This window comes from Callorhinus ursinus, unplaced genomic scaffold (genome assembly GCF_003265705.2).
Source record: "Callorhinus ursinus isolate GAN/ISIS: 27379988/994484 unplaced genomic scaffold, GSC_fseal_2.0 scaffold16, whole genome shotgun sequence".
Classification (NCBI taxonomy): domain Eukaryota; kingdom Metazoa; phylum Chordata; class Mammalia; order Carnivora; family Otariidae; genus Callorhinus; species Callorhinus ursinus.
In genome coordinates, this window is record NW_027397078.1 from 34,226,427 (window position 1) to 34,490,278 (window position 263,852).

Here is a 263,852-nt window from a genome sequence, read left to right on the forward strand (position 1 = left end):
CAAGGCCTTCCACAATCTAGCCCTTGCACATCCTTGGGCCGCTCTCCCCCGTCCCGCACCGCCCGCCCTGCCCTCCGTCCACATTGCCTCTTTCTGTCCTCTCCACACGTCCGCTTGCATTTGCTACTCCTAGACTGCTCACCCAACTGGCTCTTTCTTTTCACTGTTTTAGCTCTCCTCAGAGGACTTCCCTGACCACTCAAACTAAAGAAGGCCCTTTCGCCAATTAGAATCACCTCATCTTGTTTTTACAGCACCTACTACTCTGATTAAGGTATGTCTTCACTTGTTACTATATCCAGGGTGTCCATTTACCGAATGGTCCAAACTGAGACACCCTTGAGAGTGAGAGCCATTAATAATTATGCTGGGACAACGAAATGCTGAAATAACAGGGCCCTGGATGTATGGACCACTGGAATTGTAACATACTAGAAAAATGGAATCTTCCTTAAGGCATGGATGTCGTCTAGCTTCTTCGCTGTTGATCCCCAGGGCATGGAAGTGTACTTACGAGTGGTGCTGAATGAAGGACTTCGAGGTGCACAGGTTTACATGTTCATAGTTTCCTTGTCATTTTTGCAATTTTCTAGATATTAAAATATGTGCATATATATTTACAATTTTAGGAGAATGAAATCTTCCCCAAATTGTATCAACCGTGTATGGTAACCATGTAAGATGTATTAATTATGGATGATGACCGATAAACACTTATAATTTTCCTTGGTCCTTTATGTGTTTCAGTGGTGGTGTAATGGTTGGCTTTTTCTTTCTTTTTCAACCTCTTATCTCTGTGAGAGTATGGTCTGTAAAATGTTCAAAAACTAAAAGGAAAAAAGTGGGAAGATGAAAGAATATTTCCCTAAATAGCATATTGGACCCTGAGCTACATCTCCAGCTTTTTTGGCTTACCTGTTTTATGAATTCCAAGCTCCTCAAACACATCTGTCCAGAACCATGGGGGCCCTGCCACAATTCAGGCCAGTAAAATGGCGGTCCACTCCTTGCCCTTCTACCTATGATTTAATTCCAGTAAAAGTTAGTTAAGCATACTGTTACATCGGATGACAGAACCCGAATCACACTCACATCCGTGTGGCAGGAAGTCTGGGAAATGGAGTTTTTAGCATTCTTGCCTTCACCCACTAGAAGGAAGAATGGTAGATTGAATGGGCTGATCCATAATCATCCAAACTATCAAGAAGCACTCATTTACTTGAAAAAATACCGAGTGCCTACTATGTGCATGGCCTGGGGTGAAGGCATCTTGTCAAGTTTGTTCATCCTTGTTTAATTTTCTTTCTCCATCATTATCGTCATCCACTGTTGCAGATTAAACCCTTTACTTCTCTTTTTCTATGGAATTGTACCTACCGGGTCTTGCTCAGACATTACGTTCAATGGTGTTGAAATGCAGACAATGGCTGTAAAGGGATCTCAGAACTGTTGTATCAGAGGAGAACGGAAGTTCACAGGGATCCCACTTGGCTGAACCGAAATTCAGACGAGGTTGCTTCCCTTCACAGGAGACATTTGTAGCTGGGGGTTTAGGACAGACACCTGGGGCCAAGAATTTTATACTAAATATATGAACAAAAAAGCAAAGTGCATGATGAATAGTCTGGCCAACTGGAAGTGCATTTCTGAGCTATATTGATCTGAACAAGTACTTGCCTTATTGCTTTTTAATTGGTCTCAGGTTTTCAAACCAAGAAAACAGGATAATGGAAAGAGCACATCACAACTAGATAGCTGTGTGACCTTGATTAACCTCTCTGCACTCAGGGCTCTCTCATTCTTGGGGGTGTTGGGCTGAATGATGACCAAATTCTTATTCACTCTCCTTTTCTATGTGTCAATGATATAAGCGAAATAATAATTCAATAACTGAATACTTAGATAAGAGATATTCAAGTTCCCCATTAATCTCTATCATGTTTCACATATTTTCCTAACATATCATCTAATGCCTATTCATATCAGGAGGGGGAGAGTACAGATGTTTTTTGCCCACAATATGTACACCAATATGCCCCTTCCTTGGCTCCCCCAACCCTTTAACTAAGAATGGGGTTTATAGCCTAGTTTTCTTTAGGCATAACCACATTTCATATGAAGTCTATCTGTATCCATGGCTCCACGATATTAACATATTTCATAAACATGGGCCTAAGAGTCCTGGTGCAAATGTCATTATGGAAAAATTAAACACATGGATATAAGAAAATATGATCGTGAATAATATTTAATAGTCACTGAACATGAAAATTCTTTTAACAAATTATACAGCTAATCAAAAAAAGCATTCCATTTCTTTCATTTCCATAGACACCAATGTTGAAAGAGATGCTATCGTCTCTTCACTGGATATGTGCAGAATCCTATGGTCGTTAGTGTGGTTAGCAACACCATCATCTCTTCTCAGAATATCTAAAAAAGCTGAAGAGAAATAGTATGTTGTAGGTACGTGACATCTTACCTGGATACCTGCAAAATCTCATGGTAACTAACATGGTTAAGGACACACCACTCCTTGTCTAGACTAAAATATCCCAAGGCCACTAGCATGGTTAAGGGCCAGATCAACTCTTACCTAGATACGTGTAAAATTCAAACGTCGGCACTATAGATACAGAATCACCATCTGCCTGCATACCAGTAAAAGCCCCAGGGTCACTAACATATTCAGACAAATACCATCTCTTACCTGAATACCTAGAAAGGTGCAGGATCAAGATCATGGTAGGGATATGGCATCTCTTGCTTGGATAACTGCAAAATCCCATGGTCATTATCTTGATTAGGGACACCATCATCTCTTACCTGGACATCTACAAATTTCCAAGAAAAACACCTTAGTTAGAGACACCTTCAGAGCGTGACAGGATATCTGCAAAATTTCCCTGATCACTGCTTACAACTTACAAATACTCACAAAGAAATCATGGTCACTAGGTTGGCTTCAGAATACCAACACGGTCTACCTGGATATGTGCAAAATCTCATGAGCTCTAACTCTGGTACGAACACCATTATCTTGTACTTAGTGCAAACAAAATTTTGCCTTCGATACCACACGGAGGTTCTCAACAATCTCTTCACTGGAATCTACAAAAGCCAAAGAGAGAACGGTGTCTACCGGTAATTCCATAACCTGGACACCTGAAAATCTAATGAGCACTGCAGACTTAAAGGGAACCATAAAATCCATCCAGCTACTTGCAAAAATCCAGGGACAAGACCTTGAATAGAGACATTTTCTCCTCTTGAGTAGGTATCTGCAAAAATACAAATTAAGAGATGATGGCTCAACTAACAATAGCATTCATTTATTCATTCATTCAATCTTATTTTCTGACTAGCACAAGTTCAAGTTATTCGTTCATTCATATGGAATACATTTTTCTCATTTTATGCATTTTGAGCAAGATTTTTTTCACAGGCAGCTATTGGAAACCGAAAATATTGTTACACGACTTGAATAGGTCATTTTACCCTGGGATTGTTTTTGAATCCCCTTCTATATTTTTTAATTTTAATTCCAGTAAACATACAGTGTTATACTAGTTTCAGGTATACAATATGGCAATTCAACAATTCCATACATCACCCACTGCTCATCATGACCATAGTATTTAATTTGGGATTTCTCTGGTATATTTTCTCGAAGGCCTTCCATCATCTCTTGAGTGGACTCTATAAAAATTCATGGTAAAAACTGTGTTAGGAATACATGTATTGCCTGCAAAATCCCATCAAATTTATGAGGCCTATCAAATCTACCTGGAAACTTGCAGAAGTTCAAGGTCAACCCCCTAGTTAGAGACACGATACTGTCTTGACAAGATAACTGTAAGAAGTCATGGTCAATAAAGAGGCGACGGGCAAAATACTAACTTACCTGAATACTTATGTAATCTCTGACATTACTGATGTTATACAAACATTATATCTAAACTTTAAAATAATAAGGACTAACGCTTACTAGCATCGATTGACAATACCATTTCTTACCTGAATACCCGCAAAAAAACATAGCAACACAAGGTTAGGAATACCATCCATACTTACTCAGATACCTGAATATTAGATGGTCTATAGCATGGAAAAGGCTATCGTCATCACTTACCTGGATACAAACAAAATCCCTTTAATGATCATTATGAGGATTACCATGGTATCTTAACAGTAACCTGAAGAAAACATTTTGACAGATGTGTCATGACACACCTTTATAACCTGGACCCTGATAATAACCTTGTCACTAGCATCACTGCAGGACTCACTGAATCTTTTTTTCTTAAAGATTTTATTTATTTGTCAGAGAGAGAGAGTGAGCACAAGCAGGGGGAGTGGCAGAGGGAGAGGGAGAAGCAGGCTCCCCGCTGAGCAAGGAGCCCGATGCGGGACTCGATCCCAGGACCCCGGGATCATGACCTGAGCTGAAGACAGACGCTTAACCGACTGAGCCACCCAGGTGTCCCAGAACTCATTAAATCTACCTAGAATCTTAGGTAGGCCTACCTCACAGTTAGAGATGCCATTATCTCTTGAATGCTCACCTGCAAGCAAACGAACAAACACAAACACAAACAACAAAAAACCCAAACCACGGTACTACTGTAATTTGCACCTTCATAATAATTACATGGATATCTGCAAATTGCTCAACACTCACATGGTTAAACATAATTTTTTCTAAAATATAAAATAGTAGGATAACACGGTTTCTACAACCGGTAAAACATTACCATTTCTTACCTGAAAACCTACAAAAAAAAAAAAATCCCACGGTCAAACAAGAACGAACATCACTTATGTCAATATGTGAAGACTGGATGGTCTGTGATGTGATGAAGTTGCGTTATCATCGCTTACCTGGATACCAGAAATGTCTCCTGTTAATAACCATTAGGTTCACCATGACCTTGGGACATGAACCTGAAAAACACATTATGATATATATATAAAAGAACACAACTTGTTCTACCAGGACATCTGCAAATAATCTTTATGACTTTCATCATTGGAAAACATCAATTGTACCAGAATCCTTGTAGTATTCCAAAGTCAAGATCACAGTCAGGTGAGACAACATTTGAAAACTAACAGGACACCTGCAAAATTCCCATGGTCACTACTGTGGCAGGAAACATCATCCTAATTGCCTAGATATGATATTATTCAACACCCATAGGGACAAACAAAAATTTTCTCTGAAACATAGAAAATGAAAACTCATGCTTTCTATTTGGACAAGGGATCTATATAATTTCCTACCTGAATGCCCCTGAAGAAATCATGATAACAAGTGTTAGGGCCACCGTCATCACTTACCTAGCTATCTGGAGATCGGACAGCCTGTGCTGTGTGGTTTAGGCCCACATCCTCCCTTACCTGCATACCAGCAACGTCCTTGCCCCCGTTAATGACCCATGTTAGGCTCATTGTGATCTCTTGACAGGGGTCTGAAAAAAATGTTATGAAACACGTCTAAGAACACAACTTTTTCTACCAGGATACCTGCAAATAACCTTGGTCACTTCATCATTATGAGACATATCAACTCTGGATACTTACAGTACTACCTGCACACTTACAATACTCCCAGGTCAACACCAATGTCAAAAAATGATCATTTCGTGACTGGACACCTCTAAAAATCATATGGGTAGTACTGCGGTGGGGAAAAACATGATAAATACCTGTATACCTATGATCTCTTAACATGCATAGTGTTAAACATAAATTTTATCTAAAATGTAAAAAGTAAAAATTTATAGTCTCTAGAATTGGTAAGGATTCTTCTTACCTGAATCCCTGCAACAAAATCATCGTAACAAGAAGTGTCAGCACATGTTACCACTTACCTAAATATTTGTGGTTTCAGCCTAGCGCATCACTTACCTCAATACCAGCAACGCTGCCGCCCCCCCCCCCCCCGCCCGCCCCATTCATTGCTCTGGATAGGCTCGTGTGATCTCTCCGCAAGTCCTGGAAAATATATTGTGGCTTATGTGTTTGGTACATGTCTCATTCTACCTGTGCACCTGCCAACTCCCTTGTCACTTGTATCATGTGGGGACCCATAAACATTACCTGGACACTTCCAGAACTCTGAGCTTAAACCCTAGTAAGGTTTACCTTCCTCTCTTGAAGCCATACCTGTAAATACCCCACAGTAATAACGCAGTTAGAACGATATGATAAAGGACCTGGATATTTACCATTTGTCTGCCACTGAGTGAGAAACACACTTTATCGCCATAAAAGAAAACAATAAAAACTACTACTTGCTAGTATTATCAGGGTCCAATTAATAGAACTTATACTTGTCAAAAACAAGGGACGTAGGAGTCTGGAACAAGAACATCTATAATGAGTTAATATTACACCACGTATATACCTGCATACTATCCAAGACCTGAGAGGGATACCTGCAAAAATGTATGGTAACACAAGTGTTAGGGCCACCATCATCACTTACTTCTGTGTATGAAGATCATGTGACCTGTGCCATGGTGTAGGCCCACGTCATCACTTACTTCAGTATCTGATATGTGCACGTCACTAAATACCATTGATAGGCTCGCAGTGAGGTCTTCATGTGAACCTGAAAACTAATTGTGGAAAAGGTGTTTGGTCCGCGTCTCATTCTAGTGGGACACCAGCAAATTCCTCAGTCAACTGTAACATCTGGAGATTCATCAATGTTACCTGGGTAATTGCAAAACTCGGAGGTTATGCCCTAATGAGAGATACCTTCCTCTCTTGAAGGGATACCTGCAAAAATCCCATGGTCAATAATGTGGTGATGGACAATACGATAAATTACCTGGATCTCTGCCTATCCGCCACTCTGGGTGAATAAAATATACAACTTCTGAATAAGAATACAGTAAAATCTCATACTTACTAGTACTATTTGGGTCAATTTCTAAACGTCATACATGCCAAAAACATAGTTAACATAGAGTCTTGAAAGCCTCATTCACGTATGAAAAACAAGCAGCTCTCTAATAAGGTAATGCCACATAGTCTCATACCTGTATACTAGGAAAGGCCTTCACGGGACACTTGCAAAACAACTAGGTGACACTGTGTTAGGGAAACCATGCTCACTCACTCAGATATCTGAAGATCAGATGGTCTATATTGAGGTAGGACATACTTTATCACTTACTTGGTTACCAGTAAGGTCCTATTAATGACCACTGTCAGGTTCACCGTGATCTCATGACTGCTGGAACCTGAGGACATGACAGACAAGTGTGTTGAAGGACAAAACTTGTTTTATCTACAAAAATTTTTTAAAAACCCTGCAAATAATCTTGATCACTTCCATCACTGCAGGAACCACCAAGACTACTGGGATCCTGGCAGAGTTTAAAGGTAAACACCATTGTTACAGAAACCATCATCTCTGTCCTGACCACCTAGAGAAATCTCGTTGTAAATACCGTGGTGTGGAACAGATGAGTAAGTTACCAGGACACCTACCTATCCCTCAATCACTACTAAGGTTAAATATACAGTATATCTAAACTCTAAAATAATAAAGACTAATGCTTACTAGCATCTGTTGGGACAATATCATAACTGAGTAACAGCAAAAGAAAAAAAAACATGGTAACACAAATGTTAAGAACCCCATTGACTCTAAGATCGAAAGATCAGATGGTCTGTAGGGTGCTTAAGGTACACAGCATCACTCACCTGATACAAGCAATGTCCCTTTAACGATCATTAGGAGGTTCACCGTGATCTCTTGACAGGAACCTGGAAAACACATTGTGGCAAATATGTCTATAGTCACACCTTCTACACCTGGACCCTGAAAAAAACCTTGTTCACTGCCAGCACTGCAGAACCCATCAACTCTCCCCAGAACCTTGCAATACTCTAAGATCTGTGCCATTGTTAGAGACATCGTCATCTCTTGATTGCTCTCCTGAAAAATACCAAGGTTATCACTGTTACTCACAGCTCAGTCATAATTATGTGGATATCTGTAAATTGCTCAACAATTACATGGTCAAACATAATTTTCTCTAACATGTAAAACTGTAGGATAATATCGTTGCTAGAATTTATAACGTTTCTATAGTTTCTTACCTGACTACCTGCAAAAAAGTCATGATAACAAGAAATGTGAGGAACATTATCACCTACATAAATATCTGAATGTTAGTCGGGCTGTGCTGTAGGCCCACAGCATCACCTACCTCCATACAACAATGTCTGATGTTAACTACCATTGATAGGTTTACTGTAATGTATTGACACGAATCTGAAAAACATACTGTAGTAAATGTCTCATTTTACCTCCACACCTTCAAATTCCCTTGGTCACTTGTATCATTTTGGGATCCATCCATAGTACCTGGATACTTGCTTGCAGAACGCCAAGGTCAAACCCTAAGAAGAGACACCTTCCTCTCTTGAAGGGTACCTGCAATAACCCCTTCGTCAATAACACTGTGAAGGACAATATAGGAAGTTACAGGACTACCTACATACCCATTTTTCATTAGTATCAAATACGCATTATCTAAAGAAAAATAGACAAATCTCAATCTTACTAGTATTACTAGGGACAAATTAATTTCTTAACTATATAATGACAAAAGCTAGGTAAACGTAAGAGTCTCAAAAACATTCCACAAACACACACTCTTACTAGTATTACTAGGGACAAATTAATTTCTTAACTATATAATGACAAAAACTAGGTACACGTAAGAGTCTCAAAAACATTCATCAACTCAAAAAACAACCGAGATTGAGAATGTCTCTACCGAGTGACTGTCACACCAACTCCTACCTGTACACTAGCATCCTGTTAAGGATGCCTGCAAAAACACATGGCAACCCCGTGTTGAGAGAGCCCATCCTCACTTACCTACGTATGTGAAGATCAAATGATCTGTACCAGGGTAAGACCCACTTTATCACATACCTGCTTACCCTCGAGGTCCAGCTCACAACTGTGGTTAGATTCACTATGACATCGTGGTTTCCGTACACTTCCAAAAACAAGTGTTTCGGGGCCGAATGACACAGTTTGTTTTACTTGTAAGAATCAAAAGCGAAACAAAAAAAGATACTAGCAAATCATTTTATAGTCTCATCATTAAGGGAACCACCAACACTACCTGAATCTTTCAAAGCTTCAACGTCAACATCAGTGTTAGAGACATACCATCTCCAAGCACCTGTAGAAATCTCCTGGTCAGTACCGTGGTGCGGAACAGGAGGGTGACTTAGTGGCATGCCTTCATACCCTTCTCTCATCACTCAGGTTAAGCACACATGATACACAAACTCTAAAAAACCTTAGGGCTACACTTGGGACAGTATCATTTCTTCACTGAATACCTGCATAAAAACAAACAGAAAAGCTAGGAACACTGTCCATCCTTCCCTACCTATCTGAGGATCAGATTGTGTTTAGGGTGCTAAAGGCCCACGTCATTACTTACCTAGACACAAGCAAAGTCTTGTTACTGATTATTAGGATATTTACCATGGATTTTGATAAGAACTTGACAAACACATTGTAAAAAAAGGTCTCTATAGATACACCTTTGCTGCTAGGAGATGGCAAGCAGCCTTGTTCACTACCATCACTACAGGGCACACCCAGCATCTAACTCTACCTGGATTCCTGCAGTACTCCAATGTCTAGGCCATTGCCAGAAACACCATCATCTCTTCCCTGCTCACCTGCAAAGAGACCCTGGTTACTACTGTGCTGCACAGTTCCATCACCATTACGTGGATACCCACAAGTTGCTCAGTATTCACATGGTTAAAAAGAAATTTTCTCAAAGATACAAAACAGTAAGATAACATGACTGCTAGAGTTGACAAAAACACTATCGTTACTTATCTGAAAACCTGAAATAAATCACATAGTAAAACAGGTTTAGCCCATCATTATCACTTAACTAGGTATGTGAATGTCGGTCTCATGCGGTGAAGGTATACAAATCACTTATCTGGACACCAGAAGAGTCCCCCGTTAACCATTAATTTCATCTTGATCTCTTGATAGAATCTGAAAAACACATGATATATGTGTAAAAAAATAGAACTTGTAGCATGACACCTCAAATTAATTACCTTGGACACTTCCTTCATTATGAGAACATCAACTCCATCTGAATATATGCAGTACTCCAAGGTCAAGACCATTAGCAAATATGACATTTTGTTATGAAACACCTGCAAAATTGCCATGGTTACTGCTAGGGTTAGGAACATTATGATAATTACGTGAATATGGCAATCTCTCATTACTCACCAGGATAAAATAACATTTTCTCTAAAATATAAAAAGAAAAAAACACATGGTTTCTAGAATTGGTAAGGACTATCATTTCCTACCTGAATACCTGCAAAGAAAAATGGTTACAACTGTTAGGGAAACCATCACCTAGCCAGCTATACGGAGAGCGGAAGGCCTGGGCTAGGCCCATATCATCACTTACCTGCACACTAGGAACATCCCCACTGATGAGCAGCATTAGGTTCATCACGATTTCTTAACTGGAAAGACATTGTGAATGTGTGTTAAGGGACATAACTTTTTCCTATCAGGAAACCTACAAATAACATTGTTTAGTTCATCATTATGAGACACATCAACTTTACTGGATACTTACACTAATCTAAAGTTAATACAGATAAAACTGTCATGCGATGATTGGTCACCTGTAAATATCCGATGGATACTACTATCACAGGGAATGTCATGATAAATGCCTGCATACATGCAGTCCCTCAACACTCATAGGGTTAAAAATGAACATTTCCAGAAATATAGAAAGTGGAGAAACATGGTCTCTGGAATTGGTGAGGACTCTAGCATTTCTTACCTCATACCTTCAAAAACAATTCATGGTAACAAGAAGTGAAAGGACACTCCTCACTTACCTAGGTAGATGAAAGCCAGATGGTATGTGCTGTGGTTTTGACCCACAGGATCACTCACCTCCATACCAGCAATGTCCCACATTAACTATCACTGATGAACTCACTGTGAGGCCTTGACATTAACCTGAAAAAACACATTGTGGAAAATGTTTTTAGTACAGGAATGACTCTACCTCCACACTTGCAAATTCCCTTGGTCATTTGTATCATTTCGGGACCCACGGACACTCCCTGGATACCTAACTTGCAGAACTCCAAGGTCAAACCCTGGGAAGAGATATCTACTTCTCTTGAAGGGATACCTGAAAAAATTCCCAAGGTCAAGAACATGATGATGGTATAGGATAAATTATTTGGATTATATATTATCATCTCTAAGTAAGAATATGAAAAATTTAATTTTATTAGTATTGTTAGGGTCAAATTAATGTCTTCACTGCATACATGCCAAAACAAGATAAATATAAGTCTTTTTTTAAAAAATGTTATTATGTTATGTTAATCACCATACATTACATCATTAGTTTTTGCTGTAGTGTTCCATGATTCATTGTTTTCATATAACACCCAGTGCAAATGTCTCTAGTAAGTTAATGTCACATTACCTCATACGTGTATACTAGCAAAGAGCTGACCAAGATACGTGCAAATAGGGTAACACAAGTATTAGAGACATCATCCTCACCTACCTTCATACTGAAGATCTGGTGGTTTGCAATGTGACAAGATTCACTTTATCATGTCCCTGGTCAAGAGCAAGGTTCTGTTAACATTGTTAAGTTGACTGTGTTTTCTTGAAACTGAAGAAACACACAGGATAAATATGTTTAAGGACACGACTTGTTCCATCAGAACACCTGCTAATGATCCTTTTCACTTCCAATATTATGGAGCATATCGACTCTACCCTGATACTCGCATTAATTCAGGTCAACACCTTGGTCAGAAGAAAGCCATCATGTCTTAACTGGACTCCTGCAAAACACTGTGGTTACTACTGGGGTGGGAACTTGACAATTATGGATACAGTCAACTCTCAACACTCACAGGGTTAAACATGTTACCTCTAAAATGTAAAAAGGGTCAGGGCACAGTTGGTTAAGCATCGGACTCTTGGTTTCAGCTCAGGTCGTGATCTCTGGATCGTGGGATCGAGGCCCTGCCTGAGACGCTCCCTCTGCCCCTCCTGCATCCACACGTGCACGCTCTCTCCCTCTCTCTCAAATAAATAAATCTGAAAAAAAAGTAAAAAGTGTAAAGTCATGGTCACTAGATCTGGTAAGGACTATCATTTCGTACCTGAATACCTGCAACAAAATCATAGTAACAAGAGGTGTTAGGGACACAATCCCTTACCTACATACAGGATCAGATGGTCTGTGCTGTGGTTCAGGCCCACATCATCACTTACCTTAATACATCCGCTACATGCCTCATTTACCGTGACTGATATGCTCCCCGTGATGTCTTAACATGAACCTGAAAACACAGCGTAGAAAACTTGTTCCATACACATTTTATTCTACCTGGATAACTGCAAGTTCTCTTGGTCAGTGTATTATTTGGGGACCCCCTTCAACATTACAGGGCAATATGTAGAACTCAAAAGGTTAAATTCCAGTTAGGTTTACCTTCATCTCCTGAGGGGATACCTGCAAAGATCCCACAGTCATTATCACAAGTATGGAATATATGATAAATTACCTGGATATCTGACCATAGGTCCATTGGCATGAGTGTAAAAACACACGTTATCTCTGAACAAGGAGACAGTAAAATCTCAGGCTAGTGTTGTTAGGGACAAATTGATTTCTGAAGTGTCTATATGCTAAAAAGATTAACATAAAGGTCTAGGAAACATTAGTTACCTATATATTTGAAGATAAGAAATCTCTAATGATTTATTGTCATATCATTTCATATTTTTATACTAGCAAAGAACTTAATGGGATACCAGCAAAAAGCACAGTAACACTGTGTTAGGGACACCATCCTCACTCGCCTAAATATCCAAAGATCAGACGGATCCATATCTTGGTAGAACCAATCTATCACATACCTGGTTACTAGCGAGGCCCTGTCAAGGACCATCGTTTTCTTCACTGTGATGTCATAATGGTTGGAACCTTAAAAAACACAACAACAAGTGTGTTGAAGGACACAACTTACTTTACCTGGGAAAAAAAGGTACCAACAAATAATCTTGGTTACTGCCATTATTAGGGAAACCATCCTCATACCTGGATATTGGCAGAACTTCAAGATTAACCCCATTATCAGAGACATCAACCTTCTTGAGTATCTGTAGGAATCTCACAGACAACATTGTGGTGTGGAACAGTAGGGTAACTTACCTAGACACCTGTATCTGCCTCCATCACTATGAAGTTTAAACACCCATTGAATAGAAACTCTACAGTACTAGGGGCTAATGCTTACTACTAATACTGGTTGGGACAATATCATTTCTTAATTGAACACGTGCAGAAAAACATGCTATCACAAATGTTAGGACCATCCACACTAATCTAAATATCTGAAGATCAAATTGTTTGTATGGTGCTTTAGGCTCATATCATCGCTTACCTGGATGCAAGCAAAATTCTGTTAATGGTCATTATGAGGTTTACCATGATTTCTTGACAGGAACCTGAAAATCACATTATGACAAAGGTGATTACGGACACGCTTTTCCTATCAGGACCCTGCAAATAACCTTGTTCAGTTTCATAATTGCAGGACTCATCAACTCTACCTGGATTCTTGCAGTACTCCACTGTCTACACCACTGTTAGAAACACCACCATCTCTTGAATGGTTATCAGCAAAAATATCATGGTTACTAGTGTGATGCACAATTCCATGATCATCACATGGATACCCACAGACTGATCAACACTCACATGGTTAAACATAAGTTTTCTCTAAAATAGGTAACAGTAGGACAACATGATTGTTAGAATTGGTAAAACATTATCATTTCTTAGGGACACCTTAAAAGAATCACATGGTAAAAAAAAGCTAAGGCAATCAACACCTTACCCATTACTTATACACACACACACACACACACACACACACACACACACACACACACAGATCAGAGGGTCTGATGTGATAAAGATACACATCACCACTTACCTGGATACAAAAAATGTCCCTGATTAATGACCACTGTTCAGTGCTTCATGATCCCGAAGGAACCTGAAAAAAATAACATGATGATATATGTGTAAAGGTTACTTGCTGTAACCAGAACACCTGCAAATAACTTTTGTCACTTTCACTATTATGAGAACATCAACTCTACCTGAATGCTTGCAGTACTCCAAGATCAAGACCACTGTTGTTAGGTAAGACAATATTTCTTTAGAGGACACCGGCAAAATTTCCATGGTCACTACTATGGTTGGGAACATCATGATAAATATCTGGATATGGCACTCCCTCAACACTCACAGGGTTAAACAAACACCTTTTCTAAAACACAAAAAAGTAAAAACTCAACGTTTTTAGATTAGTAAGGACTATCAATTCCTACCTGAATGCTTGCCAAGAAATCATGGTAACAACTCTGGTTGGAGACAGCATCATCGCTCACCTAGCTATCTAGAGATTAGATGGCCTATGCTGTGGTTTAGGCCCACATCCTCCCTTCTGGGCATACCAGCAACATCCCTGCCCCCATTAATGACTGATGCTAAGTTTATCATGAGGTCTTGAAAGGAATCTGGAAAACACATCATGAAATTTGTGTTAATGGAAACAACTTTTTCTACCATGACACCCACAAATAACATTGTTCACGTCATCATTATGGAACAAAGCAACTCTAGCTGGGTACCTGTCATTCAAAGTTAGAACCAATGTCAGAAAACCATCAGTGTTTGGACACTTCTAAATATCACACAGACAGTACTATGAAGAGGAATATAAGATAAATACTTAACATATACATAATCCTTCAACACTCATAATGTTCAAAATAAACTTTCCTGGAATATAAAAGTGAAAACTCATGTTTTCTAGAGTTGGGAAAACCATCATTTCTTTCCTGAATACTTGCAAAACATCATGGTAACAAGAAGTGTGAGGACACATAATCACTTACCCACGCATATGAAAATCTGATGGTCTGTGCCAGGGCTCGGACCCACATCGTCACTTACCTCATACCACCAGCGTCTCCCATGAACTACCATTGAGAGACTTGCCACGACGTCCTGAAATGAATCTAAAAAACACATTGTGGAAAATTTTTTCTGTTTGTCTCATTTAACCCATACACCTGCAAATTCCTTGGGTCACTTGTATTGTTTTGGGATCCATCAACACTACCTGGGTACTTGCAGAACTCCAAGCTTAAAGCCGGGAAGAGACTGGTTCCTCTTTGAAGGGATACCTACGAAAAAGCCATGGTCAATAATGCTGTGACGTTCAAAAGGATACATTACCTGAATACCTGCATATCCTTCCAGCACCACGAGTTTGAAAAACACAGTAGCTCCAAACAAGGATACAACTCTCGTTCTTACTAGTATTAGAGGAACACATTAATTTCTAACAGAATACATGCCCATTACAAAGTGAATATTATAATTTAAACATATTAATGCATAGATATCTAAAAATAAGAATGTCTCTAGTAAGTTAATGTCACATAATTATATACCTGTGTACTAGGAGAGATCTTAAGAGGATACCTGCAAATAAACACGGTAACACAAGTGTTAGGGACACCATCCTCACTTACCTAGATGTTGAAGATTAGATCAGTCTTCATTGTAGTGAGACCCACATTAGCTCTTACCTGGTTACCCGTAGGGGTCCGTTAACAACCACTGTGAGGTTCACTATGTTCCCCTGACGAGAACCTGAAAAAGCACCAGCAATAATGTGTTTGAAATGTAAATTATTCTACGGGGACACCTAAACACAACGTTTTCACTCCCATTACCATGGAACACATCAACTCTATCTAGGAACTTCCATTACTCAGGTCAACGCCATTGTCAGGAAAGACCATCATTACTTGACCGGACATCTGCCAAATTCTGTGGGTACTACTGGGGTGTGAACTCCATGACAATCACCTGTCTGAGTGCAATCCCTTAACGCTAACAAGGTTATACATTTTCTCTAAACATAAAAGTGAAAATTCATTGTTTTTATTACTGGTAGGGGCTATATCATCTCTTACCTCAACACCCGCAAAAATATAATGAAATTGTATCATCACTTACCTCGCTATGCGGAGATGATCCTCTCTGCATATTGGCATAATGCTCCTTGCTAATGCCCACTGCTGGGTTCATCATGATGTCTTCACAGGAAGCTAAAAAACACACTGTGGCAAATGTGTCTGGTACAATTTCATTCCAACAGACAGCTGCAAATTCCCCTGGTCCTTTGTATTACCTCAGGACCCATCAACAATGCCTGAATACTTGCAAAACTCTGAGGTCAGCCCCGAGTAAGAGCAATCTTCCTCTCTTAAAGGAATGCCTGCAGAAATCCCATGGTTAGTAACACAGTGATGGGCGATACGATAAAGACCTGGATATCTGGAAGTCCCTCCATCAGTCCAAAACCCTCTATCTCTCAACAGTCATAAATTCTCAGGCATACTAACTAATTGTTATGGACAACTTAATTTCTTAACTGCATACATGCCTAACACCAGGTTACTTATTAGAGCCTGAACAATATCCCCTTCATCACACAGATTTCTGAATATAATGTCTCCCGGAGTTAATGTCACATCATCTCATACCTGATTACTAGCAAAACCTTAACAGTTTATCTGAAAAAAGATGGTAACACAAATGTTAGAGACATCATTCTCACTTGCCTTGATAATCTGAAGATTAGATGCTCTTAACCGTAGTAAAACTCTCTTTAGCACTTACCTGGTTCCTAAGAAGATTTTGTTAATGACCACTGTTCTGTTTGGAGTGATTGCTAGACAAGAATCTAAAATAAAGAGGTGCAGCAAATGTGTATAAGGCAACAACTCGTCCTGCCAGGGCACCTGTAGGTACTTTTGGTCCATTCCCTCACTGTGGGAACCATCAACATCACCTGGATCGTGGCAGAACTTCAAGGTCAACACAGATAACGAGAGACATCAGCACCTCTTGACCGACCACCTGGAAAAATCTTACGGTCGATACTGTGGTGTGGAACCTGCATAGATGACTTACCTGCATAGATCTCAGTCTATGTTAGACACACATTATATATAAACTCTGGGCTTTTTTTTTTTTAATTAATCTTTTTTTTAAGGAAGCTCTAGGCCCAACGTGGGGCTTGAACTCACAACCCGAGATCGAGAGTCGTGTGCTCCACCGACTGAGCCTTAATCCTGTAAGAGCTAATGCTGACTAGCATTGTTTGAGATACTATTTTTACCTGGATACCTGCTGAGAAAAACCCAAAACAAAACCATGGTTACAAAATGGTAGTGATGCTATCAACACTTACCTAGAAATCTCCAGATCAGAAGGTCTGTGGGGATGCTTGAGGCATATCATCACTTACGGCAATCAGCAATGTTGCTGATAAAAATCATTATGAAGTTCACCACAATCTCTTGACAGGAACCTGAAAACCACACCGTGACAAGTGTGTCTATGGACACTTACTTCCCACCAGGACACCTCCAAATAACCTCATCTCTGCCTGGATACCTGCGGGACTCCAAGGTCTGCACCACTGTTGAAAACACCGTCACCTCCTAACTGCTGTTAAGTAACACACAGTTGCTACTGTGACACGGAAGTCCGTAATCATGATGTGGATACCCATAAATCACTCAAAACTCCCAGGGTTAAACAAATTTTCTCTGAAATAAAGAAAGGTACATGGTTACTGGTATTGATAAGGATACTATCGTTTCTAAACCTAAATACCTAAACAAACAGACAGCAAGTGAGAAAAATATGGCGACCAGAAGTTTAGGCAAGCTAATATTACTTACTTAGATGTGTAAGAAAGTTAAGATGGCCTGTGCTGTGGGTTTAGGCCCACTTCGTCACTGACCTTGACACCAGCTATGTCCCATGTTATCTACCAATAATGGGCTTATCACAATGTTCTGACATGAACCTGAAAACCACATTGTGGAGAATAAATCCTTCTACTACACCTGCAATTTCTCTTGGTTGCTTGTGGAACTCGCAGGTGAAAGCTGAGGACACACCTTCCTCTCTTGATGGATACCCGCAAAAATTCCGTGGTCAATAATGCCGTGATAGACTGTGCAACACAATACCCGGATCTCTCTGTCACTCCAAGTGTTAAGTACACAGTATCTCTAAACAAGAGTACAGAAAATCACATTCTTACTAGTGTTATTAGGGACACATTAATTTCTTAACAGAACACGTGGCAAAAATAACATAAATATAAGAGTCTCAAACATTAATTACACAGATACCTGGAAATAAGAAATGTCTCTAATAAGATAATGTCGTATCATCTCATACCTGTATACTAACGAACACCTTCACAGGATACCTGCAGATGAACATGGTAACACCAGTGTTGGTGACACCACCGTCACCTACCTTCATACTGAAGATCAGATTGTCTGGATTGTGGCAGAACCCACTTTATCACTTACCAGGTTAAGAGCAAGTTTCCATTAACGAATATTTTTAGGTTCACTGGGTTTTCTTGACAAGCACCTGCAGGAATAGATAGGACAAATGTGTTTAAATACGCAACTTGTTCTGCCAGAGCACCTGCTAATAGTCCTTTTCACTTCTATTATTATGGAACACATCAACTCTACTTTGATACTTGCATTAATTCAGATCAACGCCTTTGTCAGAAGAGACCATCATGTTTTAACTGGACTCCCGCAAAACTACCGTGGTTACTACTGGCATGGGAACTCCTTGACAATTATAGATACAATCAAGGGTTAAACATAAGTTATCTCTAGATTATAGATACAATCACAGAGTTAAGCATAAGTTATCTCTAAGATGTAAAAAGTGTAAAGTCCTGGTCACAAGATTTGGTAAGGACTCTATCATTTCTTACCTGAATACCAGCAACAAAATCATAGTAACAAGAAATGTCAGGAACACAATCACTTACCTACATAGTAGAATCAGAAAGAGTGTGCTGTGGTTTAGGCCCATATCAGCACTTACCTTGATACCTCTACATGCCTCATTAAATATGATAGGGGAGCCTATTAATCAGGAGGTCTTCACGTAAACCTGAAAAACACAATGTGGAAAATGTGTTCCGTACATGTCTTGTTCTACCAGGTCTACTGCAGTTTCCGTTGGTCAAGGGCATCCTTTTGAGACTCATCACCACCATCTGGATACTTGCAGCAGTCCAAGACTAAACGCTGGTAGGAGATATCTTCTTCTCTTAAAGAGATACCTGTAAAAATTCCATGTTTCATATTGTGAAGATGGACAATATGATAGAATGTCTGGATACCTGCTTATCCTTTTATCAGTAGGAGTGTATGAAACACAATCTCTAAACAAGAATACTGTAAAATGTTGTGCTTACTCGTATTGTGAGGGACAAATTAATCTTACTGCCTACAAGCCAGAAATATGGGTAATATAAGACTATTCAAAACATCATTAATTACATACATACCTGAAAATACGAAGGTCTAGTGCGTTAATGTGACATCATCTCATACCTGTACAACAACAAAGACTTCAGCAGAAAAAAATTCTCCTGCAGAAGAAACATGCTAACACTGTGTTCGGGACACCATCCTCACTTACTGAGACACCTGAAGAACAGGTGATCTCAACTATGGTGTAACATCCCCAATATCACATACCAGGTTACGAGCAGGGTCCCATTAATGAGCATTTCTTGGTTCACTGTAACAGGACTAACCACCACAATCTGAAAAAACACAATTAACAAGTATGTTTAAGACAAAAGTTGTCTTGCTCTTCCACAGGGGGCCTACACACTGCTGCTGGGGCCGCCGTCACGTCTTTAGGGATCCCTGAGAAGTTCCGGCACATTTTCCAAGTAGTCAACACCAATATCGATGGGCAGCAGAAAAGAGCCTTTGCCATCACTGCAGTTCAGGGTGTGGGGGGAAGATATGCTCACGTGGTGTTACAGACACCGATTTCACCAAGAGGGCATGAGAGCTCCCTGAGGGTGAGGTGGAATGTGTGATCACCATTACACATGCAGAATCCATGCCAGTGTAAGATCCCAAACTGGTTTTTGCACAGACAAAAGGACATGAAGAATGGAAAATATAGCCAGGTCCTGGCCAATGGTCTGGACAGTGAACTTCGTGAAGACCTGGAGTGACTGAAGAAGATTTGGGCCCACAGAGGGCTGTGCCACTTCTGGGGAATTCGCGTCCAAGGCCACCACACCAAGACCACAGGCCGCCACAGCCATAACTGTGGGGGTGTCCAAGAAGAAATAAATCTGTAGGCTTTGTCTATTAATAGTTTATACGCCCATAAAAAAGACAAAAGTTGTTTTACCTGGGGAAAAGAAAAGAATATAATTAACACTGGCTATTTCCATCATTAGAAAACCCATCAACACTACTTGGATCTTGGCAGAACTAAAACTTCAAGGTCAACACCACTGTTAGAGAAACCATCATCTCCTGAGTACCTGTAAAAAAATTCCTGCTCAGTACTGCGGGGTGGAACAGTAGGATAACTTACCTGGACACCTGCATATCCCTCTGTCACCAGTGGGGTTAAACACACATTATATCTAAACTTTAAATAATTATTAGCACGGTTACTAGCATTTGTTGGGACTGGATCAATTCTTACCTGAATACCTGTGAAAACAAAAACATAGTCACAAAAAGGTTGGGAAATCCATCCACACTTACCCACATATCAGAGGGTTAGATTGTTTCTAGGGTGTTTGAGGCCTACATCATCACTTACCTGGATAAAAGCAAAATCCTATTATTGATCATTATGAAGTTCACCATGCTTTCTTGACAAGTAAAAACACACTGTGACAAATGGGTCTACAGAATACCCTTTCTACCAGGTCATGGAAATAATCTTGTGCACTTACACATCATTGTAGGACCCATCAACTCTACCTGGGATCTTGCAGTACTCCAGGTCTATGCCATTGCCATCATGTTTTGATTGCTCACCTACAAAAATACCATGGTAACTTGTGTGACCCACAACTGTTTATTCCATGAATTGCTAAATATTCACATGGTTATGTGTAAATTTCCTCTAAAATATAAAAAAGTAGGATAACAGGTTTGCTAGAATTGGTAAAAAACACTATCATTTCTGCCTGAATGCCTTAAAAAAAACCTACATGGTAAAACAAGTTCAAGCAGTCAACAAATTTTAATGGAAGTAGACTCATGAAGGTCAGAGGGTCTGATGTAGTGAAAGTACACCTCATCAGATACCTGAATACCAGAAATGTCTCCCCCTTAACGACCATCATCCGATTCATTGAAGTCTTTTGACAGGACCCTGAAAAACACATGATATATGTGTAAAGGGACACAACTTGTTCTACCAGGACACCTGTAAATAACCTTGGTCACTTTATCATTATGAGACATATCAACTCTAGCTGAACACTTGTAGTACTCCAAGGTCAAAATCATCACCAGATAGGACAAAATTGTTGGTTACTGCTGTGGTTGAGGACATAATATTAATTACCTCGGTATCGCAATCCCTCATCACTCACAAGGTTAAGCAAAAATCTTTTCTAAAATATAAAAAGTAAAAATTCATGGTTTCTAGAATTAGTAAGGACTATCAATTCCTACCTGAATACCTGCAAAGAAATCATGGTAACAACTCTTAGAGACACCATCAACACTTACCTAGATATCTGGAGATCAAATGGCCTATGCTGTGGTTCAGGCCCACAACCTTGCTTACCTGGAAACATACCAGCAATGTCTGCCAGTAACATCAATGCTAGGTGCACAGCGATGTCTTTTTCAGGTTGCTGTCCAGACATGATGAGATCTGTGTTAAAGAAAACAACTTTTTTTCTAGCAAGATATCTGCAGATAACCTGGTCGCTCCATCATTATGGGACACACCAACTCTACCTGGGTATTTTCAGTAATCAAAGATCATCAACACTGATGTCAGATAAAAACAGCCTTACTTCACTGGACACCTACAGAAAACCCATGGGTAGTACTGTGGGGGAAGACACCATGATAAATAGCTGGATAGGTATTATCCTTCAACACTCACAAGGCCCAATAAACTTTTTCTAATATAAAAAGTGAATGTATCTAATGAGTTAATATCACATCATCTCATATCTGTAAACTAGCAATGAACTTAACAGGAAACTTACAAAAAAGTGTGGTACACTGTTAGAGACACCATCCTCACTCACCTAGATAGCTGAAGATCAGATTTCTGAGCTGAGATAAGACCCACTTTATCACGTGCCTGGTTACCAGCAAGCTCCCCCTGACAGCCACTGTCTGCTTCACTGTGATGTCATGACTGCACAGAACCTTGAGAAACACGCTCAGCAAGTGTGTTGTTGCAGGATACAACTTGTCTACCCGCAGAAAGAAACAGTACATTTGCAAATAATCTTGGTCACTTCCATCATTACGGGCAGCATAACACCACATAGATTTTGGCAGAACTTTAAGGTCAACACCACTGTTAGACATACTAACTTGTCTTCTATGAGTACTTGTAGAAATCTCATGGTCAATAATAAATGTGCAACAACAGTTGAAGTTACCTGGACTTGCATATCCCTTTATCAGTACTAACGTTAAATACACATTGTATCTAAATTTAAAAAATATATAAAAAGGGCATATACTTACTAGCATTAGTGGGGACCGTATCATTTCCTAACTGGATACCTGCATGGAAACATGATAACTGAACAGTAAGGAACACCACCTACATTTACCTAAATATTTGAAAATCAATTTGTAGAGCGCTGAAAGCCCATATCATCACTTACCTGAATACAAGCAAAGTCCCATCAATGATCATTTTGAAATTTACCATGACCTCTTGATGGTAATTCAAACAACGCTCTGTGAAAAATGTGTCGATGGACCCTCCTTTGCTACTAGAGGGACACTGCAAATAATCCTGTTCATTGCCATCACTGCAGGACCCATCAGATATTTCTGGATTGTTGCAATACTTCAAGGTCCATGCCAAAGATAGATACACCATCATCTCTTTCCTGCTCACCTGCGAAAACACCAACTTACTACCATAACACACCACTCCACGATTATGGGTATTCACGGCATAATTCACCTAATACTCACATGATTAAACATATATTTTCTCTGAAATAGAAACAATAGCATGCTTACTACAACTGGTAAAATGCTATCATTTCTTACCTAATTATTTGGTGCATATCTTATTCTACCTCTATACCTGCAAATTCCCTTGGTCACTGTATCATTTCAGGAACCATCAGCATTACCTAGGTACTTACAGAACTCCATGGTGCATATCTTATTCTACCTCTATACCCGCAAATTCCCTTGGTCACTGTATCATTTCAGGAACCATCAGCATTACCTAGGTACTTACAGAACTTCAAGGTCAATCCTTGAAGAGACACCTTCCTCTCTTCAAGGTATACCTGCAGTAATTCCATAGTCAATGAAGTAGTGAAGGACAATATGATAAATTACCTGGATATCTGCAAATCCATCTATCACTACTATGTCAACTACACATTACCTTCAAACAAGAATACAAAAAAAAAAAATCTTATTCCTATCAGTATCATAAAGGACAAATTAAACTCTTAACTAAATACATGCCCAAAACAAAGTAAACTTAAGAGACTTGAAATCATCAATTTGTAGATATCTGAATATAGAAAGGTCTTTAGGGGCACCCAGCTGGCTCAGTCGGTGGAGCATGTGATTCTTGATCTTGGGGTTGTAAGTTCACACCCCATGTTGGGTGCAGAGATTACTTAAAAATTAAATCTTAAAATAAATAAATAAATAAAGGTCCAGGGCACCTGGGTGGCTCGGTCGGTTAAGCGTCTGACTCTTGATTTCAGCTCAGGTCATGATCTTGGGGTTGTGGGACTGAGCCCTACGTTGGGTTCCTCACCCGGCGGGCCCTGTGCTTGAGATTCTCCCTCTCCCTCTGCCCCCCCCCAAACTCACACATACTTTCTCTCTGTCTAAAATAAATAAATAAATCTAAAAAAATAAGAGGTCTTTAATCAGTTAATATCACATCTCATACCTGCATACTAGTGAAGATCTTAACCTGATACCTACAAAAATTAAGAAAAAATACACATTAACACAAATGTTAAGGACATCATCCTCACTTCCCTAGATACTCACGTTCCGATGGTCTTTATTGTAGTAGGATTCACTTTAATACTCACCTGGTTCCTAGCAAGGTTGTGTTAAAAACCATTTTAAGTTCACCCTGTTTTCTTAACAGGAACCTGAAGAAACACATACAAATGAGTTTAAGATACAATTTGTTCTAAGACACCTGCACCTATCCTTGTTCACTTCCATTATTATGGAACACATCAACTCCACCCGTATATTTGCACCTGTTCGAGGTCCACAGTGCTGTCAGCAGACACCAACATTACTTGACTGGATACCTGGAAAAACCCTATGGTTACCGCTGTGGTGACACTCCACCACAACTGCCGAGATAGGATCGACTCCTCAATACTTACAGGATTAAACATAGATTTTCTCTAAAATGTGGAAAGGATAAACTCATGGTTATTAGAATTGGTAAGGACGCTATCATTTCTTACCTGAATACCTGCCAAAAAATCATGGTAACAAGAAGTGTTAAGACACCATCATCACTTACCTAAGCGTGTGAAGATCAATGTTCTGTGTTTGTGGGTTAGTCCCACTATTACTTACCTCATTTCCTGCTATGTGCCTCCTTCACTACCACGGACAGGCTCACAGACACGGTCTTAACAGGAACCTGAAAAACATGCTGTGGAAAGTGTTCAGTACACATCCTTTTCTACCTGGAGACCCACAGAATTCCCTTGGTCAGCTCTATCATTTTGTAACTCATCAAGGTCACCTGAATAACTGTAGAACTCTGAGGTTAAACCCTCATATGAGATACCTTCCTTTCTTGATGGGATATCCACAAAAATTCTATGTTGCTTGCCTATCTGTCACCATTAGGAGTATAAAAAAACACATTATCTCTAAACAAGAAGCTAGTTAATAGTCATGCTTACTAGTATTGTTCAGGACAAACCAAGTTCTTAAATGTAAACATGCCCCAAAACAAGGTTATTAGAAGACTCTTGGGAACATTATTAATTACCTAGATGTCTGAAAATAACAAAAAGTCTCTAATGAGTGTATGTCCTATCACATCATACCTCTATTAGCAAAGACCTTAATAGGATACCTGCAAAAAACATAACACATGTGTTGAGGACACCATCCTTATCTAGATACTGAAGATCAGACAGTGTGCATTGTAGTAAGACCCACTTTGTCACTTACCTGGTTACTAGCAATCTCAAATAATGACCATTGCTAGATTCACTGTGATTTCTTGACTGGAACCTGAAAACCATGTGTAATGATTATGTTTAAGAACACAACTTGTGGGGCGCCTGGGGTGGCTCAGTCGGTTGGGCATCTGACTCTCCATTTCACTCAGGTCATGATCTCAGCGTCATGGGATCGGGCCCCGCATCAGGCTCCACGCTGAGTGTGGAGGCTGCTTGAGATTCTCTCTTTCCCTGTGCCCCTCCACCCCTTCTCTTTCTCTCAAAATAAATAAATAAATCTTAAAAAAAAGAAAAAAAAAGAACACAACTTGTTCAGGGCACCTGGGTGGCTCAGCCAGTTAAGCATCCAACTCTTGATCTCAGCTCAGGACTTGTTCTCAGGGTCTTGAGTTCAAGCCCCATGTTTTGCTCCACGCTGCCCCCCTTCCCCCCAAAAAGAACACAACTTGTTCTACCATGCCTCCTACAAATAATCTTGGTCACATTTATTATCAGGAAGTTTCAACCCTACCTGGATCTTGGCAGAACTTCAAAGTTGACACTGTTAGAGACGCCATCATTTCTTTACCAAGTACCTGTGGAAGTCTCCTGATCAGTAGTGTTTGGTATTGATAGTAGGATAACCTGAACAACTGTTTATCCCTCAGTCCCTTCTATATATAAACATACATTATATCTAAACTCTAAAATACTAGAGGCTAATGCTTACTAGCATCAGTTGGGACAATACCATTTCTTACCTGAATGCCCGCCAAAAAAAAAAGGTAACACAGATATTAGGGACATCATCCTCAATGACCTCAATAACTGAAGATCACCTGATTTTTAAGGGGCTTAAGGCCCATATCAGTACTTACTGAGATACATGCAAAGTCTCTGTTAATGATGATGATCAGGTTCACTATGATCTCTTGACTGGAACCTGAAAAACACATTGTGACAAATGTTTATCTAAGGACACACATCTTCCATATGGATACCTGCAAATAACCACCTTCATTCACTTCCATCACGGCAGGATCCATCAACCTAACTGGATTTTTGCAATAATCAAGGTCTAGCTATATTGAGAGACACCATCATCTCCTGACTACATATCTATAAAATACCATGGTTACAATTGTGAGGCAGAATTTCAGAGTAATTACCTGGATAAATGCAAATTGCTCAATACTCACATGCTTACACATACATTTTCTGTACAATATGACAGCAGGATAACACGGTTGTTAGCACGGGCAAAACACTATCATTGTTTGCTTACCTGAATACCTGCTAAGAACTCACATGCTAAAACAGGTCTGGGCAATCCAACATAATTCAGCCAGATATATAAAGATCAGATGGTCTGTGATGTGTATATCATCACTTACCTGCATACCAGAGATGTCCCCCTGTTACTGACTTAGGATTCATCATGGTATCTTGATAAGAACCTGAAAAACACTTTGTGAAGTATATTAAGGGATACAACTTTTTTTTTTTTTTAACCAGATCATCTGAAAATAACCATGGACACTGTACAGAGCACATCAAGTCTCCCTGGATACTTGGATTAATTCCAGGTCAACACCACTGTCAGATAACAACATCATTTCATACCATAAAAACTGTAAAAATCCCACGATTACTAATTGGGGGCAGGACACCATGACATTTACCTGGATACACACAATCCCTCAATGCTCACAGAGTTAAATAAAATTTTTCTCTTAAAGATAGAATGTGAAAAACAATGGTTACAAGAATTGGTTTGGAACACATCCTTTATTAACTGAATACTTGTAAGAATTATATTAACAAGAAGTGTTAGAGATACCCATCACCTCTTACCTTTATATATGAAGATGAGATGATCTATGCTGTGATTTAGGCCCACATCATCACTTACCTTGATAACAGCAATATCCTCTGTGAACTTACCATTGATAAGCTCACCGTGGGGTCTTGACATGAATCTGAAAAACACATTGTGAAAAATGTGTTTGGTACATGGATCATTCTACCTCTACACCTAAAAATTCCCCTGGTCATTTGTATCCTTTTGGGACCCATCAAAGGTTACCTGGGTACTTGCAGAAGTCCAAAGTCCAAGGTTAAACCTTAGAAAGAGACATCTTCCACTTTTGGAGAGATGCCTGCAAAAGTCCCATGGTCATTAAGGTGTGATGGAGAATATGAGAAATTACCTGGATGCCTGCATATCTCCTTACAAACGTTAACTACACATTAGTTCCAAAGAGAATACCGTAAAATCTCATGAACAAATTTCTTAAGAGCGTACATGCTAAAAGAGAAATTAATATAAGTGTTTCTACAACATCATTAATTATCTAGATGCCTGAAATAAAGAAGGTCTCAATGTCACATAGTACAATACTTGTGCACTAGCAAAGACCTTAATGAAATATTTGAAAAAACATGGTAATACAAGGGTTATGAACATCATGCCCACTTACCTCGATATTCAAAGGTCAGATGATCTGTATTGTGCTCAGACCCACATTATCACTTACCTGGTTAAGAGCAAAGTCCTGTTAGTGCCCACTGAGAGCTTAACTGTGATCTCTTGACTGAAACCTGAAAAAAAAAAAAAAAGTAACAAATGTGTTTAAGGACACAACTACTTCTACCAAGATACCTGCAAATAACCTCGATCACGTCTATCATTATGGGACACATCAACTACCTCTAGACACTTACAGTACTCCCAGATTAATAACCATTGTCAGATTAAGACCATCATCTGTGACTTTATACCTGCAGAATTCCCATGGTTACCTGTGTTGTGGAACACCATGATTGTTACCTCACTCTCAGGGTTAAATATAAATTTTCTCTCAAATGTCAAAAGTGAAAACTTGGGACGCTTGGGTGGCTCAGATGGTTAAGCGTCTGCCTTTGGCTCAGGTCACGATCTCCAGGTTCTGGGACTGAGCCCCATGTTGGGCTCCCAGCTCAACAGGGAGTTGGCCTGTCTCCCTCTGCCTCTCCCCCTGCTTGTGCTTTGTCTCCCACTCTCTCAAAATGAATAAGTAAAATCTTTAAAAAAAAAAAAAGTGAAAACTTGTAGTTTCTAGAATGTAAGGACTCTACATTTTCATACCTGAATTGCATGCAATCAAAATATGATAAATATTATTAAAACCATCATCACTTACTTACATTTGTTTTTTTTTTTTATTTTATTTATTTATTTGTGAGAGAGAGCACAAGCAGGGGGAGCGGCAGGCAGAGGGAGAAGCAGGCTCCCCGCCGAGCAGGGAGCACGACGCGAGGCTCGATCCCAGGACCCTGGGATCATGACCTGAGCCGAAGGCAGAGGCTTTACCGATGGAGCCACCCAGGTGTCCCAACTTACCTACATTTCTGAAGGTCAGCTGGTCTGTGCTGTGGGTTATGCCCACATCAGCACTTACCTGGACATCAGCAATGTCCCCATTAATGAGCATTGTTAGGGTCATTGTGAGGTCTTGAAAGACACCTGGAAAACATGAAGTATGTGTCAAGGGATACCATTTATTCTCTCAGGATACCTGTAAATAACCTTGTTGACTTCCATCAGTATGGGACATAGTAACTCTACCTGGATACCAACAGTATTCCAAGGTCAACATTTTTAGGTAAGACTATTATTTCCTAATTGTACACTTGCAAAAATCCCCTGGCTCCTGCAGTGGTGAGGAACACCATAATTATCTGTATACCTGCAATCTCTTGACACTTGGTCCATTATTTAGGGACCCATCAATGACACCTGGATTTTGCAGAATTCCTAGGTCAAATCCTAGTAAAAGACATCTTCCTCTCATGGAGGCATACCTGCAGAAATCCCATGGTTAATAACATAATGGTGAAGAATATGATAAATTAAATGGACGCTTGCATATCTATCTATCACTAGGTGAGTTAAATACATGTTACCCTTAAACAAAAATTCAGTAAAATTTCATGCTTACGAGTACTGTTAGGGACAAATTCTTTTTTTTTTTTTAAGATTTTATTTATTTGAGAGGAAGAATGAGCGAGAGAGCGAGCACAAGCAGGGGGAGGGGCAGAGGGAGAAGAAGAAGCAGACTCCCCTGCTGAGTAGTGAGCCCGACATGGAGCTCCATCCTAGGACCCGGGGACCACAGGCCAAGCCGAAGGAAGATGCTTAACTGACCGAGCCACCCAGGTACCAGGACAAATTCATTTTTAACTGCATATGTGCCCATAACAATTTTAACGTAAGAGTCTTGACAACATCATTAATTAGATTCTGGAAATAAGAATGTCTTCAATGAGGGGCACCTGGATGGCTCAGTTGGTTGAGCAGCTGACTTGATTTCAGCTCAGGTCATGATCTCAGGGTGGTGAGACTGAGTCCCGTGCTGGGCTCCATGCTCAGTGGGGAGTCTGCTTAAGATTCTCTCTCCCTCTGCCCCTCTCCTCTAAAATAAATAAGTAAATCTTAAAAAAAAAAAAAAAAAGAACATCTTCAGTGAGTAATTATTATATCATCCCATACCTGTATACTAGGCAAGACCTTAATGGGAAACCTGCAAAGAAACAAAAACCAAAAAACATGGGGACACAAGTGTTAGGGTTACAATCCTAATTTCCTGATTTCTGATTATTCGTTGGTCTGTAGCATTGCACAACATATGCTATCACTCACCTGGATATCTGGAAAGTTCCATTAATGAACACTTTTACATGCCCCATGATCTCTACCCTGGAACCTAAAAAAAAAAAAAAAAACCCAAAAACATGTGGCAAGTGTGTTTAAGGACACAACTTGTTCTATAGGCTCATGACAAAGAAATAGTCTTGGTCACTTCCATCATTAGGGAACTATCAGCACTACTTGGTTCTTGGCCTAACTCCAAGGTCAACAACATTCTTAAAAGATCCCATCACCTCTTGACGGAGCACCTCTAAAAATCTCCTGGTCATTACTGTCGTGAGAAACAGTGGAGCATCTTACTTGGATTTATGTGATATACCTGTTTTAACTAAGGTTAAACACACATTATATTGAAATTTTTAAACAATGAGGAGTAATGCTTACCAGCATTGGTTGGGACATTGTATTTCCTACCTGAATACGTGCAAAAAAAGCATAACACAAATTTTAGGAACTCTACCCTTACTGACCTGGATAACTAAAGATCTGGTCTGTAGTGTGCTTACTGACCTAGATAACTAAAGATCTGGTCTGTAGTGTGCTTGAGGCTTGTATGGTCGCTGGACACCAGCAAGATCCCTGTAAACAACCTTGGTGAAGTTCACCATGTTGTCTTGATTGAAACCTGAAAAACACATTGTTACAAATATTTCTGCCTACACATCTTTTCCCTCTTGGATACTTGTAAATAAAGCTGGTGGCTTCCTTCATTGCAGGATGCATCAATTCTACCTGGATACTTGTTCTATATTCCATTGTCTATACCTTTGTTAGCAATAGTGTCTTTGTCCACTGCACACTTGCAAAAATCCCATGGTTACTACTATGGTGGGGAACAAATCGTAAGTACTTGGATACAGCAATCCCTCAACACGCTGACACACATCTCCAAATAAGAATACAGCAAAATCTCATGCTTACTATTAGGGACAAGTTGGTTTCTGATCTACATACCTGTCAAAAAATGCCAGTATAAGAATTCTTGACGCCATTATTAATTACCTAGATATCTGAAAACAAGAAGGTCTCTAATGTGTACATGTCAGGTCATCTCTTACTCGTATACTAGAAAAGTTCTTACCTGATACCTGAAAAAAAACAAAACAAAACATGGTAACACAAGTGTTAGGGACACCATCATTGACCTAGATTTGTGAAGATCAGATGGTTTGTAGTGTGGAGGACCCACATCATTACTTACCTGAATATCAGCCAAGCCCCAGGTTAAAGACCATAATTAGTCACACCATGATCTCTTGCCAGGAATTTGAAAAACACATTATGAAACGTGTTAAAGGAGACTTTTTCTTCAGGAGATCTGCAAATAACCTTGGTCACTTCTATCATTATAGGACATAAAAACTCTGCCTGCTACTGGTAGTACTCCAAGGTCAACACCGTTGTCAGATAAAACCATTATTTCTTGACCAGACACCTACAAAAATCCCACGGTTTGTACTGTGGTGAGGAACACCATGAATAATTACTTAGATATGGTAATTAAACAACACTTAACACCCACAGTATTAAACATACACTTTCTCAAAAATGTAGAAAGAATTCATGATTTCTAACATTGGTAAGGGTTCCATTATTTCTTACCTCAATACCTGCAAAACAAACAAACATAGTAACAACAATGGTTAGGTTAAGTCATCACTGACCTTTTTCCCCTACCCTTCAATTGTTGCCAATTTTGTTCTGTACATTTGCATCAGATGTTTAGTTTACAAGTTTGGGGGGGGCCCTCTAGTTATATAATTTGCTTTGAGAAGTGCACTTAAAACACAATTTTTTATTGTTTAAAGCTGCGTTCACATCAAAATTACCTTGGGCAACTTTTGATGTTGTATCTGCGGACAAAGCGAAGGGTGGTTCTTTTTTAAACAGCACCTTGCCTGAACAGGACTTTAAAGAAATGAGTATTATGAAAAGAAATATATTTGAACCCCTTATTACTTTAATTGCAACATTAAAACATTTGACTTAAATTATTTGATCATTCCAGTCAGCGTACTATTCTAATTTCTCATTGTATAGGCTGATTTGTCAGTCAGTCCACTGGTCTTGTTCACTGGGCTTTATAATTTTTGTGCAACTAAAGGCGAGGGACTAAATGCACTGCTGTGTAAAGAGAGCACACATGACTACCCTATTACACTTCATCAAATAGTATGTGGGGATTTATAATTGCTTGCATTAGTTCACAAAATAAATACCTCATGTCAAATAGCTGATAGGCATCTAGGTTATTTCTAGTGAATCCTGTTGAGATAGGGACAGAATACACAGCGGGTACAGGGCACTCAGCGCCAAGAGCAGCTTCCATTTCCCGGGTGATCACCGGGCAGGTCCTCTTCTAAGATTGCAAGGCGTCCCCACCACCCCCTGCCAAGAGAGGAGATAAGCGCTATTATCCTCAACCTGCGTTTAAAAACCTGAGGGAAACAGTCTTGCTTCTGAGCTGGAACTTTACACCCTTGAGTGCCCTAGTAATCCTGTTAACTTGGGGCCCCTCGGGGTATGAAGTGTCAGAGCCTATTAGTCTCGGCACTTGTGCATCCTTGGAGTCAGAACATTTTGCCCCAAACCCAGGTGAGAGATCGTTCATCACCCAATCCAGATCAGGGAGTGTGCGTTTATTTATGTGCCCATATTGGGCCAGCAACACATAAAATCAAGGTTCATTTTCACAACTCCCCTGTTTTTGTGATCTGTTTGGGCGAACTGGGGCACAGTAAATTGCCCAAGGCTTTTAGCGCATGCTTCACTCACAGTATCCAAATAAGTGGTTGACCCTACATGGAAGTTTTGCTAAGTAGGTCGCAGCTACCCCTTAGCCAGATGAGTTAAATTCATGCAGTTCAAGACTGAAGCCAGTTCCTGTCAAGTATACCTCAGCTGCTCAAGGCTACTCTCATCGCCTCGCCCTTTAGACACCCATCCATGGCTCGGTTACCTGAACTTGCACATGTCACTGATCACCACTGAGAGGGCAGTTGAGACTTCAAGGAAAGGCACAGGAATACGCCGGGTACTAAGTAGCTGGTGTCTCCCTAGGGTACTTCAACCTTGGTTTTAAGGGCTGAAGCAGGAGTCTCGCAATTCCTGGAACACTTCCCATCCTGAACGTGGTGCAGCCATGTCCCTGGCATTTAAATGTAAAATGGCGGGGGTGGGGAGGGGGAGTTCAGTAACTCCCGAGCGCGGCTATGGTGGCACATCCAGAACGCTGGCCCCAGGCGCAGGCGTGGCTGGTACGCCAAGGCAGCGGGGTCACTTGGAAGATCAAATGGTTTTCTGCTCCGGTTTAACCCTACATCATCACTTACCTGGATACCAGCACTGTCCCACATTAAGGACGACTATCGTTAGGCTCATCATGGTCTCTTGAAAGGAACGGAAAAAGCACACTGTGAAAATTTTCTTTAGTACTAGTCTTATACTAACTGGACACCTGCCTATTTCCTTGATTTCGTCTATGTTTGTGTTTGTGGTTCATCAGTGCTACCTGGTTACTTGCAGAGCTGTGAAGCTAAGCCCTAATAAAAGATACCTTCCTCTCTTGAAAGGTTACCTGCAAAAATCCCATGGTCAATAACACAGTGATGGGCGATATGATAAATTACCTGGATTTCTGCTTATTGATACATCACTACGAGTATTAAAACAAAACAAAACAACACATCACATCATCTCTGAACAAGAATATATAGCATTTCATGCTTATTAATATGGTGGGGCGAATTAATTTCTTCCCTGTGTCCCTGCCAAAAAACAGGTTATCAGAGTTATGATCACCATCATTAATTACCTAGATACCTGAAATTTGGAAGGTCTCCACTGTGAAAATGTCATATCATTTATTAGCAAAGTCCTCACCTGAAAACCCGTCAAAACCAAAACAAAGCACACCCTTGTTTATAGGGTTATAATATTATAGGAACCATCATCTCTTACCGAGATGCTGGGAAATCTGAAGATCTCTAACATGTAAATGCTCACACTATCTCTTTCCTGCCTACCAGCAAAGTCCCGTATTTGCTGTCATTGTCAATTTCATGGTCGTCTGAACCTTTAAAACCCAGGGTGGCAACCATGGTTAGGGACCCATCTTTTTTCGACCTACGCGATGCCACATCTCATGGGAACTACCAGCATTAGAGGAACCATCAACTTTATCTGCATACTTGCAGAATATCAAGGTCAAAGCCATTGAGATACCATCATCTCCCGACTGGGTACCTATAAAGATCCCATCGTCGATAGTGAGATGAAAAACACCATGATAACTTACCTGGGAACTTGCAAATCCTTGAGTCTTGACCAGGGTTCAAAACATACTATCTCTAAACTAGTAAACAGTAAGGGCAAATTCTTAGTAGTGTTTGTGGGAACACTGTCATTTCTTACTGGAGTATCTGCAAAAAAACAAAACAAAACAAAAAAACATGGTAACACAAATGTTGGGGATACCATCATCCTTTACCTAGATGTCTGAAGATTAGAAGGTCTATAGTCTAAGACTCACATAATCACTTACTAGATACAGGAAAGTCCCATTAACCACCATTGTTAAGGGTTCTGTGATCTCTTGATTGAAACCTGAAAAAAACACTGTGACAGATTTATTTAAGGACCTAACTTTTCCTACCAGGAAAACGGCAAATAACTTTTGTCACTTTCATGTTTATGCACCCATTAATGCTACCTGGACACTGGTAGAACTTTAGGGTTAACAACATTGTTACAGACACCGTTATCCTTTGACCATTGTACCTGTAAACATCTCCTGGTCAATACTGTGATGAAGAAAACTGTGCTCGTTTACCCAGATGCCTGTCAATCCCTCACTCATTCCTCAGCTTAAACACAATCTATCTCTAAACTAGAAAACTGGTTAAACTAGATCTCATGGTTATTAGTATTTATAGGCCCAGTATCATTTTTTTTTTTACCTGAATACCTTCCAAAAATCATGGTACTGACACATCTTAGGGACACCATCATCACATACTAGACTTCTGAAGACCGGATGGTCTGTACTATGTTTAGCCCACATCATCACTTACCTGATTCCATGATCTTTACCGGTATCTCTCGATTAGAACCTGTAAAAACACATGGTGGTGACTATAATTAGGCATACAGCTTCTACATAGGCTTCAAAACATTCCATGATCACTACTGTTGTCAGGGGAACCATGCACTCTACCTGGATTCTTTAGTTCTAAGGTCCACATTGTAGTTAAAGAGATCATCATCTCTTGAATGGGAACTGAAAAAAACGCATGGTGGAAAACCCCGGTTAGGGATACATGTTCATGCATCTGGACCCCTGCTGATTCCATCTCTCCATTCTATTAGGGCAACCACTAACTCTACCTAGATATTTGGACAACTCTAAGGTCAACACTGTAGTTTCAGACACCACCATGTATTCACTACACACCTGCGAAAATCACATGATTACTAATGTACTGAGGACTTCGACACATTGCTGGGGGGTACCTGCAAATATCTTTGTCACTACTAAGTTTTAAGATAAATCATCTCTGAGTTAAAAAAACAAAAAAGAGTAAAATCTGATGGTTACCACTTCTGTTAGGGACACTGTTTTCTTACCTGAATACCTGCAAAAACACATGGTAATCGTAAGAGTTTGGGACAACATCATGAATTTTCTAGATATTTGGAAATCATATCGTCTCTACTATGTTTAAGGCCCACATCATCTCCTTTCTGGATATTAGCAAAGTCCCACATTTACTCCCATTATTAGGTTCACCATCATTTATTGATTGGAACCTGCAAAATCCCATGGTCTGTAGTGGTGAGTGACACAAAGATAACTTATCCGAACAATTCCAAAATACCATGATGTCTACCTGGTTAAAGCCTGCATGATTTCTTGCCTGGCTATCTAGCAAATCCCATGGTTACTACCACGGTTAATTTCACCTTCAGTTCTTTACTGGACCCCACAAAAAAACATGACGACAACTGTAATTAGAGACACATCATCTCTTACCAGGACACCTGAGAATCCCACGGTCGTTACCACAGTTTAGGTCACCATCATTATTTAACGGATACCAAAAGGTAGCAGAATATGCCTCTCTGACCTGAGAATTATTTTGAACTGATTATTTTGAGCAACTGCAGACACAGGAAAAGCTCTGGAAGCTCAGTAGAAGTTAAACTTTTGTAAGGGAGATTTGTATCAGAAAGGGGCCTGTACCAAAAGAGAGCTATTACCAGAGAAGTCTCTCAGGTGAAAAAGTCATCTGCCTGGCAGAGCAAACTGTTTACCATACATTTCCTCTACTCACCTTCTGGTGAATTGCCTGCCTCCCCTTGGAAGCCCCAGGCCCCTGTCCCTTTCCTTAGCTCAGGATAGAATATAAGCCTCAACTGCCTGGCTGCCTTTTTGAGTTTCACATCTTTGTGGGATTCCCATATGTACGTATATGCATAAGTATCTAAAATTGTTTTTCTCTTGTTATTTGGTCTTTTGTTACTGGAGGGTCTCAACCAAGCGCCTAGAAGGGTAAAGGGAAAATTATTTTTTCTCCCCTTACAATACCTTCAAAGTCCCATATTTACTTGAGGTTTACCGTCAGTTCTTAACTAAATACTTGTAAAATTCCTTGGTCACCACAGTGATTTGTGATGCATCATTTTTACTTGGTTATCTACAGAAGCCTATGGTCTCTGCTAGGTTTAGAAAAACATATCTTACATGGAGATCTATAAATTATCCAGATAAATGTCATTGTTAGGGACACTTCATCTTTAACCCGGGTAACTATAAAATACCGCAGTACTACCATTATTACACATTTCTTACCTGGACACCTTCAAATGTTACAGTCACCACATTTTTAGGGACATCAACATCTCTTACCCAGATACTTGGAAAATTTCTTGTCCACTATTGTGGTTAGGAGCACCATCATTTCCTGACTGTATACCTGCAAAATCCCATCATCTTTTTCATGGTTAAGAACCCATCATCACTTTACTAGACCTCTGAAAAATCCCATGGTTGCTTCTGTGGTTAGATTTCCCATCATACCTGGAATACCACAAAATGTCATGTTCACCAAGGTAATAAGGGGTACCACCAGCTTCTACCTGCATACTTGAGAAACCTCAATTTCAGTACTGTAGTTAAGGCCACCATCTCTGAACTGAGTTTCTACAAAATACCATGGTCACTCCCCTTGCTCAATTGATCATTTCTTACCTATAGAACTTCAATATTCTATGTTTACCACCTCATTTCCTGCCTGGATATTTACAAACTCCCAGACATTATGATGGTCAGGTCTCAGGCATCTGTTCACTCTAGATCTACAAAATCCCATGGGTACTATCATGGTTAGGGACACCATTATCTCTTCCCTGGATTCCTTTAAAAACTATGGTTACTACAATGGTGAGAGTCGCTACCATCTCTTACCTGAGTATCTGTCAAACCTCATGGTCACTGGATCTCTTGAGTAGACGTTCAGGGTGCTTCATGCTCTGACTTCTGCCCATCTCATCAGCTTCAGCCTCTGCTGCCCCTTCTCATCCTTCATAATGTGAACATTCTAAGTAGTTGAACTTCCCTGAAAATTCCTTTTTCTCCTGGTTACAGGGAATAGAATGCTCAAGCCAGCCCTTATCATCTACTGGGAGCTGATTATTGGCATCTCTTTGCAACTCACTGTTCAGCGGCCTAGAAATTGGCCATGGTGGAGGTATTTATGCCACAGAGATCGGCAAATGCTACACATTAGGGCTTTTCTTTTAGGCATTTACCAGGATGTGCTGATGAATAAAATAATAAATGAACAGGGAGAGGCACTCCTGAATAATGACAACTCAATCTTGCTTTCTCATGAATTTGATGGGACTTTTGTGAATGAAGAAATGGGTCAGTTTGTTCTACAGACGCCTTAAAATAATGTTTTCCCAAATGTTTGTAGTTAATGAAAAAAATGGATAAAAGCTTTTATTATAAATTAATACAATATTAATGCTGACCAGGGCTTACATAGTTTCAGTGCGTCCAAAGTTCATAAATTCACGAAAAAAAAGAACCCAATAATTAAACATTAACTAGACCTAGCCACAAAATTATATATATATATATATACATATATATATATATGTCTCACCCATTTACCAGAGCAAATCTTTTCTTTTCCCCACCATATAAATTTCTTATTGTGCTTTTGGTGACAATCTAAATTTCTATCAGTAACCATATTTAGATTTCATGAGGTTCTTAGTCACTATTCATTTGAAAAACAAGTAAAATGTCAAGTGAGAGAAGCACCACCCTACATCCCTGCTTTTTGGGTCTACAGTGTGGGAGCCAATTTTATGGTGATTCGGGGGGAAAAACAAGGAAAAGAAAAGGAAGTTCCACAGAGGCAGGTCTGATGGCTGTGTCCTTCAGGATGCCCAGAGACTAGCAGAAGTGGAATGCAATAAATAAAGGCTATTTTTTTTCATGTTGGGATTGTTTTCGGTTTCTAACTTCATTTCTCCTTGCACCTTCACTTTCTGTAACCCCTCCCGATCATAGAATGCCCCTCAGTTAAGTGAACCGTGGAGATTATAAATCTAAAACTGATAATACCACTGGGCCATTTTCGTTTTTTTGTTTGTTTGTTTTTTTAAAGATAATTACTTCTATTTCCTAATGCTTCTTGTTAGCTACTACCCACTTCTACTCACCAAGGTCAGCCCTCAGCCGTGAGAAACAATGCTGGTGCCCGAATGAGTGCACCACCAGGGACGTGACCCGTCCCTGAGGTCACTGCTGTCTCCTGAACCCACTTCTCACCCACCAGGCCCCTGACATTTTCTAGGCGAAAAAGATGATCTTCTTTGCTAGTACTGATCTTGTTATAGGCACTGGTTGAATTCGCGGGGAACAGGGAATTAAATGTGCATTACAACTATAACGGGCTACCCACTAGGTCTTTAGGTTCAAAAGCCCCCCCCCAGGTCAGATTCATGGGGGGCTTTCCCCTTTATATTTTGACTTCAGTGGAGAAAGCGTTTTGACAGTCTTCTCTATTAGCCATTTGGTTAGAGTAACTGAAGAGCTTGCCTCTGCGTTTATCAACAGCTATCCCTGCTTTCAGCTGAGCAGAGGGCGAAGTCAGACATTCGGGCTTCCGGCTAAGGCATGCCCTGACTCAGCAAGGTGCCTTGTCTTTAGCTGCCTTGCACTGCCCCCCTCCCCCAGGACATGACTGAGTGATGCCTTCTAAAATTAATTCTGAGATCATAGCTACACGTGTGGTGAGCACAGCATCACTTAGAGATGTTGAATCACTATGTTGTACACCTGAAACTAACGTAACATCATGTGTCAACTATACTGGTTTTTTTAATTCTGTAATTTACATATCTCAGGTCTTGACTATTATGTCTGAATACAGTCACAGTACTATATAGCTGTTATGTATATGATCTATAAGATACACATGTTAGTATAGATACTACTACTAATTTTATTTTATGTAATAAGCTTGGGAATCCTGGGATTGATACTAAAATTACGACTTAGGCACTTAAGAGTTCTAATACCCATTACAATGTGTGGAGGGGAGGTTTTCCCCACACCACCAGTTCTCAGACACCAGCTGGGCGTTCCCCAAATTTAACTCAAGTCTGACACTGTCTACCTAAAGATAGTGTCAGATCCTACAGGTTAAGGGCTCAGTCCCACAAGATTGCCCCCCCCCGCCCCCGCTTCAGATGTCAGTTGCAAGCCCTGGTCGTTAGTTGTGCTTTGTGTGGGGCAACCCGATCAGATGGGGGTGCCCGGCAGCATGGGCGGTGAAAGATTCACCCAAGGCAGAACAAAAGTTATAGGGCAGAGTGAGGGAGTAGGGGAACATATGGAATTTTCCCTTTTTTGGTACCTGTGCCTGGTTGTAAGTAGTCCATTGGTCAGGGAGGGCCTATGGTTATTTCGAGGTGGGCAGTTTAATGAGCCCGTTTGCATTCAGCCCAGTGGTGGCTACGGGCCCTTTTCCCTTACTCTCCACCGCTCAAGCCTGTTGCTCGGCCTCTACACTTTTGACAAACGCGCTTAGAAATCAGATGTCCCGGGTGCCTGGGTGGCTCAGTTGGTTAAGCGACTGCCTTCGGCTCAGGTCATGATCCTGGAGTCCCGGGATCGAGTCCCACATCGGGCTCCCTGCTCAGCAGGGAGTCTGCTCCTCCCTCGACCCTCTTCCCTCTCGTGCTCTCTATCTCTCATTCTCTCTTTCTCAAATAAATAAATAAAAAATCTTAAAAAAAAAAAAAAAAAGAAATCAGATGTCCCCACGACTCCCTCCTTGGGTTTGGTTAATTTGCTGGAGTGGCTCATAGAACTGAGAAACGTTTTACTTACTAGATTACCAGTTCATTATAAAAGGATATACCTCGGCCAGAGCCAGATTCATTATAAAAGGATATACCTTGGCCACAGCCAGATGGAAGAGAGGCAGAGGGCAGGGTATGGGGAAAGGGTGAGGGACTTCCGGGCCCCCTCCATGTGCCATTCTCCCCAAATCTCCGCGAGCTCACCAACCCGGAAGCTTTCCAGCAGCCCTCCTCTGGGTTTTTATGGAGGCTTCACCATGCAGGCATAATTAATTGAGTCAATGACCATTGGTGACTGATTCAACCTCCAGCTCCCTCCCCCTCCCAGAGATCAGGGGGTGGGACTGAAAGTTTCAACAAGGTTTAAGCCTGGTTGGTTTCCCTGGCAACCAGCTCCCACCCTTAGACACTTTGCAAAAGTCACCTCATTAATATAAAACCCCATTGTGGTGGAAAGGACTTTGTTATGAATAAACACATACACATCACACCTTTATGGCTCTGTGGGGATTTCAGAACCCAGGACAAGAAACCAAGTATTACAACAAAAGATGTTCCCTTTGCTCTTATCACTCAGGAAATGCCAAGGGTTTTAGGAGCTGTGATCCACTAATCATGGATGAAAACCAAAACTATATGAGAAATAAATTTTGATCATCTGAGTCACCAAATATATAATTCTTATAAATCACAATATTACAGTACTTCAAAAAAAAAATCAAGAAAAACCACACACACACACAACAGGCTGCCATTCCTAAGCATACTATTTATATTAGAAATGAAGCCCTACTTATGAATTCTGATTATTTAACTTCACTCTTTTCTCCCTTTTCTATAAGGAGACACCACACAATCAGATTTTCTGGGCACAGTGAAAAATATCAACATCCATGTACACGGATTCGTATATCATTAAACAGGTGTTTATAAAACCTAGCATTGTTAGTTCAGCTCAGTAGTCACTGTCGGCCCTTTGGCCTTGCTCAGGTTTCCACTGCTCAAACCTGCTGCCTAAAAGCGGCCTTTATGGGGCACCTGGGTGGCTCAATCGGTTAAGCTTCCAATTCAATTTCAGCTCAGGTTATGATCTCCCGGTCATGAGATCGAGCCCGGCATCGGACTCCACGTTGAGCAGGGAGTCTGCTTGGGATTCTCTCTCTGTGTGTGCACTCTCTCTCGCAAATAAATAAATAAATCTTAAAATAAATAAAGAAATAAATAAAAGTGGTCTCTACACTTTAGAAAGTATCAACTAACCTACAAAAATACCCATGAATAATACTGTAGGGAGAGGAAAAGATATGTGATATATATATATATACATAAAATAAATTCAATTATACTTAAGATACATTATTCATGCAAAAATAAGTTGCAGAGTCATACACTGAACAGTTATCTCTGAGAATGGAATAATGGGTGAGTTCTATGTTCCCCTGTAGACAGTGTGTAGCTTGTAAACTTCCATAAGGCACATATTTGAGTTAATAGGAAGGGGACAAACCATCTTCAAGGTATCTGTTTTCTTCTTGACTGCTTTATTTGACAGAGCAAGCTTGTCTGATGGGACTTCCATGAGGATTAACTAGAACATCTGTAAACCACATCTGCAGCTCAGTAGCTCTAAAGATGCTGGTTCTTGTCTCTCCACCAAGGCTATTTCTGCAATTTTATTTGTACTTCTGAAACCACTTAAAAGTTTAAAGTTGACCAAAAATCAAAATGGCTGCACTAATGCTTCAGTGAAGCTCAATTTTAAAGTAACCTTTCCCCCTCACTTCTGCAAACTTCCCCTCCTACCTTCATAGCCTTCTGTTTTAGAAACCCGGTACCACCCTAAAGACATGACCAGCAAGGCTGGCAGCACAGTTCCTGTCAAAACCGGCTAGATCCTGTATTTCCCTATAATAGCACCCACCCCCAGCACCCCCAACACCCCCAACACCAGTCCCAGTCCAGCTGCCCCGCAGAGCTTGAGTTTTTGAAGGCCATAGGCTGCCCTAGCTTCCTTTGCCTGGCAAAGCAATAAAGCTATTGTTCCTCTTTATCCCAAAGTCTTGTCTTCCGGATATATTTTGGTTCCAAAGCACGGAGGTAGGTTTTCAACACCTCTGATCTGGAGTTACCTGGTGTTATTGCTAATTTTTACTTGTATAATCTGCATGCTAAACAGACTGTAATTTTTCCAGTGTTTACCTCTTAGGACCCCGGTACCCAGTAGGCCTCCAGTAAGTGGATGAGACTATAAATCATTGACCTGTAGGGTTTGTGGGGCAGCATTATCAAGACTAACTTCCTGGGCCTCATGGAAAAATAGTCCAAAGAGAAGCATTATCTTTATACTACAAAAGTCAATAAAGAGATAAGAATAATGAGATCATTAGGATTCTGGTATAGCTGAAGAGCTAGGCCATGGTGGCTAATTTCTCAGATTAGAGCAGGGTTCTACCTCGGCGCTATTAATACCTTGGACCAGATCATTTTTGGCGGATAATTCTTTGTTGCAGGAAACCTTCCTGTGTGTTGTAAATGTTTAGCAGGGTCTTTGGCCTCTACCCACAAGAGATCGGTAGCACCCACCCACCACCCCAACTAGAAACCATGTCAACTAGAAATGTATCCAGACATTACCAAATGGCCCCTTGGGGGTGAAATTGCCCCTAGTCAAGAACCAATGGGTTAGGGGAAGAAGGAAAATCAAAAGCATGGTATTTTTTTTTTTTTTTACTTTCTCTAAATCATCTGATCAATAAGACTGTGAATGGAAATCTAGAGACAGGTCATATCAGAACAGACTTAATTTAGAAAGATATAGTTATGGATTTAGCAATTTGAACAAAAATTATAATTCTTATCTTTAGTCCACTGCCTAGTCATCCTTGGAAGAGTGTCTTTATCAAGCAGGTCTCTTGGGCTGGAACCTATCACTGTGTTTCAGATTTAAGGGAAAAGAGCTGGAAACTCATAAGGTGGAGTAGAGGTCTGTTTATAAGCCAGAGAAAGCATATTCTAGAGCAACTTAAGAATTAACTGCAATGCACAGAATTTGTAAGAAATCCCTTCTGTCACTGAAAAGGCCACTGGTATTTGATACAGTGGAAATGAAGTCTGGTTCAAACCATAAAACCAAATAGCACTGAAAGATCCTTCTCTTGAAAATTACATTTAGTTTGATTTTAACACTGTCTTTATAGAACACAGTTTTAGCTGAAGATGTGGTTTTGTGAAGGGGTTGGTTGCTGCTGGTAGCAATCAGTATCCCTGGGGGGCCAGAGGCTAATCGCATCTGCATTTCAACAGGCCAGCCTCTGGTTGTATACTGACCATGCCTCCCTGTTAGCTCTGACATGAAAAGAGCTGGGAAGTCATCACTCCTGTCGTCACAAGAAAAAAGCTGAACAAACTGAAAATCGATGAATTTTCTTGGATCTAGCAGAGAATTGAGATCACAGGGAAAACGACCATCCTGAAAACTAGAGAGATATGTAAATATAGAGAATCACAGCTCACCAAGAGCAGAGACCTCAGGAGCCAGGCTAGTTGGAACATTAAAATGGTGGTAGTTGGTGGGGCGCCTGGGTGACTCAGTCGGTTAAGTGCCCGCCTTCGGCTCAGGTCATGATCTCAGGGTCCTGGGATCGAGCCCCACATCGGGCTCCCTGCTCAGCGGGGAGTCTGCTTCTTCCTCTCCCTCTGTCCCTCCCCCGCGCCGCCCCCCCCACCCACCCCGCACTTGTGCTCTCTCTTTCAAATAAGTAAATAATCTTTAAAAAAAAATGGTAGTTGGTGAATTGCTAAAGGCTGAGTGTAGACTAATTTGATAGCTAAAAGCTGCTGCTGCCCCAGTTGTAGGGGCCCTCCCACACTTTTGTGGGTTTTATCTCCAGGAGTACTACCAGGAATGAATATCATGGGGGAGAAAAGTCCCCTTTCCTTTGGGCACCAAGAATCAACTGGGTCTAAGTAACGTTTATAGAATACTTCTTCCAACAAAGCAGAATACAAATTCTTCTCAAGCTCACATGGAACATTCACCAAGTTAGATCACAATATGGGCCATAAACACACCTTAATTTAAAAGAATAGAAGCCATACAGTGTGTGTTCTCAGATCACGGTGGACTTTAACTAGAAATCAACAACAGACAGCTGGAAAATCCCCAAATGTTTGGAGATTAAACAACACACTTCTAAATACATGTGTTAAAGAATTATCAAGAGAAATTTTTTAAAAATTTTAAAGATTTATTTATTTTAGAGAGAGAGTGTGCATGAGTCGGGGGAAGGGGCAGAAAGAGAGGGAGAGGGACAAGCAGACTCTGCACTGAGCAGGGAGCCCGACACAGAGCTTGATCCCAGGACCCCGAGATCATGACCTGAGCCAAAACCAAGAGTCTGACGCTCAATCGGCTGAGCCACCCAGGTACCCCAAAATTTTAAAATATTTTGAACTAAATGAAAATGAAAATACAACTTACCAAAATATGGAAGATGCAACAAGAGCAGTGCTTAGAGAGAAATGTATAACATTGAATGAATATATTAGAAAAAAAAAGATCTAAAATCCGTATTCTAAGTTTCCATTTGCAGAAACTTGAGAAAGAAGAACAATATAAACCTAAAGCAAGCACAAGAAAAGAAACAGTAAAAATTGCGGCAGAAATTAATGAACTTGAAAACAGGAAAACAATTCAAAAATACCCACAAAACCAGAAGTTGTTTCTTGGAAAAAAAAAAATCAATAAAATTGATAACCCTTAGCCAGGCTAATCAAGACAAAAAGAGAAGATACAAGTTAGTAATAAAAGAAATGAAAGAGGGGCCATCCCTACTGATCCCGTGGACTAATATTTAAAAAAGATAATGAAGGAATATTATGAACACTATGCCTATGAATTTGATAACGTAGATGAAATGGACCGATTCCTTGGAAGACACAATCTCCCAAAATTTGCCCAAGAAGAAATAGGTCACTGAGTTGCCAAAAACTGGAAGCAACCAAGATATTTTTCAAGAGGTGAGTGGATAAATAAAATTTAGCACATCCTGACAATGGAATATTACTCACTGATTACAAAGTGAGCTGTCAAGCCATGAAAAGACATGGAGGAGCCTAAATGCATATTGCTAAGTGAAAAGATCCAATCTGAAAACGTTACATACTGTAGGATTCCAACCGTGACATTCCGGAAAAGGCAACCCTATAGTCAGTCGAAAGATCGGTGATTGTCAGGGGCTCCACGTGGGAGGCATGTGGGTGACAGGGAAGTGTAAGCAGGTGAAATGTGGAAATTGCAGGGCAATGAAACTATTTTATATGACACTGTAACAGTGGATACGTGATTGTATGCATTCGTCAAAACCCATAGAATGTACAACACGAAGAGTGAACCCTGATGCAAATGAGGGACTTTAGTTAATAATAATGTGTCAATATTGGTTCACTAATTGTTAACAAATGTACCACACCAACACAAGGTGTTAATAAGAGGGGAACTGTGTGTGGGTGAGGGAGAAAGGGGTGGGGGATTTGTAGGAACTCTCTGTACTATTGGCTCAATTTTCATGTAAACCTAAAACTAAATTCTAAAAAATAAAGTCTATAAATGAAACAAAGAAAACAAAAGAAAAAGCCTGCCAATTTCAGACTCCGTCCAAGACTACCCCTAGTCATAGGAGTCAAAGCCACCAGCTCTATTTTTCCTGCTTGGTGGATTTCATCAGCCTTCCTTATCTCCCCAGAATCACAGGAAGGGGAGCGGGCTGTGGCTATCTATTCTAGAGTCCCCTTTCCTCTTGTTATTTCCTCCCCCCATCCCATGACAGGTGGCAGTGCTTTTTCTTTTGCATTCAATATTGGCCACCACTGTCCCTCCCTCTGTCCACTGCAGACATTACTCAACAATTATGGCCCTCTCTTTCACTAAGCTTGAACACAGTTTTGCATCATCATCAACACCACTTTCAATGAGTTGGGGTTTGGCACAATAGATGATTACAATTTTCTCTGTCTGAACTAGGTGTTTGCAATTTATTCCATAGATGAGACGAAGCTGCCTCAAGGTTCTCCTTGGACCTTGATATATTTGGGGGGACAAATGACCAATAGTTGCTTTTATGAAACAGGTTTTTAAAAATACTATTTTGGGGCGCCTGGGTGGCTCAGTTGGTTGGGCCACTGCCTTCGGCTCAGGTCATGATCCTGGAGTCCCGGGATCGAGTCCTACATCGGGCTCCCTGCTCAGCGGGGAGTCTGCTTCTCCCTCTGACCCTCCCCCCTCTCATGCTCTCTCTCTATCTCATTCTATCTCTCAAATAAATAAAATCTTTAAAAAAAATAATTAAAAAATAAAAAATAAATAAAAATACTATTTTGCTCCTAACCCACTTCATAAAAATGGGATTTTAATGATTAATAATTAATATTTCCTTCTTACAAACTTGCTCATACTGAAAGTTCTCAGAACTCTGGAAAATATGAATTTTTCTCCTAGTTTTATGGCATAGAACAGGGGTTGACAAACTTTTCTTGTAAAGAGTCAGATCCTAAATACATCTGGCTTTGCAGACCTCTGTTGCAACCATGCGATCCTGCCATTCCAGTAGCAGGACCCGTGGACAAGGTGCAAACAAATGGGTGTGTTGGTGTTCAAATAAAACTTTATTGAAAAAACAGGTGACAGGAGACCATAGTTTGCTAATCCCTGGTATCGGGAGACTCCAGCCATGCAATTTAAAAAGTACTGGAGGGCGCCTGGGTGGCTCAGTAGGTTAAGCGTCTGCCTTCAGCTCAGGTCATGATCCCAGGGTCCTGGGATGGAGTCCCATTTCAGGCTCCCTGCTCAGCAGGGACTCTGCTTCTCCCTCTGACCCTCACCCCCACTCATGCTGTCTCTCTTGCAAAAATAAATCTTAAATCTTAAAAAAATAAAAATAAAGAGTATTGGATTTGGAGTCAAAAGACGTACTTTCAAGCCTCTGGCAAGCAAGTCGATTCAGCTGAGCTTTCTAGTTACAAATCAGAATATGCCCTTCCTCACAAGATTTAATTTGTGAAAATGCCATATAAGCTGTAATGCAAGACATCCATGGAACTACAGGACACGTAGTAAGGTGTTGTAGCCGAGGTGTTGAGGGCTCTGCTCCTATCTTCCCAGCACTCAGAGTTCTAGTACATTCCAGTGGTACCCATTGGCCAGTGTCTGTGCTTCTACAAATCTGAGGACTTCCGCTTGAGCGCAGAGCCGGTCTGGTGGGAAGTGAGGGAAAGCTAGCATCTCTGGGAGCAGCCCTCAGTCAATAACAGATGGGAGCTGGAGGAAAAGTCACCCGTATAACTTGCTTCTCAGTAGGGAGCACTCCGAGACATGTTCTACAGTGTTTCCCAAAGCTCACCTACCGATCTAGGCTCAATTGTCCTCAACCATGACCTGCTCTCTTGGTGTGCCATTCATCAGCGTCCTTCCCCGCCCTGCCTCACTCGCCTTAGGTGTGCTTGCCGGGCTCACCTCTGGAACAGGATCCCTGGCTCAGAGCTGGCTCTCCTAGGCTAAGCCAAACTAAAGTAGTCGCTGAAGAGAAAGCTTTCATCGAAGCCACATGTCCATGGTGAATAGAGTCCAGACTAAGATGGATGGTGATAGAAGGTGTGAATATAAAATGAGAAGATGGATGGAAGCAGCCTGGGAAAAGATAAAGCACTCCACAAATATAAGAGGAGAGCATTAGTATTATGGGTGTCGTGAGCATCGGAGCTGGGAGATCACTCTCTAAACCCTGCCAGCTCACAGCTATCTATAATGATGGAGGCAAGCAGAGGTATGAATAATGGAGAGCAGTAGATGACTGAAAACCTAATAGCACACAGCTTCGAAGAACATTATGTGAAATTTAAACTGTATTTCTTAATATTTTCTTATAAATTTATAAAAATACAGTAGTTTGGAGAGTAACATAATATCTGCATATGCACTAGCTGGAATGGAAAAGTGGTAACATTCTGCAGTTGTTTAGGTCTCTTTTTAAAAATAAGCAAAGCATTGCAGATAGGGTTGACTTTTCTTTTATACTCCTCGCCTGTCCTAATTCCCTCCCTCTTTTCCCAGTGGTGACCATACTTGTTAAACGGGTGTGTATTCCTCGTATTCATGGTTTTGTACTTTTACTCCATATACATGTTTCTAAAAGCAATACACATTATAAGGCTTTGTGATTTTAAGATTTACATAAATAGTATTATACCAGGCAAGCATTCTGCAACTTTCTGTGTTCCCTCGGCACCATTACTAAGACCAATACATGTTGCTACATATCAGTTGGGTTCACTCACTTGTCTTTGAGGAGACCCTCCCTTTATTCTGATAGGAACCACTTGAGAGACTTTTAATAAAATAAACTGGTGGTTCTCAACTGGGCGCGACTGTGCACCCCCAAGTGAAATTTGGCCATGTCTGGAGATACTTTGGGTTGTCACAATTGGAGGTGGGGTGCTGCTAGTGAGTAGTAGCCAGGGGTGTGGCTAAACTTCCTTCAATATACAGGAGAGCCCCACGACAAAGAATTATCCAGTCCAAAACGTCAACAGTGCTGAGGTTGACAAACCTTGATATAGATGACAGCTAAGTACTCAACATTCTTGAAGAATTTCTGGATATGGGGAAATAACCCAAAAGAAGGACCCTTCAAGCTGAGACAGCACATGTTCTGCCTGGTGGATCACATTAGAAAGTGTATTACATTAGAAAGTATTTTCTTCTGGAATGTGGATTTTTAGACTGTTTTATGGCTAAAAATTAATGCTTATTTTGGGGGAATTGTGTGTATGTGCATGTGTACTGTGTATGTGTGAATATTATGCCAAGGGTCGGGGAGGGGGATCCACAGACTCGATCTCTGTTCCTCATTTTTTTTTTTAAAGATTTTATTTATTTATTTGAGAGAGACTGAGAGAGATCACAGAGGGAGAGGGAGAAGCTGACTGGCTGCTGAGCAGAGAGCCTGACACGGGACCCGATCCCAGGACCCTGGGATCATGACCTGAGCCAAAGGCAGACGCCTAACCAACTGAGCCACCCAGGCACCCTCTATTCCTCATTTTGATAGAAAAATATAACAAGGAACTCAACTAGATACAAGGTAGCAAAAACTAACCACGCTTTAAGGTCCTACTCATGGTGTTAAAAAATTTTTTTAAATCATGACTCTCATACAGATATAAAAATGAACGTGTGCTAAAGATCTTGTTCAACTCATCAATGAGGAAAATGCTAAGGTATTACAGCCAGTTCAAAGGAGAATCCAAAGGACACAGCCATTGCGATACTGTGATTTATAATAAATATATATTTGGTCTTTGTCTGTTTCTGGCACAGAGCTCCAAAAACCCTGGGAATGTTCTAAGTGATCAGAGCTATAAAGGTGTCTTGATATTCGTTAACAACCCCTTTCAAGCACACCTAAGTTTATGTTAATGAGATGACTCTTGGACAGCATCTACAAGGGGAGAGGGGTGGTTGCCAGAGGAACCAACCAAGTGATTGGAGTGTTGGAACTTTTGGTGCCATCTGCCTGACCTCCTGGCCGGCAGAGGGGCTAGAGGTTGACTCAGTCACCAACGTTCAATGATCTAATCAATCAAGCCTATGTAATGAAGCTCCAGAGAAGAACAAAAAAGGCTGGGATTCAGAGAGATTCTGAATTGGTGAACACATGGAGATTGGGTAGAGTAGCACCTGGAGAGGGCATGGAGGCTCTGTGCCCTTTCTCCAGGCCTTGCCCTCTGCATCTCTTCACCTGGCTATGCCTTTTATAATCGACCAGTGATCTATTAAGTAAAATATTTCTGTGAGCTGATTTTTGTAACCTGCTCTAGCAAATTCATTGAATCCGAGGACAAGGTCTTTCAAACCACCAATCTGTGCTTGGTCAGAAGCATAGGTGACAACCCGGACTTGCCATTGGTGTCTGAGGTTGGGAAGGGGGGGAGTCTTGTACGACAAAGCCCTTGACCTGTGGGATCTGACGCTATCTCTCCATAGATAGGGTCAAAATTAGGTTGAACTGTAGGACACCAGTTGGTGTTAAGAGAATTGTTTAGGGCTGTAAAGAAACACCCCCCCCCACCACGTTACACACATCGGAATTGGAATCAAAATCATTAGCTGGTGATCATAAGTGGAATCAGTGCAGAATATTAGTTATAGATGAGGAATAGTGAAATGAATATGCCCATTGAGACGCAACCGGTTTCTTCCACAGTAGAGGAGAGAAGTCAATTGAACCTCTAGCCCTCTACCAGACAGGACATAATTTGATGTCTATAAACAAGTATTTTGCATTGCTGTCAGTTATCAACAATTTGCAGCATTGTAAAATAGCTCCCATAAATTGGATAACCCAGAGAGGTGCCCTATACTCTAGAAAATCCAGTTTCCCACTGAAGAACAAATTCTCCCCCCAAATGTGGTAATTTTAAGACTGCATAAGGCAGTCTTCGGAAAATACACTGCCTACTATTATAATTATCTTGCTTAAGCTATGAAGCCCAGATCCAACCCTGGAGTGGGTATAGGCTTTCCACCCCCTCCCTGCCCCCTCACCCCTGCCAAAGGGAATGGGTACTCTCTTTGTCAGTCATTCTGAGACAGACAACTCCAGGGCAGGAAAATAGAGCTAGGCTAGGGCTTGAGAAAGGCTGGAGGATTTCTTCTTTCTCTAAGTTGGCGGGCAATGGGACCTGAACTCCAAGCTAGAGCAACACCTGGAGCTGCTGATTTTTCTTTGAGCCGTCCCCCTGCCACGTGAGGGACTGCTGAGAATTAGGCAAGTCTTCAGTGTTTGAGTTTGGACTTGTCATCTCTACAGATAGCTACTTCTCCTGGATGTTGTAAGCTATACTCTAAGTTTCTTTTTCCTGGAGACTTTGAGACATGGCTTTTTATTTTTTAATTTTTAAAATTTATTTTTAAAGGTTTATTCATTTATTTTGAGAGAGAGAACGAGGGGAGGGCCACGGGAGGGGGAGAGAGGCATACTTGACCCCGGCCTCAATCTCCCCACCCTGAGATCATGCCATGAACTGAAATCCGGAGCAGGATGCTTAACCAACCAAGCCATCCAGGTGTCCCTGACGTGGCGTTTTAAAAGTACAGTTTCATCACAGTTTAGATAAGAGGGATTTGGAGAAGGGCTAACCTTGCTTTGAGACCACAGTAGGGGTAGATCGATTATGGTCACCAAGGTAGGACAGCAGTGCCCAGCGGCAGTACTGTCCAGAAGAAAGACCAAGAGGCAGGGATAAAAGATGGTGACTGCTCTGGGGTGCTTATGAGGCATCACGCTGGGGACCTCAGAAATAGCTGAAAAAACAGTTTGAGGAGGGTCAGTTTCCAGCAGTTTTGCTGACTTGAGCTCATGACATCCTTTGGCTGTGAGACAGAAGGGTGACTTAACATTGTTGTTGCAGACTGATGAAGCCTGAGACTTGGGTTAACAATTGTTGGCACATTTTATAAAATCATGAAAGATCGAAAATAACAATGATAAAGTCGATGGGCTAAAAATACGCCATTCTTCAGCTGTAAAGTTGGAACTCTGATTTGGTTTGGAAAAGTAAGCACAGCATCAATATTTAATAGCAATGAGACTGAATTTACAGTGAGAAGAATTCAAGAGCATGATGATTCAGGTCCTCAGGGGGCTTAACCACCAACAAATGTGAATTACTGGACTTAAGACATCTATCTCAGACTTTATTACATAAGCCAACTCCAGGGAGTGCATGATAGGTGCCTTGTAGTTTGGTGCAATGTATTCAGATATAGTCAACTTTCTTTCATGAGAATTCACTTTGTTGACTTATTTATTAAGAATTAGTAATATTTTAAGCCTAAGTTTTATACTGCCCAGCCTCAACGTCAAGGACTGAGAGATATGTCATTAGCATTCAAACAGAATTTGCACAAGAGAGGCAGTGTGCCCGGTGGAAAGGTCCAGAATTTTGGTCTTAAATTTTAGCCCTGCCACTTCCTAGCTGCAAAATCTTGAGCAATTTGAATCTCACTGGGTTTTTATCTAATCATATGGTAAATTGAGGGGTCTGACCAGATGATCCCTGAAGGATTCTAGCCTAAGGACTATGATTCTATAAAGAGATCACTGCCTTCTTCCAATTTTGCATATGGCAGCAAAACTGATGTCGTAACGTGGAAAGGGGGAAGCCAAAGAAGCAAGATGGTACCTCTTATCACTAAAGTAGCTAAATGTATTAGAATTAAAATAATAATGAGGAAACAATTTGCATCTATTTAGACTACAAAAAGTCAACAGAAAAGTCTAATCTCATATGCTGGCAAAGCTGTAGGAAAATAGTAACACATATATATTCCAGATGTTATTGGTAAAATCTTTTTAGAGGACATTTTGATATACACATCAAGTATCACGATCTGTTTTGATGCAGTAAACCCTCTACTCTGATTTCTATATTATAGAATTATTGTATTTCTCCATTTCTAAAACAGTATCAATTTTTAAGATGCAACATCAGTTTAATTGAGGAAATATGAAAATTCAAAAGGAGAAAAATCCATATGTATGAAGATATTTACAGCAGACTTATTCATAATTTTAAAAAACCAGCACTTGCAGCCAATAACAAGGAAATGGTTAAATAAAGTATATATATTATGTATAAATAAAATGAGATGGTATATGGTTAAAAATTTTATGATAAAAATGTAAAACCTAGAGAAAGTGTTTCTAAAATAATGTTATGTAATGTATAAAATTTATAAGTGTATAAAATATATACAGCTTGATGGATGTTAGAAACAATATGACCATATGGATAAAATTTTGAAAGAACTCCAAACAAATGAAGATCATTATGCTGTGGGCATATTGGAATTACGTATGTACTTCAAATGCCCCCCATATATTTTAAAAAGCACTTTAATCCCAAATAAAAGACTCTGCAAACATTCTTATTGTGATAGCCAATTCTCTTTCTTGGGTCCAGTTTTCTACCCCCCTTGGTGGAGTGGGTAATTTAGATATTGAGCTGGGCAGCCGGGAAGTAGGCACGTTGCGATTTTCGGTAATGACATATAATGTGTTTACATAATCACTTCCTTCATGAGTAAAGGGTGTAATTATGCAGCCATCGAGGGGCAGAGCCAATAAAGCAATCACTCTCATCTCTACCCAAGAACGCTGCCTAGGCTTGCAGGAACTAAATATTTTTGAGGGAGGGAATGGGCTGGTAAGAATTCAGCTCCTCGTCATGGGGAATAAACCTCAGCATCTCAGGGATGCTGGTACTTCTCTTTCCTCACAGGGGCTAAGGCCCTGCCAGAATCCCAATTTCAGTATAGCTTAACCAGACTTTCCTGTTCAAAGCAGCAACAGCCCCAGGGTGCCCAGCTGGCTCAGTTGGTAGAGCTCCTGGCTCTTGATCTTGGGGTGGTAAGTTGGAGCTGCGTTGGATATAGAGATCACTTAAAAATAAACCTTAAAAAGAAAACAAACAAACAGTGACAGCCCTCAAGAATTTATGTTTTGCTATGTTATGGCATGGGAGAGAAGTGGGCACATTAATCCCTGAGTTTACACGTGTGATCTGCCTATGAAAACTCAAACTATGAAAACCCCATACTCAAACGGGTAAGATACTTGTCTTTCAGGATCAGAAGTTACCTACCAGGGCGCCTGGGTGGCTCAGTCGTTAAGCGTCTGCCTTCGGCTCAGGTCATGATCCCGGGGTCCTGGGATCGAGCCCCGCGTCGGGCCCCCTGCTCAGCCGGGAGCCTGCTTCTCCCTCTCCCACTCCCCCTGCTTGTGTTCCCTCTCTTGCTGTCTCTCTCTGTCAAATAAATAAATAAAATCTTAAAAAAAATAAAATATTTTTAGAGAAACAAAATGGGTGAAAAGTTGAATTTTGAAAAACATTTTTGTGCTTTTAAACTGTATTTACAATAATTATTGAGACTTTCTTGTTTCATTGATTTTCCCACTCACCATCAGGACTAATACCATGCACGTCTACTTTACAAGTTTTTATCTTGATTAAACACTCAGTCATTTATAGAGTACATCTGTGAGTGAATTTTCTTAGGGTAGAATCTTTTTTTTTGTTAAGATTAAAAAATTTTTTTAAGATTTATTTATTTATTTGAGAGAGAGAGAAAGAGACAGAGAAGGCACAGAGGGGAGGGGCAGACGGAGAGAGAAACTCAAGCAGACTCTGTGCTGAGTACAGAGCCCTACGTGGGGCTCGACCTCACAACCCTGAGGTCAGATCTGAGCCGAAACCAAGAGACAGACACTTAACCGACTACACCACCTAGGTGGCCCCCCCCCCAGTTTTTTTAAAGTAATCTCTACACCCAACATGGGGCTCGAACTCATGACCCCAAGATCAAGAGTTGTGTGTTTTACCAACTGGGCCAGGTGGTCATACCAAGGGTGGAATCTTTAGAGACTGTATATAAATGAGAATGATTTCGGCGACTTTTGCATATGACTTGATACAGAATTAGTGACTCACACACAGCCTTCCCTCTTCAAAATATTACATATTCTGTCTTGTATATCCTGTTGATGCAGGCTGGTTGGGTTCGAGGACCCAGAGGGCGTCCCACAAAACCAGCCAAGGGGGTCCCTGGCTGCGTGCCAGACAGAAATCAAACACGAGCCAGAAGGAAGGGAGAGCAGAGTTTATTGAAGACAGAGAGAGCACATACAGACTAAGCAGCTGGGAGACTCGGAAAGGAACGGGAGTGAGTCTCATCTTTGCTCGGGGTCTGGGGTTTTTATAGAAGATGATGGTCTGGTGTCCGCGTCCTCTCAGGCATCTGGGAACTGGTCAGAACAAGGACCAGTGCTCTGGTGTCCTCCATAAGTCACTTATGCCCTGGAGCCAGGGGTCTTGGCGTCAAGGTGCCTGGAGTCAGAGGTCTTGGAAAAAGTTCACGATGACCCACCTGGTCACTCCGTAGGCGTTATCTATTGCGCTGGAAGTCTCCAAAGAAATTGTTTAGTCCTTGACCTTTATAAGGAGGACATACATTAAGGCATGTGTAAGGCCTGGGTACAGGTCCTAGCAAGAACAGAAGCAGGAAAAGGAGGGAAAAGCAGGTTTTTTTCATGGAGCCCCTTCAGTTTCCCTGTCTCACTGTTACTCTGTGACACTCAGGAGAAGCCTGATTTCATACTTTGTGGATAATTTTTTTTTCTGAAAATCTACATCATTCTTTATCTTTGAAATTTGAAACATTAGCAGCTCACCTTCATATATTGAACAATTTTAGTCAATTTTGCTTTGACTGTGATAGGGTCTTCCCATCTAGAGATGAAAGTTTTTTCTCAAGAAAGTTTTCTCAAGAAAAGTTTTCTCAAGTTTTCTCAAGAAAACTGTATTCTCTTCTCCAAATATTGCTTATCCTCCACTTGTTCTGGAATTTTCTTTTTTTTCTTTTTTTTAAGATTTTATTTATTTGTCAGAGTGAGAGAACATACACACTAGCAGGGGAAGCGGCAGGCAGAGGGAGAAGCAGACTCCCTGAGGAGCAAGAAGCCCGACATGGGACTCAATCCCAAGACCCTGGGACTGTGACCTGAGCCGAAGGCAGACGCTTAACCGACTGAGCCACCCAGACGTCCCTGGAATTTTCTTTTAGACATGTCAATAATCCATGCCTTGGATCTCTAGTCTCATATCTGTGTCTCATATCTGATTATCTTAGGCTGCTATTACACCGGTGTTAGGATAAATGTGTTCTTACTTTGGAATTTTAAGCTTCCAAGTAGTGTTCATCGCCTGGTCAAAGCTTGAGCACCCCATCTTCAGTTAATACTGAGGTCAGCAGCTATCTCTCCCTCCCTCTGTGAAGGAGGAAAAATCATTTTCCCTCTATTCTACCGGATCTTGGCTGAGACACTCCTATAATAAAAAGACAAGTTAACAGGAGAAAAGCAAACAGAAATTGAATAACATGTATATGTCGTGTATACACACTTGGGAGAGACTCTCAGAAAGGGCCAGGCCCCCACCTTAAATATCATCTTCAGCTGAAGGCAAAAGAAAGACGTTGGGGGTAGGGAGTCAGTTATGGGAGGTTACCCTGGCAAAGCACAGTAAGCAAGGTTAAGGTTTGATGCTGATTTGTCGGTGACTTCACCATTGATAAAAGTTTCTAGAGATTTGGTACAGTGAGGGAGACACCCTTACAGACGGAGATTTCCCTTATAAATGTTAAATGTCTCTTACAAAAGGGTAACTTCTACTATCTTTTCAGAGCTTCTGTGTCTGTTTTTTTTTTTTAACAATCATCTCAAGATAATCTTTATACCAAAGAGGCATATTTTGGGGTGACAAATTCTCCTTCCCTTCACCTGTTAATGCAGGATCTCAATAAAATGTGCAAGTCAGACAGGCAAAGTTTTCGAGGCTCTCTTTTATAGAGTTGGGTGGGGGCCGGGAGTGCCAACCAAATTCCTTTGGATATGGAACGTTAGTTTGCTTCTGATACATGTGACCGCTAGTGGTCCACCTCCAGCCACATCTGGGCTGGCAGTGGGTTCCTGCAGGTGCACAGTAAGAAGCCAGTATCCACCCACAAAGAGCCCCGAACTCCGGTCGCACAGTGGCCAGATGTTGTGCATGTAGTCAAGGTGTGTGCCGGCCCAAGAAGTGGCACGAGGACCCAGCCCGAGTCATCTGGTGAGGCGCTACCAGCAGCCGCACCTCAGTAATGCTTTTTAATAGGAATTCTCCCCTCCCCCAATCCAAGACCCTATCCCGGATCACACATTACATTTTACTGCCCTGTCTTTTCTGTCACCTTTACTCTGGGGGAGTTCTTGCTTATTTGGTCTTTGATGGCATTGACATTGTTGAAGAATAGAGGGCAGCTGTGTTGTAATGCGGCCGGCACGCTGGGGTACAAGACCACCTGGCTAAGGGGTCCCAAACAGACCAGATCTGGCCACTTGCTGCTGACAGAATCCAAAGGCACTTGATTTGGGAGAAATGAGAAAGGGATTTATTTAGTGAGACCAACACCGGTGAAGAGAGTGGACTAGCATCTCAGAGACTATCTCCAAAGTGCCAGCCAGACATGCATCCAATCCAGGCTGATATGAGGAAAATGTGGGGCAAAGGTCGGTGGGTACGTGCAGGTGGGCGGCGAAGGGCAAAGCCATCATGGTCTTGGGGTCAATCACAGGCGGGGTCTCACTGGCTTGGGGTGGTCCCTGTTGCTTGAGGGGGTAGTTTCAATCTCCATCAGGGGATGCTTTGCCCTCAGGGTCTTCTGCCTGAGCCAAGAGACAAGCTGGAAAGAACCCAACTAGAAAGTTCGAGGTCAACATGGAGGCAGCTGAAGTCTTGTTTCAGTAACGGGTTGGGGGGTGTTTGATGTTTTCTCACGATTACAATCAGGTTATGAACTTCTGGCAGGAGAATTTCATAAGTGATGTTGTGTCCTTATCAACATATTCTATCAGGAGACATCATTTTGGTGCTGACTAATCAACGGGTTCAGGCAGTGTCTTCCGCACTTCTCCACCGTAAAGGTACCTTTTTCCCATTTGCAATTACTATGAACTAATAAATTTTGAGACTGTAAGCCACAGTGTAGTTTTTGAGTTCTTGTTCAACCTCGATATTCCACAGGCACCTTTATTACCACACGTCAAGAACCAACCTCTTTGGCTTCACCCTCTGTACTCGGCTTCTCTTTCCAAATTTCCTCCCTCCGCTGGTAATGTCATCATCCGCCCAGACTTCCCAGCTAGAAACCTCAGGTATCTTTAACTTCTGTTTCTCCTTTCCACCTGAAGGGAAGGAAGCCTTCTTCTCTACTCTTCAAGGTCTTCCAACAGGACTAAAAATTAAACTGACATGAGATAGATTAACAGGAGAAAAAAAATCCCAGTTTTTTTCACATGTGCACAGTCATGAAATCGAGACCCAAGAGAATGACCAAGGCAGGGAGTTTTTAGACTTTGTAGACAAAGAGACAATTAATCTATGAGGAACTGACAGGGCAAAGAGAATGGAATTTGGGAGCTTCAATTAGTAAGGAATTCTAGACAGAATTTGGACTGGGGTAGTAAATTACTAAAAAGTAACAAGGATTGTGTAGAGGATGCTTTTAGGCAGCAGGCTTGAGCAATGGGATGTAGAGCAAGGCCAAAGGGCCCACAGGGACCACCGAGCTGCACACAAACGGGCCCATCCGTTGACTCATCTCCAGAATCTCCCTAAATCCTAGTGGACCAGCGGGTTACTTGCAACTGAGTACAGGCACCAAAAAAGGAAAATTCCATACATTCCCATACCTCCTTCCCTTCCCCCTTTAAATACAGCCCCCGACACCGCCTCCTGGCAGACAGTGTCCCCTCCACTGTCCTGCCCGCTGTTCTCTTGCAGTGTATCCAATAAACTTCTAGTTCCTTCATTCTGCTTCAGGTGAATTCTTTCACTGCCTGTGCCACCAGCTTCCACCCAATTGGGTCGCCCCATGTTTAGGGACCCCCATCTGATCAAGAGAGACACCACAGGTCGTTTATACAGCCTTCTGGGCTCGAAATTTCCCATCTCTGGTGATCAGGATGTCTCTTTACTGCCTGCCCCAGGAAGGGTACCTTTGATACGGGAGACTTATTTCCTGCTTTCGGGAGGACAGAGGAGGGTCTGAGAGTCCTTCTGTGCAGGCTGCCCCTTAAGTCGCTTTTATTTACAATAATCAATATGCCAAAGTGGCACATTTGAGGGCAGCCTGCCCTGGGGCCCTATAGACCCAAACAGCCAACGAGTCCTCCTGATTACATCTCAGAAACATCTCCCAAGTCAAGTGCCACCCCTACTCCAATACTTCAACAGCCTCCTAACTGGCCTCGGTGCTTCCAGAATACCATCTTTATTCTAGGCCATCCTCCATGCTCTGCCAGAATGATTTTCCCTCAACTTGACATGATAGGGTCACTCACTGCTCTGCTGAACGTCTATCCTCCATTACTGTCTATCTGTTGACCTCTCTTTGTATACAGAAAGTAACTATTCAGGATGTATAGAATATCATCCAAGATTGCATAACTTGACCCCAGTCTAGCTCCCCAAGCCCCTGTTTCTGCACTCCCCACTTTTCCCCTGAACACCAGCCAAAATGAACTCCTCATCCCCCACAGGTTTCACATAGTTCAAAATCTCATGTCTTGGTCCCTGGTAGTCTCTCAACTTACGATGCCTCTCCTTCGTTTATCCTTATACTCTTGCCCAACCTTTCCCGATTTCTATCAGACTCTTGTCTTTGAAGATTTTCTCAGCCCCTTCCTCACAGGAATTAGCTGCCCTCTGCCCAAACCTCTAAGCTCCTTGATTACCAAGACTGTTGCTCACTTGGTGTTGTGCCCCAAGCGCTTAGACCATTGGCGGTCAGTGCTTCATGAACATTTGCTGAGGGAGAGAAGGCACAGTGCAGCTGACCACACACCTCAAGTTGTCTGACAGAGTGTGACACTGAATGGAAAGCTGGGCATAGCATTGCATGGACGTTCCATATATTTGTGTCCTAGAAACAAGAATTTAATGCATCCAGTCTCAACGGCATGAGAGTTTCCATTTCTGCACGTACTGACGTACGTCGAGAGAATTTCGAGCAGAGCCTAAGTTGTATCTCAGTTGTAAAGTGGAAATGTCACTGAAATACTGCATCATGTCTTGGGGGCCTGAGAAAGTTACTATTCCCAAGATTGCTTAATTCACCGTGAGTTAGTTTATTTATTAGAATAAACTTTGTCACTCATTGCTAAAACATTAACTAGAATAATGCATCTTAATTGAGGGGGTCTTTTTGGGGGAGGGGTTTGGTTTTTTTTGTTTTTACCTTCCATGTTCAGGAAAAAGAAAGGATGTTATGACCGACTAACAGAATTATTATCAGAGATTTATTTCTAAAACCATCTTTCAGCTCTGCCTCCAGGTTCTGAGAAGATGGCGAAGATCTCAGGGCTTTACGATGTCACTTGGGAAGAAATGTGAGATAAAATGAGAAAATGGAGAGAAGAAAACTCACAAAACACTGAGCAAATTGTGGAAGCTGGAGAGGAATTAATTAATGAATATGCTTCTAAGCTTGGAGATGATATTTAGATCATATATGAGCAAGTGATGATTGCAGCCCTAGACTATGGTCGAGATGACTTGGCATTGTTTCGTCTTCAGGAGTTGAGAAGACAGTTCCCTGGCAGTCACAGAGTCCAGAGACTAACTGGCATGAGACTTGAAGCCATGGAAAGATATGATGATGCTATACAACTATATGATAGAATTTTACAAGAAGACCCAACTAACACTGCTGCAAGAAAGCGTAAGGTTGCCGTTCGAAAAGCCCAGGGGAAAAATGTGGAGGCCATTCGGGAAGTGAATGAGTATCTGGAACAATTTGTTGGAGACCAAGAAGCTTGGCATGAACTTGCAGAACTTTGTATCAGTGAACATGACTATGCTAAAGCAGCCTTTTTAGAGGAGCTAATGATGACTAACCCACACAACCACTTATACTGTTAGCAGTATGCTGACGTTAAATATACCCAAGGTGCACTTGGAAACCTCGAACTTTCAAGAAAGTATTTTGCTCAGGCACTGAAACTGAACAACAGAAATATGAGAGCTTTGTTTGGGCTTTACATGTCGGCAAGTCATATTGCTTCTAATCCAAAAGCAAGTGCAAAAACAAAAAAGGACAACATGAAATATGCTAGTTGGGCAGGTAGTCAAATAAACAGAGCTTATCAGTTCGCAGGTCAAAGTAAGAAAGAAACCAAATATTCTCTTAAGGCAGTCGAAGACATGTTGGAAACACTGCAGATCACCCCGTCTTAAGGTTTCAAACTCATTCACATTACATTTCACAACTGCACAACTGAACTTACTGGCCTGTGACTTATTTACTAAATGCCTAGTGCTATTTATATACTAATTTTTTGTTAAGAGGGCAATTGTAAAGAATGTTTATATAAACCTAAAAATGCCTTGTATTGCTTAGCACGAAGATGGAGAAAGTCCACGGAAGAGAGATTTAACAAGATTCATATTGATTGTACATCATTCTCTTCATATCACACATATATAGCTTCTGTTAAACCATAACCTGATGTAGAAATCCCATAAATAAATCATCTGATTTATTAAACTTGCATTTGAAGATTAAAAAATAAATAAATAAATAAATGCATCTTTCAGGTAACATAATGTGTCAGTGTGGAGTATTCTCCAATAGTAGACAATGAAAATATATTACCGTTATTAGGGGGAAACATAACACTTTATTTTTAAATGCACAGGATAAATCTTTACTACTTAAGGTAAAACTATGCTACAACATATACATCTCAAATCTCAGTGGCTTAGAAAAACTGGAAATTTCTTTCTCTTTCATGCAAGGTCCAAAAGGGGTGTTTCTGACAGGTGGGTGACATTCCTCCAAGTGCCAATTCTGGTTACCCTGTTTTCTTCTAACTTGTGGCTCTGTCATTTTCAACATATGGCCTCCAAGGTCATGGGTAATAGGAAAGAATTCAAAGGATGGTACTTGGAGGATTGTAACAGACCAGGCTTGGAATTCATCCACTTCACTTCTGTATGCATTTCATTGGTTAGGATATAGTCACATGGCCACACCAAATTTCAAAGGGCAGCTGGGAAATGTGGGTGCTCAAGAGGCAGAAGACAGGGGTTTGTTCAACAGCCAGCCAATCTACACCAAGAAGGTCCGATTTTCTGTGTCCCCTTCATCAACTCCTGGAGGTCTAGTCTGTGAATAGCTGTGATCATAATTATGAACCCAGTGGCACCTAGATGGTTCAGGCATCAAGTGTCTGCCTTCGGCTCAGGTCATGATCCCAGGGTCCTGGGATCGAGCCCCGCGTTGGGCTCCCCGCTCGGCAGGGAGCCTGCTTCTCCCTCTCCCTCTGTCTGTTGCTCTGCCTACTTGTGCTCTCTCTGTCAAATAAATAAAATCTAAAAAAATTAAAAAATTAAAAATAATAATTATGAACCTGTACTACAAGACTTAATTGCCAAAACAAACACCTAGTTGAATGAATGTATGGTGCTTACAAAAGCATGAACTAAAGATTGAAAACAGAATGATTTTCTTAAGTTCATCCTGAGCTGGATAAAAATTAAATAAAAATATACTTGTGAAACTGCCTCAAAGCATACAGTTGACCAAAAATCAAAATGGCTGCACTAATGCTTCAGTGAAGCTCAGTTTTTAAAGTAACCTTTTTCTTCACTTCCGCAAACCTCCCCTCCTCCCTTCTTAGCCTTCTGTTTCAGGTACCACCCTGAAAACAACTAAGGAGGCTGGCAACACATATACAATCCCTGTCGAAACCGGCTAGACCCCGTATTTCCCTGTAAAACACCCCAGCCCCTTCCTCCCGGAAGGCTCACAGTTTTTGAAGGCCACTGCCTGCTGCAGCCTCCTTTGCCTGGCAAAGCAACAAAGCGATTGTTCCTCTTTATCCCAGACTCCATCTTCGTATTATATTTTGGTTCTGAAGCACGGAGGTTGGCTTCCAACACTTGTTTATTGAGATTTGCAGTTAATTCGGGTTTTGCTGTTATTATAATGCAGAAAGCTGTTACTTTAATTCATGCCTGAAAAATCGGAAGAGTTGATTTGTACCATGGATACTCAAATGCTATGGCAGAAATACATGTCGCCTACTGCTTGACAAAGGCAGCCTGCCCCAAGAAAATCAGCCAGGTGGAGGCAATTAACGGGATTGTGGCTGAGTGATTCAGCTGGGGGTGGGGACTCACAGCACCCAGGAGAGAAGGGGCAGCGTAGGAGTGCAGTTGTGTGATTAAACCTGCAAATTAGCTGGCTAGTCCTGGAACAGTCAATCTGAAGGCTTTTGGGGTACGTGTAGAGCCTGCGTTTTATGGAAAAAAAGAGAAGTAGAGAAGCAGCCATTACATAGCAATACCAGATGGAGTGAGCAAAGGTGGGACAGAACTATGTCTTTTTTGGTCTGTGTCTCATGGGTGGTGTAGGGGCCAAGGGCAAGCTGCCCCAACATGGGCCACTTTGGCATGAAGGTTATTTTGAGTTAAATGCAAGCAGATTCAGGAAGAGCTCTTTACCTCCCTCTCAACTGCCTGAAAAGAGTTGAGATAGAGGACCTGCTCCAGGAAGACAGCCGTTGCCATAACTACACTGTGATGTGAACTACGCACGATAGGGATGAAGCTAGCAAGACCTTTTTGATCAAAGTTCTCTATGTCCCATTGTTTCTGAGTGGCCCAGCAAACATTTGCTTATCAAACATTTACTCTTCATCCTGTAAACTGCATTCCTTCCCCTTGAAGTCCCAGATGCCTACTTCCTTCTCCTTAATTCAGGATGACATACATACTTCATTCCGTCTGTCTTTGGAATTTCATGGCTGTGTGCATTCCTTGTAAGCATAAAATTAAATTTCTCCTGTTGATCTGTCTCATGTCAATTTGATTCTTAGTCTAGGAAGAAGGACCTAGAAGAGCAGAGGAAATTCTTCCTCCCCGACAGTAGCATATCCTCTGAGTTCCTAAAGCTGCAAACACCTCTTTGTTTATGATGGTCAGGAAATCTCATGGACTGTACTTAAATGGAAGGAAGCATTTGGCAAGCCATCTTATTTCCTCTTGTAGTGTCATCTCCAGATGCCTTTGTGTGAGGTGAGTTAATAAGGCAGCCTTTCCTAAAAGAGGAAGCACATAATAACCACCACCATCACTGAGCACACAGCACAGAGCAGGTGCCTGCTAGGCACGTACACGTGATGTCCCCATTGGGGATGGTGATTGTTTTTGAATGGAACTAGCTTGCTAATTTTCTTTTTAATTTTTTTTTCTGATTGTGCTAAATGAGTGAGATATGTCAAATCACACCAAACAGTAGCAATTTTGGAATGATAGCCCTCTTCCTTCTCTAAAAGTGATGGGATGTGGTTTGCAAAAGACAGATATATTCAGAAATACAAAAATTAAACTTGCTCAGGGGCGCCTGGGTGGCTTAGTCGGTTAAGCGTCTGCCTTTGGCTCAGGTCATGATCTCAGGGTCCTGGGATCGAGCTCCGTCTGCCTTTGGCTCAGGTCATGATCTCAGGGTCCTGGGATCGAGCTCCGCATCCGGCTCCCCACTCAGCGGGGAGCCTGCTTCTCCCTCTCCCTCTGCCCCTCCCCACTCGTGCTCTCTCTCTCTCTCTCAAATAAATAACATCTTTTTAAAAAATTAAACTTGTTCATAAGAATATTAAAATAATTCAATTTGAACTAAGCACTAGAGTTATTTTCTAAAGAATTCATCCATGACTGAAAAACACTGAGGAAAGTTATTGCTCTCCCAGGCACACAAATCTGGGAAGTCACTTTGGGAAATGGTATGTGTGAAGGTGCAAAGAAGGGAGAAAGCATCGCATTTTGAGGGTATGACTCTCAATGAGTATGGCTGGCTTGTAACATGTAAAGGGACAGGTTGGGGGAAATGATTCAGAAGCCAGAGCACAGAAGCTGCTAAGTCCAGGCTAAAAGGTTAGGTTTTCCCTCAAAGGCAGTGGAGAGGTGTTAAAGAATTTTGGGCGAGATCTGAAAAAAATGGGGAAATCACTTGTCTAAATGATCAAATCCCCTGCATGCTTTTATACCAGGCTTCACTCTCAAATGAAGAAGAGAAAGTCCTGTAAAAACTCTGTCTTGTACAGAAACAAAGGACAGTAGAGTGGGTTTGTGCCTATATAGTTAATTCTGTTGGTTTGAAAATGTGCCAATTACATGTGCACAAATCTCAGGAGAGCCCAGAGACTTGTGGGATGCATGGAGTACAGACTACAGTAGAGAGGGGCATTAACCCAGGAAGCGTTAAATACGACAGGTAGGGGAAATGGTAGGGAGAAAATTTTTGGTCTGTTCGTTGACAAAACTGTTAAAATGTCTACCCTCGAGTCATGAACTTCTCCAGGGGACTCTGACAGGTTTCTTAATCCTTGGCCGCAAGGGAAGACCATTTTATTTATTTATTTTTTTAAGATTTTATTTATTTATTTGAGAGACAGACAGAGACAGATAAAGAGAGCACGAGCAGGGGAGGGGAAGAGGGAGAGGGAGAAGCAGGCTCCCCTCTGAGCGAGGAGCCTGAGGTGGCGCTCAGTCCCAGGACCCCTGAGATCATGACCTGAGCCAAAGGCAGACGCTCAACTGACTGAGCCACCCAGGAGCCCCAGGGAAGACCATTTTTAAAGTGAAGGTCATCCTGTACCCTTGCTGGCTGGATAGAATGGACATGCAGATTTAAAAGTTTTTAGGAGCTGACTGTGATGGTTATCCAAAAATGCCCACGTGGCACGACCCAGGCTCCTGCTGGAATGTGCAGGTGGAAGAATAAAGGGAACAATTAAGAATGGTCCCACCTCTAGGGAGGGGTCATGTACTGTCACTGTCACTTTCATAGAGGCAGACATATGGAGAACATATTTAAGGATGGTCTTGCTTCTAAATTGGTGTCATCCATTGTCATGGTCACTCTTAAGCTGAACGGAGAAGAAAATTATGCCCACAGCATTTGCTAAATAAGGACAAAGAAAATTATCATGCAATTCATCTACTCTCTCTGGCTGTCATGCGCGGCCCCTTTCCAACCCAGCAAATAGATTTGTTATCTATCACGCAGGCGGTACCTTGAACTTCGTAAATCGGAATGCTAAGACTTTTTCTGTCACTTTAACATCTTTAAAAAGAATGAATATATCACTCTTCTAATTTTTTCCCTGAGCCTAGAATTTTAAAATTGAAATCAATACAAGAGAAAAAAAAAATCACATTTAAATGGGGGTGGAAAGATTAGAATATGAGAGGAAATTATACCACAGCCAGAGATGAGCTCTGGTTGACCCTCTGCTATGCCCTTCAACGACAGGATGTGGGCTTGGGGTCCTCCAGCATACCCAGTGCTATTCTGTGCTGGAATAGTTTTTCAAAGGCAATTCCTGTCTGCTGGAAACCACTCTCTCTCACGTAACAACAAATCCACATTCAACTACACTGCAAATTCGTTCTAAATCTTATGGTTGTTATTTACCAAGGTTTTCAAATATTTGGATATATGACATTGACAAAGAGCTTGTGCTGTGTTGTTGTTGTTGCCTTTCCTCCAACCTCAAGGTAAACTCTTGTTCCTGATCATGAATTCATTTCAAAATGTTCAGATCCTGGAATAATCCAATTTGTGGTATGGATGTGTGTGTATCTGAAGGAAGTAGAACTGGTAGAAGAAAACAAACTGGGATCAAGGATAGAATTATCCACATGAAATTTTATTTATTTTTTTATTAATTCTATTTTATTATGTTGTTAGTCACATACATTACGTCATTAGTTTTTGATGTAGTGTTCCATGATTCATTGTTTGCGTATAACACCCAGTGCTCCACGCAGAACGTGCCCTCTTTAATACCCATCACAGGCTAACCCGTCCCCCCACCCCCCTCCCCTCTAGAACCCTCAGTTTGTTTCTCAGAGTCCATAGTCTCTCATGGTTCGTCTCCCCCTCCGGTGTCCCCCCTTCATTTTTCCCTTCCTACTATCTTTTTTTTTTTAACATACAATGTATTATTTGTTTCAGAGGTACAGGTCTGTGATTCATCAGTCTTACACAATCCACAGGGCTCACCATAGCACATACCCTTCCCAATGTCCATCACGCAGCCCCCCCATCCCTCCCACCCCCCACCACTCCAGCAACCCTCAGTTTGTTTCCTGAGATTAAGAGTCTCTTATGGTTTGTCTCCCTCTCTGGTTTCGTCTTGTTTCATTTTTTTCCTCCCTTCCCCTATGATCCTCCATCTTGTTTCTCAAATTCCTCATATCAGTGAGATCATATGATACTTGTCTTTCTCTGATTGACTTATTTCGCTTAGCATAATACCCTCCAGTTCCATCCACGTCATTGCAAATGGTAAGATTTTTTTGATGGCTGCATAATATTCCATTGTATATATATACACCACATCTTCTTTATCCATTCATCTGTTAACGGACGTCTTGGCTCTTTCCATAGCTTTGCTATTGTGGACATTGCTGCTATAAACATTGGGGTGCATGCACCCTTCAGATCACTACATTTGTATCTTTGGAGTAAATACCCAGCAGTGCAATTCCTGGATCGTATGGTAGCTCTATTTTCAACTTTTTGAAGAACTTCCATACTGTTTTCCAGAGTGGCTGCACCAGCTTGCATTCCCACCAACAGTGTAGGAGGGGTCGGTCCCCTTTCTCCGCATCCCCGCCAACATCTGTCGTTTCCTGACTTGTTAATTTTAGCCATTCTGACTGGTGTGAGGTGGTATCTCATTGAGGTTTTGATTTGGATTTCCCTGATGCCGAGCGATGTTGGAACACTTTTTCATGTGTCTGTTGGCCATTTGGATGTCTTCTTTTCAGAAATGTCTCTTCATGTCTCTGCCCATTTCTTCCTTGGATTATTTATTCTTTGGGTGTTGAGTTTGACAAGTTCTTTATAGATTTTGAATACTAGCCCTTTATCTGATATGTCATTTGCAAATATCTTCTCCCATTCTGTCAGTTGTCTTTTGGTTTTGTTGACTGTTTCCTTTGCTGTGCAAAAGCTTTTTATCTTGGTGAAGTCCCAAGAGTTCATGTTTGCCCTTGCTTCCCTTGGCTTTGGCAATGTGTCTAGGAAGAAGTTGCTGCGGCTGAGGTCGAAGAGGTTGCTGCCTGTGTTCTCCTCAAGGATTTTGATGGATTCCTGTCTCACATTTAAGTCCTTCATCCATTTTGAGTCTATCTTTGTGTGTGGTGTAAGGAAATGGTCCAGTTTCATTCTCCTGCATGTGGCTGTCCAATTTTCCCAACACCATTTGTTGAAGAGACTGTCTTTTTTCCATTGGACATTCTTTCCTGCTTTGTTGAAGATTAGTTGACCATAGAGTTGGGGGGCCATTTCTGGGTTCTTGATTCTGTTCCATTGATCTATGTGTCTGTTTTTGTGCCAGTACCATACTGTCTTGATGATTACAGCTTTGTAATAGAACTTGAAGTCTGGAATTGTGATGCTACCAGCTTTGCTTTGCTTTTTCAACATTCTTCTGGCTATTCGGGGTCTTTTCTGGTTCCATACAAGTTTTAGGATTATTTGTTCCATTTCTTTGAAAAAAAGTTGATGGTATTTTGATAGGGATTGCATTAAATGTGTAGATTGCTCTAGGTAGCATAGACATTTTCACAATATTTGTTCTTCCAATCCTCCACATGAAATTTTAAATCTCAAGAATGTTCTAGAGAGAATAGAGAAACTCCCTGGTGCTCTGTTGTGAGGGGGCGGGGGGGGTTAGTCTTTTCCTGAACTGGCCACCTTTCTAATGCGTCTGAATTGTCACAGGGTACCTTCAAACCCTCATCTGATGGACAGATTAAATAAAAAGCCAAACTGCTGTACCTGAAGACCATTTCACCCTTTCTTTAGTAAGGAGAGCAGAAATGAAACTTTCTTTCCACACCTAAGTGATGTGAGGTTTGATGTACACGTTATCCTTAGCAGATTCTATTCCTTCTGCCTGCCTGCTCCCATGTGCTTTTAGCTCTGAACCTCCTTCCTGAAAATATGTCATTTTCATTTGTCGCCAGAAACAAAACCTTTTACCCTTGTTTTTCCAGGCTTAAATATCAGATGTGTTGGTTAGTTTTGTCAGCAAACAATGAAGTGGTAAGCAGGTACTGAGGGCTAGGAAAGATCACAGGGTCTGGAGACCAAGACGCAGATCCTCACAGAGGCTCGGTGGCCCTGGGTGTGATGGAACAATGACTCTTACTTTTGTATTTATGCCACACTTCTAAACACACACACACATACACAATAGCTTCCAGTAAAAACACACATAAAGTTGGGTGCGTACAATAGCAGCAGAAAATGAAAATTGTACAAAGGCAGAGAAGCTGAATATGCAAGCCACATAGGTTAATACTTGTACTGTCAATAAATGGAAAATTTTAACCTGGGCAAAAATGTAAGCAGGTCAGTTACACATGAAGCTTCTTAGTTTACAGAGGCGATTGCTCTTACTGCTAAAATCTAGATCCTTTATTCATGAGACCTTGAATTACACATTATGCAATGATTTAAATAGTTTTACAAAAAATCAAGAACGTTGTGGTCAAATGGCTATTTAGCACGAATATAGGCCAAGAACAGGTTCTAAAATGGAGATTGTTAACCAATATCACAGATATTTTTTTTTTAAGATTTTATTTATTTACTTGACAGGGCGAGAGAGCATAAGCAGGGGAAACAGTAGAGGGAGAGGGAGAAGAATCCCTTGGCAGGGAGCCTGATGCGGGGCTCAATCCCAGGACCCGGGATCATGACCTGAGCTGAAGGCAGACGCTTAACCATGTGAACCACCCAGGCACCCCTATCACAGATATTTTCTTATCAATGATACAGTTATTGCCAGTATCTCAGAAGTTCATGTTCTCATGCCCACACTGAAAGTACAATTGCTATTAGAACTCAGGCATCTCTTGGATGGCTCAGTGCATTAAGCGTCTGACTCTCGGTTTTGGGTCAGGTCATGATCTCAGGGTCCAAAGATGGAGCCCTGCATCGGGCTCTGAGCTCTGCTCAGAGTCTGCTTGAGATTTTCTCTCTCCCTCTGCCCCTCCCCCCTGCTCACATGTGCTCTCCCTCTCTCTAAAATAAATAAATAGAAATCTTTAAAAAAAAAAAAAAAAGAATTCAGGCAGCTCTTGTTTCTAATGCTTTAATTAAGAAGCATATATGTTGCTGTATCGAAATATTTTGCTAACTGAATTTTAGTGTAAGTGGTTTTCTTTGTAACTCCATGCACTTTGGCATTTTGTTTATGCATTTAAATGCTCACTCTGGGCAAGGTCCTATGGGCTTCACCAGACCACCAATGGGCTCTGAAGCACAGAAAAAAAAATCAGACGCCTGCTCCAAAGAGGTAAGATACTAACCTAACATGCTAGAGAACTTTCTGATGATCTAACTTGAGCCAAGTATAGGCTTGGAAAATCTAAAAGGGAGATAAGATAGTTTGTCTCTTAAATCGTAAACCTTTCTGCTAAAAAAAAAAAAAAAAAAAAAAAATCCCACGATCTTGAGTATTTGCTCAAGTTATGAAGAGCAATCAGAGAGTGAGATTCAAGGGGCCCTGCGCCCCGCTTTTTAAATTGTATCCTATTCACTGAGTGACTAAAACTTGAACATTTTCCTTTGCCTGTGTGAGTATGGCCTTTGCCATCTTTATCTGAAATAATTTCCTCCTGAATTAAGGTATGAAAGGGCAACCAATCAGCTGAGTAATGGGAAAATGGCCCCAGAGTGGGCCAGATCCTGATGTTATCGGTTATATTTCAATATCATACATCACATGTCATCTTGGGCCTCCTACTGCTTCTGTAATCCTCTCGAGCATCCTTCAGCTACATTCTGGCGCCCCTCTGGAAGGCTGGAATGTCCCATCACTCCTGTTTACATGGCCCTCTTCCCACAGAACCTCCTTACACTGCCCTACCCCAACATCTGCTGGAGCAAGACTTACAGTACTTCACTCTCTTATCACTGAGCATTTTTCCAGCATCAAACATTATTTGTCTCTCAAAGTATTATAATCCTGGCTCTATCCTACTTAATATTTTTTGCAGGAAATATTTAAGTACCTTTTTATTAAAGTATAACATACATAAGGAAAAATGAACACGTTATACGTGGAAGCTTGATGAATTTTTGCCAAGTGAACATACCTGTGTAAACCGCACCCAGAGGGAGAAACTGAACATCACCAATACCCCAGGAGCTATCCTGTGACCCCTTCCTGGCCCTGGGCACCCCCCCCGCCCCACCAACAGTAATCACAAGGTTGACCTCTAACAGCACAGATTAGTTTTTCCTGTTTTTTCATACTTTATAGAAAGGAAATCGTCAAGTATCACATTTGTGTCTGGTTTCTTTCGCTCAACACTGTTTGTGGGATTTGGGTTTTACTGGAAAATTTTAAACTCCAAAGTTTAATTCTTGTTTATCCCTTTTGAAGGTTAGTGTATGGTATGGGGAAAAGAACAAAAATATTTCTTTTAGAAAAATTGACTCTCAGGGGACCCAAGAATCCAACCCTCATAGTTTAGACAGTACTATTTTTTACTTGTTCTGTGCTTTTTCTTAGAAATTGAGCCCTGATTATCATTCTGTTTCCTGTCCAGAGTTAGCGCTGAGTACAATGAAGCTATGGGCTATACTGGACGCCTTGCACAGAAATTGTATCTGAGCTCTTGAAAGCAGTTATACTTAGAACTTAGACCTCACTGGGGCGCCTGGGTGGTTCAGTCGTTAAGTGTCCGCCTTCGGCTCAGGTCATGATCCCAGAGTCCCGGGATCAAGACCCACGTTGGGCTCTCTGCTCAGCAGGGAGTCTGCTTCTCCCTCTCACGCTCCCTCTGTGCTCTCTCACTCTCTCTCTCACAAATAAATAAATAAAATCTTAAAAAAAAAAAAAGAAAGAAAAAGAAGAACTTAGACCTTACTAACATTCAAAGCCACCCAGAACATCATAGCTGCACATTTAAAGCAAACCAGGGTGTACTGCAGTTATTACTTGTTTAGAATCCTTTCTCGTGGCTGCTTCTCTGTGTTACATGCCTTGTGACGTAGATGAGCAGAATCAACACGGGACAGTGGGAAGAGAGCTGAGCAAGGGATAGAAGACTCCTGTTTTGTTCCAAACGTGGGCTCATCCAGCTGGGTCCCATTGATTCTTTGAGCTTCGGTTGCCCTCATCTCTCAAGCTTGAAGAAAAGAACAAGACGATGTGTAAGAAAGGCTTTACAGACTGTTTCGTGCCGCACACAGTTGCGAGCTCCCCATATCACTGCACACTCCTTCCACGCTTGCTGTTCTTACTCAGATTTGATTCCTTCTGTCTGCTTACCGATTCTTTTTCATGACCTTCTCTCTGCTTGACTGCTCACTTTCCATTCCTACCTATACTTCGAGACCTAGCTCAAAGTATGACGTGTTTGTGAAATTTCTGCCATATGTGCGCCCACCGCTTTCTCTCCCTTCTTTGGACTCCTTTTATTTATCCCCATGGATAATGTTTCCTCTTTGTTTTCTTTTCTCAAATAGGTTATGCATTCCATTAAAATATATATATACACACACATACATATTTTTATATATATATATATATATATATATATATATATTGGGTTTTTCGGTGGGTCCACCATCTTAAAAAGGACATGGCAGGCATTTCATGCATAGTGTTCATTGCTTGTATTTAAAAAGATGGGACAAAATCAATGGTGTGCTGGCAAAAGCCCTAGTTTGTAGCATTTGCTGATTTCCATGGTGTAAATACTTCCACCATGGCCGATTTCAAGCTACCAACATGATGTCAATCAACTCACAAAATTCCTGCATTTTTAAGAATTAGACCTTATGGGCCAGTGTGAGCTGGCTCCAGTACCCAACTCGACAAAATGCTCTATATAAGAAGTCCTTTCCAAAGAAACATCATAACCTTCCTCCTGATTCATAAGAAAATCTGATATTCGATTTTATAAAAGTCATTCTCTTACTTCCTTAATCTCCCAAGAGAAGGTTGGATATGCGCATTTTTAAGAATAGTTTAACATGGACAGATGCTACAAGCCAATGCCTAATTTTTCAGAAGCATCTTGCTCTGTCTGTCAAGTGTGGCAAACACCATAAAGTGATTCATCTGTATCATGTGTGTGACTTCGTGTCACCTTAATTAGAAATGCCACTCTTCTAACCATAGCACTGTGTTGCAATTTTAATCTGAAAAATGAAAATGTTCCCACAGTGGAAAATTTATTTCCAACATGCTGCGGCTTTGAGTAGAAGGCTCTCAGTTGGTGAGGTGCAGGAGAATGGTCTTGAAGCTGGAGGAAATTGCTCAGAGCTCCAGGGTGGCATGGGAAGGAGGTCAGGACACCAGGGAGACTTCCTAAAAAGAAAGATACCAAAAAGCAACCAAAGACCCTATGTATTCCTTGAGTGTTTTGAGAGGTCTTGTACTAAAGTCTCAACAATATGCTTAAAATCTTACAGTAATCATCCGGCTGGCAGAAAAACACATTTCATAAAAACAAACAAACATATGAAGTTCATTTTTAACAATCCACATCTCTATAGAGAAAGCAATCTGCTTTGGTGAGGTCAGAAGAGTCTCAAAAGCATCAAATAAGATTCATCCAAGATATGATAAATTTGGACTTTTTACCTAACCTGACCAGATCTTTGGAAATTTACTATCTCTGGGTCACAGGAAAGAGTGAGGTGAAATGCACATGAGCATATGTACAAAGGCCATATGAAGGAATAATTGAATGCTATGCTAGTTGAGCCCTGGTCCTTTGTTTTCTGAGACAGAACTAGGAACTGACCTACATACCAATCATTTATTTTCTTTTTTTCCTGAATTAAAAATGAGTTCACTGTACAAAAGTGGCTGGTTTCCACACCAAGGGGGCGGGGAGGGAAGGGAAATCAAGGGAATGATACAAATGGTTTGCATTCAAAGGGCCTCTGTAAACAATGAAAAGCAATTCTCTGGAACTGCAGAACTCAAAATAAATAAAGCATGTGGGCATTTTGGGTGGAAATTGTAGGGGTTTGAGATGTTGAAGCCCCAGCTCACAGTAATTCAAAATGTGACCTTATTTAGAAATAAGATCTTTATAGATGTAATTAGTTAAGATGGTGTCATACTCAAAAATGTTCAACAAAATACCAGCAAACCCAACTCAAGAGCCCACCATGACCAAGCGGGATTTATTCCTGGAATATAAGAGTGGTTCAGCATATGAGAATTCATCAATGTAATATAACACATTGATCGAATACGGGACAAAAACCACATGATCATTTCAATCGATGCAGGAAAAGCATTTGACAAGACCCAAAGCCCTTTCATGATAAAAAAAAAAAAACACTCAGCATACCAGGAGTAGAAGGAAACTTCCTCCACATAATAAAAACCCCATATGAAAACTCCCATTGCTAACACCATACACAGTAGTAAAAGAAAAAATTTCCTCTAAGATCATGAACAAGATAAGAACGCTCTCTTTTGCTACTTTTACTCAACATAGTATTGGAAGTCCCAGCCAGAGAAATTAGGCAAGAAAAAGAAAGAAAAGGCATTCAAATTGGACAGGAAGAAGTAAAATTATCTTTGTTTGCAGGACCTGAGCTTATATGGGAAAACACTGAAGAACCCCACAAAGAAGTGTTAGAAATAATAAATGATTTAGCAAAGTTGCAAGATACAAAGTGAATGCGCTAAAACCAATTGTGTTTCGATGCACTGACAGTTAAAAAAGAAAATCTAAAAATATTTACAATAGCATTGAAAATAACAAAATACTTAGGAATAAACTTAACCAAGGAGGTGAAAGACTTATACATGGAAAACTATAAAACATTGCTGTAAGAAATTAAAGACATAAGTAAATGGAAAGACATCTGTGTTCATGGATTGAAAAACTTAGTATTAATGTGTTAATACTATCCAAAGCAATCTGAAAATTCAACGCAAGCCCTATCAAAATCCCAATTGCACTTTTTGCAGACCAAAAAAAAAAATCCATCCTAAAATTCATGTGAAATCTCAAGGGACTGCAATCAGTCGAAACAATCTTGAAAAAGTTGGAGGTCTCACACCTTGTGATTTCAAAACATATTTGAAACCTATAGTAATCAAAAGAGTGTGGTACTGGCATAAAGACAGACCTGTAAGCCAATGCAATAGGATAGAAAGCCCCCAAATAAACCCTCAGATAGGTGGTCAAATGGTCTTCCACATAGGCGCCAAAACCATTTGATGGGGAAAGGGTATTCTTTTCAACCAAAATGCTGGGAAAACTGGATAGCCACATGCAAAAGAGTGAAGTTGAACCTTTCTCTTATACCATATAAAAAAATTAACTAAAAGTAGATTAAAGACCTGAACTTAAGACTCAAAACTGTAAAACTCCCAGAAGAAAATAAAAGGGTACAGGAAGAGACACCCCAAAATGTGCCATTTTGACATAAAGATCATTTTGAGTTAAAAGTAATAAAAAGCCAGCGGATGCAGGGTGCAGGAAAGGTGCTCTGCCTCCCCATGGCTGCCTACATTTACATTGGAAAGGAGAGCCTGCAACAGAAGGGAAGTATGAACAGAGGCCCCTTTTATGGAAGGAACTCATCTGCATAATAGAACAATCTTGTTTTTCCAAACATCTCCTTTCACCTTCTTGCTAATGAGCTTTCTCCCCTTTGTATCAGCAGACCCCAACACTTTTCCTTAGCTCATATAAGCTTCGCATCACCTCATGGTATTCAGAATCTCATGTTGTGTGGATTCCCTGTATCTATGCTATTAAATCTGATTTTCTCCTGTTAATCTGTCTCATGTCAATTTGATTCTGAGTTCTACTCTTAGCCGAAGGACCTTGAATGGCAGAGGACATGGTCTTCCTCCCTGACAAAAGCATAAAGCTAAGAACCTCGTGACTTCGGATTTGACAATGATTTCTTGGAAATGACACCAAAAGTACTGAAAACAAAAGCAATAATAGACAAACGAGACTCTACCAAACTTAAGAGCGTTTGTGTATCACTCTTTTTTTGTGGTGCCTTGGAGGCAGTAGGCAGCTTTAGGATAAAGATGAACATCTCTTTCCCAGATACTGGCTGCCGGAAACTCAGTAAAGTGAATAATGAATGCAAACTTCGTACCTTTTATGAGAAGCAGATGAGCGCTGGGTGTTACGCAACTAATGAATCATTGAACACTACATCAAAAACTAATGATGTACTACTATATGTTGGCTAACTGAACTTAAATTTTAAAAAATTTAAAAAAAAGAAGAAGGATATGGCTACAGAAGTTGCTGCTGCTGCTCTGGGTGAAGAATAGAAGGGTTACGTGCTCCAAATCAGTGGTGGCAATGAGAGACAAAGCTTCCCCAGGAAGCGGGGTGTCTTGACCCACGGCCATGTCCACCTGTGCCTGAGTAGGGGCATTCACGCTACAGACCAAGGAGGACTGGAGGAAGAAAGCACAAATCTGCTCAGGGTGGCACTGTGGATATCAATCTCAATGTTCTCAGCTTGGTCATTGTGAAAAAAGACGACAAGGATATTCCTGGACTCACTGATTCTACTGTGTTCCATCACCCAGGGCCCAAAAGAGCCAGCAGAATCCACAGACTTTTCGATCTCTCTAGAGGTGATGTCCACCAGTATGTTGTGAGAAAGCCCCTAAACAAAGACAGTAAGAAACCTAGAACCAAAGTGACCAAGATTCAGCGTCTTGTTATTCCACGTGTCCACCAATGCAAATGACGGTGTATCACTCTGAAGAAACAGCGCACTAAGAAAAATAAGGAAGAGGCTGCAGAATATGCCACACTTTTGGCTAAGAGAATGAAGGAGGACAAAGGAAAACGCCAGAAACAGATTGCCAAGAGATGGGGGCTGTCCTCTCCGAGAGCTTCTACCTCCAAGTCTGAGTCTGGTCAAAAAGGATTTTCTAAGAGTGACAAATCAAGAAGATCAGACATCAACAAACCAACCAACCAACAGAACAAAGCTGGTCTATCCAAGGGCATAATCAACAAAGTGAAAAGGCAACCTATGGGAGAAAATCTTTGCAAATTATCTATCTGATAAAGGGGTGAATAAATAGAACATAGGACTTCAACTCAATAAGAATAACAACAAATGAATACCGTGATTTAAAAATGGCCGAAAGACTTGGACATTTCTCCAAATCACTAACAAGCACATGACAAGATGCTCAACATCACTCATCCATTAGAGAAATGCACATCAACACCATAATGAGATACCACCTCACACCCATTATGATGGCTTTAAAAAAAAAAAAAACAAATACTAGTGAGGATGTGGAGTAATTGAAACCCTTGTGCCCTGCTGACAAGACGGTAAAATGGTGCAAGCAGTACGAAAGGGTAGGACAAGTCCTCCGAAAATTAAATCTAGAACTACTACATGATCCAGTAATTCCACTACCGGGTGTATATCTAAGAGAATTGCAAGCAAGGTCTCAAAGATTACGTGTTCTGAGGAAAACAGACTGTTCTGTTTTGATCGGGCCCACGGAGGACCTGAAGCTTCTGGCCAACAGCCCCCCTGGAACTGAGGCGAGCCGATAACCACATGGGGGAGGGAGCCTGCAAGCTGATCCTCCAGCCCCAGCCCACTGTTCAGGGGACTGCAGCCCTGGTCAACAGCCTGACCGCAACCTCATGAGCGTCCAAGAGCCATCACCCAGCTAAGGTGCTCTTGACTTCCTGATTCACAGACGTGGTGAGATAACAGATGTTTGCTGGTTTAAACTATGATTTGGGGGAGTTTGTTATGTTCGTATACAAAACGAACAGATAACCATAGCGCTAACGTCATGAATGGAACGAAGACATTTAAACATTACTGCAGAGACCCATCCCTGTTTTTCAACTTGGGCTGCTACTGTACATTTATGGGGAAAAGAAAGAGTTCATTGTTTAAAGTGCTTTTTAAATGTACATAAGCATGGTTGTTTAATAGTGGTGGGAATGTCATAATCAAATATCAAAACTAGAACACACAGAGGATTACATGGGATCACATCAGCATGTGACCACTGATGTTCGAAGGACCAAAACATTGTCAACTATTTTGACTAACTGAAGAAGGCTGGCCTCATATGCCCTAGCAATATTTTCATTTTATATTCAAGATATTCAGATTATATGCTGTACTCCTCACTAGGATTGCATGCTCCAGATCACAGAACATTGCCTCCCCTCATCATGATGTAAGAACATTCTATTTCTCTGCAATTACAATTTTCAGGAGTGGCAGCTGCTGAATAATCATAGGAAAATTGCTTTAGTGCTCTTCCATAAAATCTACATGTTCCCAAACCCGGATTTGTTGAGATTGTAACCCCATGGCTTAAAGATGTGCATGATCTAAATGTGTTTTATAAGATTTCCTCTGAATACCTTGGCTGCTTTACAGCATCGGGCAAAGGGAATATTAGTGTTCTGTGAATTACCTATTTGGCCAATTTTTTTTTTTATTTGCCCAAAACTGTCATTTAAAAAAAAAATATAGAATGTGTAGGTCCTCCTTAAAATGAAAGGTTGGAACAGATGATAGATAATTAAGGTCCATTTTATAGACTGTAAGTGTATCTAAGAAGGGACTCAAGGACCTAAAATGAGGAGTCTTAGGGCTGGTCTAGAAGCCCTCTGATCACCTAGTGTGTGGCCTTCTGGGGAGGGGCCAACTCTCCCAAATAGTCAGAATGGGAAGCAGACTGACCCTGAATAAGATACAGGTTATGCTGCTACGGATAGAATCAATGATAGGAATGTTCTGGAATCCAGGTTATTTGTTGTGGTTCCCTAGCAGGCAGGTTGATTTTTTTCTGAGTAAAGACGGAAGAGAACCTTTGGGCAGAACCATTGGCGTGTGGCCAATCCATGCAGCAGGCATGTGTATGTGGGGTGTGTGGATCTGAGAAGGAGGAGCCCCCTTTGAGGACCACGTTATATAAGCACATAGACCCCAGTGAGGGGACAGTCAATGCTGGATAAGTTGGAAGGGATGTCTCTAGGCTCCCTCCTATTGATACGTGCCATGTTTGAGGAATCTGAACCTTAGAAGCCCACAGAGAAGAGTCTCTGTCAAGAAGCAACGAAAAGGGGTGCCAAGATGACTCAGTCGGAAGAACACGCGACTCTTAATCTCACGGTCATGAGTTCAAGCCCCACATTGGGTGTAGAGATTACTAAAAATAAATAAATAAATAAACTTAGGAAAAAGAGAGAGAAAGAGAGAAGCAATTAAACAAGGAGGAAACACACCAGCTATTTTAAAAGAGAGTTTAGTGAAATAGGTATTAGAGGACTGAGAAGTCATGGAGGGAAGACTGTAGTGACATGGAAGTAGTCACTGCTCCTGGAAGCAATGGTCACTCCCAGGCCTACAGGCGCAAAGAGAAGTTGGGGCTATCAGAACCCCAAATCTATCAGCAGAGGCCTGTAGAGCCAGGCTCCAGACCTCTGAGGAAGCAGCTGCTAGTTGGCTGGTGTTGGTACCTTTAAGGGGATGGAGAATAATACTGGAAATTGGAACCAACTATTCCTGGAAGCAACAGCTACAGGGCAAGGAAGCATGGCCAGGGTGACCCTGGCAGGACCAGCAAGCAAATGGGAAGAAGTCACGTCCTCTGTCCCTCGTGCTTCTCTCCCCAGCTAGCACCCTTACTGGCACAGCCGAACAGGGAGACAGATGGCAAAGGGGCCATGAGGTTTGCAGAGTTCCAGCCCCAGCATCAGAGGGCAGAGTACAGAAGGCAGGGCCTGAGCTGAGAGACTATGGTTTAATAACTAGTCTAAGGAGAAAATACACAAAAGAGGGGCCTGTGGCCTGGGGAGATCTCGGAGCAAAGGGCAGCGGGATTGACCGGAGAGAGAGTAGCAGGGAGCCAGGGAATGGACTCTCCTGTGAACAATATTGAAGCCAGGGACTAGAGTCGGGGGTGGGGGGGTCAGTGGAAGGCACAGGGGGCCAGGGAGAGTTGGGGCATTTGGCTCAGGCCTCGAAGTTGGGTTTGGATGGGGCTCAATGTCAGCCATTGTTCAGTGGAGGAGTTTGTAAGGGAGCAGGGTTAAGTCCTCATCTATTTACGTAGGCCACTGAGAAAAAGCAGTTCCTGTACTTAGGTGTAGCTCAGAAACTAATCTTGAAACACTTAACTTGCATTCATCCAGTGGTGTTGGAAGTTAGATACTAAAATGCAATGAAACATGATGAAGAGCTTCCTGCTTTGTCACCAGGTAAAATAGGAAGTGGCTATCCACTTGTTTTCTGGAGTTGAGTGAATGGCAGTGGGTGAGTAACAGAATCTATGACACACGTATCACATTTTGTACTGTAATACGCATTTACGTGCCTTGGCAGAGAGTTGGTGAAGCACTACTTTAAAGATTTATTCATTATTATTTGAGAGAGAGAGCGAGCGAACGAGTATGGGGGTGGGGTGGGGGGTGGGCAGAGGGAGAGGGAGAGAATCTCAAGCAGACTCCCCGCTGAGTGTAGAGCCACATGAGAGGCTCAACAAGGGGCTCAACCCCACGACCCTGAGATCATGACCTGAGCCGAAATCAAGAGTTGGACACTTCACCCACTGAGCCAGCCAGGTGCCCTGGTGAAGTACTACTTTAATACTTCCCTCAAATTCCACCTCTCAGACCCTGCATGGCCACGCTCAGTGTGCCCAAGTGGTCCCTGGTCTCTTTGTTTGCTCCCCCATGATCCCTTGCACCACTCTGAACCTCCCTAGTTTGTGGCCCTAACGCCCCACCCCTCTCTCCTTACAACGAAGCAAAGTTTCCACTTAGGGAAAGACTCATTGCTGGGTTTCTTGTAGAATCAAGATATCAAGTCACTACCTAAGTGGGTCTCCCCTCTTTCCCCTGGATTTAATACCATGGAAGGGGCAGGAAGATCCATTTAAGAGAAACGTGTGATTATTTTCCAGCATCACTGATTCTGCTAAAGTAGATTCTAAAGAGAACTACCCATAGCCATAGCTTCAAAAGATGCAAGAGGTTTTGATGCCAAGAAAAAAAAAAAAAAGATGCTTTTATGACCCAAATAGGATGAGTCGTAAAGACACCACTACAGCTCCAAACTAGGATCAGAACTGGACCAAACTGATGACAATGAAAAAAATATTGCAAAAGATTCTAAATTATCTCCTGGATTTTGTTTTACTCAATGACGTCCTCTTTTAAGCTCTCAGATCTGCTTTTCAATATTTATGTCTTAACAAAATGTTTTTATAAAGTACAAATGGAGAGCCATGTGGTCGCAACAAAGCTCCCCTAGGGTCAGCATACCTAATTTCAAGGCAAGTTCCTAAGAGAAAAATAGCCTTTGAGTTTCGAGTTTGCAGTCTTAAAGATTCAAATTAATGATAATAATGCACATAAAAGCATGTTGACAATATTGTTCTCTCTTTTATTCCTGGCTGTTTCCAAAGCAATCCCAACTAGTAATTTTTCGTATTCATAGTTAGGCTTACAGCTAGGTCCATGCCATGTGTCTTTCTCAGACTAACCCAGAAAGTAATTATAAACTCTGTCACCTTTGAGCAATAAGGTTGGGCTGTGTTTCATCCTAACATCTAGCATTTATCATCTCCAGGGGATGTATAAACTTGTACTCGAAACCACCTGCCACGCCTGTGAATAAGCCTTTTCCTCATCTGCAGCCTGTTGGGTTGGGACTTGTAACTGGAAGGCAGATTTAGGCTCAATCAAGCTTGATCCAAAAAAGGACTACAAAATAGTCTCTTGTAATTTTCCTTTTAAAGTCTTCCAGCTGGGGTCTTGGCCTGCTGTTTATGTATCAAAGCTCCTGAAAGCATTTCCATTTCAAGCTTTTTACCTTTTAATTTGGTCCTAGATTTCCCATGAAATAAACCTGTCCAAGAGTTTTATGTGGATGGTGACCAACCATGCCAGGTTCCTGGGACTTGGGACTTCAGGGCTAAAACTGGGTAAGCCGGTCAGCCGGCAGATGGCTGGTTGGCCCCAGGAGGCATTAGGGATCAACTTCAGCCGGCTTCTTTTTTGTCTAAATTCAGCTTCCATGTAACAACGTGTAACAAGAGCTTCTAGTAGGTTGGTTGTTGTTGTCATAAAGCAAGCAATGTGGGTTTTACGCAAATGTAAATTTTATTGTTTAAAACAAGGGTCAGCAAATCCTGCCCATCACCTGTTTTTCACATGTTTAAATGACTAAAAAGAAAAGATTACGCGACAGAAATTTTCTGGAGCCTGCTCCTCAAAGCCTAAGATATTGACTATCTGCTCCTTTACAGAAAAATTTGCTGATCACCAGTCTAAGATAGCGAGCTATAGAAATATCATATAACCAAAACACTAGGTCCATTTTCATGATAGGATGAAATATATTTCTGACAGATTGCCCCAAATTCCTTGATAAATTGTATATTATTTTGTCATATAATGCCTTATAAATTTATAAAAAATATAAAATGTTAAATTGGTTAATTTTTTTCTAAATTCGTAAGTAGCACTCATAGTTATTTTTCTTTCTAAATTAAATGAAACCGTAGAAATCACATAACCAAGCCCTCTCATTCTATAGGTGAGTAAACTGAGGCTAGGCAGAATGAAGGTACTTGACAGAGCTCACCCAGAGCTTAGTCGGAGAAAGAGCCAGATTTAAGAACACTGCCTGGATTCTAGCAATCCTTTTTTGTTTATTTGTTTATTTTCAAGCAATCTGTACACCCCGCATGGGGCTGGAACCCACAAACCCGAGATCAAGAATCGCACGCTCTACCAACTGAGCCAGCCAGGCACCCCAAGCATTCTTTACTTTATACCAAGGTGCTCTTCTCATTCAAGATGGCAATTTAAAGAATGAATCATCACGGGCGCTTGGGTGGCTCAGTTGATTCAGCCTCTGCCTTCGGCTCAGGTCATGATCCCAGGGTCCTGGGATCGAGTCCTACTCAGTGGGGAGTCTGCTTTTCCCTCTCCCTCTGCTGCTCCCCCTGCTTGTGCTCTCTCTCAAATGAATAAATAAAATCTTAAAAAAAAAAAAAAAGGAATGAATCATCGCTAAGTTGTTAACATACCAAATGTATTCTCCTGGGCGATTTCCACTCCCTGCCTCCACTAGACTAAGACAGAGAAATGTCGTTACCATCTCTATGGGGCAATATTTGCCCCGTTTACCTGCCAATTTGGTGGTCTCTGGTAGTCTGTGCTTTAGAACTGGGTTTCCAGCCAACCTTCCCACTATGGAGGCACGGTAGAATGGCCTGATGTGTGTGTGTGTGTGTGTGTGTGTATTATTTTGTTTTAATGTCATCCTCAGTTATTCTAACCCGATCAGTCTGAGTGAAGCCTAAGAACTGAGTATGCTTTTAAGGTTCAATTGATTCTAATATGAACCACCGCGTTTTACAGAAAGTAAAACTATTTTTTCAAATGGTGAAATATGAAATATCTTCACCAGAGCGCATACTCTGATTTGGGCAGTGTCTCAGGCCTGAGTGATTTTTAAACAATAGAATAATTTTAATTTGAAACGTTGAAGAAAAAAAACACATATTCTACAGACTATAAGATAACTGAAGATGGATTAAGGCAATTCACTTTGGTCTCTATTTTATGTTTCTCTTTATAAAGTTCATTATAATCGTCTATCATTTTTTTCCCCCTGGCATCTAACATCTACTTGACACTACAAAGAAGGTACTTAGCTAACTTATAAAGCAATGTATATAATAACTAGTGATCAATAGTCCTTAGAGTTTGGGATCTGGAGTGGTTTAGCTACTTGGGTAGAACAACTGGTATCTAAGGAAAACAACACAGTTGGCCCTTGACCAACACAGGTTCGAACTGCATGAGTCTACTTATATGCGGATTTTTTTTCTCAGTAAATACAGTACACTACTGTAAGTGTATTTTCTCATCCTTATGATTTTCTTAATCATTCTTTCTTTCCTCTAGCTTGCTTTCTTGCAGGAATACGGTATATGATACCTATACAAAAAAAGTGTTAATCAACTGTTTATGGTATCAACAAGGCTTCTGGTCAACCGTAGGCTATTAGTAGTAAAGTTTTGGGAGAGTCAAAAATTATATACAGATTTTTGACTGCACAGGGGGTGAACACCCCTAATAGCCACATTGTTCAAGGGTCAGCTGTCTATGATTTTCTACACATCTGTATCTATTTATATATGTGGATGTATATGTGTATATATGAGATTACTGACATTCTGATTTCTAAATATCGAACTGAAAAAATTTTGATTTGCGAAAACATGATATTAAATAACATAAACCTACTACAACATGTGATTTTAGATACAGATTTAATTATATATGTGTGTGTGTGTGTATATATAAAAATATATATAATGCATGCATATTTGAACAATGTATATTTTACCCCAATGTGTCATGTTCTAAGAGGTTATAAATATTTCCAAGTGAGGAGGAAGAATTCTTTAATCACATTTCATGCCATTTGGAGTATATTTAAGACTCAGCTGAGCGTGAAGTAAAGACATGTTGTTGGCTGTAAGCAAGCAGAATTACTGCGCGTAGGAAAATTTTCACCCCTCTGTGCTCAATATACAATTTTCTAAAATTTTACACCCACTGCTTAGATCAAATCTTCCAATGATACAGCCAAAGATGAGAAATTATCCTGTAGGTCCTGTTTCTTTGTCAAAAACGGTTCCATATTCCAAATTAATATAGTGAACATGGGAACCTAAGTCCCTCGAGGTGCCCATTCATCAGTAGCAATTTGTCTTGATGGGAATTTGTAAATTATATTCACAAAGAAGGCCACAGAGCAGAGCTTCTCAGCCTCTGCACTACTGACATTTTGAACCAAAGAAGTCTTTGTCACGCGGGGCCGTCCTGTGCATTGTTGGATGCCGAGCAGCATCCCTCGCCTTGACCCACTAGATGCCAGTAGCACACACAGCCCTTATTTGTGACAACCAGAAATGTCTCCAGACACTGCCCAGTGTCCACTTGGGGCAGAATCCCCCCCGGTTGAGAACCACGGCTAGAAAGTATAGATCACAGAACGGAAATCACTTAACATTGAGAATGTGAAATTACTTTGTCACTAAACGCCTTTCCTCCCTTTCAGGATGAAATGATAAGATGGCAGGTTCCTGACAAGAGTTTCGGTGACATAAACAGTGATTCAGTCTCTGTGACGGTATTAGCTACTGGCAACGGATTCTCCTATTTATCGTCACATCATGTATCCGCTAAGGCTCTCAAGTCTGGAAAAAAAGGGCAAGTCCCTTCCAGTCACAATGAAGTTAAAACTGAAACTGTGTCTTCATTTTAGCTAGAGGAAGGTTTTGACTGGGACACGGCTCTTCCTCATGTACTGGTCCAGGAACTGTGCTCTTGGAGGGGGATGGGCAACCTTGAGTACAGATCAAGTGGAGGGCGGGGTGCTGGGCAGACATTGGTCACCCAAGAAAATATGTCAACATCTGTCCATCACAGCAGCCCTGGCCCGAAGATCATTTTTTCTGCTTCTGTAAGCACCAATGACAAAATGCCACTGAGCTGTGTCCTTTGTTGCCCGTGGCATTTCCCACCACTGCACCACCTCTGATATGCTAATGAAGAAGCCCAGGGTTTTGTGTGGCTGAAAAGGCTTTCAGGCACCATCGTTGGGTCGACAAGCCCATGACTCGGCAGGGCTGTGTGAGAGGCTCCCCTTCCCAGGGCCCTTCCTCACACCTTTTCTGTGCATGTGCGTGTGCTTAAGGAAGGGCGATTAACCATCTGGCTGCCGGAGGAAGGGACAGAACATTAAACAGCAAGAACGTGCACCTTGAAAACTGCCAGGTGGCATGTGATTGTCTAGCCCACTCTGGGGTGAAGCCATAAACCGATGGCCTGAATCTGAAAATGACCCGTTGGCACCAGTTCGTAGTGAAACTTTGATGAGAGCAAGGTCTGACTCCATCATGCCTGGTTCTTCATGTAAATCTACCCCATGTGACTGCCAAGGTTTAAAAATACCTTCCGTAGGTGTTCAGAATAATAAGGTCACAGAATTATGAAATGTTAAGTGGCAGAAGTATTTTCTTTTTTCTCTCTTGGCAGAGTTATTTGCTCATCCCAAGTCTTCAATATTTATTCATTGGATTGAAATCCACAGGTTTAAAAGGAATCTTGCATGGATTCTTTTTCTAGAATTGTCTCTATTTGCTAGAATTATTTAATGATCGTTGTGTCTTTATCCAGACCAAGTAACGCCAAAGGTTTGTTTGTTTGTTTTTTTAAACAAATTTACTTATTTTTTTAAGTAGGCTCCATGCCCAGCGTGGAACCCAATGCAGGGCCTGAACTCACAACCCCGAGACCAAGACCCAAGCTGAGATCAAGAGTCGGACACTTAACCGACTAAGCCACCCAAAGTTTTTTTAAATCCAAAAAAATTCACAATCATAAATTTTCCCCCACTCCTCCTTTCAAATTCTAAAAATTCCTACTAATACTGTTAACTATTGCAAAGAAATACTGTCGTTCTCCTTTAAAACCTGGATTGTCCACTGCCAAGGTTTATTCATTTATCAAAGATTTATTGCAGTGTCAGACACTCTTAATAGCCATGAAAACTCAAAGAAGAGTAAGAGTCTCTGACCTGAGGAAAAACATAGTGACATTAAAGAGACAGTACGTAAAACAAGTTAGTACATGATGAAGCAGTATACGTGGTGTTTCCGGTTCACAGAAGAGGGGTAGTCAGGGGAAGTCAAGGAAGGCTTCCTGGAGGAGGTGCAGCTGTGTGCTGGACACCGTGTTAGGTGCTGAGGGAAAAAGAAAGGAAGTGTGAGATACAACACTGGGGTCTGCACTAGAGACAAACTATCCTTTAGGGAGAGTTAAGAATAGTCCAGGGCAGAAGCACTGTGCAGCTGTAATGCTAAGCTGGTCCTCTCTGTTGTTGTTGCCTTGGTTTTGGTTTGGTTTTTTACTATTTAAATGTTCTTTCTCTTGAGGTATTTCTGTTTCACTGATAGAAGAGTTGAAATCCTCATAGGAGAGCGCTAAATTTCCCCTTTTTTTTGCTTTCTTACTCTCCGAGACTATCAACCCATCAGATACAAGCTTTAAGTGCATTTATTCTTCTATCCCAGCCAAGAGCCCGGAGTCACCAGATCTGCTCATTCTGCTCGGAAAATAAAAGGCAGATGTTCTTCTCCCAAGGAGGCACCATCAGTTTCATCCAAGTGTGGGTTCTTGGATTTCTGTGGTGTTCAATGTGTCTATCATGCCGCCTTCGTTCATTAGCTAGTTGATTAATTCTTTTGCCTGAGATGTGGGTGCCCACACAGTGCTAGCCTTCGGTGATGCAAAGAGGACGGGAGCCCCTCCTCGACCTTGAGGAGCTCTGCCTTATGCATAAGAGACACGTACGCAGATGACTTTGAGCTGAATCTGAGGCTCAAGAGTGAGTTTTCCTAGTGAAGAAGTTAGAGAAATAGCATTCGCGGCAAAGGAAACAGCACAGGGAGAGCTGTGGAGGTGGGAGAGTGTGGTGGTCTCTGCTATCAGGTGGTGAGCTGTACACGGGAGACAGAGGGGCAGAGGGGGCTCTAGAAGGGACAGCTGCGGTTATGTCGTGAACCATCCTCAATGCCAAGCTAATCTGGTCCAAGAAGCAGTGGGGCACTAGCAGGGACATGTAAGCGTGAAAGTGTCACCAGAAGCTCTACGGTTAAACAGGGGCTGTCCGACAGAACTCCCTGCCATGATGAGAATGTTCTCTAGCAGCATTAAAATACTGTAGCCACTAGCCATGCCTGACTACTGAGCAACTGGAATGTGGCTCGTGTGCCCAAGAAACTGACTTTCTACTTTTATCTCCCTTACATTAATTGAAGCTGAAAGCTACCAAGCCACATGTGACTGGTGGCTGGTGACAGCGATGCTGGAGGCCCCAAATCGGGAAAGTTATCCCGGGAGCAGCAGGGAATGGAGGGGAGGTGGCCACCTATGGGAACACACAACTCGATTAGAGAGGGAATGCATTGTCTTCTTTTTCTCTCAGAGATAGATCTTTAATGTCACACAGACAATTTTGACTATGGATTTGTATATCCAATATATAGACCATAACTTATTACAGAGCCAATGTAGTCTGTGTATGTCTGTAATCGAGAGGAAAGGTATTTCAGTGTAGAGTTATGGAAGGCACCACTGATCCCACCTTGAGGCTGAGGATGGGACGGTGAACAGTTCTTTCATTCCTTAGATCTTTATTTCGGAGAGCTGAACTTCCACCCCCACTCCCCCAACCATACCATCGGTGTGGTCACCAGTGAACTACGTTCTGCACACGATGGCCAAGACAGTGATTCTCAATGCAGGGGATTGGGGCGAGGTGGGGGGAGGGGGGGCAAGTCTGTCCCTCAGGGGACATTTGACATTTGGCAATATCTGGAGACATTTTTGGTTGTCACAACAGCAGGAGGGGATGTTACTGGCCTCCCATCGGTAGAGCCCAGAGATGCTCCTAAACACCGCACAGCACACAGGACAGCCTCCCCCACAGCACAGAACAATCTGGCCCCAAATACCACCAGCACTATGGTGGAGAAATCCTGGGCTAGGGCAGTACTTCTCAACCCTCCGTGTCCACTAGACTCACTTGGGAAACTTTCAAAGTATCTCAATGCCCTGGGCCTTCCCCAGGCCAACTGCATCTGCAACTCTGAGAGTGGGGCCCAGCCCAGGCATCGGAACTTTTAAAAACTTTCCAGGTGAGGGGCGCCTGGGTGGCTCAGTTGGTTAAGCGACTGCCTTCGGCTCAGGTCATGATCCTGGAGTCCCAGGATCGAGTCCCGCATCGGGCTCCCTGCTCGGCGGGGAGTCTGCTTCTCCCTCTGACCGTCTTCCCTCTCGTGCTCTCTATCTCTCATTCTCTCTCTCTCTCAAATAAATAAATACAATCTTTAAAAAAAAAAAAAAAAAACTTTCCAGGTGATTCTAACACGAAGCCAGAGTTGAGAACTCCTTCACCATCCTAAACCCCTAAATATCTGATTCCTAAAGGCAACCATTTTGTGTCTCTCATGGAGTCCTCTGCACCCCGCCCCCATCCCCGTGGACCGCCGCCATGTTACTTCGTCTATTTGTTACTGTGGGGCTCCTGAGACCTGTTGGACAAAGTACAGGTTTGGGTTTTGCCTATCAAGTGACAGGGGATCAGAGGGGCTTCTCTGGTAAACCGCGCCACAGACTGCTTCCTGCCCAGCAGGGGGGAACATGGCTAAGAGGAAAAAATGGCTAACAGGAAAGCTAGTGGAGGGAGATCGTTAGCAGCTATTAGTTCTTCGGTGGCTTTATTCATACTCCATGGGATTACTCAGCAGCAGGAAAGGCCGGCCTTATCTCAAGTCTGTTTAGCTTAATGAAGTAGAAAAGAACAACAGTTGCTGTCACGTTTTTTTTAAGGTGGAAGAAATACACATTTTGAAGTTGCCCTTGTTAATTTGTTGAAATGTTACTGGAAAGATGTTTCAATGGAAGAAAAAAAATTTCATGGTTTTTGTGAGAGATCAAAACACTTTTCCCTACATCATCCTTTAATCGTCAAGAGACACCAAAGGCAACTTTCTTACCGTTGATTCACTTAAAGCTAACAGTTGGGGGAACAAATCAGAGGCCTTTGCTCTCTGCAAATTCTCTGGGCAGCCGGTATGGCCCGTTGGCGCAAGGCCTTCATCGGCCATCCCCTGGGAGCTCTGGAAATACAGCCCTTCAGCACACGTGGCTCTGGTTTTCAGTTGTTTTACGCTTTACTAGGGTTTCATTTGTTCAATGTTATATCAACTCTAAGCATCCCACTTAATGCTTGCTTACCTGGTGGGAGCTCACTAGGCTCTCAGCACAGTGTCTTGATGTCTTTTGCTGCATCTGTCCAGCCAGGAGCGGTCCCCCTTGGGGCAGCTGCAGGAAGCTGGAGAAGGAAGGTGTTCATTAATGCAGCACTGTGTGTCGGCATGAAACTGTCCTTCATTCTTTCATCTTCAGCACTGGGACCCCACTCACCTCAGGCCACCGTTTCTCCACCTCTCCATGACTGACATTTGGGACTGGACGTTCTTTGGCATCCGTGCTGCTGTCCCAGCAGCATCCTTGGTCTCCACCCACTAGGTACCAGGAATGCCCCTAGTGATAACAGCCCAGAGTGTCTCCAAACATTGCCCCGGGGTGGGGGGTGCAAAATCACCCCCAGTTCGGAATCTCTTGCAGAGAGATTGACCAGCTTCTAGTCAATAATCCCAACAGAGAACTGCTATGGGGTTTTGGGTGTGCCAACTGACGAGGGAGGAGGCGAAGGGTATATCTGATTGCTGCTCTGTGGGGAGTGGGAGGCAAGGGAACAAGAAGAGATTCTAGACCAGGTAAGTCCATGCACTAGTCCAAGCAAGAGGGCGTGACTGCCTAGACAGGGATTTTAGCAGTGGGAATGACAGGTGGCCAAAGGGAGCCACAGGCCCAAAATGGAGTCACTTGTGTGAAGCCCACATCACCAAACCGAGACGTATCACTTGGCTTACTTACAGTTTCAGCCTGTCCCGGGAGTGGGATCTTAAGCCAGTCAATCTAGAATAACCTGGTCAGCACTAGTGAAGTAACTGGCCTGATGGACCCCTGCCAGCCACCAAAGGCAGGTGACTGCCTGAAACAATCCATTCCTCCCCAGGAAGTTCCTTGTCCCGCCCCCTTCGGCCTACAAACGTCTTTCATACCGCACAGCTCTCGGAGATCCATTCTATTTGCTGGAACAGATGCTGCTTATTCAATGAGTCATGACTATCAGTGAATAAAGTCAATAGGATCTTTGAAATTTACTCAGCTGAAATTTCATTTTTTAGCAGAGGGACAGATGGATTGGAGAAATGTTCTGAGAGAGCCACCAGGGCCACGTCGATGGACTGGAAAGGGGTGTGTGTGGAAAAGATCACCCCAAATGGCTCTTAGGTTGCTGGCCCTTGGTGCCACAAACGGGGAAGCAGGCTATGGGAGGAGAAACTGGTAGAACCCAGGGAGAGCCGGGGAGGGGTTGGGTCAAGAAGTCCTGCTTTGAGCATGTTAGTTTTGAAATCTCACTAGACAGTCTGGCAGAGATGGTGAGGAGGCAACTGGGTGTCAGAGTCTCAGAACTCGGGAGTGAGGAGTTGGGGAAACAGATTTGGTCAGAATGGAGATGGTGTGACGCGATGGGGAAGCAAGTGTAAATGGGGGGAAAAAATTGAGGGCTTCTTACACTTGGCAGCTCTCATTTCAAGCTCTGTTTTCGACTCCTGCTGCCCCAACAGATTAGAGGCAGCAGATTACAAGTGGGAAGAGGCTAGTGGGGTTTAGCGTAGACGGATTTAGCTGGAAGCCCCGTTACGTTTGAATTTCAGACAAGCGAGAAGTAAACTTTTACCTAAGTATGTTTGGGACATACATGTTTCGTCTGGCCCCTCTAAACGGAGGCCAATACACCAGAGAAAGATGGCAATGGGCAATGTTTGATGGCCATAATGTGTGCCTTGAGACAGAGCAACTAGAACAATGCTCGGTACCTTCTTTATAAAAGGAGCTTCAGCATCACTGAGATGCTGAAAATACAGAAATGCAGAATCTCAGGCCCCATCCAGATCACTGAATCAGAATCTACATTTTAAGAGGAGCCCTGGGTGATTGGCATGCACATGAAAGTTTGAGAAATGGTATACTGCACTATCTGGAAAATGGCCCCAGAAAATCCCAACATGGAACAATGATAAGGATGTGTAGGACTATGGTATGCATGAAAACATAGGAGACTTACAATAACTCCATCTTCCCTTGTATAATGTTGTAACTGTTGAAGTGTTCTTGCATATATCAGCTCAGTTACAACCAGGAAGGTTTTTGCTCTGTCATGTTACAGTTCTCTAGGAACCTTCATACACGGAGGGGACTGGGCTTCCCTAACCCTCTCGCTTAGCCCAGGGTGTGGGTCTCTCTCCCGTGTCCGGCACAGCCATGCTAGAGTGCCCCAGGCAATGGGCTTCACGCCCTTGCTACTGTCCCTGGTTCTGCAAGTTTTTGCCACCAAATGCTGCTCCACCAGCGCCCCGGCTGGTTCATTAGCTATGTCCCTGCAGGACCGCGACAAAAATAGCTGCTACCGATCCCTGAGTAGTATTCTTAATTTGAGGATGATAAAACAGAAGCACAAAGAAGTTGTTAAAGCGTTAATTCTCCCTTCAAGTGCAAACAGGGGAAACAAAACAGAGAGGCAAGTCGCAAAGACCAGACCACAGTTCCCTCCACGCACCAGAGGGGAAAAGCTGGGCCAACACCTGGGTGGCTTATTGGGAAAACGAACCGGGCTAATCTGGTCATTTACTCGATCCAACTCGTAAGTGGCAAAACTCCATTCAAACTGTGGTCCCTGCAAATGTCCTGCCATCCCTCTGGATCAGTGATCCCCACCCTGGGCTGCACGTGGCAATCATCGGGGGAGATTTTAATCTCGTTGCCAGGCCACACCGCAGATCGATCACCAAAATCCTTGGAGGGTGACTCTAGGGTAGAGAAGCACTTCTTTCTATTCCACGGTCAGTGGCATCCCCCAGCCTAAGGCCAAATATACGGCTTTCCTCCTCAAATCTGCACTCAGCATAAATGAACCAGCCAGGCTGGAGGAGGGCGACTCTATGACTACTTTAAATTTACACCATGGTCTTGTGATTTTACATGAGATGAAGAGACCAGCTTTTCCCTAAACAGCCAAATCCCACCCCCCACCCCTTTTCACGAGACAAGACGGTCACTCGAGTTTTCTCTTTCTAGAGGGATCTCCGACCAGAGCTCACCATGCCAGCACAGCTTTTAGAATCCCATGTGGGTGCTTCTATTTAAAAGTTGTCTGTCTACAAATGCTCGAGGGAACAGACAGTCTGGTTTCTCCTTCACTTTTAGTCAGTTTGTGCTGGAAATAAACGTCCAGGCTTTGTGTGACAAGTGGAGACAGGACCCTAGAGAAAGGAGGCCCGGGACCAGACTGGCTGGGAACAGAGCTGCTCTCCGCCCACCTGCACCGGTACATCTGATGGGATGCTTAAGTACCAAAGGACAGGCCCGCAGGACCGGTTAGTATATAAACATATACTCAATCGACAGTGACCTGAGCAACCGTGGGGTCCCCTCCTTCCCTGGTCACTGCGCTAGCCTCCCGCGATCCGGCCAGCATGGCCCAGCAAGGGTCCCCAGGATGGCTCAGCTCAAGGGCCATCCTGTTCGGATTGCTCGTACCTTGGGCTGCACGGTTGTTACAGCTGCCAACAGCACCCGTGGGTAAAGGTCGCGCTTCGGAATCAAGTGACCTGGGTTTCCGCTGGCTCCACCAGTCACACACCTTGGTTGTGAGGGCTTAGCTTCCTCAGGGGCAAAACATGAAGTTTCAAGAAACCATAAACTGCTTCGTGCCGTGATCAATAAATAGTACTCTTATTGTCTTTAAGTGTTTTTGTCCAGTTACAAAGAATGGACTCTCACATCCCTGACTCTCTCGCTCTTTCCTGTCTGTTGGGCCTATGGAATTGTCCGGAAAACCCAGTACAGTTTAGTCACCTAGAAGGCTGGGAGGCTGAGGCTTCTTCTTCTGTGGGGGTTGTGGTTGTGGTTGTTAGAGATGTTTGACTTCTTACCAAGCATCACATTTTAGAAATCTCTTTTTAAGCATGTTTCACATTTCCCCTGAAACCACCATCGTCATTTTCTTCCAGGATCCCTTGGTGCTCCTCAAAGCCCGGATGCGCCCCTTCCCCACTGTGCAGCGCAGGCTGCGCCTGGTGTTCATGCTGCTGCTCTCCACTTTGCTCTTTCCTCCCACTTCCCCCCTGTCGGGCAGATTAGACACACTCGGGTCTTTTGGTCTTAGGGCTACAAATGGTGGACTTCCTGTTTCCACGTTGCAGGTAGATTCTCTTTCATTTCTCAGCAGCCTTAAAATCTGTGTGTCACGGTCAGCAGCCGTCCTCCTATCCCAGGGCCCCTCTCTACCCAGCAGGAGCTGGAGTTCAAGTTTCATTGTTTTGTCTCCATAACTCTCTGTTGCCTCACTGGACGATCCGAGAATAGGCCACCGATCTAAGTGCAGAATGAGCTTCGTGTATGCATTAGTCATCTACGGCTGCCTAGCAAATCACCCTAAAATGTAACAAGTTAAAATAACAATAGTTATGGCCTGGTGATGGGTATTAAAGAGGGCACGTTCTGCGTGGAGCACTGGGTGTTATGCACAAACAATGAATCATGGATCACTACATCAAAAGCTAATGATGTAATGTATGGTGATTAACATAACAATAAAAAGGGGAAAAAATAACAATAGTTATGATTTTACACTTTCTGCAGGTCAAGAATCTGGGAGTGGCTCAGCTGGGTCTCTCGCAGGCTGTGGTCAAGGTGCTGGCCAGGAGCTATAGTCATTTGAAGGCTCAAGTGCTTGTGGGCAGGATTCAGTTCCTTCCATACTGTGAGACTGAAGGCCTCAATTCCTTGCTGGCTTTTGGCCAGAGGTCTTTTTTTTTTTTTTAAGATTTTTTTTTTTTTTTTTTTTATAAAACAGAGAGAGAGACAGCAAGAGAGGGAACACAAGCAGGGAGAGCGGGAGAGGGAGAAGCAGGCTTCCCGCCGAGCAGGGAGCCCGATGCGGGGCTCGATCCCAGGACCCTGGGACCATGACCGGAGCCGAAGGCAGACGCTTAACGACTGAGCCACCCTGGTGCCCTTGGCCAGAGGTCTCTCTTTGTTCTTTGTCTCATAGGTCTCTCCACAGGAGACAGCAAGCAAGAGGAGCCAGAGAAAAGGCAAAGCTGAAGTGATGATCTTTAGAACTTGATCTTGGAAGCCATACCCTATCACTTGCACCATATTGTATTTGCCAACAGCAAGTCACTAGGTCCGGCCGTCACGCAAAGGGAGGGGACTACACAAGGTGTGACCACTGATGTTGGAGAGACGTTAGGGTTCAAAGCCCACGGCCAAGAAAGAATTCTTGAGACGTCTTTGGTGCAACAAGGTGGTTTTATTAAAGCCCGGGGACGGGACCCGTGGGCAGAAAAGAGCTGCCCTGGGGTCATGAGCAGTGGCTCATTATATACTTTCAGGTTGGGAGGGGGTTTGGGAGAGCACAAGCCTCCCAGGTATTTTGGAAACAAGATTTCCAGGATCCTGAGGGGGCTGGCTATTGTTGGGGAAAGGTCATTTATTACTGTTTAGGAAGTACTCAGTCATGAGACCCTTCAGATGCGTATCAGTGGGTCATATGCTTGGGGGATGAATGTCAACATGCATCTTGGTGGGTAGAGATAAAGGAAGTTTCCAAAGGAATTTCTGTATGTTAGAGAAGACTTACAGAATCCTGGGGGTCGAGCTAAGATTGCCTTTTTGCCCTTTGCAAAGTATTAACAGCAAGGCAGCTGAGTCCTTAGAGGAATGTCACTCTGCCTGTTTCAAGGACTTGTCACTGAGCTGTAGGTAGTAAGGAAATTTTTGTAATGATTTTTCTTCTGCCTTTGTTTCCCACATCAATGACCAGGAAGTGGGGATCGTGGGGGCCATTTTGGAAGTTGCCAACCACAGTGTAATGGTGCAACGTGGCATGAAATTAAGAAATTCACGTGGATTTAAGCAGCAAAGTATATGGAAATCATTGCTCTTTGCAGTTTATTCCCAAACATCAATACCACACAGGAAATCAGAGAAATCTACGCTAGAACTGTATGTAAATGGTAACAAGTCCACCAAAATGCTTCAATGACCACTATTTTCTGGGATAAAAAAAGTTCTACACAATGCCTTTATAAGACTCAACTGAAAAAAACTTAAAGAGTACAAAAGGGCATTATTCAGTAAAATATGTCCCACGTTGGGCAAAGGCATTTTAAGGCTCGGATGGCTTTCATGGTATGAAAACACAAAGACAATTTTCATTTCTTCTGGCTTTGTGTGTCCAACATTGCTTTAAGCACAAGTCAATTTCATTTGACCCATTAAATCAGTGAATACATACCCACTTCTACCATATATATTGTGGATATGGAGCAAGGCAATTTATGGTCCCGGACTCCCTCCACCGAAGACCAACATTTTCTAACACCTGCCTATGCAGGGGCTCTCTATGAAGGAGCCCTTGCATCCACACTGCCTTACTAGGTGCATCACTTCCCTTGATTCCTATTCTGGGTTGTAATAACTGGCCTGGTTTTCTTCCCCCAGGCATTTTTCTACTAAAACTGAGGCCATTTAATGCCTCTTACTGGGTCAGCCTCATTTTAGAGCAGTAGTTCTCAACAGGAGTGATTTTGTCCCCAGGGGGTGTTTGGCAATATTTGGAGACATTTTTGATTGTCACACCTTGGCAGGGGATGGAGGTGCCAAAGGCATCTAGTGTGTCAAGGCTAGGGATGCTGCTAAACATTCTGTGATGTCACAGGACAGCCCTGGCATCAAAGAGCTATCCAGTCCCAAATCTCACTGGTGCCAAGGCTGAAACTCTGAGTTAGGGTTAGCGGTAACTTTTTTTCCTATTCAGGGGGAATTTAGTATCTTTTGTTTGGCAGGGAAGTTAATATAATCTCAGGTTACCCTGGGTTCTGACCTTGCTCTTACCTTGCCCTAATTCTAATGCTGGGGTTCCTGTGCTCACCTTTCTACCTTGGTATCCCGGGTATCTTGCTTCTGGGTAGTCCCTGCATGGTCAACCCCTGCCAGAGATACAACTCAGAACCTAAGCTCTGAGATCTCAAACCAGGATCCGGCCTCTGATTCACAGGCAGCATGAGGGCAGGCTGATGTCCTTTCTGCTCTTTCTGGCCAACCTCCTGCTCATGGCTGACTGGCTCCTGCACATCACCTAACCCTGTCTGGCACTCACTGCCAGTCCATCTGCCCGTCCACCTTTCCCAACCCCTTGTCCCCATGCTCCTACTATTTGCTTCAATTTTTTTTTTAAGGTTTTATTTATTTATTTGACAGAGAGAGAGAACACAAGTAGGCAGAGCGGCAGGCAGAGAGAGAGGGAGAAGCAGGCTCCCCACTGAGCAGGGAGCCCAACACAGGGCTCGATCCCAGGACCCTGGGATCATGACCTGAGCCGAAGGCAGACGCTTAACCAACTGAGCCACCCAGGCGCCCCTATTTGCTTCAATTTCTGACGCTACCTGTCTGGGGTCTCCCAGATGTTCTATGGTCCCACTCTCTGAACTTGCCCTCATATAGTTAGGCATGGTCTGGTCCAAATTTCTGTCCTTTCCCAGCCCGGAAGTCTAGTTTCTAATATCTTGCTTGCCTAGTCTAGTCCTTCCTATTGCCTGATGACCTCTTGTTCTGACCCATGAAATAGATCCAGCTGTATGTTGAGTTATGCCAGAACAGGCACTAAAATCGTAGAAAATAAATTCATTAAATGGATGATGACTGATTTTATGTAGGTAAAATGGCAACCAGGAGAGCCTTTTCACTGAATTTTTAAATTTTCCCAAGTTTTTCTGATTGGTTTTTAAAATTGTTTGTTGTTGTTCGTTTTTGGTTTATTAGTTTTTTGAATTATAGTGCAGGGGATCAGAATATGATAGCTCCAAATAAACTACTTTGGCATAAGATTTTGAGCTGAAGAAAACTGAGAAAGAGCAGATGCCAAAAATAGCTCTCTGCCTTCTCCCCATTTGCCTCAAAGCAGAACATAAAATTCCATTTGTAAAGGTGTCCCTCTCTCATACCGGGAAGAGGAGGACAATTCTTAGACTCCTAAGCACCAGGGACAACCATAGCCTCTTATTAGCCTGGAGATGAGAGGAATCTACCCATAACGAACTTCACTAGCTAACCATTATCTTCCATTAGTTTCCCCACATATATTTACTTTACTGTGGCTTGTCACCCCTAAAAGCCTAAGCCTGTTTTCCTTTTGTCTTGTCACCTCTCTGCAAATCTATTGCTCTTGTTAAGATGCCATAACAGCTTAAGTTCTAACCACCACTTTAAGTTATCACTGAATTTCTTCCATACACACACACACACACACACACACACACACACACACACACACTCGGCTCATGTTAATAAACTCAGTTTTTCTCTCGTTAACCTGTCTTTTCTCAGTTTAATTTCCAGGGACCCAACTGCAGAACTGAGAAGGTAGAGGAAAAGTTTTGTTTTTTTTTTTCTCTCCCTTACAACAGACACAGTTGAAAAGATGGCCCTGGTATGTTTAGAAGGGCTTCTGAAGAGCGCATTGAAGCTTATAGTCAGGCAAAGAAGAGAGGGTCATCAAAAGCCAAGAAGGAAGAGTAGGAGAAATGATGACTAAATGCAGTGTAGTGTCCTGAATGGGATCCTGGAACAGAAAGAGGACAGTATGGAAAAACGTGAAATTCAAATAAAGTCTGGGGCTTGGTTAAATTACACCAATTTTAGTTTCTTCATTTTGACAAATATGCCACAGTCATGAAAGATACTAACTGTGGGGAAACTGTGTAAGGGGTTAAAAAAAATAAACACAAAGAGGATATTTGGGGAACTTTATGCTGTGAAGAAACCCTTCAAAAAAGCACAAGGACATGGTTTTTGTTTTGTTTTGTTTTGTTTTGTTTTTAAAAGGATGTGATTCCAAGGCCACTTCTGTTTCCTCCCTTGTCCAGACACCATCCCTTAGGTCAAGAGGGTGAGGTAAGCGTTTTCCAGGCAAACCGTAGTTGGTCCCCACATTCTTCCTAGTTCAGAATGGTTTGAAACAGATGTTTCCATGCAACCATTTGAGGACAGAATCCGTTTCCATGCTGAGAAACTCACACCCACCTTCGTGTGTATCTGTTAATTTCTTTCAAATACATCACTTCCTTTAGTAGCAATAGTCTTCCAATCACAAACACATGACGTCCTGGCCTCAGTGGCCTCATAGAAGTGTGCACTGTTATTAGAAAGGGTTAGCCAGACCCCTAGATGAAGAAAAATGTGAATTTGACTTCCTGGCATTTTCAGTATGAGTGAATCCACTTAAGCAACTGCTCCCTGTCCTCGAACATGATTTTGCTATTTATTCTGGATGGTCACTGCTGGGGAGTTTACCACTGCAGGGGCAGGTACAGATGCATTTGCCAAACCCATTAGAGAGGAACTACAATGAAGCCCCTCCCCTGTGTGACCGCCAAATTGTCAAACAATGTGTTCAGCATGATATGTCCTAGTTCTGACATTTTTCAGCAGCTAGGGAAAGACCAAGCATAATTTTTCAGAGAGTAAATCTTCCAGCAAGCAAATAATTACTGAAGGTTTTCCCTAAGGTATTTTCTAAAGTAATGTAAGTGTAGTTAAGGGTGTTCTGAACATGTCATCTCTCTGCAGAATAATAAGGAGAATATTTAAGAATCTGTTGCCATTTTATGCACTAGGGGCTTGCTCCCTTCAAGAAAGGCAGTGACAAGGTTTTTAAAATGGAGGATCTGATTTTCATTCAAGATCATGCCTGTTTTAAAAGCATTTGTTTTTACCAATATTCAAATAATATTAAAGAGAATGAAGCTGATCCATATAGCCAGTGTTTCCCTTGTAAGATAAAAGGACCAACCTTCTATGAGTAGATTAATAAAAAAAAAAATCAATAAATAAACCTTGGTTCAGAATGAAATTACTGACGATGCAATTCTTAGAATAATTGAAAAGATAAAGAAAAATGGTACTATGCTCATTTCCTTCCTTTACAGATCATGTGGTTCTTATGCTGTGAAGAACATTCTTATTCTTTATCCGCTCACCCTTGCCAGGTGGCCAGCATGCAGATACCATGCAGCCAGACATGGAAGGGTTAACTTCCATTTTCTAGTTCCATGCTGTCCCTAGGACCTTACGGGATATAGCCTTTGCGGGATCCGCAAGTAACAAGGCTGAGGTCTTTGATTTCCCTATAGGGTTCCAGAACCCTCTCCTCGGGGCTGTTTCAGCGTTTGGCATCACAAGCCCCAGAGACCAAGAGAATGGGAGCTGTCGCCATAAGAATGCCCATAATAAGTAGGTATTGGCATTTTCAATTATACGGTAACAATACTATAATCCTGAGTTTCTCAGCCTTGGCACTATTGACATTTGGGGTCAGAGAATTCTTTGCTATGAGGGCCGTCTCGTGCATCGTAGGATATTTAACATCCCTGGTCTCTATCTACTAGATAGCATTAGGTCTTGGCGACCAAACTGTCTCCAGACATTGCTGAATGTCCCCTGGGAGTCCCAACAATCCACCTCCCCTTCCCTGCCCCCACCTTTGAGAACCACTGCTGTAGTCAACAAGGGAGGAATAGCTGACCCAGAGCAGCTCAGGAAAGAGGCCAAAAGGAACAAATACAAAGAATGGTGCTTCGGGTTTAAAGTCTTTAAAAAGCCCATCTATTACTGTCTACTTTGTGGCTTTTGGTACATTTACAATGTTGTGCAAGCATCACCTCTATCTCATTCCAGAGCATTTTCATCACCACAAAAACCCTGTACCCACAAAGCAACCATTCCCTTTGTCCCCTCTCCAGTCCCAGACACCCACTATCTACTTTCTGCCTGTCTATGGATTTACTTATTCTGGACATGTCATATCAATGGAATCATACAACGTGTGGCCTTTTGTATCTGGCTTCTCCCACTTGGTATAGTCTTTTCAAGGTTCATCCATGTTGTAGCACACAGCAGGACCTCATTCCCTTTTACTGCCAAATACTTTCATTGTATGCCCAGGACCACAATTCATTTGTCCATTCATCCACTGAAGGACACTTGGGTTGTTTCCACCTTTTGGCTATTGTGAATAGTGCTGCTATGGACATGTGTGTGCAAGTTTTTGTTTAAGCACTTGTTTTCAATTCTTTTGAACACATACCTAGGGGTGGAACTGCTGGTTACATGGTAATTCTATGAAGAGTAACCCATTTTTAATCTGGAACTCTAAAGTGGTTAGTGTTTTCAATGATTATTTAAAAAATCTACCAGGGACCAGACTTAACACCAGTGATAGCTTTGAAAGGCCCTAGAATAAGCCTTGTTAACCTTGGGTCTCAAATGGTCTTGGGCAGTCTCTGAATGGGTTTCAAAAGAAAACCTCTAGAAATGTGTCAATTGTGTGTGTGTACAAATGTGAACCTCGCTAGGGAGAAGGTTATTAGTTGTCAGTAGAATCCCAGAGGAGGTGTCCGTGACCGCCCACCCGCCAAACCTAGAAGCCTCTATATCAGAAATATCATTCAGTTGCTTGAAGAAAAAAATAGCGTAAATATATTACGATTCTAATTGTCGATTATACCTCAATGGAGCTGAAAAATAAAAACAGTGGGAAATTCTAGTTTTAAAGATTGGGAGTGGTGTGATTCTTGGCAAACATCAACATTTCTGAGCCTCCCCATCTGAAAAATGGTTCCCTGCATTCATCTGCCCAACCCCCCCAACATCATCCATTGATTCTCAACACTGCTGCCCAGGTGATCTTTTTATACTGCCAATTCGATCAAGCCACCCTTTCTAGAAACACTTCAATGGCCCCTCTTTGTTCTCTGCATAAAAGCCAAAATGCTAGTGGAGACTACAATATATTTTCATCTATTCTTCCCATTCTGTCATTATCTCCCATCAGCCTCCCTCCTTTTCAGAGCTGTTTCCCATTTCTGCCACATGCCAAGCTCCCTCCTGCCTCAGGACCTTTGCACGTGCTGGTCCCGCTGCCTGGGAACACTATCACCACCTCCTCTACCTGCTCACACCTATTGACCCTCGAGGTTTTAAGGCAAACATTAGGTCCTCAGGAACACTGTATCTTAACCTCCCACCCACAGATTAAGCCAACTGCCCCTACTGTGGTTCTCATGGCACTTATGACAATTTTACATTTACAGTTACCCGATAATTGGACTACAGTTTGTCTCACCCAGTAGAATAGAAATTCCATATGGGCAGAGACTTTGCTTTTGCTCACCATTGTATTGCTGGCACATTATGGTATATATACACATGGAATTCCTGACTAAAAGAATGCTAAATTCATCTGCTAATGCTAAATAGGTAAAATTCTGACACTAAATTTACCTAAAGGAGATAAAAAAATACTGAGAGCCTTTACAACTAGATCTCAAAGTGTGGTCGCCAGATACCTGGGGGGTCCCCAAGACCCTTTCAAGGGTTCTGTGAAGTCAAAACTATTCTCCTAATGCCTCAAAGATGTTACTTGTCTTTCTCACCATGCTGATATCTGCACTAGTGTTACAAAGCAGTGGGGAGTAAAGGTGCTGGAACCTGAACTTGAATGAAGGCATTGGCGCACGCTGTACTAGTAGGGATTGTGTTCCCACCACCATGCACTTGCAGAAAACACAAATGCCAGTAAAATTATTACTTTTACTATCTTTCAACTCTTGAGTACACATCTTCTTAAATTCTGTGTGACAAAATGAGAAGTATGTCTAAATCCTTTCTGCTGCCTACCAATGTTCATATACTGTCTCAAGGAAAAGCCCCCAGTGACTGTTTGGGGGTACCTGGGGGGCTCAAGTCATGATCCTGGGGTCCTGGGATTGAGCCCCGAGTCGGGCTCCCTGCTCAGCAGGGAGTCTGCTTCTCCCTCTGCCCCTCACCCCACTCGTACTCTCTCGCTCTCTCTCTCAAATAAAATCTCAGAAGAAAAGAAAAGCACTCAGCGACTGTTTCAAGTGCCAATATTTGAGTTGCCAGGTAAACTAGCTGTTGTTTTCACGTGATACCATTTTAACTCGAAAGGCTAACTAACAACCAGGGGTTTTTACAGAGTTGAGGACTAGGCAGACATTTTCTCAAAAATGAACAAAATGGGCTTGTCAGTTTGAGGAAAACAATTGACAGTATTTGCTGCCAATAATAAAATTTGAGTTTGAACTTGAGCTTTCAAGTGACAATTACAATTTTAGAAAACTTGAATATGCCCCCATGGGCTTGACAGCTTCCCATCATTTAAAGACTTCTCCGAGGAGATCAGTGGTATTAATGAGTGTGATTTTATTTTATACTGTATAAGGAAGATCTACATAACTCAATGAAACAATATTTCCCTCATGACCAACACACAATGTTACAAAATCATGCATGGGTAAAATATTCATTCAAAATGTAAGATAAGCCAATGAATTTTAATGTAACAGAGTACAAAAACGTCATTACTATGGTTTCAAATCTCATAATGTATATTTTCTTCAAGAAACTACCACTTGTCACAATTTGGTGTAGTACCATAGAAGAATATCTACAACTACCTGAAAAAGTTGTTAGTATACTCCTCCTATTTCCAAATACTTATCCTTGGGAGGCTGGGTTTTCTCTATATTTTCTGAACGAAACAATGTTTCAGAATCTACTGAATACAAGGGCGCCCGGGTGGCTCAGTTGGTTAAGCGACTGCCTTCGGCTCAGGTCATGATCCTGGAGTCCCGGGATCGAGTCCCACATCGGGCTCCCTGCTCAGCGGGGAGTCTGCTTCTCCCTCTGGCCCTCCCCGCCTCTCGTTCTCTCTCTCTCTCTCAAATAAATAAAATCTTGTAAAGAAATCTACTGAATACAGAAGCAAATATGAGAATCCAGCTTCTATTAAGGCAGACATGAACGAGACTGCAAAGATGTGTAACAATGCCATTTTCCCAATAAATTTATTTAAGAAAATAGTTGTTTTCATGAAAATGTGTTATGTTAACATATATTGGGTTTGCTATTGTGATTTTAAATAAATTAATAAATAAGTATTTAGAAATTTTTCTCCACTTTTATTTCTAACCTGGTAACACCAATTGATAAAAATCCACACAAACATGAGCCCTCTGGAGTCCTCAGATTCTTAAGACTAAATGTTGGAGAACGGCTGATTTACATTACAAATAAAGATCTCCATTTTAAAATTTTGAAATTGCTGATAGTGTTATAACATGAGGTTAATATTCAAAATATATAAGGAACTCATACAACTCAATAGCAAAAACCAAACAATCCAATTTAAAAAAATGAAGAGAGGACCTGAATAGACATGTCTCCAAAGAAGACATCCAGACGGCCGACAGACGCATGAAAAGATGCTGAACATCACTCACTCATCGTCAGGGAAATGCAAATCAAAACCACAATGAGCTATCACCTCACACCTGATAGAATGGCTCATCTCAAAAAGACAAGAGCTAACACAAGTTGGCGAGGATGTGGAGAAAAGGGAACCCTCATGCACTGTTGGTGGGAGTATCCCTTGGTGCAGCCACTGTGGAAAACAGTATGGTGGTTTCTCACAAAATTAAAAATAGAACTACCCTGTGACGCAGCAATTCCACTTCTGGGTACATATCCAAAGGAAATGAAATCAGGATCTCAAAGAGATATCTGAACTTCTATGTTCATTGCAGCATTATTCACAATAGCCAAGGTACAGAAACAACTGAAGTGTCTCCGGATGGATGAATAGATAAAGAAGATGTTTCTATATGGCTATTATATTATATACATAAGTAAATGCACAATGGAATTTTTTTTTTTAAGATTTTCTTTATTTATTTGAGAGCGAGAGAATGAGAGATACAGAACACGAGAAGGAAGAGGGTCAGAGGGAGAAGCAGACTCCCTGCTGAGCGGGAAGCCCGATGCGGGACTCGATCCCGGGACTCCAGGATCATGACCTGAGCCGAAGGCAGTCGCTTAACCAACTGAGCCACCCAGGCGCCCTGCACAATGGAATATTATTCAGTCATGAGAAAGAAGGAAATCCTGCCACTTGCAACAACATTGATGGACCTTGAGGTCATTATGTTAAGTGAGATATATCAGAGAAAAACAAATACTGTATGATCTCACTTATATGTGGCATCTAAAAAAGCTGAACTCCGAAACAGAGAGTCGATTGGTGGGGCACCTGGGTGGCTCAGTTGGTTAGGCATCTGCCTTCAGCTCAGGTCATGATCCCAGGGTCCTGGGATCAAGCCCCGCATTGGGCTCTCTGTTCAGCAGGGAGTCTGCTTCTCCCTCTCCCACTCCCCCTGCTTGTATGTGCTCTCTCTCTTTCAAATAAATAAATTTTAAAAATCTTAAAGAAAAAGAGAGTACCACCATTGGTGGTTGCCAGGGGCTAGGGGATACAGAAAATGGGGAGATGGTGGTCAAAGGGTACAAACTTCCAGTAATAAGATGAGTAAGTCCTGAGGATCTCATGCACAGCATGGCGACTCTAGTTAAGAATACTGCATTATGTACTTGGAAGTTGCTAAGAGAATAGATCTTAAGTGTTCTCATCACAACAACAAAAAGTAAACAACAAATTTCTGTAAAAGTAATCATGGAGGTGTTACTAACATTACTGTGGTCATCATGTCACAATATATATGTGTATTAAATCATCACGTTGTACACCTTAATCTCAGTGTTATATGTCAATTAAATCTCCATGAAGCTGAAAAAAATATAATTATAAAGCAACCAGACTATAGAGTCTGTAGAGCTGGAAAAGCAGATATGCCTCAATTATTTTAACAGTAAGTCCCTTAAGCAAAAAAAAAAAAAAAAAAAAATCTCTATAAATTATAAATAGCAAAAGCTAAGAGCAGTCACTCAGAGAGCTATATGTACCTGTTTAGGAAAACAGGAACGGCAACCAATCACCAGTTATCACGTCCAAACGCCTATATCCAAGTACGTGTAGCGTAAAGGGGAGGAAAAAGCCAAGAGGGTATAAGTGTTCATAGAAGGACAATTCTGATTCATTTGAACTCTTTAGTTATTAATAATCACTGATCACAAAGTAAAACACCCTTGCATTCTCGAAAAAGAAGTAATCCCAGGGCGCCTGGCTGGCTCAGTCAGTGAAGCAGGTAACCCTTGATCTCTGGGGCGATAGCTTCGAGCCCCACGTTGGGTGTAGAGATTACTTAAAAATAAAATCTTAAAAAAGGAAAAAAACAGTAATCCAACAAGACTGGATCATGGAAATATACTTTTTTTTAAGTAGGCTCCACGCCCAACATGGGGCCCGAGCTCACGACCCCCAGGTCGAGAGTCACAGGTGCCACGGACTGAGCCAGCCGGGTGCTCCGAGACGGAATCGTGGATATACTACTCTTTGTTATATTATTCTCTGTGTTTTCTAGGCTTGAAATTTGCATGATAATAAAAGCAGCACACCACACTGGTAACCTGGGGAAATAGAGTGATTCTCAAGGTGCGAACAGGAAGACCCTCCAACAATACAATCTTAGTAACATTTATTCTTTACCCACATGCTTTTTTAATTTTTCCCAAACCCATAATGTAATGGATTTTATCCTAAAGCAAGGCCTCTCCTCCCTGCCAGTTTTTGACCCATTTCTACGCTTACTTAGGGGAAGACATCAGAGAATCGGAGATGCCCAATTCCCACCACCCTAGGAGGGGTCTCCACCAGGGGCTTCACAACCGAGTTCCCGCCCTTCAGCTTCCCCGCCCTCCACACCCCCCAACAACCCTAGTGATTATTTTTACCTAAGGAGTAGCTGCTAAAGGAAGCCTGCTCAGTTCAGGGCAAAGGTCTGGTTTCCTGGCAGTGCCTGCAGAAAGACAATTGCCCCGGAATATGCACCGTGTGCTTTAGATACAGGTTTTGGCTTCTTCTTACTTCCACCCACTCCTCCCCCTACAGACGTGGTCTAAAGACTTTTGTATTTTGTGGTTGGTGAGGATGATGACAGAGCTGATAAAAATGCAAATTTAACACTTCCAGCTCTTAACCCTGTCACCATCCCAAATATTTTCCCTGGGAGTTTGTTTCATTACCCAAGGTTTTAGGATGGCTAAAATTCACATATAACGAAACACACAAGTCTTCAGTGTATCGTTCCGTGAGTTTGGACAAATGCGCGCCGTACCACCTAATCCAAACCCCGGTGAAAATGGTCATTACTTTCCCTCCAGAAAATTCCCCCTTGCTCCTTCCTTCCTGGCCAAAAATCACTATCCTCTCCTGCTTAGAGGCAGTCACTGTTTGATTTTCCCATCGCACTGAATCCCGGAGTGTATTTGGGGATTGGAGGGAGAGGAGGCAAATTTCTGAGATCCCTCATTCATTAAATGAGTTGAGTTGTGGATTCACCCAAAGGGGCTCTGCTCAGTCTTGAACTGGAGGCCCAATTTTCACAAGGGGGCTTCTGATTAAGGCCGAGCTGAAATCCATTTTCCCCAAAGTTGCTTCTGTTTTCATGGACATAACCCTGGCGCTATATCCAGGAGATGTCAATGCTTAAGGGCCAGGGAGGAGAAAATATAGCTTAGGCAAAGAAACCAAGACTCAAAAGTTTAAAATCTAGCTCTTACTTGGAGCTCACCATTTTTATGTCTATGCTTTATATGAAGAGGCTTCAGACTAGGGATCTAAATTTTAAGCATATCCCCAACCTGGACTGGCCACGACTTTGGATAAATTACTTCCCATCTCTGAACTTCTTCTAGCTATAAAGTGAGTACCGCTGTATTGATTTCCACTATAATGGGCAGTGTGAATCTTGTAGCCATGGTATTTGGGATGACGGCCTGTTTATGTACATCCAGCCTCCCTCGGGTCCATGAGGTCTAATGAAATGAAAGCAGACTCCTTCACTCACAACGCAAGAGGTGTCGAAGAGAAAGTTCGATGACAAAATTAGCCATACACTTACGGGGGAAGGACAGTGTCCAGAATTTTATTCATTATCAAATAAATCTGGTTATTTTATATTTCCTGTCAGATTACTTTTCAGATGTCAGTACTCATCAGTATGCAAAAAAAGCAACGCTACCTTGCTAACTCTGCTAAAGTCACTTCTGTATTCTTGTGTTCATTAGAATGTTCAGGAAGGATTCATTTGGTTCATACAATAAAAGAGCTACAAATGGTAATGATTCCCAAACAGCACTTTGTTCGCAAAGAATCCCACGCCAGAACACTGAGGGGGCTGACTTCTGTGGTGGGAACTCAGCTACACCATGTGTTCGAACAGAACCCAGTTTCTCCCTGTGAGCAAGTCATTCTCCTTGGCAGCCTAGAGTCTGTCTTTCCCCGCGGGACTCATACCCTGCGTGGCTTTTGCTTTTATCCCTTCTCTTTCCTATTCCTCTCCTGCCCACGAGGATTCCAGCAGAACCTCAGTGTGAAGATCCAACACAAAAAAAAAATCAAAAAGTCCAACGAGCAAACCCTCAGGTACAGAAATCCCTTCTCTTCTCTCAGGCTCGATCTATTTCTTGGCGGAGCCCCAGGTCAGGAGGCAAGTTCGCTGTGGATGCGTGTTCTGTGCATTGGGTGCCTCCCAGGGTGCTGCAAACCTGTGCTCGGGGTGAGGGTGAGCATTCCCCCCTGAGATGGGGAATCAAACCCTCGGGGTGCGGCTGCAATCGGAGAGAGTGGGAACACTGGGGGAGCTTTGGGGGTTCAAGCTTCCGATGCCTGGTCTGGGGCTAGAAACCCCCATTCTCTGAGCCTCAGTACCCTCAGCTGGAACTGGGAAATGAGGACCCACGCTTCGCTCAGACTTTAACACTCATAATTCTCACCTGAGACTCTTGTGACGCTGCAGAGTCTGCTGCCACAGGTCTGGGGTGGAGCCAGACACCGCAGGTCTTCCAAGCTCCCAGGGGACCCTGGTGCTGCTGGTGATCTGCGGACCCCAATTTGAAGAGCGTATTCTGTGGCCGGGCTTGGGTCAGGTGCTTGGTGTTTCAAAAGGTCTTCACATTCTCATGATGAAGTTAGCATCACCCCCTGCAACACAAAAAGCAACCTGGGCTTGGAGAGGTCAGGAGAGTGCCTGGCGTCACGCAGCTGGTGAGCGGCACAGAGGAACCCTGGTCCCCCCAGTCAGTGAGGAGAATGAGTTACAGCCGTGCTAGTCGGAGGACGGGCCCCTCGTTAGCAGCACCAGCAGCACCTGGGAATGGGCTGCACACGCACGTTCTTGGGCCCCATCTCAGACCTACTCAACCAGAAAGTCTGGGGGTGCTCCCTGCGATCTGCAGTCCAACAGGTCACCCTTCGTTCTTCTGATTCTGCTGAACATTCAACTTTGAGGATCCCTGAATCAGAACACTGCTTCTCAGACCTGATCATGTGCACAAATCTCCCAGGCGTCCTGTTACAGTGCACCTTCTGATTCTCCAAGTGCAGAGTATGGCGTGAAAGCGTGCATTTCCAACAAGCCCCCATATACTGCCGATGTCGCTGGTCCAAGGACCACACTCCGACCAGCAAGGAACTGGATGATTTTTCCCTCCAGTCAGAAGACTGAGTTATCTGTGGGTTTTACTCTTCACATGCCGATAGAGGTGGGGAAAGAAGCGGAGAGGACATTCCTGAATTTAAGTGCAGAACGGGCTCAAACCAGAAAGCTTTAAATTCAATCTCAAAATTCTAGGATAAGCAATAATACAGTAAAACACCAAAAGAGGGACGCCTGGGCGGCTCAGTCGGTTAAGCGTCTGCCTTCCGCTCAGGTCATGATCCCGGGGTCCTGGGATGGAGCCCCGCATCGGGCTCCCTGCTCGGCGGGAAGCCTGCTTCTCCCTCTCCCACTCCCCCTGCTTGTGCGTGCTCTCTCTGACAAGTAAATAAATAAAATCTTAAAAAAGAAGAAGAAGAAGAAGAAGAAAGGAAGACCTTTCTCCATCACAGGGATAAAGTGCCTTGCTCTATCCGCCCCAGCTGAGCCTTTAATCTCTTTCTGGCCAACACTGGATTTTCCTTCTGAACTCACCATGTCTTTAAACAGTTTCCTTTGCAACCCCAAGCCCCAAACGTCACAAAATCAGGTACATCAAATAAGGAAAACCTGCTTTGCTATGACCTCCCTCTCTTAAACATTAATCACTGCTTCCCTTGAATTTTCTCTTTGCGTTTATGGCTGCCCAATGGCTTATGTCTCCTGAAAATTCTGAGAGATCCCAGAGAAGGGAAGAAATCCTTCCTTTTATACCTGGATAAATTTACTATGCAAAAACATGGCTAATCCAGTGCGCTCTCCTGCTGGGGAGGGTGTCAGCTGAAAGCAGTAAGTAGGGAACATTCCCAACAGCTGGGGCGTCAATGCCCCTTACTGCGAAGGGGTCCAGAGAACCTCTGCACACCCAGAGGAGGGTCTCCTGTGTGGTACTGATCACCCGTATTGCTCATTCGTATCTCGTTGTTTGACCTTCTTTAGAGCAAATCATGAGGCTAGGATGTATATCTCTTTGATTTTGAATGCATGCCCAGCACAGTATCTGCTATGGGGAAGAGCCATGCATTTTTGTTGAAGAAATTTTTAAAAATCTGAAAAATATTCCATAGGTTCTGTGATTAGATGCAGCCCTTATCTCTTTATTGATTTTTCCCTTAGCCACCAAAACATGCGATGTTTCATTTGTAAGATGTCGTATAATTTAAAGCATCCAAAGCTTGCATGTTATCTCAAGAAACCTTTCTAAAGCCAACCCATTAATCTTGATTAATTTTTATCACTTGCTCTGCATTTAGAACAGAGCTTTTGGCTATGATGAACATATCCTAGTTGACACTGTCCAGGGCATGCCTTGATCTGTGGTGATTTGGCATCACGGTTGGGTGCCCTGGTACCAAGAGCACAGTCCTTGGTTGAATAGACCAAGTAGGAATGCAGAGCCTGCTTAATCAAGAGCTTGCTTGACGTGACTCCTCGTGAGGAAAGTCAGATGCCCCTTGTGTAGGCAGAGGGCGATTTTCTCTGATGACACCGCATACCCATTCCAGAAACTCACTAGGTCAGCAGCTTCCTCGACAGTGGCCCGACTGGGAATTGCTGTGGCCTAGTTCTGTTCTCTACCGCCTCTAGTTGGGGATACTGCCTTAATGAGGCCTCTGAGTAGCTGGAGTTTGCTTACGGTATTTGAGTGGAAGCAAAATAAATCGGATGACATTCTCCCCTCCATCCTATCTTACTTTCTAGCTCAAGGACATTTTAATTCATTCAACCTTTACTTTTATTTCCATTTCTAAAGTTTATAAATGCGATCCTAGGGTTGTTTAGCTATTAAAAGAAAATCTTTCCTTCCTCTCAAGCTGTATTCTGACGAGACTGTCCAGATGATTGCAGTGGCCTTTCCATGAAAAAAATTATAAGGCAAGGATGTTGCAACCAGCGGATTATCTCCAATATTGAAAAAGCAGATTTAAAACTCCAAATCTTTGAGTTCCTCACAAATTCTTAGCAATACCGTCTAGTCTTGGCAATGAGCATTATAATAATATTAATGTTGAAAACAGCTGTTAAGTTTGCATCTAAGAAATGTTTGCAAGAACGCACATCAGGTCAGCAATGTACTCGAAAACAGGGTTTTCCTGTGTCCTGCTTCCATTCGTTATGATATTTTCGGTTATATAATCTTTTCCCTAGAGAAAGAGGAATAATGTGAATTAAATGTGTCAGATAAATGGATGTGGGTCTTTCTCTTGATCTGAACGCTTAATGCAAAATTCTTTCCAGGAGGCATCCTAGGTAGTTCCTGAATTAGGTCACTGAAAGCTTTTTTTTTTTTTTAATCAGTTTTAGTGCTCTGTATCTAACTATAATCTATAGCCTTCTCCACATTATTTGAATGCCAGCAATTCTGATAATAACAGTGCGTCTCATAGCTAGTGGCTGCTCTCTTCATTCAAGAAGCCTCTGACTTTACCGTGTGAATTAAACGGAGCACCTCGAAATTTTCAACATTGACCTGTTCCTAGTGGAAAAGAAGCAAAAATGTCACTCCTCATTCTCTCTCTCTCTCTCTCTCTCTCTCTCTCTCTCTCTCTCTCTCTCGGCAGTTTGGAATCTGAAGACTAATTCTGCTTACATCAGGGAACAAGTGATGTAGATGAGCTTCACAAAAGATCGCCAAGGGCAATCCCTCCCCCGCCCCGCTCCCCCCACCCCATTTCTTTGAAAAGAAAGTCTAATGGTTTGAAATGTATTCGATCCGTTTGATGGGGAATTGCTATTACAGTCGGAGAAGCTAATTCTAAATCTCAGAGTGGGAGATGATGGATTTATGATTTTTAAAGCTCCAATAAGTGTTTCATGTTGGATTGCTACATGAAAAAAGAACTTGGGGAAAAATAGGAAAAATGTATGCTTTGTGCTTCTAGTACATTGCAATACCAGGTTTTAGTGTGATATACAGCGGTGGTTGCCATAACAACAGAGGGACCCAGGGGCTGCGATTATGCATATAAGGACCTGGCAGCCAGGGAGAGCTGCCCTTCGGCCAGAAGCGACAGTCTTGTTCATTGCCATCTAATTCTTTCACCTTGTGCACCGATTATCTAGATTTGGGTTCTTAAAATTGCTGATGGTCGACCTAAACTTTAGGTTCTGAGCTTTTTCTCTTGATAATTCCCACAATATTAGAGCAGAGGTGGATAAAGTGAGTACGTGTCAGCTCCCCTTGTCTCAACAGCTTAAGAAATCGATATAATTGATGAGATGGAGTTGAAGCTACAATATAATCGAGGAAAGGAGGAACCTGTGCAATTTTGGATTAAATAATGTGATGATGGATAAGTACTTATCTAAATGGTGAAAGGATTGCTTTGGAATAAAATATCACACACATGGTCCAGCATGAGAAATAGTCCTCTACCTTTCAACAAAATGGCTGATGGCATCTAGTACGTTGGCACGTCACAGCGAAAACTTTGCTTATTCATTATTCGAAATGATTCGTAGCGAGAAGATATATTTACAACCAGCTGATGAGAGGTACTGAGTCAAATCTAAACCATGGCACCATCATTTCCCTGTGAGGTTTTCAAACCAACAATTTTGAGAAAGACAGTGGAGAGCTTTTCCTAGTAAAGTTACTAACTCTTCAAAACTAGCAATGACAATGCTGCAAGTGATATGAAGTAACTTCCTCAACGTCACAAAGGTTTGGCTCCTTTTTTACTCCATGTTTGTGGAATTCAAAGATAAGCTGCCCCATAGCAGATTCCGGGCTTTTTTCTTTTTTTTTTTTAAGATTTTATTTATTTATTTGACAGAGAGAAAGACAACCAGAGAGGGAACACAAGCAGGGGGAGTGGGAGAAGGAGAAGCAGACTTCCCGCCGAGCAGGGAGCCCGATGCGGGACTCGATCCCAGGACCCTGGGATCATGACCTGAGCCGAAGGCAGATGCTTAACGACTGAGCCACCCAGGCATTCCCGGGGTTAGTTTTCCTCACCACTATAAACCTACCATGAAGTTCAGACCCTACTTATGGTAGGCACTACACGGTGTGGATGTAAAATCTCTCAGGAGAGTTTTCCAGCCGTAAAGTTCTGTGGTAAGCTGTGTTATTTATCTGTTGCTGCTAACAAATTACTCCAAAACAGTGTCTCAAAGCAATAGGCATTTACCACCTCACAGTTTCTGTGGAATAGGAATTTGGGAGCAGCTTACCTGGGTGATTCCGACTCACGGTCCCTCGAGATTTTGTAGTTAGGACATCGGCAAGGCTGCAGTCATCTGAAGGCTTGACTGAGGCCAGTGGATCTGCTTCCATGGCTCTACGGCAGGAGGCCTCTGTGCCTTGCTGAGTGGGCCTCCCCGTAGGGCTATTTGAGTGTTCTCACAACATGGCAGCTGGCTTCCCTGAGAATGAGTGATCAAAGAAAGAGCAAGGAGAGGCCATACTTCTAGCTCCTAGTCTTGGAAGTCACATACCATCACTTTAGTCACATTCTATTTGTTAGAAGTGAGTCATAAGTAGAGCCCACACTCAAGGGGAGAGGAATTAAGACTCAACCTCTTCAGGAAGCAATACCAAAGAATTTGTAGACATATTTTCAAGCTAACACATAAGCAGAGTTTGGATTTCAGAAAATACTGAAGGTCTGGAAATCCAAAAACATAAAAAACACAATCCAATTTAATTTATCTAATGGAGCTAAAAATATGCACACAGCCAACCTATCTACACCAAATGTAATGAGTAATGTTAGGAAAGTTTGCATTCGTCGAAGATCTTAGTCCCGGACATAATATAATATGTCTGAATAGTATCGAGGTGACTTTTCAAATAATATTGTATCTCTAAAATATAATTACAGTAGTGTAGCATTTTTTTTCTAAAAGGGTCAGGCTCACAGTCAGTACCATTATTCATGAAGACTCAAGAAAAAGGCAAATAATTAAAACAAATAATGTAAAGATAACCTATTAATTTTTATAGATATCCCCCCAGCACTTGTCAGGTGTTTTGATGAATTGTGTTATTACCTGAAGTGTCATCTCCTTGCATTCCTAAGCTTACAGCATCCCCAACCTCTGCTGTGTATTTTTCCAATCATGGAAAGTACTTCATTTAACCTTTGAAACAATCCAAAGCCAGCTGTAAAAGGAAAGGAGCTGGATATTTGAAAAACTGAACAATCAAGCTAATAGTATTGGTCCATAGTGAAAAGATGAAAGGCACAGAGCTCAAAAATTACCCCAAAACACAAAACAAAGAGTTAATGGCTGGGATCAGATGCTCATATAATGGCTCAAACCCTAGGTCTCTTTGTTTTTATTTATTTTATTTTTAAAGATTTTATTTATTTACTTGCGAGAGAGAGAGCATGCATGGTGGGAAGGGGAGAGGGAGAGGGGGAGGAAGAAGAAGAGGGAAAGAATCCCAAGTAGACTCGCCGAGCGCAGAGCCCCATGTGGAGTTTGATCTCAAGACCCTGAGATCACAACCTGAGCTGAAACCAAGAGTTGGAAGCTTAACTGACTGAGCCACCTAGGCACCCCCTCTTTCTGTTTTTAACAATGTTTTTCAAACTTATTGTTATTAGAGAAAAATACATGGTATCATAGAAAATTGGGAGATATAGGGGCGCCTGGGTGGCTCAGTCGGTTAAGCATCTGCCTTCGGCTCAGGTCATGATCCCTTGGTCCTGGGATCAAGCCCCGGCATCGGGCTCCCTGCTCGGCGGGGAGCCTGCTTCTCCCTCTCCCTCTGCCATTCCCCGCTGCTTGTGCTCTCTGGCTCGCTCTATTCTTCTGTCAAATAAATAAAGTCTAAAAAAAAAAGAAAATTGGGAAATATAGAAAACTAAAAAGGAGAGAACAATCAGCACCAGAATCAGCGAATTTAATGATTGGTGCATTTCCTTTAAGTCTTTGATTCATACAGATTTTGTACATTGTTGGGATGACATTATCCACATATTTTTGTACATCCCACTTTTTTCACTTACTATTACAGAAGAAGCATTTCCCCAAATTCTTGCATCTCTTCATCGCTGTTTTTGATGACTGCATAATGTTTAGAAGTATGGCTATTCGTAAGAATTAACTTCTCCCTCCTATTGGACAACTGGGACATGACAACAGCAGTAACCAACTTTATCACGTTTTGGGGGGTGGGGCACCTGGATGATGCAGTCAGTTGAGTATCCGACTCATGGTTTTGGCTCAGGTCGTGATCTCAGGGTTGTGAGATCGAGTCCCATGTCAGGCTCCGCTCTGGGCGCGGTGCAGTCTGCTTAAGACTCTCTCTCTTTCTCTCCCTCTGCCCGTCTCCTCCTCCCCAACCTCTCTAAAATAAATAAATAAATCTTTTTTTTAAGTTTTTGTTTTTTAATTTTTTTATTATTATTTTTTTAGATTTTATTTATTTTTTTGACAGCGAGAGACACAGCGAGAGAGGGAACACAAGCAGGGGGAGCGGGAGAGGGAGAAGCAGGCTCCCCGCTGAGCAGGCAGCCCGATGCGGGGCTCGATCCCAGGACCCTGGGATCGTGACCCGAGCCAAAGGCAGACACTTAATGACTGAGCCACCCAGGCTCCCCAAGTTTTTGTTTTTTTAAATGTGTGCGCCAGGCACTGTTCTAAGTACATTAATCCTTACAACTCTGGGAGGTAGAGTTTTTCATTTTTGTTGTGTTTTATTTTACAAATGGGAAAGTCAGGTCACAGAGAGAAAAAAAACGGTCAGTGGTCATTGTCTTTAATTCTTCCCTCTCCCCTGTGCCACATGACCTAGCATTGCAATAGAGGAGGCTGAGTCTGCGTCCCTGCCCCCTGGGTTTGGGCGTAGCCAGTGGAAAGCTTGCAAACTTGACGAGAGCTTTAAAACTTTAAGGGTACATGTACGGTTGGGCTTGACCTCTTAGGCCCCTGTGATTCACCATGAGAAAAATAGGCCTCAACTAGCTCTGGTTCAAGGAAAATGAAGAAACACGTGGAGCGGGCCTAAAACCAGCCTGCAGCCTGCAGCCAAGCCCTCCTAATCCCAGATGAGTGCCACCAAGCTGTAGCTGACCCACAGACCAATGCATGAAAAAATAGGTAATTGTTGCAAGCTCCTGAACTATTGTTATGCAGCAATAACTAATGTACACTATCAGTTACCACAAAGGTCCTTAATCTGGGGCCCATGAATATCTAGAGTCAGCAATGGATTTTACTTTCCTTGGGCAATCTCCACAAATAGTAATTTTTACCACCAAGCTTTTTCTAAGAATTGAGCAATTTTTCGACTTCAGTAACTAGTCTTCATTGTGGTATTTACAAGCAAAAGGAATCAAACTGAAAAAGTTAATTTTGCATGGCTGAAGGTGATAATAAAACAAATTGCTTATCTCTATCATGAAATGTGTACAAGTGAGAGAGGAAATGTTCATCCAGTTGTACAAAAATCTAAAATCAACAGCAGGTGACTCGGGAAGAAAACAAGAAGGAAATCACCTGCCTTAAGGTAGACCTTTTGCCTAGAGCTTTCCTGGCTCCTTACTCCTAGGTTGAGGATTTCTGATGAAGGCTGGCAAACAAGGGGTTAAGCGTGGGGCTGAAACCAGTCCTAGCTGCTGTTAAAGTCGTACAGAAAAAAAATACAGTGAGAAAGGAAGCAAACGGAAGATGAGGAAGAGAGAAAGGAAACAGGTTTTTATCAGGCCTTGGAGCTCAACCATTCACACTAGGATTTTATCCTTTGGCTAGTGTAGAAGTTGATTTTAATCAGGTTAAGTTATCCTAATTTTCAAAGCATTGTTCATATTTTTATCATTTTCTGAGTCTTTAATAGTATTTCAAAATGGATCTGATGTGAAACCCCACTGTTTGTGCAGCAGTAACTAAAAACATTCGGACTCCACAGAATTGAAATTATTTTTAGAATGCTGAAAATTCCCCTGGTGCAACAGAGATAATGATAATCATAATATTTGCAAAAGGAAGTGTTTGGTTGGGTTGTGTGTAAGACACACACACACGCGCGCGCGCGCACGCACGGACCAGAAAGAATTCACTAAGAACCAGGAGGACACAGATTTATCCCCCCCCCCCCGTATGAATCTACACAAAGAGTCTTTCTTCTTGCAATGGATCTTCTAATGTCAGTAGAGTCTTTATTAAGGTTTTTCCGGCTACTGATGAAAGATATAGAGATGATTAATAAATCTAGATTCATTTTATAAAGCTTTGTAGATGAGATTTGAAAGAAAACATGAATCTTATTCAAATGGCAATCATTGTTAGTCAAAAGAATAAAGCCTTTTAAACAACTTTCTGGTGGCTTGTTTTATTCTTTATTTGAAGTTTTGTTTTCATAATAGGCAGAAACTTTTATCATTGTGGTAGCGTAGAAATAATTTTATTTTTTTTTTAAAGTCTCCTATATTCCTGGTGAAGTATTACCTTTATCGAAATCATCACATAAAAATTTCTTTCTCGGGGCGCCTGGGTGGCTCAGTTGGTTAAGCAACTGCCTTTGGCTCAGGGCATGGTCCCGGGGTCCTGGGATCAAGCCCCGCATCCATCGGGCTCCTTGCTCAGCGGGGAGCCTGCTTCTCCCTCTCCCTCTACCTGCTACTCCACCTGCTTGTGTGCTCCCTCTCTGTCCAATAAATAAATAAAAAATCTTTAAAAAAAAATTTCTTTCTCGACTTGAAAGTACAATTCTTGCTTCATTTGGGAAAAATAACTGTTAAAAATTGTTTCTGTTTGTATTAGATTGCTTTAAACATTGTTTAAAAGATTTTATTTATTTAGGGGAGAGAGAGAGAGAAGAGAACATGAGCAGGAGGGAGGGTCAGAAGGAGAGGAAGAAGCAGGGAGCCTGATGCGGGGCTTGATCCCAGAATCCTGGGATCATGACCTGAGCCCAAGGCAGCTGCTTAAACAAATGAGCCACCGTGGCACCCCTGTAATAGATTGCTTTAAACTCTGGTTCTAACATAGCTGTTTCCACTGGAAATGTTGAAACAATGAGTGAAAGAGATATGGGGTGTGTGAGTGTATAATTAAAATATGTGCATATGCAAAACCATAGGTGGCTTCAACACCAGAGGACAGAGAAGGTTCTAGTAGAATGCATCATCCAGTTACCTACTCTTGTTTCCCGAAGTGGATTGATCAGGAAACTAATGAAGCTTAAAGACTCCACAGCACACCTGGGCCCCTTCCAAGGCAATGTCTCCACATGCTCATATGTTTTTGTAAAATTTGCAAAAGTAGTATGTTTTACCTACAATTAGTTAAGTCTACTGTCTCTTTCCACTACGACTCCCTGTCCTTGTATTGGGTGGCACTGGAGATAGCCATGGCATTTCTGAAATCTAACTAAGAGAGAGTGGGTTTAGTGGGAAATATTTGTATTTTATACCCAAGTTATTTCTAGTCAACCTGATGTAGGAATGGCTTTCAGGAATACTTCCATCTCCTGGCATGACTTACCTGGAATCATGACATTTAGGGCCAGAGGCAAAAAATATTAATGTGTGCTGCCATGCCTAGAGACACCAGAAGTATGGGGTGGTGGAGGAGAAAGCAAGTTTGAAATACAGAAAGCCAGAAGCTGGTCTGTGGAAAACCTTCCAGTCATGAGGTGAGTTGAATTATAAGTAGAAGATTTAGTTCTTCAGTAACCTCAAGTTAGAATGGAAGTTCTCTCCCATTGGGAGCAGACTATGATAGCTCAGTGTGTATACAGTTATAAACTCGTTATACAGTGAAATCATATGTGTGTATATGAAACAAATTTCATGTATTTTCAAATATATGAAATATAATTTCATAGGATATGGATTTCACTACATATAGTATATATCTCATATATATATTTTCACTACATAAGTAAAATATATATGAAATCAATAGAAAGATATACCATGCATATGATATATATTTGAAATCAACAGAAATTACACTGATACTGAGAAAGGAATTACAATTTTAAGGATCCTTTTAGATCATAACAAAATCAATAATACATGAAGAAGAAGAAATAAATTTTGAATAGGAGCAATGAATAGGCACCTGGATTGTTTGCTAATTCAGTTCATGAAAAAAAGTGAATCATATAAACACAGATGAAGAAAATGAAATTTCTTGCCAATTTGATAAGAAATACTGATACCGACAATGATTAACACAAAAAGAGTATACCACTAAACGAGGTTATCAGTGGTGTCACATTGTTTAATGAGGGTTATCAGTTCAAAGAATGTTTAAGGTTAGTTACTGTGTGAGGAAACTTGAAATGCCCTGAAATCTGAGAGCTCATACGTGCAAGAAATTTGATAGGCCTTCCAAGCTTGGCAACAGATTCTAAAAATTTATGTGAGATTTTTGGCAATGAATGTCATTTCGACTTGAAAATGAATGGGGAAGCTGAAATCAATTTCTGTACTATTGATAATTTTTAAAAAATCAATCATGCTAGATGGAGGAAAGCCTTTTAAGTTCTGTTACAGAAAACATTACAAAAGCATTGACGGGGCGCCTGGGTGGCTCAGTCGGTTAAGCATCTACCTTCAGCTCAGGTCATGATCTCGGGGTCCTGGGATCGAGCCCCACATCAAGCCCCGCATTGGGCTCCCTGCTTAGTGGGTCTGCTTCTCCCTCTCCTTCTGCCCCTTTCCCCTACGAGTGTGTGTGTGTGTGTGTGCACGCGCGCACATGCTCTCTCTCTCAAATAAAATCTTAAAAAAAAAATACTTTGTCATTTGAAGAGCTAATCAAAGAAAATGCAGCTAAAAAATGTAGGAAAAAATATACAGGTGTTCCAGGGAGTTAATTAACATATGTTATTTTTCCAGATTTTGTGATGCTTTTGGTATTTGCGAGCTTTTTTTTTTTGATATTTGTCATTTGTTGTCTTTTTTCTTATTCTAAATATGTATTTTACTTTTCATACTTAATCCTGAATTTGTAACATACACTCCTATCTGCCCGTAGGTACAAGTGTAGACATGTGTATACATGTATAAGTGGGCATAAGTATATACACGTGTGTGCTCATGACTACACACACACGCACACACGCACACACTGGTATCGTCATTCGTACTTCCCCACATTTTTGGCAACAGATTTGGCCACCCACTGCAGACACTAGACCTCTGGGATACCATCTGATCCCAAGGCAGTTCTGGTGCATTGAGCCCTCCAAACAGGACTGGAGCAAACCTAAGAAGCCACTGCCACTCTGGAGAGACCACTGTGAACAAAGATGGATTTGACCCAAAGGCTCTCTAGGGAAGGCTCCTTGTTTTCAATCAGGGGCACCTCAGGAGTTTCAAACTGTTTCTGGAGTATCTAGGGAAGTTAAGTTTGTTCAGCTCTCAAGAGTACCCTGGGGGCTATAGCACCCTCAATGGGTTCTCTAACAACCTCCCCCTCCTAGCATCCTCCGTCCGGGCTTTTGAAGACAGCCCAAGTGCCATGACTCCTCGGAATAACTGCAGGTTCCTGGCTCTGAAACCACCTCATGCTGGAGAATGAAGAGCTGCTGGGCGCCTGGGGAACAGCAGTGGGGAGCTTTCCATAGGCTCTTAGGGGATCTGGTTAGAGGCTGCTTTGCAACAAGCTGGCACAAATCGCAGGGAATCCAAGGTCTGGCTTCTAAGATGGAAATGCATCTCAAGGTAGTGAAATAGCTCCGTAAACATTTGCTACTTTGTCATGCACCATGCAGGATGAGAGGCCCAGGAGTTACCCCAGGAAGGGGAGATGGTGAGCAGGGCAGGGGACATCCACCTCAGGGGCACTGGTGACTGAGCCAAGTTGAAGGCACTGGGTAGGCACACCTCCAACGGATGTCCGACCAAATTTTGAAGGGACATGTGATTCAGATCTCAGCTCTCTCTCCCCATCTACATGGGCCACATGCATCTTATTAGCGTTTCCCCCTGAAATCCAATCCAATGTGGATAAGTTACAGTTTGGCTGAAGATTTGCGGTGACGAGGAGCTACCTGATCTACAACACACTGAATTCCTTTGAAAACACGCTGCGAGTGTGTGTTTTCCTTCAAAGATCTTCTTCCAACCCCACCTTCTTCTGACCCCATTCCCAAACAGCCTCGGTCCCCTGCTTCTCCAGCTCCCTCTCTACTATGCAACGTGAGCACTAGCCTGACACACAGGCCTGAGGGCTGCCTTCTCGCCCACGACCTTGATAAAGCTTTTTTTCAACTTCTCAATTAAGGCAGGTCTCTCCCTACCTAGAAATTCTGGTACCAGCTGCTAAAACGACAACTGTTTCTCCATATGGCTTCCTAGATAAAATAGGAAAGAACACTGCTATTTTCCCACAGATGTAATGATTGATAGTGTTCTGTCTGGGCAACGTGTATCATTACAGTTCTCTGAATGGGATTTTTACTTCATAAATCAACCTAAAACTTCATTCTCGTATTTTCTCTGTACAGGCCCGTAAAGGAAATTTGAAAAACATATAAAATTTGAAAGAAAACTGAATCGGCATCACTTCGCCACTCACAGTAGACCCATTTTTCACATTTTTGCCAATTTTCTCCCAGATTTTACATCCACCGAACTAGTTTTTGTCTTTGTTTTTCAAGCATAATTTTAACCACCCTGTGTGTACACGTCTGTGTAATGCTTTTTAAATGTAGATCCTAAAAATTTTCCGTGTTACCACCTGGACCTCATACATATTGAAATGGGTGCATGGCAGACCCTTAAGTACACAGTCCTTATTGACTTACTATATTAGTTTTCTACTCTTGCTGTAACAAATTAGCATAAATGGAACAGCTTAAACCACATGGATTTGGGGCGCCTCGGTGGCTCAGTCGGTTAAGCGTCTGCCTTCGGCTCAGGTCATGATCCCAGGGTCCTGGGATCGAGCCCCGTGTCAGGCTCCCTGCTCAGCGGGGAGTCTGCTTCTCCCTCTCCCTCTGCCCCCCTGCTCGTGCTCTCTCTCTGTCTCTCTCAAGTAAATAAATAAAATCCTTTTTAAAAAACCCCAAAAAACACATGGATTTATTATCTGACAACTCAGCAGTCTGACATGGGTCTCACCAGGCTGAAGCCCAGGAGTCTGCAAGGCTGTGTTCCTTCTGGAGGCTCCAGAAAGAATATTTCCTTGCCCTCTGCAGCTTCTAAAAGCCACCTGGATTCCTCACCTTGTGGCCCTTCCTCCATCTACAAAGCCAGCAACATGGCCTCTCTCTGTGCCTTTCTTCCGCTTCTACTTTTAAGGACACTCATGATTGCAGCGGCTGCTCAATAATCTCCTGCATTAGCAATCTTAATTACACCTGTGGCCTTAATCCAGCCCAGCCCTGCTCCCCTCTGCTGCGTGAGGAGACATATTCACAGGTGTCCGGAATCAGGACGCAGATCTCCTAGAGTGGCCATTATTCGGCCTACCATACTTATCCATTTCTCATTATTGGACTTTCAGGTTGTTTCTCATTTTTCACTATGATATAGAACACTGAAATAAATGTTGTCGTTTAGTTTACTTTTTCCTTATTTGGTAAACCAATCTTTTCCAGCTACAAACCTTTCCTCCTGAAAGGAACAATTAAAGAGGGTAAAGATACCCTGAGCAGGTATATACTGAAGGCTGCGGGTATTGAAGCAGTACGTAGAACTGAGCAAAAATAATACTGAATTTCCAGTCCACACTCCGCCAGCATTTACTAGCTGAGCAATTTTAGGCAAGTCACCTAATGTTTCTGAAAAACTTCTCTATCTGCAAAATGGGAAATAATAGTTATCCAGGCATTACTGCAGGGTCAAATGGAACGATGTAAACCTAGGAGCCACTGCGTTACTGGTGGTCACAGTGGAGATTATCGTGATTAAGATAATAATCAATGTGATACTGGAAAGTAGATCAGATAGCACACCCTTATTATAATTTCTAATATTGCTAGTGATAATACAGCTGACACCTCAAGTCATTTATCTTGTCTGGATGGACAAGGAAAAATCAGAAAAGTTATTTGGTTAAGAATCACATTGAGAGGGGCACCTGGGTGGCTCAGTTGGTTAAGCGACTGCCTTCGGCTCAGGTCATGATCCTGGAGTCCCAGGATCGAGTCCCACATCGGGCTCCCTGCTCAGCAGGGAGTCGGCTCTCCCTCCGACCCTCTTCCCTCTCGTGCTCTCTGTCTCTCATTCTCTCTCTCTCAAATAAATAAATAAAATCTTTAAAAAAAAATAAAAAATAAAAAAATAAAAAATAAAAGAATCACATTGAGAAAGAAGACTTTTTTGAAATATTAATTATTATTTCTCATGCTACTTGGCCTCCTCCCTTACTCCCTGCAGCCCCCACCCCACCCCACCCCCGCCTCCGTGCCCCAGGCAGCCTTCTACTGCATGGCCTTCACACGCACTACTTCCTTTTTCAGCAATCTGCTGCCCCACACATCCACTTGTCTCCCTTCTTCTCCTTCAGTTCTTCTGTCAAACATCTCCGCAAACATCGCCGCTGGGGACCGACCACGATAAAATCGCCCTATTGCGTGACCACTGGCATTCCCCACCCTCCTCCCTTCTTTCATCTTTCCCTATATCACCACTGGAATATAAATTTCAGGCGAGCAGGGATCTCTGTCCTATTTTATTTGCTGCATTGTGCCCAGTGCCCACGATGGTGTCTGGTATATATTATGGACTCAATAATTTTGATAAACGATCGAACTGATTTTAATGCAATCTGAGCATTTTATGCATCGGGTGGTGGAAAAAATTGACCTGAAGACTCTTTTGAGTCCACATAAAGATGAATCCAGGTGGATGCGCCACTCAGGCCTGCAAGGTTGTCCTTGGGGCCTTTGGTTCCGAGCTGTCGTCACCACGAAGCACACCTCGGTTGAATGTTGAAAAGCAGAGATCAAGAGAAGTTGGCACTCGCTCTCCTGGTTCAGTAGAAATCGACGGAGACGGAGACCTGATAGAACTTGGGGAAGCCCATGTTAGGGACCAACGCCATGCTGAATGCAGTAACTTTATTCGTCTTCATGAACTTTCCATGAATGAATTTCAATTGTCCCTCACACACAAGTGATAGGGACTCAGCACTGCCCTACTCTACTCGGACACACTGTGGTTTTACACTCATGTATTTATAACTCTTGTCTAATTGTATTCCCCTGCTCAGAAAAAGAGAAGAGCTGCTAGCCCCCAGCTTCCCGGCGGCTCTCTCGGCTTCCCGGCAGCTCTCTCGGCTTCCTGGCGGCTCTCTCGGCTTCCCGGCGGCTCTCTCGGCTTCCCCATCCTGCCCGTCCTTCTACTCCAGCCCCATGTTACTGCTCTCAAAGCAAGTTTCCAAACATCAAGACAGATAAAGATCTGAGGACCATAACTCTTGTATACTCCTTCAGGACAATTTCTTTTTTTTGTCTTGGATCCTGTATCCCTAACAATGAAACTGTGCCAAGAATCTCTTTCAGAAGTAAAGCCAAGATCTATCCCTGAGTGACTAGTGGCAGATAAACGGCTTTCAGTTTAATCCTAACAAGAATGAGCGAATGGACACCAATCCTTGGTTTAGCCTTTCATTAACGTAATCCCTTTCCCTTGCGGTGATACTCTTCTGTGACTTGTGTGAGTGTGAGTGTGTGTGATTGTGTCGGGGGGGGGGGTTAGATATATTTATTCTCCTGGGACATGAGGCTTTTCATTCTGGGGGTATTTAAGGACTTTTAGAAAATCCATGTGAATGTCCAAGTGAAAGAAATCATATATCATGCTCAGCTTTGGTTGGTCACTCACAAAGATCATCTCCTTCAACCCAAATGGTAAGCCAACTGCCAGGGAAATGTTGGGGGGAGGAATTATTCCAGGTGCTTTCGGCCCAGGCCTATTTCACAGCACCTCAATCTTGCGTACCAACTCAGTACCAGCTAGTTAAGGTGAGAGTAGACGCAAAGGGTTAACTTGAGGTCGATGCCAGCTCAGGACATCCGATTTGTACCTGGGTTAATTGCTGGTGGGGAGAAGTTGGCCAGTTCCAAAAGAGTTCTCAAATCAAATGTGAATCTGTATGTCGGGCAGTTTATGTAGAGCCCAGAATACGGAACTGGGAATCAGGGTCACAACTGTCCAGTTTAAAGACTCTAGGTGTGAGACTCCTTTGGCAGATCCAGAAGCAAGGCTGGCGAGACCAGGGACCATGTATGGGACAGCTAGTCAATATTTCCGTTTGAGCATAGCATATAGAAGACTCACAACTCCAGATATTTGGAAAATGGGTTTGATTCCTCTCTAAATGGTGGAATTAGCTTGAAGGGAGGATGAGTACAAGGGAATGATTCCAGGAAATACCAAGAATTCACCATAGATTACTGATGAATTCCTGGAAATTCTAGAAAGTTTATTTTATGTTGACAACTAAAGAGAGAACATTTCTTAATTTAGGGCTTACATCTCCCCCCACCCCGGGTTCCTGGTATGTGGGCCAAGCTGTGTGGTGGGGAAAGGATGGTTTAGGCAGTAAAGGATTCACAGGAAGTAAAAATTGTCCACACAAATTCTGAGAGGAAGAACTGAATCGGGCATCTTTCCAGGGAGTATGGGCTACAGAGAGACAGATCCTGAAAGCTATGAAGAATAAGATACAATGAATAAGGAACGTAAAGGGGATGAAGAATTACCCTTCCCTTCTCCAGTTAGTCCGACTTCTATTGGCCTCTCGTTGAGAAGCAGCAAATCTTGGTTCTTAGCACCTTCTGGAAGAGGAACATTTTTTCCCATGAAATTCTTTTATGTTATCCAAAAGTCCCCAGGAAAGAAAAATGATATACTTCCATGGGCTTTATTTTAAAGAATTCAGAAAGTCCAGTAAAAATATTTTCAGATTTCAGAGCTTCCAATAACATTCCAGATTTCTCTCAGACATCCAAGGCTAAAACTTTTATATATAGAAAAAGTTACAGGAGTTGCCCAGCAATTGGCAATTTTTAAGAGACTGCCCTTACTCAACTTCTTTCATTGTAAGGACGCAGGTTGAATTTACTTCGAGGCCATGCATGGAATGTTGCTAGAAAGCAAACACTGTCAGGAGCGAAAAGCTCTAGGGATGTCCCGCCCACCCCATCTGCAAAGGGGCAAGCCCCACCAACGGTAGACATTGCTAGTAAAAAGAATCCTTGTTGATCCATACCTGCGTAGCTTGTCGGCACAAACACCATTTGTAGACTGGGCTTCCTCCAGCTGGCTCTTCTAAGCACCCCAAACAAGGGGCTTCCTTCACCTGTTCAAACTCATCCAGTTTCATTCCTGGCTTGAAGGACCCTATACAACGGAAGGTTTGGGGGCTTTTCCTATTCCGTCACTCCTACCCTATGGCCTGGCTGGGGAAACCAGAAGTGGCAGAACTGGGGACCTTGTCTCAAAATGAATTTCAAATTGTGGCCCAAAACCCACAGAGGACCTCCACAAAAAATAATTTTAAAAACAAACTTAAAAAAAAAATTCTAGCAAATTCTTATAGCATCTGCCCCAAGGAAGTAAGGGCTTATGTCCCGTCTCTTGTTGCGGGTGTCTGTCTGTTCTTCCATTCTGGGCTGGTCGGTTGGCCTGCAGCCTCAGATGTCAGAGAGATTCAAGGAAAGTTTGAACTTGCAGTTTGTCTGTGTTTTCGATATTGCAAAGGTGTGAGCCATGCTTTTTCTAGCCCTGTCCATCTCCAAGAAGAAACTGGAAGTCCTCTCCAGGGACTCTGGGTCTCTGTCTCTGGGCAGTCAAGTTGCCAGCACACAGTGGGCGCTCGGTGCAAATGTCTGCCGATTTCTGCTGAATCTTCATTTGAAATAATTCTCTTTTTCCCTGCCTTCTGGGGACCAGCTGCATCACCTGGGATCTTGTTGGAAATCCAGATTTTCTGGCTTCGCCCCACCTAGAGAACCTGCAATTCTGGGGGTGGGATACAGCGATCAGTGTTTTCTCGAGCCCCTCCGGGTGATCTACTGGAACACCACCGGCCGTAGAGAAGCTGATCTGCAACTGCATCTTTCTGGCTCTTTCAGGACAACTGCCGTGGCTTTTGCTGAGCAATAAAGAAGTCCAGTAAGTGAGGAGCCCGCTCCAGGTGAGGTTTCCAGCGGCAGTCCTGATTTATTTCTCCGACCCAGACACACCTTGGACTTTCTCCGCCACTTTGGACTGGTCCATTTGGTTTCCTAAGCCTTGAATCAACCACCTCAATTTCCCCTCCTCCCACTTCAGGCAGAACATCAGAGCCAAGTAAAGTGCAAAATAAATAAATAAATAAAATTTTAAAAGATGGACTTCTAAAATCTAACTCAGTCGTTTTCAGGTTTTCAACCTTGGCTGCAGATTGGAATCACCTGGGAGTGCTCAAAAAAAAAAAGCCCAGATCAGGCCAATGACGTCAGACTCTCCAGGGATGCAGCTCTTTGCTGTGGTGGTGTTTTTTTAAGGTCCGCAGGTAATCTTGTGAGCTGAAAATCTCTAAGCAATGCTCTGGCCTTGGCTTGGTGGGGAGATTCTGCCTTAATTTTCATTATAAAATAAACTTCACCCCAGTGTTGACTTTTTTTTTTTTTTTTTTGGAGCAAGGCCTTTCTCCCCTCCGAGCACCCTGTCCGCACATAGCGGTGAAAGCCAACAGGTGTGGGTGTGTTAGTCCTGGGCACACAGACGCGGAGCTACCTGCTGCCTGAAATCCAGTCTTGGGGGGGCCCGCCGGCAAAGGTCTGCAACATCCCTGAGCTGAGAGGGTCCTCCAACGTGTGGTCTCTGGGTTTCAAGAACCAAGAAAATACATGGGCTCCATAACTGCTCATTACCCTGGATTTCCTGTCACGGAGAGGTGGAGAGAAGGTTCTGACAAGTAAGGCGTTTACTGGAGAATGAGTTTTCACTTTTAATAAACCTCCGGCATTTTGCCTCGGCAAGCCGGCCCCCTTGGAGGCTGGTGAACAAGGTCATTGTTTCTGCTAAACTTCTGAGCGCAAAAGCCGCTCTCGGGTCAAAGGGCAGACTTGCAGACCTTTGTAGAAGCCGGGACCCACGAGCGAGTTCTCCGGCCCCTTCCCCCTGCCAGTGCCCGGTGGGCGCTCACAAAGACGCATGACCGGGTTCAGCACTGATCCAGCTCAGTACCCCGCCCCTGTCCTGTAAGGGCCTCTGTGCCGTGTCCTGCCCTGCTCCAGCTTCGCCACCCAAATCCTCCTCTCCGGCTTCTGGAGCCAGCAGGAACGCAGCCGTATCCACCCCACCCCCACCCCCACCCCCCACCCCGCCTGCCGAGGCCCCATCAGCCCATCCTCCTCTCTCACCATCATCTGCTCTTCTGCAGCCTGACCACCCAGTGCCCCGGCCAGAGCGCTGGCTCGTCCGCTCCCCACCCCTCTGCAGCCTTGCCACCCTGTCCTCTTGGAGCTCTGGCATCTGGTCCTGCGAGGCACTTTCCACCTCTGTCTCCCGTGGGTGCTTCCCCCGTGGCCTCCTCCTGGGGCTCCCTTGGATAACCACAGGCGGAGTTAACGACACTCCTGTTGCTTCCAATAGTGCTTTATACGTAGACCTGTTCCAGAACCCTTCTCATTTTGTCCTGTTGGTTTATAATCCCTTCCCTCTCAATAGATGATACGTTCTTTGCAATCTGTTTCTTCCCCTGTAAGGAAATATATAGATCCAGAGCCTCAAAGCCCCTGACAACAGTAAGTGCCGAACGAATACTTGCTGGCTTCATGTAGCTACCGGTTACAATTGTCTTGGCCCAGAGTTAGAATGAGAAGAGTTGGATGGAGAAGAGCGGGAATCCCAGCCCAGAGGACGACCGAGGAGTGTCCAGGGAGCCGCGACAGGTGGAAAGAGGCCATGGCGCCACACGGGGTGACCTGCAAAGGCAGAGAAACAGCAAGTGGGGGGGCCGGCATGGTCCAGTGGGAATGGAACAGGAACCGTAAATGCAAGCCACGTATGGAATTTTACATTTCTGGTGGCCACGTTAAAAAAAAAAGTAAAAAGATCACGAGGTTAGGTTTTTTTTTTAAGATTTTATTTATTTATTTGACACAGCGAGAGAGGGAACACAAGCAGGGGGAGCGGGAGAGGGAGAAGCAGGCTTCCCGCCGAGCAGGGAGCCCGATGCGGGGCTCGATCCCAGGACCCCGGGACCATGACCCGAGCCGAAGGCAGACAGACGCTCAACGACTGAGCCACCCAGGCGCCCCGAGGTTAGTTTTAATAATACGTTTTATTGAAGCCAACAGATGCAAAATATTGTCATTTCAATGTATAATGTGTAAAAATTATTGAGGTTTTTGATATTCTTTCATTTACTTATTTATTTTGTATGAAGTCTTTGGAATTTGGTATGAATTTTACACCTCCTGCACATCTCAGCTCCGAGTGGCCACATTTCAAGTGCCCAGTAGCTACAGTGTGGCTCGTGGCTGCCATGTTGGAAAGCAGCATAGAGGCTGAAGGAGTGGCCCCAAGAAAAAGGGGTCAACCCTTCCTCTAGGCCTCAGGGCAGCAAGAGGAAGACGAGTCTCCCCTGACAGGCCGAGAGGCTTGTGAGAAGGAGAGCAGGCCAAAGGAAAAGCCTGCCACTAACCGGAAAAGAGCTTACCGGCCCCCCACCCCAGGAACAGCAGCTTGCCCTGAGGAAGGTGGGGGCCAGGACAGCGGTGTCTCCGAACTAGAAGGGGTGGAGCCGAGATTCCAGGGGTTCAAGACAAACGCAACAAAGCAAGCCATTCTAATGAACTGACCCACTTGAAGCTGATTTATTTGCCACCGCTGACTTTCATTACCTGTATTATGGGGTCAGAACTTTTCACGTATTGCAGATAAAGGAGCAGACCAGCAATTTATATGGGGCCATTAATCTTAGCTTCATGGCAGAGCAAAAGGGAAAAACAGACAAGTTCCTCCTCTTCAATAAATACAGCCCTTGCAAATCCAATTTGAGGCAGTAAGTGAAGGTCTTCCCGCAGTAGAACAAGTAATTTGAGTATCAAAAGCAGCACGAAAGCCAGAGGGGGTCAGGCAGACCCGGAACCTGAACCTGTGATACGGACGGGGCAAGGGTGTTCAACTCTTTGAAGATGGAATTTTCTGGAAAATGCAAGGGAAAAGCCTGAGCTGATACCTCCAAAAGGAAGCAGTAAACTTTCTGGGAGATCTTCTCAATTTATTGTGAAATAAGCAGCATTAAAGTCATTTAAGGAAAACGCTGTAAGTTTAGGGTCTTTAGGTCTTTAGGGTCCTCTCTGTGTTTCCTTCCTGACAAGTAGCCATACTACGTGGGAGGAGGGGGAGCCAAGAGCAAGCCGGGAGCAAACAGACCAGCCTGTCACCAGCTCGGAAGGCAGCGAATATCCAGTGAACACATCACTGATCTGGGGACTGAGCACGGGGGTAAAGGGACCCCTGATCAAAAAAACCTTTTTCAGGGGCGTCTGGGTGGCTCAGTTGGTTAAGCGACTGCCTTCGGCTCAGGTCATGATCCCGGAGTCCCAGGATGGAGTCCCGCATCGGGCTCCCTGCTCAGCGGGGAGTCTGCTTCTCCCTCTGACCCTCCCCCCTCTCAGGCTCTCATCCTCTCTCTCAAATAAATAAATAAAATCGTTAAAAAAAAAACAAAAACAAAAACCTTTTTCAGGTCCAAGGATGGACAAAGGTACTGCTTCACCCTGCAGAACGGTAATAGTAAAACCCTTAGCCTACCCTATTCTCTGGCTCGGCTTTCTAGATTTATTTGGGCACCGATGAGTTCTTAGACTAAGGCAAAATGAAATATGTACAAATTGACCATTTAGGTTGCCTTTATTGCTTAAGAAAACTCAGCCAGCAATTACAAGGGCACTGAACTAGGCCCTGGCTAATACTTCTGCATTTCTGCTAAAAAATACAAAACAGCTTCACTAAAGAGTTACCAAAGCATGGAATGGGGGCACCTGGGGGGCTCAGTCGGTGAAGCGTCTGCCGTCGGCTCAGGTCATGATCCCAGGGTCCTGGGACTGAGCCTGGCTTTGGGCTCCCTGCTCAGCGGGGAGTCTGCTTGTCCCTCTGCCTCTGCCCCGCCCCCCTTCAAACCTCATGCACGCGCGGGCGCGCTCTCTCTCTCTCTCTCTCTCTCTCTCTCGAATAAAAATTTTTTTAAAAGCATGGAAAGATTCTGGGTATTTTTAGCGAAGGAGACTATTTTTTAAATAAGCTTTTCATTTATGTTCTCGCTTGGTCACCTTAATATTTCAAACCCAAACAAAACGGAAAAGCCTTAAGTTCTGAGATCTGAATGATGGAGATCAACACTCTCAGTCTCTCCCGAGCAGCCAACCATTCAGAGGCAGATGAATATGAAACAGCACATAAAACAGTGGCCCACAGTGCAAACAGTAGCCTGAATACCAACAGTACCACGAAGAGACAAACGTGCCTTCTAATATCTTCAAAAAGTGAAATGCCTTTTATGTTAGAATAATCCGCTTAAATGCACGCCAGGTGATTGAAAACACATAGCTAATAACAAGGAATTGTGTTAAAGAAGCCAGAAAACGAATAGCCCAACTGACCTTTTGGGGCGATTGGCTACTTTTTCAATACAAACATGAAAAGACCTTTCCCTTTTTGGAGTGTGGAAAACAAAAAAAGCCTCCTTTGTATAAAATGGCCCATGACGGAACTCTGCGCGGGACCCCAGCTGTTCAAATATTTTATTGCCAACAAATTTTGCAAGCGAGTGTGCGCCCCTTCCCGGAGGCTAGGGTCTGGCCTGGCTGTGCTGTTAGAACTCGCTAGGGGTCTGGGCTTTTCCAGATTCCTGTGAAATTGCTGCCACTCCAACACGTGTGTTTGTGGCCGACGCTTAGACTCGAGTGGGTTCTGCTTTATTACTCCCTCATCGTTCTGGAAAAACCGGTTACCTTTCCTCCTTCGCGCTGGTCGCTGGTGGGCCAGTCGCTGGAAAACCCAGGGCACCCTGGGGCTCTTTCACTGTGTGCCAGGGATACTTTACCACGCACACGGGGGGGGGGGCGCAAGTGTTATTTACGTGTTCAGATTCCCCTTTTAATTAATGTTGTGGAAAATTTCCAGGGCTCTGGTTCCCAGAGGGACGTTAACAGTATAGGTTGGAAAAAAAATAAATAACTCTGCGAGGGGGGCTCTATGAGCGGGTTCGAACAGCTGCCGCGAAGGACCTAGATGCTCTTCACTCCCCCCACAGCGGCCAGGAGGGGCTCCTACACCGGCTTTTCTGGACTCTTCAAAGCTGTAATTTCCAAAAAGTTAAAAATATGGCTCCCGCTGAAGACTTCCTGCAATTCCTTAATGACGAGATGAATGAGGCAGTCAAGGTATTGCAAGGAGCACGGGAGGAACTGTGTATTTACAGGCATTAAAAACGAAGAACGTTCGCATGAGCTTGCCAGGTTGCACACGACACTGTTCCTCGTCCTACGGGGCCATGACACCATGACCTTCGGGGTGTTCTTTTCCACCAGCCAGAAATGATTTGCATGTCTTTCCAGACAAAATATACACGTGAATACATAACTTCCCGTAGTCCGGGGTTCTTATGCCACAACTAGTAAATAGCAAGTCAAACGGAGATAGCTTCTATAGCCAGGTGAGTGGTCCTGGGCTGGGCTCGTTGAGAAGGGTACTGCTGTGGCATTGAAAGGAGATCCTGAGCGCTCCCGGCCTTGTTGCTGAGATTTGGATCATTTTTCTTAACACTTTACGTATTATTCCTCTCCTGCCCTATGTTGAGGCATAATCAAGACGGTAGGAAGAATACACTGGCAAGTTAGGCTTCACGATGTGAGAGTTTTCAATACACCCCAGAAATGTGAAGAATTTAGATGAACGGGGGGGCGTTGAGGATAGGTGATGTTGGGGAAGGGGAATGAGGCAAAGCAGAACAACAAAAGTGGCTTAAAAAAAAAACAAAACATGAACCATAACTATAGGCTTAACGTGCCCTATTAGAAACCAGTAAACTGGTTTGGAAGCAGCTTATGACCTGCAGTTTTGACTTGAAATAACACGCTTTGTGCCTGAAGGATGCCCGCACTTTTTTCATAGAGAAGAGCCACTTAGATTATCCCATGTAAATTACACAACGCTGAAAATGTTAATTTTCACTGGGCCAGGGATCAATTGGCAGGAAATAGAACAATAGAAACCAAAGTGAAAGGCTGAGGTTTTGGAGCCTGGCCCTGGGCTGGCTGGTGGGGGGCGGGGTGTGCTGTGGGGTGAAATGGGGAGAAGAGTGAGTCAGAGATTGTGACTTCCTGGGGGAAAAATGTGATCTGGAAAAGGGCTGCAGCTGTAGGAAGGGTTCGGGAAGTGGAAGAGCCCCCCGGTGTGGAGACAGCGGGCTCAAAATGCCCCAAGTTCAGGGAAAAGAGAGCTGTCTGGAGCTCCAGGCCAGCCTGGCTACCCAGCTATGGTTTAAAAATTAGTAAGAAAAGTGCCTAAAAAGCAGCAACATCACCAAGGGGCCAGGGCGATGTGCCCAGGCCACCCTCACCTCGGGGAGGTATTATATCACTGAAATTATTTAGAGTTGCTGGGGCAGGGTGATAATAAAAAGCAGACTCTGATTCATTCGTGTATAAATAATGAAGACCACCCGAAAGAGAACAGAGGCTGATTAGTCAGAGCTGGGGACTCAGCCTCCATCACTTACCTTGGCCGAGACTCAAAGACGGGCAGAGGAGTGGAAACGTGTCTGGAACCACAGGAGGGCTCCAAGTATGCCCTGACTGGAGGTTGCGGACATGGGGAAGCTGGAGGAGAACAGTTACAAGCGGGGCATCTTGTGGCATTGGTTTGGGGAACATATTTGGCTTTCTCTGGATTGGGCCGGTGTTGGGAGCTGGGGCAAAAAAATAGGGGAGCTGCCAGTCACTGACAAAGTCCAGCCCTTCTGGCCTGATGACCGCAGGGGTTGTGGCTTGGCTTCCCAAGCTGGCGGCTGCAGAGGCTGTGAGTCAGGGTTTTGTCGTCCTATGTGGTCGGGCCATTGTCCGTTTGCATCTTCAGTCGCTCAACTGTTGCTCAACATTCTACCAGCATCCCTCTAAGGCCTGCACCCCAGAGGGTTGGTCTACGCCCTGGCGGCAGCTGTACTAAGGTTATGCTGAATGTGGATAGATGTGGAAAGAGAGAAAGCAGATTTACCTGGTAGCCATGGCCGGGACATGCCCACCACAAAGAGACTCAACTCTGGAAGCACACCCAGCTTGGGGTGGGGTACACGGGGACCGGAACAGGATACTCCCGGCTTGATCATCGTCTCTCGGCCTCTCAACTTGCAATTCCCGATAAGTTCCCCAACTTGTCCGCACATTACGATCACAATCACAATCGTTCAAATTGCAACCTTTGAGCGTGGGCCCCAGGAGTTTTTGAAAACTCCGCACTGATTACCAGGCGCTGGAAGTTCGAGAATGAGTGGCCTAACCCTTGCTGCTTGAGCTGTGGGTCCGCTAGCGACATATGCAGGTTCCCGGGCCAGACCCTCCTGGTCCTGAATCAGAATCCGCATTTTAACAGGTCATTCGTATGAATATTAAAGTTTGGGAAGCACTGCTTCGAAACGGACTCAGTGTGGCTTCTCTGTGAGGAGAAACGCTAGGATGATGACTTCCCATATTTTAGCCCAAAGGAGAGATACCTCCTCCCTTCCCTCACCTCTTCATGTAACCAGAAACGTCGCTAGCGGTGGAAGGAAGTGCAGGCCTTCTTCTGGAGAAAGCAAGCAATGTGTCACCAGAGCTAGAATTTTTTGTAATTAAAATTCACAGTGTGCTAATGGACAGTGCAGTGCGGTCGCCTATCAAAATCCCCAGCAACTGAAGAAAAAAATAGATTAAAGCAAAAGCCTCCAAAAAACCACTTTTGTCTTTTCCCAGGAAAAGCTTTTAGGTCGAACTCAAAGGACATTCCATCATTCGTTTGTCAGAATAAACCAGTGTCCATAAAAAGACCTCTGATTTCTTCATGTTTTAAACGTATTTTATAGGAGAAAGGATTTAGGGTGGGATTAAGTAATGAGAAATGTTTGTATTTGTCTTCCTGTGTGTAGAAGAGCTAACATCCAGGTATTCTTATTTTAGATGTGAAGATGTAAGGTTAAAATTTATTGACAAAGATCTTACACTGAATCAGAGAAGGCATGTTTATTTCTCTAGAACCGCCCCCCCCGCGCGCATGCGCGCGGGCACACACACACACACACACACACACACACACACACACACACAGAGGCTGAGACTATAAAGTCTATTTCTTATAAAGAAGTTAAATTGTAAGGGTATAGAGTAAGGGAATGACACCAAATGCTAACTTGAATCCACAGGAAGAGATGAAGAGATCCAAAAATGGTAAATAAGGTTAATATAGCAAATTCTGTAAATATATACTCGCTCTCCTTCTCTCAGCTTCTTTAGAAGACATAAGATTATATAAGGCAATAACTGTAACAATGTATTCTTTGGTTTCTAACATATATAGACATGATACGTATAGCAGTAATGGCACACGTTACTGGAGTAAGGAATGGAGCTATAGAGGAATAAAGTTTGTGCATCTTACTGGGATTAAATTAGTATACCTGAAGTGGATTATGATAATAGCTAAGATGTATTTTGTAAGTCTTAGAGCAACCACTAAGAAAAAAAGAGAGACAGTAAAAATATGATTAAAAGAATGAAAATTATACACTAGAAAATATCCACTTACTACAACAGAATGGAGTAAAGGTGGAAGCAGGAACAGAGAATATCTGAGACATTCGGAAAACAAAACAAAATGACAGACATAAATCCAACCATATTGATAATAACTATAATGGCTTAGACAATGTGCAATCAAAAAGCAGTTATTCTCAGACAAGATAAAGACAACAAGATCAAACTCTACGCTGTCCACAAGAGACACATTTTAGATTCAAAATGTGATGGTACGTTAATGTGGAAGGATGGGGGTGGGTGTTAGGGGGTGGGCAAGTATACATTTCATCTACTATGTGTTAGGCACTGAGGTACAATGACTTTTTGCCTCAACTATGGATCTTTTGTTACGAAAGATTCTAGTCCTCTCACATCAGAACAGCTTCAGCTCCTCCAATGAGCATCCTGGAAGATTCAAATACCTTCCTCCTCTACTCGGTCCAAAGAAGAAAGAAAAAAGATGAGGCTAGAAACCCTCAGATTATAATTTTCAAAGAGCAAAAAGCAAAGTTCACATACCTACAGTGAATAAGCATGTCTCAGCCAAGCAGGCTGGTGTTAGCTGGTCCAAAGAGAATACCAAAGATTGAAGTATTTATAGTCTCTGAAAGAAGGAATGCCAAAACAACATCCCCACGTTAGAGACAGACTGGTTAATATCTGATGCAGTACTAAAACCGTAATACTTTTCTGTTAGAAATCATTTACATCTCCACCTAACAAAAATCTTTTCCAGTTTACCAATTTTCTACAAGTTATCACTTAATTTGATAAAGACTTGGGTCTCATCAAGTAAATAATAAGCCAACCAAGGTTGCCTACATTAGCTGCCCCTTAGCGGGCCTGTAGGTGCTGTTCTAGCAGGCACTGAAAAGGCACACTGTAATCTTTCTGTGTTCTGTGTTTTGGAAATTGTTTCTTAACAAAAGCAGATTCACTTGTAAAACCCAGTTTAACATAACAACAACGATCACATGGCTAAGCTTTACTGCTGGTTTCTTTCCAGGCGCTCTACTGAGCACTTTATACATCCTTTATTTCATTTCCTTCTCCCTGCAATGCTAAGGGATGGGTGGATAACGGATGATTATCTCCATTTTTGGGATGAGAAAATTAAGGCTCAGATAAACTAAGTAGGCTCCCCCAGATCATGTATCCTGTAACAGGCGTAGACAAAATTTGCACTTGTGGTTTCTTCCTCTGAAAGCTTTAGTATCTCACAAAGAGAGTTTCTAAGATGTATCCACAATAGTGTCTGAATTATTATGTATTGTTCAATAGGTGTTTCTGGTCTAATGGAACATTCAACCAATACAAGCAAAAAAAAAAGAAAGAAAGAAAGAAAAAGTAATAAATACTCTTAGAAGGTCTTTCCCTTTGTGCTTCTGTACAATATCTCCCTCTCAGAAGGGAATTCTTCTCCTGACCCAGACTCCTCTTGGCCTCCCTTAGGTACGTGAAAGTCACCCAATGGCTGCATCACTCAATGAGGCTGTGCAAGTTAAGACCGAGTCTGGGCACTAATCTCTCCTCTTTATCACAAAGTCCTGGCAGTGGAAATGTACTGGCTCTTGTCACAGGGGGTTAATTCCATCTCGAGTCCACCGAGACAGCTAAAAGAACTTCGTGAACAACTATCACGCCCTAGATCAGTTGAGGAAGTCGAGTAAGCTTGAACTGAAACATTTACTTTTTACAGATGGAAGCCCAGATAGGCTAAGATAGGCCCAAGGTCACAGAGCAAAGCCTTGGAAGAATGCAGACGAGACGGCCAGCTTTTTGAACTTAGAGTTGTAACTACCGGACGATCCCTCTCCAAAGTGTTTTCTTCCATTCCAATGACTCCTTTCTTAAAGAAAAGTGATGCCTAAAAGACAGCTGAGTATAGACGGGGGAGAGAAAATACTTCCAAAAAAAGAACGTCTCGAACATGTCGGGCAGTGACAATTTTCTTGATTTTTAACAGTGGATGCTTTTTTGGATTTCCATGTAAGTGACCACATTCAGCAAGATGTAATTGCCAAACACCTGGCATGTGTCACATACTCTTGGCTAAACAAACAAACAAACAAACAAACAAAGCCAGGGGAACCCAGAGCCCATCTCCGATCATGCACTACAGTGGAGTGGAAGTTAGCGATCAAAACAATTCTGTCCAGATGTCCTGTTCCAAAAACTATGCAGTTACAGGTCTCTTTCTGCTTAGTAGCTCGAATGTGTGTAGCTGTTCTGCACGCCCTGAATGGCCATTGTTGTCAGATTCAATCACATCTTCAGGAGCACCTTGGTCATGAGCCAAATGCACATTCTGATAATTCCACCTCAGGGTGCACCTGCAGAACGCCCGGGGTATGTGGCAATGGAGAGGCAGGGCAATGGCCAGCAAGGTCCTGGCCCAACCTGTTCCTTATCCAGAGCATCACAGGGCTTGTCAGCGCTCGGGCCAAGAGGATGAAGAGCAGCATCAGAAGCTTCTCAATCAGAGCTGTTGACTCTGTGGGCCAGGGAACTGATCCCCGTCAAAACTACTCTGCTCGGCTGACGTCAGGTAAAAGCAGCCACAGATAACATATACGTAAATGGATGTGTCTGTGCCCCAATAAACCTTTCTTTACAAAAAAACTAGGGCTGGCTTGATTTTGCCTACAAGCTATAAATCTGCCTACCCCTGAGTTTGAGGAACGGGCATCCAAATGTGACTTCACCTTGAACCTGGACCTCAGAACTACGGATGTCAGGATCTGAACTGGGAGCTTCTTGCCTTCTAATACATCTCGGAAAATGGATGCTTTCAAAATCCTCTTTTACAGTGAGGCAGATCTGCACGAACTGAACAGATCCATGTCATCCGTACCCAGATTACAAAACAGAGAACCACCATCCCCAGCCCCCCTCCACCACGAAGGTCCACACTATGTGGTGAGACAGCCCCGTCGCTGTGTGTACCAGCCGCTCATTCAACGGTACTGCCGCAGAGTACTTTGGTGCGTGGAGCATCACCCCACAGCTCGGGGACGCTGCCCACAGCAGGTCCGGGCCTGGGTCCCCACCTCTGTCCCGGGCCTGAGGCTCTGCCAGCATTAAAAACCAAAATTCAACCGAGTACATTTTTAAAGATCTCATTGGCTTTATTCAACGATTCATGAATCAGGCAGCATCCTTTCCAGTAGATAGAAAGGAACTCCACGCAGCTGTACAAAATGGAAGCTTTTACAGGCAGAAAGGGGCAGGAAAAGGAAGTTTCTAGCAAAAAGTGGATTGTTTCAGGCAAGGTCACCTTCCCATGGGGGACGGAAGGGGTCTGCTGGGCGGATTTCTCACCCATGCTAACAGATGACTCCCGACTGGTTAAAAGGACATTTTCTGGGAGAGGTTACCACATTTGCTGCCATCAGCCTCTAGGGTGGCAGGCGCTGCAGAGTGTACAGAGCAGAGCCTGTGAGGTGAGGTGGCGCAGGGCAGAGAGTGCTGAGGGCCTGCAGGCGCTGGGTGCCCTCCCAGCCCCCTGCACCCGGGGGGGGGCCAGGGGCAGCCCCCCCTAAGCCTCTCTGAATGGCCTTGGGCATCATTCTTCCACTGTCTTGGAAGCAGCTCCAAGCTTCTGGAGAGAAGGCTGACTCACACTGACCTCCTTATCTAGGTCACTTGGGCACATCCTTCGCATTCTCCTTTTTTGCAATACGATAAGCTGACCATTTTCCAAATCTTTAAGCTCTGCTTCCTTTTTGTTTGTGACACTTCTGTCTTCGAGTCATTTCCCTCTTCCCACGGGGCACTGTGGGTGGTGTCAGGAGGGGCCCAGGCGAGCCTTCACCGCTTGCCTTACTGACAGGTGCAGCTATCCCTCCGCTCGCATCGCTCGCACAGTCTGCCTGCCACAGAACGCCAGAACACCAACATACTCGGCCAAGTTCTCGGCTGCTTTATAACAAGAGCACCTTTCCTCCGGTTTCCCGTAACACATTCCTCATTGCTGGCCAAGACCCCATCAGCCTTTCCCATCCATATTCCTGCTGCCATTCTGTTCTGGGTTCGGGGTTCTCTGAGTCTGAAGCTTTCCACACACTGCTCCTCTTTCCTTTCTGGGTGCTCAGCATTGCCTCGAACAGCCCATTCCTGGCCATCCGGGCTCTCTCTAGCAGGCCCCCTCTGCTGGCCTCTACCCATCACCCGGTTCCAAAGCCACTTCCACATTTTTAAGTGTTTATTACAGCAGCACCCCCATTTCTTGGGACCACTTTCTATCTTAGTTCAGGCCGCTATAACAGAGCGTCATAGACTGAGTAGCTTATAAACCACACACTTTTATTTCTCACAGTGCTAGAGGCTAGACGTCTACGATCGAGGCACCGGTAGATCTGATGTCTGGAGAACAGGGCTGGCTTCCGGGTCCATGGACCACTGTTTTCTCGCAGTGTCCTCCCATGTAAGGAGGTGTGAGGGCCTCTCCAGGGTCTCCATTACAAGGGTGTTAACCCCAATCATGAGGGCTCCACCCTTATGACCTAATCACTTCTCAAAGGCCCCCAAATACTATCACCTCCAAATACTATCATGTGAGTTTTAGCGGGACACAAACATTCAGTCTATAACAACATGATTAAGGGCCATTTGGATATTCCTTTTTTGTGAAGTGTCTCTTCAAGTCGTTGGCCCGTTGTTCTGTTGTGTTTTGTCCTTTTCTGACTGATTTAAGGAGGTGTTTTCTTGGTCTGAATTCTTAAAACCTTTCAGCTTGAAACAAGAAATATTTATTATCTCATATTTTCTGTGGGTCAGGAACCTGTGAACAGTTGACTGGGCTGGTGCTGGTTCAAGATCTCTCAGGAGGTTGTAGTCTGAGGTGAGCTGGGGCCGCAGTCATCTGAGAGCTTAACATGGAGACTAGAGGATCCACCTCCAAGATGGCACACTCACTTGACTTGTAAGTTGGTGCTGGCTGTTGGAATGGCGCTTCGGTTCCTTTCGCACATGGTTCTCTTCACAAAGGACTGCTTGAATAGCTTCGTGACATGGTGGTTGGCTTCTCTAAGAGTGAGCATTCTAAGAGAGCAAAGTAGTAGGCACAATCCCCTTTATGTGCTAACCTGAAAAGTCACATACCCTCACCTCCATCATATTCCATCGGTCACCCAGACCAGCCCTGATTCAGTGTGGGAGGGGACTCACTACATAATGAGCATGAGTACCAGGAGGGGAGAATCACTGGGGGCCATCTTGGAAGTTGGCTACCACAGGAGTCCTTTGTCATATCAAGTCATTTTTGGAGAAGGAAAAACGGAAAGAATGAGGAAGAGATCCTTTGGAATGTACCTACATTCATCCTGAAATGCCTTCCCTTCTTCTCTAACTGACCATGTAACCATTCTTCAAGACTCCCTTGAAGTCCCCAGTGCATCAGTTTCTCTGTGGCCACATGTTTATGTGCTTGGACCTGCGGGGTGACTCGAGACACTATCTGCCAACTGAGAGAGTTTTCAGGATCGCCACAGACTGCTGGTCTCCTGTGATATTCTGTTCCACTGACTAAGTCATGCCTTAAATCCTGCCTTAGTTCTTTTTTAATTAAGATTTTTAATCCTCTCTTAAAGCAAGCATTTTGGGGAGGGTGTCATGTTACAATCTGCTGTGACTCATTCATCCCTTAGTTATTAAAGGGTCACCCAAAAGATGATTTTCAGGTTAGGAAGAAGCACAAAGCACCTGAGCTAAGGAGATGAGGAATTTCTCAGCTAGGTAAGGGGAACCCTGCAGCAGAGCTGGAACTATAGAGGGTCAAGAGAGGTGCCTCAGGAGGAAAACTTAAGAAAGCACATGCTTTCAGGGTCATGGTGGTACAGCGGCTGCACCTGACAGTGAGTGCCTCTTAAATTTTGTACCTTGGGTGCCTTACCGGCTTCATCCTAGTCCAGACCCTGACTGGAAGCTCCAGGTGGCACATAGTGCTGTGTCCACTTTATCTGGGCCTGGCCCACGTACACACAATAACAGCAACCGATCCCAACGGGGACAACTTTAGGTCAAATAACATGTTATTGCCATTTGGGGGGGGTGGGTAGCCATTTCATGTGGTTCAACTAATTTGCTAATTGTCAGGCACTTTGTTCACATAATAAAATTATTATTAATATTTTTAGAGAGGGGGACAGAGAGAGGGGCAGGGAGGGCAGAAGGAGAGGGAGAGAGAGAATCTTAAGCAGGCTACACACCCAGCACAGAGCCCAACGTAGGACTTGATCTCACAACCCTGAGATCATGACCTGAGCCAAAATCAAGAATCAGACACTTAACCGACTGAGCCACCCAGTTGCCCCACATATTAATTATTCATCCTTATAACAACCTCTGCAAAATAGGCATCCACCCCCGTTTTACAGTTAAGGAAGGTGCGGCTCATCAAAGCTACAAAACTTGCCCAAGTTCATACAGCTGGTAAGAGGTAGGGCCAGAATTCCAAAGTAAGTTGGCCTAAGTCACATGCCTAAGCTCATTCCCTCTCACCATGCTGGATATTTCTACAGGAAGATGAAAATTGACAGCTATGGGTGTGGTGTAACTTGAGGCCATCTGAGCGGAGGTTTACTCTGTTACGTTAGCGATGACCTGTAATGCCCCACGTTATGCAAACATATTAGTGCCACCTCTTAAGTGAAACATAGACATAAGTGCTTGCACAAAATGGCATGGGCAGAGGGAGCTAAGAACAAGTCCTCATGAATGACTAAGTGCCCTTGAGAGAGATTTTACAGGTGGGGGTGGGTGGATCTCTGTTTACGGAGAGCTGCAAAATCTTTCACTAGAAAATTCTGTTTCAAGGCCAGTGAGGCCTTTCTCATGGAGGTCTTTCTCCATTTCCTGAGAAAAGGAAGGACGGTTTTCATGTTATTTTATGTTTTAGATGAGGAAGTGATTTTACTGATAAACATGGCCATTGTGAAATTCTGTGTTGTGTTCCAAGAGTCACTACAAGTTTTGGCCTGCAAGAAAAAGATGCCCTTTTTCAGTGGAATAATATCCTTTGCTTTTGAGAGTGAACCATACGAGGGGCATCTGGGTGGCTCAGTCGGTTAAGCGTCTGCCTTCAGCTCAGGTCATGATCCCGGAGTCCTGGGATGGAGCCCCCTGTTGGGCTCCCTGCTCAGTGGGGAGTCTGATTCTCCCTCTCCCTCTGAGCCTGCCCACTGCTCCTGCTCTCACTTGCATGCTCTCTGTCTCAAATGAATCAATAAAAAATCATTAAAAAAGAGAGAGAGAGAGAGTGAACCATATAAAAGCATAGGTCAAAACTGCCAAATGTTGGCAATTTCATATGGTACAACCTAATACATCATCAAGAGCAGGTTTGGTAAACTTTTCCCACAAAGAGCCAGATGGTAAATATTTTAGGCTCTGCCAGCCATAAGGTCTCTGTTCCACTACTCCACCCTGCCACTGTAGCATGAAAGTAGCCACTGAAAATATGTAAATGAATGGACGTGGCTGTCTTCTAATAAAACTTTATTTATAAAAACAGATGGTGGGCTGGCTTTGACATGCAGGCCATAGTTTGCCAACCCCTTTCCTAGAGGCAGCATTCAAGTGTAATTTAGCCTCTTTCTTTGCTCTTTAATATTTTGAATTTTTTGTTCTGTGGTTTTGTTGTTGCTTATTGCTTTGGTTTTTGTTTTTTACAATTCTTTTAATGCTAAAATGATAAAGACTAAAAAAAAAAAAAAAACCAAAAACCCTAGATAGTGTCAAATGTCTCTGAAGGGAAGAAAACTGATTTGGCCATAGCTCACACATTTTAAGAGGGCAGCTGTTTTCACTCTGTATTGATAGATGGAAGAGCCATCCAGTCTCATAATAAGTTCCAAGTTTCAATTCGGTATTTCCAAAATAAAAGTTGTTGCTGGAACATCTCTATCTTTAAGCATTTGGAGGGGATGCTAAATAAATATCATGGGCCAGATATATCACGTGTCCAATGCTGTTATTAGGTAATACATGAGAACCTCTGATTTATCTGTTGAAGTATTTAATTGTGTGTGTGTGCGTGCAAATAAGAACACTGTGTATGGGGAATGGATGCTGAAAGAATAAATAAATGAATACATAATATAGTTTTACCTGAATGTACTACAGTGCTGGTGTGTGTGTGTATTGATTCCTACTGGCATTGTGCTCACTGTCACAGGCTTGGATTTCAAGTCTTGGTTCCCTGTTGAACCTTGGGCAAATTATCGGGCCCATCTCCGCACTCCCTCCTCATCTACAGAGAGGTTGGTTTAGATCAGAGGGTTGCAAATTCAAATGCCTCTAGGGGCCAGGCCGGTAATATAAGGAGGTAAGCACAATATAAAACAGATGTTAAGTTGATTATACTATAATTTACTTTCTTTTGCAGCCTTTTTTTTTTTTAAGACTGCTTTTTTAGAGCAGTTTGAGGTTCACAGCAAAATTGAGAGGAAGGTGCAAAGATTTTCCATAGCCCCTACCCCTGCACATGCACAGCCTCCCCCATTAGCAACGTCCCCCACCAGAGTGGGACACTTGTTCCAAATGATGAGCCTACACTAACACACCATCATCACCCAGAGTCCATAGTTCACCTTACAGCCTTCTGGTTTACTCTTGGTGGTGTGCATTCCATGGGTTTGGACAAACGTATAATAGACAAGCCTCCATCATTATGGTATCGTACAGAGTAATTTCACTGCCCTAAAAATCCCAGTTATTCATCCTTTCCTCTCCCCAACCCCTGGCGACCACTGATCTTTTTACTGGCTCCATAGTTTTGCCTTTTCCAGAATACCATATAGCTGGAGTGATAGATATGTAGCCTTTTCAGATCGGCTTCTTTCACATAATAATATGCATTTAAGGTTCCTCCATGTTTTTTCATGGCTTGAGAACTCATTTCTTTTTAAAGCTGAATAATATTCTATTGTCTGGACATACCACAGTTTATGTATCCATTCACCTATGGAAGTCGATTCCAAGTTCTGGCAATCGTGAAGAAAGCTGCTATAAACATCTGTGTGCAAGTTTTTATGTGGACATAAATTTTCAACTCCTTTGGGTAAATTCCAAGGCGTGTAATTGCTGGATCATATGGTAAGAGTACGCTTAATTTTGTAAGAAACTGTCAAACTGTTTTTCCAAAGTGGCTGTGCCATCTTGCGTTCCCACCAGCAATGAGTGAGAGTTCCTGTTGCTCCACATCCTCGGCAACATATGGTGTCGTCAGTGTTCTCGATGTGGGCCATTCTCATAGGTGTGTAGTGGTATCTCACCATTGTTTTAGTCTGCATTTCCCTGGTGACATACAATGTGCGGCATCTTTTTACTGATGCTGCCCTTTAGAGAAAGGTAGAAGATTCACAAAGCTACTTGCAAAGTTCATCTTTCTGTGGGTTGACCCCATGGACTAAAGTAGGCTTTCTTTACCTCAGCACTATTGATATGTTTATACCAGATAATTTTTTCTTGGGCCGCTCTCCTGGGCATTATAAGATCTTTAGCAGCATCCCTGGTTTCTACCCACTAGATTCCAGAAGCCCCCAACCCCACTCTCCAAGTAACGGCAATAAAAAGTTATCTCCAGATATCCACAAGCGCCAAGTGCCTGATACATTGCCCACTGTCTCCCAGGAAGCAAAATTGCCCCCCAGGTGAAAACCACTGAGTTTTTGAGGTTACTATGGAAACATGGGTTTTGAGGCATGGACTAGTTCAGTGCTATTCAAAGTATGGTCCATGGACCCACAGTATCAGCATTACTGGGGAGCTTATTAGAAATGCAAGTTCACGGGCCCTACTCCATACCTACTGACTCAGACTCTGCGGGGATGGGGCCTAGGAATCAGTGTTGTAGCTAGCCTTCAGGGTGAATGATGCCCCCTAAAGTCTTAGCAGCACTGGAGTAGATTCTTAGGGGACCATTTCAAGCTTCTGCCCTCCTGAATGGAGGTAATGATTAATGGGAACAATCAGTTCTAACTGGTAGGGTAGACAGTGAAATGCTGGAGGAAGATAAGCAGAGGCATACTTGGGTTTTCCTCCATGAGAGGGGGAACAAGGGAGACGAGGCCTAGATTCTAATGGTGTTGAATGAATGGCTTTGAAGGATTTAAATAACATGGATTTATTGGCCACCTCCAGGCTCCCTTAGTACATTTGGACCATAATGTCTGTGATAAGTAGATGCCAATCACAGTGGCCACCTGCTCCAAAATAATCCCCTCAGGGACTGTGACTCCTCCACCTACTCTGCTTCTGATGACAGACACTTGCTTTCTTTTCAGCCCTCTTCCCCCCACTCTCTCCAGTAGAATATATTTCCACCTCCCCTCCCCCAGCCAGGAGCGAGCTTAAGACCCAAGCCAGACCTCTCCGGATCCTCCTGTGATCGGTCAAACAAGATTTAGTAAGTTGGCTTGAGAAAATGACTCTCATGGATAGGGAGAAGCAGAGGTAAAAATGGGGAAACCTGATGGTTTGTGAGCTGCTTCCAGTAGCTTCTATATCCTTCTGGGGGCTTGCTTGCGTGCGTGCTAAGAAATGCCTCCTCTTTTTGCCTTGGGCTATTTGAGTCAGTTTTCTGTCACTTCCAACCACGAATTGCTGACTAATACCCACCTCAGCGATAGCCATCTGGCAAATATGATTGCCTAGCACCTACTGAGGATTGTGATCTGGATTTAGGAATGTCAAATACCTTGTAGAATCATCCTAAGTCACTAGTTTTTCTTTTGAATAACAGACTCTCACAAATATCACAGAGACATAAGGCTGAAAGAGGGACTTATTGTTTTCATTTAATTAGGATTTGGTTATGAAAAAATTTCCCCTTTATTCCTGCCTCCACGCTGACTTACCAAAAAATAATCTCCATATTGTTTAGATCTTTTTTGTTTAAAGAAGTAAACCCCATCAAGTAACCTGGAGTGTGTGTGTGTGAGTGTATGTTGTAGGGGCCCAGGGCAGGTTGCCCCCAAATGGGCCATTTGGCATAAAGATGGAGTTAAAAGTAATCAAAACCCAGCAGATGCAGGAAAAGCTCTCTGCCTCCCCCTCAACTGCCTAAATTTACACTGGAAAGGAAGAGAGCTATTAACAGAGGCTCCCTTTTACCTAAGAACCTTATCTGCATAACAGGGCAACCTTGTTTTTCCAAACTTCTCCTTTCGCCTTCCTGCTAATGAGCATTCTCCCCTTTGCGTCCTCAGGCCCCTCCACCTGAGCTCAGGAGGTCAGACAAGCCTCACGTTGCCTCAGAATTTCTGTCTTCAGAATTTCCATGTCTGTGTGGATTCCCTGTAGGTCCATGTATTAAAACTGATTTTCTCCTGTTAATCCGTCTCATGTCAATTTGATTCGACGTCCAGCTAGGACGGAAGGGTGGAGAAAGATCTTCCTCCCCAACAGTGTGTGTGTGTGTGTACGTGTGTGTGTGTGTGTGTGTGTGTGTAATAAATATTCATTGAAGGAAATTTGAGGAATCCAGAAAGGAAAAGGAAGAAAATTAAACCAACCCATAATCTTAGTCATAAAAAAAAAGCATGATTAACATTGTTGGGTTCTTCTATTTTTCTTTCCCCTCCACAAAGTTCTAAAGTCCTATATACTTCAGCTCTGGAAATCAACAAACATGCAAGGATGGATCTATCAGGCATGTAGAGTTGTGCTCGGCTCTTTACAAGTAACTTAACCATGCCTGTTCTATGACCTCTAGAAGCTTACAGTCTAAACCAGGGGTGGGCAAACTTTATCTATAAAAAGCCAGGTTGTAAATACCTTGAGCTTTGAGGGTCACACCATCCTGTCCCAACTACTCAACTCTTGCTACGGTGGTGGGAAAGCAGCCATGGACTATAGGTAAATAAGTGGGTGTGGCTGTGTGCCAATAAAACTTTATTGACAAAACAGGTATGCAGGTTGAGTGGCCAACCCTAAACCTAAACGGACCCAGCAGGTCAGCATTTTAAAGGCCAACCGATTAAAGAGTCTCCTACATTATTCTACCATCATTTGCCTTGGCAAAGACTGACAAGGACGATTCTAGTATCCTATAGAGACACCATGAAAGAAAAAGAGGAACAAGCGTGATTTGGAATCAAACCTACATCTCAAATATTCTCACATCCATGGGAACATACATATGTGCGAGGAACGGATTCCAGGACAAGAAGCCAAGTAGAATTATCTTAGTGCTTGGATCCATGGCTGGAACTAGAACCTGACATACACATCTGCTAGCAAGGCCAACGGAAGCTGGGTTGGTCCTTCTCTAGGACACAAAGCCTCACTTTCCTAACCTATGCTTCTTTCTGTGAAAGCTGAGAAAGTGGAGCATCACTGAGGCCTGATGTGGCTGATAGTCCCTGAAGTGAACTTGCTCCCACTGAACGGCCCCCAGTTTTCCCTGGTTCTAGGGCGCTGAAGGCCGATGGCAACTGCTCTGCACGGGCTCAATTTTGCATCCCTGGATGTTGCGACTGTCCTCTGAAACGAGTCAGGAGAGGAGTGCGGAGAGCCACCTCTGTGCTCATTGCTGGAGAACCGCTGGCTTCCCAGCAAGCCCTGAGGCGGGGCCAGGTTGTCACCGCACTTCTGCCCAAGGGAAGACATGACCCCCACAGGACCTGACTTGTTCGTGAGCCTTCCTCTCCCCTGACAGGGCTGACTCATGGGATGTATTGTAGCCAAGACAGCCTCAGAGCTAGCTCAAAAAGAGAAGCTTGCGATAATGACTCCCCGGGGTCTGCAAAAACTTGCCTGAGAATTTAGTCCGGGGAGCTGGAGGGCACACTCTAGGAGTGGAAGCTGGAGGGAGGCTAAAAGCTGAGGCTTCCGGGAAGGACACCCGGGAGAAGCTCTAGAATGAGAGCCAGATAGAGAGACACTAGAACAGAGCGTGGCAAGGCTGTGAGAAAGCAAGCCATGCCCGGAGCTCAGAAGATCAGGCTCTGAGGTTTGAGAATGAGCAGGAAAAATCCCAGTTGTCTATGAGTTTGCCCCCATGAAGCCTAACTAAGTAGAGGCTGATCGAATACCACCAAGGTGGAGGCAGCAGCCTGCTTCTCAAAACTTCTGTATGCCTAAGAATCATTTGTGGAGATCCAAATGGGGCAGATTACTGTACCCCCCACCCCTTTCAGGAATTCAGATGCACCTAAAGCTCAAGTGGGGCTTGGGGACTGACATCTTTTAAAAACCTTCCAGGTGATTCTGATGCACCGGTCCTTGAACCACGCTTTTAGAAAGACTGGACGTAAAAAGGTAAAATGATGTCTTCCCTGTCCCCATGTCTATAACTGCCACAGCAACAGCTAGGCCACCAACCTGGACCTTTCCATTGTTTAGCATTTTTAATCTGAAAAGCGCTTTTGCACTATGATTTGCTATAATTTTCCTCCCACAGTGTTCTGAGGTAGGAAGTTTGTAATCACTTCACTGGCAAAGATAAAGGCTCACAGCAATTCCTGTGGGTAGTAAGTGGCCAGGCTCCCTGTACTGAGATAAATACCCAGATCTTCTGAGAACACGGTCAGCACTTTGCCCCCATTAGGTCACATGCTTGTGCAAAAAAAAAAAAAAAAAAAAGGAAATGTATAGAATCTCGAGACCCTACCCCAATTTCCTGGGTCTTTGAGAACAGAATGCCTTGGGACTAGCTCAGACTTGTCTGTCTTCCATATAGAATGTGGGTCACATGAGGGGAGAGTAGCACAGCCCCAGGCACAGATGAAGCCCTTGAAGGTAGGGTCAGTGTGGTTTGGGGAGCTAGGAAAAGGGGTAACAGGGCATTACTGAGAAGACCAAGGTTCGCAGAGCTGCCAGTCCAGCTCCCAGTCTACGGTCAGAAAAACCACCATTGGTGAGATTTACAGCCACAGAGAAGATCCAAGAAGGACCTGTAGTCAGTCAAGGTGAGCTTCAAGCAACATGACTGTCTTGCCATTCCCCATCACCTAGGCTGAGAGGCTTTAGGGTCGGCAGAGGAACCTAGAACCTCATCTTCTGGGTAGATTTAGGGTAGAATCAGCCATCTCCAAAGGGCCTCCGATTCGCCCTCCTAATTAAGGAAGGACATCTGAAACTAATGATATACTACTCTATGTTGGCTAAATGAATTTAAATTTTTTTAAAAAGACCGCCCCCCCCAAAAAAAAAATTTAAGGAAGAGACTGGTCTCAGTCTTCTCAATAGAACTTTTCTTGTGGTTCGCATCCAGGGACAGGGCAGAGGTCCTGGCAAATAAGAATCCCATAGCCACACATCTTAGAGATACTTCAGTCTAACGCCTTGATACTCAAAGTGTGGTCCATGGATCAGCGGCATCAGCATCACCTGGGAGGTTGTGAGACATGCAGAGTCTCAGGCCCCACCCCAGCTCCACTGGATCAGAATCTGCATTTAAAAGACCTTCCAAGAAGCTGCATGCACTTTAAACTTGAGACGGTAAAGCAGGCACTCTGGTCCCTAATTTGGATTCAAAATAATACATTGGGTTGAAGCTGCTGGGATTAGATCAGCCTCCAACATCAAGAGCAAGAAATCAATTTCCATAAATTTTAACTGTCTTCCCGTTCTTCCGAGGTTATTTACTTTACTAGAAAGCAAAGATGTACAACAGGCTTGGGGGAAAAAAGAACTAAGAACTATTGAATTCTAATAAATATTCTTCATTATTATTAATGTATGTCCCCACTCTCTTCCAAAACAATTTAAAGTAGCTTTAAAAATCTGAGTAATATGACTGGGTGGCTCAGCCGGTTAAGCGTCTGCCGTCGGCTCAGGTCATGATCCCAGGGTCCTGGGATCGAGTCCCACATCAGGGCATTGGGCTCCCTGCTCAGCGGGGAGTCGGCTTCTCCCCCTCCCGCTGCCCCTCCCCCCACTCGTGCTCTCTGCCGCTCTCTCTTTCTCTCAAATAATAAAATCTTTTTAAAAATATGAGTATTGTGGCAGATTTAATTTTCTAAAACACAGCCACAACAATATTTCTCATCCCTTCCAGAATCTTATCACTCCCCTGTTGAAAGATGGAATCTCTTTCCTTTCTTTGGGAAGGACTACGTGACAGCCATTCGGAGAGAATGCAGCAGGGGTGATGCTGCCTGACTTCCAAGAGTAAGTCCTATAAGGCAGTACAGCTTTTGCCCCACTCCTCATCTTGGGACCCCAGCCCTTGGTACTCAGCCGCCACGTTGGCCAAATGAAGAGGGGACATGTAGGTGCTCTGGCCCTAGTCCCGGCTGTTTTTGTCTTCGCATCTAACAGCCAGCATTAACTTTCACGCATGTGAGTGAGCAGAGCTTCCAATGATTCCAGCTCCCAGCCTTTGAGCTGCCCAAGCTGATGCCAAGTGGAACAAGAGACCAGCTGTCCGGTCCAGCGTCGCCCAAAGTATGTATCTATGAGCAAAGTAATCGTGAATGCTGTTTTAAGCCACTAAGTCTAGGGATGGTTTGGTACCCAGCACTGGATAACTGAAGCACCACTACAGACTCATACCACAGCTGTGAAAGGAAAATAGGATTAGAAAAATAATAACCCGGGGGCGCCTGGGTGGCTCAGTCGGTTCATCGTCTGCCTTTGGCTCAGGTCATGATCCCAGGGTCCTGGAATGGAGTCCCTCATCGGGCTCCCTGCTCAGTGAGGAGTCCGCTGCTCCCCCTGCTTGTGCTCTCTCTTTCTCTCTCTGTCAAATAAGTAAAATCTTAAAGAAAAAGAAAAATAATAAGCCAAAGAATAAAAAGTCTGGAGGGAACCAAAGCTTCCTGAGGTTCTGAAATACGAGTGTTTTGTTGTTTTTGCCGAAGCTTCCCAGCAGAAAGGAATATGGCTTAAAGCTGTGCTGCTCACACTTGGATGTGCAGACACACTAGCTGGGAGTCTTGTTAAAATGCAGATTCTGATTCAAGATAAAATACAGGATCTGATTCTGATCCTCCCTGGGGGGAGCCCAGGAGTCTCTATTTCTCACCAGCTTCCAGGTGATGTCCAAACTGCTGCTCCCAGGACCACACTTTGAAAAGTAAGTATGGAAGGCATCTTTGACAGCTTTTCTGCAACACATGCAAATAATTTTCATCAGGCTGTTTCCTAGAGGGGTCCTTTGTGGTAGAATAAAAGCAGAAGGCAGAAGGCAATTCACTAAGTGATCTATGCAGGGTCTGAGCAACGAAGGTCAAGTACAAAGCTTGCTGACAGATTGGATTGGTCCAAGGGTAAATTTGGTCCAATCTTCAAATTTGGTAAATCCTCAGAGTATCTGAGGATGGGCGTCATTTCTTTTAAGCAATCCTCCAACAATACCATTTCTTGTCCATGTATTTTTTGATAAGACTTGCAGAAGAGATTGGTCCAGGTTAATATCTCTGACGTGAACATTTTTGGCTGCCAAACACCGGATGATCCATAGCGTTCGACCAATCCAAAAGAGGGTGGAGTTTGGGTCATTTGGGGAAATTTACAAAATGCCAGCTCAAGACAGGTGTTGGGATGAATGTCCTCATAGCCATCACGCAGGGAAGATGAATTAAGAGCGTGTCTGGGGAAAAGATCAGTATCTCCCTCAGCAAAGGGTTCTAGACTATTCTAACCTATAGCTAAATGGATGGCCCAATGCTCAAATATGGGCCACTTAGCGCTCAGAGGAACCCCAAAAATAAGTGTGATCTGCTCTGCTTGGGGACATTTTATACTGAGCTTGACCTTCAAGGTTATAAAAATACAGGTTTTGCATGAGCTGGCAGTATCATTGAGCCCTTCGTCTATCTCCACTCATGGAGGCAAAGGCTGAAAATGACCCAAGAAGCTACAAGCAAGTGAATGCTTTTCTTCACACATTTCTCTAAAAGTGTTAGGGTTATAACAACTCTCGATTATAGACAGAAATTCCTAAAGCCTGCCTGTTCCTCATGGAGAATACTGAACCGAGAAACCCAGGCTTCTAATCCAAAGAAGAAAATAGGCAATGAATGAAACTGGGTTATCCAGTGAGTGAGGCTGAATGCATAATTCAGGGAGAAAAGAGAATTTCAGTTTCTAAAAACAGGATAGACGAAGGTCTGGGCCCAACCAGATGGAATACACCCAGAACATAGACTGGGTACAGCATTCCCTGATGGAACTTATGTGAAAGGAATTCTAAATCCACACGTAGCTTCTACGTAATTCAAAAACTGACAAGGATAGGGGGAAATCAGTTGGTGGTGAAGGGGTGCAGGAGGAGGTGCCCCAAAATGTGCCACTTTGGCATTGAGATTATCTCCAGATTGTTTCCAGTCATCAAAACCCAGCAGATGCAGGAAAAGCTCTCTGCCTCCCCCACGACTGTCTACATTTACGCGCGAAATGAGAGCCTGTACCGGGGAAGAGGGCTATTAACAGACTGTCCCCTTTACCTAAGAGACTCCTCTGCATAACAGGGCGACCTGTTTTGGCAAACATCTCTCACCTTCTTACTAATGACCTCTCTCCCCTCTGTGTCCTCCCCCTCTCCTGAGTCCATAAGCTTCCTGGTATCTCATCGTCTTTGGAATTTCCATGTGTGTGTGGATTCCTCCTACCTATGTGAGCTATTACATTCGATTTTCTCCTGCTCATCTGTCTCATGTCAATTTGATTCCAAGTCCAGCAAGAAGGACTGTAGGGTGCAGAAAGACCTTCCTCCCTGACAGTGGTAGAGAGAGTGGTTGAAGAGACAGGAAATCATCAGAAGAAAGAAGAACACTACCATCGTTTTTGTACAGATGGAATGAGTTTCTTAGCATTAAAAAGACTTTACCTGTCAGTATTCGAAACTCCGTGCTTCCGAAAACCTCAAAAATTCTTGAGTATAATGAATCGATGGTGTTTATGAGAACATCGTTTCTCATTCATGAGAAATGAGAAAGTGCTCCTGCTGAAGCAATTAAAGAAAAATACAGTTTGTAAGTTTAATCTAAGGATCAAAGCAATCGCTAGAGGGATGGGCAACTTCACCAAACAGGGAGATGTCCATTTCTGGAAGAATTCAAGGCTGGATGGACATCTACAGGAGATTCCTGCATTGGGTGGGAATATGAGCTGCATGACTTCCAAGGTACTGCTGGAGTCTAAGTATTCAGAGTCTCTGACATCTTCAGTCTGCCATTTGGCATCTGTTTATATCCCCATAGGAGAGTTTTTATACTGAGGCAAATATATTAGATGGAGATCTCCATAGTTAAGATCCTTCGAGCAGAAAAGGCCCAACAATCATTTTGCCCATCCTCCCCATTTTATGGTTGAGACCAGGTCCAGTTTTATTCATGATGCCTGAGTCATATATTATAGTGGTGGCAAAACTGAGATTGCGAGCTAAAATTTCAGTATTGCCAGTCCATATGTGGGTATAGTTTTAGGCAACAGACATACCTAATTCACATTATATTTTCCACATCATAGTCACTCCTTGCAATTCTAAACTTTATTGATGAGCTTCTGTTAAGTGTGGTTCTACTGAAACCCTATGAAGAGACACCTTTAAAAAAAAAGATTTTATCTATTTATTTATTTATTTATTTGAGAGAGGTGGGGGGCAGAGGGGCAGGGAGAGAATCCCACACAGACTCTGCGCTGAGCACAGAGCCTCATGTGGTGCTAGATCCTACGACCCTGAGATCACGACCTGAGCCAAAATCAAGAGTCAGGTGCTTAACCGACTGAGCCACCCAGGTGCCCCAAGACACTAAACTTTAATTAGGAAAAATTTCAAAGATACACAAAAGTAGAGAGAATTGAGCTTTTATGTACCGTTCACCCAGATTCAACAATTATCAGATTTTGCCACACTTGCTTTGTATATCCCCTTTTCCTCTTTGCAGACTATTTTAAACAAATCCCAAATATTACATCACATTACTTCTAAGTATTTTCATATACATCTCTAAGAAATACAGATATTTTCTGGGGCACCTGGGTGGCTCCGTCATTAAGCGTCTGCCTTTGGCTCAGGTCATGATCCCAGGGTCCTGGAATCAGGCCCCGCATCCGGCTCCCTGCTCGGCGCGAAGTCTGCTTCTCCCTTTTCCACTCCCCCTGCTGTGTTCCCTCTGTCACTGTGTCTCTCCCTGTCAAATAAATAAAATCTTTAAAAAAATAAAATAAAAAATATAGATATTTTCTTATATATAACCATAGCACCATTCATGCTGAACAAAATTAATACCTAATACCTAGTTTACAATAAAAATTTCCCTAATTGTCTTAAAAATCTCAATCTCTTTCTCTAATCAAAAAATAAAAACTAAACAAGTAAAAGAAGGCAATTATTAACTCTAGAAATAAGTATAAAAGAAAGGAGATGCAGGGGCGCCTGGGTGGCTCAGGCATTAAGCATCTGCCTTCGGCTCAGGTCGTGATCCCGGGGTCCTGGGATGGAGCCCCATGTCCAGGTCCCTGCTCCGCAGGGAGCCTGCTTCTCCCTCTCCCACTCCCCCTGCTTGTGTTCCCTCTCTCGCTGTCTCTCTCTCTCTAATAAATAAATAAAATCTTTTAAAAAAAAGAAAAGAAAGGAGATGCAATGATATCTATGAATAATGTTTATATAGCCATAAAAATATTAATAGTGAATACGGATGGATAAAAAAATTATCATGTGAGGCGCCTGGGTGGCTCAGTTGGTTAAGCGTCTGCCTTCGGCTCGGGTCATGATCCCGGGGTCCTGGGATCGAGCCCCGCATCGGGCTCCCTGCTCAGCAGGGAGCCTGCTTCTCCCTCTGGCTTTCCCCCTGCTTGTGCTCTCTCTCACTCTCTCTCTCAAATAACTAAATAAAATATTTTCTAAAAAATTATCATGTAATTATGTTAGGAGGATAGGAGAGGAACAGAGAGTTTTCTTATTGGAAAATGAACAGATAATACCTAAAGCTGAGTAATTAAGAAACAGCAAAATAATCAGGGTTTTGTTCTGTCAGGGTTTTGTTATCTTGTTTTGTTGGTAACTCGGAATTAAATAGCAGAGGAAACAGCTGGGAGACTTAAAATGGCTGGGTGCCTGGGTGGCTCGGTCAGTTAAGCGTCTCTTTTTTTTTTTTTTTTTTAAGATTTTACTTATTTGATAGAGACAGAGACACAAAGACAGAGCACAAGCAGGGGGAGCAGCAGAGGGAGAGAGAGAAGCAGGCTCCCTGAAGGGAGCCCAACACGGGGCTCAATCCCAGGAAGCCGGGATCACAACCCTGGGCTAAAGGCAGACACCCAACTAACCAAGCCACCCAGGAATCCCAAGCGTCTGACTCTTGATTTTGGCTCGGGTCATGATCTCAGGGTGGAGATCGAGCTCTGAGTCCAGCTTCACACTCAGCCCAGAGTCTGCTTGAGATTCTCTTTCTCTCTCCCTCTGCCCCTCCCCACACACTCACACGTGCATTCTCTCTCTCTCTCAAATAAATAAATAAATCTGAAAGAAAGAAAGAAAGAAAGAAGGAAGGAAGGAAGGAAGGAAGGAAGGAAGGAAGGAAGGAAGGAAGGAAGGAAAGAAAGAAAGAAAGAAAGAAAGAAAGAAAGAAAGAAAGAAAGAAAGAAAGAAAGAAAGAAAGAAAGAAAGAAAGAAAGAAAGAAAGGAAAGAAAGAAAGAAAGAAAGAAAAGAAAGAAAATGGCTGCCTCTGGCAGACCATGTAGGATGAGAAGAGAGAAGTGATGTTTTTAATTAACTACCCATGTGTAGCTTTGTGCTACTTTGATAAAACCAAAAAAGAAAGTATCTGTATCGGCCACAGATTTGTCCCCTCAGACCTCTGCTAGAAGATGACTTTCTCTGTAAATTCAAACATGGAGTACCAGCCATCAGCGTGGACTGTCACCCTGTGGTCCTCGGCATGTCACCATCCCAGAATCTTGCTTCATCATCACCTTGGGGACTGCCTTTGCATCCCTCCCGGGCAGGCTCAGTGGCTTCTAACTCCATAACTTCCTCTTTCTTGGTTTATTACCTCATTTGGGCACACCTTCTCCCCTAGTGGCTTTCAAAGAAAGAAAGAGGAGGTGAAATTTCAAACACTTTCAGATCTGACTATATTTTTCTCATCCTTACACTTGATTGCCTGACGGTAGGGTCCTTGACCAGTGACCTCCACGCAGCATTTTGAAGCTCCACTGGAGTCTTTCAGGTTTGCTACTGAGAAGATCAGTGTCTTGTTTATTCCCTGTCCTCTTATATGACCTATTTTATAACTTTGTGTGCAAATGTTTAGAATCTTCTCTTTAATCCTGCTGTTCTAAAATTTCATATCCATATGCAATGGTTTGGGTGGGTTTTCTTTCATTATGCTGCTCACTTAAGGGAGACTTTTCAATCTGGAGACGTGTGTTCCTCAGTTCTGGGAGAAATCGCATAATTTTTTCTTGAAGATTTCTTCTCTTACATTTTCTGTGTCCTTTGGTTCTAGGACGGCCACAGTTTAACACGGGGTCTCCTGGCCTGCTTGTCTGATTTTCTTATCTGTTCTCCACTGCACTCCATCTCTTTACATTTTTGTTCTACTTCCTGGAAGACCTCCTTGATTTTATCTAGTTTATTTGCCAGGTCTTCTACTGTTATTTTTATTTTCTTTTTTTAATTTCTAAGCACTTGTTGAATGTTCCTTTTTTATAGTGTGCTGTTCTTACTTCACAAGTGCAATACCTTCCTTTATATCTTTGAGAATATTAGTTATAGATTTGCTATTGCTGATATTTTCTTCTTCCTGCACTGTCTCTGTTTCTTCCAAGTTCCCTTTTTGCTGTGGTCTCTTTCATGTTACCCCCCTGAATATCTGGTGACCTTTAACTGCCTGCTCATATTTAAGAGCAAGGCAGATTGGAACATCCACTGATGAGTAAGTGTGTGTGTGTGTGTGTGTGTGTGTGTAGATATATAGAGATATATGCTTATATCACCATTCTTTTTTTTAGCTCTGCTTGGTATCTCAAGTTCAAAGTCCCCCTGGTTCTTAGCCATAGTCTTCTGCCATGATGGGGAGGGGTTTTGGATTCTCACTTCAGCCGCACTGTGGCTTCAGCTGTGGAGGTAGCTGGTAGCTCAGACCCTGAACCTGTGTGGGGTTGCACACATGCACACAAGCATGTTCTTTGGGGACTTGCAGCAGTGCCAACTTAGGTTCCAGCTTTTGGGTGTTTTGGGTCAGTTTCCACTCATGTAACCATTGTTCACCATCTAAAATGTCCTTTTCTTTTCTTCTCTCTTTTTTTTAAGATTTTATTTATTTATTTGAGAGAGAGAGCAAGAGAGCAAGCAGAGCAGGGGGGCAGAGGAAGGGGTAGGGCAGAGGGAGAGGGAAAAGCAGGCTTCCCGCCGAGGAGGGAGCCTGATGCAGGGCTCGATCCCAGGACCCCGAGATCATGACCTGAGCCAAAGGCAGACGCTTAACCAACTGAGCCACCCAGGAGCCCATAAAATGTCCTTTTCTGTCATCTCTCATCCCATTCTCTGTCTTATATGTTTTTACCTTTAAAAATAGTCTTTCAATTTCCATTTTAGTAGGGTTTTATGAGGGATAGAGGTAAATGTGAGTGTTCAACTTCCTACATTTAACCAGAAAGCCAGTATATCTATTGAGTTCTTATTTTATTTATTTTTTTACGATTTTATTTATTTATTTGAGAGAGAGAGAATGAGCGGGGGAAGGAGCAGAGGGAGAAGCAGACTCCCTGCTGAGCAGGGAGCCCCATGCGGCACTGGATCCCAGGATTCCAGGATCACGATCCAAGCTAAAGAGGGACGCTAACCGTCTGAGCCACCCAGGCGCCCCCAGTTTTGTTTTTTTTTTACTTTATTTTCTTTTTTAAGGATTTTATTTATTTATTTATTTATTTGACAGAGAGATACAGAGAGAGCACAAGTAGGCAGAGAGGCAGGCAGAGGGAGAGGGAGAAGCAGGCCCCCCGCTGAGCAGGGAGCCCGCCGCGGGGCTCGATCCCAGGACCCTGGGATCATGACCTGAGCCGAAGGCAGACGCTTAACCAACTGAGCCACCCAGGCATCCCGTGAGTTTTTATTTTAATGGCTATATTTTCATTTCCTAATTTTCATTCTGTGTGTGTGTGCACGTGTGTGAGCTTGTGTATATCTGTTAATTACAGTTGTCTCCACATCTGTTAATAGCTGTTTACTTTTTGGTAGGAAAATGACATACTTTATTCACATTCCACTTCATGCACTTTCTACCGTTTTAATATTTTGTTTTGTATTGTTCAGTAAGCATGCATTATTTTTATAATCTAAAAAAAATTTATTTTGAACAAAATAATGCATCAGTGACATTTATTTCCTGTGGTTATTCAGCAAAAACAAAAACAGCCAGAAAGAGGGGCGCCCAGCTGGCTCAGTCATTAGAGCATGTGACTCTTGATCTTGGGATTTTAACTTCAGACCCCATCTTGGGTGTAGAGATTACTTAAGAATAAAATCTTAAAAAAAAAAAAATAAAAAAACAGAAAATACATAGGTAGGAGAAACGAAATGGGATTTTTTTATAAAGGTCAGCAGTGGGATTTTAAAGCATCAGGAAACAAAAAGACAGTGGTTTCTTTTGTTAGTATTTTATTCACTTTACTAAATTAGATTCTGAAAAAATATATAGTGTATACTAATTCATTAATGATTCATTGACATTTGATTAAGTGTCAGGCACCAAGCTGGGTCCTAGCACTATGCAGCCATAAGAAACGCAATCCAGTAGAGACAGACATACAGATCAATGATTTCATTCGAGATTTATGAGTGCCAGAGTGCAGACACAAAGTTTTGCTGTCACAGAGACACAAAATATTAGTTCTCCTGGGGCAGGGGTGGGTAGAGGATAGGTTAAGAAAGTCTTCAGAAAATGACATTGGAAGTGAGTCTTTTTACCAAGTTGCCCTTGCCTTCCAGTGCTCCCTGCTAATGTACTAGAAACAACAAAACAGGTTTGTTGGGTTTTTTTTTTTTCTTCTAGATTTTTCTCTTACGTTTTTTCACTTAGAAGAATGGTAACATATGAATTTTTAAAGCCCACTTTCCAACAGAGTAATGAGAGTTAGTTTAGGGAAAGATTTACTTCTCTACTCTGACTTGAAAATCTATTATTCGCCCACAAGGAATTCAAATTATAACAATAGGAAAGAGGAGGGACAGTTGAGCTTAAATAAAACACTTTCATCTTGCACACTAGGCAACAAGACTCGGGTAGGAAACAGAAAAATATTACATTGTTCGTGGCTTTTCGGAAGAGACCCAGTTTGATTTGCTTGTTTAGCCTTAACAATATTAAAAATGTATGTTGATTCTTCTAAGGTTTAGCACTGCTACAATTTACTGGTAAATTTAACTTTCTGAGGAGGGAATGCATTCACATGGTAGAAAAACAAGAATGTACCATTGTCATGCAGTGGCAAGGTCTCCAGGCGTTCCTGTCTGCCATGTCCTGTTCCGACGCCCACTGCCACCCCCAGGTAAGTACTATGTTCTGTTTTGTATGCGTTTTTCTCCCCCAGAATTTCAACCAAACAAATATGAACACTGATCCTTATTTCCCCCTTTTCATGCAAGAGTTGTTTCTGACAAACACTAAGTTGGGTCCGACAACACTAATAGCACCTCGAATTTACCAGCAGATTTTTAGTTAAGCATTTAAGACTAAACACCTACATTTCTCTCTGCTACTCCCACAAGCCCATTAAAAATGATAGTAAGAGATGAAAAGAGCAAAAGTGCGTGAAGATACAGAGAACAGGAAAAGTACAACCTGTCAACATGAGATACTGTGATAGATTTTATTGTTTATTCACACTTAATTGTTCCCTGCCTGTACTCACGCTGCTTTACTATAGGTGGAAAAACTCCACCCCATGTCCTTTGGGCACAGCCATTTGCCTTGCTTTGGCCACTGCAACGTGAGCAAATAACACCTAAGACATGTCTAAACAGAAGCCTTAGTGTCCTTCTGTGGCTCAGGTCTTTTCATTCTGCTTCTGTCCTTCACTAGAAGCACACCATTACCCAGATGGTGTCTGCTCTTAAGCCTGAGTCCTAGATTTTAAAAATACGTGAAGCCAAGCCCAGCAGAGCCCTCATGGAACAGCGACAGCCCCCATGTAACTTAGAGTAAAAAAAAAAAAAAAAAAAAAAAAATGTATTGATGGAAGCCATTGAGATCTGGGGGGTTTGTGGCTAATAGCAGTAGTGCATTCATGCAGATACCAACATTTTTTTTGCAAGTTGGATAACAAATCGTGGGGTGGTAACAGAAGAAAGCAAATGTCTCGTAGATCTATAAATAATTATTTATAAATCCTAAATCCTAAATCTACAGATACTAATACCTAGAGATCCACCAACATCAAATCTAACTCAACAGAAAATCACTGCACACCCACAGCAAAAGTTAACTGTCATCGAGCCCCATCTCCGCTCACAAAGCTTCTCATTTTATTCTTCACGTGTTAGCCCCAAATCTGAACACCTAACCAAGGAAAGCCTGCAATATGAAGGACAGAAACCAAAACACACACAAGTAAAGGAACTTGTAGGAGACAAAGATAAATCAGGAAGAAGAGAAACCTTAACAAAATTAAAATTAGTTTTCACAGAATCATAAGGGATAATAAACATGAAATAAGATTGTACGTGAGACAACATTAGGATGACATATGAGAAGGAACAGAAAAGTGTTCCTATAGCCCAGATGTAAACAAAACTCAGTAAAAGGTTCAGATGGTAACAGTGATCTCCCAGCCATACCGTCCTACTGAACAGTCTCATGGAAAACCACAGACACTGTCTAGTGCCCCATAAGCTGTCCAACTAGGTGGCCCAAAGGAGAATAAAACACTAACAAATGGAGAATGTGAGAGAAAGATTAAGAAAAATCTGTCTAGCAGGACCACTATCTAATACATAGAAGTTCCAGAAACAGAGAACAGGGAAAGCAGAAGAGGAATATCATAAGATAACATATGAATATATTCTAAAACAGAAAGGTGTCCAGATTAAAACTGAGAGCAAAATAAATACAGCAAAAATAAATAAGAAATACGAGGGACATCCAGGCATTGTGAAATTCCCTACCATTGGGATTTTTTTTTTTTTTTTAAGTATAAAAGATTCCTGGTGGAAGCAGTGGATGTGGGCAGGTAACATACAAAGGATTGAGAATTGGATTGATCTTGTTCTTAGTAGGGACATAGGATGCTGGAAGTTGAAGAAGCAATGTCTTAAAATGTCAAATGGAAACTCAATACCCAGCCAAATCATCAATCAAATGAGTAGTTATAACATTTTCAGACAGAAAAATACTCAAAAATTTACCTCCCATGTCTCTCTCAGAAAAACACTGGTGGATATGTTCCACCAAAACAAAGGAATAAACAAGCGAACAAAAATGATGAAGGAAGGAAGGGAGGGAGGCAGGGAGGGGGGGAGGGAGGAGGGGAGGGAGGAAGGGAGGAAGGGAGGGAGGAAGGAAGGAAGGAAGGAAGGAAGGAAGGAAGGAAGGAAGGAAGGAAGGAAACAAATATGGTATGCTGGTTATATTTTGCTGTGCAATAAACCACCCCAAATATTTTTTATGCCACTTGGCATAAAATAAGGAAATTATTAAGTGGTCAGGAATGCAAAAAGGACAGAGCAAGGATGGCTCTTTTGTCCTCCATGATATCTGAGGTCTCCGTTGGAATGACTGAGAGTTGGGATGACTGGAGGCTAGAACAGGAGCTAGAGGGTCTACTTCCAATCCAGTCCCATCATTCACACATCTAGCACCTAGGCCGAGATGGCAGAGGCCCGGCTCAGGTGGGACTGACTGCTGGGCCATCTGCATGTGTTCTTCCGCCAGTGGTCTCAGCGTGGTTGGACTTTTTGCATGGTAGCTCGGGGCTCTGACGGTGCTCCCAGGGAACGAGGGCAAAACTTTAAGGCTTTTTATGATCTAGCCCCACAACTCACACAACATTACTTCTGCCACTCTCTGTTGTTTAAAGCTGTCATAAGCTCACCCAGATTCAAGGCGGGGGGGGGGGGGGGGGGGGGGGGGTGGGGTGGAAACGACATGGACACCACCATACCACCTGTGGTGGGAGGAGTGCCAAAGAATTTGCAACCATGTTTTAAAGCCACTACACATGGGATCACGGAATCAGGGGATCCAACACAGAGAGGAGGAAGAAACAATCCTAGGAGGAGAGTCATACACCAAGTCTAGAAAGCCACTAATTCAGCCTGAAGCATGAAGACAAAAGATTCTAAGAAGGATGTCACCAAGGAGGGGGGGAACTAAGTGAGAAACAAATAAATAAATCTGATATATTGTATTTTTGACCACATGTATGTTGGAATGTATGAGAAGAATTAGCAATAGGTACATAAAAACTAAGCAAGTGAAAAATGATGTGATTTGGGGAAAATGTATGTTTATTGTACATCAAGTGTATATATGATATATCATATTCTTATGGTATTATTACAGATTGAACTAAAAACCGTGATACCGCCATTAGGAGAACTGGCACAGACATAATGAGGAAGGCTGATTTTTAGACATATTATTCTGACTTTCTATTATGATAGACAAGGATTAAGCATTTGGTGGAAGGTGGACACAAGAGAAGAAAGAGCCAGAAGAGGTGACTATGGTTGCTTGTGGGGCCGAGACTGAGGATGTGGAAGGGCTGGCCAAGAAACTCTTGTTTGTCTCATAAGTTTTATAATCCTATTTGATTTTTAAATATATCCCCATGGCTTTTTATTCTGTTTATTCTCAGCGATTCCACTGAAATCAAAACCCAAAGAAATATAGGTACGCCTGATCGACATATACAGGAACAAACAACCCCAACCATCATTGGTGGATTAATAGATAAAATTCAACATGGGTCCTTCTCAGTCAATTTCCCACGTACCTTGTACTGGAAGCCATTTCCAATTCTAGGCTTTCCCTGAACACATCCTGCTTCTTCAGAGTTTTGTGTCTTGGTATATGGTTTCCCCTCTGCAGGGAATTCTCCCTCACCCATTACCCATTCCCCTTTGGACAAATCCTAATCATCCTCTGTTTAGCCCAAATGCTTCCACTGACTCTCCTGCAGAGCTGTGGAAACAATCATTTCTCTCTCTACCCTTGTGTAGCATAGAGTGATACTTTTATTACAGACAATTTCACTTTATTTGTAAAGATCTTCCTCTCTCAGAAGACGTCCTCCATCAGAGGATTCTTAGATGTTGTGTGTTGTAAAGAACCCCATATGCTGTTTCCTTTGACCTCGGGTTCACCTGTTCTTCTCTGTTTTCCTTCACTGGGAAAATAATTTATATAGCATCTTCAACCTTGTCACAGTCTGCATTCTTATCCAAGTATTTGAGGCTCCTTAAAAACTCAGACAGAGCTAAATTATTTTGCAGCAAACAAAAACAGTCCAAACTATCCTAAGCCAGATGGGAATTTATATAGAGTTAAAAGGATAACTGGTCCTCAAATTGATAAATTCTTGTGTCTGTCAACAGAAAATTCCTTACTTATTCTCAATTTGTTGCTCCCTATCTTCCGTCACTTATTCTTTGCTAGGAGAAGGCCTCATCTCCTGATTCAGAGAAAGCCATAAATCCCGCTAGATTTCCGATGACCTCATTAACTGGTCATTCCACAGAAGATTCCTGCAGGGAGATGCAAGGGGGGGGGGGGGTCAACAGGGAGGGCAGCAAACCAGAAGCTACGCAGTAAGGCACTTTTGGAGACCAGAAGATTTCTCATGCCCACCTAAGACACAAATGAACATATGTTAACATTTTAATGGCCTTGCTATTATATCACATTGTGAAGCACGCCAACAATATTTGCCCCAAACTGACATCCGTTCTCCCCTGGACCCTGGAGTTATGTGGAAATTCAGCTGTGAATGGCTGGCTTGCTCTATCTTCAAATGGACTGTAAAAATACCAGTGGGTTTTTCCTCTCTCACTCTTGGTTGCTGAGAGAGTGGGGTAGTTGCAGAACGGATGAAAACTCTGGAAAGTCTCCAGGGTCAGCAGAAAGGCTGGGTAAAGAGGGCAAACATCAGAGCATTTCAGAGGACAGACTTCCTCTCAGAGCAGGAAGTCAAAGGGTTCACAAGTGCACTGCAGAAGGGCGGCGGCGTGGGCTTGGCTGGAAACGCGATCACCTTCGTCAGGGATGGATTCTTGGGAGAAACAGCAGCCCTCAGAGAACTTCAGGGAAGTGTCTGCTCCAGTAGGAGCCAGAAGGCAGCACGATGCACACAGAGGGTCAAAACCAGGCTTTTTGGCCTTTAAACTGGAGGAAGGAAAACTGTCCCTTCCAGAGAGCCCCTGGTGGGATACAGAACTCTGCCCACCTAAGGCTGGCGGTTGGTTGATTGCTCCGCACCAAGGCCTCGCTCTCGCCAGTGCCCATTGTTCTTTTTTGCCACTTGTCTTAAGTAAAAGTGAAGCTCTCTGTAATTAGAAGGCCAATGATGTCATGAAGAAAAGGGCCCAAGTGCCAGGCTTTGCACAAAGCCCCAGGCTGCAGCTGCAACCTACACTGTAATTTTAAATTTAAGTCCAAATTACAGGGTACCATAATGCAGCAACAGAGGGGCTGGGGACACAGAGTAGCCAGCAGGCAAACTTCGGGATGTTAAAACTCTCCCTTCCCTCGGGAGAGAAATTTTATTCAAATCTGGGACAGTGGATGTTTCAGAGAAGGAATTGCATAAACATTCCAGACAAAACCACCAGGAAAAGCTTTTGTGTGACTCCAGGCTGATGGAAGGCAGCTCATTGTTTCTGAATAGAAGTGGGTAGAAATGCACTGAATTCTAGCATTTAGTTTGGTATCTGACCTAGAGTCATTGAAAGTTAATTTTTTTTTTTTAAACCCTACGATTTAATAGACATGGTCTTCTACTTCTTGCCATAGGGGCTATTTAGGATCAGAGAACTCTCTCTCTGTAGGCAATATGGCCCTTTTCCCCCAGCCCTGTGTTCCCACTGCCTCTGTGCATCCCACATCTTCACTGGAGAGTCACTCTCAAAGACACACCTTCCAAACCGGGTTCCTTGCCACCCTGTACCCATCGTCCCCAAACTCCCTCCTCCCACCCTATTTCCAGTCTTCTCAGGGAAATGGTACCACTACTACCCAGGTATTCGCCCTAAAAACCCTGAAGTAATGTTAGACATTTCCTCTTCTCCTTTCAATGGATTTACCAAATTCTGTTGGAATTTTTGCTTGTATCGGCCCCATTTTCGCCAAGCTCTCTCTTCAGATTCTTCTCCTCTGTCCCCTGCACTCCTGCCATAGTCACAATGCTGCTCACCTAGCCCCTAGGCTCCTAGAACTCTCTAGTCCATTTTCTACATGATGGACAGAGTTAGTTTTCTATAACATGATGTCAGTTGTATGATCTGTCATTTAAATCGTATACTCAAAAAGTAAACCAAGGCTAACCAGTTGCCTTACAAATCATGTTTCCTGGCAATGTTACAAGGAGTACCACAACAGAAGCAGAGCAGAGGCGAGTGTAAATCCTAGTTTTGAGTCCTGCCTTTAACACTTTGTAGCGCCGGGTGCTGGGAAGTCACTTAACCCAGATGTAGCTACAATTTCCTCATCTGTAACAACAACATATATATGGATTGGGAGGGTCACACGAGATAGAAAGGAAACCATCTAGAACTGTACTTTCCAAGAAGTAATCATTTGATAAATGCTTGTCGATATTATTATGACTGTTATTACATTAAAATCTCTTATCATAGACACTCATTCATTATGCCATAGTTGAGCAATACTATAGTTAGATGCTCTTCTACAAGAAATTATGCGGCTTGTGACACTTCCAGGAACCTACCTGGTGTATCAATCTTAACCCTACTCTGAACAGGGTGGGTAACACTTTCAATCTTGCGGGAATAGGACCAGATTTTGTCATTCATTAATTGAATATTTATTGTGTCTCTATAATGTGCCAGACACTGCTGCACCAGATCTTATTCAACTTTAATTCCCTTATTATAAAAGAAAATTTCCTAGCACATAGTGGAAATAAAAATACATGTTTAGAAATGAAAATATCTATTGTTTCAGTCTCCGAAGCCAAACAAAATTAAACACAAATGTCACAAATTCTACAGAAGTTAAAAAATATAGTTCATGCTTCTTGGAGATTCCTACCATCCCACCTAAGTGTTTCTAAAAACCCTAGAATGAATTTCCCAGAACGTGCTAGATAACATTTTTCCTGGGATCAGTAGCCTTTTTTTTGATCTGGGTTTAAAAGTGATCCAAACGTCACAAAAACCTTCATTCTCTTGTTTTCACACTCTATTTAGAGTCAAAGCATATGATTTCCCAATGCCTTTGGCGGCTGGGATAGATATCATATATTTTAGCCTTAAGAGTACTGTGGAGTTAAAAATACTACGAAAGTGGGCGCCTGGGTGGCTCAGTCGTTAAGCGTCTGCCTTCGGCTCAGGTCATGATCTCAGGGTCCTGGGATCGAGTCCCACATCGGGCTCCTTGCTCCGCAGGAAGCCTGCTTCTCCCTCTCCCACTCCCCCTGCTTGTGTTCCTGCTCTCGCTGTCTCTCTCTCTCTCTCTCTCTGTCAAATAAATAAATAAAATCTTTAAAAAAAAAAAATACTACGAAAGTACTGTAGAAGAATTTTGTTAAGCAATCAGTAGATAAAAGATAAAACAGCGAACAGAGAGATCTTAATAGCTAAATGATTAACATATCAAAACAGCTATTTTCTGAGGGCCAAGAGATAAGGTTTGGATTGCGGCCAGGAGCTCTTTGCTATTCAAAGTAGGTTTGTCCGATGGTTTCAGATTCTTCAGTCCCCGCCCTGAAGTTAACCTGGAGGCGCTGAGTGAAGGTTGTCATTTCAATGACATTGAACTGGTACGAAAACAGAAAACCCAGCAAATTGAACCCCTGCAACGAAAACCAAATGTCAGAACCGGGCGCGGGATCGCCCTGGTCGAAGCCAACGGCCAGCGACACAGCTGGCTGGTCATCATTTTATCTCCAGCAAGTCCAAGAGGCCGAAAGGACCAGAGAAAAGTCTAAGTGTACGGGGTCCTGCCTTAGATGCGGTCTGGACTTCATCTAGTGGGATTTCTTGAAACCTCGATGTGGATGAGGGATGGGGAGGAGCCCAAGCGAAGGCAGAACTGCTGGCAAGCAGGGGTGGAAATTTCAAGAGGTCTCTGTTTGTCACTGTCAATCAAGCCTTTTAGCAAACTGCAGCTATTTTAGAGTTGCTGTTGCTGTTGTTTACTGATTTTAAGAAAGTCCAAGAATTTATAAAATACAGAGAAACAAAAGTTGGAAAATGAAAACTGCCCCCCACAGATCGGCCATAACAAACATTTTATCCTAGTTTCTTCCTTCCTGCTTCCCTTCTTTCCCACTCATCCATCCTTCCATCCATCCTTCCATCCGTCCTTCCATCCGTCACCCACACAGCTCTTTCTATCCGACTATTTCTCTGTCCTTATGTAGTTACAGACCCTGTGACCTGTTATACAAAATTTGCATTGTCTCTTAGTTTCACATGTTTTGACTTTTTTTTTTTTTTTGAGAGAGAGAGAGAGAGAGCACAAGCCAGGGGTGGGGGCGGGGGGCGGGAGGCAGACTCCCCACTGAGCAGGGAGCCCGATGCAGGGCTCATTTGCAGGACCCCAATATTATGACCTGAACCGAAGGCAGACGCTTAACCATCTGAGCCACCCAGGCGCCCCTCACATGTTTTGACTCTTCTCTAACTTGCAACCTCTAATCCAGGAGGCCTTCTGGCTTTTCTAGTGTAGGGTGGAAGAAATTTTATACTTCCCTCCAAGGCTCTTCCAGCTGGTTTAGGAATTAAATTGACAAAAGACAAATTAACAGGAGAATAAACCAAAGTTTTGTTAGTGCCTACAGAGGCCTAACAATGAAAGTGAATCCTAAAGACGTGACCAAGGCAGGCAGTTTTTATATTTTTTAGACAAAGAGACCATAAATCTATGAGGAATTGACAGGATTAAAAAAAAAAGAAAGAAAGAAAGAAAAACACAACCTAACTTTGCCAGCTTCAATTAGTAAGGAATTCCAAACAGAGTTTGGGCTGGAGGAATAAATCAGTAAGAAGTAATAAGCATTGTTTATATAGCCTTGTCACAGCTGTAAATCCCTTATCTCTGGTGATAAGGAATCTCTTACCTCCTGGTACAGGGAGGGGACCATTCACAGGGGAGATTTATTTCCTGCTTTCAGGGGGATAGAAGAGGGTCTGAGAGTCCTTCTTGTGCAGGCTGCCCCTTAAGTGACTTTTATTTAAAATAATCAATACACCGAAGCGGCACATTTGGGGCAGTCTGCCCTTGGCCCCTACTCTAGGCAGGGTGGTGCGTGGGAATGCATGGCCTTTTATTCTCTGCAAAAAAATTCCTTGCAATCAAGACATTGTTTCTCTTAGTTTCACTAAAACAAAAACACAAAATCACACAGAACTAGAGAGGTTTATACTAAAGATTTCTTTTCAATTTCTGCCTGCAAAATTATGTTCCACAGCATCTCCTTTGCTCATTCCCTCATGTCTCTCTAGATGTGGGCCTTTGGTGGCTCCTTGGGTCTCAGAGAGCTTGTTTCTTAGGGCAGGATTATAAGTGTATCTGTCACGGGGCGCCTGGGTGGCTCAGTCGTTAAGCGTTGGCCTTCGGCTCAGGTCATGATCCCGGGGTCCTGGGACCGAGCCCCGCCTCGGGCTCCCTGCTCGGCAGGAAGCCTGCTTGGCGGGAAGCCTGCTTCTCCCTCTCCCACTCCCCCTGCTTGTGTTCCCTCTCTCACTGTCTCTCTCTGTCAAATGAATAAATAAAAAGTCATTGAAAAAAAAAGTGTATCTGTCAAGATCCTTGCCGAGGCATCTTGAAGAACCGATAATTTATGATTAGTAACTACAAGTAATGGTGGTTAACATCTTCATAGGTGTTATAATTTTATCTACAAAGTTTTTATATTCATGAACCCAGCTGGGACTGGTAGAAAGATAGTTTGGATTGTGAGTCAAGGTGCCTTGAATTCTGTTCCAAGTTTTGTCTCAACTATTACCCTTTACAAGCACCTAAATTCTTTGGGCCTTCGTTTCCCTATACATGAATACTTATTTATTTTAGAGGTGGGGAGGGGCAGAGGGAGAGGGGGAGAGAGAGAAACGTAAGCAGACACCGCGCTGAGCACAGAGCCCAATGCAGGGCTCAATCTCATGACCCTGAGATCACGACCTGAGCGGAAATCAAGAGTCGGACGCTTAACTGACTATGCCACTCAGGGGCCCCAAGTTTCCCTACATATAAAAGGGAGGGAGTCAATGCTTAGCAGACCAGATGCCTGCTGAGATCATTTCCAGCTCAGCAGTTACAATGCATTATGAAGGTTTTGATGGCCCCATATTGGATAGCTGTTCAGACATTTTCATTGACCACCAGTCACCAGTCAACTTGCCAGGGGCACACACTCAGAAGGGAACAGAGTATATACTAATTTGGGGAGTCGGGGGTTGGAGGGAGATTCAGGGTCTGCTTTCCCCAAGTGAAGTTGTAAATTCTGCTAATATTGTTCCTCGGTACCTCTCCTAGTCCTTTGGGTGAGATAAGCTAAGTGAGCAGGGGTATATGTGTATAGACAGAGGATAATTTATTACATACATACTTCATGGGGCACCTGGCACCAGTTGGTACTTCCTGAATAGCCCCAGAAACAAATGTAAGATGGAGCAATGATTGGAGAGAGCAGATGCTCTACTGGATCTGGGCCCACAAGGGCCTCCTACAAGAGCTGTGCTGTTTGCTTCCAAAGATCAGAGTCCATGAACACAATGTGTTTCCTGCTTTCAAGGGCACAGACTAGTACTCATGGTGCTGGGCCTGGGCAGTCAGCCACAGCTGTTGCCCTGCCATGTACTCAGAGGTGGGAGGGAGAGGCAACTCCTGGGAATGGCTTTCTGTCCCCCACTCCTTGTGCTGAGTCCCAGGAAAGGAAGAAACCATTTCACCTGCAACTCTAATGGAGGTGTTTTCCTCTGAACTTCATTGCTGTTGACATAGCCAGTCTGCATTGATTACTTAAGCAAATGCTGGAGACTCTAATGCTTCTGTGCTTCTCATTTAAAAGTGACTTAGGGGGCACCCGGGTGGCTCAGTCGGTTAAGTGTCCAACTCTTGGTTTCGGCTCAGGTCATGATCTCATGGGTCATGAGATTGAGCCCCACGTTGGGCTCCACGCTCAGCGGGGTCTGCTTCTCTCCCTCTCCTTCTGCCCCTCACCCAGTGCTCGCTCGCTCTCTAAAATAAATAAATAAACCTTTAAAATAAACAGATTTATTTATTTATTTATTTTAAAAAGTGACTTAGAATTTATTCCCTACCTCCACATGAGTTACCAGAACGGAATATTGGAGTGACTTACCCAAGGCCACTTGGCAAGCTCGTGGGTTCAACCCCCTATGTGGCTATAGCAGTCACACTGACCTGGTTGGCACAACAGTGCAAGGATCTATCCCCCAACCCCCTCTACTAGACACCATATTCTTACACAACTCCCTGTTTACCCCTTTCCCAGTGCCTGAAATTTCCAGCGTGGAGAGTCTTTTGGGTATCTTTGAAGTTCCCTGTTGAGATCCAAATCTTAGGGCAGGAGCAGTGCTTTGAGCGTTTATCCAACATTTACCTTAGTGGAATACACTTCCTCATACCCCTTTCTGAGAGAATTAGGGAGAGGCCAGGCCTTCCCAGAACAAGGCGGGAATGAGACCCCTCATGGTGTTGAGGGAGAAGGAAGGAAAAGACTGAAGGTGGGGATTTGCTGAAAACAAACGTCTCCTTGTTACAGGCTGGTCCTGAGTCCAGCTGAATGGCGACCCCAGCTTGCAACTTTATTTGTTGATCTCCCTCTTGGGAGTGCGTTTAAAATACCAAGCAATAAAATAGTCTGGGAGTTGACATGTTCAATTAGGTTGAGGTTTACTTAAACTTATTTACCTATGCTCTTCACGGGTTCTCCTACCTCCCTCTGTTGCCTAAATAGAAGCAGCCCCAAGGACTGGCCCCAGCTTGCTTTTCCCTTTACACCTTCTCAGCTTGGGGTCACTCTTACTCTTCCAGCTGTAGATATCACAATTAGGAGGCCACACCTCCCCAATTTCTCTTTAACCCAAGGGTCAGCAAACTTTTTCTGCCAAAGGCTAGATAATAAATATTTTAGGCTTTGTAGGATATGCGGTCTCTGTTGAAACTGCTCAACTCTGTCTTTGCAGCATGAAAGCAGCCAGAAACAACATGTCTGTGTTCCAACAAAACCGTATTTATGAACACGGAAATGTGAATTTCATGTAATGTTCACTTATCACAAAACATTACATTTCTTTAGATTTTTTTTTTCTCAACCACCTAAAAATGTAAAAACTGCTCTTCATGCACCTTCACAAAAGGAGACCATGATCCAGATTTGGTCTGCAGGCCGGAGTTTGTAGACCCCTGTTCTAGCCAATACCTCTCTCCATGTTCCATTCCTCCTGCTGTCCAACACACTGCCAGACTTGACATCTCTAATATGAAAATCACCCTGTCCTTTATCCAGCCCACAAAATAGCTGCTCCTCCTAACTTCCTTATTTCTCTTAGGACGCCAGAATTTTCCCAGGGACCCAGGCTGGCACTCTCAGGGTCACCTTAGCCCCCATTTGTCATCCCTCACGCAAAACCAGCATCCCAATCCAATTACTGACCCACATGCAATGCCTCTAGCATCTGTCCCTCTCTCCTGCACAAGACATTCCCTCATACAGTGCTGGTGGGAATGGAAAATGGTCCAGCCACTTTGGAAAACAATCTGGCAGTTCTTCAAAGGTTAGGCATAGAGTTACCATATGACCCAGCAATTCCACTCCCAGGGGTAGACCCAAGAGAAATGAAAAAGTATATCCACACAACCGCTTGTACACTTACGTTCATGGCAGCATTGTTCATAGCAGCCAAGAAGTAGAAACACCCCAAATGGCCATCAACTCACGAATGGATAAACACAAAATGTCATATATTATATGATTCCATTTGTATGGAGTGTTCAGAAAAGGCAGATCTACAGAGCTAGAAAGTAGATTAGTTGTTGCCCGGGCTGGGGTGGGATTGAAGGAATGGGGGAAATGAGGAGTGACTGATAATGGGTACAGGGCTTTTCTCAGGACTGAAGAAAATGCTCTAAAATTGATTGTGATGACTATTGCACAACCCTGTGTATACACAAAAGACCACTGAATTGTATACTCTTAAATGGAGGGACAGTACGATACGTGAATTATATCTCAATAAAGTTGTTTAAAAAAAAACTCATGGCCAAATCAGATCATTACAATTGGATTGTCAAAGAAAAGATCATCTTTATTTTGTAGCCACATTATTATCTGTTCCACTCCGTTGATAGTATATAGTACCTTAAGATTTTTCTCTGCCTATATTTTAATTTCCCAACTATACTTTAAACTCTCATGTTTTTGCATAAGGATGCCTATGTCGGTTGACTGAATTCAGAAGATGATTCTAAGTAATTAAAAAATAGTAATTTAAATCAAACCAGAGGGCGCCTGGGTGGCTCAGTTGGTTAAGTGACTGCCTTCGGCCCAGGTCATGATCCTGGAGTCCCGGGATCGAGTCCCGCATCGGACTCCCTGCTCAGCAGGGAGTCTGCTTCTCCCTCTGACCCTCTGACCCTCCTCCCTCTCGTGCTCTCTATCTCTCACTCTCTCTCTCAAATAAATAAAAAAATCACCAAACTGTTTAAAAATAAATAAATAAATAAAAAATAAATCAAACCAGAGCTGGAGACGATAGGTTATAGAGCGTGTGTCAAACCCAACCCACAAGCTACCATATTGATGTGAAATGATGAATTAGGGGGAAAAAAATTTGGTTTCACTTGTGAATTGACATGTCCTGCTTTTATTGTGCATCCCTTGCATATTGATAAACTAGGCACGGGCTGGCTCTCTGATCTATTGCAAAGTGCCTGGAAAGTCGGATACTTAGTTAGGCTTATGTTGAAGTCTCCATGTTCGTAAAGCCAGAGAATGATGGAAGCATAGACATTTTTTAAATCTATAATTTATGACTACTATGAGCTCACTGTGTGTGTAGCATTGGATCCAAAGACCATTTAAGCAAATTCAATAAGTAATAAATGACCATGCTAGCGTGGCTGTTGGCTTTCTACATACTAAACATATGGTACTCTAAATTCCATTTGCTAACGATCTGGTTTTTTCCAAAGATTTATATTTGGCACATGGTTTCTTGAAAGAAGTCAATTAATAAACTATTAAAGTGTGTATCATAGGTCTATATTCAAAATATATTGCCTAGGTCAGCAAGAAATTAAGTATATGGAAACGAATAGAATTCTATTTGTGTTTAGCATTCTCTGGAGAGCATTCATGATCCATTCCGTAAATTATATCCAGGTAAAATGCTCCCAACATAAGAGTCAAGTTACCTTAACAGTATCCTAGGGTCCCAGAAGAATTTTCCACCCTGGCATGCTTTCAGAGTGAAGATTTAGTGATATATTAAATTATTATAAGTTTTGATATCAGGGAAGTATCGTCTCAGAGAAGGTCAGAAATCATTTGCCTCTCAAGTATCTCAATCTGAATGACCTTCTCAGCAAGTGAAAATGTAAAGTCAAAGCTGCAGGCAAAGCAGGGCCCTTGAAAGGCCAACTCTCCACAGATTGCTTTACAGCCTCATTTTCAAGATTACTCAACTCTTTGAAGGGCCACCCAGGGCCCAGGCAAGCTGGCCAAAGCTGGAGTTCCCACTTAGAGGTGTAGGGCTGTGGCTGTAGCTGGCAAAAAACATTATCCACTTGTTTGGAATATCCTCTCTGTGTACCCACCCCCCTGGGGAACCTGAAATGGTGGTGACCAAGTATTCAAGAACTGGAATCCTAGCTAATCACACTGGCTTCGCCCTAGAGACTGTATTAGTTTCCTATGCTGCTGTTAACAAATTACCACAGACTTAGTGGCTTAAAAGAGCACAAATTTGTTATCTTATAGTTCTATAGATTAGAAGCCTGGCATGGCTCCCACTGGGCCAAGAGCAAGGTGTCAGCAAGGCTGTTCCTTCTGGAGGCTCTAGGGGAGAATCCATTTCCTTGCCTTCTCTGGTGTCTAGAAGCCACTGGCATTCCTTGGTTTGTGGCCCCTTCTTCCTTCCTCAAAGCATTACATCTTCCAATCTCTGCCTATCTTCCTCGGATAAGGACCCTTGTGACTACATCGGGCCCACCAAGGTTTATCCAGAATAATCTCCGCACCTCAAGATCTTCAACAATCTACAAAATCCCTTTTGTCCTCTAAGGCAATATATTCACAGGTTTCAGAGATTAAGACATGGACCCCTTTGGGGGCCACTATTCCACCACAGAAACACAAGAAAGAAGAGCCTCCTTGAAATATTATCATCATTATCATCAGCAGCACTGCCTTTAAAACACCTGTGACAGTCTGGGCACGGACAGTGCGCACTCCATGTCCGTCACTTCCCATCGTCCTTAAACCACCCTGGAGTTTGGCATTGGTAAACCCACTTTAAACATGGTAACACTGAGTGGCCTAATGACTTACTGAGCCCACAGCTCTGAGGGCAGTCACCTCTTCCTACAAAGGCCATGATTTTAAACACTATCAGGGAATTCTGGCTGGCTTCTCACCATCACTGCAGCCACTTCCACCCAGGGCTGGGCAAACACCGTGTCCTCATCTTTCCACCTTCTGTCTGGCCTCTCGGTGGAAGCTCTGGTGCAGGCCCCAGGTCTGGCTGGCGACCCGATATGCAACAAGGACCTCCGCGGGTAAGGGTGACACAGCATCTAGCCCAGTTGTCTGCCTCATCGGCAGTGAGGCTAGTCACCTAACACTTTTTCTGTGCCTACTGTGCACCAGGCATAGGACCAGGCCCTGGCAGCTTAGCAATTTTATCTCGAACAATTCTGTTCGAGATAAACTGATAGTACATCCATAGCACTTACAATTTTAGTAGAACAACTTGTCCTATACTTTCTGATTTAAAACAAGTAGTTATCCTTGACCCTGATGCAAGAGTATTTACAAGACTCAAGCACGACATGGATACTTGTCTATCATTAATCACTGTGTCTTTCCCTACCCAAGCCAGTATTCTTCGACTCTTACTTGGTTCACTAATTTTAAATAATTATAAACGAAGGTTCTTCCTGATTTCCAAGGGGGAAACTGAGGCACAGAATGGTTATTTGGTCCCGAAAGTGGAAGAAGAATGGCCCAGGGGGATCCCAGTCTAAAGCAGCAACTTGTGGAGAGTATGAGCTGGCCCCGAGAAACATACAGATTGGATAAACTATGTCTCCAAAGGTTGGCTTATGCCATGACTGTGACAGGCCACTTAAAATTCACCTGCCTTGTTTGTTTGGATTATGCTACAAATCCTGAGAATACTCCAGAAAAGCCCAATTCATCACTGTTCCCACCTGGGCACATAAGGTTGCTGGGCCAAGAGAGTGTTTTTTTAAAGATGGAAGAGATTGTGCATATCTCCACGTTTAGGGGGTAGAGGCAGGAGAGAGGAAGCAATTAACGATAGAGAAGAAACAATAGCCACAAACTAGAAACGACCCAACCACCAGGAAGATGGATAAACAAAAAGAGGTGCAGCCATACACCACAATACAACTCAGTAATGAAAAGGCATACCAACAGCTACGCGCACCAATCTGGAGGCATCACAAGATCACGACGCTGAGAGAAGTACGCCAAGCAACAAAGAGCATGCACTGCAGGACTCCACTCACATGAAATTCTAGAAAATGCAAACGAGTTTGGAGTGATGGAAAGTACATCCCTTGTTGCCTAAGGTTAGAATGAACAACAAAGAGGTACAAGGATGCTTTTGGAGGAGAAATAGTCTGTATCTTGATTGTGGCAGTGCTTTCAGGGTGTCAAAACTGAACAAACTGTGCACTTTAAGTGGGTGTCGCTGATTGTACTGGACGTTATACTTCAATAAGGCTGATTTAGAGACGTGGGGGAGGCTCCTTGGGTTCCTGGGGACTGGAAGAGGAACTCCTCTTACAGGTCCATTCCGAGAGGAGGAGGGAAGGGCAGAGAGAAGAGGGCGGTTAGCCACCATCTGTCTGAATGGCTTCTCCAATCTCCCTGCATCACTGTCCCCAGCAAAGGGTCTCCCTTGAAATCCACATTCACGTGAACCACCACGAGGTCAATTCACATCTGAGACTAGAGACTCCCACTGTTGCAGCTTAACCCTCAACGTGTGCTATGGGCGGGGGCGGGGGGGGGCCGCGAATATTTGCAAGGTCTAACTTCCTTACTCCTCCAAATTCAGCCCACCTTCAGCTTGGCATTCCTGTCACATAGAGCCCCCGAGAGCCTCAGCAGCCTCAGGCTGCTGTGTTCTAAGTGGCGTTTTCTTTGATTTCTTCCTGTGCCACCTTGATCACCAGCAGCTCCAGAAGCCACAAGAAGGTGGGAGTAAACGCTTAGTCAGAGAGCTTCACACTGGGAGGAGAGCCTGAAGGAGAGGGATCTGCACACGCCTCTGTGGTTATCAACTCTTTCATTAACCACTTACCGGAGTAGAACCGACAGTATTTTGCAACAACAAAGAGCCATGGCAACCAGACTACAAAGAGAAGCATGGGCTTCTGGAAATGACTCCAAGTCTCTGAAGAGATATTAGTAGTTCCCAGCTTCCATGTCTGTGTGTGTTTCCTTCCTTTCAGTAGCTACTGGAGATACGCCATGTTGTCTTTACCCACCGCCACACTCAGGAGATGGTGAGTTACCACAGCCGGGTCTGCGGTTCTCAGGCTGGATTCTTCAGCTAATGGCAATATTAGATTGAAACGGTTTTCCTCAGTCATTAAAGATATCATCCTCCGAACATGTTTTCTTAGCTGCTGTCTAATATCTGATGCTTTTTTCTATTAACAATAATCTTTTCATCCTTCTGAAGAAACAGGAAGTTGTGAGGAAGTGAAGAAACTCCAAAACCCTTCCCCTCGACATTGTGCTAGTTGTAACTGAAGGTCCTTCACCAAGGATGAGTTTCTTCTCTAAGCTGAGAGCTGGGCAGGGTCCCCAGCCTTCGGTTACAGAAGATGAGCTGGGCCATGCAACATCTCCACTGTAGCCCTGCGGGCTTTTACAAAAGAAATATGACATGAGACCCACCCCGAAAGAGGACCAAAAAATGTGGCCATGCCTGTGAAGGCAAGCATGGTGCTAAGGCGCCCACTTGGGGCTCACCTCTCTGGTGAAATAGGAGCCTAGTGTCCTCTATCACCCACCAAAATACGGAGCTGCTCTACGTTCAAAAGTGAACGGGCTCCTGGAAGAATTGAAAATAGATTAACAAATACTTGTACACGAATGTTCACACAGCACTGTTCACAACAGCCAAGGTGGAAGCAGCCCAAATGTCCATCAATGGATGAATGAATAAACAAAACATGATCTAGCCACACAATGGAATGTGATTCAGCCCTAAGAGGGAATGAAGTCCTGACACATGCTACAACATGGATGGATCTCAAGATGTTAAGCTAGCTAAATGGAAGAAGCCAGTCGCAACAGGTTACATATTGGATGATTCCATTTATATAAAATGTAGACAAATCCATAGAGACAGAAAGTAGATGGATGGTTGCCAGAGGCTGGAAGTAAAGGGAAATTGGGAGATACCTGCTTAACAGGCATGGGATTTTCTTTTGGGGTGATGAAAAAGTTCTGGATCTAGATAGTGGTGAAGATGGCACAATACTGCACAACATCCTCTTACAGGTCCATTCAGAGGGGAGGAGGGAAGGGCAGAGAGAAGAGGGCGGTTAGCCACCATCTGTCTGAATGGCTTCTCCAATCTCCCTGCATCACTGTCCCCCGCAGAGTCTCCTTTGAAATCCACATTCACATCAACCACCACGAGGTCAATTCACATCTGAGACTGGAGACTCCCGCTGTCGCATCTTAACCCACAACGTGTGCTATGGGGCGGGGTGGGGGGGATATTTGCAAGGTCTACCTTTCTCCTTATTCCTCTAAATTCAGTCCACCTTCAGCTTGATAGTCCTGAGATAGACTATAGTCTGAGATAGTCCAGAGATAGTTCTGAGATAGAGCCCCTGAGAGTCACGAAGTGCCACTAAACTGCATACTTTAAATAAAGTGGTTGATTTTATGCACAGAGGGAGAGGGGAGAAGCAGACTCCCCACTGAGCGCAGAGCCTGATGCGGGGCTCGATCCCAGGGCCCTGGGATCATGACCTCAGCCAAAGACAGACACTTAGCCGACTGAGCCACCCAGGTGCCCTAGTCAGGAGCCTCTTAAGCTTTATTTAAAAAAAATTAAAGGTGAGGGTCTGCACCTAGGACTTCCTTCCCAAGAAGGTACACCCCAGCCTTGCATGGTTCTTGCTCCAGACAGATGGCACTTCCTCCTGTGGCCAGCTTAGTAGTAGCCTACCGTCTCTACTGTCTTAGAACTCTGCTTCCATGTGCAACACCTCAGCTCTACCAAGCCAGAATTTTCTCTCTCCTGGTTCCTTGCATTTTTAATATCCCCAGAGGCAGCCTCTAACCATATCAAGATGTGCGTCTGAGCTGTTCAAGTAATTGCCTGAGATGCTCATTTTTTTATCAATGCTCTGCTAATAAAGTTGTATAAGTTGTGAGTGATCTACCTCAACTCTTATTTTTTTCTGTAAGCCTTGTTAATTTTAGTGTGTTATTTTGCAAAATGAGATTTCTTTTTTCAGGGAAATGCTTGTACACATGTAGTTGAAATGTTACTTTTCCTAGCATCTTTTCCTTTAGGAACTACAGCTTCCTCCTCAGGTAAGGCTGTCATTCTATTAATCGTATCCTCCCCAACCCCAAACAAACAGGGATGGGCCCATGACCCAGGACGGCCAACCAGAATATGCTACCTACCTGGCCATGGTGACTGGTGCCCAGGACAGTCAATCAGAAAACCGAACCCACCTGGCCACGGTGATCAGTTCAGGGATGGACACATGACCCAGGACAGCCAATCAGAATATGTTACCTACCTGGCCATGGCGATTGGTGCCCAGGACAGTCAATCAGAAAACAGAACCCACCTGGCCATGGTGATTGGTTCAGGGACAGACACATGACCCAGGGTAGCCAATCAGAATACACTACCTACCTGGCCATGCTGACTGGTACCCAGTACAGCCAATCAGCATACATTACCTACTGGCTATGGTGATTGGTTCAGGGATGGACACATGACCCAGGACAGCCAATCAGAATACACTACCTCCCTGGCCATGGTGATTGGTTCAGGGATGGGCACATGACCCAGGACAGCCAATCAGAATACGCTACCTCCCTGGCCATGGTGATTGGTACCCAGGACAGCCAGTCAGAATACACTACCTACCTGGCCATGGTGACTGGTTCAGGGATGGACACATGACCCAGGACAGCCAGTCAGAATATAGTACCTACCTGGCCCTGGTGATTGTTTCAAGGGAATTTTACCTCAAGAAACTTCTAAGTCGAAACAGATGGTATCATGACACCTTAAAAACCTTTTAAATACAAATAAGGCGCTCAGCAATAAAATATTAAAGAAAAAGTTACTATAGAAAAGCAGATAGGGGCACCTGGGCGGCTCAGTCTGCAGAGGTCCTGGGATCAAGCCCCCTATCGGGCTCCCTACTCAGTGGGGAGTCTGCTTCTCCCTCTGCCTCTCATCCCAGCTTGTGCTCTATCGCTCTCTCTCTCTCTCTCTCTCAAATAAAATCTTAAAAAAAAAAAAAAGCAGACTGGCAGGTGAGTATATTCAGTTCATTCTATTAACATGAAATGAGTTTTCTGTCTCATCTAGAAGAGGAAAGCCATGTGCTAACGCACCCCATGCTGTGGTGAGGCCGGAACAGGGGTGGCGGAAGTAGGGGTAGTTGGGGCAGCTGCTTTGCCCAAAAGGTTGCCAGTGTGGTGCAGGACAAACGTCCACAGCGGGCCTTGCACCGGGAGGCCACACCCTGCCTCTTTGAAAAGTTACTTAGTAGGGCAAGGCAGAATTTGGTCGTGCTCAAAGGGGCGATTAAGAGTCTGGTAAATGTTTACAGAGTTTAGAGATGGAAAAGCGCTCCTGGCCTGGACTCCTCAGAGGCAGAAGGAGGGCGCAGAATAAGCACGAGTTTTGAGGATCAGGAGTCAGAGCTTCTAGTCCATGGTTGGGTCACTGCGTGACTACGAACTTGGCCAAGACCTGTAACTTTCTGGGTCTTGGTTTTCTTTGCTAAGTGCCCCCCAGACTACACTGACATCACAGATGTCTGTGGAACATTTAAAACCTGAAGACTCCTTTAGGGGCTAGAGAAAAGGCCCCTTAGAGATCAACCAGTGGTTCTCAGACTTGAATCTTCTGGGGCTTATTAATATTCAGAATGCTCGTCCCCACTCCCAGAGTTTCTGATCCAGCGGGTATGGGGTGGAGACCGAAAATTTGCATCTCTTGCCAGTTCCGGGTGAGGCTGAGGCCTCAGTACACTCTGATAAAGCCAAACCAGTTGTTACCGACCCTGGCTGGTCAGCAAATCACCTGAGAAATGTTTTAATAAAAAAAAAAAAAAAAAAAAATACCAGGGCCTCACACTGTATGTAGTGAACCAGGGATCCTCTAGGCTCCAGCCCTTTTTGTCCAGCTCTACGTCCCGTGATGCTTCTGAACAGTGGGCCTGGGCTCTTACAGTGAGTGGCATTTGGAAGAAGGGAGAGGACATTGGGATTCGCTTGAACCAGAATGAGCAGGAATCAGCAGCCTCCGATGGGAACCATGACCCAGCTCATCTTTGATAAAATGTATTGCCCACTCACTGCATTTAGGTAGCACCTAAGGAACTGAGAGGAAAAAATACAATAGGGAAAGAAAAGTGGCTTTTGCACAGACACACTTGGGAAAGACCTGAGGACGCTTCACAGAACATTCCAGACAGTGTCAGTACTGCCCTGCCAATATTTAGTCCTGCATTTTTATTTTTCCCAGAATTAAGTCTAAATAATAAAGAGCTGTTCAAATAAAAATATTGTAGCATAAATGCCAAAGGCGTGAAATCCAATTTACTGGCGTTGTACCATAAAACGTTCTGAGATGCCATTTCACGGAGTACCCGATAGAATGATTGCTCACTGAATATTTAGTTGGTGGAATGGAGAGACGGAGCCATTCTGTTCTGTCCAATTAGTACTTTCCAGCCCAGACATCTTACAGTACAAATACAGACCTCCATAGATGATCTTACTTAGAGCAACTCCTGTTAGTTATTCAGATACTTGACCTTGAGTTGGCTGTTTGACCTTAAATCATCTGCTAGAATAAAAACACCAGGCAAGAAGGTCCTACTGCTTAAAGAAAAAAAAACAGGATGGATTTGCTGGCAGGCACACATAACAAGCTTCTACAACATGCAATTAAAAATCCTCCCAAGAGTTTACTTGGGCCAATCCACAACCCCCCTGCTTGCCCCCCCCCCCCCCCCAACCCTTGCAATAGGACTAAAGCCCTTTAATTTAATTCTCTTCTGTACAGATGTGAGTGGTGTGATCATACTTCAAGTGGTCTGAGCATTTGGGGAATTCTCCCTGGTAACTACCCATTGTTTTAGAAAACTTCTTTTCAAGAAGAGTGCAAATTCTTTGACGTCATGCTGTTGTATACTTCAGCTCCTCACAGCACTCAGGACAATGGTGAACACACAGTGCATTCACAATTTTCTTTTCTCTCTGATTCAAAGAAGGACACAACAGAATCCCTGGACAGCAGAATTGGTTTATTCACTGATCCGAAAAAGCTGCCTTGAATACACATCTTCTTTGATAGTTCCAAGGCAATCATATTCTAGATCCCCTGTCACTGCTGGACTTTTCTTGTGACTCTGATTCTCTCTCTTCTCAATCCATTTTATTCTATGGCCATCAAACCCAGCCCTTCTAGGCCTTACTCACAAATAGAGGTGAAGGAGGGCTGACCAGGAATCAGACTTGAGTTTGAGCTCAGCCTGACCTTCGGTAGCCACTGGGTGACCCCAGACATATCAGTTAAGCTCTACCAGCCTCCGTTTCTTTATCTGAGAAATGTGCATAACAATATCTAACTTAGCCATGTCTTATCTCTCCACTTGACTGTTAGCAACATAAAAGCAGAGACAGGGTTTTCTTTCCCTTTGGTCTACTCCATGTTAACCTGTTGAGCACCGCAATAAGCTAAGTAAGTATTTGCCGAACTGGAGTTGGGAGGAAGAAAGAGACAAAGGAAGAAATGTCTCTAGGGTTCAGGAGCAATGTAAAACTCTGAATTACTTCCCCCCTCCTTTTTTTTTTTCTATTCTGTGCTTTCTTGGCCTGAGGACAGAGGATTGCAGCAATGTCTGTGAATGTCAGCAGAGACAGTGATGTTTGTGCAAGCGAGTGAAATTCACAAGGAGCTCAGAGGTTTGGGGAATCCATTTGCCCGACAGCCAGTGAGGGAGGCTGCTAGACCCACAGCCTCGTGTTGCCCATCTTTGAATTGCACCAAGGAACACTCGCTGTCAGGCATTCACAAGTCCTCAGAAAAATGATGTGATGTGCTAACATGTCGATAGGATTGTTGTGTTTATCATAGGCCTCTGCAAGGTAGTTGTGGGAAATCGATGAGATGCCACAGCCTAGACCATTTATTCCTGCCTTCCCCGTCACCAGGTCCCTAGTGAAGGTTACTAGGGGAAGCACTCCCAACTGAAACAGGAGTCATGTCTGTAGCCCTGCAGGTCCCAGGAGCAACGCGATTATGCTCAGGGACGTGGCCCTCAGGGATTTCATCCAACCTGCAGAAAGTTAGCCTGGTAGTGAGGAAAAAAACATTTTATAAGCAAAACTAAAACCAGGGTATTTGTTCATTTACACCGTTGGAAAAAGAATCAACAAGGCTCTGACTTAGTTGGATCCGCAAAACTAACTTCTAAGCTCTGAGTTGCTCAGGAAGAATTGTGTTTCATCTGGAGAGAGAAAGAGAATTCATTTTCAAGTCATTTCTTAGGGCCACTTTGCATGAAAAGTACAATATAACAGAATGCCGGTAACGTGAGAAGCACCAAGGTCCTCGTAAAGAGCAACATTTTGTGTAAAAATGAATATTTAACTAGTCTTGGTACAGGAGTCACAGAGCAGCCTGGTGACCAAAATTTCAACTCTTTGTGTTGAGAAATCACTCTGGCACAAAACTACAGAGGGTCCCGGACTTATGATTCAACGGAAGATTTTCAACTTTACAATAGTGCAAAAGTGAAATGCATTCAGTAGAAATGATACTTAGAATTTTTTTTTTAAGATTTTATTTATTTCTTTGAGAAACAGTGAAAGCCAGAGAGATCACAGAGGCAGAGGGAGAAGCAGACTCGCCGCTGAGCAGGGAGCGCAACACGGGGCTCGATCCCAGGACCCTGGGATCATGACCTGAGCTGAAGGCAGACGCTTCACCAACTGAACCACCCGGGACCCCGATACTTGGGATTTTGAGGCTGGATCTTTTCCCAGGCTGGCGATATGTGGTCCGATCCTCTCTCGCAATGCTGGGCAGGGCAGCCAGCTGCAGCTCCCAGCCAGCCACACGATCACGAGAGTGAACAAATGATACACTGACAGCCATTGTGTCCCCAGACAACCAGGCTGTTTTTCACCTTCAGGACAGTATTTAATGAATTACAGGAGATAGTCAACACTTGATTAGCAAATGGGCTTTGTGTGAGATGATTTTTGCCCAACTGTAAGCTGATGCAAGTGTTCTGAGGACTTTTAAGGTAGGCTAGGCTAAGCTGTGATGTTCAGTAGGTTAGCTGTAGTCAATGCATTTTCGACTTCTGATATTTTCAGCTTACGATAGGTTTATCAGGATGTAACCCCATCGAAAGTTGAGGAAGATTTGTACAGCAACACATGGAAGGAAGATGAGAAAGTATAATGTCTTCAGTGAATTTTGTAGAAGCAGAACTTGTGACTTGGATTTAGGTGCATGGGAATTATTGAGGTAGCAGTCTTAGGAGAAAAGGAGCATGGGAGACCCGGTAGAGAAGGGAAAGGAGGAAAGCAAGGATCTGATCTCAGCTTAGCTCCAGCCTGACCCCATGGGGAGCTCCAGAGCATGAAAAGCACCATAGAGTTGCACCCTGAAGCAAGAGAACCCACCTTTCAGATCCTTCTCACTGGGGGCTGTGGTGGGGGAGGGAGGAGCATGACCTCCCAGAGGCAATTCCCTGAAGAGGGGGACAGCTGTGAGGACCTTCACTGGAGCACGATGCCTCAGCCCGATAAAGGGGATCCGAGGGGGTACATACTAGCCACATACTAGCACGCTAGTCGGTGCCTAGTCAAGACAAAAGGCCATCCATCTCTCAGCCTTGCCACTGGCTCATCACGTCCACTTTTTATAATGGCCATACCGACTATTGTGCCATCACTGGTAAAACATTTTCAGAGCTGTTCCCTCATTTCATGCCCACTATAATCCTGGGAGACAGACCAGGGCAGAGATTGGCGTGCCCTCGACATGGAAGATAAGAGAATGATCTGGCCGAAGTCACACATCTGGAAACAACATAGTTGAGACTAGAGCCTTGTTCCATGGGGCACCATTTCTACAGGTCAGAAGACGTAACAAAGAATTGCAAGCCACCATTTAGCCCTTTATGCTTGATGACTATTGAGCACAGATCTTTGTCATTGATTGTGTTTTGTCCTATGTCCCTTTTATGCTTGGCAGTTGTAAGCCTCAAACAAGGACCCCCATTTGACCGGGGACTTGCTCAAGGAATCTTGAAGTTCCTTGTCATGTATCACCAGACCTGGTGAGGGGTTTCTGGTTTTTATCTCTAGCATTTCATACCAACTCTTAGTAATAAGAGAAAAATAACCTATTTTTATAAAATGACTCAGATGTCTCTGGAAACACTTACAATGCTTGGAATGTTTTGTTTTAATAATTTCCTGATCTGTATGCAGTAAGGCATTTTCATGTAATAGCTAATATAAAATTCTTCATCATTGTGAAGTTTAAATTTGGCTTATTATACTTTCCTTGCATTTCATCATAGTTGATCCTCTCCTGAGCTGAATTTGTGGTAACTTCCTCCACTGTTTGCTTATTTATGGGGAGCGCTCTTGGCTTTTCATCTTCCCTTCCCCACCACTTCCTTAAGCCTCAGAACCTTTCTCAGAATCTACTGGTTTCCTGCACCGGCGTCTGGACATCCAGAGCCTGCTCCAAATTCTCCCATTGGAATGTTCATATCTTTGATGAGGTCACCTGCACAAGGGCATCGTGGAGTTGTACAGACAGAAGACATTGGCTCCAGACCGCAGTCCAACTTGGTGCTGACCCTGTGATCTTGTAGCAAAAACGAGCGTGGGTACTTAGAGTTGTGCATATCCTTGGACCTAACAACTGAACTTCGTACATCTATTCTAGAGAAATACTTGTAGATACTCCCAAAGGCTTGATTATAAGGATGTTTACCGCTGCAATTTTTATAACAACAACAACAACAACTGTTCAGAGACTTCTTAGAAATGGTAATATCAAATATATTATATCCATACGATAAAATAAGATGTATCTTGGGGCACCTGTCTGGCTCAGTCGGTAAAGTGTGCAACTCTTGATCTCGGGGTTGTAAGTCCATGCCCCACATTGGGTGTACAGATTAGTTAAAAAAAAAAAGAAGAAGAAGAAGAAGAAGAAGAAGATGCATCTTAAGCTTGAATGTAGATCAGAATGCCCCAGAGGGCTTGTTAAGTAAAACACAAATTACTATGCCTTCCCCCCAAAGTTTCTAAGTAAATCTAGGATGAGCCTAGAAAGTGGCTGCGTCATTTTACATGCCCACCATCAAAAAATGAGAGGTCCCATCATTCGACAGCCTCTCCAGCATTTGGTGATGTTGCTGTTTGAGATTTTGGCCATTCTAACGGGTGTGAAGTGGTATCTCTTTGCTGTTTTAATTTGCATTTTCTCTGTGGCACGTGGTACGGAGCATCTTTTCATAAGCTCATTGGCCATCTGTGTGTCTTCTTTGGTTCTGCCAGAACTTTTAACATTCCAGTCCCTGAATGTCTAAACATCCCTATATGCTTTGAGTGACATTTTGCACCTGAAAATTGGCCGGGTTTACCTCACAGCTGAGCAACTGGCTGAGTTTGAAAAAGGAGTTTCATAGATACAGTGCATCATGCACTTTCCATTCAGGGAAATTCTTTCAGCTGTCATAACTAAACTGGCACCCATTAGGTGACCAGGTAGGTGCCTGGGGGCCTGGCTCAAAGCAGGCTGTGTTGTTTAAATATAGCTCCTAATATAATAAGGTTTTGTTTTGTTTTTTTTACACTAAATCGTAAACACCACTGACCATCCAGGCAGATGAGTCACTGACCACCTGTGGCCTATCTCATCCTGGATAAACAAACTTCCGTATGTCCTGACAGCAGAGTATTATCAGCCGTAAAAAAGAAAGAAGTACGGATATGTGTTACAATGTGGATGAACTTTGAAAATGTTAGGCTAAGTGAAAAGAATATACGAAGAATATATATAAAGACACAAAAGAATCTATAGTACGACTCCCCTTACGTGAAATACCCAGCATAGGCAAGTCCCACATGGAGAAAGAACACAGAGCCGTTCCCGTCAGGCACCGGGCGGAGGGGGAGAATGGGGAGTGGCTGCTGATGAGTACAGGGTTTCTTGTTGGGGTGTTGGAAATGCTCTGGAATTCGAATGCAGTGATGGTTGCACAACTTTCTGATCATTCAAAAACCACTGAATTGTACACTTTAAAAGAGTAACTTTTGTGTAAGGGATCGAGTTGCTCAATTCTACTCCCGAAACCAATATTACCCTTTATGTTAACTAACTAGAATTTAAATACAAATCTGAAGAAAAAGAAAGTAATTTCTGTGGTATATAAATGGTATCTTAATGCTTTTTAGAAGGAATCTCCATGACTTGCTAGAGGACCTGCAGGGTCGACTCTATCTTTCATCAGATTGCAGGATGTCGGCTCCCTTTCCGCCATAGTTTTCACTTAGATACGAACGGTCCCTTCAGTGGAAACACAGAATTTATATCTGCCTCAGTTTTTATTGACCCCTGTCTCATGAGTTGTGTTTCTTTCCTTTCACAGTGACATTTGGTGGGCATTTTCACAACTTTCTTCTGGAAGTTCAAGAAATGCCAGGAAACATAAAGCCTAAATACCTAGTAAAAAATGATCTCTTTCTAAAATATAAGAAGCACTTTTTTTTTTTTTTTTGGCTCTTGGAGTTATAGGAGTTTTGGTTTTTGAAAGGTTGGACCCAGCTTCCTCCTTTTCCTCCTTTTTTCTTTTCATGCTTAGAGGCCCAGAGACTGGAATTAGGGCAGTATAAAACACGGCCGCTGCCTACAGCACCTCCCAAGGACAAGCGCAGGTTGGGTAAACACTGCATTATCGAGAGATAAGCCAGAGTTTTGGCCAAGAGGGAGCCCGGGAAGGCAGTGCCCAGTAATGCCAGGCTCTGCCCAGATAAACCATATCCTGGGGGCCTCTCCCACTGGGCACAACCACAGCTCTGGGGACTCTTTCTCCACGAGCAGAATAGCTCTGGGGTGAAAGCTGACACTGGAGCTCTGTGCTCCCCTGTGCGGTGTGGGTTTTAGGTAACACCTCTCCAGTATCTCAAACGCTTGTGTACATTGGATCAGAGCAAGAGGTTTGCCTTCTGTGACTTCACTGATGGAACGAGGACTATTTGCTTCCAGGTTCTTGGGGCTGGGGCGGGGGGCACTGTTCGTTCTTCTTGGGCTGTCCATGCACAGCCACTCTGGAAGACCATCTAGCAGTTTCTCACAAAACCAAACACTCTTTCCATACGATCCGGGAACTGTGCTCCTTGGTATTTCCCCAAAAGAACTGGGAAAGCTTCTGTCCACGCAAAAACCCGCACATGGATGTTTATAGCAGCTTCATTCACAACGACCAAAATTTGGAAGCCTCTAGATGTCCTTCGGTAGGTGAATGGATAAACTGTGATACATCTAGACAATGGAATATCATTCAGCACTTTTCAAGCCATGAAAAGCCATGGAGGGAACTTAATGCCTATTACTCAGTGAAAGAAGCCAGTCTGAAAAGACTATAGACTTGGAGATTCCTAACCATATGACATTCCGGAAAGGCAAAAATACGCAGACAGTAGAAAGATCAGTGGTTGCCAGAGGTTGGGAGGAGGAAAGGATGAAGAGGTGGAGCGCAGAGGACTTTTAGGGCAGTGAAACTACTCTGTATGATACTATAATGGTGGATCCAGGTCATTATACATTTGTCCAAACCCATAGAATGTTCCACACTGAGTGAACTGTAATGTATACTGTGGACTCTGGGTGATGATGATGATGTGTTGGTAGAGGTTCATCAGTTGTAACAAATGTCCCCTCTGGTGGGGATGTTGCTACTGGGGGAGGCTGGGCATGTGGTGGGGAGAAGGGGGGACATAGGAAATCTTTGTACCTTCCCCTCAATTTTGCTGTGAACCTAAAACTGCTCAAAAAATAAAGTTGATTTAAAAATATATTCCAGTGGGGCGCCTGGGTGGCTCAGTTGGTTAGCGACTGCCTTCGGCTCAGGTTATGATCCTGGAATCCCGGGATCGAGTCCCGCATCAGGCTCCCTGCTCGGTGAGGAGTCTGCTTCTCCCTCTGACCCTCCCCCATCTCATGTGCTCTCTCTCTCTCTCTCTCTCTCTCTCATTCTCACTCTCTCAAATAAATAAATAAATCTTTAAAACAAAATAAAAATAAAAATAAAAATATATTCCAGTAGAGTCCTTGGCACTCAGGATGTGCTTGTAAATACCGGCCGCTAACCAGGCCATTCCCCCCACCATCCCCACCTGCCCTGGCCCTGGCTGGTCTTCTCCCAGTAGGACTTTTAACCCTGAAATGCTGTGTCCACGTGTGAGGAGTCTACTTGAGAGTTTCAGGACCATCAGTTTTAGCCCAGGGCCCAGGGATCAAGTTCTTGTCTGCCACTCATCTGTCTGGGACTCAGTTTCCTCATCTGAGAGTCAGGGAGTAGGCCTAGGTCAGTGGTGTGTGTGTGGGGGGCGGGGAGGGGGTCTGACCGAAGTCCATATGCAAGGTTGGCTTCAAAAATGTGACCCATACCTATTATCTCCATGCCAGGGGACATGTCAGACCTAGTAACCATATTTTTCAAACCAAAATGCAGAGGTTATTATCCAATGAAATATATATATAAAATGGTTTTTTATGTTAGAAGAGCTGCCTGGGTTCCTTACCGCTATGTATGTTCAATATAGAAAGACTGAAATGGGAGCGCCTGGGTGGCTCAGTCGGTTAAGCGACTGCCTTCGGCTCAGGTCATGATCCTGGAGTCCCGGGATCGAGTCCCACATCGGGCTCCCTGCTCGGCAGGGAGTCTGCTTCTCCCTCTGACCCTCTTCCCTCTCGTGCTCACTCTCTCTCATTCTCTCTCTCTCAAATAAATAAATAAAATCTTTAAAAAAATATATAGAAAGACTGAAATGGGGGCGCCTGGGTGGCTCAGTCGGTTAAGCATCTGCCTTCAGTTAAGCGTCTGCCGGCAGGCCCTGATCCCAGGGTCCTGGGGTCGGGCCCTGTGTCGGGCTCTCTGCTCAGCCAGGAAGCCTGCTTCTCCCTTTGCCCTCCCCCTGCTTGTGCTCGCTCTCTCGCTCTCTCTCTCTCTCTCTCTCTCTCGCTGTCAAATAAATAAATAAATAAATCTTAAAAAAAAAAAAAAGACTGAAATGTTTAAAAATACATAAAAAAGTGAAATCGGGGCAGCTCTTTTTGCCCCTGAGTCCTGCCCTCATGCTTTAATAAAACCGCCTTTTGCACCCCCCAAAAAAAGTGAAATCACTCACAGATCCTTCTTATCCAGGGTAACGACAAAGATATTTTGGTGGCTTTCCTTCCAGTCTTTTTGAATTAATTGTTTCCAAGGCTATCTTCTTCCCTAGACTTTATCTTCCCAGTGCCTAGAACTTAGCCAGTATTGATTAATTTTTTGATTTAATGAATCAATGAAGTTTGCATGGCAAAATATTTTCAGTTCCAAGGTATTTCCATAATTTAAGGGAATAAGAGGGTAAAGTGATTAAAAACAGTGGCTCCATGTCAAGAACCAACCGTAGTTTGGGGTAATAATCACATAATTAATTTTGAAGAGTTGGCCATTGAAGATCATCTTTAAAGATTTTGGGGGGAGGGAGGGCCCAGAGGGTTATAAAAGCCATTGCATTTCCATAAGAAAAGCCAGGCCCCAGAATTCAGAGGGCTTTCATAAAGAAGGTGGCATTGGTTGAATAATCAAACTTCAAACTCCTGCAGACACAGCTCTTTTTAGACTTTAACTTTTTTTTTTAATGGTTTAACGTATTTTAATAGCAAACTTACAGGAACACCACAGAAGACACACATTAAAAACAGGTACTTGCTTGTAGGACAACCCAATTAGAAAAGTATAGTGAATGGATGGAATCTACTGTACGATAAAAGTACCACAAACACCATTTAGTTGCCGCCAGTAAGAAATGGACTTGGTAAAAAATCCAAATGCTGGCATGGTCCAGAAGAATTTAACAGGCTTATCTGTGATTATTATAAAGCTGAACTGCTGAAACGTGTTCACTGAAGCATTTTGACTTGCATTAATGCTTCATATCCCCGCGTTTTTATTAAAAATTCATATACGCACACAAAATAAAAATTTTAAAAAAATTTTTAAATAGAAAATTCACACACAAATGAAAAATGGAAAAACTGCCAGTACCTGATTTCTGTCCATTTTTCCCACTTACAATCATATACCTAGGTAATTTTTGACCCCATGGGAAAAAAAATATCTAACGTTCAGAACTACCAACAGGAAGAAGAGAATTTTTTTTTTTAAAGAATGAAACGTTTTCCATCATAGTGGATTCTTTTTTTTTTTCTTTTCAAGATTTTATTTTTAAGTCATCTCTACACCCAATGTGGGGCTCGAACCTACATCCTGAGATGAAGAGTCGTGTGCTCTCTCGACTGAGCCAGCCGGGTGCCCCTATCATAGTGGATTCTTAAGCATGTTCTCCACCTGTGCGGTGTGCTAGCTGGATATCTTTCAGCATGACTGTTATATATTTTGGATAGCACACAGGTTGGTGTTTTCAAAAAGGCCCACCAGATAGGCCTCACGTGCCTCCTGCGAAGCACCACTAGCTGAGCTCTGGAAGCACAGATGTGTCTTGAAGTCCTGAGCAATTTCTCAGATCAAACGCTGAAAAGGAAGGTTGCGAATCAGAAGTTTGGTGTACTTCTCTCTCTCTCTCTCTTTTTTTTTTTTTTTTTGGGAGACGGGGGGAGGGGCAGAGGCAGGGGGAGAAGGAGAAGGAGAAGGAATCTTAAGCAGGCTCCACACCCGGAGTGGAGCCTGGCATGGGGCTCGATCCCATGACCCTGAGATCATGACCTGAGCCGAAACCAAGAGTTGGACGCTCAACCGACTGAGCCGCCCAGGCGCCCCAGGACTTGAACCTTTCAAAGTTTTAAGTTCATATCATAACAAAATTGAGAGGGAGGTACAGAGGTTCCCCATCTGCCCCCTCCCCGTCACAAGCACAGCCTCCGCCGTTATCAACAACACGCATCAGAGTGGCACATTTGTTACCAGGCACGAACTTACGCTAACACATGCTCATCACCCAAAGTCCACGGTTTACCTTGGGAGACTCAGTTCTTTTACTGCTGCCTGTACGTTGCTTAGTGTTGTGTTCAGCTGCAAGTAGTCGAAAACCAGGCTTGAGTGACTTCACCTTAGAGGAATTAATTTTTTCACGGAACAGGAAGTTCAGAGACGGGCCATTGTGTGCTCAGATTGAACAGCTCCACCCTATTACAGCTGGGTCCATATGCCTGCCGTTCTCTTGGCCTCTCCCTCACGTTCCAGGATCCAAGCCTCACTTCTGCATCCAAGGCAGAAGGAAAATGGGAAGTAAAGAGGGAACGGTCACACCAGCCAGCTCAATCTCTTTTTGCCACGGAAGCAAAAGCTGTCCAGAGTTCGCCCCTGTCCTAAGACTTCTGCTTAAGGCTCCCTGCCCAGAATCAGGTCACATGGGAACTCCCAGCTACCAGAGGGTCTGTGGAACAGAGCTGGGCATGCTGTGGCCGCAAACAAAATTGAGACTGCATTAGCACAAAAGAAGGGGTCGCTGGGCACCGGCGTGCAAGTAACAGTATTTGTCATGCCCACTGCCATAAGCAACAACAGTGTGGCTTGCTACGGGCTTTGCTAGGGGATGTCAGTCGGTATATCCAGAGCAGGGTAGCTTTGATAATAATAACAGCTCTGTTCATCGTCGCAACCCGTCTCGACATAAACACTTCTGTGGAACAGGTAAGTGAAGTCTCCCCATCCCCACCGTACGGACGGGCAAACCGAGCCTCCAGCAGGTGCAGCTACGTGAACACGGCCGGCACAGAATTTGAATCTGACTCCTGCCCCTCCAAGCCCGTGTCCAGAGCTGTGACTCTGTTTCTGCCTGCTCGGTCAGCACTGCCCGTTGAACCTCTGGCCAAGGTCAGAGGACTTATAACACTGAGAAATGCACAGGGTCAAGCCGAGTCAGGAGCCTGTGGAAAAGAGCGAGTCTGTCTGTGGTTTCCTCTGCCTGAGATGGCCTAGGGGCTTTTGGTTTTGTTCATTGCCACATTCTAGAGGACTTTCTGGCTGCAAGCGTAGGCTAGCCAAGTGCAGACTGAGGAGCTGTGGCCAGCGGTGGGCAGTACCCCCCGCAACCTCAGATTACAATAGGACATTGACAGACAGGTCGAGGCAGACTGAGGGCCTGTTAGCAAGTGAGCTGCTGGGCGGAGACGGGGCCACCTTGGCCTCTGGTACTTGGCAGGACCTTGCTTCTAGAAACACAAACCCTTTGAGATCTCTTTTTTGAAATATCGGGGTTTTCCTTTGGTGGCTGAAGCTTTTCATGACATAGAGTTTTGGGGGAATTATGAGGGTATTTCAGAGACCAAGACCCATAAAAGCTCCTTCTCCTGAACTTCAGCCCGAATGCCTTCTGTGTGGCCCTGTGAACAAAACTTGTACAATGCCTGGAACTAAGCAAAAGGATGACTGTGTGTCCCTTCCAAGTCATACTGAAGCCAAGGGGATTTAATTCTCTACAGAAATGCATCTTTGTCTGCCCTACTATTTACCATTGATTAGGCCCAGGACTCTGTGCAGTTAGATGTTAATGCCCAGACTGATGACTTACAAACGCTTTTTTTGGTAAAAGGAATCACCTCAAAGGTTACACTTTTGTTGCCTTGCAGGACATCAGACACTTTTTTTTTTTTGAAGATTTTATTTATTTATTTGACAGAGAGAGGGAACACAAGCAGAGGGAGTGGGAGAGGGAGAAGCAGGCTTCCCGCGGAGCAGGGAGCCCGATGCGGGGCTCCATCCCAGGACCCCGGGACCATGACCTGAGCCGAAGGCAGACGCTTAATGACCGAGCCACCCAGGCGCCCCCATCAGACACTTTTGTATCTATCTTTTTTCCACTGACTGTTTCTACAGCAGTGTCTCTTATATGCTGCTTTCCTCATTAACGAATTAGATAATGTCTTTGATACATTCTCAGCCTATATTTTCACAAAAATCATGTTTCCAGCTTTTGAACTTTGCTTTGGCAGTGCCTTGGCAATTCTTATAGAGAGAATCAAGTGTAGTTTAGGGCATTCAGCGATGTGAAGATCATAAAGTACGAAGAGGCAAATCCCTCTGGGGGTATATGTGCTATTTAACTTGATCCTTGCCTTCAGCTGTTCATAAACACTGTCTAGAAGCGCCTCCTCACAGTGGGCTGGCATTGGATTCCAGAATGAAAACAAGATAAAACAATGCAAAATGAGAGAGCCCCATGCAAACAAATGGAGGGACGTAGAAATTACAATTTTAGAAATGAAATGGAATCTGGTGGTGGTGGTCACCCAGAGAGCATCCTTCTTGCTTCTAAATTCTGTCTCTCCACAGGTACTTACTTTCCTTTCCAACCCGGAGCCTATTTTCAAGGCCACGAGCATCGGATAGAATTTCTTGTACAAAGAAAAATAAGCTGTATCGAGCATATTTTACCCTAATCTCCACAGCAATCATTCCCTCCTCCAGGGAGAAGGACACACATTATAAAGATACAGAAGCCAGTGCCTTTCGAATGGATACCAACCTCAGACAACCTTTGCTGAGTTCCAGGTTCTAGAAACAATCGCTTGGGATCGAGTGATAAAGATTACAATTGTGTTTATTTATTTATTTTAACCATCTTAGTGGGGGGGGGGCGGCAGAGTCTGGGGGAAAGAGAAAAGTATTTGAGAAATAAACAAATTAGGTTCTGCTATTTATTTAGCGCGCGCGCGCGCACGCGTGTGTGTGTGTGTGTGTGTGTGTGTGTAAAAGGGCTCTTGTTTGAGGCTATTCTTGAGTTTTGGCACTTCTCCTGAGACTTAAGCAGAGATCATTGAAGATCCCATGTGCTTTGTTGGTAAAATTTGTTATAAATAGAGTAACCACCTAGCCCGCATTATCACATGAGTTCCTATAGTCCCTGACCACATGTTTCCACTGCCAAGGCAGTCATATGTGGGGAGGTTGGGGGTACTGGAACAAGTGGTTTAACTACACTAGTGATATTCCTCCCCCTCCCCCCAAAAAACACCTAACCACTGGGATTTCCAGGATGATTTCCACCCAGTGGATCATCACAGGAAAGAGCTCTGGGACAATCCATGTCAGAGTTCTGTCATGCACACTATACGCAACTTACAAATGCCATAAATAGTAAGTCCGCATGACAATAGTGTCATTTACATCTGCAATCCATTTACTGTCTCTGTCACATTCTAGATCTTCAAACAATGTGCCTCTCAAAAAAAATACTATGAACTATATATATATATAACCACAGGACATATTTTTATCATTGGTGTTGCTTACCATAAAATAATATTTTATGCATTGCGTTATAGTCCTAGATGCCAACTGGTAGGAAGCCACATATGTGTCAAAGAATCTTTGAATTGTGTTGGTTGTAAGGTGATGGATTAGCTGTCTTTTCCCCGATGTTCTCATATCATTCTCTCGCCAATGTAGTAATTTTATTTTTTATTTTTTTTAAAAGACTTTTATTTATTTATATTGACAGAGAGAGCACAAGCAGGGGGAGCGGCAGGCAGAGGGAGAGGGAGAAGCAGGCTCCTCGCTGAGCAGGGAGCCCGATGCGGGACTCGATCCCGGGACTCCAGGATCATGACCTGAGCCGAAGGCAGTCGCTTAACCAACTGAGCCACCCAGGCGCCCCCCCCCCAGTAATTTTATCTTAAAACGATATTAGATTGATCAGACATTACTCCTTCCAGAGGACCATCACTCCGTGCTGATGATGACTGGATTTCTATCAGAAGCTCAGAAATCAACCCTTTGATAATTATGTTAAACTCTCATCCATTGGTCAGTGGCATTCAGAATCTCAATTCTGATCTTCAGTCTTTGGGTGCTCATTCCATTCTCTGAGTCCTCAGTGGTGGGTTAGAGAGCTCACGTTAAGTTTTCTCAGTTCCTTAAGACGTCTCATGCCAATAAGGAGACTCAAAAATATTTATAAATATTATTATTCATTCATTTTGGAACTATTGGAAAAATCAAACCACTTTCAAGTATGTCAAATGATTCTCCCCAAAACTTAGTCTCTCATCTGCCTCTTAAGATAATGTTCTCATATATCGCTATTAAATACTTTCTTCTCTTGTCTAGAGACAGGAGGCAAAGTTTCTTGGGCTTTTTAATTAAAATAACCCTGATAGTTCTTTTGTTTGCCTTTTCTGAGCTAGAACGTAATCATTGTTCTCCCAACTTTCTCCCTTCCTTTCTTTCTTTGGACAATATTCTCATTAACAATTACTGGGAGGGATGAGATGGCATTGTGCCTTGTCACATATCGCCCAAGGCGCAGTATACTGGAAAATAAAAATCTAGTTTTGCAAAGGGCTTGTGACCCGATTTTTTTAATGGGAGAATCAATTATATAATAATCCCTGGCACAACCTCAGCCTCCTTTTGCAATATCATTCTCTATATGCCTCAATCAAGAAAAATAATGCTCTACGTCGTTTTTCCACAGCCACCTCCCATGAGGAATAAAATCACCAAGGGCTGTTAGACCAACATGACCCAGAAACCAGGTTGTTTGGAGACCCTCCTACTCCCTCAAATCTCCTAGCAGCTTTTCTTTCCCTTTCCGGCACGGTAAGATGAAAGGGTCCAAACAAAACTCTTCGTGTTATTTATTATTAAAGGCTTCTCTACTCTAATCGCATTCACGGTTCAAGGAATTCTTCATGTTTTCTTTAAATTTTCTCAAGAAGCCTCAGAGCTTAACACTTCTTTCAAAACCATGGAGCACAAGTCCTTTGGCAGTTTCCTTCCATACAAAAGGCTTCTGTGTTTTCTGTCCATTTGGTTTCTTACACCCCGTGATTCTTCTGATATTTGCTTTTACTGAGCAATTCTATGGATCTATACAGATCCATGGAAGGATTCTTTCTTCGTGAGCTTTTCACACAGCATATTTTTATTTTTTACTTTCTAAAATGATCAAAGACCCCGGCAGCACTCAGAAATGTGTGGCGGGCCTCATCCTGCTACTGTAACCTCCATGAGGGTAGGCGCTGCTTATATCTTGTGACTGCTGTACCTCTAATACCTAGGGCAGGACCTCGTATACAACAGGGCTCCATACGCACTTGCTGAGATAACGAAGTGAACCCCTTCCCCTAAAGATGAGGTGTAGAGTACGAGCCACTCGGTTGTTTAATGGATCTCAAAATGTTGTTAAACTTTGCTCGGCCAGGATCTAGAGACGTGGTTCTGGAATTTTCTGTGTGCCCTAAATCCTTCTGGATAGGCAGTGAAGGCTGTGGACCCTCTGCTCAGGGTCATCTGACAACTTAGACATCGACTGATTCCCAAACTCCCATCTGTGGGCTCTACCTTAAGAATATCCTCCCTCAGCTGTCCCTAAATGATTATTTGTGAAGAGACATGCCCAGGACTGAGGGCTCTGAAAGGGGGCTTCCTGAGTGGTGGGAATGTGGGGGACCCAAAACAGAGGCCCGGAGGTCACTGAGGGCCAGTAAGGGCCACGGGCAGACTGAAGAGCTGGGGTCAGAGAGAAAGGTGAAGAGCCTCTACTGAGGGAGAACCAGTGGGAAGGTGAGGCTTACCCAGCACAGAGACATTCAAGCCTTCAAGCATACCCCGAAAGCAAGGTTCTTGGGGTTGCCCTTGAGTTAAGATCTGGTGGTTAAGAAAAGGAAACTGAGTTCTGAAACTGAGCCAGGACCGGACGGCCAAAGCCAAAGCGTCCTTTTCTTTCACTTACCAAGAAACGTGAGTCAACAGCCCTAGACTAGGACACGGTGAAAAGGACAGAGAATTAGCAGGAAAAAAAAATAAAATGTAATTTAACTCGTCACACTTTTAATGAGCACCTGCTTTGCTTTGACCAGGCTGGGAGCTAGGAATAAAGCGGGCACACTTTGCTCACAGAGCTCGCGTGACTTGCCCTGTCGTATACTTCAAAACCACGGACAGAACGACGAGTGCTCCAAACGGAGCCGAGCTAAAAGGAATCCTACTAGGGGTCTGGTGTACCCCCACAATTCCCCCATACGAGAGCAACAGTGCTCACTTGGGAGCAATGCTGTCCTTCCCAGGGGACAGTGGGCGACCCCTGAAGACAATTTTGGCTGTCCTATCTAAGGGGGAGGGGCTTCTGGCATCTAGCAGGCAGAGCCCGGGGAGGCTGCCACACGTCCTAGGGCACACAGTTCAGCCCCCACGACAGAGACTGACCCAGCCGAGATGCCAACAGCGCGGAGGAGGAAGAAGCGTGCACTGAAGGGTTTGGGGCACTTTGGTCAGCTGACCAGATTTGTGCACCGCTTCCTGTTTTGCCCGACACATTGTGGGAACGAGGGGCGCTTGCTTAAGAAAAGCAAACGGGGAAAATGCATGATTCCCCGGGCTTATTCTTCAGGGGAGAAATTCCACCGGCTCCCCCATGTCGTGGCAGCGGAAAGTTACCCAAGCTGCAATGAGACAGCTCTGGGAGCTTGGTGTTGGGGGTAAATTTCGTCAGAAGGTGTCCTCAGGGAATACCAGTGCGTTTACGTATTCGTCCAAGCCAAATGTCGTCGGAAGATCAGGAGGGTAAATCTGTGCAAGAGGCAGCATAGAGAACTCCTCCTGAGTTAACAGGACCGGCGTGGGCATCGGGTATGTCTCTGCCTCCCCCACAGCAGGGCAGCCGAGCCAGAAATAATGGGGCTCTCCTCCACGTGGTGTCCACCGAGGGCGGAAGTGCCAAGGGCAAACCCGACGCGAACCCCACGCGCCTCCTGTTGTGCCCTGCAGTCATCTAGAAGCCAGACCTGCTCGTCTGTGCTTGACTACGACTCTGCTTCCCTTTCAGTCAATTTTCTTCCGAGCCTAAGTCACTGAAAACGAGTAAAGATGTGCCGACTGCAAGTACCTCCTTTCTTCGCCCTTCGATTTTATGAACCGGCAATTAAGTACGCACGGACGAGCCGGGTCCTGATAACACTGCAGATGTGCTCACTTAGAGTTCTGCCTGTGGTTCTCTTTCCTTCCTCCAGGATGCTGGCCTTCTATCGGGAGGCCACCCAGGGACGTCCTTGATTTGCAGGGCTTGAATGCCCGGGAGCACTACCTCCTAGCCAGAGAAGGCTCGGACACAGGTCAGGGCCTTGGAAGAGCAGATGTCAGAGATCTGAAAGCTGGTGGGGAGCCCTTCAGCTGGGCCTCAGCTTCGGCCTTTGCTGCCCCCCCACACCCCCTACTGCTGGCAAAGCCTGTGCAGCCCAATGCCCATTCTAATGTGCAACACAATACAAGCAGATCATCCGCAGGGGAGCTAAACTGCGCTCCTTCCTGCCAGCACGTGTGTTGGCCTGGCCGGCCCGGGCGTCTTCCAGGTCCGTGGGCATTCTCTTCGTTCACATTCCCCGCGGCCAGAACCACTCCTTTCCACTATCCCGAGTCCGAAGGAGCACAGAGCCTTGGGAGCGGTCCTGAGTCCATGTTCTTTTCAGGGAGTACAAGGACTGTTCCAAAAGTGATTATGATTCAGATGTTTCTTACTCGTTTGGTGGAAATAAATTAATTTTATGGGTCACAAAGAGATATTCTGGTTAGTAAATTACTCCATATCTACAATCTGTCAGCTGAACAATCAGGTGATGGCTTACAGAAGCCATAAAAGAAGAATCCCGAACCAAAAAGCCCATGTGTCTTGTGTGAGGGCAGTGCTACCAAGGGCAGGAATAAACCGATGAGGTGTTTGGAGAAAATTAATTTCAGGACGTTAGAGAAATTCCAACGGCTGAGGCTGTGGAGATTAATTGGCATGTGTATGGTGATAGCGGAAGGGAGTCTGATGGGTAATTGGGCCTGATGTAAACTGAAATACGCAAAAGAAAATATCTAACAAAGAAGCAGATTGTGTGTGTGTGTGTGTGTGTGTGTGTGTGTGTGTGTGTGTACACAAAAAGCACACAAACCCTGTTGAAGATACGGGTTATAAAGATCAATTTCACACTGAAACAGTTTCTGGGCTACGCACAGAATTCCTCCATGAAAAAAATCCAACCACACTGTTTTAGTTATAACATATGCAAGCCACAGGGCTGAAGAGCCTGGCCCCGAGCCCATGTTACTCTCATTATTACTTGACTGAAAGTACACAGTTTAGGAAGTTTCAGTAAAATGAATCGGTCAGAATATATTCCTTTGCAGAAAATTTCTACTTATGTTTCCAAACTCTCGCTATGAATATGGTCAGCCTTTGGAACTCAGATAAATAAATACAAGACGAGGGTCCACTAAAGGAATTTAAACAAATAGGAAAACGTAGCTACTTGAAGTTGACACAGGAAGTTGAAGGTTTCACATTCACAAACTAAACAGTCCTAGGAAATGAGAATGTATTATATACCAAAAGCTAACATGAAAAAAACATCTGCAGAACACTTAGAACAGTTCCCAGCACACAGTTTTGGTTTCCTTTCAAGCTGCCATCATAAACGCAGGAAATCTGGAAGAATATTCTACATCTAATTTTTAACATTACAATATACGAGAATGTTGCCTTTGGCTGGGTTCAAATGACTCTAACATAGAGGTCAGCAAACTATGGCCCATGAGCCAAATCCTGCCCGCTGCCTGTTTTCGTACAGCCTGAAAGCTGAGAACGGTTTTTACGTTTTTAAATGGGAAAAAGAAAAATCAAAAGGAAAATACTATTTTGTCATAAAAGGAAAATTAATTGAAATTCTAATTTCGGTGTCCCTGAATAAAGTCTATTTGGCACTCGGCCCTCCTCCATTGTTTACACATTATCTGTGGCTGCTTTTGAGCTGCAAGGGCAATGTCGAATCCTTTCAGAAGAGACCCTACGGCCTGTAAAGCCAAAAATATTTACTATCTGGCCTTCCCCTCCCCCCACAAAAGTTTGCTGATCTCTTTAATATGCAAAGACCAGTTTAATCTGAAAGTAAAAGTACACACATACCCACAGATGAAGGGGAAAAGAGAGAAATGAGTTGATTTTCAGAAGCTGCGCTTGACCCTCTGCTGCACATCTGTACCCACTTTTTAGGGCAGTCTGGTCATCTCAGATTAACGAGGGCCACCCTCCCTGCAAACACTTGACCGTTCTTTCTGCTGTGTGATCTGTGGAAAGCTCAGGTATGGCATGAAATTTGATGCACAAGTTGGACTGAGTTCTTAGGTTAGTTGGTTTAGGTTACCTAGGTTACACAACAGAACAAAAATAGCCGAAATATCTGTGTAAATGAAAAACAAATGTATACAGGGAGGGAGCAATTGATTTTCAGAAGAAAGAGGAATGTTCTTTTCGCTGGGGCCCCCCTTTGTGAGTGAGCTTGCTGGCTCGGAGTGAAGAAGCAGAAGGAGTGGAGGGACTACTGTGGGTCCCCTTGGACTTCCATTCAGCCAAACAGCACAGAAACTTCGGTTGATTGTAGGCTGTGGCAAAATTTAGGGTTGCCTGTTTGTACTGAGTCTGTAAAGGGCGATGGGTATTTTGGTAATAAACTCCCACATAACTTCGTGGTGGTGGGAAAATGATCACTTGGGAGCTGATCCCCATGATATGTTTTGTGAAACTTTTGCACACTTCTTTTTTCTTGAATTCTAATGAAAATGAGCATCAAGGTATCAGAAATGCCAGAGGTTGACACAATCAGTTATAGACCTTTGCTATTCCAAGTACCATACGGTCCATGGGCCAGCAGCCTCAGAATCTTCTGGGAGCTTTTCAGAAATGCAGAATCTCAGCCTTCCCACGGCCACATCTGCTGAATTGGAATCTGCATTTTAATGGCATTTTCACATCATTTGATGCACATCCATTTTCGAGAAGCACTCATCAAAAAAACAAAAACAAAACAAAACGCACAGGCCTCAGGGTCTTTGAGATCCTGTCCCAGGTCCAGCTGGTGCTAACTCGCTGGTGACCTTGGGCAAATTCCTCACCATGTTTTTGCCTTGGTCATCTTCTCTCCGAAGTGGGGCTAAAATCGCCTTCCCCCAGTTTTCGAATAACGTTCTTACTGTCACGTGAGTTTGGGAACATGAGCCTGCTTGAAAGAGTATCAATTCCTCTATGGTTATGAAACATTAGGAAAGCTAAGGGCTAATATCTACAGAAGCTTACCCATGTGTCCTGCTCTGCACTGACCTCTGAACATGGAACTTTCATTTCGGTCTCTCCAAACCCGCCTGATGAGAGTAGTCATGTCATAGTAACCTGATGCACACAGAAACTAAGCCTCAGAAAAATCATGTGCCTCACCCAAGGTTACCCAGTTTTTAGTCACAGAGGTGGCATTTGAGCCCCAAGGCTATGTTCTTATCCTCAAACTATGCTGCGTCTAAAGTACAATACTGAACAGTGGGCACGGATGAAATGGTTATCACAGACGACCATCTAAAAAAACCACAGTACAGTGAGAACAAAGGCATGACATGTGTTAAACTTTTAAACTCTTTTTTATCTTTTCATTTTAAAAAGGGAAGAAAATTTTAAAAAGAGAACTTCCCTGGAGATTAATGGCTCAATGTCCCAGAGCGCAACAAAGCAACTTGAATGTGTTAATCAAAAATGGCAGCCAACCGGTTTCCTCTGGGATTTTGCTTCTAGTAGGTATGAACCCAATGACTAGTGCGCCCAAGACGCCGTGAGACTTCCCAGGCTCTTACCTATTGAGACTCATTGCATCTCTTACTTTCTAAAATAAGTACCTGGAATCACAGCTGAAGGAAGGTCAAGTCTTAAGAGTAGAAACTTAAGAGAGCTGACCCTAATTTCAAAACTTAATGCTAAAATGTTGGAGGTATCAAGATGTTTTGCACATATTGCAGGTTCTACTCTGATCGGTCTGGCAGCAGAAACTTAAAGCTTCCAAATAGTTTTTAAAAAATTGTGCTCTAGGGGCGCCTGGGTGGCTCAGCTGGTTAAGCGTCTGCCTTCGGCTCAGGTCATGATCCCAGTGTCCTGGGATCGAGCCCCGCAATGGGCTCCCTGCTCAACGGTGGGCCTGCTTCTCCCCCTCCCTCTGCTTTTCCCCCTGCTCATATTCTCTCTCTCTCTCTCTCTCTCTCTCTCTCTTTCTGTGTCTCGGATGAATAAACAAAAAAATCTTAAAAAAAAAAAATTGTGCTCTAATTTGAAGGCCTCTTGAAAATCCAATCTCCTGGCTTTGAGCTGATGTTTCTACCTCATTTACTTTGTGCAGGGTACTCTTCTAGGAGCTTTTCAAATCTTAACTCAAATATTAACCCTCTCAACAACCCTTTCTGGCAGGGGGCATTAGTATTCTAGATTATGACTAAGATGGCCTGGATTATTATTCAGCTGAGGAAGCACAGTAAGGCAAGTGAGTCTACTAAAATCACACAGAAAGTATCCGGTAGAATTGAATTTCAAACTGAAGGTGGTGGGTTCAACACTCTGCTCCTAATCACTACTCTAGACAACCTGCAAGAGAACCTACCTCTCAGAGATCTTTAACTTGGGTTTTTCTGTGATTTGAAAATATATTATTAAAGTAGAATCTGGAGGCTACATTGGCCAAATACTGGTGATTTCTGCTATAAAGGGGGGGGGTAGTTTTGACAGCTTGGTAGGGTCCGATCACCACCCTGGCATCTGTAGTCTTAGTCTATAGCAGAAGGATGTTCCCCGCCCCTCCCCCACCCCCCGCCCAGGGGATGTTTGGCAGATAAAATTTCTAGAGGCATTTTTGATTGTCACAACCTGGGGGGAGGGCGAGAGCAGGGAGTTGCTACCGGCATCTAGGAGATAGAGGCCAGGGCTGCTGCTAAACATCCTACAGCCCCTGGCAAAGAAGGGGCTGGCCCCAAATGTCAATAGAGCTGAAGTTCAGAAACCTTGTTCTGCGGAAATTATGAGTAGACAGCATTTACTGGGTACCAGTGAAGAACATACACAATCACAGACGAAAGAAGGTGCTGGATGTTCGATGTGACAGACAAGTGGACAGTTACAGAACCACGAGGAAGGGGCGCCCAGGTGGCTCAGTCAGTTAAGCCTCGGCCTTCAGCTCAGGTCATGGTCCCAGCGTCCCCGGATCAAGCCCCGCATCGGGCTCCCTGCTCAGCAGGAAGCCTCCTTCTCCCTCTCCCACTGCTGCTCCCCCTGCTGTGCTCTCTCTCTCTCTGTCAAATAAATAAATAAAATCTTAAAAAAAAAAAACGCAAACCACAAGGAACATGCTGGAATGAAAACTGTGCAAGGTGCTTAAATGTATGTAGGCAGGACCAGTGCCAATAGCCCTCACCATGATGCCAGGGTAAGTCTTAGAGAACGAGCAGCACGAGTTCACAGCAGGCAAGAACCTGCCTGAGGTAAAGCAGCATGGGGCTTGGGGGTGGTTTTAGTTTGCTGCTAACTCCTAGACATTGTTTTTAGCTCTGGCATGCCCCGTTGCCGGCTTTCTGTCTCGGCCTGTAAGGCATTCCCTTGGTCACCCTTAAGAAGATCAGTGAAAACTTTGGGAACAGCCAATTGCAAGCTGAACTGGACCTGCGGTCCTGCCCACGCAGAAAAGCCCTGTGGAGGGTGGAAAGACTCAGCAGAATGTGACCAAAAGTAAATGCGCTATTAGATGTGATCCATCCTAGATTAGGGCACAGGGTGTTCTGACTGCAAAAAGTGATGGGTAATGTCAAAGCTCTGATTTATCCGGGACCATTAAAAGCTTTAAGGGAACAAAACACAGCATCGGGCAAGGAGCTAGATGGTAATGACAGGACACGCGGCTCTGTTCTCCTAGTCAGTTTCACGAGAACCAACGCATGAAAAGATTATTAAGTCCTCTGATGCTAACCATTCCCCATTATTCAGTTTGGTGTTCACTCCCCAAAGGGAAGAGGTTAAGCCAAAGGGGCTTAGAGGCAAAGCTACAAATGGAATATGGACAGGCACATGGCTCACACGCCTGAGCACCGCCATGGTGACCTGGTTTGGCCCTTGTTCTAAACACGTTGTCCTCTTCGGCACAAGTTTACGTTGTCAGGTGGAAGTCGTGGGGTTCCAGGTTTTCCTCTGAACCCTCGCTTTTTGCCAAAACAGAAGCGAAGTAATTTGCCACATGGGTCTTTCTCAAATCCACATGGGTCTTTGGAAACTCTCTTCCCCAAGTTTATTTTCAAAGCTAGAACAGCGCCCGAGTGCGTATATTTGGGGAAAAGTGGGAGTTTGCTCTCATCAAACTGAATGTGTCATTAGTGAAACCGGGGGCTCCCTGGGGTCAGTTGCTCTTTCGAGGGCTGGGATGGAGGGCTCTGGTGAAGAGGCTGGGAGAGAGAAAGCATCGGCACCCATTTTCACATGGCCCCCGCTGCTGGGAGTTTGGGTCGATGTAGTTTATCTTCAGTGTGTGCGGAGTGAGCGGCTTGTACAAATACACTGTTGGTGAATCAGCTCACAGCCAAGCAGCATCTCCGCATGGAAAACAGCTTCTTTGTGGGGAAGGAATGCATCAAAACCATGTGCTGGAGAGCCTTCCTGCTTCTTCCTGGGATTCATTCTGGATCTCTTAGAGAAAAATGGTGGGCCACTAAAATCCATGGGGGCCCTTATGGTATGTAAACTCAGATGTATATCCTGTCTACCTTTAATTTGGGGAAACTTTGTTTCCGAGGATGAGTGAAAGGCTTTCCAAAGAGATCCTTTTACTCCCAGAGATCTGTGAAAGTTCTAGGATTTGCTGGAAGGGAGGCAATATGAAGACCAGCCAAATAAACACGTTCGGATTCCTATCAAGAGCTGCCAACGAACTGCTCTCACAGGCTAGAAACGAAGCTTGTGACTGCAGAACAATCTGAAATCTGCAGACACCCCAGCCTTTCAGGCCTGGGCCTTCCTTGAACGTCTAAGTGAAATAGCTCAGGGCCCAATCCCATATCCTGTGGAAGTCTTGGCACCCATGCTAAAGTTCCTGAAGTTCCCAATGGTTAGTTCCCTCCTCCTGGTTGTTGCCTCCTCTTCCTGCTCTTGACTCCAGCGCCAGGGTCTTCCTCATCTTAGGTCATGTTTAGGCTTCTTGCCACCTTTGGCATGGCTGGCCTCCATTCCCTTCACACAGAGACCTTTATGCTAGCTCCTCATTTTCTCAGAGTCATAGAGTCCCCAAATCCTTGAGTTTGGAACCATGCGGGAAAGGATGTGGTGACTTACAGGCAGCCCTAGACCTCTGTCTCACCCCATGCCCCGCCCCTCTGCCCTGGGAGGCGGGTCCATCCGGCTGCACCTTTAGGCACGTGAAGTTCTGGACCCAAATTTTGAAATCGCAGGTTTTCTTTAGGGGCTTTATTTGTGTCCTGATCCTGATCACATCCTTAGACAGAGGAAAGGCCACACACAAACCGCCGCCCCCCAGCTTCTTTCAGATGAACCCCCAAGGACCGGCAATTAGATACTTAAAACAAGGAAATTAAGGGTTTTCACAGTATTCGGGTCAGACCCGGAAACGTCCGTAACAAGTCCAATCTTCCACCCAAAGAGCAGGAGCTTTCATGAAATCATAACCGTCTCCCTCTTCGTGAAGCAAGGGAACTTCTGATCCACCAGCTGAGGCCGCGGATCGTTCCCCTTATTGAGTGACTGAGCTAACGATAACCAGCAAAACGCAAGGTTTCACAACACGGAGGCACTGCTGCCGCGGGACAGCACGGGTCAGGGGACCCCTCTGCGGCCTGTGGGCCTCTGGGAGTAACTAGGCCGACAGGGGGCTTTGGAGCACACACAGGTTCCTTCCCGCCGTGGCTCTGCCCCGAGCTTTCAGGCATGGCGAGGCCTAGGCGGCCTCCCTTGGGGAGGCTGACAGGAGAGGCTACGGATGCATCCGCAGGGAGCTCCCAGCAGGCAAAGGGGCAGAGCCCTTAAGAGTGGAGTTTGCTGTCAGGGCTTCCGGCGAGTCCCCGGGAGGGGGCCTGGCCCGCAGGAGGCCTGGCTGGTTTTCTCTCCATCACATGTCGCCCCACACATGGGCTGCAAACTGGTTCTCCCCACATCACATGGAGAGTCTTCTAAACAGAACCGAATCCCTTCTTATATGATCATAGCTGCATAAGTTTTTTATAGACATTTGAAGAAAATATAGGCATGCATAAAGGAGACAATAAAAATCAGCTATAAATTAAAAGCTCACTGTAATCTCTGCTAACTTGCGGTGCCTTTTTTTTTTTTTTTAATTTCCACACCCAACGTGGGGCTCAAACTCATAATCCCAAGATCAAGAGTGACACGCTCCACCGACTGAACCAGCCAGGCCCCCTGCAGTGTCTTTTCCTCCAACCCTATTTCTGAGTAGGATTTCTGGTTTTTTCACCACTCAGACCATTTCACATGTACTGCGTCTTACCCTTTCCTTCCCTCATGCAGTAACACAGTACCGCTTTTGCAGAGTGTTCGAGGAGTCTGATGACATAGGTGGTTACCCAGGGAGACGAGCTGGTGCTGTCGGATGGAGATCCGGGATGACCACTGCCTGGCATCTCGGAGCCCCTCAAGAGAGCACAACCTCAGGGCACACAAATGAACGGATTTGTGTCACAGAAGTTTCAGCTGCAAACACTCACCAACCAAGCCCCAGGCTCCCCTCCGCCGGCTTCCTGATCCGGGTTGCCTTTGTGGTAGAAGTCAGCTCCCTGCCAGGACCTTCTCCCCTGAATGTCAAGTATAATTCATAGTTAGACCTTCCCAGCAGCATAAGAAGCATATTCAGAATAACACAGCAAGACGCACTTGGCGTATTTATAACTTTGCACGCTGTCCACAAGGACACGAGCTCACATTTTCTGAAGTGGTGGAGATGTCAGAAAATGTGCTTTTTATGACCTTTCACTCACTATTCTGACTTCGTTCCCATTTTCTAGTGTAGAATTAACGGACAGGGGCACCTGGGTGGCTCAGATGGTTGAGCGCCTGCCTTCGGCTCAGGTCATAGTCCCAGGGTCCTGGGATGGAGCCCCGCATCGGGCTCCCTGCTCAGCGGGGAGTCTGCTTCTCCCTCTCCCTCTGCCTCTCCCCCTGTTTGTGCTCTGTCTCTGTCTCTGTCTCTGTCTCTCTCTCTCAAATGAATAAATACAATCTTTAAAAAAAAAAAGAATTAATGGACCATATGGGGTATCAACTAAATCTACTTTAATATAGCCATGCACAAGCAAATCCTTTTTGTGTTGAGTAACTGAAAATGGTTCATCAAAATTTATTAAATGTTATACATGCTTAGGTCATTAAGAGCTTCAAGCGGCTCCAAAAGTCCATCCCCCCACTTTTTTTTTTTGTTTGTGCCAGTCGGGTATTTGTTAAGCATTGCCTTACTGAGTGTGGATTGGAGGTATTCGTTCCCATAGGGACTTTTGCCCTCTATAACGCAACGATCATAAGGGAGATGATGGGATATAATGATTCTGAGAAAATATTTTATCAAATAATGACTTTGCTGGGGAGCAGTGGGGACGGAATGAGGTTGCAAGAACATGGAAGTGGGTCATCGGTACATTTTTTGTCAATAGTAATGAGAGTTAGCTCGGTCGAGTGCCTACCATTTTTCAGGCAACGTTCTCAGTTTTAACTCATTTAACCTCCACAACACTGTAAGATTGAGCTAATATTATTAGCAGACCCAGTTTACAGATGGTAAAAATGAGGCACAGGAAGGCTAAGTATCTTAGACACAGTCCCAAGGAGAAAGAGACAGAGCTAGGACCCAAGTAACCCAGTTCTGTAACCTCTGTAATCTCATTTTACCTTCCAACAGAATCAAGTTCAAGCAATTCCAGACAGATCAGAATGGTGAGGATTTTTAAAACTGGAGGAGTCAATTACACAGGCAAAGACATAGGTGGTGGTCCATAGGGTGCACCTGACCACAGCCCAGAATGAATTCACACGCCCAGAAGGCAAGGAGGTCAGTGTTCCCGAGGTCTGTCCTGCTGTAGGAAGAACTGTGTGAGAACAGACCCGGTTTTGCACACGGAGCCTAAGAGAGTAGAATGCAAAGCTACTACAGAAGCTCCCTCCCACAAAACTCAGGAAAATTAGGGACTATGGATGAGCCTGCCCTTATTAGTTCTACCTTAAGCCTTTTTGTTTGGTTGTTTCTAATTCAGACTAGGAAGAGTTAAAGACAATCAGGGATGGGGACGGATGTTCTTGGAAACGTATAAAAAACTCCTTATAAGAAACCACAGATATGTTGTATTTCTCACCACTGCCAAACACCCCCCCTCTTTTTTTTAAGATTTATTTATTTGAGAGAGAGAGATCATGAGCGAGCATGGGGGAGGGGACGGAGGGAGAGGGTATCCAAGCAGACTTCCCCTGAGCTCAAGCCCACGAGCCATGGGATCAGGACCTAAGAGCCCAATGCTTAACCGACAGAGCCACCCAGGTGCCCCTCTCTCTCTTCTCTCCCTACAAAAGTGAGTCCTTCTGGCTCCTCCTGATAGGGGTTACTCCCCAAACTGCTGCCTGATGCCAAATTGTCAATTGCCATTTCTGATGCCCCCTTGAAACGTGCAGTACGATCACATAATCACATCACTGCTAATCCTCTGGACAGGACAGTTAGGCTAATCGTTCTCCTGGAGGTTCTGTCTCCTACAATACCCTCCTCCACCCTGTCTTCTGCAGATTGTTTTCACTAAGGCAAGTTGGCGAAAAGGTGTGGTTGGCCAGGTTTCTTTTGAAGACGGCACAACCGAGCAATTGCTGGAGTCCACTGAGAGCCGGGAGACAGAGCAGATAACGTTGGCTTTTGGGCCAGTTGTGATTCTATCCTGAACTAAAAACCTGTTTACTCTTATCTTGGGAAAAATCCAGGCCCTCCTCTCCTTGCTTATACGGGAAAGGGCAGGGCAGGCTTTAGGCTGATGGATAACACATTAATTTTTCCTCAAGTCCACGAACCCCGATTTCTCCTGTGACCCAAAGATGGCGGAAAAGCCTAGCAGCCAATTACGAAAGCGTTCTGTGTTCTCTGAAGTTCCTCTCTCGAAACTGCTTTCGGCTACCCATTTTACCAGGCTCTTCCAAGCACAAGGGACATTGCTCCATTGTACCTGAAGGCATAAGAACAGAAATTTCTCCACTTTTCCTTGGAGAGCAGAAGGAATGTGTTTGCTCTTTGCCCTTATTTGGGTTCGGTTTCCTCTGATGGCTTTCTGGAGCTTGTTTCTCAGGCCAACAATAGTAGTAGACACAGCAACTTCATTTGTGGAAAACTGTCTGGCTTTGGTCTGTGGTCTGTATTTTTAAATATAATTGAGTTATTCTATTACCATTCTGTTTAGTAGCCACCCACACTTAGAATGCTTCCGCCTTGAGTGACAGACGTATCTGTTTTTATTCCCATTTTAGAATTTATTTTAGAGTTTAGAACGTGTCGTTCAGGGTACAGGATGGCTATGAGATAGAAACTCTCGATTCTCGGTAGGGCCATCTACGTCATTTATGGGGCCCAGTGGAAAATGAAAATGTGAGGCCCGTCTTCAAAAATGATTAAGATCTTCAAGCCAGAGACAGTAGAGAATTGAACCAAGCCGAACGGGGTCCTTCTGAGACGGGGGGGGGCTCAGTGTGACTACACAGGTCACACGCCAGTGAAGCCAGCCCCGATCCTGGATTATTTAGGGGCAACCCAGGCTCTGTGTTTTCTCTCATCCACTTTCCTGCTTGCCGGTGTGAGACGAATCTCTGGCCCTTCAGAAACTGCTATGTTAAGTTGTGGACTGGGAAAATAAACAATATAAATTGAAATTTACTGATGTGGCTAAAGGCATCTGATGGAGGAGTGGTAACGATACTAAATAGTGAGATGCTTCTCCAGTGCCTCATTATTTTCATTTATCCTTAGAGTGAAATAGTGGGATAGCACGGGAGGAGAGTAAAACCACTAAAATGAAATTCAGATCCTCAAAAAGTTAGACAAGACTCTGCCATATGACCCAGCAATTCCACACCTGGGCGTCTACCCAGAAGAGCTGAAAACAGGGGTTCAAGCAGATAGTTATCCAGCAACGTTTACAGCAGCGCTGTTCACAATAGCCAAAAGGTCAAAACAACTCAAATGCCCATCCATGGACGAATGGATAAATCATGGTATACGCAGCCAATGGAAGATTATTTGGGCATAACAAGGAATGAGGCACCGATACATGGAACAACATCGATGAACCTCAAAACCATTCTGCCAAGTGAAAGAAGCCAGCCATAAAAGGTCATATATTGTATGATTCTATTTATATGAGATGTCCAGAATAGGTCAACCCATAGAGACAGAAAGCAGATTGGCGGTTGCCAGGACCTGGGGGTGGGGGAATGAAGACTAATTGCTAACGCATTTCCCTTTAGGTTGATTAAATGTTTTGGAACAAGACAGAGGTGGTGGTTGCACAACATTGTGAATCTACCAAATGCCACTGAATTGTTCTTTTAATTTTCGGTTATGTGAATTTTACCTCCATTTCTCTAATGCAGGAAGCCAAGGGAACAATCCATTTCTGTGTAGATTTGAGGTGGGGAAAAAGGCCCAGAGCTTCCAAGCTATTGTCCCCAGCTGCCCCGTCATGGTATCTGGAGCCATGACCATTAGAATCACTCCAGAAAGATCCTGCTTCACTGCAAATATGTTAGCAGGGAAGTGTGACACACGTGTACCCTGATGCCAACTGAACAGTTCCTTGTTGATGACTTTTTAGGCCATCGAGGCTTGAGAGAGCCAAGTTCAAGGGCTGAAAGGTGGTTACCTTGGGAGTATGACCTCTATTCTCTAGGTCGCAGTGTGCTCACCTGCAAAATGATAGAGCTGGAGTGGATGTTCCCTAAGGTTCTTTAAGACTCCTGTGTTCGTCAGGCTGGAGGGCAGAGGGACTTGTAGAGGCCCAAGGGTGAGGGGAGGAACGAGGATGGGGAATGATCCCAGAAGTAAGACAAGAGTAGGAAGGCTTAGGAGGTTTACACCTGGGGCCCGTAAGAAAAGAGGGGATGAGAAAAGACAAAAGCATCAGGGGCCTGAAGGCAAAGTGAGCCCGACGCGTGATTTGGTCTAAACAGGAGAGATTTACTATCCAAGTTCTAGAAAACAGTCTATTTATAATAAGAGGTATAAGTCGGGGCGCCTGGGTGGCTCAGATGGTTAAGCGTCTGCCTTCGGCTCAGGTTGTGATCCCGGGGTCCTGGGATCTAGCCCCGCATCGGGCTCCCTGCTCCGCGGGGAGCCTGCCTCTCCCTCTCCCTCTCCCGCTCCCCCTGCTTGTGCTCTCTCGCTCTCTATGAAATAAATAAATAAAATCTTTAAAAAACAAAAATAAGAGGTATAAGTCATGAGGTAAGGAGATGATTGATAAGATGGAATATATAAGCCACCATCACAATTTGGGACTATTTTTATTGGTATTACAGACATTCAAAGATGAAAAGGCAGCGAACGAAGTCAGTTGAAGAAACAGGTATCGGTGGTGTGGGACCGTGGCCACCCGAAGCGTGGCCTGTGGACCAACGGCAGCAGCATCACCTGGGAGCCTGGCAGAAAGGCAGAACCCCAGGCCCACCTCAGATCTGCTGAACCAGAATCTGCATTTTAATAAGAGCTCCGGGTAATAGAAATGCACGTTAAAGTTTGAGAAGCAGTTCAGACCGTATTTCTGGAGACATTAGCTCACTACAACCTTATTTACACTCACACGCTTAGCCCGCTGTGCACCCTACTACTATAGAATTTTTAGCAGTTGAAAAGGACTTGACCCCTCAAGTGGGCAGAGAAGACCTGAAAAGGAGATGCTCGCACTGGAGGAGTCTATGAAGTCTGGACCACGGTAGTGGATCATTGTAATTGGGGATCAGTTGCTCCAACTTTGAGCAAATGGGATGTCCTGGGCCATGTTAGCAGCTCTCAGCAAGCCTTCAGAATCTAATAAATCTTGTAGAACAGAGGTCAGCAAACTTTTTCTGGAAAGGTCCAGTTAATAAATATTTTTGGCTTTGCAGGCCCAGAATCTCTTTGCCACAATTACTTAACTCTGCTGGTGTAGCTCGAAAGCAGCCACAGGTAATATGTAAATGATCGTGCCTGGCTGTGTTACGATACAACTTTATTTGTGGACAATGAATTTTGAATTTCATATAATTTTCATGTCATGAGATATTCATCTTCTTCTCATTTTTTTCTTCAATCATTTTAAAGTGTAAAAACCATTCTTAGCTCCCAGGCTATAGAAACACAGACAGTGGGCTGGATTTGGGCCACGGGCCAGAGTCTGCAGACCCCTGGCCTACAAGGAAGGTAGTCAGCCTGGGGAAAAATTACAGGCAGAAGAAGTCTAAGGTGTTTCCTACTCAAAATTTGGAGAAGATGAGGGGCGGAGAGGCATGAACATATAGTATTTAACACCCCTTTCAGATTTTGGACCGTGACAGGGGGGCACTATAAATTCCTCTTTCACGTGGGCTTTGATTACAGATCCAGCAAAGAGAACTTATCACTGGACATCGCTGTGGAATGCTTTTGGAAAGTTCACATGGAGACTCTAAAGAGCTTATGTAAACAAGCAAGATTATAGAAGTGAGGAACAACACAAATACCCTGAATTCTTTTTCTTCTGAAGATGCCATGTCACTTGAACGAATCTAAAGGAGACTTTTTATTCCATCATCTATTAAAGTCCTATGCCTACAGAGCTGAGCCCCAAGTCACTCAGGGATACTCTGGGTGCCAAGCCACTTCCTGCAAGAACCTCTGAGCCCTGCTGATGTGAAACAGAAGCCAGAACCTCCGTGATGCGATTTTTCCTCAATTTCACTTCATTACAACCTGGTGAAACTTCATGGGTTTATACAGAGGTTTCCAGAAACGTAAACCCTTTGTGTTTGTTTAAAAGATCTGCAGAACACTCTTCTTTTTCCACTGCAATTAAAAAAAAAAAAAAAAAAAGACCAAAGTAGCTTGTTATTAGGGCTATTTGTGGTATAAGAAATCCATAGAAATAGGAGAGATACCATCTCTGAAATCCTTCATCAAGAAAAGGAGTCCAAAATTTGATGGAAGTGAAGCTAATTGGCTATGGACCTCTCTCTGGTAACTTGTTTCAGAATGCCAACCATAGGGGACACTTTTATCCCAAGGCTATTTTGGCCTGAAGGCTAAGATTTGGGAAATCTCTTCTATTAACTAAGACTTTTTTTCTTCCCAATTATGTGAATGTTTGGAGTATAAATTGTCACAGAATGTATGGAAAATAATTTTACAATAGAGATCAGGAGTTTGCAATATTAAAATTCTCTGGCATCATTATTCTATCCTTTGAATGTATTCTCTGGAGAGAATCTAAGATAAAGGAAGAGAAGATGTGAGCCCAAGGATGTTTATCAGAACATTACCCCACATTCGCAGAACAGTGGAAGCAATCTAAATTTATAGCAAAAGGAAATGATAAAAGTAAATTACGATTTTATCATAGGATGGATTATTATACAGTCATTGAAATGCTTAGTATTTCAGTTTGTGAGGTGGCCCCTCAAGGTACTAAAATATGAATATAAATCTTCTAAATTATCAGATGAAAAACTCACATGATTATATATTTTAAAAATCAGGAAAGATAAAAATAAGATTACAGAACTAAGCCCAAACATATAACAATAGAAGTGAATGAAATAAACATAATTCTATTTTATTTTTTTTAAAAATCTCTCAGATTGATTTAAAAAAAATCTTCCAACTCTCTGTGATACATGGGAGAAGCATTTTTTATTTTTTTTTAAAGATTTTATTTATTTATTTGACAGAGAGAGAGAGAGAGAGAGAGACACAGCGAGAGAGGGAACACAAGCAGGGGGAGTGGGAGAGGGAGAAGCAGGCTTCCCGCCGAGCAGGGAGCCTGATGAGGGGCTCGATCCCAGGACCCTGGGATCATGACCTGAGCCGACAGGCAGACGCTTAACGATTGAGCCACCCAGGCGCCCCATGGGAGAAGCATTTAAACCATGGTGACTCAAAGCAGAAGATAAGCAAATGAATCGAGCAAAGACAGAAAGAAGGAAAGAAAGAAAGGCCAGACTATGGCATCAGGTACATTCACAGTGTTGCACAATCATCACCACTATGCGTCTCCAGAACTTTCCCATCATCCCAAACAGAAACTGTATGCACTCAATAATAATTTCCCATCCCCCTCCTTCCTTAGTGCCTGGTAATCACGATTCTACTTTCTGTCTCTATGAATTTGCCTCTTCCAGGGACCTCATGTGAGTGGAATCATATAATATTTGTCCTTTTGCAACTGGCTTATTTCACTTGGTGTAATGTTACCAGGGTTCATCCGTGTTGTAGAACGTATTAGAATTTCATCCATTTTTTACGGCTGAATACTATTCCATTGTATGGATAGACCACATTTTGTTCAACTATTCATCTGTTGATGGACACTTGACTTGTTTTGACTTTTGGGCTATCATGACCAATGCTGCTGTGAACATTCGTATCTGTCTGACTCCCTGTTGTTGATTCTTTGGGGTATACACCTAAGAGTGGAATTACTAGATCATATGATAATTCTATAAAGTGACTACTTTCTAAATCTTGATGCAAAGTAGGGCCGTCTAGGCAAGATGTAAAATTCAGAAGCCATAAAGGAAATTACTTATACATCTAGCTACATAAAAATATGAATTTATTTCAGAAAATTTTATTTCTAAAGCCAAAGACTGAGAAAAACATTGCAACATGAATGAAAGTGAGCTCACGCCAATCAGTAAGAACAAGATGGATAATCTAATAGAAATCAGGCAAACAGGAAGTTTCTGGAGGAGAAGGGGGTGGGGAAGAAAGCAAATGGCCAGTGAACTTCTGAAAAGATACTCTCACCTATAATTGAAGAATTACAAATCAAGACAACAATGAGATACTGTTTTAAACTATGAGTGGCCCCCAAAGTTGAAATTTTACAACACCCAGAAGTGGCAAGAACGTTGGTAGACATTCACGTACACTTTTCAGCGGACATGTAAATTTTCTCAACATTTTCAGAGAACAATTTGGTGACATCTGTTGCAGTTTAAATGGCATGTAATTTTTGTCCCAACAGAGATGTAGATGTGTGGATACAGAAAGTTTGCTGCAGCATTGTCATGCAAAAAGGATGGAAGAACCCTGAAAGTTTATCACTACGAGACTCAATGAAATGTATTCCAGATACGTATCCAGACAATGGAACGTATTCAAAGATAATGATAATTAAGTTAGGAAAAGAATCCAGGCTTTCTGACCTTCTCTATTCAACAAGGTTCAATGTGTTTGAAGTTCCTTAGAATGGTGCTTGGTGTGTGTGTGTGTGTGTGTGTGTGTGTGTGTGTGTGTGTGTGTGTGTGTGTGTGTGTGTGCGCGCGCGCCTGAATCTTCTATTGTAATTATTTTTAACTGCTGCCCCACATATTTTGTTTCTTGTCTTGCTAATGTCAATGCCAGGAGCTGTGGAGGGAAGTTTCTTCCCAGTGATGCTGCCATCCCCAGATGAGACCCTGGCTCTTCTAGAAGTTTCACAGGCCTCCGACTATCAAGGAACTCAGAACAGGTGCACCAACACCTGGGCATCGCTGGGACCCTGGCAGGTGCCACACCTAAGCTTATTCTCTCCCCACCGCCTAGGCCTGGAGTTCCAGGATGTGCGCACATCCTCCAGCTGTCTTCCCACACAGCTGTGTTCCCCATTTGCCTGAGGCCGGGAAAGCCCATCTCTTCTCATTTGAGAGTGTCAGTCTCAGAATGTCTGAACCGCATTCATTAGTCCCAATAACTTCTTCAGTTTTAACCAAGAGGCCAAAAGGATTCCTAGTAACCTGTACCGATAAGCTGATGATCCCACGTTTGACACGCAGGTGGGCTCTGCCCCGCCCCATCATGACCTCTGCTAGAGAGGCTTCCACTTGCTTCTTCTGCAATTAAGCCCGAATCTGTGTGGGATACAAATATGCTACTGAACATTAATAAGAGAGCTTAATTCTCCACTTGTGTCCTATAGTTGTTAATTCCTAGAAGCGAGAGAATACGATCACGATCCACTAAAAAGTCAAAAGCTTACACTATTATTTACATGATAATGCACGCCTTTTGTCTCATTAGAGAAGTATTTTGATGTCATTTTCCTACCGTGCATAATAAATCAAAAAGAAAGAAATGTATGCTAATTTTAACTCTAAAGTTTTAAGTTAATGATTTCTATCTGGTTTTATTAGCTAGAACAGCAACCTATTTGTGCCCTAACAATTCAAGGAGAGAGAGCTATTTAAAATACAGGTTGGGGAGGGCGCCTGGGTGGCTCAGTCGGTTAAGCGTCTGCCTTTGGCTCGGGTCGTGATCTCGGGGTCCTGGGATGGAGCCCCGCATCGGGCTCCCCACTTCTCCCTCTCCCTCTGACCATCCCCCTGCTCATGCTCTCTCTTTGTCTCTCTGTCTCTCTCTCAAATAAATAAATCTTTATTTTTTAAATAAATAAACTCTTTTTAAAAAAGTACTGGTTGGGTTATGTAACTGCTGGGTTTTGTAGCCATCAGAGATTTCCCACTGTCCTGTGAAAACAATCCCGAAGTGCCTGTAATTACTGATTTTATCTGTTGGGCCTCTCACCTAAACTCTTGGACACGCCCTCAACCAACTGTAGCCTGCTAGGTCATGGTCCTCCTCTCTTTGGGGGCGGCGGGGGGGTGGCAAGCATGGCCTTTCATGTCTCAGGCTCCTGCTCCTATTCTCTCAACTCCCTCCATCACTTTCCCCCAGCTTTATTGAGATATTGTTTACATATAACATTGGGTTAGTCTAAGGGGTACGGTGTGCTGATATTTGATACACATATGTATCGCAAAATGATGACCACAACAGGGTTAATTAATGCTCCCTTCCCCTCACATGATGTTTTGTTTTGTTGGTGGTAAGAACATGTAAGATATACACTGTTGGCCACTTTTGAGTATCCCAGTAGAATATGGGCACCATGTCACGATAGACACCATGCTGTATATGGCATCCCCAGAACTTAGTCATCCCATGACTGGAAGTTCAGACCCTCTGACCAACATCTCCCCATGTCTCCCATCCCCAGGCCCCGGCAACCACCATTCTCTGCTCTGTTTGGGGGAGTGTGGCTGTTTGAGGTTTCACATACCAGTGAAAGCCTACCGTATTTCTGTCTCTCTGCCCGGCTTCTTTCACTTAGCACAAGGCCGTCAAGGAAGATGTAATTCACAAACCGCACCTTTTTTAAAGTCTACAGTTCAGGGCTCGTTAGTATACTCACAGCAACGTGCAACCATCACAACAATCCATTGTAGAAAATTTTCAGCACCCCAAAAGGAAACTCTATACCCAGTAGTAGCCCATCCTTCTTCCTCCATGCCCCCAGCCCCAGCAACCCCTAATGTATTCTCCATCTCTATGGGTTTGCCTACTCTGGGCATTTCATATCGATGGACTCATACAACACATGGCCTTTTGCGGCTGCTTCTTTCACTTAGCGTGTGTTCAAGGTTCAGCCACGCTTAACCACATAGCATGCACCGATACGTCCTCCCTCTTTGCAGCTGAATAATCTTCCATTGTATGGATAGACCACATTTTGCTGCTCTACCTGTGGATGGACATCTGGGTTGCTTCCAGTTCTTCCCTATTATCAAGAATGCCTCTGGGACACCCAGGTGGCTCAGTTGGTTAAGTGACTGCCTTCGGCTCAGGTCATGATCCTGAAGTCCCAGGATGGAGTCCCGCATCAGGCTCCCTGCTCAGCAGGCAGGCGGCTTCTCCCTCTGACCCTCCCCCCTCTCATGCTCTCTCTATCTCTCATTCTCGCTCTCAAATAAATAAATAAAATCTTTAAAAAGAAAAAAAAAAAAGAATGCCTCTGGGACACCTGGGTGGCTCAGTCGGTTAAGCGTCTGCCTTCGGCTCGGGTCATGATCTCGGGGTCCCGGGATCAAGCCCCGCGTCGGGCTCCCTGCTGGGAGCCTGCTTCTCCCTCTGCCTGCAGCTCCCCCTGCTTGTGCTCTGACCCCCCTGCTTGCGCTCTGACAAATAAAAAAAAATTTTAATGCCTCTATTGACATTTGTTCACATTTTTGTGCAGACCGGTTTTCATTTCTCTTGGGTATATACTGCAAGAGGAATTGCTGGTCACATGCTACGTAAATGTTAACCTTTTGAGGAACTGTCAAACTGCTTTCCAAAGGGGCTGCACCATTTTACACGCTCACCAGCCATGTATGAGGGTTCAGTTTCTCCACATCCTCAGCAACATTCGTTATTGTCTGTCTTCTAGACCACAGCCCCCCTCCTGGGTGTGAGGTGAGATCTCACTGTGGTTTTCCTTTGCATTTCCCTAATGTCCGATTACGTTGAGCATCTTTTCACGTGGATCCTAGCCATTCGAAGAGCTTCTTTGAGGTTAAGATTTATTCAGATTCTCATCACTCTTTACAATGTATTCATCTACCTCTTCACTTGCGTGCTAGCAACCCTCAGCCCTACCTTCACCCCCCCAGGTCAGCTGTGTGCGTTAGCAGGTGGACGTTAGTGCAGAAACCCCTGGGTGCTGGGTGAGCCAGCAGGGTCTGGAAGGCCCGCAGAGAAGAGCAGGCCTGGCTCTCAGGCTTTAGTCTCCTCCCTCCTCCCCGCCCCGCTGCTGGGCTGTGAGTAATTCTTTGCTCTCTTTCCCACCACACCCAGTCCCAGATGAATACTCACTTCCTGGTCTTAAAGCCGATACTCCAATTGCTAAGGACGTCTCTTTCTCTTTGCAAGAGGTCAGAGCGCATGCAGTCTGCAGAATACTGGCCCTGCACTTTGATCACCAGGGCTCCTCTTTCCTACTGAGGAGTGGCTGTTTTCTGCTACAGGGAATCCAGGGCATTGGCGGGGCGGGGGGGGGGGGGGGGCCCTCCCCTGCAGCATTGCAGATCTGCCTTTGGCACAGGCCCCAAAGCAGCCCTCCCCTCAGGAACTGCGCTGAGTTCATGGGCTTGCCTGGCTTTTACGCTGAGGGTGAACACCTTCTAATCTGAGCTCACCCAAAAGAATGCTCCCCTCGTACCCTCTTATGGAAAAGTCATCCAGTATCCGCGCTCTGCCTTCTGCCTCCGCCCTTCCCCACCAGTCCTGTGAGGCAGTACGGGGCTACACTGCACTGTCTGAAAGGATGAAATCTGGAACTTAAATAACCAAGGCGATGCGGTGAGAAGCAATGTGGCCAGGTGTTAAGAACTTGAACTCTAGAACCAGACCATCTGGGGTTGAAGCTCAGCTAACAAGTTAATCAATCTTTCCTTAGCTCGGTTTCCCTGTCCTCACACCACCTACCTCACAGGGATGGTGTTAAAGGGCTTTAGAACAGTGCCGGGCACATAGGAAGCACCGAATGGGTGAGTTGCTACCATCTGCGAGCCCATAGTAGAATACGGTAAGGTGTTTAAATGGATCGTGAAGACGCGCATTTCTTGGCATGCACAGTAGCTGTTCGAAATACCCCTGGATCATGAACATGTATGGACCCACGGAAGCATATACCCTGAGAGGCTAACGGTAGTTTTCACCGAGTAGCAGAATTTTAATTAACTGTATTTACTGATTGGTCTTTTCCTTATTTTCTAAGTTGTCAGTATTCATTATACATAACTTGACTAATGCTTCAGAGTAAAGAAAATAGTTCTCTGCTTACCTCGTTGAACCCTGTGACTTCCTGGTTTCAGGTCCCCTTTGTATGGGAGGCACACTCATATCGTTGTGACTGCTTGCTTGCTTGCCTGCTTTGGGGGCATGGATTATATTTAGAGAGAGTGGTTAACCATTTTGGTTTTAGTCTTCCTACAAATTTACGTTTCCTTAAGTAACCACTCTCCTGAAAGCTTAAGGAGGCATGGTTCGGCCCCAGCAAGCAGCAGAACCCATGCCTCTTGCCTCCCGTTCCAGGCTTTGTCCCCCTGCGCCATCTTTGATTGGCAATCGTTGATCACTCAGGTTTGCTAGAGCCCGCGGTGCCCTACCCTAGGAGATTTGTCAACCAGTTGTGATTTAAAGAAACATTCCACCGCAGGATTAAAATAACAAATTATTTCAGCTGAGAGACACCAACAAGTTTGAACAATAATGCTTGATTAATTAACACGGAAAATCAGGTCAGTCCCAGTCGGTTTCTGTCGGCAGATAAAACTTAAATCACGCTGCTTGTAATTATGCAATGTCAGAACAGCATGTCCAATTCAGGAAAGACCTCAGGCCTACGGATGGTTCGGTGTCACACGGCCCAAACAGCTGGATGCCTGGACGGCATGGAGTTGGGTGTTGGGGGGGTGCTGCTGTGTTTCCTTTTCTGTAAAAACTGGTAATGACTCATACTCCAACGCTCCTCATGGCCTAGTTCGAAAATATGCAGTGTTAAGTTCCACCTGTGCCCCCAAATTTTTATCATTAGACAAAAGATGCTCCACATATCCCCAGTAAAAAGTTCAGGATGACTTCCATTAGGTAGGGTGGATCTCAAAAAAAAAAAAAAAAAAAAGGGATCAGAATCTACTGCGGCACGACATCCGGCAGCCTTGGACCTGACATAAGGAAAAGATGTTATTATTCATGATCGAGGTTAAGAATTTACTGACATTTCTTAATGTGCCATCATTTACTCAGCCACATTTTCCCTCCAGTATCTATTCAAAACACTCGAAAGGTACTTTTAAAAGATATCTGCCCAGAATTAAGACATGCCTATACTAGCAGAGAGAGACAGATGAAGGGATAGGCAAATGTTTGGTGAAAATGTCCTCAAATTGCTGCATCCTTGGTGTTTCTTCTTTTGGTCCAGTTGTGTGGTAACGTCTCCCTCCTCTGACTTCTCCCACACCGGTTTGTTTAGGCCTGGACTTGGCATCCTGACCACAGAGGACGTGACACATTGTCAGTGGCACTGGAGTCTCAGGGTTTCTCAAAATATCATCCAAAGCCACCCCTATCTAGATACTCTGGGTTAGTGTGGAGTATTGCAGCAAACCTGTACTTCACCACACACTTACTGAATAAAACATATCTAGGAGTGGAATTTGGAAATCTGCATGTTAATCAAACTTTCCAAACTATTCTAGGCACACACCACAGTTAGAGAGCGAAGTGTCCGTTGGTTAGGTGAACACTCTGTTCTCAGGAGACGGACCTTAACCCCCAGCCAGAGTGCTAAGGATTGGGCCAAAGCCAGTGGCACCTCCTAGCTCCTTACTCTGCTGTCCAAGATGGTGGAGGGGTCAGGAGTGGGGCAAGGAACAACCCCAGCGCTGTGAAAGTGATTCAGAGTGTACAACAGGACCACCGGCAGGAGAATGAAAAGGCAAGACGAGACAGGGAGAAAATATTCACAAATCGCACAGCTGATGCAGGACTCATATCCAGAGTTATCTAAACAACTCTCGCATTGCCATAATAAAAACACTCAACTTAAAAACGACCAAAAGATTGGATCAAACACTTCACTAAAGAAGAGAGGCAGGGAGCAAAGAAGTACGTGAGAAGATGTTCAACATCATTAGTCATTAGGGAAATACGAACTAAACCCTGCATGAGATACCACCACAAAGGGAAGAACGGCTACGATTTTTTTTTTAACCCACAATGCTGCCAAGGATGTGAAGCCATTGGAAATCCTACTAGTGGCAATGGAAAATGGTCCTGCCATTTTAGAAAACCGGTCGTTTCTTATAAGATGAACGTGCACTCAGGGTGTCTGGGTGGCTCAGTCGGTTAAGCATCTGACTCTTGGCTTCAGCTCAGGTCATGATCTCAAGGTGGTGGGGTCGAGCCCCATATTGGGCTCTGGACTCAGCATAGTCTCTGTTTCGGATTCCCTCTCCCTCCCCCTGCTGCGCATGCACGTGCGCTCTCTCTCAAATAAATAAATGAATAAAATCTTAAAAGAAGAAGAAGAAGAACGTGCCCTCAGCGTTCCCACGCCTAACCCCAGTATGATGGTATAAGGAGGGGGGGCTTTGGGAGGTGATTAGGTCATGAGGGTGAAGCCCTCAGGATTGGGATCAGTGCCCTTATAAAATGACTCTCACCCCTTTTTTTTAGATTTTGTTTATTTATTTATTTATTCAGAGGGAGAAAGAGAAGCAGACTCACCACTGAGTAGAGAGCCCGCCTCAGGGCTCCATCCCAGTGTCTGAGCTGAGGCAGACACTTAACTGACTGAGCCACCCAGACGCCCCTCACCCTCTTTTTTTTTTTTTTTTTTTTTTAATATGGCCCACTTCACAAACTTGCATGTCATCCTTGCTCAGGGGCCATGCTAATTTTCTCAGTAGCGGTCCAGTTTTAGTGTGTGAGCTGCCAAAGCGAGCATTCTCGTGCCCTCTTTCTAGGGCTACAATAAGAAGACAGCCCTCCCCCGACCTGCAAGAGGCCCCCCACCAGAACCTGACCATGCCTGGCACCCTGATCTTGGTCTTCCTGCCTCCAGACCTGTGAGATATAAATTTCTGCTGTTTATAAGCCACTCTGTCCATGGCACTTTGTTATAAAGGCCCAAACTAAGACAACAGGAGAAACGGAAACACACGCCCACATAAGCCTCCGTACGGGGAACGTTTAGAGGGGAACCATCCATCATGGCCCCAAACTCGAAACAACCCAAATGCTCCGTCAACAAGGAAACATATAAGCCAATCTGTGGTGCATACTGTGATCAGTACTGCTCTGCTATAAAAAAGCACTGATCCAGTCAACAACATGAACGAACCTCAAAAGCCTTGTGGGGAGTAAAAACAGCAAGAGACAAAAGACGATGCATTGTTAAGGTTCCATTTATGTGGCATTCTGTAAACGGCCAAACTATAGGGACACAGATCAGTGGTTGTCAGGAACTGGGGATTGGTGGGAGGCAATGGGCAACTTTTTGAAGCGATACGAATGTTCTATATCTTGACTGTGGTGGTAGTTACATGACTATCATGATCAACAATAAAGTTCACAAGAGAGTCTGTGGGCCCACAAGGGCATTTACACTGATACATTCATCATTTTCCAAATGAAGACTCACTTATGCTAGGAGAACTAGAGAAGGAAGTGTTTCCAGAAACAATATGCCCCACCACTGTGGAGGCTTCTGAGGTCCGCCGCGTGGGATACCAGTGGTAGAAGCATCAACTCCTATAATAAAAGACGCCTCTGCCAGAGTCCGTGGTCACTTCTTCCTAAACAACCCCACATGCCCTTTAGAATAAGAGAGAAATGAGCTCCTAATCATGACAGATCAAAACGTTGTACATTAGAACAACTCATATGGGAGCTGAGCCTCAGGAAAGCAAGATAAGAAACGCAGGGCCAAGACGCCAGGGTGGCTCAGTCGGTTAAGCCTCTGCCTTCGGCTCAGGTCATGATCCCGGGGTCCTGGGATCGAGCCCCGCATCGGGCTCCCTGCTCAGTGGGGAGTCTGCTTCTCCCTCTGCCTCTGCCTCTGCCCCTCCCCACCCCCTCTCATGCTCTATCACTCGCTCTCTCAAATAAATAAATAAAATCTTAAAAAAAAAAATGTAGGGCCAGTTGCCACTGCATTGTTTACCAACCCCCCTGCGAGAGCTAACCTCTCTTCCGAAAACAGTTCCAAGACAAATTCAATCAACAGTCTCTCTCAAAAATGGCAAAGAAGATCAAGTAACAGGTGATTTATTTTTGTCCAGAAAACAACTATCTACACAGCAGGAGAGCAAGGGAAAAATAAACGTTTAATAACAACAACAAAAAAGAAAAATAAGGAAAAAAAAAAGATATCGAATCACCCCTTTGTTTTAATTTCCCGGTGCCAGATATACCACCTGGGTGATTGATATATAGATAGATAGATATTTTAGAGATTTTATTTACTTATTGTGACTGACATTTCTTATTCCCTGACTCGATCTGTTTGGTGCCACTCAGACATGGCCAATTTTTTTTCCACAGATGGGAAGAAAGGGGCAAAGAAGAGCATGAGGGTTTTAGGGAAACCAGGTAAATGATGAAACACAGATGGGGTAGACTGGATCCCAGAAGCAGCACCTCAGGTTCTATAAGAAGAGATTCTATAAGAAGTTGCCGTTCAGTGAAGCACGAGACGCATGTCATGGATAAAGATCAAAGTTTTAAATAGCAGACAGGGTGGGATGTTAGCCCAAAAGCAGTCAGATAGCGTGCACCATTAGAAACAGTGTTTGAAACACCCATTTGGGTGAAAAGGAATTTCCTTTGTAACGAGTCATGGGTGCTGGGAAACGCACCTTGTCGAAAGACAAAGCCGGTCCCAGGCTTAGCTCTAGTCTCATGACAACACTACAGGGTCTTCAAATAGTCCCCCCCTTCTCCAGTCACTTTTGCAAAGCTCTTCAGGATTTCTAGAATTCAGTGGCCCTCAAGCGGGGAGCAGCTGGTACTCAGGAAGTCCCTTCTGAAGGGGGCAGGCAGCTGGCCGGGGGGCAGGTCTCTGTGCCCGGGCGTCAGGGGAGCTGCGGACTGGGCAGGGGAATACGATTTTTTCAAACCCTCAGAATGAGCACCACAGAAGGATCTGATTGCCCCGGTCCTGCATATTCCAAATTCTCCTCTCTGCCTGCAGTTGTCATGTCAGTCAGGGCTTCATTACAGAGCAAATTTCCCTCTTACAGTATTTTCTTTCACAGGGAACCTGTGTGCGTGGGCACTATGTCCGATCCGCACGCCAGGCAAGACCAGCTTTAAAGACATGGGCTGGTGCGCGTACAAACTGATAGGAGAATGTGTTTATGTGCATGTGTTAGTTCGGTTCTCTGTGCTTTGTGACCCTCCAGCTTTCTCTACGGCTGATTCAATTACCCACGCATATGGCACTCTCTTTCTTTAAGAAATTACTCTAATGGGGGCGCCTGGGTGGCCCAGTCGGTTAAGCGTCTGCCTGTGGCTCAGGTCATGATCCTGGGGTCCTGGGACTGAGTCCTGCGTTGGGCTCCCTGCTCTGCGGGGAGCGTGCTTCTCCCTCTACCCCTCGCCCCGCTCGTGATCTCTCACTCTCTCTCTCAAATAAATAAATAAAATCTTTTTTAAAAGAAATTAATGGGGCGCCTGGGTGGCTCAGTTGGTTAAGCGACTGCCTTCGGCTCAGGTCATGATCCTGGAGTCCCGGGATCGAGTCCCACATCGGGCTCCCTGCCCAGCAGGGAGTCTGCTTCTCCCTCTGACCCTCTTCCCTCTCGTGCTCTCTATCTCTCATTCTCTCTCAAATAAATAAATAAAATCTTAAAAAAAAAAAAAAAAAAAAAAATTATGGACGGAATCAGGAAAACGAGTACAGAAAGACTGTCACTGCTTCATTTTTGTTACCAAAAATCTGTTTTCTTGTACCCAAACCATGAATAGTGATACTAATTTCTTTTCTTCTCTCTTTTTTTTTAAGATTTTATTTATTTGACAGAGAGACAGCGAGAGCGGGAACACAAGCAGGGGGTGGGGGGAGTGGGAGAGGGAGAAGCAGGCTTCCCTCGGAGCAGGGAGCCCGATGCAGGACTTGATCCAAGGACCCTGGGATCATGACCTGAGCCGAAGGCTCAACGACTGAGCCACCCAGGCGCCCAGTGATACTAATCTCGATGAAGTTAAGCAGACACCTTCTCTATGGCCCAGCCATTTTATTCCTACGTATCTAACCAAGGGAAACGAAAGCACAGGGCCGTAAAATACAACAACACTCACAGTAGCTTTACTCACCGTAGGTCCAAACTGGAAATGATCCAAATGCTCATCAACAGAAGAATGGATTCACAAATTGCGGCATATTCACATAATGGAAAAATACACAGCAGTTTGTTTTTTGTTTTTTTAAAGAAAAAACTACCGATACACACAAGCACCTGGATAAATCTCAAAAACATTACTTGGCGAAAAAGAAGCCAGATGATTCCATTTATATGGAATTCTGGAGTGCAAGACAGAACAGCAGTTCACTGAGGTGTGAGGAACATGGGGGTTAGCCGACTGGGAAAGGGAAGAGGGGAACGTTCTGGGGTAATTGGAGAGATTCCCTATCTTGATCCAGGCAGTTGTTACAAGAAAGCATAGGAGGGGAAAAAGTCATCAAGCTGTAGGGGTAAGACACATGCATGTTACCATGTGCAAATTATGCACCAATTTAAAAACAAAGAACACTAATGTTGTTCGTGTCACGTTGTTGCAGATGTGGAAGAATGAGGGAGGATTCCTGTTTACCAGCATCATACTTGGCTTTGAGCTTCTTGACCCCCAGGCAATGAAGAGAACGAAGTAACATTTCTCATAGTAAGGACATGGGAAGCGCACATTAACCACCGACGGAGCACCTACTGTGTGCTTACTGATGTGCTGCGGTCCTCAGGAGACTTCACGATAATTCAAACATGGCTCCTGCTTCCCAGGAGCTCAGAGTCTAGTCTAGGACCTACTGCACGTACGTTGACAAGAAATGGAGGCAGAAAGTGACAAGCAGCCTCAGACAGGTTGGAGCCAAGCACTGGGGTTGTCAGAGGACTTGCCCAGCATTCACCGGAAACAGTTGGCAGAGGGAAGCAGAGGGAAGTTAGGTGCCATGTTTTCACCGGGGAGGGTGCTTCAAAGAGAGGGTGGAAGAGGTAAGCATAGAGAGGGAGGTGCAAAGGAAATTTCCATTTCCCCCTCAAATCCTACCCCAGAAGGGCTTTGGCTTTGTCTGTACCGGAAGGATTTGCCGCTCAGCCTCAGCCGATTTGGGGGCTCAAGGAGTATCGGGCTGTATTAGTCTCCTCGGGCTGCTATAACAAATTGGCCACAAACTTGGTGGCTTAAAACAAGGAAAACTTCTTCTCATGGTTCTGGAGGCCAGAAGTTTGAAATCAGTATCACTGAGCCAAAATCAAGGTGTCGGTGGGGCCACGGTCCCTTTGGAAACTCTAGGGGAGAATCTGTCCCTTGCTTTAGCCTGCTCCCGCTGACTGTCCACATTCCTTGGCTTGTGGCCCCATCGTTCCGGTTCCTGCCTCTCTGACCAGATTGCCTTCTCCGCTGTGCATGCGGCATGTCTCCCTGCGCCCCCTTGTTATAAGGACACGTGCAACTGCAATTAGGGTCCACCCAGATAATGCAGGATAACCTCCCCATCTCCCGAAGCTTAACTTAATCACGCCTGCAAAGACCAGTCTTTTTTTCATATAGAGTAACATTCCCAGGTTCCAGGGTTTAAGACCTGACATCTTTCTTTGGGGGCCATCATTCTGCCTACTGCATGGAGCCGGTCGGTCCCTACGTTGGTCGCGAGGCCTGTAAACAGAGGCAAACACTGACCTCTCTCTGTCGGCAAGAAAGATGCAGTTAATTGAAACCTGTACGCGTGGTGCCGCCCTCCCTCCCTCCATCTTCTGCCTCGCGGTGCGTGCGGCTGCTGGCTTCCTGGTTGCAGAATGACTCCTTGAAGGAGCCCCACACAGAGCTTCCTCAGAGCTGTGGGTGGAACACACTGAACCAAGACTCTCAGGCAGGGCTTCTCACCACAGCCCTGGTAATATTTGGGGCCACATCATTTTTTGTTAGCCCCAGCCCCACACACACCACCACCACCCCCCCCGCCAGCCTGCTGGGGGGATGTTGAGCAGCCTCCCTGACCTCTACCCACTGGAGGATGTTGAGCAGCCCCCCTGACCTCTACCCACTAGATGCCAGTAGCACTCTCCCCCGAGCTGTGGCAACCCAAAATGTCTCCAAGCATCGCCAAACACCCCCCGGGGCAGGGCAAATTGCCCCCTGCCCTGTGAGACCACTGCTCTGCTGGGAGGAGGCAGGGCCTCTCTGTAGTCCCAGGGGAGGCTGGGCTGCTTTGCCACCTCCCTCCCCTTTCTCTAGGTCCCCCCAGTTTTGAGAACACAGAGGCCCATGCTGCTGGGTCTCGGCTCCAGCCCATGTGTCTTCAGCCCCACGGAGGAGGGCCTTCTACAGCTGGGTTTCCTGAGACTAGAAATAACTGGGGCCCCGAGTGAGGGCCTCAGCCGGCAGATCATGGGCTCCTCTCTGACCAGATGGTTCTGGATGTGATCTCCTAGGGGTCCCTGGGAACCTCGGGCCTCAGACAAGCTGAGAAACCTTGCAACTTTCCCTAGGATCCTGAGAACCAGACGAGGTTGAGGCCTTAAAGATTGCGGTCCCCAGGGCCATTCCATATGACTTAGGGCCTCTGTTCTTGCCCATAAACACAGGAGAACATCTTAGTGGCGTAGAGTGGTGTGTGGTTAAGAGCGAGGGCTTGGGCATCTGACTGCTGATGTGGATTCCTAGCCCCACTATTTACAGGCTCAGGCACCGTGGGCAAGTAAAGCAAACTCTCTGATAAAGCAAAATGTGGATAAGAATAGGGACTCCTTTGTGGGCCCACAGTGGGAACGAAACGGACGGTACCTATAAAGTGGTCACTAAATATTCACTTTAAAAAGGTAGGATGAGGTTTACTGTGTCTGCGTTATATCTTTCCACAAGACTTGATCATCCTTCACAAAGAACGCTTAAGAAGCTTTGAAGGGTGCATTAATTTCCTGGAGTCTCTGTGAAACGGACCTCCTACACCTCAATAATGCATACAGCATTCCTTCTGCAAATATCCCATAATCTCATAAGCCACTGCTGGTTCTTTTTGCACAAGACGAAACTAGTTTCTGTTTTCTATGTATTTTCATGTAAATGGTACAAAGCCAGAAGCTACACTTGAAGTCAGGGTTTTTTCGTTTTGTTTTGTTTTGTTGTCTTGTTTTTAATAAGAGTAAAAACTAAGTTTCCTACTCTGGCTCCTTTCTTTGCTTTGAAGCTACCCTGTAAGTTCACGGGCAGGTCCAAATGCGTAGAGGTAAGACTTCTCTTGTAACAGGGAGAGAGAGACCCACACTTCCCAGAGCCTTGCTTTTGAGGTGCATATATTATAAATTTAGGTGAATGAAGCAAGATTACGGCCAAATATGGGCAGAACATGCTGAGAAACCTCAATCGTGATTGGCTTTTGACTTGCCCCAAAAAGAGAACATTGTGGTTTAAACGTCGTCCCCAGGAAGTGTTGAAATCAACTGAATGGTTTTTCAAACTCCTTCTTCATCATTTCAACCCCGGGCCCAACCCCACCGTGGTTGGCTGCTCTAGGAGCCAAGCTGTAAGTCTGGGCTGACATTTTCAACCCTTGTTTGGCAGAACATAATTAGTGGAAAAGCCACACCCCAGTGGCCTTAACATTTGAGTCTCAAGAGCTTTCAGTCCCTACGCTGGGTCGAATTTCAGTCGTCTTTCCTGCCACGCTGCCAATTTGCTCCACTGTAAGCCGAGCAGCTTAAACAGTCTGAAAAGCAAGCTACAGTTCAGCCGGTTTTAAAAGCCCCACTGAAAGCCCGGCGCTGGAGCAAGGCTGTGGACAGCGTGCCTTCAGCTGGCCCCTCTCCGCGATGATAAAATGCCTTGCAGTCGAAATGTCCCCCGAGCGCCTGAAAGCACGGGCATCCGTTCCGGGCCAGTATGATTCTGTTATCGCAACACAGCCACTCCTGTTGCTCTTGTGATCAGATCCTGAGGCTCTTGCTCAATCACCCCAGAAACTGTGAGGATGAAGGCGATTCACGCCAGCCTCATCCCGTGAGCCACCCGAGGCACTTGAGATAGCCCCTGGGGAGCCCAAGCCGGGCTGGCCTTCCCTGTCAATCGTTTGCACACGCGGTCAGGTCCTCTCCTCCAAACCTTGACAAACAGCAGGTCAACCCCAAGCACCCCCTGGGAAGCCCACAGGGACTGTTATCCCCAGTGGAAAAACACACTGATGCAGTCAGTTCTGGCCAGAAGCAGAAGAGGACCAGCACTGGTTCACCTCAAGTTGCCCACGGCACGGGATGCCCCGAATGACCTCAACGGTCAACTTGGGCATTCGCTTTCCCTTTTCACAAGAACTGATCACGGACGCATGCCCCTTCCCTTACTGAAGCCTCAAACCCTAACTGGCTAGCCTGTGGTGAACCCGGACTTGAATAGAGAAGTGTGGGTTTGGGGGACATAAGGGAAATTTTGGATGAAGTATTTGTCTTTTTTCATGTTCAAGTCGAGGGCCTTTTGTGCTAGTCCCTTTGATAAAGGTCAGTGGTTCTGACAAAATGGTCCTTGAGGGGGTCACTTCCTTCTGGAACAACCCCGGGAAGCACCCTCAGCTCTACCTCTGATCAGTTTTCCTCCTGGATCTTTAAATCCCACATACGGAGCTGGTCTGTGCTTCTCACTCTCGCTTCGGACACCACCATCACGGTCAGTCCTCAGTACCAAGGATCCTTTGATTAATAAGGAAAACCTTATGCGACTGTAAACTGGCATAGCCATTCAGAGGGCGGGCTGATAAAGTGCCCCAGCTCCTTTCGATGACCATTAATAACCACGGTGTAGGGAAAAATGCGGCCAATGTGGCTAAAATACCACATACCATGGAAAAAAGGGGGAAAAAACCGCATATGCAGAACGACCTAGGTTCATAAGAAAAGAGGCATGTGTTCGTGAAAGTATGTATGGGTGGAGAAAAAAACACCAGAAATGGCGGATAAAAGCTCACACAGTCCTGTGGAGAAGGCGGTGGCCACTCTTGCACACTAATTCGGGGACGATGTGCTGTGATCCTTCTCCCAACTGCCTGAGAAGGCAGGAATTCTGAGCTGACGGGCAGAGAGGCGCTGGGGTCTGGCTGAGACAGCCTTCCGTCTTCTTGAGTCGACACAGGGGAAGAGAAGGCTTTCACTGCCCATAGCCTTCAGAGGACATTGAAGCAAACCCTGGGCAGAGTTCGAGGAAGAGCCTAGAGGCCCTGGGAGCCCCTATTTGGGGACCTGTGGCCATGGTCACAGTGCTCTCTTATCATCAGGAAACTGCTCACCTTGCAACGGGAACCTAGACGGCACTGGTCACCAGGTGACCAGATGCTCGTCCTTAACGGCACTGCATGCGTGTCCATCATACCCTGCAAGGAGAGAGGCCGGAGCCCTTCCTTAGGGAAGACATGGAGTTAACTTGGGAGGTCGGAGGTGGACCTTGCATGAGACCATGTTCTCTTCCACGCTCTCTAACTGGTCTTCGCCGGGTGCTGGACTCAGTAGGAGAGGCTGCAAGGCTTCTGGCCTCACAAACCTACCTGCCCACGCCCATCCCGTCTGCTCCACCTTCGAGAATCACCTTACCACCTGTCAGTCATGTTCCCCTGTCTCAGCCTGATGCTCCCTTGGAAAGTCCCTCTGCCAAACTACACTGCTTTTAGTCCTGGAGACATCCCAACTCCTCCCCAACGTCTACATGGAATGGCTGAGCTGCCTCTAGTCTCCTCTCTGGTGTCTTTTTTTTTTTTTTTAAGATTTTATGTATGTATGTATTTATTTATTCATTTAGAGAGCGCGCAAGTGGGGGGATGGGCAGAGGAGGGAGAGAATCCCACGCAGACTCTTCACTGAGCGCGAAGCCTGACTCGGGGCTCCATCCCACGACCCTGAGGATCATGACCTGAGCTGAAACCAAGAGCTGGGCACTTAACCGACTGAGCCCCCCAGGCGCCCCTCCTCTCTATTGTCTCGTAGTATCTGTGTACTAACGGAGAGGTTGATAGGTGTATTTATGAATACCTTAAAATGCAAAGTTTACAGTCTTCTTTCTCCCATCTTGGAAATAGCATGAAGACAATGAGACCTGGACTGCAGTGTGTAATCCTTCTCATGAGCCACATGAAACAGGAAGCTTCTGGAGGGGCTCTTGCAAGCATGGGCTAGATAGTCGTGGTTTCAGTGCAACAGGTAGATTTTGCAGCCGGAAATGTTCACACAAGACACCCTTTATGGTTTCTGTCCGACTCTGGTGTTAGATGCGGTCCCTTTCACACTTGACAAAAAGCCATTTGACTTCTCACACTGTATTTATTTGTTCTTATTGCACCACCTGAAGGTACCAGGCAAAGGACCACAGACTGGATCTAGCTGAGGAGAGGCCTGGGTGCGGGGCCTTTGCTCACCTGCTCTTGAAGAATCTTAAAGAAGATTGAGCCATTTTCCCTTGAGCAACAATCCCTGAAACTTCTAAAGAGACCACCTGCAGAGAAGAGCCCCCCCTCCACTAACGCCGCAGAGGGGGCCCTTTTGGGAAATGAGGCTGCAAGAAAACCATTTAGCTGCCTTGTTATTAATCTGGCCTCAGTGCCACTTGCTGTCATTTATCACAACTGCACAAGCATTAACAGGGCGTCTGAGAGGGCCCTGAAACCACATCTCCGCTGCTCAGACCCTGAGGAACCGCACGTTCAGATCCCAGGGGCACTGGGGCACTTTTCCCTTCCAAGAAAGGTGAAGTCCACAATTTGGGATGCATGCTCCCGGGCTTCGCAAGCAGCTTACACTTGGTTATGAAGAAGACAAAAAATAAACAAAAACACCTCTTGCACCATCTATTTCAAATACAACCATACTGCAAGACAGAGATGATACATCTTGCACAAGGGTACTCTGTGTGTGTGTGTGTGTGTGTGTGTGTGTGTGTGTGTGTGTGTGTGTGTGTTTAACTTTAGCCAGAGCTAGCAAAGGCAACAGAGCTGGTTCACAAGATCGCACGTGGAGGATGGCTTCTCTTACGCTCCTTCTGTTCTCTCCATCCCTCACCCCAGAAGTCACACACCTTGATAAAGAACCCAAGAGACCCTTCTAAACAGACAACACCCCATGTTTTACATTGCCTGTACGGCCCATGCTTCATCATCTCCCTACAGCCGCCATGATGGCCTGCCTCCCTAAAACTCGCTAATGATTTTATAAACCCACATTTTTGTCATCCTATTCACCTTCTTTCTTGCTAAGCTGCTGCTGAGAGGAAAGTAAACCAACAAAAGAATGAATAAAGAAAATGGGGTTGGGATTCCTTGCCCTTTGCTCTTATGGCCCATCCAAATCCAAGCCCACGAAGACAGGCAGAGGCAGGACAAAATCAGGGGAAAGCAGACTGTAAAACCATTCCTGAAATAACTGAAAGCAGCTGCAGAAGGAAGAACCTAGAGAGCCCAATGCTCTGGGTGGGAGCGCATGGGCAGGGGAATAAAACTGGCTGAGAAACAAGCAAAGCCGGCCTTCCCGAGGGTTCTTTCGGGCCTGGGGTGGGTTACATCCTTCTCTGCAAGCTACCTGTGTGCTCTGTGGCATGGCTTCCGGCGAGAGACTTCCTGTAGAGGAAAAAACACGCCGTGATTTCTGCACTCTAGCTCTTTGCTCTCTCCTGTTTTCGGCTTTCAAGAGCCTGTCACAGAGAAGACACTAGATGCCGAAACGGCGCGCTGTGGGGCGATCTACTTTGCATACAGATTTGCTTGGAAAACTCTAAATTAATTAACGTGAACATTCAGGCTGATGCTAAGAGAGAGGTGCTATTGTCTGAGGGGGTCTCAAGGCCAAACTGGACACAGAAATAGCCCGCAATTATACAAATGCCCAATCCTGCCCGTTTCAGAATGACAAGTAGATTTTGAAAGCTGGAGAAATAATCAATTCCCCAACACAGATTTCCCGGTTTCATTTATCTGCCGAAGGAAAGGGGGTCTTCATTATTTACAATCCTTCGACAGCCGCTATTTGTTCTCTGGTCTATCGAACGAAACAGCAAACCCCCCGGGGTTGCGAGCTATCACTTAGCTACTTCTACATTGGTAGAACTGACTAGTGACATTTGGTGGTAGGGTGGAAATCTCAAGGTCAGCCTGTACTAAGCTATTTTTGTGTGATTGTTGTTTAGCTTAAAATGATGTCAGAGGTCGTAACCCAGAGCCTTTGTTTTGCAGATGAGAAAAAACTGAAGACCAAGGTCATTCCCATAAGTGATGGTCTTAAAAGCCCAAATTCCCCAGTCATCCCGATTAGATGCTCTTTGCACATAACTCTCTAAGCCACGGGCAGGATCTTCTGTATTAGCATTTTCAAAGTATCTCCGGCTTCATATTTCAATAACAATCATCAGGTTTCCTAACTAGGAAGAACAACTGAAGCTCAGTTTCCTCTTCTGGCCAACAGATGAGAAGAACAACAAGCTCAGGCCATTGCTCTCTTGGGCTTGAATTTTGATATGTGTCATTTATTGCCCTGCATCTAAAGACAGTATTAGCATAAATTCCAGTCTTCCTTCTTAAACTGTGCGGGAAGAATCAAGCTAGATTTTTTAAAGAAGGCTCTTGGTTTCCCCCTCACCTGTCATTTCAACAAGTTCAGCCAAGAGATGCTAATGCAGTTGTAAATTTTTACTATTACAGTGGTTTCAATAATTTTATTGGGAACAGAAGAGCTTGCAGAGAATGGCAGCTCTTACAGCGAAACATTTAAGGAGGTTGCTTACAGGGTCTTTTTTTTTTTTTTTTAAAGGTCATTTATTCGGTGGTTCTCTGTGGGGGTAGGAAAGAGGAAGGAGGGAATGTTACTAGCTAGGTTGCTTGGTTTATGTTTTATCAGACTGTTGTTCTGGTAATTCCACCGACTGGGGGATGTTTCTAATGGGTCTGTATTTAGAACATGTGTTAAGATGAGGGTTTCTCAATCTCGGCGTTAGTGACATTTTGGGTTGGATCCGTCTTTGTCATGACGGGCCGTCCTGTGCATGTTGGGTGTTTAGCAGCATCCCTGGCCTCTACCCATCGGATGACAGTAGCAATGCCCACCCCCCCTTAATCGTGACAATGAACAAATATTCCCAGATACCACTAACTGTGCCCCTGCCAATTTGCCCCTGGCCGAGAACCACCAGGTTGGGCAACTCTCGGAGTCTTCTAAGCAGGTTTCACTGTACATCATCAGAGCTCTAAGAGGAACTGGCTTCTTTGGATATTTTTGGCTCAGTTTATGTTCCAAAAACATACGAAAACCCCTACATGAAGACTCCTGCCTCACACCATTGCTAATCCGCCATCCGACTCCCCCTGTGAACACTCCCATGCCTGCTAGTATCTGAGGAGGCTGAAGTCATTAAGCATTCATATCAGCCTGCCTTACAACAAGTTAAGAAAAATAATTGTCCTTTTGCCATCAGGCAAAGTTCTGCTCTTTCCTACGTGGCTAAGAACGGAACAACTCTGCGGAATGAGAGAGGCCCGCGTGGGGTCATGCTACTCGTGTTCTCTGAAATTGCAACGTTCACAAAAAATCCCAGCTCCCCTTCTGCTTCTTGAGCTTTTCTTTCCGCAAATGGAATCCCCGGGAGTGGTGTGTCCAAGTCCGTGACAGGACAATGGGATGTGGATTCATGAAGCATGACCCTCAGCCAAATGAGAGAAGGGTGACTGACACAGAGAAATCCTTTCTGGCCAAAGCTGAAACTCGGTGCGCCAGCGCTCTCCTATTAGAATTCTGCCCTCGGGGGCGCCTGGGCGGCTCAGTCGGGCAAGCGTCTGCCTTCGGTTCAGGTCATGATCCCGGGGTCCTGCTCAGTGGGGAGCCTGCTTCCCCCTCTTCCTGCTGCTCCCCCAGCTTGTACTCTGTTTCTCTCCCTCTCTCTCTGACAAATAAATAAATAAATAAAATCTTTAAAAAAAAAAAAAAAATTCCGCGCTAAATCTTAGATACCTGATGAATTCTGGCACTACGATGCTCTGGTTCCTCGTGCTTGAGATAAACAGACACACATAGAAATATGTTCCAGCTCTAATGCTGACAACCGAGGAAGGGGGGTAGCATTTCTTGTCGGTTTTTGCATCAGATTAGCATGATCTCCAGCCACGATACAGATCCACATTAATAGAGACGCCCCATCTGCAAAACATAAGAGCTTTAAGCTCATGATACAATTTTCTAATCATAGATTGCCTTGTGCAAGGTCTGTGTGCAAGAGTCTGCGGGCTGGCTTTCCGAAAGCAACTTCCTGCTCGTGTACAAGAATATTTTAGGCAGAGATCTATTTCTAAATTCTTGTCCCTTCTTTTCTCTCCGTTCCTTCACCAGCCCCCCTTCTTTCTCAGACTTTTACTCCCCTTCTGATAAATCCAGTTGTCTTACTTTGAAAACTCGTATGTTTGTCGTTTGGATCTCCCACAGTTGCCATCAAGGCCTTGCACAAATGTAATAAATAAACACAAGCGCAGAAAGAAGTTTTTACAATCCACCCCCCCCCACCAGGCCCCATAAAAGCTGTAACGACCCCAATCGGCCCAGAGAAAAGAAGCGCGATTTGTTAAAAAATAAGTTACCTTCTCCCAGTAGAAAATGTTTTCCACTTCTACCACCTTCTGTAATGAGTAACTTTCAACCCAAAGTAACTCGTTCAGGTTCAAAACTCAAACGACTTGTACGAAATTTTTAACTTCAACCCCAATGCTTTTATGCCTGCATGACATATACATATTGGCAGAGAATAAAAAACCATAATAGCATTTTACTATTAGACCTGATACTTCATTTTCTAGTGCTAGTTCCTTCAGAATCCACTTAACTGAATCTGTTTGAACGTGTCATTCCTTGTTATTGGATTCTGTGGACATTTTAGAAAATCCAACACAAATTGCGCACAGAATGTGGAAACATGCTAAGAGCCTTTTCTTAATGGAGCTACATTCTAATGGTGGTGGCGAAGGGGGAGGATGAGAGTAAGCAATAAACAGAATAAATCAGTAAAAGTACAGAGTTTATTAGGAGGTAATAAGGTAGAGCAGAATAAAGGGAATGATGCTTGAGGCTGGTGTCACTGGAAATAGGGTGGCCCCGGGCAGGCCCCCTTGGGAGGTGACAGCAGAGCGAAGACATAAAGGAGGTGAGGGAGGGAGCCACAAGGGTTAACGGGGAGAAGTGTCCTCCAGGCAGAGGGAATGGCCTGTGCAAAGGGGAGTAGAGGGTGGGGGCACGTCTGGCACAGAGGAGAAACTACATGCACGGAGGCCCGAGTGCCCAGGAAGGGAGGAGGGGCCCAGGTCCCACAGGACTTGGCAAGCCACTGTAAGGATTTGGCTTCTACTCTCAAATAAATGGGGAGTCATTGCAGGTTTCAATAATAAACATTTTTCTACTGAGGCAAAATTCACGTAACATGGAATTAACCATTTATTTATTTATTTATTTATTTATTTGAGAGCGAGAGCACATGGGCATGCATGATCATGGGGGTAGGGGCAGGGGCAGAGGGAGAATCCCAAGCAGACTCCCCAGTGAGTGTGGAGTGCAACGCGGGGCTCAAGCTCAATGACCCTGAGATCATGACCTGAGCTGAAATCAAGAGTCAGACGCTCAACCGACGGAGCCACCCAGGTGCCCCGAGCATCAGCCATTTAAAAGTGACTAATTCAGTGGCATTTAGTACCTTCACAGTGTGGTGCGACTCCTCCTCTTTTTAGTTCCAAAACGTTTTCATCACCTCGAGAAAGCCCCAAACCCATAGAGCAGTCACTCCCCATTCCACCCTCCCCTTCAGCCCCTGGCAACCACCAGCTTGCACGTTGTCTCGATGCATCCGCCTCTTCTTCTTTTTATGGCTACGTAATATTCCATTGTATGGACAAACAACAACGTGTTTATCCACTCCCCAGTCCACAGACATTCGGGCTACTTCCGTCTTTTGGCTATTGTGAATAGTGCGCCCGTAAACATCGTAGGTTTTTAAGTAACAACGAGACCGTGAACCCCCTTCCATTTTATACAATACATACAAAGCTACCGTATGATTCATCTACTAGCCCCACTTAGCAAATCCATTTTTAAGTAACGAAAGCTAAGAAGCGAATCAGTGTGTCTCCCACTGTGTTCACTGGACCCGGCCCTCAGCCCTGGGCTGCCACCCGCTTCACTACTTAAAATATCTACTCCCACCAGAACCATTTGTTAAATTTTTATAATTGTTCTCTACCATTGGCAATGAAAGGCCAATCAACTGTTAAATAGAAGAATATCCTCAGTACCCAAAAAATTAGTTATCCAAAACTGACAAAGGGATCTTAAGAAAGATGGGCCACAGTGATTAAGAATGAAAATTCTCCAGCCAAAAGGAGAAATCATTTTGCTTAAAAATACAGACGACTTGGAGCGCCCGGGTGGCTCAGTCAGTGAAGTGTCCGCCTTCGGCTCACATCACGGTCCCGGGGTCCTGGGATCGAGCCCCGCATCGGGCTCCCTGCTCAGTGGGGAGTCTGCCTCTCCCTCTGCTCCTCCCCACCGCTCGCACTCACTCTCTCTCATAAAAATAAATACATAAAATCTTAAAAAAAAAAAATACAGATAACTTAATGTAACATGGTGTCCTGGGCTAGATCTTGAAACAGGAAGAGGTCAACATCTGTGTGCCTGCACTTCTGAGGCCAGGGCAGTTGCCTGACTCAGAGAAAGTTTTCAGCCCTGGGGCTCATTTTCCTTCACAAAATGCTGCCCTGAGAGGGCTGAAGAGGCCAGCCCTCCGTGTGCAGGGAAGCCAACCCGCCTGCACCAGAAATCACACCCAGGCTTGAAGGAACTTCTGGCTCCCTGGCTCTCCATCCACCGAACTGCTGTGAGTCACAGAAGTCCTTCCGATAAGGAAAATTCGAGGTGTGCCGGTGACACCATCTTCCCACTGCGCATGGGCTGGGCTGGTGGGAAAGGCCGCGAGAGGCCCTGCTGGTCTCCCAAGCAAAAGCTGAAACTGGAAGTACTTCCCTTTTCCAGCAGAGCCTCCCTCAGATTTCCTCCCCAGTGAGTGCTGTCACGAGGCCAAGGCAGAAAGACTCTGTGGGATTTACTGCACCAGCAGCCTGCCCGCCCCATTAGCTCCAGGGCCTGTCTTTGCGATTCCCGGAAAAGGCTGGGCCAGGCTGGAAACAGAATGGGGGGAAGAGAGCGAGGGCCCCTCCCGACATTTTTACCCAGGCAAAGCCCGGTTAAGGGTTAAAGAAAGCCGGCCTGGAAGACAAAGGTACATCCCTAAACTCAATTTTGGCCTCTGCACCTTCTTGGCAGGGTGGAGGAAGGAGGGAAAGAGGGGGAGGGCTCAGACCACAGGCTGACATGGGGTTTAGGGCGCCCCGGGCTTGCCACGATGTCCTGTCCGTACAACCTCTGAAGAAAAAGTGATCCTCAGAGGACTAGGAAATAAGACGGGGCTTGCTCCAGGTGTCTCCCCGCTCCCCAAATTCCCCAACTGGGAGGGGGAAGGGCTGCTTTAGAAAGGATTCTTTTCTTTTTCTTTTTTTTTTTTAAGATTTTATTTATTTATTTGGCAGAGAGAGCACAAGCAGGGGGAGCGGCAGACAGAGGCAGAGGGAGAAGCAGGCTCCCGCCGAGCAGGGAGCCCGATGCGGGGCTCGATCCCAGGACCCCGGGATCATGCCCTGAGCCGAAGGCAGACGCTTAACGAACGACTGAGCCACCCGGGTGCCCGCTGACTTGTCTTTCTCAGAAACTTTATCACGCTGTGTTCTAACGTTATTCCTCCACCATTAACACAGTACCTGGCAAGGAGTGGGCAGGTATTCAAGAAATGTTTTTGGAATGAATGGATGGGCGGATGGATGGATGGATGGATGGATGGATGAAGTTACAAACAACTAGTATCTTAGTGCGCATAATACGTATCTCCTCACAAAACATTCAGAGAGATAGAGGATAGATATAGACATCTGGTTAGAACTCATGACTCCCCTAAGAACAAATATTTTTTAATTTTCATTATATCAGAGTAAAGGCAGCGTCACCCCTATAAATGACTTGACCAAGTCACAAGTGATGAAGTCAAGTTCTAGTTCACGGAGATATTATTATGTCTATATTATGATGTGTTTATTTATAATCTTTGGGTTCATTTTACTTGAAAAAAATATTATAGGGGCACCTGGATGGCTCAGTCGGTAGAACATGTGACTCTTGATCTCAGGGTCATAAGTTCAAGCCCCACATTGGGTGTAAAGAGGACTTAGAAATTTAAAAAAAAAAAATCTTAAAAAAAATATAGCACTAGCCTTGGAATTAATACCATTAATTCTATGGAGAATATATATTGAATATAAAAATACAGAATTTTAAAGTTAAAAGAAACTGGCCTGCTCTTCTGGGCCAACTCCATTATTTTACAAATGAGGAAACTAAAGCCCAGAGAGGTTAAGTGACTTGTCCAAGGTCACACAGCTGCTACGTGAGTGTCAGGATTGGAATCTAGATTTTTTTCCAGATACTAAATTCAGTACCTTTCGTACCATACAACAAAGATAACTGGTTTATAAACAAATTCTTGGAACATAGCTTATTTATGTTTTGGGCCTGCTGTGTTTATAAACCACACATGCCCAGACTTCCTGGGATGATTCCCGTGGCAGAAATCCTATGCCAGTTTCAGAACATGGGGTCCAACGTGGTGATGGAGTTCAGAGTTAGCTTTGAGGTCAACGGGTGCCTGGGTGGCTCAGTGGGTGAAGCATCTGACTCATGATTTCAGCTCTGGTCATGATTTCATGGGTCGTTGGATGGAGCCCTGTGTCAGTCTCTGTGCTCAGCAGGGAGTCTGCTTGAGATTCTCTCCTTCTGCCCACCCCCACTTGCATGAGCTCACACTCTCTCTCTAAAATAAATAAAACTTAAAAAAAAAAAAAAAGAATTCGCTTTGGAGTGCCTGGGTGGCTCAGTCAGTGAAGCGTCTGCCTTCGCCTCAGGTCATGATCCTCGGGTCCTGAGATCAAGCCCCACATTGGGCTCTGTGCTCATCGGGGAGTCTGTTTCTCCCTCTCTCTTTGCCCCCACCCCAGCCCACGCTCCCTCCCTCTCACTCTCTCTCGATCTCAAATAAATAAATAATCTTAAAAACATAAGTTAGCTTTGAGGTCAAATTGCCTGGGTTCAGATTCTGGCTGTGTGACCTTTGGCAAATCACTTCGTTTCTCTGTGCTTACTTATCACCTGTAAAATGAGTTTAATGGTTCCTACCTCAGAGGGTGGCTACAAAGATTAAATTATTTACTACATGTAAAGTGACTCATACTAAATGCTAGTAAATGTCAGCTTAAATAACCTTGGTTTAGAAAATAGCTCCTTACATATATATGAGGTCACTGGTAGTCCATTCGAGTTGAGGAGAGTAGTGACCAGAAAGGGTCATGAGGAGGCCTTCCCGGCGCTGATAATGTTCTCTCTCCTGATCTGGTAACTGGTTCCGCAGTCATGTGTGGTTTGTAAAAATCTATCAAGAACTGTGAAGGGTCTCAGATTTGACCCTACTTGCGAGCTGACAAGTTAGCCTGCCGTAATTTTGTGGATGCCGCCAGAAGACGCTCACCTCCTGGGTCAGAAACAAAGGACCTTATTGCTCATAGCACGGCCGGCAGCATGAGCCTCATGTTTATGTCGGTCCCCTCTTCACCCCTAGTCTCTGGGATTCCCTGGGCAACGTGGAGGGGCCCGTTGGATGCTGCACATGCAGTGGATTTGTGTCACGGCTGAAGAACCCATGGTCGAAGGGAACCCAAATCTTTTAAAACAGGCAGTAAGCCTGCATGACCTTTGCCCTGGAGAGAAACCTTGTCTTTATTACATTGGACTGGCTTTATTATACTGGACCTTTGCTCTGGAGGGAGACCCTAGCTCTGTCGCCCAAGGCTGTTCGCTCTACAAACACCCTTGATGAGAGAATTCGGAATGAGTGAAGTCAGTGCCTCTGGCCGAGACTTGCAGAAAGGCGAGAGACCTAGGACGCGTGACCATCCGACAATAATCCGTACACTATTCTGATGTACGTCATACTTGAACAAGAATGTTTTGAAAAGTGCAACCTGAAAAAAAAATGTTGTCCTGTGGGCAGAGAGATTTGGGAAAATCTGGAGTAAATGTTTCTCTTTACCGTTGGCCTTAGCAGAATCCTTCCTACGCTAACGTGGATCACTCATCTTCAAACAGGGGACCCGAGTGCAGTTGCTTCTCAGTGCTTCTCGAACTCTTCCTACATACACATACAAAGCACTTGGGCATCTAGTTGAATGCAGATTCTGATTCTGCATTTAGATCCAGGGCTCCCAGGAGGTGTGGGTGCTGCAGCTGGTGGACCACCACACTTTGAATAGCAGGGGGCTGGGACCCTCTTCTTTCAAGGAACTCCCCACAAGACTGGATTCCGGCAATGGTGCTGGGAGAATACAGTTTCAGATCCAGCTCTGCTATTGCGTCCCATCTAATATGGTGGGTGGGGAACCAGCATAAAATTCCTAAAAGCAAAATCTCAGTGATTTGTAATTCTGGTCATTCAAAGCTGGGTAAATGTAAAACACAAGAATACCAAAATGCTCAGGAAAGTTCTAGGAGGACAGAAGTATTTCCTACAGGGCAGGTAAAAACCATGAATGAGGGCTGAAGAGCCATGAAATTGTAATTTTGCCATAAATGACAACCTCAAATACTGAAATCAATTGGATGTAATTTTGCAAAGCACAGGAGACCTAAGCTTCATCAGCTCAGGCCTGAAGTGACAGAGGCTGGAGGCTATTAAAGTCATCGTCGGTGGAGATTTTCCTGAGCTTCAAATAACAGGCAGCCCTCGAGCCACCCTAATCCTACCCGGGCGATCCCCATCGGCGAGTGCTGGGGACAGAAAGCTGTTCCCGTGTGCCTTCCATACAGCCCTGGGAAACTGGGACGTCAGGATGGGAGTCACAGGGACCCCGCCTCCCCCAGTCCCACCCACACCGATCTTCCTTAAAAATCCGGTCCTCGACCCTGGCTGCACATCAGAATCACCAGAGAAGCTTTGGAAATCCTCCCGATGCCCTGGTTCTTCCAGACCAGTAAACTATAAGAATCCCCTGGGACAGGGCCCATGCGTCAGTAGTTGTAAAAATCCCCCCAATAATTCTGATGGGAACTGCTGCCCTTAAGCCTCTATCGACTTTAGTGAAGGAAGTGAAAGCCTTAACGGAGTTCAAGCAGGGCCTAAGTCCCCTGCTTTCCTCTCTTCTGCATCTCTGAATCGGCTCCTAAGAACCACCGTGTTTTGAGACGAGAGATCAACAAGAGCATGGTTCATTTCCTTCTAGAGATCACCACGTCTTATCTCACTACAGCTCATGTTCGGCCCAAATGACTGGTCTCCTTTTTAGGGAATAGAGCACAGAAAGCTCCATCTGTAGGGCTCTGCAGGATATTCGGGACAAAATTAATTATAGTTCGTATTTCATTTCAAACAACTGGGGTATTACACTTTCTCACCTATCAGGGATGATAAAGGAATTCTGCAGTATCATTCTGTTCAGTTAAGATTTCTGGGTTGGATCACAGCTTTCTCTATTTCCTAGCCGTGTGACCACACTGGACAAGTGACTTCGCCCCACCAATTCTGGTTTGTTCATGCACAAAATGGGGGAATCTGTAAAGTTCACAGAGTCGTGAGGAGCATGGATAGGAGGTAACTCACGAGAAGGGCTATCCACAGTGTCCAGGGAGGAGTAAGCCCTCCATAAATACCAGCTATTTTTACAAGTTGCTTTGGTCTCATTCAAATGCATGATCCCTAGGCTGGCTCTGGTCTGTGGACTGTTTACTACTCCTCCCTCAATGACATATGTAAATTGAGAGTAAATGATGAGAAACTTTTAGACTAATCTGACAGAGAAATTGTCTTTATCGGATCTAATAATAAAACCCTTAGGCTTGCAGTTTGTATACCTTTCTATGTAATTTTTCTAACTCATTTTTATTTCACTTTATGAAAGTATTGGTCTGTGGGCTTGTACTTTGTCTTTCACGTGTCTCTTTAATATTTTCTAATAGTTCATTTTTATTTCACTTTATGAAAGGTTTCTCCATAGACAGATTGGAGATGGAAACACTGGTTTTTCACAGAAAGAGTTTGAAAATAACCAGTTTAAAGATCAATTTATGAATACTGTGTCATAGAAATGAGTGGAAAACCTACCACATTTGTTTCCTATGCTGTATCCCAAATTTAGCGGCTCAAGATAACACCCATTTACTATTCCACAGCTTCCCTGGATCAGAAGCCCAGGCGAAGCATGACCGGCTCCTCTGCTCAGGTCTCGTTAGGGCCACAGTCAAGGGGCCAAGTGGGCTGCAGTCCCATCTGGAGCTCGGTGACCTCTTCCAAGCTTTTGTGGTTGTTGGCAGAGTTCAGTTCCTTGAAGCAATAGGACTGGGGTCCCTGTTTTCTTATTAGCTATCTGCCAGGGGCTGCCCTCAGCCTCCTGGAGCACCCCCAAAGTTCCTTGCCATGTGGCCCTTTCCCAGACCCTCCCCCAACATGGCGGCTCACTTCTTCAAGACCAGCCAGGGAGAGTCTCTCACTTGGGTCCAGCAAGACAGTCTTACATAATATAATCAAGGGAGTGATACCCCATCACCTTTACTATATTCTATTGGCTGGAAGCCGGTCACAGGTTCCCCTGGCACTCAAGGGGAGAAGATTACATAAGGATGTGACTCACTGGGGGTCACCTTACAATGTGTTCACCACACCCATCCTTAGATAATCTTATTTTAATGGGCTGAGTCTTCCAACAGTAAGCCATCAATCACCATATAAACCCAACTTGGCAGCAAGAAGCATGCATCCATTTATGAGGAACAGATTAAAAGAATCATAGAGAATATGGATAATTTGATGCTCATCTAACATCGGACATGAATGAGCCAATCTATAAATTAGTCCTGCAAAACTGCCATGCTACAATTTTCAAATAACAAACAAAAAGGAAATGTTACTTTTTTTTTAAAGATTTTATTTATTCATTTGAGACACACACAGAGAGAGAGAGAGAGAGAAAGAGAGAGAGCATGAGCAGGGAGAGAGGCAGAGGAAGAGAGAGAAGCAGGCTCCTCGCCGAGCCAGGAGCCCGATGCGGGGCTCAATCCCAGGACCCTGGGATCATGACCTGAGCCAAAGGCAGACACTCAACCATCTGAGCCACCCAGGGGCCCCTGGAAATGTTACTTTTGATCTCCACCTTTTGCATCACTGATGCTTCTGAAAAACTGGTGCGTATGGCACATTTTTCTGCAATTATTTTCTGATGAATCCAGAGTCCAACATAATTGCCCCTGAAATGAGATATTTAATGATATGAAAGCTAACGACCATGTTAATGGCGATTCCCAATAAAGATCTACTTATCCCCATAAACTCCCTGAAATACAATGCTGTAGCTGTGGAAATTGCTTAATAAGCCTCTTTAAATCTTGGCTACTTCTTATAGACTACAGGTTAATTTAGGGGGACTTTTTTTAAAAAGCCCCGCTCTCTCCCGGAGTCTACTTGAGAAATTCCCAAAGGGCCTGGCCTGATGTCATTCGCAGCAGTATCTGTGTGCATGTGGAATTGCTTTCCTTCAGGAGAGGCCCCAGTTGGCAGAACAACAGTGGAAAAGCGTGTTTGTATGCTTATGAAAGGTACCTGCACGCTTCAAGGACTTCTGGACTGTGCGTGGTATATAAATATCAACTGAATGAATGAGAAAAATGTCACTCCAAAGGACAGAAAGCTCTCCATAACGGAGCACGGTTAAAAATATCTGACAGCGTTGCCACAGAAGTGATTCGGTCATTAACGACACCTCCTGAATTTTAAAGATTTTTAATGGGGAAGTCGATATGGGAATAGGGCAGAGGGGCTCATATGGAAACAGATTATTTCAGGGGAAATCAGTTTGAGACCACATAATACTGATTGTAAGACGACTAACCATGCCTCTGGCAGAAAGTTAACGTTTACAGAAAGGCCGTGAATCTACAATGCTTGGTTTAAATACTTTACCCCAAAATACCTCCCTCCCGCCTGTTGGAAATGCATCTTTTTACTGAGACACTTGGCCAGAAGTGATCAGATTGGAGAGCCTTGTGATCTCACTTCTTTTTTTTTTTTTTTAAGATTTTATTTATTTTATTTTAGAGAGAGAGCGCGAGCGAGCTGGGGGTGGGGCAGAGGGAGAAGGAGAGAATCCCGAGTATTATCCGCCCTGAGCACAGACCCCCGACTAGGAGCTCGATCTCACGACCCTGAGATCATGACCTGAGCTGAAACCAAGAGTCGGACGCTCAACTGACTGAGCCACCCAGGCGCCCCTGATTTCTAACAGGGTAACAGAGAATCTGTCTTTCACGTTCTGGAGGGAAGTTTTTTAAAGCCCACACTCCACATAACAACGGTGCGAGATTCCCTAGGCTCAGGGGTTGTTAGCTTTGGGGAGATGAAACAAAAGAAGCAGCAGCAGCTGCAGAGCTCAGGGAGGGGTCTTGGGGAGAGCATGCTGGGGAGGCTCTCTTGCCAGAAAGCACAGAGGAGCCGAGAGTAGTGTCCGGGAGTTGAGGAGGACACAAAGAATGGAGGCATTGAGGTCAAACACACCCCCGCTCTATGCTTGCACCGGTTCTTGGGGCCCCTGGGAAGAAATACTGCAGGGCTTTAAGGTTGCCAGTTTTTACTGGTTGAACTCATGCAAGGCTGAGTTCAGCTCTATAGAGTAGTGTTCTCCATTGGCAACACAGTGTCAGCCACAAAAAATGAAATCCATCTGTAATTGACAAATTTCCAGTCATATTTGGAAAAGTACACAGAACCCGGTGAATTTAATATAGTGCATTTTATTTAACACAATATATCTAAAATATGACCATTTCCATATGTGATCAACAGAGAAATTAGCAGGTATTTTATATTCTTTCTTCAAGGTTAGGTATGTATATTACACTTACAGAACATGTGAACCTGGATCTGACACATTTCAGTTGTTCCATAGCCACATGTGTATACTCTACAGAAAAAGGCAGGTCTAGGGAACGGTGTTCTAACAGATCCCGGGCTAGATGCAGAGCATTCAAGATCACATGTTGGCAAGGCTGCTGTACATCTAAAACACTAGAAAGTAAATCTGGAACATTCCACATGATCTTCATGGAAAAATACAGTCATCAAGAAATTTTTTCAAGAAGAAAATTGCCTATGAGGAAATTAAATATCAAAATATAAAGGTATGTACATATATAAAATAGTTGCTGGGCTCTTAGCCTAGAAATACCATGTTAATTATGCATAAATATGTACACAGACACAATACTCAGATGTCCTTAATTTCTCAGGCCATGATTGATTTTGGGAAACTGCAGCAGCAGTCTTTGTCACAGCCTAGGGGTAGTAAGGTGACAATTATTAATGTCCCCATTTTATAAGTGCATAATTTGGCACTGTTCTTTCAGGGACACATAGGGGTTTTGGCCTCTGCTGTGGACTAAATTGTGTTCCTCCAAAATTCACACTTGGAAGCCCTAACCCCCGAGCGACTATATTGGGAGATAAGTTTTCGAGGAAGAAATTACAGTTAAATGAGGTCATAAGGGTAGGGTCCTAATCTGATAGCATTAATGGCTAGGAAGAGAAAGATCTCTCTCGATCTCTCTCAATACCGCCCCCCCGCCACTCCCCCTGCAAGAAGGTGGACTTCTGCAAGCCACGAAGAGAGGTCTCACCAGGAACCAAATCTACTGGACTTTGATCTTGGACTTCCCAGCCTCCAGGACTATGAGAAATACATGTCTGTTGTTTAAGTCCCCCAGTCGGCAGTATATATGTTATGGCAGCTGGAGCAGACTAATACAGTCTCTATTCCTTAGTGAATCAGAATTCGGTGTCCAAAGTGGATCTTACTGGTGGACAGCTATAGATGAAACTATACATCGATCACTAGAATGACTTTGCAAGAGTTGCCTGTTCATTGCTCAATTCCAAGTTGTAGAGATGATTCATCATCCCAAAACTGACGTCTGTAAATGTAACTTTGTTTTAATTTTTATTTATTTTTAAAGATTTTATTTATTTATTTATTTGAGAGAGAGAGAGAGAGAGAGAGAGAGCACAAGAGGGGGGAGCGGGAGAGGGAGAAGCCGACTCCCCACTGAGCAGGGAGCCCGATGCGGGGCTCGATCCCGGGACCCCGGGATCATGACCCGAGCCGAAGGCAGACGCTTAACCAACTGAGCCACCCAGGTGCCCTGTAAATGTAACTTTATTTTTTAGAAAAGAAAGTCTCCGTGCCTCTCCACGATGATATTCCTTCTTGCTCTTCTTCTGAACCCACTGGTTTTATTTAAGAGGCATTTGGTTATCGAGAACCAAAGTCTATCAGAGTGGTTTACAAGTAACAAATATTCAAGGATTTCATGGAACACGGTGGGTTGCACAGCAGGGCTAGAACTAGGACACTAGGACCCCAGCACACTCCAGGCATTCTCCCCGTGGGCTGCGCGGTCTCCATTTTCTCTCTTCTCTTGGCATCTGCTTCTTTCTTCCTTCTCTCTATAACTGATTCTTTCTGTTTGCACAGGTCTGAATGTGGCCACCCGGGTCACAGGGATTGACCGGCATCACCTTGTCTCAACTTTACCTTCCTGGGAGGGGGGATCTAATTGGCCCAGACGGTAACACCCCGTACAATTGAATAGCGTGGATTCATTAACCATAGTCCCGGCACTTCCGGGAAAATGAGGAAGGGCGCACCCTGCAATGCGAAATGCAAAGCACTAAAACCCAACTGTTGGTGCTGCCGTGTGAGTGTGACTGTGCTAAAAGATGCTCTGAAAAAAGACGCAAAGAATATATTCTCAAATATAGTTTGACATATATTGTTTCCGTTATTGCCTACTGCCTAGCAACCAACTCTGTAAAACTTAGTGTCATAAAACAATAACTATTATTTCTCATGATTCTGTGAGTAACTGGTCTTATCTGGGTTGTTTTTGGCTCCATGTGACATCTGCTGAGGTCACTTGTTCACCTGCACTGAACTGGTGTCCAGGCGAGGCTGGAGAGCCCAAGAAGCCTTTTCTCGCAGGTCAGGCACCTTGGTTCTCCTCCATGTGGCCCTTCCACTTCATTAGCTCGGGCTTCCTCACCCCCCCCAGAGTCTCTACATCGTCAGACTTCTTACATGGTGGCCGGTTTCCAGAGGGAAAGCGAAAGTTGCCAGGCCTCTCAAAGTCTAGGCCAAGAACTGGCACGGCATCACTTCTACAGTCTTTTTTTTTTTTTTCTTAAGATTTTATTTATTTATTTTTGAGAGACAGAGAGAACAAGCATGCGAGCAGGGGGAGGGGCAGAGGGAGAAGCAGACCGCCCGCGGAGCAGGGAGCCCGATGCGGGGCTCGATCCCAGGACCCTGGGATCATGACCTGAGCCGAAGGCAGACGCTTAGCCGACTGAGCCACCCAGGCGCCCACTTCTACAGACTTCTAATGGTCAGACCAATTCAGGACACGAGCCCAGATTTAAAGGGAAGAGACCCCACCTCTTGACGGGCGGAAGAGCATGAGCATCCAGGGGGAGAAGGAACTGATGGCAGACATCATGGCGAGGCCACCGTGTGGGGATAAGAATCCGAGTGTTGAGGATATAAGAGAGGGGACATTTTTCTCTCTTCTCTCTTTTCCTCTGTACTTTCAAATGCTTCAGTGAGCACCATTTTAATAATAATAATTTTTAAATGGTGCTACGTCTATAATAATAATTGATTAAGTGGTGCAAAGTTGAATGTCTGGAATAAACAGATCACAGAGAAGATGTTTCTGTGCTTTTTGAAACATGACACTTGCTGGGAAAGCATGTCCACGAGAAATTCTTGGATTTGCCTCTCTGCAGAGCAATAAAAACTAGCCACAATGGTAGCCGAAGCACAAGGAAAAAAATAGATTTCTTGCTGTTGACTAAAAATAAATCTTTGCTCCCTTAAGTGCTCCGCTCCTTAGTCATGCGGCCTCTCTTGCGTCTACATGAGGGCTATGGCCTGCGTCCTTGCGGACAGAGTCGCCCACCCAGCCAGTGGCCGTGAACTTTCTCCTGCATGAGACCTTGTTTCTCCGGAACCAGTCCGGTGGCTCGTCTGGGACCAGGAGGCTCCCGAATGTGACAACTGTAGGCCGCTGCCCAGGAGAGGTGTTTCTGTCCCACCTGTAAGGCCTGAGTGTTCACTCCCTGCTGAGCCGGGCAGCTGTGTCCCCAGTGGTTCCACAACTCCCACGGGGCACGAGCGGATGAGCTCCTTTCATCCCGTGCCTTCTGTACCCCAGCTGACATGGCGCCTCTCCTGCCTTCCCAGCTTGTCCTCCAGCAGCCTCTGCCGCCGACCCTCCGACCACATGTGCCACCTCCTTCTGCCTCCAGGAGACGCCCCTGCCCCAGCTGTTCCAACGACCGCCTGGCCCTTCCGTCCCCTCTGCCTTCGGACCAGGTCCAACCCCTCCCCTGCAGGAGGAGTCCGTCCATCTTCAGGTCCAATTTTGCTCCTCCACAGGGCATTCCCCAGGACTTGGCTCCGTGATTCTGCCCTCAACACGGGAAGGGGGAAGAGGACCACATTCGAAGTGCCTGCTCCGGGAGAGGCCCAGCCTGGGGCAGAGAGCCACGAGGTAGCTGCACCCCTGCAGAACGGGCCGTGGCTGTCCCCTCCGCGCCATTCAGGCCACCCGGAAGTCACACTCTCATCTTTGTGACCCCCAACCCACCCCTGGGCTCATGCAAAGAGGGAGCCATATGTGGTCCAAAGTATAGCAGGGTAAGCCCCGCGGGCGGCCTGCTGAAACCCAGCTGTCGTGTGCCTCGCTCTCTCTCGTTCTCTTGCACGCACACGGGGGCAGTTCCCAGCTGTCCCAGGACCTGCGTCCACGCAGGGGACACAGAGCAGATGACGAGTGATCACGGCCGTCTTCTGTCCAGCCAGGCAGGAAAGAGATTTGCAGCAAGGCCAAGCATCGTCATGCTTCTCATTACATTTTTGTGTGTGTAGGAAAACACAGGGTTTTTAAATAAAAATATATCCCGCTCACACACAACGGGTGTGTTATTGCTATATGCAGATAAAGTGATACATATTTTTGAATTTCTCAGGTTTTATTGCCACGCTGGTAAACTTTGAGAGATTTGGCCCACACAAAGAAAGGCTCTTTGGGGCCCTTGATAAAATCGGAGACGCCACCGGGGCCTGAGACCAGAGCTTTGGGAATCGCTGGTATGGTCCAGACCTGGAGCCAGATTCCCTTGGTTCTAATCTCGGCATCTCTTAATTCTCTTAATTACCAGCTATGTGACCTTGGACTAGGTCCCACACTTCTCTGTCCTATTTGACCATCGGTACAACTGGAATAACAGTAAAAATGCCACCATGCAGATTAAAGGAGCTCATCGGGGAGAGCCGTTTGGAAAGGCGCCCAGTGCGCGGTTTTGTGTTCACACGTTAAATCACGTTAATTTGCACTCACCCAAGCGCTCGTGTGCACCGGGCCCCGCGCTGGCCGCCAGTGACACAGAGATGACTAATTCACGGTCACAGTCCTCAGGGGACCCACGCAGGGGAAAGAGTCCCAGAGAAACAGATCCCCCGTGTCCACTTGGCCAGGGCATAGGGGACGACACAGCCAGGACCTTCAGCGAAGGAATTTAAACATCTCGTTCCAGGGAGCTGCTGCTGAGACAAATCCCTCAGCGAGTCCAGAATGTTCTGAACTGACATATTTGTCGAGAACGTTTACAGAGCTGAGACTTAATGAAAGGAGGGCCGGCTGGGAGTCGGGTTACCAGGGACACTCCTTTTTCTGATCTGCTTTAGCGATTTATTTAACAAACAGCAAACATCTGCTGTGTTCCCGGCACTCTGCTAGGGTAGAGGGACATCAAGATGATGAAGATCCACCTCCTGCCTCGAAGGAACCCCCAGAACGGAGAGGAACACAGCCTGGCCGTTATTCTGCACCACAGAAAATACATGAAAAGACGTGGTGAGACCACCTAACCGCCCTGACCCATTTCTTTACCTATCAAATGAGCACAGCCCTGCACAAGCGACGTTTCTTCCTGATCTGAGACCCCGGCACTCTATTCAAATGTGGTGGGTCCTTTCAGAAGCCATGTTTGGAGTTGGTGGGTCCTCGTGAGCATCGGGGGAGCGGTGCTACACTGGAGAGACTGGGACCTAGGACACGTTCGAGTCTTGCCCCGGTGAGCCCTGGCTCGGGACACGGATGAACTCAAGAGGCAGAGAGGGTCTCAGGCCTCTTCAGAGTTCACCGAAAAGAGGTTTCTCAACACGAGATGAATTGGGCACATTCCTATTGGGTTTTAAAATATCAGCTCCCCTGGCTGGTTATTACTAGCAATTCCCCCCCCCCGGCCCTCATTAGCACACGTGTTCTTCCTTGCATACTCCCCCCACCCCTTGAGACAACAGTCAGAGGGATGCGCTACCACCACCTAACACAAGGGCACTGCTCACTTAGATAATTTCCTCAGCTAATCACAAACACTAAATTTATTCTCTTACCATAACCTCAAACATAACGGTTAAACAAGTAGCCGTAATAGGATTCAATTTTATTTTGGAATTTGGACCTTTACATCCTGTATCTTGTGAGGGCCTTGCTGGAATTGTCTGACCTTAGCTAGTATTTACAGAGCTGTGCCAGAACTTGATTTATCTCCTCCCTATATGCAGAGAAATGTCTGAGCTATCACTTATATTTGTATAGGGAACATTGATTCTAATTACTGGAGTATTGCATTTCCAGCCTAAATGTCCATAGACCAGCGGAAGCATTTTGCTAATGTAATGCTTTGGGTAATCGGCCAAAGCTGAAAGAAATGTAGGTCAATCAAATGGAAGAGAGAAGTCCAACGTAAGTTTTGCGGCTGTCATTTTCCTTTTATAAAACAAAATCTATGAATGCAGGGAGACCGGTTTAAGATCTAATCCGAGAGCCTGGATCATCCCGTGGCCTTTTTACCTTCCATTATCCCTACTCCACCCCTAAGTAGTTAACCTTATACCTGATCACCAATGGACTACCTTTTTTTTTGTTTTTTCTTAAGTACTAGATTCTTAAGGTGGTCTTTAAGTTGGGAGTACTCAATTTTTAAAGACATCACTACATCCCCACCTAACCTATATATCACAATCATGGAATGATGAGTCCCACACAACCAAATTTTCCAGAATTCTACCTTCTGTCAATCCTTGCCCAAGTCACGGAACCTGTGTCTACATATTCCCTTTGTTCCCGCAAATTGCTTCGGATCAGCCGCTTCACATTTTCAGTGGCCCGGGCAATCTGAAAACCAGTCTTCTTGGAATTACGGACAAGGCAAGAGCAATCAGGTCTGAGTAAGGGCCGCGCCCCAGTCGCCTTGGAGGATACACAGGCTAAGCTGCTGTGACGGGTGGACTGTCAGAGTCAGACACTGTACACAAGTAGATAATCAAAGTGGCCAGTCTTACCATGTCCTTATCAGGAAATCACTGGTTTCATTCTGTAACTATTTATTGAACCCAGAGCATCGTTTCACATCATCAGACTCCAGGCTGTCTCCATCTGCTCAGGCAAGCAGATCTTTTCATCTTTTCCTTGATGAGTCATCCTGTCTGTTTTCTGTCTAAGGCTCAAGATACAACCTCTCAACTGCAGATAAAAACAGCTTTCTCCACCCCTCATCACGAAGCTCACATCAAGAGTCTGGCTTCCTAGGAAAGCAGCTTGCTGACACCAGGCAGGACGCCTTTCTGGGAAGGGAGCTTCCTGGGCCACTAAGACAGAAGACAGAAGGTGCCCCAGAGCTCGCTGCTGGGCGGCGGAGGGCAGGCCCTGGGTTTAAGGTGTCAGGCCACAGTTCTCCTAGGGCAGTAGCATCAGAATCCCTTGGGAGGCTTGGTAAAATTCCAGTTTCCTGGGCCCCACTCTTCGAAACTCAGATTCAGAAGCTCTGGGGTTCAGCCGGGAAACTGCCATTTTAATCCGTACCATGGGGGACTGTGCTATGACAGGTGTGAGGACTGCTCTGGGACTCGGGCTAGAGTGCTAACACCGTTCACAGGGTGCACAGGACAAGCACCCCAAAGCAGGTGCTGGTCGGGCCACCCTCGGAAGAGAGTGAGAACGCTTTGTCCCGACGCGGAGCAGTGTTTGTACAAAAGCCAGAATGATCTGCTTGCTGAAAAGGAAAACATCGACGAATAAGAGGATATAAATACGGAGTGTTTGGATTTCGTATAAGATCACCTAACAAGAAAACTCAGGCAACAAAGATAGCTATACCAGATGCACTTCCAGATTTGAAATGGCCCCAGAAAGGACCTGTGGGCCCTCTGGGAGACGGGGTTGAAAACAAAAACAAGTATCCCAAAGGGACAGAGTTCTTGTTAGTCTTTAACATATTAATAGCCCAAAAGATGAACCTGAATAGATAGTTTGAGCCCTTTGATATGGAGTACCTTCAACTGAACACAGTACTTTATGTCAGGAAGTTCTTTTTCTTTTTTTTTCTTTTCTTTATTTATTTATTTGACAGAGACAGGGGGAGTGGGAGAGGGAGAAGCAGACTCCCCGCCGAGCAGGGAGCCGGACGCGGGGCTCGATCCCAGGACCCCGGGATCATGACCCGAGCCGAAGGCAGACGCTTAACCAACTGAGCCCCCCAGGCGCCCCAAATCAGGAGGTTCTTAGCTCAGAAATATACATCCTAGGAGGCACAGGATAGCACCCCCCACCCCAACAAAGAATGATCCCCAAAGGCCAATAGTGTTGAGAAATCCTGTTCTAAAAGATAAAGACTTTGTAAAAACATAAACACAATATTATTATCACACCTGAAAATAATAATTAACTATTATGTTCGAATAAAGCATGAGTTCCCTAAAACAAGAATTGGGCCTTCCATGCTTAGAGTTTTTATGGTAAAAAGCTCTCCAGGAGATGTGTATTAAGGTCTTAAAGTAGCTTACAACTATGAACTTACTGGGCATCGGTGAAGTCATCTATCCTCAAGCTACTCCAAGAAGATCAATTATGAGTCTCATTTTCAGATAAAGGCAGTTAAAGAAGGCATTCCACTCTATAATGTTGCCTTCAGCCCCCTTCTCCACCAGCCCCTACTTTTGGTCATGGAATTTTTAAAACACTCAGACGATTACCATTGAGGAAGAGATCAGAAATCATCCGGTCCAACATTTAGCGTTGAGAGCTAAATGCTGAAGCCCAGAGAGCTTCTCTGGTTTTCGAAAAAACACACAGCTGAATTAGTGTATGCCTTCATAGAATTCATTGAAGTATTTTTATTCCAGTTCAGCTTTTTTCCACAAAAGAAAAATTCAGTGGAGAGACGTGCAAAATATAATACTATAGACAGTCATTTGCTTTGGCACATTTCTGGGATACTAAGAATAATACAAATATGGGTGGTGGTGGTTGTTGCCGCTGTTTTCACTTGAAGTCTGGGTGCTTATTTCCATTTAGGGCCGTGGAAGATGTATGCATAAACACTCAGCACTGAGCAGGAGGGACCCCGCTGGCTGGCTGAATGATTCGCCGTGGTGAGCAGCACTCTGATGGGCAGGGGGACCCAGAAGGGTCCCGAAATCCAGGGGGAAAAAGCTAGGTCTTCATTCCGACGACTAATAAGGAGCTCTTGAACATTCTGAGGAGGCAAGTAGGAATGGCAAGGTTCGTGTTTGGATAGGGAGAGGGTTTTAAAAACAAGGTACGTCAAAAGAAGTAAACACGACGGGGAGGAATTATTCCTACTACATGAAGGTAATTAATTAAATGCCATTCTACATGGAAAAGCATTCAGAAAACTGCAAGCGCTAGGTGACTGTGAGGGATTATCATTATGGCTGAGAATCATCCAAACCAATTACAACATACACCAAGGGATGGAGGTTAGATGAGGTCACGAGGAGCTAATATGCCGCTTTTAAGGAGGCACCGACAAAGAGGATCATAAATAAATTACAACGTCGTTCCAGAATTAGAAGTCAAGACCTCCCAGCAGCGATCAGTTCTCCTTTCTCATTCTTGGGGCTATGAGGCATTGAGCTCCTTGTTTAGGAACAGTTCCCGGTGTGTGTGTCTTCGTAGGAGATCTCCCAAAGGGAAAGCCAAAAGATGTCAAGCAATTCCCTCTCCCAGAGTGCTCTGCGACTGGGACTTGAGCACATGACCTATGCTTAGCCAATCAGCAAGTCCCATTTCCGACCTTGCGTCTTGAGGGAGGCCGGCATGAGGTTATTCCGGGGGACCAGTGGAGGAGTCAGGAGCTTCAAGGTGTGGGGAGGTCCAGGAGTAGTGGTGCCCCCAGTGAGGCCCTGGCCAAAGCAGAATATGGTCTCAGCCCTGAGCTTGGCCATCAGGCCCACTGCTGGTTCTTGCTTTTTGTCTGAGCCCGATCTCTCCTTTTTCTGGGGATTATATGAACCACTGTGTCCTTCGAATCAATTCCTTTTTGCTTGAGCTATCCAGAGTTGGATTCTATATTTTATAAACAATTCTGATGGCCTATGTCATTGCCATCATCCAAGGGATACTTAAAATGGCCTGAGTTCTAAGGAACAATAAAATAATTTAGGGCAAAGGCTTCCATGAGTATTTGTGATACTAGTAACAAGGCTTATTGGTCCACATTTATATGCCAAATAAGCAAATTCACAGTTTTCTAAATAGCAATCTTAAGCATTTATCTTGTCTTCTCTGTGTTCCTGAAATCATCAAGCTCCAACGTCACAGTCAAAGTTCAGTGTGTATGTGAAGAGCTTCCCATAATCAAGGATGGGGATAAAATGCAGTAAGTATCATCAGGACAACTGCATGGCACGGTCGGTTAAGCCTCTGACTCTTGGTTTTGGCTCAGATTATGATCTCGGGATCGTGAGATTGAACCCTGTGTCGGGCTCCGTGCTGAGCATGGAGTCTCCTTAAGACTCTCTCTCCCTCTCTCTCTGCCCCTCCCCCCTGCACTCTCTCTCTCAAATAAATCTTTTTTTTTTTTAATGCAGTATAAATCATAGCATGCAGTTTGCCACTGAGTGCTATAAATATAAAATATCTGCTAATTGGCTCACAGACTATAAAAGAGAGAGTAAGCAAAGGCTCTATTCTAAACTCTTCCAGTGATACCCCTACTAACACACGGGTCTTACCTTCCTAAGTATTACGGCTGGCTTTCATGCCAACATGGAATATGCAACGGATCACAAGATTTTAAAATACGCTCTAGTTGATCCAGGGTTTGTTTGTTGTTTTTTTTTCCTACAAAGTTGCACAACCGAACAATGATATAAAAATAGCACGTTTGGGGGGCGCCTGGGTGGCTCAGTCGTTAAGCGTCTGCCTTCGGCTCAGGTCATGAGCCCGGGGTCCTGGGATCGAGCTCCGCGGGGAAGCCTGCGTCTCCCTCTCCCGCTCCCCCTGCTTGCGTTCCCTCTCTCACTGTGTCTCTCTCTGTCAAATAAATAAATAAAACCTAAAAAAAAAAAAAAATACCACGTTTATACCAGCAAAAGAAAAAAAAAAGCTGGAATCAACATAAATAGCCATCAGAAGGGAACTGGTTAAAATAGGCTACGTCCATACAACAGACTAGTATGCATGCATGAAAGAAGGCAAATGTACACGTAATAACATGCAAGGGTGCCCAGGATTCGCCATCAGGCTATATAAAAGGCCAGTGCAGGTGTGCAGTATGAGCCGTTTTACCAGCTGGTATGCTTCCACGCACAAGGTTGCTGAGGAAGTCAACTGATGTCAATTGCATATTTGTAAGTGGAGTAAAAACTATTCTGGAAGCTTATATAACATAGCGTCATTAGCCCTCTAAGGAATGGGACTGAGAAAGGGTGAACCGTGGCTTATCCATCCTGAATCCATCTTCATGTTAGACTCATTTTTCAAAAGGTCAAAAATGCTGTGACTGTACTAAATAGAAAACATTGATTTGAATCTGTGGACTATTCAGGAAACTTGTCCAAATTCGTAAGTATTACTTATCATTAGTGTGACGAATGGACTGTACTGATTTAGGGCAATAGTGATTTGAAGTGCTTTGTGATTCTGATTTTATGGGCCTAAGCTATGACCTCCTGGTTTTTATGATGTTTTGCGATGACCTCGGTAATTGCCATGGTGAATGCTAATGGCCAAAGATTACCTCTGTGTCTCAGTCACTTTTGTGTTGATAAATCGTATGGGTTCGTGAATCGTGACCCACCCGAAACCCTGAACAGAATAAACTGGTGATTCAGACGGTTCAATACTCAACACTGAGTACGTCTAAATGACTAGCCGTCAATTGTTTTAAAGCAAAAAGAGGACAGCAAACTTCTCTGAATAAAGCACCTTTTGAAAAACCATTCTGGGGATGGCCTGAGATAAATGCAGAAAAATCTCCTTAACTAAAATGTCATTGGGGGGCCCACGGTGGATCACTCATACTCTGGTTGATGGACATTTAGCAAGGTATGAGGAGCACGAGCACCAGAACTATGGCATCTGGGCCATTTCGGCTCAAGGATTTTCAGATATGTCACCAGGTTGCAAAGTGAGTTGCACCACAGGTCTTGTTTCTGAGGTGGAGAGATCTCGATGGTCAGCTTAGACAGACAGGGATGACCAGGCCGGAGCAAAATGCTTCTCTAGTAGGAGACTCAGGAGTGACCAATCGTAGAAGTGCCATGTATGTAGCCTAAAAAACTCATCTAGGCTCGGGGGCAGTAGCGCTTCAAATACTCTATGGATATCTGTCCATGTCTACGGCTATTTGTTCCTGCCTTTCGAATTTAAATTCAGACAATGTGGTCACCATTTCCAAAACGGTTCCTAAGGGAAACCTTCGAGGCTCTCCAGGCCTAAAGTCCCCACATCCCAGGACTCCAGAAACTCTTAACTTCTTCAAGAGTCTCATCTTCAGTTGCGGTGGCCAGAGGTCAAACCATTCCAGTCTATGATGGCCACATGCACTGGACCCGGACCTCAGGGCAGTGGGTCGATTTCATAGTGGCCTTAGCAGTTTGAGTTCCCGTAAAGGACTCTCGGGAGCCCCCTGGTCAGCAAGTCTTGCTGCCTTTCCATGACTGCCCTACATACATTTCATACTGAAAGATGGACTCAAGGGGCGCCTGGGTGGCTCAGTCGGTTGGGCGGCTGCCTTCGGCTCAGGTCATGATCCCGGGGTCCTGGGATCGAGCCCCACGTCCAGGTCCCTGCTCGGTGGAGACCCTTCTTCTCCCTCTCCCTCTGCCTGCCACTCTGCCTACTTGTGCTCTCTCTCTCTCTGTCAAATAAATAAATAAAATCTTAAAAAAAAAACTGTACTCAAAATCTACATCACTTGGAAGACCTTTCAGCCATGCCAGAGCTGAAGCCGTGAGCATGACAATGACAGGCGAGGTAGTCTGGGAGTGGAGCTTTGGCCTTGGAGTTGGATTACAAGGGCTACACAGGCCCTGCGCCATAATTTTAAAAGTAGTGTAGGGGGACACGTGAGGATGAGCAGGGAGGAAGAGGGTGGGGGGAGGAGATTACAGCGCTGGGAAGAGGCACCTTTCCCCGTTCAAACAGAGGGAATGTGAAGAATCTGGATGCCAAGATATATAAATATTAATTGAAAACTCAGGGCAAATACTTGTCCTTTTTCAAAACGATTGTCCCACCATCTTTGTGGCCAATTGCAATCTCAGAAAATACCCTAGTGTTGCAAGTCAATTCTCATTTCTCCGTCATTAGTTGCTTGGATCAACAAAAAGGAATTTGGGGAGTTTGATTTAATTTTCAGCAGGCCTCTTAATAGCATAACAAAAAAAGAGCGGGGGGCGGGAAGCAGAGAGAACACAATGGAGATGAGGCTCTGACCCCCCGGCATCAAACAATGAAGCCCACAGAGGCACGCGGAGCTGGGCTGGCTCTGGCAAACAGCCATTGTTGTCTTTGAAGCCCTCAGTGACATTGTTGAAATACATCTTCAAAAACAGGAAACTGTGTGATTTTGATTTTCTGGCAACCTCGCCCTTTCTTGTGAACTGCCAACCTGACCATGAGCTTTGATTCATGCTAAAGGATGGAGGCAGAAACACAAGTGTTTCCTTTTCACTTAAGTGTCCCTGTTTTCAGAAACAGCTATGAAGCTAAGCTGCTTGGGCTCATTAAGGCACCCAACTGCCATTCCTGACATGAGGCCCATACAGAGGATGGAGGTGCATTTAGCTTTCTTTTGGGTCTGTAGCTAGAATGGGGAGGAAAATTCACCTTGATGAGAGGAGAAGTTCAGTCCCTGATGAGGGAGGCACTAGATAATTAGTCATTCTGGGAGACATTACTGCTTTGTCAGAACATGACAGCAAATGGATATAGAAATATAATGGTGTATCTGTTTCTTCATCTTTACGTCGAGGAAGTTGACCTGGAACAGGGTTTGACAGACTCTCCGTAAGAGGCCTGAAAGTAAATATTTTCCTTTTTCCTGGCCAGTCTCTGTTGCAACTGCTCCACTCTGCCCGTGACCAAAAGAGCAGTCGTAGATGATACCAAAATGGATGGCGGGCATGGTTGTGTGCCAGTAAAACTTTACTTACAAACAGGTGGCAGCAGGATGCATTTAGCCTATGAGCCGTAGTTTGGTGACCCCTGAGCTAGACGATTATGCTTCATTCTCTCTGATCGTTGAAGTATATTTTTGAGAGACACAAGAGCAGTAAAAACACCAGCATGCTCTCTTTCTCCCTGGCACTGACTTCTTTACATCAGCTTACATTCTAAAACGAGGTGGCCCTTGAGGGAGGAACTCTCTCTCTCCCTCCCTCTCTGCCTCCACGTCTTTATCCTCTACAATCCGACCTCCCCTACACAGTGCTTCGGAAACTACCAAGCAAAGACAACCCCTGCCCTCCACGTGGTCAGAGCTCGGGGGTGCCCATCCATGCCTCAGGCTTCTTGACCCGTCTGAGGTCTTTGGATTTACGGACCTCTCCATAACTCTTACAACTCTGGACCCAGCTCTCTGGCTTGTCCTCCTGCCTCGGCCTGATGTATCGAGGTCTGTACTTGCCCACTTTTCCTCCATCTCTGCCAGGGTCAGCCTGAGCCCTCGCCAGTCCCATTCTCTAGGAGACCTGTCAGCCATCCCCTCTTTCCTGATTATTTCCTTGAGACATCTTGGGTCACCGTATCTTCATCTACCCAAATCCCTTAGCTGAGAATCTTGGGAGTCACCTATGACCCCTCACCTGTGACCTGCAAGCTGGTCACACTTCACATGGGTCTCTCCCCTCCCTCACTCCCTGAGTCGGTCCCTTGTCATCTCTTGGATGTAAACACTGTCCTCAGCTTCCAGTCTCCCTCCACTGAAGGACCCAGATAGTCATTTAGAGCACTGAATGAAGCTCTCTGAAAAATGGAAATCAGAAGCGAGGGAGAAAAAAACCCACCTTGTATTTGAAAAGAGTAGTAGAATGCAGAGAGATGATATTCAGGACCACCAGACACAACGTTCATGAGCTGTAGGTACTTTTCCCTTCACGGAGCCCTTCCTCCACCGAAGTATATATGTATGTATTCCAAGTTTGATTTTATGACTATGTTGGTTTTGATGGTGAGTATCATCCAGGCTGGATCATTATTAGGTTTTTTTCCTTCTGGTTTTTAGAAGAAACTGAAATAATTTCATGGGCCCTTAGCTCTGTGCCTAATGGAGAAGTCGCTGCCGGGGGTATTTGTCAGATGTTAATAAAAGCACAGAAGTTCTTTTAAAAAAAAAAAAAAAAAACCTCATCATGTAAAATATTTCCTGTTTTAAACTGTTTATGCTTCTTTTAAAGAAAAATGTAATTAATGTCTGCCAAGAAGAAATGTTGATGTTGGTACTGGAATTACATTTATCTGTAAAATATTTGGTGACATTCTTAGGTTTTGATATAAGGATGAAAAACATACTGTTTTTATATTTCAAAATAAGTTATTCGTGATAGAGGGAAACTGGCATTCTGATGATGCTGTTACTTCTTTTTTTCTAGCTTGCTAATTGACAAAAATTGTATATATTTAAGGTATACAACATAA

General features: G+C 44.0%; 2 long non-coding RNA genes, 1 other non-coding gene and 2 pseudogenes across 4 annotated transcripts; 2 read left to right on the plus strand and 3 right to left on the minus strand.

Moving 5' to 3' along the window:
• Positions 1-2,252: 2,252 nt before the first annotated feature.
• Positions 2,253-5,970, minus strand: LOC112812760 (uncharacterized). Of its 2 annotated transcripts, XR_012381064.1 has the most exons (4): positions 4,882-5,970; positions 2,939-4,772; positions 2,711-2,834; positions 2,253-2,442 (listed from the first exon to the last, which is right to left on the minus strand). It is a non-coding gene; the product is annotated as an uncharacterized lncRNA (long non-coding RNA). The 2 variants fall into 2 exon arrangements; XR_012381063.1 differs by having other exon boundaries at positions 2,711-4,772.
• Positions 5,971-19,206: 13,236 nt separating this feature from the next.
• On the plus strand, positions 19,207-21,043 carry LOC112812637 (small ribosomal subunit protein uS13-like; annotated as a pseudogene).
• A 39,462-nt stretch (positions 21,044-60,505) lies between these two features.
• LOC112812553 (ER membrane protein complex subunit 2 pseudogene) lies at positions 60,506-61,396 on the plus strand (annotated as a pseudogene).
• Positions 61,397-71,467: 10,071 nt separating this feature from the next.
• Positions 71,468-221,153, minus strand: LOC112812554 (uncharacterized). Its single transcript, XR_012381105.1, has 6 exons — positions 220,750-221,153; positions 208,598-208,684; positions 113,677-113,868; positions 108,800-109,007; positions 90,089-90,185; positions 71,468-72,379 (listed from the first exon to the last, which is right to left on the minus strand). It is a non-coding gene; the product is annotated as an uncharacterized lncRNA (long non-coding RNA).
• A 3,126-nt stretch (positions 221,154-224,279) lies between these two features.
• On the minus strand, positions 224,280-224,386 carry LOC112813059 (U6 spliceosomal RNA). Its single transcript, XR_003205439.1, has one exon. It is a non-coding gene; the product is annotated as a U6 spliceosomal RNA (small nuclear RNA).
• Between the last annotated feature and the right edge of the window lie 39,466 nt (positions 224,387-263,852).